Consider the following 286,676-nt stretch of genomic DNA (forward strand, 5'->3'; position numbering starts at 1 on the left):
TCGGGCTTGGAAGATGGCTCAGTGGTAGAGTGCTTGCCTTGCATGCATGAGGCCCTGGGTTTGATTCTTTAGCACCACATAAACAGAAAAAGCCAGAAGTGGTGCTGTGGCTCAAGTGGTAGAGTGCTAGCCTTGAACTGAAGAGCTGAGGGACAGCGCCCAGGCCCAGAGCTCAGGTCCCATGACTGGCAAAAAATAAAAATAAAAAATAGAAATAAAAATTGTCATTATAAAGGTGTTATACAGAAGGGTTACAGTTACATAAGTCAGGAAAAGAGTATTTTTCTTTTTGAACAATGCCAACCCTTTCTCTCCTTGAGAGTATATCTTAACAATGGATGGGTGTGGTGACACATGGGTATCATCCCAGCTACCCAAGGAAGCACAAATAAAGATTGCAGTTCAACCTGGCCCCAAAGGGCTGGTGGAGTGGCTCAAGTAGTGTAGTACCAGCCTAATAAACATGAAGCTCCTTCAAATCCCAGTACTGCAAAAAGAAAAAAAAAAGAAAGAAAGAGAGAAAGAAAGAAAAAAGAAAATAAATTAGAATCCTTGTGCTCCCTTTGTCCAAGGCTGGCATCTGACACCTCAGCACAGAGCCTCTGACTCTGACAGTGGTGACAGGCCCTGTTCAGGACATTGGTGGTGGTAGTGGTGTCAGAGACAGAAGCTGGAGGAGGCAGCTGAGACAAGTCTATTGCTCTTTCTCTCTCTCTCTACTTCTTGGGGGCAGGGTGGGGCCTGGCACCCTGTCAGTGCCCACACGCCCAGAGGGCTGTCATCAGAGAATGCCTACTGTGTCTCTAGTGTGGTCATTGCTGGTACAGGTGGTGAATGGCGCCAAAGCCTGCACTTCCAAATGGAAAGACATCTAAGATGCAGGCACCGCCTTCCCTCTATACTCTTGTCCATGTGAAGCAGGGGAATCCTCACCTCTGTCTGGACCCTGCACAGGGGTCAAGAAGTACAGAGCACTAGCTGGGCGCTGGTGGCTCATGCTTGTAATCCTAGCTACTCAGGAGGCTGAGAGCTGAGGATCATGGTTCAAAGCCAGCCTGAGCAGGAGAGTCCATGAGTCTCTTATCTCCAATGAGCCACCAGAAAATTGGAACTGGTGCTGTGTCTCAAGTGGTAGAGCACTGGCCTTGAGCTGAAGAGCTCAGGGATAGTGCCAAGGCCCAGAGTCCAAGCCCTATGACTGACCTCCTCCCTCCCCCCAAAAAAAATACCCTAAAGTACAGAGCAGTGCCCATGTGTGTGCATCTGTGACAGCAGCTCACAAGCATGTGAGCAGTCTGAGTGTGCACATGTGAGTGTCACATTGGTCATTTGTAAGTGACAGTAAGGAGTGGTTGGGACCTGCGTGTGAGCATGCATCTGTGTGAATGTAGGTGCAGGTGTACTTGTGTGTGCAATGACCTGTGAACAGGCATGGGCCCATATGCACCTGTGCTGTACCTGTGTATTTGCACACTTACACATGTATAATCTATCTGTGCCTCAGTGGAGCAGTAGGCCAAGGCCTGTCTCAGGCAGCCCCAGGAGGGGCATGGGTTCTGGGCTCTAAGGTTCCTGAGGCTTCCAGTTGGGTCCCCGCCCTGTTTTCCCAGGCATACTTGTGGTATCCTTGGGCCTCCCCTGGGTTCTGGGGAGCCAGGGCTATGCAGGGCCAGTGGCCCAATGGGTCTGTGGTGCAATCTGCCGGCTGAGCCCCTTCCGGAGCTGTGGGTTCCTCTGCGTGTAAGGAAGCTGGCCTGTGTGACCCCGCTTGCTTGCTGACTTGGGCGCCTCTTAAAGAGCAGGACACACCTCCCGGCCTGCAGCCTCACCCACAGGAAGCTCCGCGCGAGGAGGGCGGTGCCACGCCTGGCACCCCGCCTGCGCCGTGGCAGAGATCGAGACACCACGGCCCACTCAGCCCACTCACCGACAGTCCTGGGGCCATCGCTGAGAGCCTGGGCCCCACGACTGCAGCCATGTTTGGCAGGAAGCGCAGCGTCTCCTTTGGGGGCTTTGGATGGTGGGTGACAGATGGATGGGCTGTGGGTAGGCTGGGGGAACTCGGAGGTGGAGTCTTGTCTAGGGCTTTGGTGGACTCCTGGGCCTCCAGGGGTGGAGGTTGTGCAGAGGGCACTTGGTGATACCTGAGTCGGGGAGAAATGGGCGGGGGGTGAGACTGTGAGCCCAGGGATCCAGAAAGAGCTGGCTGCCCATGTGCGTGTGGTTGTGAGTAGAGGGGTGAGTACAGTTGGATGTGTGTGTCTCTGTTGGTATGTTCTTGTAGATGTGAATGCTTGTCTGTGGTTACTTGTGAGTGTGTCTATGTGCAGGTGTGTGACTGTGGTGACCGGCCTGTGGCTGTGTGTATGAGGTGCCTGGCTGGGTGGATGGCCTCCCGTGGATGGTCACATATGCATTCATCTCTCCTGCCTCCTTGAATTCCCATGGCAGGGGTCCTCTGGGAAGGGGTGAGTCGTGACAGGGAGGGGCAGGCACCGCTGTGTGGGGCCTGAGCAGCCCAGTTTGCGTCTACCCTCCTGCTTGCCCTCTGTGCCAGCTTTTGCCTCTAAGCTTGTGGGTGGGACAAGGGAGATGCCCTTTCCTCTCTAGGGGGCCAGAAAGTAGTCACTGAGGTCGAAGGCTTGTCTCTGGTTACCAGCTGGTGGCAGCTTCTCCCCCAGCTGGGAAGTAGAGCCTAGTGGTTTGCATTATCGGTTTCCTTTCAGCTTCTGGTTCTGGGGCATGGTCAGGCTGGGAGAGGGTGTGTCTTGGGTGTCAGGGTGGGGAGGGAGGAGGTGGTGTGGAGGGAGGATGGGGGATCCAGGGGGAGGGGCTGGGAAGGAGTGGGCTCTGTTCCTCTGGCCAATTACTCACATGCGTATGTACACAGCTTTGCTGTCACTCACGTTGACACCTCTTGGCCCTCCATCCTCCAGCAGGAAGGGGTTAGGGCCTTTCCATGTTGGGTAGATGGCAGGGGGTGCCTGATGCTGGGCTGGAGGCTGCTGTCCTGGGTGGATGTGTGAGGCTGGGCTAGGGTTGTGCAGGGCAGAGCCTGGGTGAGAGAGAAAGGCCCATCTTTCTGTACCAGATGTGGGGCTTGCAGAGTGATGTGCACCAGACAGCTCCCTCGGCAAAGCTGAGCTAAATCTAGTGGTGCTGAAGCCGAAGGACTCCTCCAGCCCAGGGAACAGTGCTGGGCATTGAGGCTTAATGCTCCAGAGCCCCCTGAGCAAATCTGGGCCTGGGGTTTGAACCTGGCCAGGTGAAGGGAGACTGTGTGTGGCCACCTAGGATGCCTTGATGGTAAAAAAGTGTGGGGAAAGAGACCCAGTATGCCCACGAGACCCCAGTGTGTTCACCAGTGTCAACTAGGCTGGCTTCTGAGAGAGCAGGCCCCACTCCACCATCTTTACCACGGTCTTTGGGCCTTAGCCTGGCATCCATGCTCAGTGAATGTGAGCCAGGTGCTTTACACGCAACAGTGGGTTGGTCTATCTCCCCCCACTTCCCACATCGGAGGGTGTGTGGCTGTCAGCCGAGATGGGGTGTGTCACAACCGGTTGAGGTTAAGTTACAGATTCCTGGAGCTCTGGTCCCTCTAGATAGACAAGAGAATCGTGTGTGTGTGTGTGTGTGTGTGTGTGTGTGTGTGTGTGTGTGTGTCCTTTACTATTTTTATTATCTAGTATTTGTACAAAAGGTTTGCCATTCAATAAATCAGTTTATAAGTATAGTTTAGCTTGACCGATATGACCTCTTTCATCATTCTCCCTCATCCTGGGGTGGTGTTTCAAAAGCCTCACCAACTGCTAGGCTGGACAACAGGGTAGACTGGGTGAGAGAGGACAGGGTAGACCAGGAGAGGGAGGAGCTCCTGGCTTCCTGAAGGGGCTGGGCCCAGTCTCACAGCCACTGACTATCTCCCCTCCAGTCCTGTTCAAACCATAGGCCCTGCCCTCCTGGAGGCCACACCCGAGCCTGAGAGCCCTGGTGGGTCAGAAGGGTGTGTATGTGGGATGTTGGTTCTGAGACAGGGCCCCCTGTGGCCCTGAGCACCAGGGTGGTATGGTGGTCAGGTTGCCCAGACATAGCCCAGAAGGCACACAGGAGGAGGCCTCGGTCTAGCGCTGGCTCCATCTTGACTCTTAAGGAACTCCAATAGGACACTTCCTCTCTCTGGGACTCAGTGTCCCCATGTGGGCATTTCTACCTTCGTCACAGCACAGGGGTGATTGTAAGCACCAGGAGATGAAGAAAATATTAGAGGTGAGGGCTTATTTTTAGGGGTGGCAATTGAGTGGCTCTGGTTACAAATATGACTCCTAGTCAGATCTGGGGATCTGAATGAGAGAGGAGGAAGGGCTGTATTCCAGAGGAGTAGTGAGTCCCTCCAGAGGAGTAGTGAGCCCCTCAGGAAGCAGGCAAAGGACTGAAGCGGGAGTTTGATGGCTTGGATGTGTAGGATACAATTAGTTTTTTCATTGGGAGTTGAGATCAGAGATGCTGGGAACTGAGTGGTGGGAAAAGAGAGAGAGAGAGAGAGAGAGAGAGAGAGGGAGAGAGAGTCTTGTCTCTAGCTCAGTACCAGTGTGGTCCTGAGAAAGTTTAGGCATCTCTGAACTCACCCTGTGACCTGTGACCTCACCCTCTCCCTCCTCTTCTTGAAGTTGTGCTGGGGAAGCTAGCTGGGCTGAGCTTGCTAGATGGGAGCCCTGAAAGAACTTTGAGCATCCTAGAATGGTGGTAATTTTCTTTTTCTCTTGAACTTAGTGCTTAGGCTCTGTCCCTTAGCTTTCTTGCTCAACACTGGTACTCCATACTTGAGCCATGCCTCCACGTCTGGCTTTTTAGTGCTTTATTGGAGAGTCACACAGACATTTCTGCCTAGGCTGGCGCTGAACAAAGATCCTCAGATCTCAACCTCCTGAGTATCTAGGTTTACAGCTGTGAAACACTAGAGCCCAGTTTTTGTTTTTGTTTTTAGTTAAGCGTTTGAACTCAGGGTCTCATTACACTTGCTAGGCAAATGCTCTATGGCTTAAGCTACTTCCCCAATCTTTTTCTGCAATGATTAATTTGAGATAGGGTCTCACTTTTTGCCCAGGCAAAAAGTGATCTACCTGTTTTATATCTCTTTCTGTAGCTGAGATGACAAGCAGGTCCCACTACAGCCAGCTTTTGCTGTTGAGATGGGACCTTGCTAGCCTTGAACAACTATCCTCCTGAGAACTCAGCCTCCAGAGTAGCTAGGATTACAGGTATGCGCCACCTCACCCTGCTTGAATGGCGATAAGTTTAGTAGCACTGATAGTAATGATGATACTGATGGAGAATGACACTGTAGTGTCATGATTAGTAATGACGCTGGTGGCCATGACCCCTACACTGGAGGAGAGCAGTGGGAGCATTGGGCCTTTTTGTCTCTGGAGGGGGAGGGGAATCTGTCTTTCCAGCCATAAGGGCTGGCATATGTGGAGGTAAAAATAGCAGCTCTCACACGCCTCCTCTGCCAGTGTGGGTGGGCGCGGGCTGGGTGGAGGAGTGACTGTGGGAACGGCTGCAGCAAACCTGATCTTCCCTGCTCCCAGTTCCTTGCCTGCTGGAACCCACCTGCCAGTTCTTCCTGGAGCCTGCTGTTGGTTCTGTCCTGGGACTGGCAGTTCCTCCTGGGTGGGAGGTTTCCCACTGAGGATAGGCAGGGGTGGGGGTGGGGTGGGGGATGGGATGGGTGGCTTGCATCTTTCCAGAGTTGAAGGCTAAGAAGTGCTGTGTTGATGATGTCCCTGACTGGTAGCAGAGTGCCCTTTGTAGGAGAACAATAATAAAGAGTCAGCCTGGGTTGGGGGGGTGGCGGGAAAGCTCATGATTTCATCCTTCCCAATCTCAGTGTCCTAGCTACTCAGGAGGATGAGGTCTGACAATTGAGGTTTCAAGCCAGCCCAGGCAAACAAATCCAAGAGACTCTTAATGTCTATTGAACCCCACAAAAAGCTGGTAGAGTAGCAAACCTTGAGTGGAAGAAGCCATCAAACCTTAAGTGGAAGAAGCCAAGGAAGAACGCAAAGCTCTGTGTTCAAACCCCTGTATCATTCAAGAAAATAAATAAGGTGGGGAGAATGATGACTTCTCATCTGGGCTATGCATGCCCCTGCCCTCCCAGACTCAGCCTTCCTTTGCTGGGCTGGAACAAAGGAAGCTGTCCCTGGCAGGGCCTTCCCACTTTGTTGTGCTGGGCTGACCTAGGGACCCCTCTCCTGCAGACTCTTGGATGGGAGTCTTCAGCCTCTTCACTGATTGTAGCCTTTGCTTTTCTTTCGGCAGGATCGACAAGACCATGCTGGCCAGTCTGAAGGTCAAGTAAGTGCCACTTTCTGTTCTGTTGAGATTGCATGTGACAGGACACCGGAGCTGGGGAGGGGGTGTGTTGCATTTCTTCTTCTATGTTGTGAGGAACACAGTGGATGGTGAATGGTCCAGTGTTGGTCCTCTGGATTGGAGGAGGCTGAGCAGTGCTCCTGATTGCTGACTGTCTATGTAATAGAAGAACAAAGAATTGTCTCAGCAAGGCAAAATTTATTTCTATGGGAGGGTGTGCTACTGGGCAAATATCTGTCAAGCATGCACACAGAGTGGGGGGCTGCTCTACTATTTATCCCTAACACAGCAGATCCTGCCCCCTCTGCTCAGATTGGTTGAGCTCAGGTTTACAATCTCCTCAGGATTGGCTAGTTTGAATAGGGCAAGGCGTATTTATATAATGTGACCAATAAAAGACTCTGAAATAAGATTAACCATCACAAGTAATCTCAAAACACACACTCTCTGCTATTCTTCTTCTTCTTCTTCTTCTTCTTTTTTTTGTCGGTCGTGGGGCTTGAACTCTGGGCCTGGGCGCTGTCCCTCAGCTCTTCAGCTCAAGGCTAGTGCTCTACCACTTGAGCCACAGTGCCACTTCCAGCTTTTTTTTTTGCTTATGCGGTGCTGAGGAATCAAACCCAGGGCCTCATGCATTCAAGGCAAGCACTCTACCACTGAGCCACCTTCCCAGCCCAGAGATTCGTATCTTTAACTCTCAAAAAGCCAAATGTGGAGCTGTGACTCATGGTAGAGCACCAGCCTTAAGCAAAAAAGCTAAGGGGCAGCTCCTGGACCCTGAGTTTAAGCCCTAGTACCAGCATAATTTTTTCCTTTTTTTCCCCTTTAGTTGGTCATGGGGCTTGAACTCTGGGCCTGGGTGCTGTTACTGAGCAGTATTGCTCAAGGCTTGAGCTCTATTACTTGGGACCACAGCACCACTTCCAGTTTTCTAGTAGTTAATTGGTGGTAAGAATCTCTTAGACTTTCTGCCTGGGCTAACTTTGAACTGTGGTCTTTAGATCTCAGCCTCCTGTGTAGCTAGGATTACAGGGGTGAGCCACCTGTGCTTGGCACATTTTTTTTTTTTAAACACTACATCCAATCCCATCAGATGATCTTCTGGACATTTCCCATTACACAGCTGTAAACCCTCACAGAGAACACCCTTGGTATGTGGATGGGTGGATGAGATTGGCTGATCTTTGGGTCCTTGTTGCCTGCATGTGTGTCAACCAGTTCAGCCCTGAATCCCAATGAGGTTCCCATGCCAGAAGCCTCAGGGCTGGGAATTGCCTGCCTCCGTTCGCCTTGTGGTTACTGGTGTGGGGGGGAGCCCTAGGCAGAAACACATCTGTCGGGGAACGTGTCCTCCCATCTGTCCCTCACTATTTCTGCCTTCCTTCCATTCTCCTCTCTGATGCTGCACAGCATTTTGTCTACATCCTCATTTTTTTTCTCTTTTGAGACTTAAGCAAAGTTTAGGAAAGTTCCATCTACGTTCTTCTTTGCAGGCAAAGAGGACTTACAGACCACTGCTTCAACTGAGTGAATTGAAAAGGAGGAAAAAAAAAATCCTTAGTCACTAGCTCTGAAATATTCTCATTTTATGTGAATTAACTCCTGCATGAAAATCTACCTCCACTTCTTTCTTTCTTTTCCCTCTCTCCCCTCTTCTTCCCTCCCCTTTCCTCTTTTCCTCCTCTCCTTTCCCTTCTCCACTAATCTCCTTCATATCTAGTGATTTTCCTGGTCTAGGCATTGCATAATTTTATCCATGCTATTGTATGTATGTATGTATGTATGTATCCATCTCTTTTGATAGCCAAATTATATTCCATTTATAATTATACTACATTTTACTCTTCCATTCATTTTTTAATAGTTGTTTGGGTTATTTTCACTTTGGGTGATGGTTAATAATGCTGCCATGGATAATTTATGAAGAAGCTTTTGTATGGGCATACATTTTCATTTTTCTTGGGTGTATAGCTAAGAGTGGTCATATGGTAACTCTGTTTTAACCTTTTGAGGAGCTGTCAGATTGTTTCCCCAGGCAGTTACTCCATTCTGCATCACCACCAGCCATGTCTGAGAATGCAGACTTTCTATATCCTCACAACACTGATAGTTCTCTGCCCTTCTTATTTCACCATCCTCATTGGTAAGAAGTGACACCCATTCCCTGTGGTTTTCATCTGCACTTTCCTAGTGGCTATTAGTAGATGAGTGGTTGTCTAGGGCTGTGTTGGGAGAGGGGACAAGGGAGTGAAATCTAAAAGATATAGGCTTATTTTGGAGGTGATGAAAATGTTTTGGAACTAGATGGTAATGAGAGCAGGAATGGTGGCAGAACCCTGTGTATATCCTAAGAACTATTGAATTGTACACTTGAAGTGCTATATAAATTATGTCTCTCTCTTTTATTTTGTCTGAGACAAGGACTCAAACTTGGTTTTTGATGCTTTCACTCATTGGTTGGTGCTCTGCCACCTGAGCCACACCTCCAACCCCATTGGCTATCTTTTTCTTTCAAAAATTTCAAAAAAATTGTCTCAGTAAAGCTTCTAAAAATGTGAATAAATAAAAGGAGAATCGGAGCCAAGTGCCAGTGGTTTACACCTGTAATCCTAGTTACTCAGGAGGCTGAGATCTGAGGATCTTGGTTCCAAACCAGCTTGTGCAGGAAGTCTGTGAGACGCTTATCTCTAATTAATTACCAAGAAGCTGGAAATGGCATTGTGGCTTAAAGTGGTAGAGCACTAACCTTGAACATAAAAGCTCAAGGACAGTATCCTGGCTCTGAGTTCAAGTCTCAGGACTGGCACACACACAAAAAAAAAACAGGGGGTGGGAGGAGAATCTGATTGGTCCAGCCCCTGTCATCTATGCAGTCATGGTCCAATCCAATTAGCCTGAGGGATAGTCCTATGAATAAAACATGGTACACCCTTCTCTCTATGTGAGAAGGGTTAGTTCTCAGAGTAAGGATTGGTTGTAGGCTGGGCAGATACCATAAGAGGTTGTGTCTAGCTGTCCCCACTACCTTTGGGTCTAAAAGGCAGTTAGTTCTCTCACCTCCCTCTCCTCACCTCCCTCTCTCCACCACTGACATAGGCACATCTGAAACTCTGACTAGAGATAGTGGTAGGATGTGGCTCTCTTACTGGCAGCTTGCCTGGGCAGATCACCTGGGTAGTTCAATGCCCAGCATGGGTCTCCCCCAGGCACTAAGGTACTTCCTTCCTCTAGCCTCTGCTGCCCCAGGTACCTTCCCTCCTGTAGCCCGTTGAGTTCTCTGCTGATAGCAGGTACTCCTGGGCTGTGGCCTCTGTCATCTGGTTGCTTTGGCTATGACCTGGGGAGCACTTGTGTCCTTGACATAAACCTAGTCAGCCGTGTGAAGTCCTGGAAGTGCCCCTGAGGGCCACAGCTCTGAAGCTGGGTTCTAGCCCTGCTTTGTGCTAAGATTCATCCATTGCCTTCCTGCCACCTTGTAGAGAAAGGGACTTCAGCCCTGTGCATTTGAAACATAGAAAAATAGAGGCCAGGAAACGTGGTCAAGGCCATCAGCAAGGAGGTCATGGAGCTGGGATTCGAATTTGGGTTCTGAGTTTTACTCTGTCCAGCATGGAGCTGTGGAGTTCTCAGCGCCTACTTCTCACCCTGCTTTCCTCCCTCTCTGCCTGTCCCTGGCCTCCGAATGCACTTCTGCCTCAGCAGTGGCTGCCTAGGGCCCAGAGGGCCCAGGTTGGAGGACTGCGTGCCTGAATGAGGGGGACCTGAGGCAAGGCCTTAACTTCAGAGGAGGTCCAAGATATGGAGCCACATAGGAACATGGGAGAGGGTGTGCTGACTGCCATGTGGGGGAAGGAGGCTTGAGCCATGGTTTGGCATACCCCAGGTAAACAAATGAGCCAATCGTTAACCTCCCTGGGCCTTGGTTTTCCCATCTGTAAAATGGAAGGAGGGGGCTGGGTTAATGACTTACCTGCTCTTTAGTTTCAACATGCTGCTATATGTCATCTTTCAGGATGGCAGGGGATGGTGGGAGATGGCAGGGGATGGTTGGTTCTCGCTGCTGAGACATGCACGATCCAATGACGGGGAGCAGGAGCTCTGCCTCCTCAGCTCTGGCTCCCTAAGGTCTAACACAGCAGGGCTGGCACACAGCAGGTTCCGTCTGGCATTTGCTGAATGACTCAGTCACAGCCCATCATGTACATGTGGATGGATGGAAAGCAAAGGGCAGAGGCCATTGGAGAGAAGGGGAAGGGGTGGAGAGAGGCAGAGGCAGGCAGAAGAGAGGCAGAGACAGGTGTGTGTGTGTGTGTGTGTGTGTGTGTGTGGCAGGGTCCGAATGTAGAGCTTTCCCTTTTTTCAGGCTGTTCTGGAGATCATCTGGGGACAAGGGCCCTGACAGTAGTAACCGAGTCACTGAGATTCCCACAGAGATGAGCCTGGCCCAGCCAGCCCAGCTTCCCCCCTCCACATTCTGAGGCACAGTGCAGAGGGTGAGGAACTGAGCTGGAGGCCTCAGGCACTTTCCTCTGCTCCCTACCCTCCCTCAGAGACCCCTGCTTCTGTGTGTGTGTGTGTGTGTGTGTGTGTGTTCCTGCCAGGCTGATGCCTTGTTCTAGCCAGGGACTGGCCACGGGAACCAAAAGAGCTTGGAGATGGTTAGATCAGTCTGTTTCCATTGCTTGGGACACAACATGGTACATGTGTGGGACGGGAGTGGGAAGAGGAATTTACTAATCTGGGTTTTTAGACTTTAGGCTCTAAGTCCAGGAGTTCCAGGTCAGGTCCAGCCACTTGCTCCATATGCCAAATAAGAGAGATATGAAGGACAGAGAAAAGAGATGTGTTTCATGGCAGCCATGGGAAGACGCCATCTTCAGGGGGTACAGACATTGGCTTCAGACTAAATGGGGAGATTTGAGGGCAGAGAAAGAGAAAGTTGTGCATAGTTTGAGCATGTCACAGGTCACAGGTGTGTGGCCTGGTTGATCAGTAGCTCCATCTTTGTCTCAGGAGGCCTGGCAGGTGGTCTGGAGCTTTTGTCTGTCTTCTTCAAGATGATAAGAAGCTGGCCTTGTCTATCTGAGGGGCTGGTTGTCTTCTATAACCACATGCTTTTTGGGAATCCTGCTTCTCTTGGTACCCCAAGGTAATTGTTAAGGCACTGCAGGAAGAGGTGGGTCCAAGAGCACAGATGCAAAGGATGGGCCGGGGCCCAGCTTTCAGTTAATTCATAGGCACAGCAAAAGCAGCTTTAAAGTTTTGCCTCTTCCACAACTTTTTAAATTGGTGGGTACCAGTTTTGGTCCCTAGCGTGTGTGATAGGAAGACCATGTCCAGGCCTTAGGCGTATATAAGGGAGGAGTCAGCCTTCAGGTACTAATGACAAGATATTCTAGAACTTTCTTGTGGCCGACTTCTCTCTTATATACCTAAGGCCTCTGCTGAGTTTCCTGGGGTCATCAAGGGCAAGGGAAGCTAGATTTTTTTTGGGGGGGGGGACAGTGGGAAAGTGGGAAGAAGCTTGAGTCTGTTCAACTAACGTTCATGGGGTACTTACATTCCAAGTCCGGGGGTGGAGGGAGGTGAGGACAGAAGTCAAGAAGACAATGTCTGCCTCCACAGGGAGACAGACACACAGACAGTTGTGGGGTATGACAAGTGCCCAGATGCCCAGCCTTCCTGCAGACCTGGGGCTGCCTGCCAGATGAGCCAGGTGAAGAAGGCTGGGCTGTGTTGGGGCCTGGCTGGACTGTGGGAGGGCCGGCGGTGGCGGCGGTGGTGCTGTGGAGGGATTTTGGGCATGGATGTGAATGGGCAGCCTGGGAGAATTGGCGGATACTGTGATTCAGGTGGGATGATGAGGCTGGGGACCGTGGACAGATGGACTGAGTGGACAAGTGGTTCTAGTCATGGGGGGCAGGGTCTATGTGGGGGAGGTGGAAGGCTCCCCTCCTTCCACGCTGCACTCTGTGTCTGTCTTGGATATGACTTGGAAGGGGACAGAGGATCAGAGTGGAGTCCGGAGGACTTGAAAGAGCCAGTGCATGGCAGGGCAGGGACGTGGCTGGCAGTGTCCTGCTCAGTCTGCAGACACAGCGGGGGTGGCCTGGCTCCAGCCCCCATTCTGCAGTGCCTGAGGGGAGCCCCCCCCCTCCAGGGAACCTCCCTTTGTAGCCCTGCTCCAGGCAACATGGGGGGATGGGCGGGAGAGCACAGCAGGGGAGCACGGCTGTTGTTGGACCCTGGGTCACTGGTTCCTTCAAAAGCCTGAGAATAGGTGTGTGTGTGTGTGTGTGTGTGTGTGTGTGTGTGTGTGTAGGCGTGTGTGCGCTCACCCATGCAGGTGGACATGAGCCTCCAGGGCCCATGTGGGGGCCTGTGTGGTGCCTTTTTTGGCTTTAGCAAGTTCCTATGGTAACCACGAACATGTCTGTTTTGGGATCTGGAGTCTGGGGCGTGAGTGACTCTGTTCAGGGAGAAGCAAGGCAGGCGGGTGCAGAGCTGGCAGTCGGGCTGTGGCCTGATTTCATTGCCAGGCATTGGGGACGCAACCTGCAGGGGCCATTTCCTAGGCGACAAGGTCTACAAAATCTTAGGGACCTATTTGTTCCCGATCTTCCAGCCTAGCTGGCGGCCACCATGCCCAGGAAGCTCTGGTGAGTCTGTGTTCTGGTTTCTGGGTGGACAGATGGCTCTCTGGGCCTTGGCCATGGCTGGTGGGTGTCTGATGTGGATGGCTGGCAGCCCTGGCTGGTAGGTCAGGGGATGGAGGGCTGGGGGCTCTTCTGAAATGACTGTGGACTGGCTGCCAGGAGGTGCCCTACTTGTTCCTAGAGTCCTGTGAGGGTATCTTCACCTGGTTGGTGAAGCCAGGGTGCAGGACAGAAGTGCGCATGTACAGCCCATGGCCTCAAAGCCCAGGGGGCTCCCTCACTGTCAATTCCCAAGATCCCTACAGACCCTCACACCAGGCCCCTGGCCATGCACTTGGGCCCCCCCCCCCCCCCACAGGTCTTCCAGACCCAGGCCTGGACAAGAGGCTTCCGGATCTATTGTAGAGGATGAGGCAGTGAGACAATGCCTGGTGCCCAGGTGCTGGGTTTGGCCTGGCCTGGGGAAGTAATTTCCCTCTGGGCTTTCAAGAAAGGCCTGCATTCAGTATAGGGTTGGAGGCTGGGAGCTAGGGTCCCTTCTTCTCCTTCCTCTTGCTGGTGGGAGAACAGGGATGGGGTTGCTTCTGGCTGTTGCTGGGCCAATCCTTCCTCCAGGAGCTGTCTCCTCTGTCTCATAGGGAGCCTGGTGGTGGTGGTGGGGGAAGCTGTGTGGCAGGAGTTGCTGGGTCTAGCTATGTGTCTGTGGTCCTAGTGAAGGCCAAGGGTAGCATACACTTTGTCTGCACTGTCTAGGCCTCACTGGAAGGCAGAGTCCAGAGCTTAATCCCTAAGAGCTTTGGGAGAAGGAAAGGAAAAGGGGACCTTCAGGAGAGACCCCCACCTCAGACCTCTGAAGTCTAGCAGTCTCAGGGCTTGAAACAAACAAGTCATATGTGAATTTCCCAAACTTGGGCTTGGTTACCTCTAGTGATGGGGATCTCATTACCTTTGTAAGGGCGCCTCGTCTATGGAAACACAGCTCCAAGGAGACCATTATTTTCTTCTGAAACCTCTGAAACTGCATCTTATCTCTTAGCCTCCTCCAAAACCCCACTCCTAAACAAGGTAAATCCCAGTTTCCCCTGAGAGCCCTTCAGATATTGAAAGGCAGATCCTGTGGCCCCAAGTCTTCTCCTTTCCTCTGGCTGACCAACTCTGCACCCATCACTTTATGAGGTTCTCAGTGCTTGGGCTGAGCTTTGTTGGAAAGATTCAGATTTTCCAGATAGCCTGTGACAGCCCCACAGATAGAGGATAGACAGCTGAAGGTCATAGGCCTCAACTTCCTTAGTTAGAGGTCAGTGAACTGAGCCCCCATCCAGATATTCTTAACTGACAGCACAGTAGGAAGGTGGAGGATGCGGAGCGGTTCCATTTCCGGTTCCCGAGATGTCTGCTCGCTATGTGCCAGCCAGCCATTGCACCTTCCCTGCTTCTCCATCCACAACTCCATTTTCGCCTCTCTGCCTTAGGACCTCACCTCCTCTTTCTGAAGACAGACTCCCCAAAGGAGTCCAGCTATGAAGAGGGGATCTGGGGACACTGGCAAACATATGTCTTGACTGAGACTCAGCAGCCTGGCTGGGCCAGGGATGTTTCACCAGTGTGAAGCATTGACTGGCCTCTGGCTTTTTCTGGTTAGTTGGAGATAGAGTCTCATGGACTTTTCTGCCTAGAATGGTATGATCCTCAGATCTCCGCCTCCCAAGTAGCTAGGATTATAGGTGTGATTATAAGCTGGGATTATAGCCACTAGCCTGCCTACCTCCCTCCTTCCCTCCCTTTCTCCTTCCTTCCTTCCTTCCTTCCCAGAGCCTTGCACTTGCCAGTCAGGTCTTCAGCTACTTGAGTCACATCCTCAACCCCTTTTAGCTTAATTTTTTTTTGGATAAGATTTCTCAATTTTAGCCGGGCGCTGGTGGCTCACACCTGTACTCCTAGCTACTCAGGAGGCTGAGATCTGAGGATCGCGGTTCAAAGCCAGCCTGGGCAAGAGAGACCACGAGACTCCTATCTCCAATAAAACCACCAGAAAACCAGAAGTGGCGCTGTAGCGCAAGTGGTAGAGTGCTGGCCTTGAGCTGAAGAGCTGAGGGACAGCGCCCAGGCCCAGAGTTCAAGCCCCATGACCGACCAAAAAAAAAAAGATTTCTCATTTTTGCTTCAGTTGGCCTCAGATTACTATCCTTCTTTCTGCCTTTGGACCAGCTGGGATTATAGGTGTGAGCCACTGAACAGCTCCTGATTTCTCATGTTCCAAGAAAAGCTGGAGATCTGGAGTTTTAGGCAAACACTTGACAACAAACTCAGGAAGGAACAAAAACAGCTGTGTGTCACCTGTCCAGCTCATCCCATGGGGTCACGGTGGGCCACCTCTTCCCTGGACAGACATCTCCCTTAGGCCTTGGCTTCTGTTTCTCTGTGGCTGACTCTCCTTCCCCACTCTAGCCCCTTCAACCTCAGCCTGGTCATTTCCGGCTCTGTTCTCAGACAGCTCTTGTTCCCAGGCTGTGGTCCCTCTCAATTAACCTTTTCTCTTTCAGATCCAGTTCTTCCTCTGAGTCATGGGGGGCCTGCTTCTCCTGCCTTCTGCTTCAGCCCATTATCTCCCTCCCAGACAGTGACAAAGGCTCTCTAATTAACCTCCTCTTTCCGTCTCTGCCAGCTCTGACTAATTTCTCATTCCCAAAGCCGGCTCTACTCTGCTCTTCTGTGAGCACCGAGGAGCCAGATCCATGGTGACCTCATTAGTGCTGCTTTGCCAGGTTGCTGGTGTGGGAGACAGCCCCTACCCGCCAGTGGGGAGCCTGGCTGTGACATTGTGTGCACCCCCAGAGACTTCTCTTTAATATGAGCATATGAAGTCTTAGGAGCCACAGCCTGTTGGCTGATTCTTGCTCTTTCCCCCAAGGCAGTGTTCCCCCCAAAGTTTTCTGAACTTTAGTATCTGATGTTCAGCCAGATGTAATGGTATACACTTTAATGTCGTCCTTAGAGGCCCAGACAAGGAGGATAGAGCATTTGAGGCCAGACTGGACTACATACACAGAAAGACTGTCTCCATGATCAACCAACCAGCCCAGCACTAGTAGCTTAAGACTGCAATTCTACATAGTTGGGAGGCTGAGATCCAGTGGCTCATGGTTCCAACCCAGTCCAGCCAGAAAAGTCCTTGAGACACCACTTTGAGAGAGGGAAGCTGGGAGTGGTGGCTCATGCCTATAATTTTAGTTATTCAGAAAGCTGAGATCTGAGGATCTTGGTTCAAAGCTATCCCGAGTGCCAGGAAAGTCTGTGAGACTCTTTTTTTTTTGGGGGGTCAGTCATGGGGCTTGAACTCTGTGCCTGGGTGCTGTCCTTGTGCTCTTCAGCTCAAGGCGAGCTGAAGTGACACTTCTTGAGCTTGAGCCACAGTGCCACTTCTGGTTTTCTAGTGGTTTATTGGAGATAAGAGTCTCTCGGACTTTCCTGCCTGGGCTGGCTTTGAATGGTGATCCTCAGATCTCAGCCTCCTGAGTAGCTGGGATTACAGGTGTGAGCCACTGGTGCCCGGCTTCTGTGAGACTCTTACCTCTAATTAATCAACAAATGCCACAAGTAGTGCTGTGGTTGAAGTAGTAGAGAGCTCAAAAAAAAAAAAAAAAACTCAGGGACAAGGCTCAGGCCCTGAATTCAAGCCCCATGGTGTACTGGCACAATAAAAAGAAAAGAGAGATCACAGGATAGAGCTCAGACATCAAGTGAGACCCTACCTCAAAAACAAGTAGCACAAAGGAGGGCTAGAGAGCTCTGTGGTAGAGCTCCTTCCTAGAAAGCACAAAGCCCTGAGTTCAAGTAGACAACATTTGGTGGCATCCCAAGCTTCCACCCACTTGTTATGATAATGAAAAAAAATGCCTCCAGATTTTCTATTGCTGAGCTTCTGGGGTGACAGAATAGAATCTTTCACAGCATTCCTGTACTTGGGCAGAAAGAAAAGGGCCTCCCCCCCGCCAGTCTCATCCAGGTGGTTAGTTTGTGGACTTTGGGATCAGGCAGCCTCTGCTGAAACCCTGACTCCACCAGCTGAGTGACTTGAGGCAGGTAACTTCACCTCTCTGTACCCCAGCCAGTTTCTGGGTTTGTTTGGTTTTCTTGTAATTAGGGTCTCCTCTTGAATCCAAGTGCCAGCTCAACATGGACCTACAAGAAATACTTTTACTTCTCCTTCTCACGTGAGTGTCTGATTTTAGACACCACCTGACCAACCTTCCAGGGTCAACTTAGACTCTGTACTATCAGCCCTTCCTAGGGTAGAAGTGTAGGAGAGGCTGGAGCAGGGACAAGTTCAGGGATCAAGATTGGCTCTGCTTACACTGTGAGGGTCAGGTGACTCCTGTCTGAGCTGTCTCCCCTGGAGGTCTGAGCCTTTCAGGTGCCCTGGTTCCCTTGGGGGGAGGGGCTGTCTATTTCCCAGGGGAGGTGGCTGTCCCCTCCCTGTCTCTGGCTGGGCTGTGAATCTGCCCGTGACCACAGTGTTACCCCGCCGCCCATGCCCAGCTCATTCTGAGAGGGTGGAGTGGGCGGAAATCGGTTCCTGGCACACCACAAAGCCACATAACTGACTACTGACTTCTGGGGCCCCGCCCTGCAGGGAAGTGGGGGTGATAGCCATCGTGCTTTTCTTGCTTTGTCACTAGCTGACACGAATTGTTGATTGAGGAGCCATGGGCTCAGGAGGGACAGCCCCTGATTCTACCCAGCTGTGACCCTAGCAGCTGGCTGCACCAATTTGCTGCCCATCCCGGTAGCTGAGCAGACCCATTGCCACGAGACTGGGTTCAGGTGCAGCCTCCAGGGCCCTGTGGCAGGGATTCTGCTTTGTCACACCTGGGTGGGGCTCGGGAAACCTAGGCAATCATCAGGGTCCCAGATGCTTGTGAGGCAGCTGCTTGGGAATGGTCCATTTAAAGGCCTCTTAGCCTGGTATGTTGGTGCATGCCTGTAATCCCAGTATTCAGGAGGCAGAGGTGGGAGGATTGAGAGTTTGAGGACAGCTTGTGCTACATAACAAGATCCTATACCAAAGGGTGTGGGAAGGGGAGAAGGAGGGCGATGGTGGCTCATGCCTGTAATCCTAGCTTCTCAGGAGGCTGAGATCTGAGGATTGTGGTTTGAAGCCACTCTGAGCAGGAAAGTCTGTTGTTGGTTGTGGGGCTTGAACTCTGGGCCAGGGCACTGTCCCCCAACTCTTCAGCTCAAGGTTAGTGCTCTACTACTTGAGCCAGAGCACCACTTCTGGTTTTGTGAGTGGTTTATTGGAGATAATCGTCTCACGGACTTTCCTGCCCGGGCTGGCTTTGAACAGCGACCCTCAAATCTCAGCCTCCTGAGTAGCTAGGATTATAGGTGGCCGGCTCTGTGAGGCTCTCATCTCCAATTAACCACCAGAAAACCAAAAGTAGCATTGAGGCTCCAAGTGGTAGAGGGCTATCCTTGAGTGAAAAAGCTCAGGGACAGTGCCCAGGCCCTGAGTTCAAGCCCCATGACTGATAAAAAAAAGTCCCCCCCAAACAAAACCAAAACCAAAAAAAAAACCCCTCTCTCCCTAAGATGCTGATTTAGTGGTTAGGCTCAGGTGCTCAGGGTGACCTTGAGCAGGCCACCCCCTCTGTATGTGGCCCAGTTTCTTTACCTATGGGTAACAGCATCTCTGTCAACTTACTATTGGGATGTTTAAATGAGATAAATCAGATGAAGCCTGGAGCACAGTGCCAGCCAGTACGCAATGCTTGGCCAATGCTGTCTGCTTTAATATTTCTAATGTTATTAATAATGATCATGGGCATTTGATCACATATGCGACCATGTGACATGCCCACATGTGTGCACACATATACACATATATACATCCCAATCCACTGGTGTGATGCTGAGGACAGATACTTGGATATGCAGGGCTCGCAGTCACCGGATGCACGCAGCCACGCAAGTGAAAAACACAGATATGTCGGAACCCACAAAGCCCCATGGATCTTGGCTCTTCTCTTCTTCACTCAGACATTATTCCTGGAGCTAGCAGCACCTGGGCTGAGCGCTGGGAGCCCAAGGTGCCCCTTGTTTCCATGGAAACCACTGTGCAGCAAAAACAGGAGGAGGGAGGAGATACAGAAGCCAGGCAGTTTCCAGGGGCACCCTGCCTGTGGGCCCTTGGTTCCCTTGGCTCCCTCCTTCCCTTCCCCTCCCCTTCTCCCCCTCTCATCCTTCTTATCCTTCCCTTTCCTTCCTCTTCCTTCTTCTTTTTGTACTATCCTGGAGCTTGAACTCAGGACTTGGGTGCTGTCCCAAGTGCTCTACCACTTCTGATATTTTGCTGGTTAATTAGAGACAGTCTTGAGGATTTATCTGCCTGGGCTAGCTTTGAACCCCGATCTTCAGATCTCAGCTTCCTGACTCATAAGGCCATGAGCCATGAGCCACCAGCGCCCAGCTTGAAAATGTTTTAAATTGTGCCTGAACTGAATATGTCAGTCATGGGCCTTGAACTTGGGGCTTGAGCACCATCCATGAGCTCTTTTTGCTCAAGGCTAGCATTCTACCACCTTGAGCCATAGCCCCACTTCCAGTTTTCTGGTGGTGAATTGGAGATCAAAGTCTCATGGACTTTCTTGCCTGAGCTGGTTTTGAACTGGGATCCTCAGATCTCAGACTCCTGAGTTGCTAGGATTACAAGTGCGAAACAACAGTGCTTGGTTTTTTTTTTTTTGGGGGGGGGGGTTAGCTATATTCTTTTCTTTTTTGTTACTGGGGATCGAACCCAGGATGTTGCGCTTGGTAGGCAAGAGCTTTACCATTGAGCTACATCCCAGCCCCAGAAGCTTTTTATTGCCCTAACACTACAGCAAACAAGGACTCCATGGTGTCTCCACAGCTCGCTATTTTAAGTAACGGGGAGATGATGTCCTGCTTTATGAGTGAGACTTGGATTTTGGAATTTCTGGAGGTTCTAGAACCAATATTGTGAGGATTCTGAGGGGCAACTGCATTAAAAACTTACATCTGTGACATTCTTTTGCATTTTTTCTTTGATGTGATTTTCTGTTGTCAGATTACCTGGGTTAGACTCTTGCCTCTGAGAGCTTGGGCAGGTTTCTTAATCTCTGTGCTTGATTTCCTCATTTTAAAATGAGACGAATCATAGTAAAACCTGAAGTGTTCTTTTGGGTATGAAGAAAGACTGTGTATGTCCAGTGCAGGACAGTGCGTAGACATAGTGTTTCAGCTGAATGAGTTGTTACCATTATAGTTGTACATTTATGCCCTTCCACATAAGTTTTGGTACCTGTCAAGTTTCCTCAATAACAGGGCTCAGTAGCGCATGCCTGTAATCCCAGCGATTCCATACTATGTATTTGTTTTCCTTACTGTATCCATTATTGACCCTTCCATTGTTTCTTCTTCTCCCCTTGTCTCCTCTCTTTTTTTCTTTTTTGAGACAGAACCAATGTAGCCTTGACTGTCCTCCAACCCTCAATCCTCCTATCTCTGCCTCCTGAGTACTGGGATTCCAGGTGGGATTTCCATTCCCCAACATTGTTAGCACTCTACTTGACCCTATGTGTGTTTGTGGCAGGGCCTCAGGACCCAGAGATGGAGCTGTGCGGGGCTGCCGCTTTGCGGGTTGTCACTAAATCAGGACAGGGGCAGGGCAAGATCTCTTTCATTCACTTATTCAGAGTTATAAAGTAAATAGAGCCCATGAACTCTTGTCAGTCTGAGGTGTGAGCACTGAAGGGTGGGTAAGGACTGGACACAGGGTGCTCATGGGATTCTCCTTGTGCCTGGAGGGGCTGAAGGGGCATCTGGGAGACTAGCCTTTTCTCTGACACACATCACTGCTTTATTGCTATAGTCTCTTTCCCTCTTTTAAAAATAGCATTTCCCTCACCCCGATTATAAAAATAGTACATGCTCACGATAGACGATTTGGAAAATATGTACCAATGTTGAAATGCAAAAACAAAAATAACCCACGATCCACCTCCCTAAATGTTATCATTCTGAGGTGTCTCTGTGAGTTTCGCAGGCTTCTCACTTCCTTTTAAAACTTGTTATATAATGTCATGTGAAACCTTCTCTGTTCTTCAAAAACCTGACTTCGAATGTGCCGGACCAGGCCCTCATCACCATGTTAGCAACTTAGTAACGATGGCTTTGTCTTTAGATATTATTAAGGCTGTTAAGACACCGGTGGCTCACGCCTATGGTCCAAGTTACTCAGGAGGCTGAGATCTGAGGATCAAGATTCAAAGCCAGCTCAGGCAGGAAAGTCTGTGGGATTCTGATCACCAATGAACAAGCAAAAAGAACTGTGGCTCAAGTGATAGGACACCAACCTTGAGCAAAAAAGCAAAGTGAGCACATGAGACTCTTAGTTCAAGATCTAGTATGAGTGTGCACATGCATGCACGCGCACACACACACACACACACACACACACAATGTTGCTAGAAATCTTTGTTACTTAACAAAGATTCAATTAGTTCTTTTAGCTAACTGCCACTAAAGGTTAACGTTTCCATCCTTTGCCCCCCCTTCCCTTTTGGTGTTGGGAATTGAGCCCAGAGTTTCACTCTAGGTAAGAGTTCTGCTAATGAGCTCTATGCACTTCCCTTCCCTTCCCTTCTCTTTTAAGAAAATATATTGCTTATTTTTCTATTGGGCTGTTCATCATCTTTTCCTTCCCTCCCTCCCTTTCTTCCTTCCTTTTTTTTTTGACCAGTCCTGGAGCTTGAACTCAGGGCCTAGGCACTGCCTCTGAGATTTTGCTCAAGGCTAGCATCCTAGCACTTGAGCCACAGTGCCACTTCTGGTCTTTTTCGTTTATATGGTACTAAGGAATTGAACCCAGGGCTTCATGCATGCTAGGGAAGCATTCTACCACTAAGTCATGTCCCCAGCTCTCTCTCTCTCTCTCTCTGTCCTTCTGTTTTCCTTCCTTCCTTCCTTTTTGTTGTTGGTTCTGAGGCTTTTGAACTCAGGGCCTGGGCTGTGTCCCTGAGCCAATTTGGGCTCAAGGCTAGCACTCTATTCACTTGAACCACAGTACCACTTCTGGTTTTTGAGTGGTTAATTGGAGATAAAAGTCTCATGGGAACTTTTCTGCCCCAGCTGGCTTTGAACTGCAATCCACAGATCTCAGCCTCCTGAGTAGCTAGGATTACAGCTTGAGCCACTGGCATCCAGTTTTGTTGTTGTTGTTTTTTTTTTTTAAATCCAAGTTTCTGACTTTCGGTTGTTTATACCTTTATTTCCAAGTAATCTTTCTCAGTTTGTTCTTTGCCCACACATTTGGCTCTTTTTTCCTGTACTGGGATTTGAACTCAGGACCTTGTATTTGCTAGACAAACACTCTACCACACTTGTTCCATTCTTCTGGACTTTTTTTTTTTTTTTTTGTCAGTTGTGAGGTTTGAATTCTGGGCTCACCTCTTCGGCTCAAGGCTAGTGCTCTACCACTTGAGCTACAGTGCCACTTCCAGTTTTCTGAGTAGTTTATTGGAGATAAGAGTCTCATTGACTTTCCCGCCTGGGCTGGCTTTGAACCAGGATCTTCAGATCCCCTCCTGAGTAGTTAGGTTTACAGGCGTGAGCCACTGGTGCCCAGCTTCTTCTGGACTTTTCTTTCTTTCCTTTTTTTTTTTTGTCCAAGACTGGGACTCAAACTCGATATCTGAGGCTTACTTTTGCTCATTGCCTGACACTTTATGACCTGAAGCATGCGTCCAACCCCTGTTCATTTTTTTAAGCTTTTCAGGTAAGATCTTATGACTTTGCTTTGCTAGCCTTGGACCTTGATCCTTCTACATCTGCCTTCTGTGTAGGTAGGATTATAGAGTATATAACTGCACCCGACCAACAATACAGAGTCAGAGATTTAAATTTTTAGGCAGTAAAATCTTACAAGTCTTTTCATTTGTAACTTTTTTTTTTTTGTCGGTCATGGGGCTTGAACTCTGGGCCTGGGCGCTGTCCCTCAGCTCTTCAGCTCAAGGCGAGCACTCTACCACTTGAGCTACAGCGCCACTTCCGGTTTTCTGGTGGTTTATTGGAGATAGAAGTCTCACAGTCTCTCCTGCCCGGGCTGGCTTTGAACCGTGATCCTCAGATCTCAGCCTCCTGAGTAGCTAGGATTATAGGCGTGAGCCACCAGCGCCCAGCTTCATTTGTAACTTTTTTGATCACTTTATTTATTTATTTTTATTTTTGGCCAGTCCTGGGGCTTGAACTCTAGGCCTGGGCATTGTCCCTGAGCTTCTTTTGCTCAAGGCTAGCATTCTACCACTTGTGCCACAGTGCCACTTCTGGCTTTTTCTGCTTGTGTGGTACTGAGGAATCAAACCCAGGGCTTTGTACATGCTAGGCAAGCGCTCTACCACTAAGCCACATTCCCAGCCCTTGATCATTTTATTCTTACAAAAGTCCTTCTCTACCAAGAAAGTTAATGATTGTCTATGTGTTTATTTTCTTAACAGAATTATGATTATGATTATGATTATTTTACTTTTTTGTGCCATTGCCACAGCTTGAATTTAGGGCCTGGCCAGTGTCTCTGAGACTTTGTGCTCAAGGATAGAATTTACCACTTTGAGCCACCACACCTTCAATTAAAGATAAGAGTCTCTTGGACTTGCCTGTCTGTCTGGCTTTGAACAGTAATCCTCAGAGCTCAGCCTCCCAAGTAGCTAGGATTATAGGTGTGAGCCACCAATACCTGGCATAATTTTATTTTTTTACACTTAATTGCCCTTTTCTGTCTCCTAGCTGATGATTTACCACTTCAACCATGCCTCCATTCCCACATTTGTTTAGTCCATCTGAAATTTAGTTGGTAAGATGACAAGAAATTAAATTTTGTTCCAAAGAATCATCTAGTTGTTCTCGTACTAGTCTTGGACACGTTGCTCCATTTCCACTACAAAATTCCACACACCCTAAGTTGTGTTTCTGGGGTTCAGCTTGATTCCATTTGGTCTGTTTGTTGAACCTATACAGGCTCAGTGGTGAAAAGATCAAGGTGTGCTCAGAGAATGGGGTGAGGCTGGAGTCTGGGAGGAGTGAGGAATGCAGTCCAGAGGGCTGGAGGGTTGGCTGTGGTAGTGGGCCTTAAGTCAACCAGTGTGTGTGAATTTGTTGAGCTATGGAGACAGCGGGAGGCTTTGAGCAGAAGGCTGGAGGAATTCCTTTTGACCTCTTTTTCTAGGAAGTTGCCATGGCTGCAGGGAGGGACTCTGTTAGATTGACATGGACCAGCAGCACTGAGAGAGAGAGAGAGAGAGAGAGAGAGAGAGAGAGAGAGAGAGAGAGAGAGAGAGGAGACAGAGAGATGAGACAGAGAGACAGAGACAGAGAGACAGAAACACAGAGAGACAGAGACACAGAGAGACAGAGACACAGAGAGAGACACAGAGAGACAGAGACAGAGAGAGAGAGACAGAGAGAAACACAATGGTGGATGGCTCCAGTGTGGGGTGGAAAGAGATGGGTTGCTGTGCTGTGGGGTCAGCCATGCAAAGCAGGGAGGAAAGAGCATCAGTGTGCCTGGGATTCTTGTTCCGTTAATCAGGCCTTCTTTAGATTGGGAAAGCCTGGAATAATAATCACGTTAGCCAATATGAAGCAGTCTAGAATGTTTTTATTTATTTATTTATTTTCTTTGTGAGATAAGATCTTGCTATGTCATCCTGGTTGGCCTAAAACAACCCTCCTTCCTCCTGCAGTCCCCATACCACAACAAAAGCATGTGAAATGCTCTTACATGTACCGTCTGATCTTCACCTTATCTCTGCAAGGTATTTGCTCCGATTCTTCTTGTGCAGATGAGAAAAACTAGTCTTATAGATGTTATTACTTCCCAGCAGATTGCCGGTCTCCACACCCAGGCTGGAATCTAGAGGAAGGAGGCACAGAGTGTCTGTGGTAGCCTTTAGTCACGTGGCATCTCTGCTCTTCCAGGATTGGGATGTTCAGCACCTTAGGAAAATTACCTGCTGCCGGAGATCCAGTGGCATTGCTGGAGGCCTGCCTGTCCTAGTCCTCAGCACCAGGTGCTCATACCTTGTGTACCTTCTTCTAGTGTGTTTCATACTCAAATGCCCTAGAAAAGGATGTAATCAATCAGTTGGTCATCATCTGGTTGAGTCTAGGTAAAAAGAAGGCATGTTGGTGCTGTTCCTGGGAGGTCTAGGATGTGGCTGTCTGCCTTGAGCCATAGCTGGAGCTCAGCACTCTAGCTATGCTTCTGACTGGGGCTGTCCAGTACCATAGACTCTGGAGACGAGTGATATGCTGATTAATCAAGTGCAAGTAGAAGTTCAGTTCCTAGTTTATGCCCGTAATCCTAGCTACTCGGGAGGCTGAGATCTGAGGATCATAGTTCAAAGCCAGCCCTGGCGAGAAAGTCTGTGAGACTCTTATTTCCAATAAACTGCTAAAGGAAAAAAAAAAAAAAAAAAAAAGCTGGAAGTGGCATTGTGGCTCAAGTGGTAGAATGGTAGCCTTGAGTACAAAGAAGCTCAGAGACAGTGCCCAGGCCCAGAGTTCAAGCTCCAGAACCTGAAAACAAACAGACCAACAAAGCAAAAAACAAAAGTTCATTTCTTCAGTGGCACCAGCTTCATTACAAGTGCTCAGTACTCTCTCTGACATGGCTGTGGTTACTGATTTAGGCAGAACATCTTCATCATCACAGGCCATTCTGTTGGACAGTGCTGGTTGAGGCTGCAGGCTAGACTTCCAGGGGCTGTATGAGCCCAGAGACCTTGCTCAGACTGGTTTGTCACCTGTTGCAGGAAGGCTCCTCCACCCCCAAGAAGAGGTGTGTGAGTTGTGCAGGCCCAATGCCACTAGGTGGCGCCAAAGAGAAAGCTGCCGCTGGTACCTGGAGGCTCCACACAGCCCTCTGCCTACTGGGGCCTCTGGAAGGTCCTAGGTCTCTGGCCCACATCCAGGACCAGTGTGATAGCGGCAGACCCTGGCATCTCCCATAAACACACTCAGACACACCATGTACACACAAATGCACACAGACACACACTTCATTCAGATACGATCACACGGCTCAATCAGGCCACATACTCAGTCACATCTGCTCCCAGAAACATAGTTCCACAAACACTAGGCAACATCACATTCCATTCCCATGGTGACAAAACAGCTGCAGTTCCCCAGGGCTTGCCAAGCCCCCTCCCTCCCTCCTTCCCTACCTCCCTCTGTTCCTGAAAAGTGGCTTCCATCCTTCCTCCCATTTTGAAATGGAAGCAACCTGTCCTGGTCACATGGCTGGACTTATTGTCTAGTGCTCATGTTCATTAAATCGGGGTCAGAGAGGGTAGCCACCATTCTGTAACCAATAAAGCAGCTGGAAAGACTGGCAGCAGGGCCGTGGTGAGGAGTTTGTGAGCCCACAGAATGGGGAAACAAATGGAACCGGACATAGTGGATTGGGCAGGATTTCTGTTGTTTAAGCAGAAGGAGAAGGAGCGAGAGGAGCTGGTGGGGGTGGGGGGTGGGGGGGAGCAGCTGCAGTTGGGAAAGGAACACCTAGGATGGTTGGTGAACTCCTCTGTACAGAGTTTAATTTCTCCTGAGAATTACTGGACATGGTTGTACATGCGTGTAATCTCAGCTACTCAGGAGGCAAGATCAGGAAGATTGTGATTTGAGGCAAGTCCAAGCCCCCCCCAAAAAGTTATTGAGACCTCATCTCAATGAACAAGCCTATGGTACTGGTGCATACCTGTGAACCTAAATATTCAAAAGAGGCAGAGGCAGGATGATTGTAGTCTAAGGATAGCTTAGGAAAAAAGTCAAGATCTTGGAAGTGGCGCTGTGGCTCAAGTGGTAGAGCATTGGCCTTGAGTTGAAGAGCTGAGGGACAGCGCCCAGGCCCAGAGTTCAAGCCCCACAACAGACCAAGAAAAAAAAAAAGTCAAGATTTTACCCCCCCCCCAAAAAAAAGTACACACACACAAAAACCAACCGTAAGGCAAAAAGGTCTGTGGGCTTGCTCAAGTGGTAGAGTATCTGCTTAGTAAGCATAAGGCCTTGAGTTCCAACCCCAGTTCTGCCCAAAACAATAAGATAAAATAAACACTGTCATTTCTTTCACCTGTTATAGCAGGGTCTTTGTTTGTTTGTTTGTTTTTGGTCTCACAGTGTGGCAGGAGGAGGGAGGGAGGGAAGACACATGGCTGTGTGGTAACTGGGTCAGAATTGGAAGAGAGAAAGCAAGAGGGTCCATGTGGGGGCCTTTGAGCGGTCCACTGCAGGTCAGAGGCCGGAGAAATGAAGCCAGTCCTTTATCTCATGAATATTCATTAGCAACCTCTTTAAGCCAGCCACTGCTGTAGGTACCCTTGGGGTCTGGGATCCCTTTGTTGAATCTTGGCTCCAAGCTCACACTGAGGTCACCTGGGGTAATGCTTTGACCCTCTCTGAGCTCTTCCTTCACTCACCGGGATGTTTGGGGAATAGATGAGCTTATACACCACAGGTACTTAGCACGGTCTTTGGCACAGTAGTGCACAGGACTGTGGCTGTTACTAAAGAGAGTGTTCATGTGTGGACAGAGTCTGGTGTTTGCATCTAATGGACTCTGATGCAAGACATTTCATAGTCATCAGCAAAACACGTGGCAGTCCTGGGGAGACATGGAGGATCAGGGATTCCTCCTGGTGGAGTCAGCTGAAAGAGGCAGCATGTGAAGATTGAAGGGAAATTTCCCAGGAGAGGGAGGCAAGGGGCAGCTGCAGAATGAGGTCCCTCTGCAAGGATAAACATTGCCGGTAGGGGGTGAAAAGTATTTAATTTTACCTGAGAATTTACCATGCCTCACCAGCAGGGGGCAGGATAGCACAGCCGTGCTGTTTAGGAGGGCGGGGCTGGAGGCCATGCCAGGGCTTCATGAAGCCTTAAAGATGTCCAGTCCAGTTCACGAAGAATGTGACAGGAGGAGTCCCATGGAATTGGAAATGGGGTTGTACGCTCCAGAGAATTTGAAAAGTAGTAATGCTCTTGACTTGGAACGTGGGGATGATGATGATGATGATGATTTTGGTATGTGTATGTGCTAGCACTAGGCTTGAACTCAGGGCCTGGTGCTCTTATTTGGCATTTGTTCACAAGGTTGGTGCTCTACCACTCGAACCACAGCTCCACTTCCATATGGAATGAGTTTCAAAGTGAGTCTTTAAATCCAGGAGAGCTCAACTGGAATCCTCATTGCCAAAGCCTGTCCTGAATACTAATCACACCAGGTCAGGCCTGGCTGGGGCTGGCGACACTTTTCTAGTGGATGTGATATAGACAGGAACAGAGTAAAGAGTTTTCAAGCTGGAGCTTATGCCCGGAATCCTAACTACTGAGGAGAGAGAGATATGGGGTTCATGATTTGAAAATAGCCCAGGCAGGAAAGTACATGAGACTCTTATCTACAGTTAACCACCAAAAAGCTAGAAGTGGAGTTGTGACTCAAATGGTAGAGCATCAGCCTTGAGCGGAACAAGCTCAGGGAACAAGCTAGGCCCTGAGTTTAAGCTCTAACTGGCACAAAAAGGTGGGGAGGGGGGAGGAAAATTAAAGATCCTTGGGAAGGAACTGCATGGGGTTATATGGACTGGGATAGGACTATTTAGGTTTGCGATCAGAAGTGACCTTGAGAAAGGACCCAGAGGCCTGGAAGGGGCTAGCAGTGAGACAGGTTTGGCAGGTGTGAAGGTGAGGAAGGTCGCCGCCTAGTGGTGACAGGCTGGGAAGCCCAATGTTCCCCCGTGCCAGCAGGGGGCACTGTTGGCCCAGAATTGGATTGGCCCGGGCCAGGTTTGGCCACAGCTGTTTTGATGGCAGGTTTGTAACTGGGGATCTGGGCTCAATGCCACTCTGTCTTGGGCTGGGACAAGCATGGAGGTCGTACCAGGGCAGAAGAGCCCGTCATGGTTTCCTGACTAGTGTACTGGCCCTCTGGGCTGTGGAGGCTGTCCTCTGCTCTGGAACTGTCTTCCCTTCTTCCTTTGCCTGGTCTTGTTCTCTGCTCCTCCCTCCCAGTGCTCCCTCTAAGATAATGACTGGCATTCCTGTTGTAGCTCAGATGTGTGTGTGTGTGTGTGTAATTTAGTGTCAGGAAGCAGCTGTCTCTTGCTTAATGCCTGTCCCTCCTTTCCATGGCTTCATTCTCTGTGAAAGGTGGGGTCTGGGGACCCTCATAGCAGGATTTCTTGGGCTCACCCTCCCAGTGTCATGTTGGGGTCTGGCTGTCTGTGTGGGTGACCAGCAGGGCTGGTGCCAAGAAGCAAAGCCTGGACAGCAGACCCAATGGTGCAGAGCAGCAGGAGCTCTCTAGTTGGCGAAGACCAAGCTTCTGTCCTGCCCCATGTACCTTTTGTTAAGTGCTGGGGATTGAACCCGAGGCCTTGAGCGTGCTAAGCATGCCCTCTGTCCGCATGAATCTGACTTGTCGGTGGAGATGGCCCTGGCTAGAGAATGGTTTGACCTCCTGCTGTCCCTTGCCAAGTTCAAGGCTGCAAATTACAGATCTCAGCCTCCTTCTCCCGCCCCTCCCCCCCTTGGTCATTGGGCTTGAACTCAGGGCCTGGGTGCTGTCCTTGGGCTCTTTTTGCTCCAAGCTAATGCTCCCACAGTGCCACTTGAGTTTCTGAGTGGCTAACTGGGGATAAGAGATTTTTCTTTTTTCTTTCTCTCTCTCTCTCTCTTTCTTTCTTTCTTTTTCTTTTTCTTTTTTATTTTTTTGGTCCGGTCGTGGGGCCTGAACTCTGAGCCTAGGCGCTGTCCCTCAGCTCTTCAGCTCAAGACTAGTACTCTACCACTTGAGCCAAAGCACCACTTCCGGCTTTTTTTCTTTTTGCTATGTGGTACTGAGGAATCGAACCCAGAGCCTCATGCATGCAAGGCAAGCACTCTACCACTGAGTCACCTTCCCAGCCCGATAAGAGATTTTTCTGCCTTGGCTGGCTTTGTACCACGACCCTCAGATCTGTCTCCTGAGTAACTAGGATTACAGGGGTGAGCCACCAGCACCCAGCACAAATCTCAGCTTTCTAAGTGACTAGGATTATAGGCATGAGCCACCACTGTCTAGCTAAGAGCTTTATTTCTTGGTTCCCTTTGATTTAACTTCACTTCTTATTATAAAAGGAAAGTTTACAGTACATTCAGTCCCAGTTTATTTTCTTTTATCTTTTGTTGGTCATGGGGCTTGAACTCTGGGCCTGGGCACTGTCTTGAGCTCTTCAGCTCAAGGTGAGTGCTCTACCATTTGAGCCACAGTGCCACTTCTGGTTTTCTGTGGTTAATTGGAGATAAGACTCAGTGGGTTATTGCAATACCATTTTATCCTAAGCCAGGGAGTATCTGTATTTTTTGTTGTTGTTGTTGATTGTGGGGCTTGAATTCAGGGCCTAGGTGCTGTCGCTGAACAATTTTCTCAAGGCTGGTGCTCTACCATTGAGCCACAGTGCCACTTCCAGTTTTTTTCCTGGTGGTTAATTGCAGGTAATTGTCTAACAGACTTTTCTGCTTGGACTGGCTTTGAACTGTGATCCTCAGATCTCAGCCTTCTGGGTAGCTAGGATTATAGGCATGATCCAGTAGCACCCTAATGAGTATCTGTATTTTTTTTTTTAATTTCAGCTTCCTGAGTAGCTAGAACTATAGGCTTCACAATCTAAGGATCTGAGATCGTGGTTTGAAGCCAGCTTGGTCAGGAAAGTCCATGAGACTTTTGTCTCCAATTAACCACCAAAAAGCCAGAAGTGGAGTTGTGACTCAAGTGATAGAATACCAGTCTTGAGTGACATTGCTAAGGGATCAGTGTCCAGGCCCTGAGTTCAAACCCCAGTACTATCAAAACCAAAACCAGACCCAGAGCCCTGAGCTGGAAAGAAATAGGCCAGAGGCAAGGTACAGAGTAAACAAAGGCAGTATATATTATGGAGCATTTTTTTAGCCCTAAGCAAGAGTAAATTATGTTATATGGAGGAAAATGGATGACACTGGATATCATCATGTTAAGTGAAATAATCCAGGATCAGAGAAAAGTGCTGTGTGTTTTCACTCATAGGTAAAAGCTAGCTCTAAAGAAAAAAATGGAGGTGAACTTAAATGGGAGGGTATGTGGTGTGTGCGTGCAAGGGTGGTACCAGTGGGAAGTAGAAGTACAGAGAGGAAGAAGGAAGAGAGAAGGAAGAAAGGAGTGAATGGAAGTATGTTACATGCGTGTATGAAGGTCACAGTGAAGCCCCTCTAACTATCCAAGAAAGATACAAAAAGGGAAGTGGGAAGGGGGGAAGAAAGCAATGCAGGGGTGAATATGTGTGAAGGATCATATACATGTATGGAATTGTCACAATGATATAATTAATAAGCACTAATAAAGATGGGAGGAGGAAAAACACAGAATAAGCAAGTGGAGAAGCATTAGATGAGGGGACAGAAGGCTTCACTGGGGAGGGGACATTCTTTTGGGCCAGGTCTACAATGGAGAAAGCAGCTCAGTTAATTTCCCCACCGGAAGATGCACATGACAGTACACATCTGTAGTTTCAGCTGCTTACGAGGCTGAGGCAGGAGGATTGTTTGAGTCCAGGTCTTTGAAGCCTGGAAACACAATAACCCCTATATTTAAAAAAAAAATAAAACCAGCCGAGCACCGGTGGTGCTTGTAGCCCTAGCTACTCAGGAGGCTGAGATCTCTGAGGATCACAGTTCAAAGCCAGTCTGGGCAAGAAAGTCTGTGAGACTCTTATCTCCAATAAACCATCAGAAAACCAGAAGTGGCGCTGTGGCTCAAGTGGTAGGGCACAAGCCGTGAGCTGAAGAGCTGAGAGTCAGCACCCAGGCCCAGAGTTCAAGCCCCACAAAGGGCCAAAACAAAAAAAAAAGAAAGAAAAGAAACAAGCCAACAGCAACAATGAAACTTCATGAACTAGAGGTGTAGCTCAACTGGTAGCAAGCCCGGGGTCCTGAGTTCAAATTCTAGTTCAAATCCTGCCTCTAAAATACAAAGTATAGTGAAACCACCCTCTGTTGAAAACCCAGCTTGCCCCTGTGATGAATAAATGCTGTTGCCTGTGTTCTGTCCAGCCTGGGCCTTCTCCTGGGTACTGTACTGCCTTTGGAGGTGAGTCAGTGGGGCTGGGATTGGCTAGGCTCCAGCCTTGCTTTCCCAGCATCATGAAGCCACGTGGAGGCCAATGCTGGCCTGACTTGGACACTGTACAGAGTGCCTGTCTCCAAGGCACCTCTGCCATGAAATGTCCAGTAGATGCTGTCAGCCAGCAGCAACTAGGACCTTGACACTGACAGGAGATATTCAAAAGGAGGGAATTTTTGGTGGTTTTTTTTTTTTTTTGGTCAGTCATGGGACTTGAACTCTGGGCCTGGGCACTGTCCCTGTGCTCTTCAGCTCAAGGTGAGCGTTCTACAACTTAAGCCACAGCACCACTTCTGGTTTTCTAGTGGTTTATTGGAGATAAGAATCTCACAGACTTTCCTGCCTGGGCTGGCTTTGAACCGTGATCCTCAGATCTCAGCCTCCTGAGTAACTAGGATTATAGGTGTGAGCCACCTGTGCCTGGTGAGATTTTTGATCTTTTAGTTATTTTTGCCTCCTGTCATCTCTGACCCAACTAGCCCTCTGAAAGCTCCTTAATTTTAGTTTATCAAGCTAACAGACTATGGACAGATCACGGGAAATAGCAGAAGTGATCTTGTCCTGAAGCATGGGAAATCATCACCTAGTAAGAGTCCCAGAGTGGGGCTGGGTGGCTCAGTCTTGTACGGAGCTTCGCAAAGGGAGAGGGTTTTGTCTTTCTAGGAGGATGGGGGAAGGAAGATGGTGCCAGCCGGCCAAGTCATCTTGTGAGCCAGATAAGGTCTCCCAGGTATCTGTGTCAGGCATCAGATCCCTATCTCTTCAGGCTGTGGGGGATCCTTCCAAACAGAAGCGGGAAAATCAGCTGGACAGGGTGTCCTGTGTGTGCAGTGGCTGTTCACTAACAGGACACAGCAGGGCCCGGGCCATGGCTCATGGGCAGAGCACCAGTCTGGCCTGCACCAGGCCCTGGTTTCCATCCCTACCACAACAAACCCCCCAAACTCCAAAGAGACAGTTTTGCAAAGCCAGGCCTGTGTCTGCAAAGATTCACACTTCAAGTACAGCCCAAATGGTTGGGGTGGGCTATTTTAATCTTCTGCACAGCCCCTGGTCCTGTGCTGGGGCTCAGTGAGTGAGTGAGAGGAGCTGGGGGAGGAAGGCAAGGAAGGGAAAGGAAAGAGTTTGGTGCCTTGGGGTGAATGGGAAATGCCCAGCCTGACCAGCCAGGGCCCTGCCTGAAGCTGCTTGGGGATTTGGGCAAGGTGGGGATAATAGGAACCACTTTTTTTCTTTTCTTTTCTATTTTCTTTTCTTTTCTTTCTTTCCTTTTCTTTTCCTCTCTCCCTTCCTTCCATCTTTTCTTTTTTGTGCCAGTCCTGGGACTTGGTTGCTGTCCCGGAGTTTTGTTTTGTTTTGTTTTTTACTCAAGACCAGGGCTCTACTGCTTGCCACAGCTCTACTTCTGGAATGTTGTGGTTAATTGGAAATAAGATTCTCATGGACTTTCTTCCCCAGGCTGGCTTTGAACCATGGTCCTCAGATCTCAGCCTCCTGAGTAGCTAGGATAATTCCTCACCCTCCATAGAATTGAGAGGTTGCTACTTACAGAAAGAGCTTAAACTACAGAAGGAGCAAAGCAGCTAGACAGCTGGAAGAACTTTCCTGGTGGATGGGCTTGGGAAAGCAGGCTTAGGAGACAACTTGCAAAGTATAGGTGAGCACATGCTCTGGGAGGCTCATGGCTCAGCCTCTAGCTGGGAGAAGCTTTTTTTTTTTTTTTTGGGCAGGTCCTGGGGCTTGAACTCAGGACCTGGGCTCTGACACTGAGCCTCTCTGTGCTCCAGGCTAGCGCTTTACCACTTGAGCCACTGCACCTCTTCTGCCTTTTTTGTTTGTTTGTTTTAGTAGTTTATTAGAGGTAAGAGCCTCAAGGACTTTCCTGCCTGGGCTGGCTTTTAACCCTGATCCTCAGATCTCAGCCTCCTGAGTAGTCAGGATTACAGGCATGAGCCACTGGTGCTTGGTGGAAGATTAGCTTTATGTTTGTTTTTTAAGCTAAAAGGATTTAGTATCAGGGTGGGAAAGAGCCATGAACACATTAATGAGTTAGAGTCCAGAGTCCATGTGAAGGAAATTGCTGTGGTTACAACCAGACAAGAAAGGCTTGCCGGGTTGGGGAGGCTGGAAGTGGGGAGAGGGGATTCCTCTGGAAGCTAGTTGTCAGACCTGCTTGAGCTGTGCTGCACTCCTCCAGGAATCAGATGAATGAGGCCCAGCCCGTGGACTGCGCTGATTGACCAAGTATAATCTGTGATTGTCACTCTGCCTCAGGGGGCTCAGCTTGCATGTTCTGCAGCCTTGCACCAGAACTGCATGGCCCTCCCCCCATCCTAGCCCTGACCCGGGACATGCGCAGGAAACCACATGGTAGGGCCCACTCTTTCCAAAGGCTATTGATTACTTCACAAGAAACCCCTTAGGGGCTGCCTCTGTGTGTGTGTGTGTAAGAGAGAGAGAAAGAGAGAGAGAGAGGGAGAGAGAGAGTGTGTACTGGGGCTTGATGGGGCTTGAACTCAGGGCCTGGGTACTGTTCCTGAGTTTTCTTAGTCAGGTCTAGCTTGCTTCTTTCTTCCTTCCTTTCTTTTTTCTTTCTTTCTTGCTCTCTCTCTCTCTTTCTTTCCCTCTTTCTAATTTTTTTTTAGTTGTGAAAATACTGTACAGAGGGGTTACAATTACATGGGCTAGATAGTACATTTCTTATCAAGCATTGTAGCCTCCTCCTTTGTTTACCCTTCCCATCCTCCCCCCCCACCCCCGCCCTCCCACCCAATCCTCCCCGCTCCCCACCAAAGTTGTAAAGTTCGTTTTTGACATGACAACTTGTACTTCTCATTGTTGCAATGGGTCCACCTGTATCCTTATTTAAATGACTTGTTTTTCCCCTTCCCCTCCACAAATTATACCGAGATCAAATACAGTGAAAGCAGGGGTTATACTGTGGGGGAGGGACATACAAATCAACAAAGAAATAATCTTATAAATGCGTTAGAAACAAACGCATGAAAGAAAAAAAAACATTTAAATACATATCTTAGGGTTCATTTTCCTAACATCACCTTATCTGACCTTTTCTGCTTGACTCTAATTTTTTAAATTGTTATAAAGGTGATGTTCAGAGAAGATTACGGTTACATAAGTCAGGTAAAGAGCATCTTTTAAAATATAATTTTATTGTTAATATTACAGAGGGGTTACAGTTTCCTAAGTCAGGTAATGAGTACATTTCTTTTTGGACAATGTCGCCCTGTCTTTTGCTTTCTCTAAGGCTAGCTTTTTGGTGGTTCATCGGTGATAAGAGTCTAACAGACTTGCTTGCCTCAGGTGGCTTTCAAATCATGATCTACAGATCTCTGCCTCCTGGATAGCTAGGATTATGGGTGTGAGCCATGAGCTCCTCGCTGGTGCTGGCTTCTTGTTTTTGTCATGTGGTTATTTAAGAGTCCCTTGAGCAGCAAGGGCAGGTACAGCAGTCACCAGAGCACCAGAACCCAGCGTGGACAGCAAGGTCACTAAGAGGTCACGGCAAGGTGATTCCAGTGCATTCTCATCCGTGACAGCTTTGGTAAGCATCTTGCTCTACCACTTGAGTCAAAGCTCCACTTCCTGCTTTTTGGTAGTTAACAGAGATCAGGCTCATGGCCTTTCCTGCCCTGGCTAGCTTTAAATCATGATCTTCAGATCTTAGCCTCCTGAGTTACTAGGATCATAGGCATGAGCCACTGAGGTCCAGCTTTTGTTGTTGTTGTTGTTTGTGTTTTAGTATTATTGTTATTGAGGTGCTGGAGATTGAACCCAAGCTTCTTACAAGCCAAGCAAGTGCTCTACCCAGCCACACTCCAGGCCCTTCTATTTATTGCAAAATTAATACGTAAGATTTGCGAATAGAATAAAACACAGAAAATAATAAGTCAAATTCCATCTCTCCACTATGAGCAATGTGTGTGTGTGTGTGTGTGTGTGTGTGTGTGTGTGTGTTAGTCCTGAGCACTGTCCCTAAGCTTTATGCTCAAGGCCGGTGCACTACCATGTGAGCCACAGATTCATTTCTAGATTTTTGATGGTTAATTGGAGTTAAGAGTGTCAGAGACTTTCCTGTCTGAGCTGGCTTTTAACCTCCATCCTCAGATTTCAACCTCCTGAGTAGCTAAATAAACCATAAGTGCTTGGTCCAGTTTTGTTTTATTTATTGTGAGAATTACCCATTATATTAAGTAAATAAAATAACTTGAACTTTCTGATCCTCCACTCACCTTCATCAATCACCAGCATTTATTATTATTATTAATGTTATTATTATTTTGAAACAGGATCTTACTATAAAGTCCAGGCTGATCTTGAACTTATTATGATCTTCCTGCCTCTGTCTCAAGTGCTGGGATTACAGGAATGCACTAACACACCTGGCTGGTATGCCATTCTAGTTTTATTTGCCTACCCATTCCATTTCCAATCTATCATTATTCCTATGGTTATTAGTTTCAGCTCAGTTTTTTGAAGTATGATTTTTGTACATTGAGGTATATGCACATATAGTTATCTATATACACTAAATGTATACAAAATTATAATTCCACATTTTGGAGAAATGGATCTTCCATTCCATCCTGGCTCAGAATATTTTTCCATTTCTAGTGTTTTATGTTTTGCAACTTAGATTGGCTATTTAAAAATTTCTTAGAAGTGGAATCATAAAGGGAATATCTTTCATATTTGTCTTCTTTCCCCTTAGCATAATGTTTTAGAAATTTCTCTAGATAGTTACCAGGTCACTATTTTTTCCCTTTTTATTGCTGAGTAACAGTACTCTGGCAGATGTATCACACGTAGTTGAAAGATACCTTGGCTATTCTAAGACTGGCTATTTTGAATTAAACTACTGGTTATCCTGTCATACAAGTTTGTGTGAACCATTTCTTCCCCGTCCCCCTGCCCCATTTGTTTTTGTTTTTTGGCATGGGTCCTGGGGCTTGAACTGAGGCTTGGGCACTGTCCCTGAGTTTTTGTGTTCAAGGCTAGTACATTACCATTTTGAGCTACAGTGCAGTTAATTGGAGTGTAGTTAATTGGAGCTGAGTCTTACGGACTTTCCTGCCTAGGTTGGCTTTGAACCACAGTCCTCAGATCTCAGCCTCCTGTGTTGCTAGTAGGTGTATGCCACTGACACCTTGTTTGTGTGGACCATTTCTGTTCATTCAGTTTATGCAGTAGCCCAAGGAGGCATGTGTTATAGTTCTCTTCCAAGGTGCAAATGGGGAGACTGAGTCACAGACAGTTTCCTTTTTAGCCTGAGGCCACACATCTAGTAAAGACTGAGGTGGGATTCAAATTCAGGTTTGTCTGTCTACACCATACTCCCTCCTAGTGGTAGGCTTGATTCATAACTATTTGGGGCCAGTAAGTACGGAAGGACCTGTCGGCCTTCGTTTCCATGGTCTATCAAGTCAGAACTGCTTTTTGGCCCACTGCAGTCGTGATAATTGATGATATGAAATCTGTCTTTGAAAAGGACGACGGTGTGTAAGACACTGGAGAGCAATTTCTAGCGAAGGTCATTACAATAACAGCAAGTGAGCAAGCACACACCAAGTTGCACTACCCAAAGCTCTAGTTGTCTGGAAACCACACACGAATGTCGTTCGTCATCTCCTGAAGATGCCAAGGCTCAGACTGCGTTACTGGGCATATAAAATAGGATATAAATAATACATGTAGAAGAATCTGCTCTGTTCTTTTAGAGCCAAACAGAACAGGGTTTTGGAGTCTGCCCGTGTTTGCTGTTGCTCAGTGCTGCTGCTGACATGAGGAGACAGCGTCCCTCGTGATCTGTTTCTCCAGGTTTGGAGTGAGGGACCTTGGGGGTAGCAGCAGCTGGGAAATTTGGTAACCAGTCAGATGGGGGCCAGAGGTTCTGGGCCTCCAAGCTCCCAAGCCCTTCTCTACGTTCATCAGAAGAATCTTTTCTACTGCTTCCACAATGGGAGAAACTACAGAACAAAAAATTTAAAAGTCCAGCAATGAGCCTGGTGCTGGTGACTCACACCTGTAATCCTAGCTACTCAGGAGGCTGAGATCTGAGGATTCAAAGCTGACTCTTATTTACAATTAACCAGCAAGGTGAAAGTGGAGCCTGTGGCTCAAGTGGTTGAGTGTTAGCCTTGAGCCAAAAAGCTCAGGCATAGCACCCAGGCCCTGAGTTCAACCCCTAATACCTGTGCACACACATAAAAAATATGGCAAAAAAAAAACAAAAGAAAAAAATGGTGCTGTTCCCAGGGCCTGAACTCGGGACCTCAAGCTCTTAGTTAGCTTTTTATTTTTATTTTTTGCTCAAGGCTGGTGTTCTACCACTTGAGCCATACCTCTACATCTGGCTTTTTTTTTTTGCTGGTTAATTGGAGATAAGAATCTCATGGACTTTTCTGCCTGGGCTAGTTTTGAACTGCAGTTCTTAGATCTTAGCTTCCTGAGAAGCTAGGATGACAGGTGTGAGACACTGGGTTTCAGCTGCGAAAAATATTTTAGATACCTTCAGTCACTCAAGCAGTATTCGAAGAACTCTTCTTCCTGTGCCGATCCCCAACAGGAAATCAACACACTTGTGATGGACATCCTGCCTAGCAGGCATCCTCTAGTGACTCTGGGTGTCAAATACTGTGCAGCCCCAGGGCTGAATGCTGCTATGGAGCTGGGACTGAGTTTCCTCAGAGAACCTTCCACGCCCTGGAGTTTGGAAATACCACACAAGTCACTAAGTTCTGCTTCCAAATCCTGAGCCAGTTTATCTTCAGAACTTCTGCTTAATAGATATGTGGCTCTAGAAGAGGCAGGCTGAGCTTTGCCTTCTCAGGCTTGGTTTTGAGGCTTCTGGGTTCTGCCTGAAGGTATGCCAGATGCTTGCTGCTCTCCCTGTGGAACAGGGCCCCTCTGGAGCTGGTCATAAACTCTGGGAGGGGATGTTAGGAGCTGGGAGGAGACTTGGTATGTTGGCAACTACTGTTCCTGTATCTCTCTCTTTTCAAAATAGAAACTGCTCTCCCACCTCAAATGACCTTTTCAGTCTATGTCTCTCCCTTGCCTGCCTCCCCAGTCTCTGCACCCTCTGGCCATCTCTTTTCCTCATATGGTATTCTCCCAGAGACACAACTGAGCTGTGGGTCCAGCAGAGGGCGCTGGTGCATCTGCCAAGAATGAATGTCAGGCTGGTTCCTTACAAGCCTGGGTGAGTGTGCCCAGGACCTGTGTGGAAGGTGAGAGGGGGGGCTTCTGAGTGGGTCCCCACAGCAGGGTTGTGATGTGTTTACTTTCCAAAGGAGGAGAGAGTGGATGGAGGTCTGTTCTGCCCTGCCTTAATTGTGTAACTGTAGCCTTGTGATCTAAGGAAAGGCTGGACCCCCTGGCCCCCACATACCAGGCAAGGCATCTGAAGAGATCTAGGTGGTTTTCATCAATGCCCGGTCACCCTGGTCTTCCCTCGTCCTAGCCAAGAACATTTGCAGTCATTTTGCTGCCCAACAGTGAAGGCACCAGGAATCTAAGGTCAGGAGGGGCAGGGAGAGGGCTCTGTCTGAGTCCCTGGCAGTGGGCACTGTCTAGTTTTTGTGCAGCCTTGTTTCTAGAGGGGGTTCCCAGGCACAGAAGGCTCTTTTCTTCAGGGCCAAGCATGCATGTCCATGTCTCATCCCAGTAGCCCCTGAGGAGCAGGCTGCGCATCTGTCTGCCCTGAGTTCATGATTAACTAACTCCCCCATCCCCACCCCTACCCTCGACTCCCACCCAGGCACTGCAGCCTTCAGGCTTTACCGGCATTGGGGCAGAGACCCAAGCTGGCAGCCCACCTGGCACTTCGGTCTCCGGCACTGTGAGCTTGGGGGCCTGTGAGGTTGATGCTGGGGATAAGTGATAGGGTGGGCCGGGGTCTGGAAGAATATCCACTCCCTGACTGCTGCAGTCTTCCCAGACCTCCTTTACTGTGGTTCCAAATTTTATTATTTTTTGTTTACTCCAAAGTGGCTATGGACACCTTCAAAAGCTGTCCCCTTTTAGTTCTCTTCCAAACTGGTTTCTTCAAGTGTAGTAGGTTTACATGTGACTGTTTTGAATTCAGGGCCTCATACTTGCTCGGGGGATTTTCTTGGCTGGTACTCTACCACTTGAGACATGCTTTGCAGCCTGGCTTTTTGCTAGTTCATTGGACATGAGTGTCTTGGACTTTTCTGCTTGAGCTGGCTTCTAACTATGAGCCTTAGAATTTCAGCCTCCTGAGTAGCTAGAATTACAGGTGTTAGCCACCAATACCTGGCTACTTTTCCTTACCTGGGAACCACACTGAAATAAAGTTTAATAAATCTGTATTGGTTTCATATATATATATGTGTGTGTATATATACATACTTATATACCATGGATTGCCACACGGAGATGCTTTAAGAAGTAAGCTAATTTAATGAAAGCAGAGTACTGATTGGAAAGCTTGCATTGAGAAACACTGGCTGGGCCACTCCACACTTGCTGGCTGGGAACGGTATTGTTTGGCAGTGAAGTGTGTGTTAGTCCTGTTTATGACCAGCAAAGCTATTCCCCATTTCTCCTTGTGTGCCCCAATCTCCTGCATACAGCTGCCCACATGGAAAGTGCTTGATGAATGTTGATGGCGTGAGCTAGCCCTGAGTAGAGGGGCATTGTGTGTTCTGCCCTTGTGTTTCCTTGGGGGTGTGGTGTATGCTGGCAGGGGCTAGAGTAGGCATTCAGCAGGGGGTAAGGGGGTTCCTCTCTGTGCCCCAAAGGCAGAGGGCTTGTGGGATGGGCAGAAGAAAAGATCCACCTCTTAGAGTAATCATATTCTGAGAGGTTTTCAGCCACATTTGGGTTTCGGAGGAGTGGAGAAAGCCTAGAACCAGAATGAATGATGGAACTTGCTTGATGGAAAGATTTCAGTGCCTCCCTACCAGCCGTGCACTTGATGGGAACAAGCTCCCAGACAGTGGAGGCTATTTCATCCACCCTTCTCTCTCGCTGCAGAGGGCTCATGAAATCAACTGGGATTCTTGCGTGCCCTGCGCATGTATAGTGTATATCCATGCTGGGCTAGGCCTCTAGCACCGGGCTCCACCATTCCTTTTGCCATCCAACTGAAGTTTACCTGTAAATACTGTGTGATACCGGGGGCTGGAGTGGCCCTGTCTGGGCCAGGTGCTGGGGTTCGTTCCTCTAAGGGTGCTATTTGCCATTCTTTCCCCAGACACACTCTGAAGTCACTCCTGGTGTATTCCTGGCAGCTGGCCTCAGCTGCCCATCCCAGGGCTGGGTCCTGGGTCACTCAAATCTGGTTATAAATAGATGTTCATGGTTATATCTGTGACCCCCTCCCCCACAGGGGCAGGGCAGCCCAAGGCCATGGCTAATGATGCTTTAGAGCACCAGGTGCGTTCTGGAAGCCCTCAGAGGCTCCCTCCCATCCCAAGTCAGCAAGAAGCTGTGCCCACTGGAGAGGCAGGGCTCATGCCCCAGGGCCTTGGAATTCATTTGCTGCCCCCCCCCCCCCTTCCAGCATGGTGCCTTTCCCTGCCTGTATTTTCTGTTTGCTTGAACACCAGACTGTACAAAAACAGGGCAAATTGCTTCAGGGACCTCTTTGGCCCCAACAGGACTGTTTCCAAAGATGGACTAATTGGCTTGTTTTAATTCCCTCCAGCTCCCCTACCGGATTCCTGCTCCCTAGGGGCAGAGCAGTTAGTCGGGGTTTGGGGGGGGGGGGGCGGGAGGGGTCTGAGCAGCCCTGGAGGAAATGGAAGGAGGAGGTGGGTACTTCTGAGCTGAGGGGCTGTCCTTTTCCAAAGGACTTCGGCTCCTTTGGCTTCCACATGAAGATGGAGCCTGTATGTGGCCAGCTGGTCCGCCCAGACGAGGGTGAAGCTCATCACAGACCTAGACAGCAAAAGTTAACGGGTCCCTGCAGCCCCTCGCGACAGTCGTCTCGCAGGATCGGGGGGGGGGGCAGGGAGGAGCATCTTGTCTCACCACAGCTTGAGACCGGGTCTGAGGAGTCCCCAGAGCTGTGCAAAGTCCGGCCTGGAGGGCCCCCCGCTCCCCATAGCTGCACGATGCCCGGCCCGGGGCAGGGGAGGCCGGCGGCGGAGGCTGCGCGCGCGCGCTGGCAGTTTCGCTGGGACGGAGGACGCGGTTTGCTCTCCGTCCTGGCTTTTTTTTTTCCTCCGGTTTTAAAGCCGGTGACAGCATCGGGGAAGTATCCCGGCGGGGCCGGGCTGTGAAGCGCGCCCGCCGCCTCGGCCTGGAGCGGGACCCGGGGCGCGCAAGCGGGCCGCGTCCGTCCTCCCTTCCCACCGGGCCGGCGGGGCCCGCGGGGCCGGGGCGCTGGGGGCGGGGCCGGGGCGGCACCGGGCTCGCGGCCGCCAGAGCCCCGGGGAGCCTCGGATCTGCTTCGCGCCCGGGGAGCGGACACCGGCGGCGGCCCCGCGCGGGCCCCCGGGGAGGCGCTGAAGGTCGCCAGGAAGTGAGCGCCCGCGCGCCCGCCCGCGTCACCTGACCCCGGGGCGCACCTCGGCGGGGCGGGGCGGGGCGCGGGCGGCGGGGCCGGGGCGCACCTGGGCGGGGCGCGGGCGGCGCGGAGAGGAGCGCGCTGGGCCGGGCAGCGGGGGCGCGCGGCGGGCGGGCGGGCGAGGGCGCGGCCGAGCGCCCGGGCGGCCTCGCCATGTCCCAGCCGGCCGGGAGGATGCACTGCCGGAAGGCGGGGATCCGCGCCGCCGTGGTGCTCATCGGACTCCTGCACAAATCCCGAAGGCAGAATAAGGAGAAAAGGTAAAGCGGCCGCGGCGCCTCCGCCGCTCGGCTTTCCTCGCTGGAAATTCTTTGGGGTGCACTTTGCCAACCGGTCCTAGGCGCCTTTCCAGAAGCCGTCGAGGGGGGACGAGCGAGTTGGGACCTTCCCCCCCCCCCCCCCGCCCCGGGTGTCCTGCGCCTGGCAGGAGGACCTTGGCTGGGTCGTCGGGTGGCCGGGAGGGAGCATCGGGGTTCATCCCCGACGGGCAGAGGGACCCCCAACTTCTTCGTCCCGGGCCTCGCCTTTGCAGATCGCGGCACCCCAAGGGGAGCCTGCAGCGCGGGCAGCGCAGCTCCCGCCCGGACGACCGGCCACGGCTGAGCCCGAGCGGCGCGTGGCTGTTTGCTTCTCGGCAACTTGTCTGAGCCCTGCCCGAGCCCCGCGGGCTCTGCGCTCGGGGTCGGGAGGGGAGGACCGAGTGTGTGTGTGTGTGTGTGTGTGTGTGTGTGTGTGGTGCCCCCCTCCCGCCCCACACCCCGGCTCTCTCTGGTTGCGGGGTGTTTGCCTTTCGTCCTGGGTGTTGCAGAGCGCGTTGCTTAGGCTGTTTTGGGGATGATCAGGACCTCGGTGGGGTGAGAGGTGAGGGGTTGGCGATGGAGAGGGGGGGGCAGCTTCCTGGGGGTCCAGTCCCCAGAGGCAGGTGTGACACCCACCAGACCCCCAGGGAGCAGCTTGTTGGCACCGACCTCCCTCTTCTGCCAGGCACGTGGCAAAGCTGCTCCGCAGGGGCGGGGGTGGGGGGAGTGGGAGGGTGTGTGGGGGGGAGCTGCTGCCTCCATTCCCAGCCGCCCTGCTGGGTACTGATTTCCAGAGGAGTTTGGCGGTGCTTGGAGCCGCACACTGCCCAAGACAAGGGCCTGGCCAAGGGCACACGGGAGCCAGGATCACCTAGGGGGTGACTGGCTTCCCCTTCCCCCCCACTCCCCGGGGGAGGGCAGTGTTGGGCAGCGCAGAGGAGGGCCAGTGGGAGGACAGCAGCCGGTGTGGGTGTCCTTGGGGGTGGGCTTGCTTCCCATCTTCTTGTCCTTGTGCTTCCCAAATGTCCGCCTTAGGACGCTACCCCAGGGGAATGACTTATGGCGGGGAAGCTTGAAATAACGTTGAGTCACTTCGGGCTAAAGCCCTTCCCTATCCAGTTCTCTACCAGTCCTTCTGATTTCTCCAAGGGGAAAGTTTCAGGTTGGTGCTCGTCTGGCTTCAACATCTCCCCCCCCCCCCTTCATTTTTCATTTTAATTTCCCTCTCTCTTTTTCTTTTCTAACACTTGCTAAGCGGCCTTTTGCAACGGAGAGTGTAAGCAGGCTGGATCTCTGTAAGGCAGAAAGGGTAACCTCCCCGGGAGGGAGATCATTTTGGTTTTGGAGACTTGTTGTGGTATGTTTTTGCTATTTGTGGCAGTAAGATAAGGCATCACTTATTTATTTACTTATGGTGTTGGCACTGGGGCTTGAACGCAGGCCTCGTGATCTCTCCTGGCTTTTTTTTTTTTTTTTTTTCACTCAAGGCTGGTGCTCTACCACTAGAGCCATACTTCCATTTCCAGTTTTTTGGTGGTCCTTGGGAGTCTCTTGGACTTTCCTACCTGGGTTGGCTTTGAACTACGAGTCTCAGATCTCAACCTCCAGAGTTAGCTAGGATTATAGACATGAGCCACCAGTGCTCAGCTTTAAAGCATGGCTTTAAATTAAACATAGGCAGCTTCTGGAATGGGTGTATTTTATAGAAATAATAGTAATCAAGTACAGATGGCATTGCGTCAAGCAGACATCCCACAGGTGGAGTAGGAGTGGTTGACGTTGGGGATGTGTGTCTGGGGGAAAAGCTTCTAGAACTCTGGGGCCCACAGTTCCAGGCTTGGGTTCCATTTGTCCCTGGACTTTGACTTCTTTCCATTCCTTGCACTTCATTCCCCATCTTATCTGTGGAGTCAGGATGAATAGGTCAGCCTTCGGGCATCAGGAGGCTGCCTGGGGTGGATGGTCCGAGACAAGCCGGAGCTGTTTTGTGGCATTCAACGGAAATTGCCGGACACAAAGGCAGATGCATCAGCCCAGTTCCTGCTCTGGGGACAGAGGGAGTGGTGTAGTTGGAAAAGCGCCTGTGCAGGAAGCTGGAGCCCCAAGCCCCGAATCTCTGTGACACTGCCCATTCAAATGCTCCAAGCTTTAGTTTCTGCCTGTCCAGGAGGGACTCTGGAGGTCTCAAGGCACTGCATGATGATGGAGGGGCTTGATGAGAACTGATCCCCTCTCCTGCCATTGGCCTGTGATACGAATGATTAAAGAAAGCTATCTGGTGGTGACAACCTCATTCATTAGTGGTCAAGACCAGCCATGCCCAGGACAAGGAGGCAGCCATCAGGTGGGGGAGAGTTTGGAGAGAGAGGGAAGGGATATAATGAGATACAGGGAAAGGCTTGGACAGGGCACACAGTGGTAGCCCAGGCCAGGATGCCCTGGGACAGTCTGTCTTTCTTCCTTCTCTTAATTCTCAACAACTTCATCCCATTCTAATGTTCCAGACATCTTTCCTGCTTTGGCTATGAACTTACCCCTCTCTCTGATAGACTGGTTTCATCTTGTTGCAAACTGACCTTTGCTTCCCTGCCAGTAATCTGGAGTTTTTGTGTCTTTAAACGCTTTAAGCATCTGAAAATCAGTGAGGTGTACACTATTGACCCTTGCTCTGCGGGTGCTGGCTGCCCATGGTAGAGAGGGGCCTGGAGCAAGCTGCAGCTGCCGGCTTTCCTGAGCTTCCCCCAAATGTCGTGCTGGGTGTTAAATTTGCTGCGTTCTTCCTTCCTCTCCCTCCTCATCACAGGGTCAACTCAGACTCAGGCCCCTCCTCCTCCTCTTCCTCCTCCTCTGCCACCTTCTTCTCCTCCTCCCAGTAGGCTCCATCCATCCATCGATCTTCCCAGCACTTCTAATTGACAGGCCTGCCCAGATAACACCCTGGGCTATTTGTCTTCAGGGTTGAAATGGTCACATGTGGCTGGCTGGCAGGAATGTCCCCGTGGTCCTCATCATCCTTCTGCTCACCATTAGCCACATAGAAATAAGCATATTGGGGGAGGCAGGTGGGTGTGCCAGGGTGGAAGGTAATGGGATGGATGTCACATTGAGGCCCAGAACCAGCAGGACTCCTGGATGGCCTGGGCAGATTCTGGAGTTGTGATCAGAGATCCAGCCTCAGTTTACCTGCTAGAGAAATGGGTGTGTGACCCTCATCAGTCTTGACTTGGTAGTTCTCTGCTGGAATTGTGGGGCAGCCTGGAGTTTCTCTCAGGGTCTTTAGGGTTTCTGTGTGTGTGGGGAAGGGAGATTGAGTACTGGAATGACCACAGTTGGGAAAGCACAATAGTGCTTTCATCTCCATGAGGTGGATGACAGTGGCGTCCAGAGTGGCCCTCGGTAGTAGCAGAAGCCGATGGTGGGGAGTTTACCCTGTATGTGGGGGCAGTCAGCACTTGGGTAGGAAGGAAGGCGGCTGTGGCCTGCAAACATGGACGGGTGTTCTCAGAGATGGGGATGAAGTCAGGGAGGCCTTGGGTGTGACTTTCTGAACCAGTGAGCAGTTAGAAGAAAGGAAAAGAAATCCCCTTCCTACAGAGTTCGGGACTACTCCCACTGTGGGGTTTATGAGGTTTTATGAGGTTTTTTCTTGTCTGGTGCTGATGGCTCACATTTGTAATCCTAGCTACTTAGGAGGCTGAGATCTTTAGATTGTGGTTCAAAGCCAGCTTGGGCAGGAAAGCCTGTGAGACCCTTTTTTTTTTTTTTGTCTGTCGTGGGGCTTGAACTCTGGGCTTGGGCACTGTCCCTCAGCTCTTCGGCTCACGCTAAGTACGCTACCGCTTGAACTACAGTGCCACTTCCAGTTTTCTGGTGGTTTATTGGAGATAAGAGCCTCACGGACTTTCCTGCCCAGGCTGGCTTTGAACCGTGATTCTCAGATCTCAGCCTCCTGAGTAGCCAGGATTACAGGTGTGAGCCACTGGCGCCTGGCTTGTGAGACCCTTTCTCCTGTTAACCACCAGAAAACTGGAAGTGGTGCTGTGGCTCAGAGTGCTAGCCTTGAGCAGACAATCTCAGGGACTGTGCCCAGGCTCTGAGTTCAAGTCCCATAACTGACCAAAAAAAATTTTTTTTCTTATTTAGCAATTTCTTGGTGGCAGATACCCAAGTGGACCCTGGTTGTAGAATGTGTAGGGTTGCTACACATAGTCTCAGCTCATGCCTGGCCTGGCCTGGACTTGGATCTTCCTGCTTGTGTTTCCCGGTGTCACTGGGGATGACAGGCACAGAGTATAGCATGGTACAGCCTACTTTCCATCCATGGACAGCTCATGGTGTCAGTCCTTGTGGTCTGTCTTATTGCAATTGCTTACCTACCACCCTACTTCCCCAGGAATTATTTCACATGAAATCCTAGATAGTTGGTACGTTCATTCTTGTTTTTTTTTTTTTTCCCTTGCCAGTACTAGGGCTTGAACTCTGGACCTCCCACTCCAGCTTAGTTTATCCACTAAAGGGTGAGACTGCACCACTCGAACCACAGCTCTACTTCTGGCTTTCTGCTGTTAATTGGAGATAAGAGTCTCATAGACTTTACTACCCAGATTGGTTTGGAACATTGATCCTCAGATCTCAGTCTCCTGAGTAGCTAGGACTACAGCTGTAAGCCACAGACACCTGGCCAATGGATCAGTTCATTCTTACTTCAGTTTGCATCTAAAAGATAAGGATTTATTTAAAAAAAACAACAACAGTATCATACCCTCCCAAATCAGTAATTTCTTAATTTCATATCTAGTCAATTCAACTGTCCTGTATTGTCTCATACAAGTTTTTGAAAAGTTTTCAGAGTCAGGATTCGGGCAGCCAAAGGTGATCAGTCTGCCTTTCCTAATCTGTAACTTTTCTTCCTCAACTCTTTGTGTGTCCCCCTTACAATCCATTTATTGGAGAAGTTAGATTGTCCTTCCTTGTTTTCTTTCATGGCACTGGGGAGAGAAGCAGGGGAGGGGGCATGTGAGGCAAACAAACAAACAAACAACAAAAAAGTGCTCCCCCACAGAGCCCCTCACCCAGCCACAGTCACCAGCCTTGTAACACGTTCAGCTTACACAGAAGTTGGGATATAGGCATCATCCAATTTGCTCTGATTTTGCATCCTCCTTCTCCCTCGTCCCTCTTCCCTCCTTTTCCTCCTTTCCCTCCCTCCCCTCCTTCTCCTCCTTCTCCTCTTCCTCCATTCATCTTCTCCTTTTCCTTCTTGTCTTGGCAAGACCGTGATGCCAGAGATTGATACTCTATTTTTGTGGGGTTGATGACTGTGGATGGAGTTGTTCTGGGGTTCTGTTAAAACCTGGTGTTCAGGAGGAAACTTGCCTTTGGGGCCAGCCCTCTGAACTAGCTGGACCTCAGGGCTGAGCCTGTGGGAGCATCCAGGAGTCCTAGCCCCAGAGTTCCAGAATCAGGAAGCTAGAAGGGGTCCCCAGCAGGAGCTGGTCCACTCCCCAGCTCCACAACAAATGGCTGGTTGTTGTCTTGTAAGGGGGTGGCTGGGCCCTGCCACTTCCGAAGGCCCTGTCTCTGGCTCTCCTGCTCTGATGTGGGAATGCCACCCAGTTGGTTGTCCTTGCTCTAAAGAACTTCTCCCATTGACCAGCCTTGTGTTATTACCTTCCATGAGAGTCTGAGGGAGGCAGAATTTGAGGCATCAGTGAGTTTGTCTGATTCTTCTAGAGCCACTTTTTTTTTTTTTTTTTTTTTTTTGTAGCCTGGGCTACTCATTGATAGAGGCTGAACTCATGATTCTTCTGTCTCAGCATCCTGAGTGCTAGGATGACAGGTGTATGCTGCTATACCTAGTTTTAGTTACGATTTTAATGTCTTATATGGTGTTTTTGCTTCTAATCTCTCTCACCCAGTCTCCTTACAGGGGCCAGAGCAGAGTGTTAAAAATTCAAATATTCAAGCCTGTGTCTTGTAGAGAGTTCTCTGCAGGTTGGCTATTATACATCAGATAAAATCTAATGACTTTATCTCCTACCACTTTCCCTCCCCCCCCCCCCCATGATGTCTGTATTTTTACTTCAGAAGCCTTCCTTCTGCTGCTGGAACCTGCCAAGTGTGTATCCTGCCCCAGGCCCTTTGCACCTGCTGTTAACAGAGACTTAATTGGCTTGTGCTCCCTACCTTTAGATTCTTAACCTCAGGGTCACCTTCTTTAAAAGTATTCCTCTGACCATTTCAATCTAAGCAGGTCATTTCTCTTGTCATCGATTTACCCTGCTTTATTTCCTCCGAGGTGCTTGTTGTTGACTGATGTTATCTGGTTGTTGTAATAAAGCAGCTGACTAGCTTTTCTCCTTGCTAGAATGTGAACGAAGTCACCTTTGGCACCTCAGAGTCTCCACTGCTCCAGTTAAGGGGTGTTCAGTGGACACTTGCTGAATGATTGAAGACAAAATCTAGTGAAATGTGCCATTATCCCTGAGATCCCCCAATACTGCAGCACTTTCGTGATGTAGGTTTTTTTTTTTTTTTGGTCAGTCGTGGGGTTTGAACTCTGAGCTTGGGCGCTGTCCCTCAGCCCTTCAGTTCAAGGTGAGCGCTCTACCACTTGAGCCACAGTATCACTTCCGGTTTATTGGAGATAAGAGTCTCATGGACTTTTCCTGCCTGGGCTGGCTTTGAACCGCGACCCTCAGATCTCAGCCTTCTGAGTAGCTAGGATTACAGGTGAGATCCACTGGCGCCTGGCATGATGTAGGTTTTAAGGTGCCTTTTTCTTATCTGAGATTGGGGAACCTCTCCCTTCATCTTCCTTCCATGAGCTCTTGGACAGAAATGCAAATGATCGCTTGTACATTCTGTCCTAATTCCTTCCACCCCTTCCCTAAGCCTTCTCTGCATGGTCTTGGGACCTTAAGACCAGAGGAACAGGGCTCAGGGATGAGGTTTGGGCTGGGCACCAGGCTGTCTGGGCTTTTAGATGTCAGGTCCTGAGGCTGCAGTCTCACAGCAAAGGCAGGCTCCCTTCATTTATGCCAGAGAGGAGCCAGTGGGCGTCTGAATTAGTGAACAATTGCCATTAACCAATATATATATGTAATTTTTTTCTAAATGCAGTTTTATCTTTGGAGTCTGAGTGGTGCACAGATGGCCGCTTACCAGGATGTTGCCAAATAGAGGGCCTGCCAGGCCTGTTTGGTTCAACCAACGAGAATCACTTCTGTGCACAGGGGGGCTGCCCGAGGGCTCAGGAAGTTCCTCAATCATTTTAAGCAGACGAGGCTCCCCACTTCTGTGTCCTCCATTCCCCCACCGCACCCCAGAAACTCAGTTCCTTGCCTGCCGGATCTGTTATAAAGTAAATGATGAGGAGGCCAGAGATAGCAGGTGGACAGTGCTTTTTGTTTTAATTGCTATTAAAAAAAAAATGAATCCTGGCGAGGAATGCTGGTTTTCTACGCCTGCCGGTTATATAACTCTTTAAAGCAATTTTTTTTTTAAAAAAAATAAAAAACACAAGTCAATTTGAAGAAGTAATTGTCAGGTGGTTCTGGGATGTGGGGAAAATAGGGAGGAAGCTGTAAAAAGGCCTGAGCTTGGCTAAGTGCTGCTGGAAGGAGATGTATAGGATATAGGCTCAGATAACACCAGGGCCCAGGGTTATGGAAGGTGTGTTTGATAATATAACAAGCCAATGCATTTTCTGGTACTGAGGTTTGACCTCACAGCCTTGTGCTTTAGCCCTTGAGCCAGGTATCTAGCCCATGATATATTTGTGTGTTTGTGTGTGTTGGGGGGTGCGGTACTGGGATTTGAACTCAGGTTCTCACACTTGCTAGGCAGATGCTCTGACACTTGGGCCATGCCTCCAGCTTCCCCAATACATTTTGAAGCTCTGAATTTGCTAGGCTCTGCGCTCAGGGCGTACGTGCACATGTGCCTTAATTCTGCCAGTTATTTAGTTAATTGATGTCATTTGCAGTGCTGGAGATGGAACCTGGGGCCTGCAGGACTTTAGATAAGCACTCTACCACTCAGGTATCCCCCAGCCCTTCAGTTTTCTATCAGTTTATTACTATATATATATATTTTGGTGACAGTCCCTGAGTTTTGTTTTGTTTTCTTTCTTTTTTGTCGATTGTGGGGCTTGAGCTCTGGGCCTGGGCACTGTCCCTGAGTCTTCAGCTCAAGGTGAGTGCTTTACCACTTGAGCCACAGTGCCACTTCCAGTTTTCTGTTGGTTAATTGGAGATAAGAGTCTCATGGACTTTCCTGCCCAGGCTGGCTTTGAACCGCAGTCCTCAATCTCAGCCTTCTGAGTAGCTAGGATTACAGGCATGAGCCACCAGTGCCCGGCTTGCCTGAGTTTTCTTTTCTTTCCTTTAAAATTTTTTTTTTGCTTAAGATTGGTACTTTAGAGGGCTGGGAAGGTGTCTCAGTGGTAGAGCGCTTGCCTTGCATGCCTGAGGCCCTGGGTTCGATTCCTTAGCACCACATAAACAAAAAGAAAAAAGCTGGAAGTGGCTCTCTGGCTCAAGTGGTAGTGCGCTAGCCTTGAGCTGAAGAGCTGAGGGACAGCGCCCAGGCCCAGAGTTCAGGCCCCACGACCGGACCCCCCCTTCCCCCCAAAAAAAGACTGGTACTTTATCACTTGAGCTACAGCTCCACTCGCAGCTTTTTTGGTGCTTAACTGGGCATAAGTGTCTGGTGGACTTTCCTGCCCATGCTAGCTTTGAACTACAATCCTTAGACCGCAGCCTCCTACGTAGCTAGACTTACAGATGTGGGCGATCATTGCCCTGCCTGTGTTGTTTTTAATGTGTGCTAGTCCTGGGGCTTGTGCTTGGGGTCTTGGGCTCTCCCTTGTGTCTCCCCCCCCCCCCCCCCAGTCAAGGCTGGTACTCTACCACTTGAGTCACAGCCCTAATTCTCCTTTTTGCTGCTTAATTAGAGATAAGAATCTCCTAGCTTTATCTGCATTTTGATCCTCAGACCTCAGCCTTCTGAGTAGCTAGGATTACAATCAAGAGCCACCTGCTCTGGCTCCTCCTCTGATTGTTCTTCAGCAGAGGAGCTGAGGCCCAGGGGTGAGGGTGGCTCCTGGTGCGATCAGAGGCAGCCCAGCAGGTTTTTAGCCTGGTTCTAGAGACCGCATGCTGTTGATTTTTTTTTTTTTTTCTTTTCACCTGGATCTGTATTGCTCAGGTTGGCTTTGAGCTCTTGATCCTCCTGCTGGGATTACAGGTGCCTGCATCTCTGTGCACAGCGAGACAGTGTTCCTAATTGTTACATGATCATGTTAAGTCAGTTTTCTGTCACGGTGACAAAAGACCTGAGGAAAACAACCTAAGAGAAAGGAGATTTATTTTGGCTCCTGGGTCCAAAGGTTTCAGCTCATGGTCAGTTGTTTCGAGCCTCAGGTGAGGTAGGACATGGTGATAGAGGAGGGCTGCTGACTCCGTGGCTTCTGGGAAGCTGAGAGACAGAGAAGGCCACAGCAACAAGATTTACTCTTTTTTTTTTTTTTTTTTTTAGTGCAGGTCCTGGGGCTTGAACTCTGGGCCTGGGCACTATCCCTGCACTCTTCAGCTCAAGGCGAGCGCTCTACTGCTTGAGCCACAGTGCCACTTCTGGTTTTCTAGTGGTTTATTAGAGCTAAGAGTCTCATGGACTTTCCTGCCTGGGCTGGCTTTGAACCATGATCCTCAGATCTCAGCCTCCTGAGTAGCTATAGATACTAATTTATACTAATCTATAGTAATATAGATTACAAGTGTGAGCCACTGGTGCCCGGCTGTCCCTGAGCTTCTTTTACTAGGTTAGTGCTCTACCACTTGAGCCACGGTGCTACTTCTGGTATTTTTTTTTTTTTTGGTGGCTAATTGGACATTAGAGTCTCATGGACTTTTTCCTGCCTGGGCTGGATTCAAACCATGGTCCTCAGATTTCAATCTCCGGAGTGGTACCTGGCAGGATTTATTCTTGAGGGCATGCCTCAGAGACCTGTGCCCTTCAACCATGGCCCTACTCCCAGTAGTCTGATCAGCTATGAATTCCTTCATTGGTAAAGTCATAGCCCTCATGAATCCAGTCACCCTCCCTGCCCTCCCCCCCACCAAAAAAAAAAAAAAAAAGAAAAGAAAAGAAAAGCCTGTCAGCTGACAGCATGAGCACAGGAGCCATCAGTGGACATTTTTAGATTCAAACTATAACAATGATTCAGAAGCTAAGACAAGGTTGCAGTGCAAGCCTGGCTTGTAGTGAGTGTAGATCTGAATGAATTTTCACACACTTATCCACCTATATAGACAGAACTTTCCAGACCCAGCATGCTCTCCCCCCCTCTGTCTCTCTGTCTCTCTGTCTGTCTGTCTGTCTCTCTCTCTCTCTCTGTCTCTCTCATGCCTCTCCACAATCCTGGTTTTCCTTAAATCAAGTCTGAGCCTCACCCTGGCGGGGGTGCGGGTGGGGGGTCCCACTGGTGTGTCCGGGTAGGACCCAGAACAGACTTCATATTCATCATCATAGCAGGGTGGGCAGAGCGGTGCTGCCCTGAGCTGGGATTTCTGAGTGGGGACACCTTTAAGCTGGAAGAGGACAGTCCTGGAGAACCCATACTTTTCCTAGGGCTGGATGAGCTTGACCTTCTGTTTGACCTTCTGTTCTCCTTCTGGACATACTTCGTGGAAACCTGGAGCCATGATTCTTCACTGCCCTTGGAGCAAGGGTAGATTGAAAAATTGCCATTTGCTTTTAAGCTCATCAGTTGTGAACATTCTGTTTCATAAAGGCTGGGGCTCCAGCCAAGTCCTTTCTGAAGGACCTCCCTGCCCCCCGCCCCTAGGAGCTGGGGACGTCCCTGGAGATGTATGGTCCTGTGTGTGTTCTGAGACAGCTGATCTGGCCAGTTCTTATGGTCAGTCCTCTTTGGAGACAGGAGGGGAAGGCCTGTGGATGAAGGCAGCCCTTCCCTCCCCTGCCCTCCTCTCCCTTTTTTTTTTCTTTTGTTTTTAACATATGTGTTACTGGGGCTTGAATTCAGGGCCTTACACTCTTGCTTAGCTTTTACGCCCAAAGCTGTTGTTCTACCACTGGAACCACAGCTCCACTTCCGGCTTTTTTGATGGTTAAGTTGAGACTAGAGTCTCATTGATTTTCTTGGCTGAATTGGCAAACCTGAATCCTCAGATCTCAGCCTCTTGAGTAGCTAGGGTTACAGGAAAGAGCTCCCAACACCCAGCTGCCCAGTTTTTTTCTATTTCCCTCCCTCCCTTCCTCCCTCCCTCCCTCCCTCCCTCCCTCCCTTCTTCCCTTCCTTCCTTCCTTCCTTTTGCCAGTTATGGTGCTTGAATTTACAGCTTGGACACTGTCCCTGAGCTTCTTTTGCTCAAGGCTAGCAGGCTACCACTTGAGTCACAGCACCACTTCTGGCTTTTTCTTAGAGATAAGAATCTCACATACTTTTCTGCACAGGCTGTCTATGAAACTCGATCCTCAGATCTCAGCCTCTGGAATAGCTAAGGTTCCAAGCTTGAGCCACTAGAACCCAGCCTTTTTTTTTTTTTTTTTCTTTACTGTGAAGATCTTCACAGAATCAGGGCACAAGGGTGGCACCTGTGGACACAGCACTTCCTCTCCAGTGACAGCCCCATGAAGGAGGCACAGCTCTCATCTTGGGTTCACAGACAAGCTTGATTCACAGGATCTAGCTTTCCACTGTCCTCTCCTACAACGGTGCCTATGATCTAGGCTGAGACTTACAGTGTGAGAGGTAGGAATCTAGGGTAAAGAACTCTAGGGGTAGGTTTCTGAACCCTGATGCTGGGTTTCATCCCTAGAGATTTCTCAGGTCCCCTGAGTGTGGGGGCAGGGCCCCTGTGTTGGAAGAGGGGTCCAGGCAGGCCAGCTGGGTCCCTGCAGGTGCTGGGCTGCAACGTGGCCACTGTGGATTGGCCTTTGGATATTCTTCCTCCTGGTTCCCCCCTGATTTTCTCCGTCAAAATAACAGAAATTATGGAAGACTGTGTATTTGTATGGTGTGAATACTCAGGAATTAGGAGAGAAGGAACAGGAATGGAAGCCTGGATGGAGCTCTGTATTGGGGCCTGAGCTGGTCTGGCACTTAAGCCTCAGTTCATTTTCTTTCCTGCGTGGCACTTACCTTTCCAATGTCACACAGCCTGTAGAGTGGGTGCTGGGACTCAAACCTCACGGTGATGCCAAAGTTTGTCTTTTCTCCCACTACCTAGTCTGTCTTGACCCCAGCTGAAGTACTTAGCTCCCTGCACTTTGTTTTTACTACAAGCACCTGGGGTTGTGGTCAGTTGGAGGCACCAAGTATGAGACAGGGCTTTCAAATGATGGTACCCCATGTGGCATCTGACCTTGTTCCCTTACTTTTATTTTTATTGGAGGTGTTGAAACTCAAGATCTTGTTCTTGTTTGGCTTGCTTACTTGACCTGGTGCTCAACAATTTTTTGGAAATAGAGTCTTGAGGACTTTTCTGCCCAGGCTAGTTTCGAACCATGATCCTTTAGATGTCAGGCTTCTGTGTAGCTAGGATGACAGGCATAAGTTACTGACACCCAGCTACACTTCCTTATTATTATTTTTTTAAAAGGAAGGAACAGGAAGGATATGGAGCAGTTGAATGTCTTCTGAGTGCTTGGTCCGACCTGGGGAATACTGGAACCTCACATTGGGAAAGGGTGCACCGTGGCAGGCCCTAGTCAAGCTGAAATGTGTCCCGGCTGCTCAGGCCATTGTCCTCAATAATTAGGACAAAAATTCTATGCAGCCTGTCTTACCTGCACTCTTATTTTAATAGAACATTTATTTTCATGCAGTATTTAATCCAAGATGCCAAGGCAGAAACAAATGCATAAATCAAAAGGTAGTTGAGACACAGCCTTTTGAAAACCAGATCTGCCAGTGTGCTGGGAAAGGATTTTGATTGACATCCACAAAGACCAATTACTGAGAGCTGGCAAGGTCCCCCCAAGGGCATGGCTGAGGCGGGACAAAGGCTGTGAGGTGAGTGATAAGAAGGAGACTGTGGGCTCCCCTTTTTCTGGCTGCCACCGGTTCTCTTGGCAGCCTTTGCCCTCCTGCCCCTCCACAAACTCAAATGCTTTGCAGCAGTCCTGTGTGTAAATGGAGGCATCCCAAATGTTCATTTAAGTCTGTTCCACTTTGCCCTCCCCCTCCCATAGTTGTAGTGGGCCCGTGTGTGCCAGGCTTTGGGCAGCCAGGCCCAGGAGAGAACACGACCTTCTCTCTTTCCCCTAGTCTATCCTTCTTGCTTCAAGCAGGAGAGAGCAACTGTGTCAAATAGACTCAAGGTGGAAGATTGAGTATTGGAGAAAGGGTATGGGATGGCCTGGAGGTCCAAAGAAAGGGAGGCCCACCAAGGAAGGCTATGTGGAATTGGCAGCATTTGAGGTGGACCACAGGGCTAGACAGGACTGCTAAAAATAGCAGAGGTGGGTGGGGAAGAGCATCCTAGGCAGGGGAGATGGCTGAGCCAGAGGATGGGGGGGGGGGGGGGTTTGGAAAAGCAGAGGGCACGTGCAGGTCCCAGTTTGTGCTGTGGATTTCAGATTGGGGAGAAACAGGAGATATAGCTATCAAGGTGCGTGGCCTGAGGCCTTATTGTGTCTTCCCTGTCAACCCATGTAATGTACCAGAACAGAACCAGTCAATATCACAGTGGTGACATTTGTCTTACTGCAATTCTATTAAATGGGTTTGTGGTCAGATGGTCTTTTGTCTTAGAGGGGTGGTAGGTGGTATTCTCCCAATAGGAATAGAGTTGCAACCCCAGTTCAAATGAATATAAAGATAACAATGTTTGTTTAAGCAACTGGAACATTCAAGGGGAATGGATTCAGGCATGGCTACATCCAGGTCTTGAATGGACTCCTTGGGAGCTGTACTTCTCTTTGGGTCAGATTCAGCCTCAGTCAGGTCATCCACAATGATACTCTGTCACTGTTCCAGATTTTCTTTCTGTGTTTAAGCAGGAAATCCAGATCTATTTCCCAATAATTTCAGCGGAAGTCCCAGGGACTGCTCATAGGGATATAGTGGGGCCCTTTCCCATTCCTGAGCTTTGGCTAAAGGGAGGAGATGCACTGATGAACGGTGTCTGAGTCTGAGGACTCCATTCCTGCTCCTGGGGTTAGAGCTGCTTGGCTGAGGGCAAAGGAGGGGCAGGTCAGCTAAGGAAGTTTGGAATATTGCTCTCAGAAGATCAGGAGGTAGAAGCTGAGCAAGAACAGAACCACAGCTGTCCACTGCACGGGTCCTGGTGGCCTAGTTGCTCTTGGTGTTGGCTCCCTATTATCTTGACGGGAGGCTCAGCATCCATGTTCTCCAGACACAGGGACACGACGGACAGGCAGGGATGGTCCATCTACCTCTGCTGGGTGAGGTCTTCTTTCTCCTTCACCGAAGCAGATTGGGTCCCTTGGCCTTCAGTGGTGAGCACACTCCTGAGCTCTCCCCACCCCCCCAACCAGTCTATCCTAAACATGGAGGCCATTGGATGCTAACTGTCCTAGAACTCAGAGGAGAGGACAGTCTGGCCTAGGATGGGAGGGTGTTACCCCATCCTCTTTCATGGGGCCCTGCAACCCAGGGAGGCCCTGGCCAGTTCTGTGTGATCCAGTCCCCTGCTGGAGGGTGGGGTCCAGCAGAAATGTCAAAGGTAAAAAAGACTACTGTGTTCTAACACATGGTATGCCATGGTCTAAGAGGCAAGAGGACTTTGGATCTTTTTTTCCTGGGTATGTGTGCTGGGGCTGGAACTCAGGACTTTGTGTTTTCACTTGGCAAGTTTTTGCTCAAGGCTGGTGATCTGCCACTTGAGCCATACCTTCTGGCTTTCCGCTGGTTAAGCAGAGATAAGAATCTTATGGGCTTTTCTGCCCAGTGGCTTCACACTGTGATCCTTAGATCTCAGCCTCCTGATTAGCTAGGATTCCAAGTGTGAGCCACCAGTGCCTAGTGTGGATCTCTTTCATAAGGGAATTTATCCCACCCATGGATGCTTTGCATTTATGATCTAGTCACCTCCCACCTCCTAAGCACATCCTGTTGGGGGTGAGGATTTCAGCACAGCCCTTTTCGGGGGAGATATGTCCTCTCCGTCCACAGTGACCTTATAGCAGGCACCAGGAATAGGCAAGTGCATGGAGGCAGAGAGTAGAAAGGGGATATGCAGGACCTGGAGGGAAAAACGAGGGGTGATTGTTTCCTGGGTACAGAGTTACTATTTGGGGTTGTATAACCCCATGACTCTGGTTGAATCCCACACTTACAAATGGCTGAAATCACAAAAACAACAATTCCAAACAAGCTTTATTTGGAGCCTTAATCTGTGGAAGCAACATTGCAAATGTGGCGGGCTGGGAGGGGCAGCCAAGCCTGGCTGATGTGTGTAGAGATGCATTGGAGCCAGAGTGCCTGGCAGCCTCTAGGGAGGTCACAGACACCCACAGGACCCCCCATCCTAGACTGTCCAGGTGCTGAGGTTGGGGTCCAAAGGGGTCCTTACTTGGATGGTCACATGTTGCAAAGGTGAATTCAGGCCCAGGGCACAGCTGAGGCTCTGGGCCACCTGGTATGAACTCTCAGGTCTACTTGCATTTTGCTTTGTTGCTTTGCCACACTGTGGGTCCCCTTGCAACCTGTCAGCCTGTTCTGAGTGGACAGCAGCTTCCCCAGGGTGTGCTGACCCCGCACACCTGCCCTCAGGGTGGGCTCAGCATATTCCTCACAGCTCCCCCGGGCTGCTTTCTGACAACCTGATTTATGTGTATGTGCACACGTGTGTGTGTGCATGCATGCGTGCTGGTCCTGAGTCTTGAACTCAGGGCCTGGGTGCTGCCCCCTTAGGATTTTTGCTCGTCTGGTACTCTACCATTTGAGTCACAACTCCACTTCTGGCTTTTTAGTAGTTAATTGATGAGAAGTCTCACAGATTTTCCTGCCTGGACTGACTTTGAATTGTGATCCTCAGATCTCAGCCTCCTGAGTAGCTAGGATTATAGGCATAAACCACCAGTACCTGAGGGTTTTTTTTTTTGGGGGGGGGGGTCGGTCATTGGGCTTGAACTCTGGGCCTGAGTGCTGTCCCTCAGCTCTTCAGCTCAAGGTGAGCACTCTACCACTTGAGCTACAGCGCCACTTCCGGTTTTCTGGTGGTTTATTGGAGATAGGAGTCTCACAGTCTTTCCTGCCAGGGCTGGCTTTGAACCGTGATCCTCAGATCTCAGCCTCCTGAGTAGCTAGGATTACAGGCGTGAGCCACCAGTGCCCGGCCTGAGGGTTTTTTTTTTTTTAAACAGAAATGTGCATAATATTTTTAGAATTCATGTTTCTTTCAGACACCTTGGAAAAACATAGAAAAGTACAGGTACTAAAATAAAAGTCATCTATAATCTCCAGATGGGGAGATTGCTGAGATAACCATTATTAACATTTAATGTTTTCTTATTTCCTTTTCCTCCCTATCAAACACACACACTTCTACATAATGTATTCACATAAACATCTCTTTGTTCCTCTATATTTTAACTAAATTGAGGTTATAGTGTAGAGTTAGGACTCTTGATGGCAAGTGACTGAAAGCCCTAACTTTAATTATCCAAAATAGAGACATTTCTTTATTGGCAGGCTTGGCCAATATGTGGAAGGTATTAAGTCTCAGGCACAGCTGGATCCAGGTCCATCTGTAGTTTCCCACCACCCCTCTCTCCCTCTTTTATGTTGGCTTCATTCTCTTGGGCCATCTGGCCTCACAATATGAATCCAAAGTTGTAGACCCCTGCAGGCTGAACATTTTGACCCCTTTAGGAAAAGAACTACTTTTCTACAGCTCCAGTTAAATTCCAAGGAAGAATTTTGATTAGTTTGGGTCATATGACCATCTTTCAGCCAATCCCTGTGTCCAGTGCTGGGATTGGGGGTACTGTGATTGCTCAGCTTTGGGGGAGAGGCTCATCTCCATGGCCAGAGTATGGTTATGACGATAGATAAGAGTCCTTTCTGTGGGAGAGGGACAAACTCCTTGAAGTGGGGAGTTTGACTAATGGAGGAAGGGGCCAAAATGAATTGGGAAGACCGAAACCCTAAATCATTGACCAAAGTTGCTTTGGCTTTGTTTCCAGTCACGGGGGGCTAGCCCAGTATGTTGGTAAGGACCCCTCTGTCTTATTGATTCCATGGGAGTTCTATTTGTACATCCTCTGTGCAACAGTTGGCAACAGCAGTCACCGTGACATGTATATAGCCAGGCAGGACGTCTTACAATGTACCTGTTTCCACGAATACTGGATCGAGATGAGGTAGTGCCAGGTCATTCAGTGTAGTTTAAGTAGCAGAAGCCTCTGAAAGAGCCAAAAGCTTACCCAGGAGGAATTTGGTTACCGTAACTATTTCATATAAAGGCCACAGACGAAAGCTTGACTCAAGAATGAATGGTGAAACTGTCCATGTGTCTAGAGAAAATCACTCCAGAGATATTGCAAGTAGTGGAAGTGATGTGCCCAGTGGAATGGAGCAGTGTACTACCCTCTGTGTGGAAAAAAAATGGGAAGTAGGCTGGGAGCCATGGCTCAAGCCTCTATTCCCAGCTACTTGGGAGATAGACATCAGGAAGATTGTAGTTCAAGGCTAGCACACAGAAGTTTGAGAGACCTTCTCTTAACAAAAGCTGGGCATGGGGTATGTACCAAAACAAAATCACCTTAAGTAAATAGGGCTGGAGGCATGGTTCAAGTGGTAGAGCACCTGCCTGAGCTCAGATCTCAGTACCACCAAAACAAAAAAAGGAAAAATAGGACTCCATGTTTGTGTTGGCATATATGATACACTTTCATGTGTCCATGGGTTCTGCATTGGTGAATTTAACCAGCCTTGAATTAAAAATATTCTAAAACATTGTGTGTGTACTGAACCCATACCGCCTTTTTTCTTTTTACCCTTCCCTAAACAACACGGTGTAATGGTAACTATTTACACAGCATTGATATACAATCTAGAAATTATTGGAGTGGAGTTGAGTGCAGATTATATGCAATAGTGCATCATTTTATGTAAAGCACTTGAGCATCCTCAGGTTTTGGTATCTGCAGCAGTGGTGGAGGTGGGAATGATGATGGGAGTTCCTAGAATGGTCACCCTCTACCCCTGTCACCCCTCCCCCGCAGGGAGAGATGGCTGTGTTTGTATAAAGAAACTGTACAAGTTTGTATGAAAATCACTTCTTGGGCTAAATGGGAACTGGACAGATTGATATAAAGAATAAGACAAAATAAAGCCGGGTATCTGTGGCTCACACTGGTAATCCTAAGTACTCAGGAGGCTGAGCTCGAAGGATCAAGGTTCAAAGCTAGTACACCAAAAAGCAAGGAGTGGAAATGTAGTCCAAGTGGTAGAGCTCTAGCTCTGAGCAAAAAAGCTAAGGGATAGCGCCTGGCCCTGGGTTCATGCCCCAGTACTGGCACATATACATATACATGCACACAGGAGGATAAGAAAAAATAGTTTAAAAATAGTTTCTGGATTTTGAATTACACAAATTCATTACCTATTTAAAAATCAGCAGACGTGATGTGGAGGTAAGCACCTGTAATCCCAGCTGCTCAGAATGCTGAGGTAGGAGGATGGAGAGTTCTAGGCCAGCCTGGAGAGAGAGAGTGGGGGTTGGGTAGGTGGGGAAGAAATCAGTGTACTCATTTGCAACTTGGTATTGAAAGCATCAGTCTTTGGGGATGACAGGTGTTGGGTAGAGTTGGGTCTCTGGGGGAGTACTTAGCTTCCCCGACTTTGGGAGAAGTAATTGGCTCCACCCTCCCTCCCCCAACTTGGGCCTTAACATTGAAATGGAGACTCTTGAGGACCTCACTCTTTCTTGACACAAAGTGAGGAATGGTTGGAATGTTGGAAAAAATTCATAGCTCCTGTGTGGTGGGGAAACTGGCCTGTCTTTTCTAGGGGTGTTATGTGCCTGCTCTTCTCACCTGTAGCCCTGCAGGGACAAAGTGGAAGCTTATGAAAGACAGGTTTGAGATTCCCTTATTTTCATAGGGCCTTTCTTGTTCTCTTCGTTTGACAAAGTCTTCAGTGTATATGCCAAAGAATGATCTGGAAGGAGGAAGGGAAAAGAACAAGAGGGAGAGCTAGGATCAGAATCAAGGAAGAGGGAGCTGAGCCCTTGCCAAGTCCAAGACTGTCCACTCTGGAGGGGAGGCCATGGGTTCTGGCATCAATGGCCACCTAGCCTGGGAAGCCCAGCCTCCTGCCATGAGGTAGGTTTGCTGTCCCCTCTTCCAGGTGGCCTGAGGGGATCTCTTGAGCATTTGTGCCTTCCTCCACTGCTCCTGTTACTAGTATGGTGATTGCTCTCCATCCTCAGCTTGGTGCAGCTTTCTATTCTCCCCTTCCTCCCCCCTTGCACTTTTGAGAAATGCTTTATTGATAATTCAGACACTTCACAATTCACTGATTTTAATTTTTTTTTTTTTTGTCGGTCGTGGGGCTTGAACTCTGGGCCAGGGCGCTGCCCCTCAGCTCTTCAGCTCAAGGCGAGCACTCTACCACTTGAGCTACAGCGCCACTCAATTCACTGATTTTAAAGTATTAAGCTCAATGGACTTCAGTATATTCATGTATACAATGATCACAATTTTAGAACATTTTCATTTCTCAGAAACAAAACTGAGTTGCCCTTGTAATCCTAGCTATTTTTTTTTGCAAGTGAAGATGAGGGTGAGGGTTTCAGCTTGAGGCCATTCTGGGGAAAATGTTTCTGAGACCCTCCCCACTCCCCCACCCCAACTCAAACATTAAAGAGCTGGGCATGTGGCAAGCACTTACCATTCCAGCTATGATGATCAGTGTCCAGGCTGGCCTAGGTATACATGTGAGAACCTATTGGAAAAAAATTACAAAAGCAAAAATGGATGGAGGCATAGCTGAAGTGGTGGAGGACCTGCCTAGCAAGCAAGTTCAAATACTCTTCCATCAAAAAACACACACACACACACACACAAAATACTCTGTACATATTGGTAGCCACTCTCCATTTCTTTCCAATCCATGGCTCCTAGATTGTCCTAGATAAACCACAAATCTACTTTCTGCCTGTGGAGATTTGCCTATTTTATGTGAATGGAGTATACAATAGATACCTTTTGTGACTGGTTTGGCTTCTACTTTGAATTCGTCTTTGTCTTCATTTTCTTTTTTGTTGTGTTTCTACATCTCCTGGTGGCCCATTCGTGTTGACTTTTATGTGTTCATGTGTTATTCCTGTCCTTTTTTTTTTTTTTTTTTGGGTCCAGTCATGGGGCCTGAACTCTGGGCCTGGGCGCTGTCCCTCAGCTCTTCAGCTCAAGGCTAGCACTCTATCACTTGAGCTACAGCACCACTTCCGGCTTTTTTCTTTTTGCTTATGTGGTGCTGAGGAATCAAACCCAGGGCCTCAGGCATGCAAGGCAAGCGCTCTACCACTGAGCTACCTTCCCAGCCCCTGTTATTCTTGATCTTCCTTGGTGCTCCCCATTCAGATGTCCAGTAAGCATCCCAAAAAGAACATGTCCAAAATGGACCAGTCCAGAGGAGAAGATGAGCATTGAACAGGTCATTGCAATGCAGAGGCTGGGAACCCAGGGCCCTGATACCAGAGTGGAAACTGTGTGTGAAATCTCCAGGAATACATGCAGGCAGAAACCCAGACAGGTGGACAGTGTGGAAGCATGGTGGCTATGTGGAGGATGAGGAGCCTGTGGGAAAGGGGCTCATGAGAGGAATTGTTTGGGAGAGGTGGGGAGAGGAAGTGGAAGGGGAGGAGGGAGGCTGGATGGAGCTATCTAGAGAGGAGGAGGGCAGGGCTCCAGGGGGTGGGACTTGAGGGAGTGGGGCTGTCAAAGAGTAGCATTTGAGCCAACTGTGGGGGAAACTGTTAAAAGAAAGATGATAAAATCCACTTCATTTTCTTTGATCATTTGAACCTGTCTGCCTCTGTAGCCCAGGCTAAATGCAATTTTATTGTTAGTAAGATATCATACAGAGGGGTGACTGTTTCATAAGTCAGGTTATGACTACATTCCTTTGCTTTCTCTGTTTCCTCCTCCTGTCCCTGCCCCACAAGTACACAGTTCGTTTTCCACATAGTTTATACTAAAGACCATAACTACATTTGTTTAGCTTTTCTTCCTCCAATTCTGCACCCCCCTTTGCTCCACCTAAAAAGACAAAGCAAAAACCCAAAACTTTCAAAAGCAAAAACAGTACTACTACCATCACCACCACAGCCACTACCAACAAAACCCATGTTTCTATTTCCTGGAATTTGTTTTGATAAATAGTATTTTAAACGTCCAGAGGAGTTATGCCTTTGGGTTCCTCCCCTAAGAATATCCTCCTTTATTCTGACTATAATGTCAGAATGCTGATGGTCCAATATAAATGATCATGTCCAGTTGTATTTTAGATCTAACTTTCATATGTGAGAGAAAACATGTACCATTTATGTCTCTGAGCTTGGTTTACCTCACAATGTGATTTGTTCTAGGTCTATCCATTTCCCTGCAAATGTTATAATTTTATTCTTTCTAATGGACGAGGAAAATCCATTGCGTATATATACCACATTTTATTGATTTACTTATGTGTTATAGGGCATCCAGGCTGTTTCCATAACTTGGCTGTTGTGAACAACGCAGCAGTAAATATAGAAGTGCAAGTGTCTTAACCGTGTCCTGACTTGTAATGATTTGGGTAGGTGTCCAAGAGTGGTCTGGCTGGGTTACAGGGAAGTTCTATGTTTAGTTTTTTGAGGAACCTCCAAACTGCCTTCCAGAGTGGTTGCACTAGTTTGCATTCCCACCACAGTGCAGTAGAGTCTTTTTTCCCCTCCCCTCCCATCTTGCCAGCATTTGTTTTTGTTTGAATTCTTGATATTGGCCAATCTAAATGGGGTGAGATGGAACCTCAGAGTTGTTTGATTTGCATTTCCTTTATAGCCAGGGATGTTGAACATTTGCTTGTATGTTTGCCATTCTTCTTTTGAGAAGTCTCTCTTGAGCTCCTTTGCCAATTTGCTGATTGGCTTATTAGTTTTGGGGCAGAGGGCTTAATTTCTTGAGTCCCCTGTTGGCCTTGAAATTCGTTAGCCTTCTGCCTCTGCTTCCCAGTGCTGGGATTACAGGTGTGTGCCATCATGCCTGGTAAGAGTTCACCTTTTATTTTTTCCTCTGCTAAAATACACAAAACACATAACTGACCTTTTAACCATCTGAAAACACACAATTGGTAGCATTTGGTACACTCATGACATTGGTAACAAAAAGATCCAGAACTTTTTGCTGCTTCAAACAGAAGCTCTACCCATTAGCAGGCATGCCCAGTACCTCCTTTCTCCTACCCTGGCAGCTGCTTGGCTTCTTTCTGTCTCTGTGGATTTACCTATTCTGAGCATTTCATAGTAAAAGGGATCATACAATATGTGGTCTCTTGTGTCTGGCTTCTCTCCCGGAGGATGGCACTTTCAAGGTTCACACGTGGCGTGGTGTCTCCCAGTGCCTTCTTCATCCCTCTCCGAGGGTGGATGGTGTCCCATTGTGTGGCCACAACATGTTTTGTTTATTTCTTCAGCCAGTCATGGACATTTGGATTGTTTACTCCTTTCGGCTGTTGTGATCTGCATTTGCTATGAACATTCCCATCCATGTGTTTGTTTGAACACTTGCTTGTTTTCCCCCCAATTCTCTTTAGGCATGGAATCATTAAGTTACAGGCTGACCATGTTTAACTTTTGAGGAGTCGCCAAACTGTTCTCCAAAGAGGCTGCACCATTTTATAATTCCACAACCCTGATTGTGTGGTCCAGTTCCTCCATGATCCTGCCAACATTTGCTACTTTCTGGTTTTGTTGTGTTTGCAGTGATGGCCATGTTAGAACAGTCATATTTTCCTTCCTTGAGAAGGGTTTGCGAAAGTACCTGGAATGGATACCCTTCTTCAAGTGAGGGGCAGTGATTTGGGTCATGGGTCAGGGGTCAGAATAGATGAGGGGTGATGATGACTTCATGATGTTCTGGCGGTCTCAGGTGAGGAAGGGAAGGGCTCCAAGCAGGACCTGTTCCTATCCTGGCCCTGCCTATCCTGGCCCTGAGTGGTTAGCCCTGCTCTCCTCTGCCTCAACCAGTATCTGTGGTCTTGGATAGGTAGGGTGAAGCAAGGCTTTGGGCAGGGCATCTTTTGATCAGACTGAAGGATTACCTTGGGCAGGGGTAGGTTAAGGTGGGGGTGGGTATAGAAGAAAGCTGTAAGGACTATTCCCCCACTCTCTGTCTGGGTCAACATAGCCTTTATGAATTCTACATAGGCTGAGCATACCTCAGTTCTCCATCTTGCCTTTATTTCAAGGTCCTCAACACCCAGAGAGACCATGTGGATGGTGCTAGGAGCTGAAGAGCATGGCCTTTGGAGTGGCCTGATGGTCTTATGGGTGGGTGGCTGAACTAATAGCTCTGAGAGGGAGGGAGTCATTTCTTTCTTTCTTTCTTTTTTTTGCCGGTCATGGGGCCTGAACTCTGGGTCTGGGGGCTGTCCCTCAGCTCTTCAGGCTCCTAGCGCTCTACCACTGGAGCCACAGCACCACTTCCGGCTTTTTCTGTTTATGTGGTGCGCAGGAATTGATCCCAGGGCCTCATGCTTGCAAGGCATGCACTCTTACCTCTGAGCTACCTTCCCAGCCCATGGGAGGGAGTCATTTCTAAGCCCCCAAGGATGGTGAAGCACTTCTGGTCTGCAGGTTGACCTGGGATGTGGGGTGCAGCCTTCTGGAGGGATCTCCAATGGAGCACTGAGATTTCCTCTATTCTCTGTCCAGAAGGAGGCACAAGGATCTGGCCCAGCCCTCTGTGTGGTTCTTATTAGGTCCTCTCTGCCCCCTACCATGCCTCCTTCAGCGGGGCAGCATTTTAACAGATGGATTCTGGCTTTGCTGGGGAGTGAGTGTCTTCTATCCAGAAGCTCCCAAAATTCGTTGTCTCCTCTCTTTTTTCAATCTAAATTCTCTCTCCTCTCTCTATTTCTGTCTTCGGTTCCGGTTTTCTTTTTCTTTTTTCCCTTCTCTAACGTAAGTCTGTAAAACAAACACTTAAAAAATCTCGTTTATCTATTCCATCTGCAGCTTGGAGCAGGATAAAGATGTTCTGAGCTGGCTTCTGAGCTGTGGGCATTGTTAGCCCTGCTGTTGACGGCCACAGAGAAATTGGTATAGATTTCAGGGCATAGGGAGCCCCCAAAACTCTGACCCAGATAGGTGGGTGGGAGGTCCTTTCTCTCTGCTCCCTGATCTCCTCTGGCCCCGAGAGAGACCTAGGAACAGGCAGCAGGGAATTGGGAGGTTTCAGGTCAGGCTTTGAGCAGCACTGAGAAATGGAGAGGCTCTGAGGTCACTAGTGCAGGTACTGGACCAGACCAGTGGCATATAGTATGTTGGAGGCCAGCAGAGGTGAGGCTAGGTGCCTGGATATCCTGAAGCTGTGACCTTGCTCCTCTGCCAGGAAGAGGCCGTGGGCCCTCTCATTTCTCCTGTCTCTGCATCCAGGGCCTCCAGCAGTCCCTCTTCTTTATTACCATTGGATCTAGAAAACAGGGTTAGGAAGTGGATTGGGGAGGGGAAGACAGAGGCCCTGGGTTGGGACTCTTTCTCAGTGGCTCCAGCTGCCTGTGGAAGCAGACTTCATGCCCCCCTGGGAAACCCACGCCGTGTCCATGGCAGACCCTTCCAGCGTTATTGATGTTGATGCATCGTCCTGTCACTTGAGTAACCAGGGCAGCTGGAAATGATTCTGCAGGAAAGCCCTTTTCTCAGCCCTGATTCCTGATGGCAGGTGCCGGGTCTGCTCTCTGGGGCCTGGTTGCTCTGGTTTGACATATTGCTTCAGAAAAGCACAAAGCACATGTGGCCGGTCTCTGCTCCACATGCAGACTACTTCATTAGGTGTCTCTGAAAAACCTTGTTTCCTCAGTGAATGGATGACTATATCAGTATTTACAACAAAAATGTAAAGATCTGAAATAGAATGATAAGTCTATTTTGCTGAGACCTTCATGTCTCAGAAGAGCAGGGTGGAAGGAAGCTTCCAGAGCTCAATCTTTAGGTTCCCTTAGAATCCCAGCTCTGCCACTTTCTTGCTCTGAGACTTTCTATAAGTCATTTAGCTTTTTCTGAGCCTCAGTTTCTTCTATAAAATGGGAAAATAATTGTGCACTTTCCCTGTGGCGTTGTGGAAAAGATCCATTGAAATAAGGTATGAACAGGGTTTTGGTAGTGTGAAGTAAAATTCTCTGATTAGATGGTGGTCTGTCCTCTAGAATCTACAGGAGGAAGGGAAGCAGAGGTCTGCCACAGCAGAGATAGTAAATAGACTAATTGTGGTAGAGGGAAGACTCAACAGACCCCTTTAATTCTCAGGACTGTGAAATTTTCCATTTGCTTGTTTATTTTTTCAGTTTATTCAGTGCCAGGCACTGTGCCGAGGGCAGTCAGTAGTCTAGATGCCTATAAGAGACCAGCTGAAGGGTGAGGTAGGCACTTGTGGATGGGTCAAGGAGTGGCTTTCTGCTCATTGCCTGGAGATCTTACTTATCCAACATGCTCTAGCCTGCCCCGTCTCTACTAAAGATGTAGTAGGGAATCAGTCCTTGCTCCCCAGATGCTCTGAGCCTCTCACAGTCTCCTATATTTCTTCTCTTGGTGGCCTGCATAGAGAGGAGGCAGAGGTTTACCATTGCTGGATCTCACCCACCATTCCTAGGTTAGCATGGTGTATGTTGGGCATGAGATGGCAGGCCTGCTCCCTGGGTACCCAGTCAGCTGTGTTTGGTTGTGTGGCCAAAGCTAGAACCCAGTGCCCTTGACATTAATCTTCCAGTGATGTTCAGGTCACAGGCAAAAAAAGACAAGAGTGATGATGGACCACTTCCTAAGTCTCAGTGCTGGGAAACAACTAAAAGTGTCTTATTTTTGTACTGATATGGAGGCATGAACTCAGGGCCTAGGTACTGTCCCTTAGCTTTTTTTCTCTCAAGGCTATCATTCTACCACTTGAGCCATAACTCCACTCCCAGCTTTTTGGTAGTTCATTAGAAATATGAGTTTCATAGTTTCCTGGATGGGCTGGCTTTGAACTGTGATTCTTAGATCTTAGTGTGCTAGAGTAGCTAGGATTACAGGCATGAGCCACAGTAGAAAATAGCTGTCAATTGACTAGACCAGACATGTTTACTTTGGAATGCTTTGGTCTGTCCCCACCTGGATTATTATTTAGCTTGAACCAATGATGAAAATCTCTAGTCTGGTATGTCACTGAGTAATTACTTACTCATAAGAGTGAAGAGTTGACTGACAGAGTCTTAACAGTGGAATGATGGCTTAGTTGGGAGGCCCAGTAGTCCCAAGGCAGGGTGACTCCTAGTACTTAGACTGTTGAGTGTTTTCTTAGCAAGATAGTTTCACATGATCTTGTAAGGGCGCTATGAGGGGGAACCTACTCTTTTTGCATTTACCAGGAATTCATTGATGACATGAGGCCCCTTAATATGCAGTATCTTCTCCCAGTGGCACCATTTTTTGGTTCAATGTAATAGTCAATGTTTAGTTATTATGATTGTGTAAATGTTGTTTGTTATTGAGTCATGGAGTGTGCTATAATAATGTTTCCTTTCTTGTATAGCTTTTTCCCCCCATTCTTCTTGGAGTTAATGGTTAATTCCTGATTCCAGGTTTCCAACATAGCATGATTTTCTAAGTATCTATCTTTTTCTTGTTTATCATTAATTTTTTTTTCCTGTTAGAATTCCCCTAATAGTTTTACCTTCCCCCCCAAAAAACCCTCACTTGCACCTATTGGCCATATATTTTCACCAAGAGACTTCACTTCTAGAATATTCTATACCTTCTATCCTTTAGTGGACAGTTTCTCTCCCCTCACTCCCTGCCTCCGGTGCCAGTCCTGTGGCTCCCATTAAGGGTCTGAGCAAAAAGCTCAGGCTAGTCCTCTATCACTTGGGCCAGAGCTCCACTTTTGGCTTTTTGATGGTTAACTGAAGATAAGAATCTCATGACTTTCCTGTCCAGGCTGACTTCAAACTGTTATTCTCAGATCTCAGCCTTCTGAGTAGCTAAGATTATAGGCATGAGCCACCAGTGACTGATGACAGTTGCTTTTTAACGGTAGCCTCTCAGAAAAGATACAAGAAGGTAAACATTGTTTGGAGTTCCTTTACATTTCAGAATGTTCTCTTTTCACAGTTTGTTGATAGTTTGCCTGGGTATAAAATTTTAGACTACAATAATTTGGAGGGTTATTACATCATTACTCCCTAGACTAGACTTGGTCTTGGGAAGTATGCTGATGTGCAGATTTACATTCCTATGAAAATGGTGTGTGTTTATATTTGTTCTCTGGAATCATTGACGAGTTTTCATTTATGCCCATGTTCTGAAACTTCCTGAGACAGTTTAGGGTGGCTTGGGAAACCTACATTGTGCCGGGTACTTGAGCCACTGAAAGATTTGGGACCTTCAGTCCTGAAAATTCTTCTTGTACTGTTTCTCTGGTAATTTTCTCCTGTTATGGTAAATCAACCACTTTTATTATTTTATCAACTTCTGTGGGTTAATAAATTAGTTGAGATGTGTTGAAGGTAGAAGCTTTTCTCTGCTTTCATCCTGTCTGTCTAGGAGCTTATCTTGGATAGCTTAGGTGGCTGGAATGCTTACCTGGGATCCTATGTTGGGAGTCTTGACTTTGGCTCAGTTCCTAGGTTCATCTAATGGCATCAGCTGGGCCTGAGTATCCAAGACGATTTTTTTTTCTTGTTGAGGGACTGAGGTGGCTGGCACATGTGTCCTACATAGTCTCTTCACATGGAGCCACAGTCTGTCAATCTCTGTCAGACTTTATGTACGCTGGCTTCTTTTCCTAGAGTAAATATTCCTAGAGATTGTGTGGAAGCTGAGAGAGTTCCTATGACTCAGCCATGGAAGTTAAGTCATTTTTTTTCTGCCCTATTTTGTCAGTCAAAACCAAGTCACTGGGCTGAGCGAGATTTAAGGGAAGGGGAATATAGAAAGACTTTATTTAGTATTGAGAGATAAGGAGTATCTCTTATCAGGAGGGTGAGGTTGAATGCTAGCTACTCTCCCACTTCTCCTTTCTTTCCTCTACCACTTTTTGAAGCCTTTAAAAATTAAAAAAAATTTTTTTTTGGTCATGGAGCTTTAAGTCAGGGCCTGGGTGCTGTCCCTTAGATCTTCAGCTCAAGGTGAGTGCTATACCACTTGAACCACAGTGCTACTTCTGGCTTTTTTTGCTTATGTGGTGCTGAGGAATCGAACCCAAGGCCTCCTGCATGCAAGGCAAGCACTCTACCACTGAGCCACCTTCCCAGCCCCTGTCCCTGCACTCTTTTGCTCAATGCAATAACTCTACCACTTTGAGATATAAGAGTTTCTCAGACTTTCCTGCCCAAGCTGGCTTTGAACCATGATTATCGTATCTCAGCCTCCTGAGTAGCTAGGATTACAGATGTGAGCCACCAGCACCTGGCTCTGAAACTTTTTTTTTTTTTTTTTGGGTCCGTTCGTGGGGCCTGAACTCTGGGCCTGGGCGCTGTCCCTCAGCTCTTCAGCTCAAGGATAGCACCCTGCCACTTGAGCCACAGCACCACTTCCAGCTTTTTTTTTTCTTTTTTGCTTATGTGGTGCTGAGGAATTGAACCCAGGGCCTCATGCATACAAGGCAAGCGCTCTACCACTGAGCCACCTTCCCAGCCCAAGGCCCTGAAACTTTTATTGGTCAGATGTTTCCATCTTTTTCCATGTTTATTGATTTTATTTTACTTTTTTGTGCTGGTAGTGATCCTTAGATTTAGGGACTTACATTCTTGTTTGTTTGTTTTTTTTTGTTTAAGGCTAGCCCTCTACCACTTGAGTGGTAGATGAACTTTGCTTTTTTGCTAGTTAATTAGAGATAAAGATCTCTTACATTTGGCTGCTCAGTCTAGCTTTGAACATTGATCCTCAGATCTCAGCCTCCTAAGTACTTAGAATTACAGCCATGGGCCACTGGCACCAAGCTCTAGGTCTTTTAATTCTACTTTTTGGGAGGCTTCCTTAACTTACTCTTCCAATAATTGATTAATTAACTTATCGATTCTGAGGAATGGATCTCAGGGCCTCATGCATACTAGGTAAGTGATTTACCATTGAGCTATATCCTCAGTCCCCAGTGGTCTTTCTAATTCCTAAGATCTCTTTCTTGTATTCTGACCATTCTATTTTTTTAAACATTGTCTTTTGGTGTCATGGGTACAAAATATTGTTTTATCTCTTTGAGAATATTGATTTATAGTGAATTTCATTTTTTGCATGGTTTCTTTTCATTGTCTGTTTCCTTTGGGGTCTTCTTGTTTATTTTGGCATTTGCTATGCCCAAGGCTTCCTCAAGTGTCTGTTGGTTTTCTCTATACCCAAGAATGAGGCATGTGTGAGGGAGTGGATTGGCCAGAGCTCTATGTAGACTGCCTGACTTTCTGCCTGGGACTTTCATGCTAAAAATGGTGGGTCAATCAATGGTTGGTAGTCAATAATTGGCTGTCCTTTCTGTTGGAGGAACCCAGATGTTGTTTTTTTCTGAAGAATTGTTCAATTTCTCATGATGGTGAGAGCTTTGGATATTATTTGATTGGCAGAGGAAAAATGGGGGGGGGATCCAAAGGCCCAGTGTCTCAAGCATTTATCACCTTCCACCACCCACCCCACCAGCCTTTGGTCCTCCATCTCAGGTGTAGGACCTGGAATCTTTCTGAGGAGCTCTGGGGTAAAGCCACCCTCTGTTCCTGCATCCCAATACCATCCTCAGAGCCGGGTGCCAGTGGTTCATGCCTGTAATTCTAGCTACTCAGGAGGCTGAGATCTGAGGATCACAGTTCAAAGCTAGCCCGGGAAGGAAAGTCTGTGAGACTCTTATCTCCAATAAACCACCAGAAAACCGGAAGTGGCGCTGTGGCTCAAGTGGTAGAACACTAGCTTTGAGCTGAAGAGCTGAGGGACAACACCCAGGCCCAGAGTTCAAGCCCCACTACTGTCCAAAAACAAGAACAACAACATCAACAAAAACACCATCCTCCATTCATTGCCCATCTTTCAAGAACTTACAATCTCCCATAGGCTGGATTTTCCTCTTCTTCTTCCAGTACATTCGCTTTGTCAGTTCCAACTTTTTCTCTGACTGTTATTCTCTGGGGCTTCAGAGGAAGTAAAATTAATGCATGGGATCAATGTGACATATTCATCCCGGAGTCTGAACAGGCTTCAAGAAGCAATCTCTATTTCCTAAAGGAAGTGAAAGAGCACACTTAGCACTACTTAAAAAATGATGTTTTATCATGATAAATGTCATATACATAGAAAGAATGAACATGCACACCCTCATCATCCAGGTTAGGAAATGCTGGAAAATGCCAGTATTCTGTGCTTTGGTGACTTTGTGCTTTTGTGTTTATCTCTAAGCCTGTCTGTGACCTTGAGAGCTGGCCGCCTCTGCTCTGACTATGATGGAGCTCTCCCTCAGCAGAGGCCAGGTCGTGCCCAACACCAAGTGGGATTCCTGAGCCTGTGAACAAAGCTGCACAGTTGGCAGTTTGCAATGCAAGATGTCAACTGCAGGGCACAGCAGGGAATGGGGGGGACTGTTCTTCAGCACTGAGTGATGGAGACTCTGGAGTAGCTGGTTACTTGCTGCCCTTTTCTTGGCACTTGTTCTTCCTTCCTGTTCCTCTTCCCTCCCTCCTTCCCCCCTCCTCCTTCTCCTCCTTCTCTTCCTCCTCCTCCTTCTTTTTTTGTGCCAGCATTAGGGCTTGAACTCAGGGCCTCTCACTAAGGCTGGCTTCTATTACTTGAGTCACAGCTCCACTTCCAGCTTTTTTTTTTTTTTTTTTTTTTCTGATTAATTGGGCTTTCCTTCCTGAGCTGGCTTTGAATCACAATCCTCAGATCTCAGCCTCCTGAGTAGCTAGGTTGACAGGTGTGAGCTATCACCCTACAAGTAGTCCCTGGAGCCTCCTTTCCTCTCACAGCTTTCCCCTCTACCTCTTTGTTCCTTACACTGCCTCTCTTGCTAGGGTTCAGTTCCATTTTTCCTCTCCACTTGGGTGTCCTAAGTAAGGACTTACCTGTGTCCAACATGAATGCCTTATTACCTGCCTTTTGCAAACCTGCTTCTCATTGGTCTGTATCAGGGGTGAAATGTCAGTCATTTGGGCTGGGAAGGTGGCTCAGTGGTAGAGCGCTTGCCTTGCATGCATGAGGCCCTGGGTTCCATTCCTCAGCACCCCATAAACAACAACAACAACAAAAAGCCGGAAGTGGTGCTGTGGCTCAAGTGGTAGAGCGCTAGCCTTGAGCTGAAGAGCTGAGGGACAGTGCCCAGGCCCAGAGTTCAAGCCCCGCGACTGGTCCCCCTTCCAAAAAATGTCAGTCATTCATTTTCTGAAACCTGAGCCTTTTGCGGGTGTTTAGCTCACTTCTTCCTTTCCCTTCAGTGCTAAGCTCTCTTAATTTTGTCCCTTATATGTCCTAGGAAGCTGACCCTTTGCTTCCACTTCTGCAGTCATAAACACCAGGGAACCCCTACTGTATGTTCCTTCCTCTGCCTCTAGCCATTTGGACCTTTCCTTCCCCCTTTATGCTGCTGGGGGTCACTCTGTCCCAAAGCCCTGCAGAACCCCTTACCCTCTGGCAGAGCTTGGATTGCTTAGCCCACTTCCCCACTCTGCCATCCTCAGAGCTTTTCATGGTTCCTCTCATGTTTGTCAGTACCCCGTGTCAGTTTCTGAGTGTTTTCCTTTAATCGGATCTGTTTTACTTGTTCTAGAACACAACCTGTCAAAGTTTGAGCAGGGTGGCCCGCTTCAAGTAGGTCGCTGTAAAAAAAAAAAAATCTATCAGTGCTGATTACAATGCAGAACGCACCAAACTACCCCGGGTATCAGCAGAGTTGTATGTGCACCACTTGGGGAAGTCTCTCTCTCAAGCTGTCTCCTCATCTTCCTCCTCAGAGGCAGTGGAGCCAAATGGACGGGGTCATAGCCTCTGGTGTCCGTGCTTTGCTCTTTGACTGTCCAAGCACATGATCTTGGGCAAATTACTTAGCTTCTGTGACCCTCAGTTTCTTCATATGCCAGGCATAGTTGCTGAAACCTGTAACTCTAGCCCCTTGGGAGGTAGAGATAGAAGCTTGTGGTTCAAGGCTAGCCCAGGTAAAGAGAAGTTTGTCAGACTCCATCTCAGTGAGTGCCTGGGTATGTGTGTACCTGTTATTCCAGCCATGGGGGAAACATAGTGACTAGGTGAGAGGACTCTTGCTGCTCACCCCCTAGAGATGTAAGGAAGCGTAAGGAGGAGTACCACAGCTCTGGCTAGCCCAGGCCTACACTGAGAACTTACCTTGAAAATAGCCAGTGAAAAAAGGGGCTAGAAGCTAGGTACTGGTGACTCATCATCATGCCACTCAGGAGGCGAGATCCGGGGATTGCAGTTTGAAGCCAGATTGGGCAGGAACGTCTGTGAGACTTTTATTTCTAATTAACCACTAAAAAGCCAGAAGTGGATCTGTGGGTCAAGTGGTAGAGTACTTGCCTAGCAAGCTGCATGCCAGCAGTTCAAGCCTCAATATCACACACGCACACACAGACACACAGACAGATAGGGTCAATAATATGTTCTGTGGTGAGTCATCAATAAATAGTATCCATTGGTCAAATGGGACCTAGGACCGGGCTGCCTTTGGGACTATTTGATGGGGTTCAGAGGGCCTCCTCCTTGTGCATCAGTGACTGTCCCCTGACCACAGCGCCACTCACTCCCCCTGCAGCCTCTGCTCTGTGCCTCTGTCTTTCTAGCTTCTCTTCCAGTTAATGCTAGCCTTTCCCTCTGGTCCCAGAGCAGCTGTCTCCTTTGGCATCCCCTAGCCGGTCTTCCTAGAGGGACAGCTGTCCCATGTACTTTATCCTGTGTCTCTTTGAACTATACTCCAATTAGTGACCTTTGTGGGTGGGTGGTATCAGAAGAACGGTGTGTGCATTTCACTTTTGTCTGGATCATATTCTCAGATGATTGCGAAGAATACAGGCAACACCACCCATGCTGAGACAGCCTACCCAGGCTTCCAAGAACTCAAGTTTAGAGGGTATGCGAGTGCTCTGGCTGGTGTCATTACTCATTCTCTGCAGGGACACGGGCTGCACGTGGTGATGAGGGAGAACAGTGGAATTTGGGAGTAGGAGAGCTTATATTTTCTAACTGCAATCTCAGGCCCACTCCAAACCCCTGGAATCACCACCTGTTCATGTGTGAAATTGTAAAGCTGTGGTCATCTCTAAAAGTTGCTGTTTGGGGCTTGAACTCAGGACCTGGGCATAATCCTTTAGCGTTTTCACTCAAGGCTAGCATTCTATCATTTGAACCACAGCTCTACTTCTAGCTTTTTGGTGGTTTGCTGGAGATGAGTCTCACAGACTTTCCTGCCTGGGCTGGTTTTGAACGGAGATCTTCAGATCTCAGCTTCCTGAGTAGCTAGGATTAGAGGGTAAGACACTGGCTCCGTGTGTCCTTTGAAGCTGCCGCAAGCAGCCCCTTCACAGTGTTCTCCAGGTTCCCAAGTGCAGCTGTACCTGGATGCTCAGGTTCTACGTCTGGCACAGCTGGCCACCTCTTGTACAGTTCTAGCCTCTTGCTCCCCAGCCCAGACCTCTGTCATCTGCCCACTCACCTACGGGCTCTATCACCCCTTCCCCCTTCCTGCCATTTTGGGGAGTTTTGAATGACCAATGTTCAGCATTGTGCTTTGAGTATCCGGGATCTTCTTAGGTTGTGCACAGGGGTGGGATTAATTCAACGCTGTCAGGAGCCATCAAGTGAGTAACACCTGTGTCTTCCCCAGGGGCTTCTCAAGGAGACATGGGGACTCAAACCCAGAGCCTCTTACTCCTGAGTCCTATGCCCCCTGCCTTTCTTCAGCCCCTACTTCTGCTGGGCATGTACCCTTTTTCCCCTTTCACATTTTGGTGAGTCCCTCACCTGTGCCTTTCCCCAAAAGCACTCGGAGTTAAGTTCAGGTTCACATACTTAAGAGCTCTGACCTTCCTCTGCCCAGCAGCAGGACACTCATGTCCTGCTTCCCTGACTCAGAGTTCAGAGCATGCCAGGCATCCAAGCTACCCAGATTTGTAGCTGTCCCTGACCCACGTCCACCTCTGCCTCCTGTCTGACTTTCTGCCTTAGTGCCTCCTCCATCAGACCTACATTTTCTAGTTGGTTTGACTCTAACCTTGGAGCAAGAAGAGCTACCAACCACCCTGTATTATGTTTCTGTTCGGTACCTAGGCACTGTGTCATGTTCAACAGCCTTACTAGAAATGCCTTATTCAAAATCAATGGGGAAGGGAGTCTTACAGGGGTTTTTTTTGGGGGGGGGGCTGGTTGTGGGGCCTGAATGCTGGGCCTGGGTGCTGTCTCTCAGCTCTTCAGTTCAAGGCTAGCGCTCTACCACTTGAGCCACAGTGCCACTTCCGGCTTTTTTCTTTTTGCTTATGTGGTGCTGAGGAATGGAACCCAGGGCCTCATGCATGCAAGGCAAGCACTCTACCACTGAGCCACCTTCCCAGCCCTCTTATGGTTTTTATAGAGGAGGAAGCAGAGATGCACACAGCTGACCACTAATTAGTGGAGATGTTGGAATTCAAGTCCAGGCCAAGTGGACACTAAAATCAGTGCTCTAGAGCTACAAACACTATCTGTCTGCCTCCCTTGAGGCCTGAGCCTGGGTCTCTACTCTAGCCTGTCCTGGTGATGCCCCAGCACTGTGGGCAGCATGATTGTACTGCTGGACCAGGGCTTTTCTGTGTGTGTGTGTGTGTGTGTGTGTGTGTGTGTGTGTGTGTGTGTGTGTGTGTGTGTGTGTGTGTGTGTGTGTGTGTGTGTGTGTGTGACTACTGGGGCTTGAACTCAGGGCCTGGCACTGTCCCTGAGCTTTTTTGCTCAAGGCTGGTGTATGAACACTTGTCACAGCTCTACTCCCCGCTTTTTGGTGATTAATTGGAGATAAAAGTCTCATAGACTTTTCTGTCACTCCTGGCTTTGAATTCATCCTGAGACCTCAGCCATGTGAAGTGTCAGCCACTGGGGCCTGGCTTGGACCTGGGGTCTCGGTAGATAGGCAGGTATATTTTTCTGAGCACAAACGCTCAGCCTCTATCCAGACTTGTCCTTGATGTTCTCAGAAACCACTAATTCTCTGCCACCATGAGAACTAAGGCATGAGTCCTGTTGAGGAGCTAAGCACCACTTTCTAAGTCCTATAAAGGGGTCCAAGTTGGCGTGTCCATTCTGCAGGGGAGAAAGCAGATGCCAGCTGGCGGGACTCAGTCTTGATTTCTGATTCACCACCTTTGCTTCTTTTGACTGTTTCTCATGATGACTTCTTTTGAAGCCTTTGATTTTGCTTTATTTTTTCAGACCATTTGTTTCTAGCTTGGTTGGTTATGGAGGATGGGAAATGTGGAAAGTTAGAGCTTTGAGTATCTCTCCCAATGCATGTCTGTGCTGGGGGTTCCTAAGAGTGTTGGATATGAGACAGGAAAATGTGGCTGCCAGCATGTGGGGGTAGAAAGAAAGCCTCAGTCAGTGTCGTGAGCTGTTACCAGCACTGCCTCAAGGCTGGAACAAGTTCACTGCTCGGGACCTAGGGGCACCAAGAGGAGTTGGAGAGGAAATAAGGCAGTGAGATTGACAGAAATGGAGTCCATCCAGTCCCCTTTTGGCTTGTTCCTCTTTCAAAAATTGAGAGATAATTTACATACCATAAAAGTCATCCTTTGGAAGTGTATGTAATTCAGTAGACCATAATGTATTCACAAAACGGGGCGCACATTTCATCACAATCTAATTCCATATATAGCTATATATTAAAATCACCTTATAAAGAAAAACTACTATAGCTATATATTAAAATCACCTTATAAAGAAAAACTACTTATTAGATGTTCCTTCTGACCTCCTTCCTCAGGCCCCCAGCATCTACAAATCTACTTCCTATCTATGACTGTGCCTGATCTGTATTTTTCTCATAGAAATGGAAGTGTAGGCAGCCCTTGGTGACTGGTTCTTCCTCTAGCATAATGTTTTCAAGGACTTTATTCCTTTTTTTTTTTTTTTTTAAAGCTGGTACTGGGCTTGAACTCAGGGCCTGGGTTTTTTTTCTCTCTTAACTTTACCCCTTGAGTCACAGCTCTACTTCTGGCTTTTTGGTGGTTAATTGGAGATAAAAGTCTCACGGACTTTGTTGCTTGGGCTGGTTTCAAACCACAATCTTCAGATTTCAGTCTCCTGAGTAGCTAAGATTACAGGCATGAGCCACTGGTGCCCTGTGACGTTCTTTACTTTTTATGGCTGAATAATATTCTATGATTTGGAAAAAAAAAACACATTTTGTTTATACATTCAGCCATTGGCTGATTGGCATTTGAGTCATTGCCACCTTTTGGCTACTGTGAATCATTTCTCTTTTCTTGCCTTTTGCTTTTTCTGAGAAGCTCCTTACAGTGTCTTGCTCTCTGTATTCATTTAGTTTGGCTACTTGGAAAGCAAGAGAAAGTGTAGCTGTGTTGTGGGGGTGGGAGGAACTGGGGACCCTGGTTCATAGGAAATATAAGGAAGGAGAGTTTGAAGGTTTGCTAGAACTCTCTGCCCAAGGGAAGCCTTGCACCTGGCCCCAGAACCATCTGCTAGGTGGGTATTTTTCCTGCTGTTGATTATTAACCAGTGGTTATGACCCTGAGAACAGATCCTCAGGGCTAGGACTGGTACTTAATTGAGATGCCAGAAATGTTTTCAAAAGAATATATATATATATATATTTATATATAATATATATACACACATACATATATGTGTGTGTGCACGTGCATGCGTGTGTGTGTGTGTGTGTGTGTGTGTGTGTGTGTGTGTGTACTGGTATTGGAGCTTGAACCTAGGTGCTGTCCTGTAACTTTCTCCACTCGAGGCTGATACTCTAACATACCTCCACATTCAGGTTTTGGTGGTTTATTGGAAATAAGAATCTCATGGACTTTCCTGCCCAGTTGGCTTCCAATCAGGATCCTCAGATCTCAGCCTTCTGAAGCATGAGCCACCAGTGGTTTTTTTTTTTTTTTTTGGTCGGTCGTGGGGCTTGAACTCTGGGCTTGGGCGTTGTCCCTCAGCTCTTCAGCTCAAGGCTAGCGCTCTACCACTTGAGCTACAGCACCACTTCTGGTTTCTGGTGGTTTATTGGAGATAAGAGTTCCACGGACTGGGCTGGGAAGGTGGCTCAGTGGTAGAGCGCTTGCCTTGCATGCATGCGGCCCTGGGTTCGATTCCTCAGCACCACATAAGCAAAAAGAAAAAAGCCGGAAGTGGCACTGTGGCTCAAGTGGTAGAGTGCTAGCCTTGAGCTGAAGAGCTGAGGGACAGTGCCCAGGCCCAGAGTTCAGGCCCCACAACCGGACCCTCCCCCACCCCCCCCCCCCCAAAAAAAAAAAAAAAAAAGAGTTCCGCGGACTTTCTTGCCTGGGCTGGCTTTGAACCATGATCCTCAGATCTCAGCCTCCTGAGTAGCTAGGATTACAGGCGTGAGCCACTGGTGCCTGGCCCACCAGTGTTTTTCCCAAGGCATTTAAACAGTCCTGGACCTTTGCTTCTTTGTTTCTAGTTAGAGGCTAGGTTATCACCACCACCACCATCTTCATCTACCTTCACGTAGGACTTCATGTTTTGTTCTATAACAGCTACTTGAACTTTCTCAGCATAGTATGACTACCATCTTTGCAGACAAGAAATGGAGACCTGGAGATATGAGACACTTTGCAGAAAACAGTGGAGTCACCCTTGACCCTAGGTTTCTCTTAATTACTAGGATAGGACATTCCCTATAGTAGTGCGTGAGACAAGGTGCTCTGTTGTGGAGGGTTCAGGGGTCCCAGTGAGGGTGGAGGTGAGGTCCACCCTCCCAGCTCTGCCTGAGTGAAGCGGCTCCTACTCTAGGTCTCTTGACCCTTTCCCTGCTGAGATTGCATTTGGCTAACGCCAGCTGCGGTGTTCTCTCACCACCATGAGCCCTCCCCTCTGTTGCTTTTCTTTCATGCTCTTAGGGACAGAATCCCAGAGTGGAAACTTCAGTGCCGTGTGGCTCTGGAGTGGCAGGGAGGTTGAACGGACAGTGTCTCTGGATCCCTCGGATTATCTGCCCATCCAGCTGCCTCCACAGCCTTCTCTTTATGCTGAGTGTGGAATCTTCCTCCTCCCCTTCTGCCTCCATTCCTTGTATCACCCACACCTCCACTTTTGGGTCCCCCCTCCCCAGGCATTAGGGCATGGGTTTGTCTGGGTTCGTGGAAAGTGGGGGAAATTGTCCATCCCAGGAACATGGTACATGGCACGATCGCTGTGCCCCAAGGAAGGTGTCACCTCTGCTAATGATTTACCTTTCGCTTATAGCGGATGATAGCAGATTCAAGGTCATCCCTTGATATAATCGTATCATTTCAGCTAGCCCTGTGTGATGTTTGCCTGAGTGGGGAGAGAAAGGGCTGGAATTGCATTGAACTCGGCAATTCCACTCTTATCTTATCTCTGCACCAGCTGGTGGCTGGGTTTGGCCTGTCTTTCTGGAGGCAGGGGTGGCTGACATGAAAATGTCATTGTTGTGAGGGCTGGGGCAGGACAAGGTTGAACATGATTGGTCACACTAGGGCTGGTGAGGCAGAAGCAGAAAGTTCACCTTGCTTTTGATCCTTCAGCCAAGGCCAAGGCTGGAATTGTGGACTTGGGCTCTATGTTGCTTTCTTAGGGCCACCAATACTAAGTCTAAAATCTGGGCCTGGCACTGGTGACTCATGCCTGAAATCTTGACATCTCAGAGGGCTGAGATCTGAGGATCACTGTTTGAAGGCAGCCTGGGCAGAAAAATCCATGAGACTCTTAACTACAATTGACCAGCAAAAAGCTGGAAGTAGAGCTGTGGCTCAAGTGGTAGAGTGCTATAGCCTTGAGTGAACAAGCTAAGGACAGCATCCAGGCCCTGAGTTCAAGCCCCATTACCGGTATAACAAACAAACAAAACTGAGTGTCTTAAGGCAGTGGGTATTTATTGTCTATATTTTGGAGCCCAGAGGCTCAGCAAGATGCCAGCAGGGCCACCTCTCTCTGCAGGCTTTGGGAAAGAATCTTCTGTGCCTAGTATAGCTTGTGGCAGGGGCCAGCATTCTTTGGCATTGCTCAGATTGCAGCACGTCACTGTAACCTCTGCCTGCATTGCCATCTGGCATTTTCCATGTGTCTGTGTCTTTACACAGGCACCTTGTCTTCTAAGGACACTGGTCATGTAGAGCTAAGGGCCTATCTCATGGCCTCATCTTGACTCTATCTGCAAAAATAAATAAATAAATAAATAAAATAAAAATCCTGCTTTCAAATAAAGCCCCATTTGCAGTCACTGTGATTTAGAAGGACAGCATATCTTGTTTGAAGGATGTGTGTGTAGTTTTCCGGAGGACACAGTTCAATCTATAGCAGGCAGTTAGTTCTTTTTTTGTTGTTGTTGTTGGTTGTGGGGCCTGAACTCTGGGCCTGGGTGCTGCCCCTCAGCTCTTCAGCTCAAAGCTAGCGCTCTACCACTTGAGCCATAGTGCCACTTCCGGCTTTTTCTGCTTATGTGGTACTGAGGAATCGAACCCAGGGACTCATGCATGCAAGGCAAGCACTCTACCACTGAGCCATCTTCCCAGCCCAGGCAGTTAGTTCTTAAAGAAGGAATGGGCTGGAGCCAAGAGTATGATGGTACAATTCCCTCCTTATAGGTGCCACTTGAACTATGTATATCCCCAGATAAGGTGAATTCTAATTTGTTACCAAGTATTTGTGTGTACTCTGATGTGTGTGTATGTGTGTATGTGTGTGTGTGTGTATGTGTGTGTGTGTGTGTGTGTGTGTGAGATAGAGAAAGAGAGACATAGAAAGAGAGAAAATGAGAAAGAGAGAGTGTGAAAGTATTGGGATTTGATCTCAGGGCTTTCCCTTGTCACTTGGCTTTTTAATTCAAGGCTGGTGCTCTACCACGAGAGTTATACTTCTGGCTTTTTGCTGCCTAATGGTAGCTAAGGGTCTCACAGACTTTTCTTCCCTGTGATCCTCAGGTAGATTTCAGCTTTTTGAGTAGCTAAGATTGTAAGTGTGAGCCACCAGCACTTGGCCTATCTTTGAAGGCAGATACTATGCCTACCCTATTTCTGGAGTTCTGGACACAGCACTGGAGTTAGCAGGATGCTGATGGCCAGGGGTGTCCACTCTTGCTCCTGGGAATCACTTGGGAAATTTTCTGACTGGGAGATGCCTTGGGTTGTCACCACTCTCTAGGGATTTGTTCCAGGAGTCTGTTCAGCAATCTAGGGGAAACAGAGTGGGTGCAGGGCAGAGGGGCTCAGCCCAGCAGGGGGTGGGGTGGGGCCCTCTGCTTGGGGACTCAGAGACACTGGACAGTGATCCCATGTGGTATCCCAAAGGATTTGACAGAACCAGACAGCATGACTGCTGATGTGTCCCCTGACCTGTCATGTCAACAACCTTCCAGCAAAGCCTTTGTGAGGCTTTGTGTTTCTGGAGATCCAGGGCTACTGGCAGTCAAGGCATCCACAAACCATTTCCTGGGGAGCATTGTCTAGAGGGTCTCAGTAAGCCCAAAGCAGCTCTGTGACCTCTGGATGAAGGTTTGCCTTCCTTCTCTTTCTAGCTGCCAGGCCCCCAGTCCGCAGAGTAAGCTGTCTTTATCTTCACCTTAGGGAACTGAGGGTGGGGTGGATAGTGTTCCTCTCTTCTGCCCTTCCCTCCCTCCCTCCCTCCCTCCCTCCCTCTTTCCTTCCTTCCTTCCTTCCTTCCTTCCTTCCTTCCTTCCTTCCTTCCTTCCTTCCTTCCTTCCTTCCTTCCTTCCTTTTCTCCTTCCTTCCTTCTCTTCTCTTGGCCTTCAGGGACTAGGTTCACAGGGAAGGGAAGGGGCAGCGGCTGCTTGGGTGAGGGCCAGGTAGCAGAAGGGCAGAGCCTGTGCTGGGCCAGCGCTGGCCCACAGGTTGGTGAGGGCAGAGTAGCAGGCTAGACCCCACAGTAGTCAAATCTAAGGTCACACACAGAGGGGAGGCTGAGACATAGACAGAGTTGGTGCATTCTTCAATCTCTTTTTCTGTCTCTCTCTGTCTCTGTCTTGCTGTCTCTCACTCTCTCTTTCCATCAGTTAGTCTGGAGCAGGAGGGAGGAAGGAGGAGCAGCTCATCTCTCTCAGCTACTGTAGGTCATATCACAAGGTCTAGGAAGGACAAAGGAGGAGGAGTGGAGGGGGTGGATAGCCAGGGCTGAGGTTAAGGGAGTCATGTGGCTCTTGTGCCAAGCCAGATGTTCACCAGTCTCCTGGTTTGGCTTTGGAGGACAGTGAAGGGTTTCTGTAAGGGCAGTCAAGTTGCTGTGCCAAGGTAGCATGGCCCTGTGCCCAGCCTGGTTCCTCAGGAGGTGTTAGATTGGCCTGGTATGCAGGCGTAGAGATGCCAGGTTGGGATGGTGCCTAGGCCCTGAGGCCAGGGCTGGGCCCTCTGGCAAGCTGGAATGAGGGCTTCCTTCTTCATGAAGAAGACCTGGGCTGGTGGAGTCAAATGAGGTACAGAAAGATTCGCTAGCAGGTGGCAGTGGGGGGTGTCCTTTAGTCATTTGACAGGGGACCTCAGTGTCAGTCCGAGTCTCTCGGCGGCTTCACGATGGGGCTCTTGTGAAGTGAGGGGCTTTGATGGCTCAGCTTGGTTCTTGTAGATCAGTACTGTTCTCCTTGCCTTCCCCAGCCAAAGCCAGGATAGCAGAGTTCCTTGCCTGGGGATTCCCTGGGCAATCCAGCTGGCCCTGTTGCGCAACTTGCTCCAAAAGCTTTTCCCACCCTGAACAGCCTGCCTGGTAATAGGACAGCAAACAAGTTCTCCCTGGTCACCAGCAAGGGCCAGATGGGAAGTGGGGAGTGTGTGACTTGTCGCAATCACGTTGCCATGGTGACACAATTCTGTTTAGCAGCTTCTCTCTGGTCTAAGTCTACATGAACTAAAATAAGTTTTACCTGCAGCTTTCACAGCAGGCAGCCCTGTCCTCCCAAGGTCAGTTCTCTGGCCAGGGCCACCTCTGTGTGTGTGTGTGTGTGTGTGTGTGTGTGTGTGTGTGTGTGTGTGTGTGTGTGTGTGTGTGTGTGTGTGTGTGTGTGCGCTTGTGTGGACAAAGATGCCCAAGGGAGAATGAGTCCCGCACATTCCCCTTTTCTCTTGGGGCCCCAGTCTTGTGTCTCTTAGACTGGTGCTTTGAGACTTTGGGTGCTTCAGTACCTTTTGAATAGCTTGATTGAAACAGATTCTCTCGGGTACCAGTGGCTCATGCCTGAAATCCTAGCTACTCAGGAGGCTGGGATCTGAGCATGACAGTTCAAAGTCAGCCCAGGTAGGAAAGTCTGTGAGGCTCTTCTTTCCAATTAACCAGCAAAAAGCTGGAAGTGGAGGTGTGGCTCAAGTGGTAGAGTACCCCCTTGAGTGAAATGCTAAAGGACCATGCCCAGGCCCTGCGTTCAAGCCCCAGTACAAACACAAAAACCCAAATCCTCAAAATAAGAACACCAGCAAAAACACATTTTGGGGGTTTTATCCCTGGATTCTGGTGCATACTTGTGAATTTGTATTTCTGACAAGTTCTCAGGGATGCTGATGGTCCAGGCCCATTCTTACACTACCACCATTTTAGTTGTTAACATCCCAGTAAAGAAATGCAGTATTATATTCTTTAGTTTGTTTTTTTTTAAATTTTGTTTATTTTTTGTTTATGTGCTACTGAGGAATCGAACCCAGGGCCTCATGCATGCTAGGCAAGCGCTCTACCACGAAGCCGCATTCCTACCCCTGTTCCCCCCTTTTTTTTTGCACTGCATGTTAAACCCATCCCTGGCTACCATGAAACTTCTAACAGGCCATGGCTGACTGCTTCTGTGTTCTTTGGTCTTTTCACAGGAAGCAGGAGCTGGCCAACAGCTCAGACGTAACCCTTCCAGACCGGCCGCTGTCCCCTCCTCTCACTGCGCCCCCCACCATGAAGGTAAGAGGCTCAGAAACAGGAGGGAGGGGAAGGGCTCCAGGCCTTGCTGTTATTTGGGCTCCCTGCCCAGCCGCTCCTGTCCTAGTGGAGGCTTTGGAAGGTTGGACGCCTCTGGAGACAGTGTCTAATTAAGGTCACCAGTGAGAGAGGAAAGTGTGACTGAGACTTAGGGATGTTGTGCCAGGGGGCAGGGAGGAGATAGACTGGGGTTGAGATGGGGTTGACAGGATGCTTGTAGTTAGAGAGAGGCCTTATGGAGTGTGTGTGAGGCCTTAAGGAGTATGTGTATGTGTGGGTTAGGAACAAGGGGTTTAGGCTAGAGGAAATGGGGAGGACAATATAACTGGGTGTCATTTTAATTTAATTTAACTTAGTTGTTTTTAATGCTGGTACTAGAGATTGAACTCAGGGCCTAGATGCTATCCCTAAGCTTTTTTTTTATTTTCAAGGCTAGTGCTCTACCATTTGAGCCACAGCTCTCCTTCTGGTTTTTTTGGTGGTTAGAGATAAGAGTTTCACAGACTTTCATGCCTGGATTGTCTTTGAACCATAATCCTCAGAATCTTAGCCTCCTGAGTAGATAAGATTACAGGTGAGAGTCACCTGTGCCTGGCTCAGCTGGGTATCTTAAGGGAGGGTTGCCAAGGACTTTGGGAAGATCTCTTAGGACTTGAGTGGCACTGGCATGCTGGGCCACTCTGACTGGGCTCCTGGATGGCCCTGACCCTCCAGTCCCTATGGGAGAATTGCCCTGGAGACTCTGGGGGTGGACTGGCAGCTCCTTGTCTATTAGCACTTGATTCAGAAGCCTCTTTTCTGGGGAGACTATCTAAGGACTATCCCAGATCTAGGACCCTTCCTATTCTAGAAAGGGGGCAGTCTTTCCTCCTGACCTCCACTTCCTTCTACCTTTCCGTTCCACTGGCTGGATAACCACACAGGCCCAAGATGGCCCCCAGGGAGGACTGTTGGCTCAGCTATGACCTGCCTAGGCTGCTGTGCATCGCTCCTCCTCCTTCTCTCCCTCCTTCACGCTTTGTCAGGTGAAGACTAGCTCTGAGGAAGTCACCTGCCTCTTTAGTCATCTGGGGGACATGTAGGCCAGCTCCTGTCTCTGTCCTGGGGCTCTGTGCTGAAGTGACTCACTGGGAAATAATTAGGCATCTCTTCCCTGCTGCTCCATACTGCTCCCCCTCTTCCCTGACCTACTCCAGTGGAGGTGACACCCCGATAGGAAGCAGATGACTACTGTCTGTCTTCCTCTCACCATCCCATAGTGCCCCTCCTCCCCCCAGCACAGAGCCATGTAGCTTACACTGAGGGGTGTCAGGGTACTGGGGGGAGGCACTGAGAGCCAGACCACCCTAGTTAGCCTAGTCCACAATTGGTATGAGGCCCATCTTTTGGGGTGGTTGGTTGCTATACTGAGTTGCAGCCTTTGGATGTTGGAAGGTTGTCTCTGTGTTCATGGATGGCAGGAGTTTGTAGGGAGAACTCAACCTAGAAGGAGTCATTAAGTTTACTTGGTGGTGTTACTCACAGGCTAGTTTAATTTCAGTCAACACTCAGAACTTACCTGATGTTATTATGTTTGTCAGGACACTTGATTGCAAGTGACAGAAACATAACTCATTTTAACTTGGGCAAAAGGTATTTATTTGTTTGGTATTTGACCATTTGACCTTTGTAATGGCAAGCATAGATGCCAGGCATGGCTCCACCTTTGAATTCTGTTTCTTTCCCTCTTTTTTTTCCCTCCCTCCCTCCCTCCCTCCCTCCCTCCGTCCCTCCCTTCCTTCCTTCCTTCCTTCCTTCTTTCCTTCCTTCCTTCCTTCCTTCCCTTAGACTTTCACTCAAGGCTAGTGCTCTTCCATTTGAGCCACATCTTTACTTTCAGCATTCTGCTGGTTAATTGGAGATGAGTTTCATGAACTTTTAAGCCCAGGCTAGCTTTGAACCTTGATTGTCAGATCTTAGCCTCCTGAGTAGCTGGGATTACAAGGATGAGCTAACCGGTACCTGTCTAAGATGATGGGATATTTGAATAGTTATCCTGGATGTTGTGTGGAGAATATGTGAGAGGGAGCAGAATAGAAATTAGGAGATGAACTAAAGGCCACTTCAGGAACTAGGGGGAGAAGATGAGGCCTGACTCCATCCTGTAGGCTTATTTGGATGTAATTTGACATTAGATTTCTCAGGCGACAGATTGAGGAGATAAGAGGTTTGGAGGAGGGACTCAGGAGATGACAATGGACCCCAGATGTAGAGCAACTGGATGTGATGAAGCCATCCCTTGAGACAGTTGTTAAGTGCTGGGCTGGACATGCCTGCCAGAGGAGGAATGGGCTTGTCAGTGAATAGCTGGGTATTTGGAGTCAGGCTTAGAAGAAAGGTGTTGGTAGGAGGTTGGGCTCCAGGAGTGGTTCTTATGGAGAAGGGAATGGAAGGTTTGGGATGGGTCAGCTCTTCGGAGGAGAGAGGGTGGAGCGAGAAGAAGATGAGTTACTGGGCTTCTCCAGTGGGTTCTCCCAGGTAAAGTTGGTGCTGGGGCCTCTGGAGGAGAGGCTGGACTTCAACAGGGAGGAAGTCCCTTCACAGTGAGGGACAGGCTACAGTATCCTGTGCTGTAGAGAGGTCAAGTATAATGTGGAATGTGCAGAGTAGCTTCTGGCTGCTGGTATATGGCTGAGACCAGTTCTGGGGAAATGTGGGGAGGTGGTGACAGCACATGGCAGAGGGAAGGTGGTAAGGGTTGGAGAGTGTGGATGGTGAACCCTGGTTGGGGAGACCTGAGTGTGGCTGTGTTGAAAGGAGGGAGGAGGAGGCAGGGAGAAGGGGGCGGGGAGATCTGTTCTTTGTGGCAGTCAAAGGCTGGGAGGTGGGGAGAGAGGAGGCCTCAAAAAGGCCCAGGGTGGGTCTGTGTCCTTCAAGGGAGCCTCAACCATGCCCAATCAGAAGGCATTCCCTGACCTAAAGGCTGTGTGCTTGCTATCTTTGAACTCAGCTCCAAGATTCCCATTCTTTGACTTTTCCATCTATACTTGAAGGGTGGGGTTAGCTGGGGAGAGAAGAGGATATGAAACTTGTTTTGAGGATTCAGCCTGGGGTTGGTACTGATGTCAGGATGTCATCTCCTGGGTCTTGAACTCAGAGCTTAGGGGTTGTTCCTGAGGTTTTCTCTTTTGCTCAAGACTGACACTCCATCACCTGAGCTTTACTTCTGGATTTTGATAGTTAATTGGAGATAAGAGTCTTATGGATTTTCCTGCTTGGGCTGACTTCAAATTGTGATCTTCAGATCTCAGGCTCCTCAGTAGCTAGGATTACTGGCATGAACCACCATGAAGTGCCTGGCTCTTCAAGGATTTTAAAATTCAGTCCTACTTTCATACCAGTCTGCTCCCCACAGAGGAGCATCCCTGTCGCATTTTGGCTGTGATTACCCAATAGTGTCATCACCTTGCTGCTGTTTGTCCCCAACTGTGAGTCCTGTAGAATAGCAACCTTATCCTGGTCTTTGGTATTCCAGGCCCTGGTTAGAAGCTTGGGCTTGGGATATGACTATTGATTGATACTTCAATCAATATTGGAGGTTCTTACTCTTGTCTTGATCCTCCCGCTCTCCTGTCCTTCCCCCCAATCCCAGCTTTGCCTATATCTCATATCCCAGTAGACCTGGCTCCCTCATCTTCAAGGTAGGGATTAGGCCTCTGCTTTGTTAACATCTTCTCAGGTTATTTTTACATATTGAGGCCTGAGATGCTCCCCCCACCTTCCCTTGGCCAGGCAAGCTCAGGGTAGGGTGAGGGTGGAATATTCCTTTGGTCAATTAGCTTGGTAGTCAGAATTCAGGGATGAACAGTCCATTTCATTTATAGATGAACTGGCATGGAGTCCCAGAATGGAGAAACTCTGTTCCATGGAAGGTAGTTGTTTGTGCTCCTTCTAGAGTTCCACTGAAAAAGATTAATTCTAAGTCTAAAACACTTTTGGTAGAATGCTTTTCTCATTCCACCATGCACATCAAGATGTAGCCCTTCTTCTAGTAGCTTCTTCAGGAAGAAAGAACTACTATGCCTCCAGCCACTGCCTGTCACTACTGCAACTATTCCATACATCATGCTCCTCTTTGCTGTTTATGGTTTTCAATTGGATCTTCCTCCTCCTCCTCCCCCTCCTCCTCCTCCTCCTCCTCCTCCTCCTCCTCTTATTCCTCCTCTTCCTGTGCTGAGAAAAAGCATACAAGAGAAACAGAGCAGATGGGCTGAATGGGAGCCCAGTTCCCAGCCTGAGCTCCAACTGTGGACTGGCAGGGTGGGCTGGGAGGGTGGTTGGGGCCTGTCTTCCTAGGATAGCTGTTGACTGTTTCCAGGGCCACAGTTTCCATACATCTGGTTTTCATGCCAACAGGGTCATCAGGCATTTAGGAGGGCCAGCTGTGTCCTCAGAATTGGGCCAGGCCAGGTGGAGGCCGGGGTCCTTGACCTCTCAAAGAGCTTGCTGCTGACAGGGCACCTTAGCTAAGCAGAAGCAACCATATGGCCCAGTGTGTGAGAAGCTCACATGGGAGATGCAGTTTCTCAGTGTGGTGGAGACAGGAGATGGGTTGGGTTGGGGAGGAGGAAGGGGCTCCACCGGGAACCCGGGTGGGTGGGATTGGGCCTACTCCTGAGACTGTAGACCACAACCTTTTCAGTTCCTGAGAAGGGAAGGTGTTGCAGATGACCCTCTGAATCCTCTTGAGTCAGAGTCTTTCATTGAGGTTGTCTATGCTGGGATTTGATGTGACCTTGACTTGAGCTGTCAGACTTGCCTGTGGAGCCCCATGAATATCTGGGCTGCTAGGTCAGCTTCTACATCCATTTCTGTGCAAGTCAGAGGCAGCCCTCTGCCAGACCTTCTTTCTAGAAGAGGGCAATGGAGGTAGGGTGGGGTTTCCCCAGCCAGTGTGCTGCTAATTTTATGCGGACATGAGAAGCCCTCTAACCAGGGACCAGGGGCTTATGCCCATGATCCTAGCTGCTCAGGAGGCTGCAATCTGAAACCCAGCCAAAGCAGACAAATCTATGAGACTCTGATCTCCAATTAGCCAGCAAAGAGCTGGAAGTAAAGGTATGGGTCAAGTGGTAGTGCACCGGCCTTGAAAAAAAAAGCCAAGCAAGAGTGTGAGGCCATGAGTCTATGCCTCAATACTGGTGTGCACGCGTGTGAGCACACATGCGTGTGCGCACGTGCGCGCGCGCGCGCACACACACACACACACACACACACACACATGCGCACGCCTCTAGGGAGTATCTTCATGGCAGAAGGCAAATAAGTTCTCCTGTCTGTCTGAGGAGCCAGGGCATGTCCTAGCCATGTGAACAGGTGACATGGATGGAGTCTCTGGGAAAGCCTTTGTGGAGAGATGCTTGGGTCCAGCCTGGATGGGGGTCAAGAACATCAGCAAGGATAGATCTTTATGCCCCACTACTACTGTTGGATGGAAGGATGCTCAGCTGGTATTCCTGTTGGGGCTCTGTGGTTCTGGGAGAGCCCTCTCTGATCTCTACTCTGACCTTTTTGAGGGGTCTTGATAAGGTGCTGTCACCTATGAGTGGGCATGTGCTATGGAGACTCTAGGAACACTTGATACCTGCTCCTACCTAAATGGATCTACCCCTCGTGTGTATACTTACAAATCAAAAGCTTAAATGTATGCTTATTTTTTTAATTAAAAAATTTTGTGTGTATATGCCAGTACTGTGGCTTGAGCTAATGGTTTTACACTGTTGCTCAACTTTCTGGCTCATGACTGGTGCCCTTCCCACGTGCACTATACCTCTCTTATCTCCAACTGACCACAAGAAAGGTTGGAAATGGAGCTGTGGCTCAAGTGGTATAGTTCAAGCCTTGAGAAAAAATGCTCAGAATCAGTGCCCAGGCCCTGATTTCAAGCCCCAGTACTGGCACATACACACAAAAACAACAACAACAATAAAAGCAACCAAAAAACCAAAAAAAAAAAAAAATCAACAAACCCAGAGAACTTTGTTTCTGAAAAATGAAACTTTGTATCTAAGATAGCAATGACTACTCACTAGACACTAGGTTGAACATGAACTATACAACTTATGGATAGGGATAGAGAAAAACTAGGAGAGAGGGAGGGGAGGGGGTGACATTATCCAAAAAGAAATATATTTATGAAACTGTAACTACTCTGTACATCACCATAATGACAATAATAAAAAATAGGAAACAAAAGGTAGCAGTGCCTAGTCTGGAAACCAAAAGGTAGCAGTGCCAGTCTGGAAGCAAGTCTACCACAGTCTTTGCTAAAAGTTTCTCCTCAGCAAAATGGTTTCTGCCCAGCTAGGTGTCCATAGTTGAGGAGCCTTACCCATGGAATGATCCAGAAATTGTGTTCCATGTAAATGGCGGTTTTTTTGTGAACCTGTGTATCAGACACAAACCCCTGGTTGATAAATGTGGATGATCAAGGGAGTGCTAAAGACCCAAACCAAGGATCTGGTCTAGCAAAATGAAGTTAGGTCTAGAAGAAGAGGCTGGGACCACAGCTTTCTGGATGTGACTCCCACCTTCTGCTTCCTGATCTGCACAGATGTCTTAGACCAGGAAGAACTGAAGGCCAGCTTCCTCCCTAAGTTTCTGATATTGGACTCTGAAGAGACTTCGATAGTCCAGGGCTACAAAGACTTCACATTCATGATCTCTTGGTCTCTATCTGTGGTTTCCTTCCTAATTCCTTTTGCCTGCATCTAATATTAAAATGAGCCTGGATTTGTTTGGGCCAGATGCTCCCCTCATGGGAAACCTTGGAAGTCGGTGGGGGCCACATGGGGATACAACCACCCTCTCTGCCTGAGTGGTCTGTTACCTGGGGTGTCTGGATAACTGGTGGAGGTGCTTGATTATCAAGCCCTCCTCCCTCAGGCTTTTTCTTCCACTTGGTCTAGTCTCAGCCTGGGCTGCCTCTGTCTCAGAAATCCTGGACAGAGTGCTTGGTATTCAGGGTGTCGCCCTGACAATGCTTCCTAGGATGCTGCAGCCCCGATCCTGCCACTTGCCTTTGCAGGACTGACTAGCCACCCCACCCTGGTGATACAGCACCTGCCAAGTCCTGCCTCTTCTGATGGAGTGTGCCAGGCCTGGCTCGGAGCCCAGGTCCTGGTCCTGGGCTTTAGTAACCATTGGTGTGACCTTGTGCAGTTTAATAATACTCAGAGACCTCCACTCCTTCATTTGTAGGACTGTGCTCACCCATAGGATTTGCTGGGAAGAGAAAGTGGGCAGGCCAGGGCTTCATAAAGGACTTGGCACCATATGGGCATTGGATAGCGGTACATGGGGGTACAGTGGTTGTCGTAGTCAGTGAGCCAAACCCTTGGAGGATAACTATAGTGACAGGCCCAGATCCTTTCCCCACCCCCATGCACAATATCATTTATGAGATATCGAAGCCTGGTTGTCCAGGGCCTTCGTTCCCAATGGACAGTGGCTTCTATTTGTTTCCAAAGGAATGTCACCCAAGCAGTTCTGAGCTCCAGTAGGTACCCCGTATGTGTTTTCCTCCACTTGACCCCCTCCCTCTGTACTCCTACCCCCACCCCAGGCCCCTTGGAAGCTCCCTGATCTTGGCTGAGTTGTGGAGATGGGAGTTCCAGGCCTTGGCATGTGTGTTGGTTTCTATAGCAGCAGTAACGAGTGACTGCAAACTTGGTGGGCAGCTTAAAACAACAGAAATGTATTCTCCCACGGTTCCAGAGCCCAGTGAAGGTGTCCATGGGGCCTTGCTCCCTACAGAGGCTCTGGAGTGGGGTGTGTATGTGTGTGTGTGTGGGGAATCCTTGTTTGCCTCTTTCAGTCACTGGCTGGTGTCTCCAGGGAATCCCGTGCTATCTTCATACAGCCTCACCTTCTGGGTGTCATTACTTTATGCATCTCTCTCTTCTATAAGGATACTTGTTGGATGTAGAGCCCACTTGGGTGGTCCAGGAGAGTGAGATCATCTTCAGATATGTATCTTAATTACCTTTGCTATTCCATTCCCTATATGTTCCTATAACAAATCCTTACACCGGGTAATTTTTAACCATTAGGCATTTATTTCTCACAGTTGTCCAGGTACTGGGGTCTGGTGGTGGCTTGCTCTGTTTCTCCTCCTCCTTATTTGGTGCCTTAGCTCAGAGCCTTAGCTTTTTTGCTCGTCTAGTGTTCTACCACTTGAGCCCCAGCACTACTTTAGGGTTGTTTTTTCTGGTTTAATTGAGATAAGTTTCATGGACTTTCCCATTTGGGCCGGCTTTTGAACTGCCATCCTCACATCTCAGCCTTCTGAGTACCTGGGATAACAGATGTGAACTACTGGCTCTTGGCTTCTCTTTTCTTTTTTGAAGATAGTGAAGAGGGATTTATTAGGTAAGTAGTGGGGCGAGGTTGGCAGTTTGAGTAAGGACAGACCACCTAACTAGTGGCAGTGTGCCTCAAGAGATACGGTGGTCTGTTGGATAAAGACTAACTGCATGGAATCTTTAGTGATTTGGAGTTTTATGCAGTAGGTGGCTTGTGGGTGAAGTTCTCCCTTTATGGCCCCAAACCCAGTGGTTTGAGACTATGCAGTGGCTGCCCAGGCTTGGGAAGGCATTTGCTATGCATTGGACTCTTTATTGCCCTCCTTCGGTCAGTGCTGCCTGCCTGAGCCAGGTCCTATCTGTCAATCATTCCATCCTCAGGGGGCTTGCCTACCTAGACTCTGAGCAGCTTTACCAGGAGAAGGTAGGACCATTATCTTAATTGGTAGACCAGCGAGTGGGCCACCTGGGGCTTCAGAATGGAATCTTAGAGCCCAGGGTAGTCTCCATTCCTGCTCATTCATGCCTACCCAGATGCCCACACTAACATCTTCCTTCAAAAGCTCAAGACCCTGAATTCTTTCAGAGTGTGGACTCCATGATTAATCCAAAAGCCTAGTGTTTTCTTTGAGAAGATAAATAAATAAATATATGTGTGTATATAATGACTTTTCTTTTATTCCAGTAAACAAAAAATCTTCAAACTTTATTAATAAAATGATATATGCTTGCTATGAAAAAGTTTAAGTGATTTTAAAGTACAAAGAAGTATATTATTAAAAATTAATGATGCCCTAATGACCCTGTGAGCCAGAAATATCCATTATTACTGTTTGCTAAGCATGCACATAGCTTGGCTCCTTCACACAGATAGAGTCACTCTGTTTATGATCCTTTGAAATATGAAGAGTCCAATTTGATTTCCTTTGCATTTAGCTGATGATTAAAAAAAAACACCTACTGGCTCAGAGGAATTGCTGGATTAGAGAGATATTTCTTCTCTATGAAAGATGTTAATTTGTATCAATTGTATAAAGATGAGGAAGATTATTATTAAAAAATTCCCAACCTTTGAGAGAAAAATATGTATATATGTATATATGTATGTGTATGTGTGTATCTGTCTGTCTGTCTGTCTGTCTATCTATCTATCTATCTATTTATCTTTGTACCAAAACTAGAGCTTGAATTTAGAGCCTCACACTCTCACTTGGCTTTTTCTGCTCAAGGCTAGTACTCCACCACTTGAACCACAGTTCTAACTGGATTTTACTGGCTAACTGCAGATAAGAGTCCCATGGACTTTCCTGCCTGGCCTGGCTTCAAACCTTAATCTTCAGATCTCAGACTCTTGCATAGTTAGGATTACAGGTGTGAGCCATCAGCACCCAGCAAGGGTAGAAATAATTTCAGAAATGAGTTATTTCAACTCTTTTACCCTGTGGTTAGCTTCTTGCTTTGAAATATGATTTTGGAGGGAAGATGGGATGGTGAATATGGGTCCTCAGGAGAGTATGCTCCCTTTGAGATGCACTGCGGCTTTTAGAACAGGAGGTTGGGTAACAGGTTTGTCTCTCCAGCTACATAATGGGAGCCTTCCAGAGCCTAGGCTCCATTACACATCCAAATCAAGCTGAGCCCATCCTGGGGGTGAATTGAGATTGTAAGGAAATTACACTGGCTGAGCTGATTTGATTTGGCAGTGGGACCGAGAAGTTTCTGAAATGTCAGATGTTAATATGATGGCTGGCTGGCTTGACATGGAAAGCCAGGAATTGGGGAGGGGGGCGGTGGATGGCTGGCTGGGTGGCATCATCTGTTGTATTGAGGGAATGTGGGTAAAAAGAAATGGGAGGGGAAGGGGAAGAGGCAAAGAGGGCAAGGAGGGAAGGAAGATAGAGGGAGGAGGAGGGAGGCTAGTAGTGATGGATCAAAAGGAGAGGTTGGGGATGAGAGGGAAGTAGAGGAGTTATCAGCTGTAGGTCTGAGCTGACTTTATGTGCAGACAGGTTTGGTTTTACCAATCCAATTCATTTCAAGCTGGGTTCAATGGCTCAGGACTGTAATCCTAGCTACTCAGGAGGCTGAGGTCTGAGGACTATGCGTTTGAAGCCAGTCCAGGCAGGAAAGTCCATGAGACTTTTATCTCTAATTAACCAGCATATAGCTGGAAGTGGAGCTGTGGCTCAAATGTAGTATTGGCATGTGCGCACGTACACATGCATATACATATAATAATAATAATAATAGTAATAATAATGTATCTTTCTTTTGTCAGTCTTGGGGCCTGAACTCTGTCTGGGCACTGTCCCTCAGCTCTTCAGCTCAAGGCTAGTGCTCTACCACTTGAGCCACAGCACCAGTCCCAGCTTTTTCTGCTTATGTGGTGCTGAGGAATCGAACCCAGGGCCTCATGCATGCAAGGCAAGCACTCTACCACTGAGCCACCTTCCCAGCCTAATGATGTATCTTGATACTGTAGGGGATATGCTCTCTCTAGTCATTTGCAAGATAAGGGTGTTGCATGTTTCTTCCTGGAGTTTTTCTTCTCCAGGTGGCCGGTCCTCTGAGGTGACCAGAATAATATCTCATTTCTGAGATGACATAAGGATTAGGATGATTCTGAGTCAGATCTCATCCCACTGTGGGCGTCGTGATGGGGCTCAAGCTACTCAGGTGCCCTGAGGGCTATTCTCTTGTGTGGGCAGCATAGGGGGCGAATGGCGCCTGGGAGACAGGAGGCAGCTTGCTGCGGCTGACTTAGGCCGGACCTCATGCTTCATGGCTCTGGTTGAGCTGGGACTATGAGAGCTCTGTGATTGGATCATATAATGACTGCAAGGGGTAAGGACTACCCTCTGGAAAGGACGCAAGCCAGTGCATGGTCTGCTCTCTCTGTGTAGTAGTTGCGCTAAGAGAAACTTATCCAGATAAGCTTAAGAAAAAAAAAAGGAAAGAGTCAGGAAATCCTTAGCCAATGTGCTCTCAGGCATTTTCTCAAAGAAACTGATGTTAGGATCCATGAGGAGGAACTTCTAGGCCCCAGCACTTCCGAGTAAACACCGCCCCCCCCCCCCTGCCCCCCCCCACCTCAAACCTTACAACAGCAAAGCAGAAAGTCAATCAGGAGTCATGATCAGATTGGAGAAGCTGGAAAGTGATTTGCAAAGCCTGGGGGAGGATCCAGCAAGCATCTGAACCTTGTCATGAGAGAACAAGGCTGAGCTGGGCATCCAGAGCCCAGAGTTACCTGAGGTTGGTGCTGGTGCCAACGGTAGTAGCCAGGAAGCCAGGCTTACTAGCCACTAACTATCCCAGCCTGATCTAGGGTGGAAAACTCCACCTCCTACTGGCAAATCCTACATCTTGTTGGGATCATGGGTTTGGGTTTCCTGCTTGGGCTTAGTGGAAGTTAAGAGTCTGTTTCTGGTCTTGAGGAGGAGCTCTGAGCTTCAAGGCAGTTGTCAGAGTTCACTCCCGAATGGGAATGCATGTTGTAGTGTGAATTCAGTTTTGTGCACTGAGGGAAGGTTACCAGTTCAGAGGCCAAAGTGTTAGGTCTTCCTTTTTCACAAAGGCAGATGGGATTTGAACCTATCAAGAGGTTGCTGATAGTTTCTTACAGATGCTGTTAACAAATGCCTACAATCTTCAGAACTTAAGACAACATGAATTTAGTATTATATGTTTCTGGAGCTCACAATTCTGAAGTGGGTCTTACTGGGCTAACATCACAATATTGGCACACTGCATTCCTCTCCAGTGTTCTGGGGAAGAAATGATTTCTTCATCTTTCTCAGCTTCTAAAAGGCTCACCTGCATGTCTGGGCTCCTGGCCCCATTCTCCTGCCTTTGAAACTAGCAATGTTGTATCAGGTCCTTCTCATGCTGCCATCTCTGGTTCTTGGTCTTCTTCCTCTTACTCCTAATTAAGTCTCCTGGGGCTGGGTGCTAGTGGCTCACATATATAATTCTAGCTACTCAGGAGGCTGAGAACTGGAGGATCGCACCTCGAAGCCAGCCAAGCAGCAAAGTTGGCATGACTCTATATCCAATTAACCAGCAAAGAGCTGGGCTTAGTGGTATGGATCAAATGGTAGAGCACTGGCTGTAAGCAAGAAAGCAGAACAAGAGTGAAGCCTTGAGTTCAAACCTTAGTCCAGTGGAGGAGGATTCTTAGTTATGTTGGGTCTACTTTTTTTTTTTTTTTTGGCCACTTTTCCCATCTCAGGGTCAGCTGATTGTTGGCCTTGATTCTGACTGCAACCTTAGTCCCTGGTGCTGTGTAATCTTACACATTCACAGGTTGTGGGGATTAGGACAAGCTTATCTTAAAAAAATATTTTATTGTCAAGGTGATACACAGAGGGGTTACAGTTACACACATAAGGTTGTGAGTACATTTCTTGTTGAACATTGTTACTCCCTCCCTTGTTTTTCTCCTACTCTCCCTCCCTCCCTCCCTCCCACCCAGGACAAGATTATCTAGTATGTATGTGTTTGTGGGGGACATATGGATTGTTATTCAGCCCACTCCAAGGCCAGGTCACTTTCAGTGTTTAGTGGGAGGGACTGGGCCTTGTTCAGACCGCGGTTCCTCATCTATAATGATTTTTTTTTTGTCTGTCATGGGGCCTGTTGCTGTCCCTCAGGGAAAGGAAAGCACTATACCACTAAGCTACCTTTCCAGCCCCTAAAGTGGTGGTCTTTATCTGCTCCTTAGAAGAAGTCCTGTGGGCATCTTTCTGTGGGATTCCATGAATTCTGTGGGTCTCCATCCTCTGTGAGTCTGGGATGGATTATATGGTTCCTTGTGTCCCTCATCCCCCCCTCCCCCCCCCCCCACCCCACACCCTTCTTGCACAACTGTGAAGGGTGAGCCATGGCAAATGTCCCTGACTTCTCCTGCTGAGAAAAGGAGGTCACATCACCCTCCTGTCACTTTAGACATCACCTTCATTTCATAACCTTCTGTGGGGAGACTGTCAGTCTCTCATCCAGGTGGGAAGGTAATGAAGAAAAGGTAATAAAAGGTAATGAAAAAAAAAAGTAATAAAAAAGGACATATGGGGGCTGGGAAGGTGGCTCAGTGGTAGAGTGCTTGCCTTGCATGCATGAGGCCCTGGGTTCAATTCCTCAGCGCCACATAAGCAGAAAAAGCCAAAAGTGGTGCTATGGCTCCAGTGTTAGAGCACTAGCCTTGAGCTGAAGAGCTGAAGGACAGTGCCCAGGCCCAGAGTTCAGGCACCACAAGTTAAAAAAAAAAAAAAAAAAAAAAGACATATGTCAGCTTTATTCACCTAGCTTTGAGAGGGACTTGTCCAATCTTAAAAGAAGAGGCTATCCCTTACCTCCAAGTACACATTGTCATCTTCCTCTGATCTCACCTGAACCTTTCTTGCTTCAGTTTCAGCCTGCTAGCTCCCAGGTTGGCAGGTGGGGGAAACAGCAAATAACCTGTCATCTGTTTCTATATATTCATCTGTTCTAATAATGCTACTACCTACCAGTTTGGTTCCAAGGACTGGGGCCACCCTCTTCTGCTTCCCATTGGGGTGGGCATCTGTGGAGCAGAATACGGATCCAGAGACATCAGGGCTGAGTGGGGGAGTGGTAAGGGGGGCACTTCATCCTACTCAAACTAGCTGTGCTTAGATAACCCTCCTCGGATGACCTGCCTGGCATGGAAAGTCCCCCTCCTGGTCCCCCACACCAGATAGTGTTGCCTGGCTACTGGGAGGCTCTGGCAGGGAGAGTAAACAGGCACACATGTTTGCAATTCAATATTACTGCCTGGCAAACGCTACATCAGGGCCTTCCAGCCCACCGATAATCTGTAATTCTCCCCGCTCCATGTATGTGGGGGGCTCTGCACTAAGACCCAGATGGTCTCTTCTGGGAATTGGCCATCAGCTGTTGTGTGGTGGGGGAGGGTGGAGGGAGTGAGCTGGTTACAGCCTTAAGCCCAGGAGGACAGTCACCCTGATCTCACTGGGCTGAGACTCCTGGAGACTTCTAGAGATCCTGGGGCTGGCTGGGCGCTCAGCTGGCTAGATTGTCCAGTTCCCGGGACTCCAGGGACAGCTTGTTGAAATTTCTGAATGGCTCGGTCTGGGAAGAGGTTGCTATGGTGGGGGCCTGCCCTGTGGAAGGTGGGCATGGGATACCCATCATGAGTGAAAGGTGAAATTCAGACCAGCCATGTCCTCTGATAAGACAGCATCAGTTGAGATGAAGGCACACTTTTCGTAGTCCATTCTGAGATCCATCTGCACTATGAAGTGCAGAAGCACTTCATAGGCTAGCTGTGGGACTGCTGAGTGGGAATTCATGTAGGAACATTGAATGTCATGTGGAATACCCTTGCTTCTCCCTGAGGCAAGGCAGGGGTCCTAACAGCTGGTGAAGTGGGGGGGGGGCGGGCAGAACACCCACCCCACCTACAGAGATTGTGAAAGAAGTCCAGTCTCCCCTTGCTGGAAGTATCCATGAGTCTGCTGCTCAGGGCATCTCTCAAGATACTTGATGGAGTGGTGGTCAAGTAAGGTCATTCTTGGCGGGAGCATTGGGCATCAGCATGAGCAGGCCAGAACGATTGTTCTCCACGCATGCCTTGTGTTATGTAACCCAGGCTGGTCTGGAACTCTGGCTCCTCATGTCTCAGCCTCCCAAGTGCTGAGAATACAGGTGTGCACCACCGCAGTTGTAATCTTGCCCTCTTCTATAGGGCAGGATTCTCCACCCCTAGTCTAGAGCCTCCATCCTTCCTTCCAAATCTCACTCAAAGAACAGATAGGGGCCTCCTCCCCAGGCAGCCTTTTGTAAACTCTTCCTGAGAGTTGGGTTGCCCTTGCTTAGGCAGGTGGTCTGACATTTCAGCTACACACTAGCCATTTTTACTTCAGTTACTTTTCAGAGAGGGTCTCACATTTTTGCTCCTGATTGGCCTTTGACTGCAATTCCTCTACCTATGGCCTATGCCAGCCTATGCATAGCTGGATGATAGATGCTTCTCACATCCAGCTTATTGACTGAGATGGGGGTCTTCCTAAAGTTTTTTTTTTTTTTTTTTTGCCTGAACAGGCCTCAAGCTACAAGTCTGATCTCTGCCCCCAGAGTATTTAGGATTATAGGTGTGAACCACCATACTTGGCCATGATGCAGCATCTGATTGGTGCTCTGAAGGAGAGACAAGAAAGGTGTTTTGATACTATGTCTTGAAGGGAGATATGTGAGAACATCCAATATGTGGGAGATGTGGCTTATCCCGGGTGGAGGGGGCAAGCAAGGAAGACTCCTGGAGAAGGTGACAGGTGAGCTGTACCCAGAAGATATGGCTGTATGAATGGCCAAGAATGTGCCTGAACTCTGGAAATGACAAGTGCAAAGGTACTGGGGTAGAGAAAAGAGAGTATTTGCACCTTTAGGACAGAAGGGAAGTAGGAGATTGGCTGAGGGGACTACGAGGAGGTAGAACACACTGGCCACAGGTAGCCTGGGAAGGGGTTTGGATTTCAATCACAAGCGTCACGTGATTTACATCTGGCAACCATGAGGAAAATAGGTTATCCTTAGCAGGGACAGGAGGAGGGAGACTCAGCAGGAGGCCATCGCTAGAAACTGGCAGGCCGTGTTGAGGGCTTGGTCCTGACGTTGAGAATGGGGATGTTGAGAACTGTGTGGGTGAAGGTTGTGTTGGGGAGATGAGGACAGTGTGGACTGATGGATTGGAAAGAACTGGTGAAAGAGAAGGATCTCCGTGCTTCACCTTCCTTGTAGGTCTTGTGCAAGGGGTGGGGTTTCCTCCCAGTTTTCTGAGATACAGATGGGAGGGGAGCTCAGGTGCTCTAGCTGTGGCCTGGTCCTTCCTGGCCCCCTTGTGGCCAACATCATCAGTACCACAGTTTGCCTGTGGCTGAGTCAAGCTGGAGAGTTGCAAGGCCCCTGAATGCCTGCTGTGCCAGCTGGTAGAACCAAGAACCCAACCCCACCATGGTGCCCACCACTGGTAGCCGAATGACTCAGGCATCCCTGGAGACCAGGCCCAGATGCCTCTTCACTCAGAACGAGGACTTCTGCTGGGGGCCTCTGGGTCCTAATTTAGCTTCTACTTTAATCTTGCTCAGTTCTCAGCTTCAGTCCTAGGTCTGGGCAGGTGCCACCTGCCCTGGGGATCAGGCACCAGTACCACTTAGACCAGCTGCATTGTATGCATTGATCTCTTTTGCTAACAGAGGAATTGGATGGGAAGAAAAAGGCCAAGGTCTTTAACCTGGAAACCTTCACTCTCCCTCCCTCTTGTGCGTTTTTTTTTCTTTTTGTTCCTGTAATACTGGGTCTTGAACTGTGAGCCTGGGTGCTGTCCTTTATCTTTTTTGCTCAAGGTCAGCACTTTACCACTTGGGTCACAGCTTCACTTCTGACTTTTGGTGGTTAATTGGAGATGAGTCTCATGGACTTTTCTGTCTGAGCTGGCTTCTAACTTTAATCCTCAGCTCTCAGCCTCCTGAGTAGCTAAGGTTACAGGTGTGAGCCACCAGTATTTGGCTTGTGCTTGTTTTGAATTGGGACTCTGAGAAGACAAATTGGGAACAATTGCACCTAATAACTGCTTATGGAAGGAGGGCATGTGTGCAGCTGGTGATGGTCTTTGCCTTTGGGGCTCATAAACCTCCCTAGGCCTGGGCATGTGTGTTTGCATAAGCAAGTGTTGAGAGAGAGAGAGAGAGAGAGAGAGAGAGAGAGAGAGAGAGAGAGAGAGAGAGAAAGAGAGAGTGAGAGAGTGTGTGTGTGTGTCCCTGCATGTGTGCTCTGGGTAGCTCCATGTTAGCTGTGTTCTGCATGTCTGTTTGGGGGTAGATAGTACAAGACTTCGCAGAATGATTGTCTTTGTACCTGAGTGATATCCTCAGCCTGGAAGTGAGACAGGCAGCCCAGGATCCTTCCAGAATCCTTGTTAGGGTTTCCATTTGCCCCAGCACCCTGCATGTTGGCCCCAGCTGGCAAAGTAGGGGTGGGGGTGGGGCAGTTGTGTTATTTGACATATGATCTAAGGGAGCTACTTAGCATGGAAGTCCCCCCTGAGCTTGTACTTGTATGCGTATAATTAGGCTGTTGGAGCTTGGGGAATGAAGTATTTATTTAGGTAATCACTAACTAGAAAATGGGGAAGGAAAAGAACATACAATTTGTAGACATTGTCTCTCTCTCTTCTTCCTGCAGGTTAATTTGAAATGAAACTTGCAGCAACTGGGGAAGCTAGCTATCCCCTCCCGTCCCCCCATGTCACTGTGGTGAGGGGAAGGCTGGGATTCTTGTAGGTAGGGGCCACCATGACCAAATTAGGGTGACTCAGATGGCATCTCAGCGTTACCAGTTCCCCACACCTCTTTTCCAATACCAGTGGCACCAAAATATATATTGATGTCTCCAGTTCGCATGTTGAATGAACACCTACTATGTGTTTGGTAAGGAGCAGGCTCCAGGGGAACCCCAGTAACCTGTGGTCTCAGGTACAAGAAGTGCCCAGACCTGTGAAATTCTGGATGGGCTCATGTCTACCTGTGCTGGTATGAGCCTGGGGTGTGGGGCACTTTGGTTTTCTTCTTTGCCTGAAAGCAGATCGTGGGCAGCTGGGCAGTATCTCTGAAGCAGGAGGCTGAAGCAACAAAGCTCCTCTCTGATGGGGCAGCAAATGGCCCCTCTGGGGGACACTCATGGCCCAATGGAGAGGATGGGAGAGCGGTCAACTGCATATCCCGTGATAAGTGTGGAAACGGAGGTGCAGAGAAAGGGGAGGTTCATCAGGAAGGCTGTGGGTATGTGCTGTATCTTGGGAAATGGTGTTTGGTGTTTTAGAAAATGGGGAGTTTCATTCTTTGACTCATTTTTCTCCAGGCAGCCCAGGAAATGGGTTGCGTAGTAGAAAGGACACTTCATGTTCAAGACTAGTGAATGGAGCTGTGGTTAATAGTCAAGTTGCTGGCAGGACTTGGACCCCCTCTCTGGTGATCACTGTGTTCACAGTTCCCTGAGAGGAGGCTGACTGTGTCTGGAGGCTGTGGGAGATGGAGAGGAGCCCCAGAAGGGCAGGGTGGACTGCGGGCAGGTCCGGCCACCACTTCCTGTTCTGTGATGAGCTCTCTCTGGACAGGTAGACTGAGAAGCTTTTTTACTTCCTTTGTTCTCCAGGAAGGAGTCCAGGCTGGGACTGGGGAGGAGGCTGACGGGTATTGGGTCCACAGTACTTTGGTCTCCAGACTTGCCAGAGGAGGGGAAGGAGAGAGATGGCAGCAAGGCTCAGAGGTTTCCCACTGCCCTGTTCAAAACCAGAGTCCAAAATCAGGCACTGGTGGCTCATGCCTGTAATCCTAGCTACTCAGGAGGCTGCGATCTGAGGATCAGGATTTGAAGCCAGCTTGGGCAGAAAAGTCCATGAGACTTATCTGCAATTAACCACCAAAAAAGCCTGCAGTGGAGGCGTGGCTCAGGTGGTAGATTGCCAGCTTTGAGTGAAGAAGCCAAGCCGAGACCCTGAGTTCAAGTCCCAGTACAGGTGGGCACACATGCACACATACCACTTGCACACAAATCCAAGGTCGAAGCTAGAGTCCAAGTGCACAATGTAGTGTGGTTGAACTTTCCATTCTCAAAGAGCAGCAGGAAAGGGGGCAGTAGGGCAGGGAAGAAAGGGCAGTGATTCTGGGTTCTTCAGAGACCACCATGGAGCAGGGACCACCTTGGAGTGTGGAAAGAGGCAGCCAGACCTCCCTGTACCCAGCCAGATGCCCACCCACCAGGACAGCTCAGGGGACAGCCAGGGACAAGGAAGCCTGGGGGGAGGCAGAGATTTTCTTGGCTACACCCAGAGGGACCCAGCAGAGAAGACTGGGAGACCCCAGAGGTTCTGGTGAGACCAAAGCCAAACCAGCCCCTTCTCATCTCCTTGACCCTGGGTCTTTCTTTAGGAGTCTCCCTGAGAAGGTCAAACTCACTCTATTACACACTCATCCAGGGTTGTCTCAAGTAACCCAGTGAGATTTCCACAACTGTTTTTCCAATTCCTCCACTTGGCTGAGAACAAGCCGAGTCTCACTTTGTGGGGAAGACTGGAAGTTTCAGGCCACAGGCTGGAGCTCTGCCATCAGACACCACAAAGCCTGGCTGGGAGAGTCTCCAGGGCACCTTAACCAGTGCTGCAAAGCCCCAGCTGTTTCCCTTGAAAGTGGGACTGGTTGCCCGAAGGCAGCCTTGTACTGACCTTACCCTTTGCAAACATCTCACTGCTTTCCCTCCTCTCAGAGAGTGTTGTTGCTGCTTGTCTGTGTTGCTTTGATACTATAGTGAAATACCTGAGGCTAGATAGCTTTCTAAAGAGAAGAGGTTCTGGAGGTCCATCTGAATGGCGAAGGGTTTCTTGCTGGCAGAGTCTCAAGATGGCACAGGGCATCATTCTAGTTCAAGAGGCAGGGGACTTGTGTCTGATCTCTCTTCTGATTCCTCTCTTATTACAAAACAAACCATCAGGACTTAGTTGTGGATACTCTACTCTGGTGTCTTTATCTAATCCTAATCAGCTCCCCAAAGTCCTGCCTCTAAGCATCACAGTTATTTAAGTTTACCTCTTAATACTTTACAATGGGGGTGAAATTTTTATTTTTGTTAGTCATGGGGCTTGAACTCAGGGCTTTTGTGCCCTGAATTTGAGCTTTTTTGATCCAGGCTAGTGCTCTATCATGTTGAGCCACAGCACCACTTCTGGTTTTCTGGAGATAAGAGTCCCATAGACTTTTCTACTTGGGCTGGCTTTGAACCACAATCCTTAGATCTCAGCCTCCTAAGTAGCTCAGTACAGGTGTGAGCCACCTGTGCCAGGCTAGTGGGGGTGAAATTTAGTCCACAAACCCTCTGGGTACACAATAGACCATATCTAGACCATAGCAGTGTCTGCGTTCCATCTTCCTCCTGTTAGTGCAGTCCTTTTCAGTTTACAAGTCATTCCCTTGAGCGCTTCTGGTTCTCACAGCCATCCTGCAAGAGAAGAAAAATGATGTCTCCTCTTTCCGATAAGGAAACGGAGGTGTAGAGAACTGAAGCGCTTACTCCCTGTAGCTAGCTGGTAAGACCCAGACCCCAGGCTTGTGATTTGAAGTTCAGTGTTCCCTCCAGTACTCCAAGAAATAATTACTGAGAACAAATAATTACTGAGTGTCTTTGCTGTATTTCATTGTTTCTGCGATATGTTTACATTTCCATTTCCCCTCTCTCATGTAACCATGTTGTTAAATGAGCATCTCACAAGCCAACGTTTATAACTGTCAGTAGGTTTCTTTCTTTTATTAGTGGCCCATAAAATAATGTGTATCTTACAGTGGTTGTTGTTTGAAACTGGATGAAATCTGGTGTGTGTACATCTCGGGTGTGTGGAGATACGGCTTTCAGGTTTTGAGGAAAGACCAGGAAGTCCCAGCTATTAGCATAAGGCAGAATGGAACACCTGGCCCAACCAAGCCAAGGGTTATGGGATTATGGTTGTGAACTTCAGAAGGGGATTAGGGGATGGAGGTGTGGCTTAGTGATATGAGGCATGCCTAGCATGCTTGAGGTCTTGGGTTCAAACCCCAGCACTGCTAAAAACAAAACCCAAGAAGCAAAACCAAACCTGAGCACTTGTTCTTTCTGTGCAAACCACCTTCCCTGCTACATTGCTAAGCATAGAAGCATGGTCGTTCAAAATTAGACCCCAAGGGCCAGCCATGGGTTCACATCTCTGCCATGGGTTCACATCGCTGCCTGTTGACCTTGTGATTTATCTCTGAGCCTGCTTCTCCAGCTGCACCATTGTGGGGCTGGTGAGAATCTCCGCTGTAAGGTACAGGTTGTTGCAGCATTAGACAAGAGAACACATGGGAGGTATTCAGTCACTGGTCTGCATATAATGAGAGCTCAATAGATGTCAGCCTCATCATTACAGAATCATGCAATTGATTCTGAAAAGTCATCAGATTTAGAGCCAGCAGACATTAATTGATTGCTGCCATTCTATTTGTCATCTTGGGTCATCTTTGGAAGCACACCAGGGTGTGGGGTGGGAGTTGTTAGTTCAGCTTTCCAAGTGAAGAAAATGAAGAAGGCTAGCGGAGGTCACAGGGCTGTGATCTGGATGCTGGTATATCCGATTGTCAGAGTGGCATTCTTTTCCCGGGACTCCAGCTCCTGGAGAAAAATCCCAGGGACTGAGTGAGATTGCCCTTTGTAGTCACCAGCCCCCACCAGTGCCTGGCCCAGAGACCGGTGACTTAGTTCTGTACATCACACCTTCCTTCCTTCCTGCTTCAGTGCATTTCTGGACCAGGAGCAGGGCCTTGGACACAGGGGTACAGAATCCAAGGGGATGGTGGAAGGGTTCCAGGGCTCAGGAGGACCAGAAAAGAGCTTCACTCTTTTCTTCCCCAAAGATGGTCTTTTATGCCATAATTTTAGGGCAGGGCTCCCTCTTGTATGTGGCACCTCCAAATAAGCGAGGTGGCCCAGTTCACATCTGGAACTCTGCCCTCTCCTCTCCATCCCATCTGATGGACCCTTACTAAGGCATTCTCTATTGAGCTTTGTCCTCCTTCAACCCCTGGGGACATCTCCTGGCCCTTCTGTCCTTCTGTGGGATGCTGGCAGCTGGCACAGATTGGATGGATTGGAGAGAGGAAGTGGGCTCTGTGTCTGAGTGGAGAAAGTAGAGTCAGGAAGAGCCTTCTGTCTTGGGGCCTGGGGCAGGGAGGGAAGATGGCTGACCATCACCTTGTAGTGGACTTACATCATTCACATCCCATCCTGTCCTGCAACTGACTTGCAAAGTGGATGGATCCCTCCATTTTACAGATAGGGAAACAGAGTCTCAGCCTGAGTAGCCAGTCACATAGTTCATCAGCCACAGAATCATGAGTTAAAAGCTTGTCTGTTTCAGGATGCTGGTGGCTCATGCCTATAATCCTAGCTACTCAAGAGGCTGAGTTCTGAAGATCACGGATCAAAGTCAGCCCAGGCAGGAAAGTCCGAGACTCTAAGCCACCAAAAAGCTGAAAGCAGAGCTGTGGCTCAAGTGGTAGAGTGCCAGCTTTGAGTGGAAAAAGCAAGCAAGAGCTCAAGGACCTGAGTCCAAGCCCCAACGGCTTGTCTGTTACTCACTAGACCAGGGCTATTTCCACTATATCATATTCCTTTTTTGAGGGATTTAAAAATTCATGCCTTTCCTTTGGAGCTAGGGAAGCTGGGACAGTACTGAGGGCCCTGACGAGTATAGAGTGTGATGTGCTTAGCGTTGGGAAGACATTGAGAGACGCAGGGCAGGTCTGGCTCCCTTCTGCACTGTGCCCAGAGCCATAAATGCAGTGTGAGTCTCCCCAAGACATTCACCTTATTTATTTTTAATTTTTCTCGTGGGATAGCTGCGGGGCAAGACAGGACTGCCTTCTCTCTCTTTAAAAGTATATTTTAAAAATAAAACACAGTGTAATATACATAATAGATGTTAAAAGAATCTAGGCTATTCCTGGCAGGAAATAGTTTCCCATGTCTCTGTACCCATTCCCACAACCCCCTCCCCCTTCTTTACCCTCCTCTCCCTGGAAGGCACGACTTACTCTCTTTTTTTTTTTTTTTGTCAGTCGTGGGGCTTGAACTCTGGGCCTGGGCGCTGTCCCTCAGCTCTTCAGCTCAAGGCGAGTACTCTACCACTTGAGCTACAGCACCACTTCCGGTTTTCTGGTGGTTTATTGGAGATAGGAGTCTCACGGTCTCTCCTGCCCAGGCTGGCTTTGAACCGCGATCCTCAGATCTCAGCCTCCTGAGTAGCTAGGATTACAGGCGTGAGCCACCAGTGCCCGGCAGACTTACTCTTTTAGCTGTAGCTTCAGACTGGGATAGGGGTACTTGCACATAAGCTATGTTAGCTCCATGGGTCCACAGGAATGCTTTTAAGATGCAGGCATATGATGGTATCTTTTACTTCATTTTACTTTTCTTTGCACAGAATATTTCCCCAATTCACACATGGGAATGTTGAGGCCTCAATCAAGTGGCTCCTGCTTTGAGTCCCACAATCGATAGGTTGCTGGTCTTCAATCCTGCCCCAGCCTGGCCTTTAGAGGGTCAATGGAAGGCTGTGGAAAGGGCGACACTCTAACTTTCCTGAGCCTCAGGAACCATAACCTGCTGGGGTGTTGCCTCTCTCCAGGGAGGGACACATAATGTGTGGTGACTCTGCCAGCCTTGGGATCCCCAGAAAAACAGCCCTGGCAGAGGATGGGCCAAAGGTCATGGCTAGTCAATGCAGACTAACAGCTCTAAGCGCTCTAGGTGGGCGGACACCCAAATCCTTCAGTTCCTTGTTTGATCTTAAGGAAGTTGTCCAACGTCAGCAGCCGCTGCTGTCGCCCGGGTGGCAGCAGCCTTTGTGGCTTGTGGGCTGACCCGGCCCCTGATTCCTAGGGGGGGACAGGCCCAGGGAAATATGATGGACTTCCTAAAGAACTTGGTGGTGAGTGTCCCACTGGGGTAGGGGGAGGTGCCTGTCAGGTCCTGCTGTCTGGAGGGGCTGGGGTGGGGGGGAAACCCTTCCTACTGTCACCTGGCAGGGAGCCCCAAGTGGCTGTTTGCCTACTGTGGGGCATGGAAGCCTCCTGTCACTCAGGGAAGGAGGAGCAGAGGTCAGGGACAGAGGGGACTCTGTGTGTGTGTTAGGGGGAGGTGTGTGGGAGAACAGGTGGCTGAGTGAGGGACCAGGCCTTTCCTCACCAACTTGGAGATTTGAGGTGGGGTGCTAGTCTGAGGTAGACAGGATCCCCTGTGTGTTCCTCTGAGAAGGCTTTTGGCCCCCAGCCAGGCCCCAGGGGACTCACTGCAGGCTAAAGGCTATGCAGATGCTGGGGGCTTCCAGAGTGAGAGGGATAGAGAGACTCATCTGTTCATCTCCCACCTTTGTCTGGCCAGCCCAGCCCTGTAAGTCTAGCCCTTTTATTCTGGTAGGGGACTATGGGGTCCCCTAGTAGGGGACAGCAGAATGTGGCCAGTATGTGACCTGCGAGGAGGCTTTTCCTGGGCTGCCCAGCTAGACTGTCCTGGTGGCTCTGTGGATCCCCCATCTCAGCTCTGAGAAGTTCTTTGTGACCCTCTTGCTGTCCAGTTGAGGATGTGGGCAGGGCTCCTGCATGCATGCACCTGCTGGCTGGGGATTAGTTACTTTCTTGTCTTTCTTTCCCGTCGTTGGTTGTGTCACGCCTAGTCGTCAGCGAGCTGAGGGGAGAGGGATGTGGGTGAAGAATGACAGGATACATATTTGTGGGTTGGGTCCAGACTACCCTGTTCTAAGCCTGTATCATCACTGGCTCTGGAATGAGCGTCGCAGGGACAAATGATCCTCTGATCAGACAGGAATGGCCTGCTCTTTCAGGCTTAGGAAGGCTGAGTGACCGCTGTTTGGGGAACTGATAAGAAGAGTATGGTAGCCGGGAGGGGGGGCAGGAAGTGTGGTGAGAAGGTTGTTGAATGGTCCAGACTCGGGGTATAGGTTTATGAGGGGTTGATGTGGGCCAGGGGATGGAGAAAAGAAGGCTAGCTCTTGAGGATTTTTGTCTTGAGTTTTGGATGAGTGGAGGGAGCCGCTGGCCTGGGCAGGGGAGACTGGCTGGGGCAGAGAAAGCCTTTTGAGGAATATTTTAATTAGAGTTCTGGATTGGCCTTGGGAAATGTTGAGATGCCTATGGGATCTGCACAGGAGATACTGACTTGGCAAACCCAGGTAGATCTGGTCTTGAGTCTGGTGCTCACGTTGGGCAGGTTTCTTGACCTCTGTAACCTGCCACCTCCGCGGCCCTTCCTCCCAGAGTGCTTGGGAGACTTCTGGGGTGACATTTGTAAGGTGTCTGATTCATGGCCCAAATGCTAGCACATCACTTGGTCCCCAACAGAGGATGCCTTGGGACTTTCAAAAATGTCTCCTATCTTCTCATTTTCCATCTCCCTGAGTCCCTGTTGTTCAGAGCGGAGCTTGACATGTCTTACAGGCTGATTTGGTCAGTTATTGGGTTCGATTCATTCATAACACTGAGTTGATTAGTAATCAATTGATTATCAATGTATAAAAATCAAGAGAGCTCACATACAGATTTAGAGTTCTGGCCTATCTTTAAAATAGCAGTTATGCCAGGCACTTGTGGCTCACACCTGTAATCCTAGCTACTCAAGAGGCTGAGAATTCAGGAACGAGATTCAAAGCCAGCCCAGGCAGGAGACTCTTTTTTTTTTTTTTTTTTTGGTGTGTGGGGGGGTCCGGTTGTGGGGCCTGAACTCTGGCCTGGGCCCTGTCCCTCAGCTCTTCAGCTCAAGGCTAGCACTCTACCACGGCTAGCACTCTACCACTTGAGCCACAGCGCCACTTCCGGCTTTTTTTTCCCTGCCTATGTGGTGTTGAGGAATCGAACCCAGGGCCTCAAGCATGCAAGGCAAGCGCGCTACCACTGAGCCACCTTCCCAGCCCAGGCAGGAGACTCTTATCTCTAATTAACCACCAAAAAACAAAACAAAACAAAACAAAACAAAAAACTGGAAATGGAGCTGTGGCTCCAGTGCTAGGGCACTAACCTTGAATGAGAAAGCTAAGGGACAGTGCTCAGGCTCTGAGTTCAAGCCCCAGTACAAACATAAAACAAAACGAACTATAGCTACATTGAGCTTTTATTTCCACTTGAAGTTTATTTAGATATAATTAGTAGCTATATCTTTGGGACATTTAACAATATCTTACTCTCTCACTCTTTTTTCTTAATTGATGTGAAATTTATATAACATAAAATTAGTCATTTTGAAGTAAACAGTTTAGTGACATTTTGTACATTCACAATGTTGTGCAACCACCCCCTCTAGTTCCAAAATATTTTATTTTCATCATCTCCACCTAAACCTCCATTAACAGCTCCTTCCTGACCTCTCCTCCCCCCACCCCCAGCCCTGGCAGTCACTAGTCTGTTTTCAGTCTTTCTAGATATTTTATAGACATGGAATCATTATGCTTTGCTACAGCAAAAGAAATAGTCAACGAGGTAAAAAGGCATCCTGCAGAGTGGGAGAAAATATTTGCAAGCCATTTATTATATAGGGAAATAATTCCAAAAGATGTAAGGAATGCTTATCTCTTGATAGCAAAAAAAAAAAAAAGCCCATTAACTGATCTAAAAAAATAAAGGCTTGAAGGCTAAAGGCTTGAATAGTCATTTCTTCAAGGAAAACAAATGAGAGTTATATGAGAAGATACTCAGCACTATTAACCATCAGGGAAATAAAGCAAAAGCCACAATGAGATAGCAACTCACACCTGATAGAATGACTAGTTTAAAATAAATAAAACAACACTAAAAGATAAATGTTGGTGAGGATGTGGAGAGATTGGATTTTTTCTTTTTCTTCTTTTTTTATTTTTGGTGGTGATACTGTGGCTTGAACTGAGTGTCCTGTGATTTTGCCTGACTTTTTCACTCAAGGCTGGAGCTCACTGGGCATTGGTGGCTCATGCCTGTAATCCTAGCTATTCAGGAGGCTGAGATCTGAGGATTGAGGTTCAAAGCCGGGCAGGAAAGTCCATGAGACTCCTATCTCCAGTAAACCACTCAGAAGACTGGAAGTGGTGCAGTGGCTCAAGTGGTAGAGCACTTGCCTTGAGCAGCATTCAGGCCCAGAGTTCAAACTCTATGACCCCCCACCCCCCAAAAGAAAAGGCTGAAGTTCTACCACTGGAGCTACAACTCCACTTCTGGCTTTTTGCTGGTTAATTAGAGATAAAGAGTCTTACAGACGTTGCTGCCCATTCTGACTTCAAGCCCAGCTTCTAGCCTCCTGAATACTAGGATTATAGGTGTGAGCAACTAAGTGTCTGGCTGTTAGTGGGAATGCAAAGGCAACATAGAGGTTATTTTAAAACTTAGAAAAATGAGGCTTCGTTCTTTTGCATGTGGATATTCAGTGTTTTTAGTAACGTTTGCTGAAAAGGCCATCCAGATGCTTCAAGTTCTAGGAAGTCTGAAAACGACTTGGCACTCTTGTCAAAAATCAGCTAGAATAAGTGTATAGAGTTATCTCTGAACTCTTGATTCTATTCTGTGGATAGATTTGTCTATTATTGAGCCACTACCATGCTGTTTTGATCACTGGAGCTGTTTAGTAAGTTTTGAAATTGGGAACTGTGAGTCCTCCAACTTGGGTTTTTCCTTTTCAAGAATGTTTTTGCTTTTCTGGATTCCTTAAATTTCCAAATCAAATTTAGGGTCAGTTTTTCAGCTAGAGTTAGATAGGGACTGTATTACACATGTGGATCATAATGTTATTGTCTTCCAATCCTTGAATATGGATATCATTCCATTCATTTAGGTTGTCTTTAGGTTCTCTAACTAATGTTTTGGAGTTTTCAGTGTGTAAGTCTTTTGGTTAAATTTGTCCCTAGACATTTTGTCCTTTTTTTTTTTGTTGTTGGTTATGGGGCTTGAACTCTGGGTCTGGGTGCTGTCCCTGAGCTTTTCAGCTCAAGGCTTGTGCTCTACCATTTGAGCCACAGCGCCACTTCCAGTTTTCTGGTGGTTTATTGGAGATAAGAATCTCATGGACTTTCCTGCCCAGGCTGGCTTTGAACCATAATCCTCAGATCTCAGCCTCCTGAATAGCTAGGATGACAGGTGTGAGCCACCAGTGCCTGGCTTACTTTTTTTTTTTTTTTGGGTCCGGTCGTGGGGCCTGAACTCTGGGCCTGGGCGCTGTCCCTCAGCTCTTCAGCTCAAGGCTAGCGCTCTACCACTTGAGCCAGAGCGCCACTTCCGGCTTTTTTTTTTCTTTTTGCTTATGTGGTGCTGAGGAATTGAACCCAGGGTCTCATGCATACAAGGCAAGTGCTCTACCACTGAGCCACCTTCCCAGCCCCTGGCTTACTTTTTTTTAATGTTCCTATGAGTGGAATTGTTTGCTTGCTCTCCTTTTCAGATTGTTCATTGTCAGTGTCTGGAAACATGTCTGACTTTTGTACTCTGCAGTTTTGCTGGCTTTCTTTATTTACCCTAGTAGCTCTCTCTCTCTCTCTCTCTCCCCCCTCCCCTCTCTCTCGGATCATGTCCTTTGAAAACAGTTTTACTTTTACTTCTCCCTTCCATGGTGGTTGCTTTTTATTTCTTTATACTGGCTGGAACTTTCAGCATCCTGAATAGTACAGGTGAAAGCAGTCATCTTTATCTTGTCAGTCTTAGAAGGAGAGAAGGCTATTGACTTTCTCAGCTGATACCCATTTGTAAAAATAAAGCCCTTTGTCTTGTTGAAGAAGTTCTTCTAGTCTTAGTTTTCTGATTTTTTTTTTAAATTCTGGAAGGCAGCTTATCATTGGGGGTACCCATTGGTAACAGGGTCAGGTGTTCAAGGTAATGGGGGGGGGTGTGGGTGTTGAAGCAGGGAACAGGAGGTGAGTTGATGGTCAGAGAAGACACAGCTTTTACTAGGAGGAGCAGGGGCTTGTTAACCCCTGACTCTATCCCAAGGGGCCAACCCATCCATGACCAGACCTAAGACTTAGTGGTATCATCTTCATCTTGCTCATCAGAGTATTTATTTATTTATTTACTCATCCATCCATTCATTCATTTCTTGAGCACATGTTATGTGGAAGGCACTTCCAGCTCTAAGGGAACACCATAACCAAGACTTGCCCCAGATGGCCCTCTGTGGTCTTTCCTTTGTGGTCTTGCTGAGAAGAGATCTGACATTGTTTGTAGGCCTCAGCCTTGGTCCTAATCCTACTCACTCTTTAGATGGGGGTCTTTGAGGCAGCCACAGAACTGGGCAGCACAGTGTACTGGAGCCTCCGGCAACAGTGTACACGTCTGCTCAAGCTCCTCCCAGGAAGTGATCCCTGGGAGTCCAGCTTCCCCAGCTTTCCAGAAACCTATGTATAAAACAACAGAAACCTTTTCTTTTGGGATATCCTTCCTCTCCATGAGGACAAGAAACTTGCTGTAATCTTAGTTTTCTTCCTCCCTCAGCATTGCACATCACCTATCCACCCCTCTGCGGACCTGTGGGAGTAGATGACACCTTCTCCTTCATCCTGGGCTTGTTGTGAATTTTCTTTTTGTCATTGACTGCATGTCCTGGATTGAGAGGTCCAGGGCAAACAAGATGGTTGCTCTGGGTATCTCTGTGTGTGTGTGTGTGTTGTGTTATGCCAGGTGGTGCACACTGGTTTATGGGGTTCTGTACTACCCTGAGGGTTGGTGCTGTTAGCAGTCCCTTCCAAGGTACAGAGTACTCAGACAGCATCGTCCAGCTGTTGGAGGCAGGGTGTGACAAGGCTGCTCACATGCAGACACATTTCTCTAGAAATGGAGGAGTGGCACCTGGAGCTGGGACAGGTGGCCCCGCAGGGACATAGTGAGCGGCAGGTGGGTGGTAGGAGATGTCACTTTTCCAAGTAGAGTGAGAGCAAAGGAGGAATGAAGCGGGGTGTGTGCTGACAGGGGTCCCAAAGCTGTGTGCAATAAGGATAGAAGATCAGATAGATGGCTCCAGGGAGAAGCCAAGTCCACAAGTGAAGTGCTGTGAACCAGAACGAGGCAGGTGGGCTACTTCAGCAAAAGTACAAGGGAAAGAGAGGCTGCCACTGACCCTCTCCTAGTGTCAGCCTCATGTGTGTTTGGTTCAACTAACCTTCAGATGAAACTGCTTACATAGCAGGACTGGTGGCTCATGCCTGTAATCCTAACTACTCATGAGGCTAAGATCTGAGTGAGTATCTTGGTTTGAGCCAGCCCTGTCAAAAAAGTCCATGAGACCCTTAACTCCAATTAACTATCAAAAAGCCAGAAGTGGTGTTATGGCTCAAGTGGTAGAGTGTCAGCTTTGAGTGAAAAAGCCAAGAATGTGAGGCCTTGAGTTCAAGCCCCAGTACCACCACAAACCAACAAAACCAACAAAACAAAAACCAAAGAAGCAATCTTCACAAAAACCTGTTCTGTATTAAATACGTATGGGCTTCTTTTCTTTCTCCCCTTTCCCTCAACACCAGAGCATACCATCTAAACAGCTTTCATGTTGTATTCAATAATATCTTTTATCTCAGAGGAGATTTAAGGTGCATGAGAGTATGTGTGTGGATTATACACAGCACTGTAATATTTCAGGTAAGAGATATTTTCTTACCCATTGATTTCTGCAGAAGGTCCTGGCTCCAATCCCCCTTGGATGACACTGTCTCACACAAATGTTATAATCCTTCCATTCCTTCTACTTCATTGCCTGGGCACTGCACTGGCAGAATGGACAAGTAGGAGTGTCAGAAAAGATTTCCCAAACCTAAGTTTGCTGTGCTTCCTCGGATTGCCTCCAGCATTCTCTTCCCCAAGGACCTGCGTTGCCCTTCGGGAGGGGAGACCAGGCAGTTTCTATATTAGGAGGCGGGGAGGACAGAGGTTGAACTGGATGGAACCTCAGGGCCCAGCCTGTGACTTCCTTAGCTGAACTGGCTGTGAGATTATTTCACGGTCTACTTGACCGGCTGTTAAAGTAGAGCCCAGGGGTGGGGTGTGTGTGGGGGGAGAGGGGGAAGTGGGGGGAAATGCTGGCTGCTGCTTTGATTTGGGTGGCAACAGCTGTTGCTAATAATAAATTAGACAGCTGAGCCGACCCGGTTATTGATGAAGAGGCTGAATTCCATTCCTGTGAAAATTCAGTCCTGGTTCTTGGTAGAGGGCGATTCCTTTCCTAAGGATGCCCTGGGCAGGGCTTCAGACTTGTTGGAGACTGCCAGTGAGTCAGCGAGCATTTATTGAGTGCTTTCTGTGTGCTCTTGGTGGTGGGAAGTAGTCTCAGGGTGTGTAGATGAGGGTAGGTCTGAATGGTTTACAGCTGCTTTTCCAGGCTGGTCTGAGTCACCCTGCTTCTGGGTGGAAAAGGAATCTTGCTTGTTGCCAAGCTTGGAATGGTCCTATTGGAAAGATGAACGCATCGCTAAGTGGAGCCAGCTCAGCTGAGGCCAGCTTACCACTGACTGATTTCCGCGCCTGGGCACCGGCCCTGGAGGGTCCAGGCGCAGAAATCATCTAGCCAGCATCACCCAGTGTATTATTCATGGCTAGGGGTGAATCATGGCCTTGTTTTCTTACCTCCTGTACCAGCCTCAAGGCCATTGGCTTCTTCATCCAGGAAACACACACTCATCTTCCACAGTCATCCCAAAACACCATCCCTGGGAGGATGGCCAAAGACAAGAAGAGCGAAAGTACCCTAAAGCCCAGCAGGGCGAAAGCCTGCTTCCCCAACAAGCTTTCCGATCGTTCTTGCTAACAGATGCTGTTGACTGGAGTGTTTGCTGTGGCCCAGGCCCTGGCTGGACACTTCCTGTACATTTTATCATTTCATCCACATGAAAGCTCTGGAAGTCGGGGATTATTTGATTCAGTTCTCAAGGGAGGAAATTAAGAGAACAGTTAAGCAAGAGTAATATATACCAGGCCCCACACAGAGAAGGTCAGCCATTCCCCGGACCTAGGCTTCACCATTGGGCTCTTCTCTCCTGTCTTTCTTCTTCACCCAGTCTGCTCTGCAGATGAAGCCTGAGTACTGGCTGTCAGAATCCTCCCAGGCCTAGACCCCAACTCTCCTTTTCCACCCGGGTGATCTTTGGGAAGTATGACGCATACGGTTCCCATTGACTGAGTACCACTCCTGCTTCATCCTTCTCTATCAAGCAATCTCTTTTTGTTCTCTCTCTGTTTTGGTGTTGGTACTGGAGCTTGAACTCAGGGCCTCACTTTGTTGCTTGCCTCTTATGCTCAAGGCAAGTGCTCTACTACTTGAGCTATACCTCCACTCCCCTAAATGATTTCTCTTTACCCTACAACTTCTCCTTAGGTTCCTGGGTCTTTGATGGTGTGTTGGTTGAAGATGTGTCTGCACATTCTTTGATAGTTCTTTAAGAGGCGAGACATAATTCTTCTTCCCTTGAGGTAGGCTGGATTTGGACCCTTGCTGTTAATAAATAGATAAATTGGAAGCGATGGAGTATGATGATGTTTCATTGAGAAGACTTTCATGGTTGGGCGCCAGTAGCTCACACCTGTAATTCTAGCTACTCTGGAGGCTGAGATCTGAGGATCACAGTTCAAAGTCACCCCAGACAAGAAGGTGCGTGAAAGACTTATTACCAGTGAACTACTAGCAGAAAGCCAGAAGTGGAGCTGTGGTTCAAGTAGTAGAGCACCAGCCCTGAGTGAAAAAGTCAAGAGAAGATGCCCTGAGTTCAAGTCCCAGTACTGACACAAAAGACAAAAAAAATTTTAAAGAAGCAATTCTTTTGGGTCCTTCTACTCAGCCTGTATGTGCCTCCAAAAATGCCCTTTTATACTTAATTGAAAAAATAGGGATCATCTTATTCACAACCCTGTGTTTCCTATTTACTGATGCGTTGTGAATCTTCGCGCTAGCCTAATTCATACAGATCTCTTCCAGATTTCATCATGCAGACATGGGGTGTGCTCTCCTGAGTTATTTGTCCCCCTCCCACATTGTGTGTGTGTGTGTGTGTGTGTGTGTGTGTGTGTGTGTGTATCTACCTCCCATAAGCAATGCCGTGACAAACATTCTTGCATATGTGTCTTTGTGTAGTTGCTCAACTATCACCTCAGGGTAAATTCCCTAGAATACCCAGGTTTCTTAGATGAAAGGATGCAAACATTTTTAAGACTTTGGGCACACAGTGACGCAGATTGCTCTTTAGAAAGATCATACACATTTACCTGCTATTCCTGTGCCCTTGGCTCATGTCCTTGCCAACACTGGCCAGTCTGATAGATGGAAGATGTGATCTTATTATCTGTCACCTCAGTTCTTTTAATAACTAGCGTGGCTGGGCATGTTGCCATGTGCTTGTTTCTGCTGGAGTAGTTGGTTCATGTCCTTTGCACATTTTTTGTTACCCTTATGTATTTAAAGTCTAATTACACATGTAGCATGGGTCTGCATGTTGGTGAAGTAGGCCAAATATAAAGCTCAACTTCCCTGCTGCTCTCATCCTCCATTTTTTTTTTTTTTTTTTTTTGGGTCGGTTGTGGGGCTTGCACCCTGAGCCTGGGCTTTGTCCCTTAGCTCTTCAGCTCAAGGTTAGTGCTTGACCACTTGAGCCACAACGCCACTTCTGGTTTTCTGAGTGGTTTATTGGAGATAAGAGTCTCACGGACTTTCCTGCCTAGGCTGGTTTTGAACCATGATCCTCAGCTCTCAGCTTCCTAAGTAGCTAGCATTTCAGGCATGAGCTACCGGTACCCGGCTTCTTATCCTCCTTTTTGGGTATGATATACTCTTTTTTGCTTATTTGACTTTACCGCTTGGGCCATACCCCCAGCCCCAATTTTTTTCCTATTTATTTTGGACTGTGAATAGAAGTTATTCACAAACTTTTCTGCCTGGGTTGACCGTGAACCACTATCCTTTAGATGTCAGCCTCCTGAGTAGCTAGGGTTGCAGGCTTAGTGTCCAGCTTTAATAGTTAAATATTTATTCTTCCAAATCATTTTATGCATGTATACACATGTAAGTAGGTTTTGATTTTACTTTTAAGGTTGTTGTTACAAGAGTGGGGCAGTAGTCCATGTGGTATCGTTTAATTTGCTTCCTCTCCCAAGTTAATGTGCCTTGGAACATATTTTCTGTAACCAATACAAATCTATTGCTTTTTTGTTTTTTTGTCAGTAATGGGGCTTGAACTCAAGGCCTAGGTGCTGACCCTGAGCTCTTTTGCTCAAGGCTAGTGCTCAAGGCTACCGCTTTGAGTCACATCACCACTTTCGGTTTTCTGATGGTTAATTGGAGATGAGAGTCTCACAGACTTTCTTGCCTGGGCTGGGTTTGAACCACAACCCTCAGATCTTAGCCTCTTAAATAGCTGGTATTACAGGTGTGAGCCACCAGCACCTAGATTTCTATTTCGCTTTTGAATGTTTGCATAGTTTTATTCTTTTTGGACAGTGATGTTGATTTTACATACCATAACATCACCCATTAAAAGTGTATAATTGTGTGGGTTTTGATACAGCTGCAGAGTTGGGTCACCATCACCACAATCAGTGTAGAACATTCTAGCACTTTGAAAAGAAATATGGTATCTTTTACCTCTCACCCTTCTAGGTTCCCAACCCTGTCAGTCTCAAGCAACCACTAATCTACTTACTGTCTCTATGGATTTGGCTGTTCTGGACATTTCATATGAATGGAATAATTTAATATGCAGTTTTTATGTTTGTTATTTCAAAGTGCATCCATGTTGTAGCATGTGACAGTACTTAGTTCCTTTTTACAGCTGAATACTATTCCAGTGTATGGATGTGCTACATTTGGTTATCCATTAATGGACTTTTGGCTATTGTGAATAATGCAGCTGTGAACATCCGAACACAAGTATTCATTTGGTTGCTGTTTATTGTTTTTTCAGATATACACAGAAAAAGAATTTCTGGGTCATGACAACTCTAAGTTTTCAAGAAACCATGGAGGCTGGGTCATGTTACATTTCTTTGAGCAATCTGAAGGTTCCAATGTCCCTACATCTTTGCCCACACTAATTTTATGTATTTAAAAAAATTATAGTGGTCTGTGTGGAAACTCATTGTGGTTTCGTTGGTAATTCCTGGTGATTAATGACATTGAGGCTTTTTATGAACCTACTGTCCGTTTGTGCTCTGTGTGTGTGTGTGTGTGTGTGTGTGAAAGAGAAAGGGGGGGAAGATCTATTCAAGTCTGAATAGATTCCTATCTCCCCCTTTTTTGGTCATACTGGGATTTGAACTCAGGGTCTTGTACTTGCTAGACAGACACTTTTCCATTTGAGCCATACCCTTGTTCTTTGCTTTAGTTACATTTGCATAAGGTCTTGCATCTCGCCCAGCTTAGCCTGAACTTTGATCTTATTCTCCCCACGTAGCTGGGATAACAGGCATGGTGCCCAGATTTTTATTGGTGTGATGGGATTTCACAAACTTTTGTTTTTCCTGGGCTGGCCTTGAACCACGGTCCTCCTGATCTTGGCCTCTCATGTAGCTGGGATGACAGGCACCTGTCACCACACTCAGCTGTGATTTAGATGGTAGTCTGGCCCAGGCTGGCCACCAACTACAATCCTCCTGATTTCTACCCAGTTAGTTAGGATTACATGCCTGAGCCCCCATACTCAGATTCTTTGCTCATTTTAAAATGTAGTTATCTTTTTAAATTATTGAATTGTTGGAGTTCTTTATATAGTGTATATACAAGTCCCTTACCAGATATATGGTTTGCAAATATTTCCTACTATTCTGTAGACTATATTTTTTATAGTGGTCATGAGGATTAGTATTAATTCTTCTTTAAATGTTTTCTATTAATTAATTAATTAATTATGCTGGTCCTGGAGCTTGAACTCAGGGCCTGGGCCTTGAGCCTCTCTGTGCTCAATGCTAGCACTCTACCACTTGAGCCACAGCACTACTTCTGCCTTTTTCTGTTTATGTGGAATTGAACCCAGGGTTTCATGCATGTGAGGCAAGCACTGTACCACTAAGCCACACTCTCAGCCCTTGTTTTCTATTTTTAAATATTTAAAAAAGTTAAATATTTGCTAGAATTCACAAATAAGGGCATCTGGGTCTAAGATTCTCTTTTTTTTCCTTTTTCTTTTTTTGCCGGTCATGGGGCCTAAACTCTGGGTCTGGGTGCTGTCCCTCAGCTCTTCAGCTCAAGGTTAGCGTTCTACCACTTGAGCCAGAGTGCCACTTCTGTCTTTTTCTGCTTATGTGGTGCTGAGGAATCGAAACCAGGGCCTCATACATGCAAAGCAAGCACTCTACCACTGATCCACCTTCCCAGCCCCAGGTCTAGGATTTTCTTTATGGATAGTTTTTTTGTTCACTAATTCAATCTCTTTGTTATATTTCTTTTTCTTTTTTTAGTCAGTCATAGTGTTTGAACTCAGGGCCTTGGCACTGTCCCTGAGCTCTTTTTGCTCAAGGCTAGCACTCTACCACTTTGAGCCAAAGCGCCACTTCTGGTTTTCTGGTGGTTAGTTGGGAATAAGTGTTTCATGGCCTTTCCTGCTAGGGCTGGCTTTGAACCATTATCCTCAGATCTCAGCCTGCTGAGTATCTAGGATTACAGGTGTGAGCCACCAGCGTCTGGTTATACTTCTTTTGTGTGTGTGTGTGTGTGTGTGTGTGTGTGTGTGTGTGTGTGTGTGTGTGTGTGTGTGTGTGTGTGTGTGTGTGTACCAAAGCTGGAATTTGAACTTGGAGCCTGGGTGCTGTGTTTTAGCTTTGTTTGTTTAAGGCTGGTGACCTACTACTTGAGCCACAAGTTCACTTCCAGCTTTTTGGTGGTGGATTGGAGGTAAGAATCTTACAGATTTTCCTGCCTGGACTGACTTTGAACCATGGTCCTCAGATCTCAGTCTCCTGAGTAGCTAGGATTCTCTGCAATAGTCCAGCTATTTGTAGTATTTCTTTTTGAGTCAGTTTGATAGTATTTTCCTAGTAATTTGTTCATTTTACCTATCTAATTTATTTACTGAGGGTTGTGTGTACTATTTGCATTTTCTCCTGTGAATGTAGTTTAACCAATTTTTAAAAATACAGATTGGCATTTCCATTTGTGAAGTTGTCTCCAAACAATGCAGCAGTGAATATGCTACATGTCTTTATATGCATGCAGAAGTGTGCTAAGCTATAGATCACTAGCACTGTAGTTACTGGACTGGACGTGTGTACATTTCAGATGTCTTGTCTTTTCCATCCACCTTTCTATCTTTGTGTATTCGTGTGAGCTCTCTCTATTGACAATCCCGGTCTCCTGGAGACTAGAATTGGTGAGAACGCCCTGTGCAGCTGGTGCATTTGTATTTAGAGCAAGTGGAAAAACTATACTTGGGATCTGCTTATTTGGTTGCTTCTCTGGTCAAAAGTATTGGGTATGGGTACCCCAAGCCCTGTGCTGGACATCTTGACTTTATTGTTGGCCTGAAAACATCCCACAGCCATGTTCTGCTGGGGTCTGAGTGCACCTGGGCACTTCGGGAACCTTGGCTTTTTCCAGAGGCCCCACTGCCCCTTGCCAAGACAGAGATGGAGTAGCTGCTCTCCTGGGGGCCAGGGCCAGCCCAGGCCTGTTTTTATTTCCTCTTTTGTTGATGGTGTGTTCTGGGCCTCAAGCTCTGCAGAGGCAACAATCAAATTATCTTTCCTCTTGACCTGAATGAACCTGGTCCCTGGGGAAGCCGGGCCTGGGTTTCCAGATAGTTGAGCCAGAGACTTTACCAGCCCTGCACCCACCTGACTTTCTCACCCACCTGATTTATATCTTTCAGTCAGCGGAGTTCTTCGAGATGCTGGAGAAAATGCAGGTAAGCATCACCCATGTGGGAGGCTGTGCAGACCTGGGGGTGGGGCGTGGCAAGACACCAGGAGGAGCTTTGGGGAAAGGGGCCGCTCAGCCCCTACAACTGAGACCATTCATGGCTGAGCAGTATAGAGCCCTTGGGAAGACTGCAGCCTGGGGACCAAAGAGGGTACCATGTGCCCCATGGGATGGGGGGGGGGGGGAGAAATGCTTGGAAGGGAATTTCTTCTTTGAGTGGGCTGGAAAGGAAGCTTGCAAAGGCCAGCCCTGTCTCAGTGGTATCAGTCATCTTTGGGAGGCAGAGCCACAGCTGGGAGGCAGTCCTGAGTTCAAATCCAGATTGGACACACACTCACAAAGGTTCCTTACCATTTTCAAGTCACCTTTATAATTTTTGTTGTTGGTTGTGGGGCCTGGGCGCTGTCCCTCAGCTCTTCAGCTCCAAGCTAGCATTCTACCACTTGAGCCACAGCGCCACTTCCGGCTTTTTTTCTTTTTGCTTATGTGGTGCTGAGGAATCGAACCCAGGGCCTCAGGCATGCAAGACAAGCGCTCTACCACTGAGCCACCTTCCCAGCCCCTCAAGTCACTTTAAATAAATAAGAATACACATGTCCACTGACAGTGAAATGAGGTTTAGCCTCCAGCCTCAAACTCCAGGGTCCCACATGTCAGGTTCCAACACACCAATATAGAGAGCAAGAAAAAGGGGAGGAAGAGAAAAGCGGTTTAGTATGAAGCATAGTACTATGAAAAGAACTTAGTACTTGAACTTCAGCCTGGAAAGAAGCTAAGTAATAGTACTTCAGCCCATTTGTAGTGTACAGACATGAGCTTAAGGCTTAAACAGAGAAAGAATGGGTGCAGAGTTGTGCATAGACAGTCCTAGTCCAAGGATTGCCTGGTTGATCCGTTATCCTAGTTCTAATTTTGGAAGGGATTTCTCTCAAAGAAGAAGTTATTGCCATTATCAGCTGTGATTGATACTAGCTGGACAGGACAGTCTGGGTGGACAAGCAAGTCATTGCTGCCTAGTTTGTGATCTGTCCTGAGGAGGTTGGCTGTTGCATTCCTTGTGGGGGTAGATGTTAGAGAGTAGACCTGCCCTTCTTGGACTCCAAGGTGAAGGGCTTCAAGGTGGGTGGTTCAGAGCAGAGTCAGATACAAAACTAGGGACTGAGATACCATATCCTCAGTGAAATCATAGGCCAAAGTAAGGTGTCAGCACTTTTTTTGTGTGCAGGTACTAGGGCTTGAACTCAGGGCCTGATACTTTTGTATAGTTCTTTTCATTCAAGACTGGTACTCCACCATTTGAGCTATGTATGCCTCCACTTCCAGCCTTTTGGTGGCCAATCAGAGATAAGAGTTCTCATGGTCTTTTACTGCCCAGGTTAGCTTTGAACCACCATCCTCAGATCTCAGCCTTTTAAGTAGCTAGGATTACAGCTGTGAACCACCGGTACCTGGCCCCCCTCACCTATTTTTCAATTTTTTATTTTTAGTAGCTTTCAGTGGGCCATCTCATACCATCTTTGTGGAGGGTTCTTTGTTATCACAATCCATGTCTGCAGGCCCAAAAGCTGTAGGTTAAATCCAACACACATTGGGTGTGGGGGAATTGTGGCTGTACCACTTAAGTAGAGGTGTTTGCCTCCTGTTCTTCCCTGAACAATACAGTCTAATAACCGTTGACACAAGTCTGCATCCATTAGGTCATAGATGTAATCTAGAGATGGTTTAAAATAACAGGAGGACGATGTAGGTCTGAGGAAAACACCAGGCCACTTTGTATCAGGGAACTGAGTATTTGAGATTAAAAAAAAATTATCCATGGGGTTTTTTTTTTTTTGGAGCCAACAAATTCTATTGCTCTAGGGGGTGTGAGCAGAGGTACGTTTCATTGATATTTCATGCACTTCTTCAAGATCAGAGATGGATAGGCATTCATTGATCCTGAAAAGGTCTCCACATGTGGGCATGCTAATGTTCTTCCCATACCCTTGGTGAGAAAACTGAGGTCCAGCTATTATTCCATAAAGCATGGAAGGGTGCATGGCTACTTAGTGCTTCAGCCAGAGGGCTTGGCTGTAGTGTGACAGTACTTCCCATCCTGAGTCAATGAGGAATATTCTATACTGAGGGTCTGGAAGCTTCAGGATGGAGTAGCATCTAGGGGTGATCCTGAGTTGCTGAAGGAGCTATCCCTGAGGGTGAGGAGGGGGTGGAGGGATTGTTGGAGGGAGAGAGATTATTGGTGCTTGGGGTGTTACTAGGAGTACGTTATTAAGACTCTCTTCTGCACCCAGCAGTGTGTGGACCCCAATTCATTCTATTTGCACCAGGAAGTTATAAACCAGTCTCCAAAACAGGGCCCACACGTGTGTTGCTGAGTGGTGGAAGACAGAATATAATTAATGGCTCAACTGCTTGAAGCAAAGCTGGGATTTTCCCCTCAAGCCAATGAGATCCTGACAGGCTAGTGGGGGGGTGGGCTCAGCAGCTCCTCTACCTCCTTGAGGGTTCCTCCTGCAACTTTCCTGTTCTCAGCCCCACCTGGAGGCCTCTCCTCCCCCAGAAAGGGAGCGAGGAAACCCAAGTTCAGTGTGTAAGAGTTTCTCATGTGTCCCCCGAGAAGGCTCACAGTTTCCAGAAGATGTCTTAGGGGAAGGGCCAGTGGTGAAGCACTGCGTGGAGTGGCAGGATTTCTATCTTGGGTGTGGGCTCCATCTTTCCTCATTAAGTCATTGTGGAAGCCGAGCCCCAGAGCAGTTTAAGAGCCTGCGTCCCACTTGCTAATTGTGAAGAACTAAAACTAGGATTCTTGATCCCTGACTCCCAGCTCCAGAATCTAGGAATTGAAGGAGGTCACCCTCATTAAGTGGGGCTGGAGCCCCTGTGAAACAGGAGGGGATAGGGGTACAAGCTTTAGATCTTTCTGTCTTGGGTTTAAGTCTCAGACTGACAGTCTGTTAATTGAGTAAGTTTGGTCAACCGGCTCTCCCTCTCTGAGCCTCCAAGTCTTCAAGGGAGGGAGAGGGGAGAAGAGGAAGCCATGACAGGTTAATAAGAAGAATACATGGAGGAGAGAGAGCCCGGCTTGAGGCAGGGGTCCCATGGTGGGGGAGGGGAGGGAAGGAGGAAGGGAGGCAGTGGCCCAGAGTTCTGAGGGAGGTCTGTGCTCAGCCCTAGGACTGTTCCCAAACAGCCATGACTCATGAAAGACCAAACAAACTCCTGACATCACTCTCCTCTGCCCCCTTCCCCATTTGCCAATCTGGACAAAGTGTACGGGGCCACCCAGGTGGTTTTCTGCCTGTGTGTGAGAAACACCTGTCTGGTGGGTGGGGCCCTCCCACACCTTCCTGAACAGTGTGTCTCCAGGTTGACTCAGCCAAGAAGTCCAGAGATGCAGCATAAACCCACCCAGCAGTGGGCCCTGCTGCTGTATGGGAAGCATGGAGTGTGGGCATACACCTGGTGGGCAGGGAGCCTGCTTTCAAGTCCTAGCCCTGACACTCACTAGCTTAGGCATACAGCCTCTTCTAGAGCCTCCGTTTCCCCGCTAGTGGAAAGGTGATGTGAGGGCCAGGGAAGGGCTGCTTCCTACTCTTCCCCCTCCAGAGGGGACTGTTATTTCCCCCCCTAGTTTGTTCTCCCAGTCCATACCCTCCCCTGATTTCTCAAACACCCCATGTTCCCCACTTGAGTGACCTAGGTGGGTCAGAACCTGGCTGTAGGGCTACTGGACAGGGAGTTGCTCCCAGAAGTGAATTTCCCAGGCACCTACAAGTGGACTTCTTTAATCTAGTCCCAGGCTTTGAATCTGACCTTGCAGTAGCAGTGTTTCTTGCTTCTGTCGGATCAGGGGTTTGAGATATAGATGGAGAGGCTGTGATAGGAAGCACTATAGGTCAATGACAGGAAGCTCTCAGTGGGATGAGGACCAGGACCAGGCTTCCTGTCTGCCACCTGCAGGCCGACCCACCTGCGGGACACAAAAGCTCAGGGTTGGCTCTTACGCTGGCAGACTCATTTCCTTCTTTCCCCTTTGCCTGATACCTATGGGGACCTAGAGAAGATACTTAAGCTTCAGCATGCTGCTGCTGCCAAGCCATGGCACTATTAACGCATAGCATCTACTGTCTGTCAGTCAGTGTTCAAGGGCTTCACCTGTTCTCAGCCTTCAGCCCTCACTGCAGTGTGAGAAGCTGTTGGCATTCCCATTTTGCAGACAGGACCATGAGCTACACCGAGGTTTTTGTGACTTGCCCGTCAGACTAATATCAGTGTTTGTATTTGTCATATAAACCCAGGTGATCTGGCTCAAGTTCAAGTTCATGGTTTTGTGTGTGTGTGTGTGTGTGTGTGTGTGTGTGTGTGTGTGTGTGCCATTACTGTGGTTTGAACTCAGGGCCTTGCACTCTTTTTTTTTGCTCAAAACTAGTACTCTTCCACTTGAGCCACAGCTCCACTTCTTTGTAGCTTTTTTTGCTGATTAATAGGAGATAAGAGTCTCATTCACTTTCCTGCTCCAGCTGGTTTTGAACCAAGATCCTTCGATCTTGAGTAGCTTCTTGAGTAGCTAGGTGTGAGTGGCTGATACCCAGCACAAAGTTCGTGTTCTTAGCCAGCTGCTCTGATGCCTCATCTGGGGTTACTTTAAGGGCTGACAGCAAGCAGGGATGGGAGGTGTAAGGGCTTCCATACCTGCCAGCTCTTGCACTCTGGTCATCACTATCCCCAAGCAAGGTGCCTCAGAACCCTTGCAATGGGCCCTTTTTGTGATCTTTGCTTCCACGAATCTTCTCTTCCTTGGTTCCACAGGGGATCAAGCTTGAAGAACAGAGGCCAGGACCCCAGAAGAACAAGGTGGGCTGGGGGTGGCAGGTGGGCTGGGTGGGGGAGAGGGACAGAGGGCAAGGAGAGCAGCGAGAGTGATGGGCTCTTCTCTCTTGCACCTGTCTAACTCTGCTTTTCACCAGGAGCACATAAGTGGCTGTCCTTGTTAGACTCATACCAGAAGGGCAGCATAGGGCACCGGTGCCATGCTTCTGCTGAGCAGGCTGTGGGTGGAGGCCTTGGATGAGACCTAATGATGGTCTTGGCCTGACTCCTTCCCCTGTGTTCTGTGCATGCATCTAAACAGTGTTTCGGGCTGTTGGACTTTGGATTTCTCATAAGATTACATTTACAAGGCCCAAGGGTGTAGCTCTTGGAGGTGAGCACTTTACCTGGAGAGGGGGAGTCTAGGGGTCCTCTTTCTGTTCCAGCATTCTATGGTAAGAAGCCAATGTCACGGGGTAACAAAGGCTGAATCTTCTGTTCACTGCATTTGCATTTTGGTGGTGTCAATTTAGAGAGAGAGAGAGGGGCTCAGTGGGTACCAAAATCATATTCAGAGCTGCCTCTAGGCTGCCCTTCCATCTTGCATGCTTTCCCCAAAGCCATGGTACAGCCCACTAGGCTCTGCGGTATACTCCCCAGACCCCGGAGAGAGACGTGGAAACAGTGATTGGACAGTATGGGTAGTACTGGACTAATGGTGGTGTCATATGGCTTGCCTTGCAGGATGACTATATCCCGTACCCCAGCATTGATGAGGTAGGACCCTCCCCACTCCAGCTGCACTGAAACCTCATCTGGGTCTCATCCCTGGGGAGATGATCACCTTTCCCAACCCCATTGGGAGGGAACCTTGGCCTCTCCTCATCTTTGCTTTGTGACCCCAACTTCTCCATGTTTAAAAGGGGGTGCCCATATGGACTTTGCCACTGTGGGGCTACAGAGTCAGTGGTAAAGCTGGAGATGCTGTTGGGCGCAGAGGAGAGCCTCATGGTACTGTCCTTGACCTTAAATCCCAGGCTTCCCATCCCGGAGCCGCTCAGAGACAGGTGGGGACACCACTAGGCCCCTCTTCCTCCTGCAGTCCCTTGCAGCCCTAGAACAGGCTGCAGAGCAAGATCTTCTCTCTGCCTCTAGGTTGTGGAGAAGGGAGGTCCCTACCCGCTAATCATCCTGCCCCAGTTTGGGGGCTACTGGATCGAGGACCCGGAGAACGTTGGCACTCCGACATCACTGGGCAGCAGTATCTGTGAGGAGGAGGAGGAGGAGAGCCTCAGCCCAAACACGTTTGGCTATAAGCTCGAATGCAAGGGCGAAGCCAGGGCCTACCGCAGGCACTTCCTAGGGAAGGTGAGACCCAGGGGGCACTGCCTGGTGGGGTGGACTTGGGGAAGGGGCTCCGTCTTCAGTGGAGAGGGATGACTGGCAGTGTCCTTGGAGCACTGCAGAGTCCCTGTGAGGGGTCCTTGGAACCACCACAGTTAGCGTTGTTGGAAGCCATGATGGGTAGTGGGGGATGAAGGAGGGTGTGATGGGTCTGAACTGTTCCTATCTTGGATGTCTCCATTTTTATCTACATAGCACACACCTCTCATGTCCTCACTCAGGTGAGTACCTGAGGCCCCAGACTGCATGATGTGCTATAAGCATCTGATTGTTTCACAGTGACACAATTCTATTTCTGTCCTTTAGACTTGTTAGATTCCCCAAATCCCAAGGACAGAGGCCAGAACTCTCTAGTTAGAGCGGCTTTGCAGAGTCCCCCCTAGATGAGGCTGCTTCTGAAGCCCAGGAATACCAGGAGGTCTTGTTAAAATGAAGACCTCAGCATCCTACTGTGGTTTGGCTGACTTGGGGAGGGGTGGGCTTCAGGAAGCCAGTGAAGGTCCCCTTACTACAGAGAACCTCTTGCTCTCATTGTGGGGAGGTGCTGGGATTGTTTTGACTTTCTCCCATCATCTGGATTGGTGAAAACTCCACCTGGGAATAAGAAAGTAAGGCCAGGATATGGTGGAGAAGAACCTGAGCTTCAGTGTGCAAACAGAGGTGGGGCTGAGCCCTGAATGTGTTGCTTACTTGTGTGGCCTGGGGCCATGCACAGATTTCCTATCTGGGGAGTGGGAATGACAATGTCATCTTTCTCATAAAGTCGTGGTTACAGTTAAAGAAGATAAAGGGTATTAAATTCATAGCATCGTATCCAACATATTCTGTGTGCTTGGTGGTTGCTCTACCATTACCACTACCACTACCATTATAACCACAACTATAATCACCACCACCACCATCATCATTACAACCACAATTACCACCACACCACCAGCACCGCCATGATCACCATCACAACCACCACCAGTACCACCACCACCAGCACCAACCAACACCATCACAACCACAACTATAATCACTACCACCACTATCATCATCACAACCACAATGCTACTACACCTTCACCACAAGCACCATCACCACTATAATCACCACCAGTACCACCATCCTCACCACCAGCACCATCATAAATACAATCACCATCATCACCTCCACAGCTATAATCACCACTACTACCATCACCCTTACTATCAATACCACCACCATCATCACAACTACAGTTACCATCACACCACCACCACCACCATCACTACCAGCAACAACATCAACACCACCAGTACTATATCATCATCATCAGCAGCAGCAGCAGTGAGCACAGTAGCACCTCTCTCTTCTTTGTTTTTGTGGGGCTTCTCCCTCCTAATGAAGGAGGTGATGGGGGCGGTAGGACCATGTCTGAAGGCTTGCTTCTCCGCTTACACCTCATTTCTGTTTCTAGGATCATCTAAACTTTTACTGTACTGGCAGCAGTTTGGGGAACTTGATCCTGTCCGTCAAGTGTGAGGAAGCTGAGGGGATGGAGTACCTTCGGATCATTCTCAGGTGGGGCTGTTGCGCTGATGGAGGCCAGGCCTCTTCCAGGAGAGGCTGCCATCTGAGGGGGCAGGAAGGACAGAAATACTAGTCCCACCAGTCTAGTCTGGGTGTGCTGGAGCGATTGACCTTCTGGAATACTGTGGCTATACAATAGGTTGCCAGACAGCATGACCCAGGTGCTCCTGCCCAGCTGTCTGATTCTCAAGGTCACCTGGATCAGACCTCTTGCTGTTTCTCTTTCTAGTGTGGGACCCAGAGGCTCATCAAGCTGAGCCACAGTTCCATGTTTCAAGAGGGGGTTAGCCATAACATTGCCTTTGGTGATCACATGGTCGGGAAGATGGATTCAAAGTTTTTGTTAATGGGTGGTGGGGCTTGGGCTCCAGTGTTACAGCAATGTGGGCAACAGGAGCCCTGGTGTATGGCTCGAGCCAGGATACCTCTCTCTGGATTGTGAGCTCCTCAAGGGCAGTAACTGGAACACATTTTTTTTGTTGTTGTTGTTGGTCGTGGGCCTGAACTCTGGGCCTGGGCGCTGTCCCTCAGCTCTTCAGCTCAAGGCTAGCGCTCTACCACTTGAGCCATTGCTCCACTTCTGGCTTTTTCTGCTTATGTGGTGCTGAGGAATCCAACCCAGGGCCTCATGCATGCAAGGCAAACTCTACTATCAAGCCACATTCCCAGCCCTGGAATGCATTTCTGTTGGAGACATCTAACATGTTCTAGAACATGTTCCTGGACCTTTGGACCTGATCCTGGGGTAGGTGCTGGGGACAGCGATGACTGAGACTTACTCCCTAAAGGCTTAGTCTAGCAAGAGAGAAAAACGTAATTTTAATACATGTCCCAAGTATTCCAGTAGTCATTTTCACAGGATTTCTTGGAAGCCCAAGGGAGTCTATATCTTGTTTGCTTCTCCCTAATTGGGGGTATGGGGGAGAAGCCAGAAGATCAAGGTGCTTAGTAGACAGCTGTGATAACCTACCAAGTTCCTGGCCTGTACTCATGCACTCTAGTTGGAAGTTCTTGAAGGTATTTGGAAAAGAGCAATTGCATTTTTTTTCCTGCCCAAATTTTGAAATAAATGTGCAAAAGATCAAGTGCCTATAATCTGGCTTTGGGAGTGTTAGGGAGGGGTATAGTTTGAGGAAGTTATTAGCATCAGGCTAACCTTGGTTTGCTTCTTTATTTAGAAAGGAAACAGGTGCCCTTGTGGAAGTTCCCCTGGGTAGACCTAGTATTTTCAAGGCCTTGAAGAATCGATTAAATAGCCAGAGACCACTTTCTGAAGCAGCAGTACTTGCATCTCCACCTTCAAACAGGATGTGTGCCTACCTCAGCCTCTATGTTTTCATGATAAGAAAATTGCTAGAGCTGGGTATGATGGCACATGCCTGTAATCTGGACCTGAGGCAGGAGGATCACAAGCTCAAGGTCAGCCTGGGCGATATAGGCAATCCTATCTTGGAAGAAAGGAAGAAAGGAAAGAAAATTGCCTCCTTTCTTATTAAGTCTCAGGCAAAGACTGCATGGGATTTCTCAGTGAGATGGCAATGGCACACCAGGATTGAAACTCTTTCTTCTGATATTGTATCCTATCTGATAGGCTTATCAGAACCGAAAGGTAGTAAGGTGCCAGGCACAACAAATACTTTTACTTGTTAATGTATGAGACAGTTAGGATCAACATGTGGGTGATACTGAGTGGAACCCATTCCTTTTCCTTAGGAAGCAATGTAGTATGGGACTGTAAAAACAAAAACCAAACAACCAAAACTGGAGGCTGAAAGTGGAGTTGTGGCTCAAATACTAACAGAATAGCCTGGAATGAAAAAGTTCAGAGATTGCACACAGTCTCTGAGTTCAAGCCCCAGTATCAGCACAGAAAGAAGGAAGGAAGGAAGGAAGGAAGGAAGGAAGGAAGGAAGGAAGGAAGGAAGGAAGGAAGGAAGGAAAGAGGAAACAGGAGGAATTCTGGAATAATTTTTACCTTTTTGAACAGAAGAGGCAGCCCTGAACATCAGAAGTCTTTCTCCAAGAACCCCTTTGTTGTTTGGGACCAACTATTTGAAATGAATGTCCTGGGAATCTGTAGGACAAGGCCAAAATGTGGCTCTCCTCATTTGGAAGCCAGCACACAGTGGGGTAGAGAGAAGCCATATATACCAGTCAGGACACTAGACAATCCATCAGGTACCTGGAGTGTCTGCCAGGCCAAATTGAAGACTAGGCAAGAAAAACTGGTTGTGTGGCCTAGCAGATTTATCAGAGACAAAGGAGAAGTAATGCAGAGGTAGCATTTCCTGGCTGGCAGTGGTGGCTGTCCCAGCCTCACTCCCCATAGACTTCTGAATTATTTACTTGATGCCTCCCAATTGACAGCAGCCAGCTTTGCAGCCTCAGATCTTAGAAGAGCATGCCCACTAACCTCTGTGTGTGCCTCGAGCTCAGCCATGTAAAATCTATTCATTATTTGGGACCATCTCTTCACGTATATACTTGTGTTTATTTGCTGTGAAATTTCTATTCAGAGGCTTGGTTATTTTGTTTAATTGGACTGCTATTTGAAATTTCTACTTAAAAAATCTTGTGGGTAGTAGATAGGTAGATTCAGGAACTTTTGAATCATAAGGTAAAGCTAAATTAATTTAAAAGCAAACACTATTGAGTATGTTCACCTCTACTTTGATAATAAAAGTAGAAATTAACAACAAAAGGTTTTTTTTTAAAAAAACAAACCCACGGTTATAGAATATAGAATATAGAATATAGAACCATGGTTATAGAATATTTATAAAGTCATTACTTTATATATATATATACTTTATATTTATATATTTTATATACTTTATATTATTCTACATAAAAATTAATGGGTTCTATTCAGAACTGTACTTAGAAGAAAATTTATCAACTTAAACAGTTTATTATTAAATAAGAAAGAGTGATATTGACACAGAAGTAACCTCTCTGTGCCTCAGTTTCCTCATCTGTGACATGGTAATGATGTCTCTGTCTTAAAATTGTTGAGCACTGTGTATCTCCTTCCCCCTCCTCCATCTTTGGTGCTCAGAACTCAGAGCCTCTTGCTCTTGCTTGGCTTTTTTGCTCAAGGCTGGCATTCTACTATTTGAACCACACTTCTTCCTCTGTCTTTTTGCTAGTTACTTTGCTAGTTAATAAGAGTCTCTCAGATTTGTCTGCTTGGGCTGGCTTTGAGCCTCATCCTCAGATCTCAGCCTCCTGAGTAGCAGGACCACATAGACATGAGCCACCAGCACTTGGCCTGCACTGTGCCCTTTTGAGCAGCTACAGATAATCAGAAATGGTAGCTGCCACTCTTATGATCGACATAAACCTCAACATATAACCTCAAAAAAGTAAGAGGAAGGAATAAAGATTAAAGAAGTGAATAGATTAGACATAAAAGAACACAGACTTGATAAATCTTGGGTTCCATTAGGGAGAACCTAATTGGTATAGATAACTGGGCAGTGAATATGGTTAAAAGAGAAAACACAAATGTGCAAAATTATATGTAAAAGGATAGATAACTACATATTAAGATTTAATAATTATTAATGGATCTGATGTTCAGTTCAGGCTATGAAATTGGAAATGTTATTTGAGACAGATGCCCTTTTTGGGAAATATCCATTATTAAATGTAACTCGAGATGAGGTTAAAACAACACAAACCAACCCTCAAATGCACCAATAACTATGGAATACATTAGAAAAGTTCCCAAAGAATTATTTCTCCAAGTGTTTCTAGGTTAGATGGTAGGCAGGCAGGTATTTTAAACTTTAAAGGAACAGATTTTGTGTTACTTAAACTGTTCAAGAGAAGAGTATGGAAAGCTTCCCAGTTGATTTGATAATGCTTAGAAGATCTACATTGAAAAAAAAACCAGGCAAATGAAATTTCAAGTTGAAAAGATAGAAAAAGAAAAAAAGTAGGGCTCAGTATTCCTTATGAATATGGACAAATGCTTTAAACAAAATATCATTCTCAGAAACTCAAATCCAAGCAGGCTATTAACCAAAATGTACTGTAGCTAAGAAAGAGTTACTTTAGCATTGCAAAGATGATTCATATGAGGGAGTGAATTATTCTTTTAAAGTCTACTTAAAGTTGTAGTGGTAGGGATACTGTGAGGAATAAACTCTTACCTTGTTTCCTGAACATAAAAAGTAATCAGTATATTCTCCTTCTTTACTAACCTCTTTGTCCTCCTCCTTTTCCTCTTTCTTTTTCTTCTTCCTCAGGGCCTTGTGCATGCGAGGCAAGTACTCTACCAATGTACTATACCTCCAGGCTCCACTTGAGATGTTTGTAGTCCTCTTCTTAATCTTGCTCACCCTCTTATGGACCTGGATTGTCATAAGCTAGTGGGGTGATACAAGAGATAGGTGGAAAGGAAAACAGAAATTCAAAATGGCTTGTATGTGGAATAGGGTTTGAATGTGTATGGAGTTGAGAGGTCGGGCTAGACAGATGGGAAAAAGCTTGGCCATGTACAGATGAGGTTTAAGAGCTTGAGGTTGTTTTTTATTTATTTATTTTTTTGCTGGTTCTGTGGCTTTATCTCTGGGCCTGTGCTCTGTCCCTGATCTTCTTTTGTTCAAGGCTAGCCACCTACCACTTGAACCACAGACCATTTCTGGCTTTTCTGAGTAATTTATTGGAGATAAAGAGTCTCATGGATTTTCCTGCCTGGGCCAGCTTTAAACTTTGATCTTTAGAGCTCAGCCTCCTTAGTATCTAGGATTATAGGTGTGAGCCACTGTTAATTGACTTAGGAGCTTGAGTTTTGTCCTAAGAGCAATAGGAAAGCTATAGAAGAGAGAATGTCACAATGGTCACTCTGGCTAGAGTAAGGATAGTGATTTGAAAGAAAAGGAGGCCCAGGGAAGAAAGGTAGGTCAGGAGGCTTCTGGGATGAGCCAGGTCTCCAGACTGTAGAATGTGAATGGCACTTAGTTACTGGGTGGCCATGATGGGGACTGAATGATGTTGTCTTATACCGAGACTACAGAAAAGAATAGAATAGAAAAAAATAAAATAGAAATGGAAAAAATAAATATGTTAGTAGTTTAAATATGTTAGTAGTTAGTAGTTTAAATATGTTAGTAGTTATAAAAATATAAATGGATTAAGTCATCCCACTAAAATATCAGATTATCAAATGGGGTTAAAAAACCCAGCTAAGAGAGACACACTGATGGAAAAATGATATGGAAAGTTATAACATAAAGCTGGCATGGCAAGATGAAAATCAGATGAAGTAGAACTTCAGGAAGAAGACATTTAGGATAAAGGAAGCACGCCTGAATAATTTGGGGATGCTTTCTTTCGACTCCTGATGTTTCCTGTGGTGTGCAGCAAGCACTTTCGGGTAGCATCCTTGGTTGTCTCCGCTCTCACAGATAGCTGTGTTTGGGAGTACGCGCGGGGTGTGCAACCTGGTTCTTGCTTCATGCTTCTCTTGGGCATTTCTCCTGAGCAACTTCCCACCTCCTCTAGGAAGAGTCTTGGCACTCCCAGCAGGGTGGAAAATTCTGGGAGGAGAGGTTCATTTCACCATCACACTCAGTTGTTGTGTGTTCTCCCATGGTCCATGTATTAGGTCAATAAATTTAAAATAATATAGATTATGTTCCTTGAATATGAGGCAGTTTATAAATCAGCAGTTAAAATATCAAGGGAAAATTGTCTCATGTTTGGAGAGTTTTTTTTCCCTTTTTACCTTTTAAATAGCTCATAGGCTAATGAGAATATCATAAACTGACAAAATATTTAGAATTAAATGGCAATGAAAGTACTACCAATCAGAATGTTTTGTGGTGCACTGAAAGTGGCACTTACATGGAGATGTATAGTTTTAAATGCACTGGTTAAAAAAAGAGAAAGGTTAAATAAGTAAGTCTGCAGTCTAGAAAGGTAGAAAAAGAATAGGAAAAAAAACCTGAAGAAAATAGAGGAAGGAAATTTAAAAAATTACAAGAACAGGTGAGTGAAGTACAAAGCAAAAGTAAAAAGGAATAGAGGCAATCACTAAATCCAAAAGATGCGCCGCCAAAATTAATAAAATAGGTAAAGCTGTAGTTAAGACTTGTTAAGGAAAACAGAGAAAAGTTACAAACAAGGACTGGGGATGCAGTTGAGAGATAAAGTGCTTGCCGGCATTTGTGAGGCACTGGGTTTGATCCCTAGCAACACACACACACAGACTCACTCATACACACACAGACACACACAGACACACAGACACACACACACACACACACACACAAAACCCTAGTATTTTTAGCAGTGAGGGACACAACTAGATGAAGAAAACCAACTTTATATCAACTCTTACAGAAAAACTTAAATTACCCAAATTGACTTAACATGGAGTAAGAAAACCTAAACATCTAAAGAACTGCAATGTATCTTTCTATAAAGATACTTCTGTGAAGTATCCTTTCTATAGAATAACTAGCACTACTCAGGAGGCTGAGATCTGAGGATTATGGCTCAAAGCCAGTCCCAGCAGGAAAGTACATGAGACTCTTATCTTCAATAAACCACCAGACAACTGGAAGTGGCGCTGTGACTCAAGTGGTAGAGTACTTGCCTTGAGCTGAATTGCTGAGGGACAGCTCCCAGGCCCAGAGTTCAAGCCCCACAACTGACAAAAAAAAAAAAAAAAAAAAAAAGTAACTAGCCTAGTGATGTCACAGATGAATTATAACAAATGTCTAAAGAACAGAAAAAAAATCCCTGTATCACAGAAACCATTCCAGAGGTCTGGAAGTGATCCTAAAATGTTTCTTGGCTAGAATAACACTTTGCTCTCAGTACCTGCCAAGAGAAGTACAAGGGGGAAAAAAAAAGAAAATAGGCGGGATGTGAAAATATAAATAAACAATTAACCAATTAAATTCTGAGCACCCACGGCACACAAAGATGGCTGAACAGAAATGTAATCCAGCAGGTTAGCAGATTAATAAAAACCATATGATTATCTAAGCAGATGCAGAGAAGCATTCAGTAAAATTCAACACTTTCATAATGTGCTAAATGAATCAAGGGAACAGGCTAAATTTAGAGTCTTATATGGTGAATCCCTTTATATTTTAAGTCAATCCAGATTTTCAAATATTAGATTATCTTTTCATACAGATTCATTTGCATGTCAAAATCTAAATAGATCCAAAAGCTGGGACTCAGTTCTTTGGAAGAAGACTAAACTTAGAAATAAGCAAAAAAAAAAAAAAAAGTCATGGTGACCTGGAAGGGGGCTAATTGCAGGCAGCTTGAGCAGGCATAGTCTTTGTGTCATTTCCACTGTGATGCCCAGGAAGGGTCTTCCTTTTCCCACGGTGGGGGTGGGGTGAAGGTGGGGGTGGGTGGGAGGGTGGGTGCCTCCTTCCTTTCCTAGGTTGGGTGGAAGGTGGCAGATCTGTGTCCTGGGGAGATCTGCAGTGAGTACCCCAGCCCAGAGTGGTCTTGGCCGCCTTCCTTACTGATTCTGTTTTGGGTGGAAGCCTTTGTCACACCTTGTCTGTGTATGCAGGTCCAAGCTGAAGACAGTGCATGAGCGGATCCCTCTGGCTGGACTGAGCAAGTTACCCAGTGTCCCTCAGATTGCAAAGGTAAAACTCAGTGTCTCAAGAGAGAAGATGGCTTTCCCTGTCATCCCAGGGCTGTTCTGGAGTGAATGGGGTAGAGGCTCTGCCCATGGGGAGGGAGAGGCTACTTTTCCCTGGCATTTGACTCTATGGATGGAGGTAGGGGCTGCCTTCATCTTCCCTTTCCCTCCTTAACTGATCCTTGCTGCTGAGGCTGCTCCAGGAATTATAGAATCATTGGTCTCTGCCCCAAGCAGTCATGGTTAGTTCCAGAGACAGGAGAAATGGAAGACAGGCTGGCCAATGGAGCCTAAACAGTGGGGTGTCAGAAGAAGGTAGATAGGAAAGCAGGAGAGGAAGGACCTAAGCTGGGCTGAAGGAGGATCCAGAGCCATTACTACTCTTGAATAAGAAGCTGGCAGTGGGCGGGGGGGGGGGGGTATGTCACTGCTAGGGTTACAGGGAACCAGTGTTGGCAGTAAAGTGGGGTCAGAAGTGGCTGCCTTACTCAGAGCAGAAATGCTGGGAGAATTGTGCTTGGATACTTTGATTGGAGTTGGGAGTTAGAAAGCTTTCTGGTATTATCTTCTGGGATAAGTCTCAGGCTTCCTCCTCTCACTTTAGCAGGAACCCTTTGAAAGGTTAGTTTCTGGCCTGGGCACCTGTTAGCAAACAGCCAAGCCTGATTGGAAGCCCCATCCTGCGCTATGCCCTCCATCATGGTGCTATCTCTTGGTGGGCAGAGGAGCCCGGAGGACTCTATGTTTCTGAACTCTGTGTTTCTCTCCCTGCTCAGGCTTTCTGTGACGATGCAGTGGGGCTGAAATTCAACCCTGTCCTGTACCCCAAGGTGAGGACCTTCATACTCCCTCTTGCCAGTCACCCAGGGTTTTGCAAAGTGGTGTGGATTTGCATGGCAGTGGCTGTATGGGGGAGCTTGTTGCATGTGTGTGTGTGTGTGTGTGTGTGTGGTGTGTCTGTGATAAACCTCTATTCCCCCCTCCCTTTTCTTCCTGCCCACCCCTTCACACACTGCTCATCCTCAGGCATGTCTAGTTCTCTAGACCTGCCTAACAGGTGTGAAGATGGCAGAGGTAACAGTTTGGTGGTTTCTGCATCTCACCCTAGTAGCAGCCCCTTGAGGAAAGCTCTGGGGCAAGACATGAGTCTGGGAGGATATATGTGTATCTACTCTGCCATCATGTAGGGCTTCCCAGCAATCTTGTTACTGTAACACTCAGGCCTTATAATCCCCTGCTGGCCTTTGTTAATAAACCAGTTGATTCTCGGATAGCAATTTCCTTAAGATTGGCCGGACGTTAACCCCAGTTCTGATATAGGAGTGTGAGTGAGGAGAAGAGTAATAATAACAAACCAACAAAGAAACCCACTCAAGAACAATTATGGCATGACAGGACCTGAATCATCCCCGATGGAAAATTGCTTGAAATTAGCCACAGGAAAAGACCCTGTGCACTGACTGCTTCTTCATGAGGCCGGAGGGAGAAAGTAAGAGCAGAGCTGTGCCCTGAGCGCCTGTTGGCCAGCGCTGTGGCTGCTGAGGTTTGCTGGAGCTAGCTTTCTCTATTCCCTGAGTCCTAAGTATGACAACCAGGAGTCATGAAATAAGATGCCTGGTGGGGAAGGGAGGTCCCTCATCCTGCTAGGATATCTGGAAGTCATGGCCTTCCTTGCCCATGACTGGGCCTGTCATTCTTCAAAGCATCTATTTATCCATCTGCAGTGGGATGGGGAGGGGAAGAGCTTGTGTCTGCACAGAGCTATTCTTTTTCCAGATGCGTTTTTTGCAGCCGTTTTCCATCTGTCGGCACTCACCGGTCCTATGCCACACTCCGCTGAATGTTTCCTGTCATTCAGACTGTCTGCCCTTTATAACCAAAGCTGAATTGGTGAGGTGTAACCACACATTAAAACCCTATCATAAAGGTCTGACTGAACTATAGGTTTGGTGAGTTTTGTTGTCAAATCACATCCGCCACGAGAATCCAGTGATAGGCTTTTATATAATTCTCTTTTTAACTTGGAAAGCTCTGGCCTTGGTAATAATGGAAGAGCAGCTGTATTTTCATGTTTTCTATATTTGAAGGATTGCTTGAGTTTGGCTGGGATGTGAATCTGGCTGAAGTGTGTGTGTGTGTGTGTGTGTGTGTGTGTGTGTGTGTGTGTGTGTGTGTGTGTGTGTGTGTGTGTGTGTGTGTGTGTTTCAGGTTTATAGAATTAAGACTTTTCTTTGGAAGGTTTCTGTGGCTTGGTGCCTCTCTCTGGCAGGGCAACTGTTCATCTCCTTTGACTCATCTCAGCTAGGAGTGGAGGGCTGGGCAGCAGGGCTCTTAGGAGGGTGGTGGGAGGGGAGGAGAGGGAGCTGTCACTGTGAAGTGTCATTTGCTCTGCTTCTGAGAACTTTGCAGAAAGCCCACTGAGTGGCAATCAAACATGGGCTGCATAGTCCAGCTAACAAGTTACTCCTGGTTTGTTCATTCCCTATCATAATTCATAAGCAGATCTCTCCTTCATATTGTGAAATGTATTCCAATTACACCCAAATATTCTTTCTCAATAAACTGGTTTAGCTCTGATCTTTCTGGAAGGTTGGTGATAATGGTAATAGGGATGAAGATGTTGATGATGACACTGGTTTTGATGATACTGTTGTAAGATGGTGATGAGGATGATGATGATATTGATGATAGTTGCTCTGTCCCTAGCACTTTATGTTTCTCACTCCTCATAAATACACCTCTTCATTTAAAAGAGGAGGAAGATGAAGGGAGTTAACTGGCTTACTGAAAGCTGTGTACATCAAAGCAGCAGATTCAGAACTTGAGTTTAGGCTGTCTGAACCCGGATAGCAGCTCTACAAGGCAAAATGGACAATTAGGTGGAACCAGTGGTCAGAGCTTTGTTTTTGTTTGTGTATTTTACTATGGTGTGTGTTTCTCCTCAGAGAATCTTCATTTTATGGATACAGAGATTGAAGTCTGGGCAGGAATAATGCCTTGCGTTAAGTTATATTGCTGAAGAAGTAGAATGAGAGTTAGGGCCATCTTTCCTGACCAGTTTGGGCATTCTGGCTTTACTTTGTATATTACAGATAAAAACTGGGCTGACGTCCGTTTTTGAGTCTCACTGGACTCCTGCTATGCTCAAGCTGTGGCTGGCACATCTGGATAGGGACAGAGTGGCTGATGCAGAGGTTTAAGTTACCACTGGAGAAGTCTAGATGTGAGGAGCCAACCAAGACCTTTGGAGTGGCATCCTGACCATCTGCCCACGGGTTCTTGCTCTCTCTGTACACATGGATGTCTCTCATTGGGGCCATGTTTTGGACTGACACGGGGGCTTCTCCTTCTGTTTGCTTCTTCACTTGCCTCCAAATTAATAACAATCTTGAATTTTTTTCCCTTCTCCCGTTTTCCAGGCCTCTCAAATGATTGTGTCCTACGACGAGCATGATGTGAACAACACATTTAAGTTTGGGGTCATTTATCAAAAAGCAAGGCAGGTAAGCTTGACAAATCCTCCATGACGACTCTTGCCTTCTTACTCGGGACTCTCCTCCTCACACCCCGCCCCCCTCTACCCCGCTACCATCAGCAAAAGCAAAGGCGTTTAAGGCGGGGAAGTGGGGGTTCTTCAACATTCTCCGTGGTCACATTACAAGTATGAGTCGGACTGGAAGCAGCAGAGTCTTCAAGGAATGTTACTCCTGACCAAAAGGCCTGCGATGCTAGTGTAGGTTTTCATACCAGAAGGACCAACTTTCCCTGGCGGTTTCAGCTTCTGTTTGTCCAGGAGCAAGGCAGAAGGAAGGCGTTACATTAGTAGTTTGAAATCAGCCATGGTGGGAGTATTTACACCATGGAAATTGGGAAACATTCCCTCTTTTGAAAATGGGTTATTCCTTGAACACATCACTACCCTCGTACACCTCACATGATTCTTTGGGGTTAATTGGCCCAAATAATCTTTCTCAAACTGTGATTCTGTGAGACCCCCCCCAGGCTGGTGAAGCAGTCTACTGGATGTGTGTCTATTGTATAGAAATGTTTTAAAGGCCCTAAGAATGCCCTAGCTAAAGACCTCTAAAACGTCTTTGAAAGCAGTGTTTTTCCTACACTTATTTGACCACAAACTTCTCATCTTCTCTGCCTGTTTGCTACAATGAATGTTTATTAACATCCCATGCAGGATGGTCAGGTAAATGTACTGATGTCTTCTTGAATAGGTTATGTGACAATCATTCAAGAGCCAGGCATGGCATATATGTTCAGTTATCATGTAAATGAGCAAATGAATGAAAATCTGATATGGTCTGTGGGCTTGTGTGTGTGTATGTGTGTGTGTGTGTGTGTGTGTGTGTGTGTGTGTGACTGGCCAGCCCTCTCTTTCTTGACTAGATGATAGATGATTTCCTTGTCTGAAAATTTTATACCCAGAGACACACGTTTGTTTAAAAACACTAATTACACAATGAGTTTAGGCTCTACAAGACCAGTACTGATGAATCTTATCATTTAAGGGATATTATTCAGGTAGCCACTCTAATTACTTTCACATATTACATTAAAAAATTCATACAGCTTGGCTAATATAACCCCCATAATTAAAATTCTTTGCTTGTGAAATGTACCAAAACAGATCTTCTTAGAAGGTGATTATAATCCAATGTTCCAGCAAAGTTCTAATTACTGAACATTAACCGTCCACCTCTGAGAGGGAGCCTGTGTGTTGTTTGTGTGCCTGATGTTGTGGGAGTGGGTGGGTGGAGTGGCAGGATAGGGGGAGATCTAAGGAGATAAATTTCTTTTTTTGAAAAACCTAGGCAGATTGTTGTCTTGGAAGCCTACAGCTGGGGGACATTTCATAGGAACATTTGTTGCATAAAAGCCCTGTGCTGGTCTTTGGATATAAATAAGCCTCACCTAACTCTGCGGCTTGTCATGTACTGTAATAAGCACTGTGCAGGGCATGGTGATGACTAGGGACTCCCTCCCTAAGGACATGGTCAAGTGCAAAGCCAATGTGAAAAATGACAGCCATGCCAGTAATACCAGGCTGGTCATGAGTCCTGGAAGAGAGGGCATGCCCAGAACTCACACTGGATGGCTTTCTCAGTTATCTGAAGGCATGGAGCACTTCTCCCACACTTGGCCTTATGACCTGGAGTAGGCAGGATCCTGGGGTAGACTTGCAGTGTCTCTGTGGCATGCAGAAGACTAGGGGTTAGTAAACTTTTGCTAGGAAGAGCCCGATAGTCGGTTTTTATTTTTTAGAATTCCTAGGATTTGGGGGTCTCTGTCACAATTGTTTTTGTTTTGTCTTTGTAGTACAAAGACAGCCATAAATAATATGTAAACAAATGGCTGTGACTATGTTTTTTTTTTTTTGTCGGTCGTGGGGCTTGAACTCTGGGCCTGGGCGCTGTCCTTCAGCTCTTCAGCTCAAGGCGAGCACTCTACCACTTGAGCTACAGCGCCACTTCCGGTTTTCTGGTGGTTTATTGGAGATAAGAGTCTCACGGTCTCTCCTGCCCGGGCTGGCTTTGAACTGCGATCCTCAGATCTCAGCCTCCTGAGTAGCTAGGATTACAGGCGTGAGCCACCAGCGCCTGGCTTGTGACTATGTTTTAATAAAACTTTATTTGTAAAAACAGGAAATTGGCCAGACATAGCCCATAGACCATAGTTTGCTGACTGTACCCAATAGGCTTACTGAACCTCTGACCTTCAGAGGTCATATCAGTCATCCAGAGAGCATTGTATCATAGGCCACTGGTATAATTTTTCCTTTAAATTTTTTTTTCTTTGGGCTTGCTAGGCAGGTGTTCTATTGCTTAATCATACTTCCAGCCACATTGCTACAATTTTCAACACATCCATACTATTAACTACTAAATATTTTCTCTGTTAAAATAGATGCACACCTGTAATCTTAGCTACTCAAGAGGATGAAATCTGAGGATTGCAGTTCAAAGCCAACCCTGGCAGAACAATCTGCAAAACTCTTATCTCTAATTAGCTACTGAAAAGCTAGAAGTAAAACTGCCAGCCTTGAGCAGAAAAAGCGAAGGGAGAGCATTCAGGCTGTGAGTTTAAGCCCCAGTATTGGCACCAAAAAAAAAAAAAAAAAAAGGAAGAATTTTAAACTTAAGTTTAAAACTAGCCTAGCTATCCACCAAACCCCTAGTATATTTAGTTAGTTTTTGTTTCCTTGAGACAATCTATGATAGTCCAGAGTAGTCTAAAATTTTCTAAATACCCAGGCTGGTTTTGAGCTTGTGATTCTTCTGCCTCAGCCTCCCACATGCTAGGATTACCGTATACCACCTCAACAAGCTAGTGCATTTGTTTTTGTTTGTTTGTTTGTTGATTTATTTATTTATTGTGGATTCTAGGACTTGAACTCGGGGCATGGGAAAGCAATTTTTGCTCAAGGCTAGCATTCTACCACTTTGAGCCACAGCTCCACTTCCAGTTTTCTGGTAGTTAATTGGAGATAAGAGTCTCACAGGTTTTCTATCTGGGCTAGCTTCAAACTTTGATCCTCAGATCTTAGCCCCTTGAGTAGTTGGGATTACAGGCTTGAGCCACTGTCACTCAGCTAATTTATTTATTTATTTACTTACTTACTTAGTTGTGCATTTGTTTTGAAAGGAAATTCTAGATCAGTATTCTAACTGGCAAATCAGTGTCACTTGCTACAAAGTGAAGTAATTCTAAAAAGAAATACTAAAAACAAAGCGATTGCCATCCACCAGGTTGGGCTGTGTGTTGTAAGTTTGGAATCTGAGGTCCACTTTTATTCATTATAAAGCAGGAGCAAGTCAGGTAGAGCACCTGTTTAGAGTGAATGAGGCCCTAGATTCCATTCCTGGTGTGACCCAGAAGAGTAGCAGGAGTTAAGGGCGTGTGAAGGAGCCTCCTGGTGGAGACTTCATCTGTGAAGCAATGGGGCAAACTGCAGCATTTTGGTGTGCAGCCATTCCTTTGCAGTCTATGGATGTTTGCAGATCCTCCTGCAGTTTGCAGATCTTCCACTATGGAGAAAGCTTGTCTCTCAGATGGACCTAGTTTGGTGTTTTAAGTCTGTTAGTGTTTGCTGCTGTGCTCAGCCTTGCCACTTAACTGTTAAACTCTTTAGTTTCAGGTATTGGTAGACTCACATATAGTTGTAAAATTATACAGGGAGATGTCATGGATGTTTCACCAGGAAGTTATGTCTTCTAAGAGCACAAGATCATAGGCAGGAGATGGAAATGTCAACCCGTAGAGCTTACCCAGGTTTTGTTAGTAAACATGGGTGCATTTATGGGTGTGTTCTATGTGTATATCCTTCTGTGTCACTTTATCCCTGTGTGGGTTTCATAATCAGAAACAGAAGACGTCTAAGACTACAGATAGGGGTCCCTTGAGTTTTCCTCTCATAATCAAGCCCATAATCCTCCTCAGTCTGCTGTCCTTTCCCCTGGCAGCCATGAACAATAAGACTTTATTTCTACATATTATAGAAATGTAAGCATGAAGCATACACCTTTCAGGATTGTTTTTTCCTTGCTGAGCAGATTCATCTATATTCTCAAGTGGGTCACTCATTTGTTGTTGTTTGTTATTGTTGAATAGTATCCCATGGTATACCCATGACACAGTTTACTCATTCATTCATGGACATCTGGGTTGTTTCCAGCTCTGGGCTATCATGAACAGAACTACAATGAACATTGACACACAGGCTTTGGTTTTACTTGAGCCTGTGTTTTCACTGCTCTGGGATTCAGGCCTAGAGTCCAACAGCTAGTTGTTTGGCAATTCTATGTCTAGTTTTGTAAGAAACTGCCAAACTCTTCTTAAGTGGTTTTTCCCCCACCTCTTGTCCATGTAAGTGTTTCTCTACATTCTGTCAGATGTGGTTTGTCACTCTCTGTGTGTGTGTGTGTGTGTGTGTGTGTGTGTGTGTGTATGTGTATGCTAGGACTGGGGCTCAAATTCAGGGCATGTGTACTGTCCCTGAGCTTTTTTGCTCAAGGCTAGCGTTCTACCACATCACCCACAGCTCCATGTTTGACTTTTTCCAAGTTTATTGGAGATAAGAGTCTCATGCACTTTCTTGCCTAAGCTGACTTCAAACTGCAAACCTCAGATCTCAGCTTCTTGAGCAGCTAGGATTACAGGCAGGAGCCACAAGTGCCCAACTATCATTATTCTTTGTTATTCTTTGTCTTTAGTCATTCTTATGCACGTGTGGTGATGTCTTATTATGGGTTTAATTTGCATTTCTCTAATGATTAGTGATGTTGAACATCTTTGCGGGTGTATATCCTCTATTGGCTATTTTCTAATTAAAATAGTCGATTGACTATTTTCTAATTAAAATTACTTCTTACTGTTCAGTTAATTTTTAAGTAACTTTATTGACATAATTCTCATGTCATACAATTCACAGTAGTCTGTGAGCTATATCTTTATAAGGTGGGTTTTTATTGTCATCACACAATGATTCATTAACTATCTAGTCCCAGAACATTTCATCCTTCTCCAAAGGAGCCTCATACTGTGCAGCAGAAGTGGAGCCTGCGTGCATTCCCTCAGCTTCTGACATCCATGCACCCACTTCCTGTCTCAGTGGAAGCAAAGGCTATGCCACACTCCTTTGGTGTCAGCTTTTCACTTATCAGGTAGTTTTCATCAATGTCATAGCATGTGTCAGCACCATTTTATGCTCAAATAATACTACATTGTATGTCTGTACCACCCATTCATCAGTACTACCATTCATCAGTTGCTGGAGATTTGAGTTGTTTCTACTTGTAGGTGGTTTTGCTTAGTGTTTTTACCCATAGCCATATACAATTTTTTTTTGTATAGCTGCATGTTTTCCTTTCTCGTGGGTGTGTGTATATCTGGGAGTGGAATTACTGGGTCATATGGCAACTCTACATTTGGTGTTTTGAGGATCTGCTAGCCTGTTTTCCAAAGGAACTGTACCACTTTCCATCCCTATGAGCAATGTGTGAAGGTTGTGATTTCTGATCATCACCCACACTTTCAATTACATTTCTTTTTTATTTTACTCCTTATAGTGGGTATTGAGTGGAATCTCATTGTGTTTTTGCTTACTGTAGAGCTTTGAGATTGCTTCATGTATTCTTGATCCTAATTCTTTGTTGGAAGCCCAATTCAATCAATTTTCATTTATGCGTCATGTTTTTGGTATTAAGTCAAATACTTACGTGTGTATCTTTGCTCAAGTAGAAAGGTCTCATTACCAGGCTCCATAGCTCATACCTGTAACCCCAGCACCTGGGAAGTCAGAGACTGTGAGGATCTTCAGTTGAATCCAACTGTGGCAAAAGTTAGTGAGACTCTATCTGAACCAATAGCTAGGTTGGGTGATGTGGTCCTGTAATCCCAGCTGTGCCAGAAGCATTAATAGGATAATCATGGTTCCAGCTGGTCTAGGCAAAAACTCAAGAAGCTATTTAGAAAAATAACTACAGGGCTGGGACATGGCGTAAATGGTAGAGCACCTGCATAGGAAGTACAATGCCCTGAGTTCAAACCCTACCACTACACACTTGTTTTCTTTTTCCTTTTCTATTAAATAAGAAAAAGGAAAAAAAGGTCTTATCAGCTAGGTCCAAGGCTCCAGCATGGATGAGTGATCCTTTATTAATCTTTCTTCTGATTGAGGACAGATATGGGGAAATGTATTGGGAGATAGGGAAGAAGAAAACAAGTGGCCAGAGATTTAGAAAATTCTATTTCTTCACTTGCACCAAGAAGGTTTATTATCTAGTAGTACTAGGATTTGAACTCAGGGCCTTGTACTTGCTTGACAGGTGTTCTCCTGCTTAGCCAATCCCCAAAAGGCCTTTTCTAACTTTCTCCTATTTCTCTTTTAGACCCTGGAGGAGGAGCTGTTTGGAAACAATGAGGAGAGCCCAGCTTTCAAGGAGTTCTTGGACCTGCTGGGGGACACCATCACACTGCAGGACTTTAAAGGGTGAGTCTCAGCCAAAGAGGATGCAGCCCTTTAGTCCTGGAGGAGGTGTGGGGGTGGGGGTGGGGACAGGAAGGGAGGACATCTCTGTCCTCAAGGGAGCAGGTGAGGGTTAAACACACACCAGGATTGCAGGGCTGCTATTCAGCTTCGGATCCACACTGTCTGGCATTCCTGAAGAGCCAGCAGAGGTGGGGAGGATCCAGCATGGCAGGATGTCTGATTGCATTGATGCTTGGCCCTTAGATGTGGGATGGGATTGCTGCTGCAAAGTTACTGCTTGCCTTCCCTCCCTCCCTCCCTTCCTTCCTTCCTTTTGTGCCAGTGCTGGGGCTTGAACTTAGGGCCTGGGCACTGTCTCTTAGTTTTTCACCCAAGGTTGATGCTCTACCACAGCTCCACTTTTTATTTCATTTTCTCTGAGGAACCTGCAGCAGCTTTCCCTTCCCCCTTGCCACAGCCTGTGGTCCCAGGCTGGCAGCCATGTTTCTATGAAGGCAGAAGCTCAGCTCCTGGAAGGCCACAGCTTCTTCCTGCTTATCTTTCCTGCCTGTAAGGTGTTAGCTGGAGAGGGCAGCTTCCTGGGTGCCCTTGTGACTTCCTATCAGGAACTAGCTGGGGAGAAGTTGAACATCTGGATATCAGCTCACCATCATCTGTGTTTGTCCCTGGCTCTGGTCTAGTGATGATTTGGATTTTGGATATGGTGTTTCAAGAAGCAAAGGCTTGTGCCCAGCCTTGGGGGCTGCCTGACAGCTCTGCTGGGCATTTGGCTGGCACTGTGATAAGCCAAGGCTTGAAGCCTTTATCTTGATATTACAGGCCTCTGGTTAGGGTCAGTACTTTGTGCATCAGAAGAACACTTCTCCCTGCCGTCCTGCCCCCTGTGATCCTCTGCCCTCCACGCTCGGCTGTCATTGCACTCATTGCCTGCCATACGTGCTCAGGGCAGGTGGCACTGTGTTGCCACTCGATCTCACTTTCTCCTTCCCTGTCTGGTTTTATTGGCAGTTTCCGAGGAGGCCTGGATGTGACCCATGGACAGACAGGGATGGAGTCAGTGTACACGACCTTCCGGGAACGGGAGATCATGTTTCATGTGTCCACAAAGCTGCCATTCACTGAGGGAGATGCCCAACAGGTACCTGGTTGAGGGAGGTATTGGGATCTGACCAATGGGAAATGGCAGCCAGCCTGGGGTGAGCTGTTGAAAGTCTCTCTGGAGGCCGGGTATAGATCTCAGTGGCAGAGTGCTTGCTCTATATGCAGGAGGCTCTGGGTTCCAGCTCCAGCATCGGGAGAAAGGAAGACCTCTTTGAAGTTTCCCAGGCAATGTGGAGTCTGGGAGCAGAGCATACAGTACAAGTGGTGGTGAGGGGTGTGTAGTGGAGATGTCTCAGGACTGTTGTGAGTTCACATGTTCTTGCCCGACATGTGGCTGCTTCCTATGTACCAGCTGTTCCCAGGCCAGGACACTAGGCTTCTGGCCTCTTTCTTGTCCCGGCAACATGAGGCTGTGATTGAATGAGGACCCCTTCCCCGACATCCCTGCTCATCTGCAATCCCAGCCTCATAGCTGCCAGAGCATGGGGACTCTGGATGAAACCTGCATCCCTGGCATTCACCTGCTCCCCTCCCATAAGTGCTGTTCTAGGCACTTAGTGGCTCATCCCTGTAATCCTAGCTACTCAGGAGGCTAAGATCTGAGGACTGAGGTTTGAAGCCAGCTGGGGCAGACAAATCCAAGAGACTCTTCAATTAACTGGCAAAAAGCTGTGGAGCTGTGACTCAGGTGGTAGAGTGCACCAGCCTTGAGTGAGAAAGTTAAGGGAGAGCTTGAGGCCATGAGTTCAAGCTCCCGTACAGGGCTTATAAAACAAAACAACAATAACAACTCTCTTCCCCACCCCCATATACTATTGCGACAGCCACACATCCTCAGGGAATTCTCTGACTCTTCTGAAAGGAGCCGCCAGCCCTGGAAGCCTACCCAGCCACTGGTCACCCTATCCCACTCTTTGCCCCTTGGCTATCTCTGGGAAAACAAGAGGGGCAGATGGGCCTTTGTCCAAACTCAGACCAGTTTGTTTCTGAGCAGGGAGCCGGGGAGGGAGCAGAGATGTAAAATGGTAAGCATCATGCCTGGCTCCTTAGGAAAAAGGAAATTGGCAAATGAAATTAGCATTTGGCGTTCAAGTAACGACAGAATGTTCCAGAAAACAAATGGATGCAGGATTCCTTTTGTAGCCAGATTGAGTTTTCTCTTCGGTCTCACCTTTGGTCTCCGTTCTCTCACTGAGGCTCAGTGTGGGTTACTTGGGGCTGTGTACCTTGGCCTGGCACTCTTGGCAGGGGCTGAATAGAGACTCATTTTCTCTTCCTAAGACACAGCAAGACAACTGAAGGAAAGCGCCCAGCCTGGTGCTCGGTATACAGCAAGTGATCAGTAAATGCAAAAGGATTGAGCATAGGGCCTGTGGGCAGTAGATGCTTCATAAAAGCCCCTCCCCTCCCCTGGCTCATCCAGATTTTCATTAAGACCCCACCCTACCTCCTCCTCTTCTGGGAAACCCTCTCAGGTTGCTATCAAGCCCTCTCACTTCACGCTCTTCCATCCTGGGTGCTGCCAGGCACCTTGTGGGCAGCTGCTGACTTAGCACAGGCAGGCGGCCTCGGTAGTGTTCTCAGATGGCTTCTCCTGTATTTGAGTTTCTCCCAGATCAGTTACAGGCTCTCCCAGGGCAAGACCCGGCCTCACCTTTGCAAGATTCTCCCTAGGGTTTTGATTCGGGGCTCTGCATGCTCTTGAGCTCAGTAACATGCTCTCTGGTAATTAACAACCGGAGTCTCTTCCTCGGCTTCTTTTTCTTCCTCTTGATGTCTTCTGAGGACCGGAAGAAGCCCTTCCCTGGAGAGCTACTGAGCTCAGGGCTTATGTAATCATACAATGAGGACTTTCCCATCCAGCTCTTGTCTGCTCTCAGGATGTATCTAAGTGGCTTTGTAACAAGGAGACACTTCTTGTTTAGCTCCAGAGGAAGAGGCATATTGGGAATGACATTGTGGCCATCATCTTCCAAGAAGAAAACACGCCATTTGTCCCTGATATGATTGCCTCCAACTTCCTACATGCCTACATTGTTGTGCAGGCTGAGAGCCTAGGCACAGAGAGCCCATCCTACAAGGTAAGGACATAGCCTATTGGAGGAAGTTGTGGGTCCACTTGCCAGAACACTAGTGCTTGTCCATGTGGGAGTTGCTATGGTTACGAGGTTTCTGGAACCTGGAGCAGGGCTCTAGGTGGAAGGCACCTTCTAAGGTCTCTTCATATACCTTGCTGCCTTCAGGCTAAAGTGCATCTAACCCAAGGATCCAGATGCTCCGAGGTCTGTGTTTGAAGGCTGGTGATACACATGTGCTAGATGATGGTGGAGTAGGAGGGGGAGAAGTGGAAAGGATGAGCAGGAGAGGAAAAGGGAGGTGGAAGAGAGGGAAGAAGGGAGAACTACCAACCTGCAGGAAGTGGGAGACACTGAAACCTGGAAATGCATGCCCCATTCTGACTTGGGCTGTGCTGGTTCCAGGGTCCTTACCACACTACAGCAATTCATGGCCATCTTCATAATGGGTGGAGTTATTTTACTCTGGCATCAGCACAAACCCATATGTATTAAATGCAAAATTCATATCACTTTGTGTGTGTGTGTGTGTGTGTGTATGTGTGTGTGTGTGTGTGTGTGTGTGTGTACTAGTACTGGGGCTTGAACTCAGGGCCTGGGCACTGTCTTTCAGCTTTTTCCGCTCAAAGCTAATACTCTACCACTTGAGCCACATCTCCACACCTGTTTTTTCTTTCAGGTTAACGAGAGATAAGAGTCTCACAGGCTTTCCTGTCTGGGCTCAGATCTTAGCCTTCTGAGTAGCTAGGATTATAGGACATGAACCATGGGCGCCCATCTTCATACCAGCTTTTAAAATGAAATTCCAGATTAAAAAGTATAAAGCAAAAACCCCCCACAAAACAACAACCACAAACCACACCCACAACACAAATGGAATCTCTCCTGTGAGGTCAGCTGATGCCATTCCACACACACATTTGTGTTCTTCTGGCCTTGAGCACTTTCAGGGATCACCAGCTTTGGATGAATTAACCAGCTGATGGGTGAATGTGTTGGTGGAAGCAAGTTCCCTGACTCAGTACCAGGCTACCTGCTGGGGAGGGGACCGAGGAAGGGAGACCGGGGAGCTGCCTGCTGGGCCTTGCTCACCTAGGAAAGATGAGGCACTGGGGAGCCATGCACATAGTTCAGTCACCGGGTGGCTCAAAAAGCCAACTGGTTCTGTTTTCTTTTTCTTTCTCCTTAATGCAATCTCTCTGTAACCCCCGGAAGGCCTTGAACTCAAGAGCCTTCTGCCTCATCCTCCTAGGTGCTGGGACTGTAGGTGTGCATTACCGTGCCCAGCCAACTGGTTCTTTTAATTACCCATAGAGGTAGAAGAGCAAAAGAGAAACTTCCCCGAAGTAAAACTAGGTGAAAGCATGGTTCTCAGATCCATACCCTGCTTGGCAGCCTGGGGCTCATGTCCTGGCCCTGCTTCTGGATGCTGTGTGATCTTATGCCAGCGCATTCCCTCTCTAGGCCTCTGTGTCTGTCTGTGTGAAATGAGGAAGTTGTATTGCATGACCTATGGGCTCTGTCCAGCCCTGGCACCCTGTGCGAGAGCATGGAGTCAGGGGGTGTGTGTGGTGGCTGCCGAAGTGTTTTGAGGGAGCTCTGTATTTCAGGTTCTTTTTTTCTAGACGCAGGTCAACCAAGAAAGCTAAAAAATAAAAATAAATAAAAACTGTAGCCACACAACTACAGCAGATAATGACTTCTATCCCTTTCCAGGGTAAGGTGCCAGGCCTTGTGTTTAGAAAGGTGTTATTTTCTTCTTTTCTTTTTCCTTTGTTATCAATAATGGGGCTTGAACTTGAGGGCCTGGGCGCTGTTCCTTAGCTTTTTTGCTCAAGGCTGGTGCTCTACCACTTGAGCTACCGTTCTACTTCTGACTTTTTGGTGGTTAGTTGGAGATAAGAGTCTCACAGACTTTCCTGTCAGGGTTAGCTTCAAACCACAATCTTCAGAACTCAGCCTCCTGAGTAGCTAGGATAATAGGCCTGAGCTGCTGATGTCTGGCTATAAGTCCTCTTCTAAAATTCTTCTAGAATGAGCCTGATGGTATAGGGAAAAGGCTGAGTTTGATGACTTGGGTCAGGGGTTAGAGCTGAGGCCACAGAACCAGAGAGCTGGAATTCCTGCCCAGGAGTCATTGGAACAGGAAGGAAACTGACACTATAAACACTGATATATTTTTTTCAGGTAGGAATTTAGTTTCTTCTCCTCAGATCAGTATGACGTTGGAGCTCAGCCACTATTAGCACACCTCTTGTCCCCACTCCTGAGGTCCCCCTGAGATGTCAGCCATCTCTGATGGAGCAGATCTCTGGGGGAAGGCCTCCCTCTCCTCAACATAGCTGTCCATGGTCCTCACAGGCTCAGGCCTACGTGGGCTTGAGGACTAGGACAGGCTTCTGGCCCTCACACTGTCCCTTCCCGCAGCATCCCGTGTCCCCCATGCTTCTCAGGGTCTCTACTGGCACCATCGCCCCCAATGAGCTCGCTGGATTTAGAAGCAGGAAGGTGGATTGGTGCCCAGGGAACTTCTGCTTTCAGAAGTTAACCCAAACCGATGTCTGGAGAGGAGGAAGCAATGAGGCTGCCTCATGGGGATGGGGTCAGAGGAAGGACCCTGTCCCTGTCCCGTGTTCCTGTGGGGAGACTTGGTGTATCTGAAACCATTCACCCTGTCAGCCAAGACCACAGGAGGAGAAAAGGGATAGGGAGGGGGGGCACAGCTGGGCCTGCCCCCTGTCTTTTGTCCCAGGCCCCAGATGCCAGCATTGGGTACCCTCTCAGTAGCCTTCTTCCTTCCTCTCCCCACCCCAAGTTTTGGCTATGTGTGTGTGTGCATGCGTGCACACATGCGTGTATGCGTGACATTACTTGACTTGGGCTACTAGCGTGTGGTGGGGGGATGGGAGGGGGCATGGGGAATGGTGCTGAGCAGCCACAGCTCAGCCAGCGATCGCAGCAATGAGCGCACCATCTCCTGACCCTGGCCATGGCAATTTGGGCTGTGTAGACAGTTCTGAGCATGGGGAAAGAAAGCCTGCATTGACCAGCTCCCCTGCTTCCTTCTCTCTGCCCTTGGCAGGGCCTTGCCTTGGCTGGGCCCCAGGCTGCCTGCTCTCCCGGTCTGGCAGGCTCTCGCGTCTGCTCTACTTCACAGGCCAGGGAGACTGGCAGCATGCCAGGCACCCACGTCAGCGGCTGCCCAGGGAAGGGACAGGACAGCCTCCTGGGAGCTCTGCAGCCTAGTGGACTATGCAGTTGAAATGAGGGCACCTCTGTATAGACAGGAGGTGAGGACCAGGGCCTGCCCCAAGCCTAAGTAACCCCCAGATTGAGTACTTGGATGCCCTCAGTTATAGGTCAGACCTCTCAACCTGGCCAAGATGCCTTCCACCCTCAATTCCATGCCAGGGCCCTGAAGCTGTGTTAGCTCAAGTCTAACCTAGACTGGCCAAGCCTATGTATAGGACCAGAGCTGGTTCACTGGTAGTGCCAAAGCTCTCAGGAAATACAGCCAGCCTTTCCTTTCAGAAGGGAGGCTGATGTATGGTCAGCTTGTAAGAAACCCAGAGATGGACTGGAAAGGTCTGTTTTCTGTCTTCCTCTCTGTGTGACTCTGTGTCCCCAGGCATGTCTACTCATCTGTAAAATGGGTATTTCTCCTTGGGCCATCTCTGTAGGATTAACATCAAAATGGTAACACAGCAGTGCCGGCACTGTGTCATAATCAGGGTCCCACTGCTCTTCCACCCCTTCCGGTCATCTTGCCAAACTTGCTTCTCTTCCCCCTAGGAAGGCGAAGGAGAGGATGTGACGGCTCCACACCATGCAGCCCCGCTAGTGGGACAGTAGCTGGGCGCCTAGGTTGGCAGTGGCCATGGGGACATTGATCTGTGCTCCGAGGCTTGGAGGGAGGAGAAGGTGAATTGAAGGGTTGTAAGAAGCGTGGCTTTGGAGAAGCTCCCATCACGTACACGTGACTTCTGCTTCCAGGTCTCCGTCACTGCTCGGGAAGACGTACCTGCTTTCGGCCCTCCGCTGCCCAGCCCCCCTGTTTTCCAGAAGGTCAGCAACTCCTTTCTTCTCATAGGCATACCGAAGTGGGATGGAATGTGGGAGAATTTGGGTCAGGGACATCAGGGAGATCCCTCTGCAGGTCTAGGGAGGAGAAGGGGGTAATTTCTTTACTGGCCGTCTGTCTGGCCTCACAGAGGGCCATTTGTTGGGGTGTTTGATGCTGGAGCTACCAGTCTTTTAGAGGAAGGGTTTTGTTTTACCATATTCAGATCCCAGCAGCCATGGGCAAGGATTGCCTCTAGTTAAAGGCAATGCCACGTGGTGCGTGGGCTCCTTAGTACTGGAGAAGCTGTTTTCCATATAGATGGGGCTTTCCTTGGCTAGAAATGATCTGATGTTAAAAGTGGCCTATCAGGTTCTGTCCTCAGACCGCTGGTCCTGCCTGCCTGTTACTGTCTGTGGCTGAAACTTTCTCAGCAGTGGCTGGGGATGGGCCAATTCTGAGCCATCTTGTCTGTCCCAGGGCCCGGAGTTCCGGGAGTTTCTACTTACCAAACTCACCAATGCAGAGAATGCCTGCTGCAAGTCGGACAAGTTTGCTAAGCTGGAGGTAAGAGCGTAGGTCTGAAGTCTTCGTCTCAGCCTGCTGTTGATCAGCTTTCCTGAGTGTGTGTGTGTGTGTGTGTGTGTGTGTGTGTGTGTGTAGGGCTGTGGGTTGCATTGTGGGGACCTATTAAGTTGGGGAGCAACTCCCCCTCAAAAAAAACCTTCCTACCTTTCTGCTCTGTGTCATTTGTGGGAAATCTAGATTCCAAGTCTAGTGAACCTATTGTGGATGGATTGAGCACCTACTATATTACCTGGAAACACAGGGGTAAATGAGACATTGTTTCTGTCCTTCTAGGCTCCCTGGATGGTGGGAGGAGCCATTGTGATCTGGTGTGCCAGCTCTGGGTTATGATGGAGTCAGGGTTGCTCAGAGGATAGAGACTGCTTTTTGGGGGGGTGGGGGGAGGGGGTAGACACTAGAGGTATGTTCAGGGAAGGCTTCTTGGAAGCGGTGGCTCTTGACCTTCTGAATCCTGATGTCTGATGGAGATTTGGGCAGGGGGAAACAGTGGGCAGGTTATTGCAGGCACACCATAGCATGAGTAGTGGCCAGCCAGAACCACAGAGGGTGACTCCGATGAGAGATCTCCGGCGGTCTGGGGTGCTGACGGCAGCTTCTCAGAGCTAGAATGGTGAGGCTCTATTGCAGATGAGAAGGGCTGTGGGGCTGGCCACCAGTGGCTCATGCCGGTAACCTAACTACTCAGGAGGATCTGAGGATCATGGTTCGAAACCAACCTGGGGCAGGAATACTGGTCGGACTCTTATATCTAACCTGGAAAAACTGAAACCAGAGGTGTGGCTTGAGTGGAGGAGTGCCAGTCTTGAGCGGAAAAAAACTAATGGACAGCATTCAGACCCTGAGTACAAAGCCCCAGGACCAACACAAACAAACAAGTAACAGCAACCACAAAAGATAAAAAGTGGTGAGGGGCCTTGTGAAGTTGCTAGGCAGGAGAGCGACATGTTTGACTTTCTTGATAAAAGGGATCACTGGCCAGTGGTCAGGACAGGTTGTGGGGTTGGGGGGGGGAGGACAGGAAGGATGGCCAGTTCAACACGATTCATCGGAGACCAGGAGAGATCTTGAAGGCGGACACCTCACTGGAGGGAATAACTTAGGGCCTGGGCTGAGACCTGACGGACTCCTGCAAGTAGGAGTAGAGGGAAGTAGAATTTGGGGAGAGGGGGCTGCTCCTAGGCCTGGGCTTGAGCTCTGGGGCCAGCTAGTAGGACTTGCTGTTCTGGGTGCCTGCCAAGGCCGGTCGCTCATCCTGTCTGTGGGAATGGTGCCCCCTGGAGGCTGTGTGCATACATGCCTGATGATTGGAGAGGAGCCTCTGCCAAAGTGTAGCCAGATGTGGAAGTCGGTGATGGTCTGGGGGAGGATGTCACCAGGGCAGAGCCTTAGGGAGGAGGGAGGGGCTGAGGAAGAAGGGGCAGAAGAGCATCTGTGTTAATGGAAGCACTGGTATGTGTGAAGCCCAGACTGGCTGTAAGTACACACTGTAGCAGACCAGTAGCCTCTGGCTCAGGTGTCGAGAACTGTAAGGAGGGGGCTCGTTGTCAGCACCTGTGCCCTCGTCTCTTCTAGGACCGGACCAGAGCTGCGCTCCTGGACAACCTCCACGATGAGCTCCATGCACACACACAGGCCATGCTGGGACTGGGCCCAGAGGAGGACAAGTTTGAGAATGGGGGCCACGGGGGATTCCTGGAGTCTTTTAAGGTATGATACCGGGGTAACTGAGGATTGCTGTGGCAGGAAGTCTTCTACTCCCTGAGGCTCCAGGCCCAGAGCCCAAGGCTAGCTCAATGCGGTGATAGGACAGTTGGAGGGGGGAGGGGAGGTCTCAGGTGTTTGCAAGCTGGCAGAGATGTCAGCAATGTGAAAGATCAGAGTAGCCAACACTGTGTCCAGCCTTCCCCCACATCCTTCCGTGACCCGCAGCCTCGTTTCCTGGCCCAGAAGTCTGATAAACAGGGACAGGTAGAATTAGTAGTGGGGAAGAGCCAGTGTGAATCAAGCATGGTATTGTTCTCCTGTGACAGAGTGTTTGTTTAGCAAGCAGGAGGCCCTGAGTTCAAACCTGCGTATTGCCAAGCGAAACAAAACAAAACAAAACAAAAAACAATTGTATAGCTTTTACTGTCTGTGTTTGGGGGGCGGGGAGCTCAGTGCAGGATGACAGAAGCAAGGGCACAGGCTGAAGGGGCTTTAGCAGCTGTTGTGGGGGTGCTGTGATGATTGCTTCTGGCAGTGGGGTGGTGGCAAGGACAAATCCATCTGGGCATTGCAAAGGAAAGACTTCTTTAATCAGAACGAGCTGCTAAAGGAAGTAATGAGATCCCTGACCCTGGAAGTATTCAAGTGGACCTGGACAGCCATGGAACTGATGTGGGGCACACAAGGACAGGGCACACAAGGCTTAGTGCTTGTTGGTCCACATAGGACTTCTGTCCAGCATGTGTTTCAGCTTGGCTGTAATTAACCCTTTGTGGTGGGCTGCATGGTTTTTTTCTTGTGTTTCCACTAACACACATAAAGACAGGCTGGCTGAGAGAGGCCACAGGACCATTGAAGTCCTTAGACCTTGGAGGTAGTGTCTATTTTAAACCCACGCTCTCTGGTTGTTCACTCAAAGTTCTGCTGGATTGAAGATCCCCTTTGGAGACAGTATGTGTAGGATTAGGGTTGGATATGCCTGCTTTTAAATCCCAGCTCTATATGGTGCTGGGGAAGGTCTTGAGAGTCTTCAAGCTTCAGAGCTCTTGTTATATAGAGTTGTTAATAAGTCATGGATGAGGAAGTGGACCTCTACCACTAAGAGAGGGTGTGTGTGTGTGTGTGTGTGTGTGTGTGTGTGTGTGTGTGTGTGTACTGGATTTTGAACTCAAGGCCTCATACTCTCATTTTTTTTTTTATTCAAGGCTGGTGTTATACCCCTTGAGCCACATATTCACTTCTGTTTTTTTTTGGCTGACTAACTAGAGATAAGAGTCTCAGATTTGTCAACTAGAGATAAGAGTCCCTTACATTTGTCTGCCTAGACTGGCTAGGACTACAGGCATGAAATACCAAAGCATCAAGTTGCTTTTGAAATAATGCCTGGAAGTGCCCATTGCATTCAACACAGTAACAGGGTTTCATAGGCTGTGTTATACTCCCTCTTAAACCTCCGACTGCCCTTAGTGCCCTAATAGAGAACACTATTCTTATGGGTATAATAATTTTGATATAATAATAATTCAGGCTCAATTTTAATAGATAGGTTTACATGTGAGGAAATGAAGACTCACAAAGACTAGATAATTTGCTCCAAATTGTCCTGAAGGTGGAGTTGAATTCCAGTCTCCTGGACTCTAAAACTCGTGCTTTTCACAGCTGCCTAATACTCCTTTCTAGCATCTGACTTGGTGACAACCCCATGCATGCTGGGATCCTGGGCCTGGGTAGGCTGGGGGCCATCCTTCACTGTCTGGCTGTATCACCAAGAGCAAGGCATGGCTCTGCTGGCCCTGGCCGAAGCCAGCTGCCAAGATTCCTCATAAGGAGGGGCAGAGCCGGGCTGCGTGTCTAGGCTGGTGGGAGATTCCTGGCATATTAATTTTAATCCTGATGGATGGTGACAGCTAAGGCGAAGAAGGATAAATTGGGGAATCAAGCTGCAAGAGAGATGAGGGAGAAAATAAGCTGAGGAGGAAGGGGGAGCCAGGTCGCATAGCCCAGTTGAGAGAGGGGTAAATGTGAGGCTGGATAGTAGGAAAATAGACTGGGGACTGGCAGATCAGCAGGGCCACTTACAGGCCTGTAGTAAATGTGCTTTATGCAGAATGATCAGAGTTGACTAGTTAATGCTGTAGTGTACATACATGTGTGTATGTATGAGTATGTGTGCATGTGTGCTCATGCGCCACACTGAGGCTTGATCTTGGGGCATGGGTGCTGTCCCTTAGCTTTTTTTTTGCTCAAAGCTGGCACTCTAATCACTTCTGACTTTTTGGTGGTCAATTGGAGATAAGAGTGTCATAGACTTTCCTGCCAAGGCTGGCTTCAAGCCTCAATCCTCAGATCTCAGCATCCTGAGTAGCTAGAATTACAGGTGTGAGTTACCAGAGCCTGGGTAATGCTCTACTTTTCAGATATTTAATGAAGCATTAGTCACTTTGAGTTTCCCAGGGTTTTTTTTTTTAAAAATTGTATTTTAGCATTAACAGTGGCGATTTCAAGTTTCAGATTTTTGTTGTTGTTGTTGTGGGGCTTGGGCGCTGTCCCTGAGCTCTTTGGCTCAAAGTGAGCACTCTACCACTTGAGGCACAGAGCCACTTCCTGTTTTCTGGTGGTTAATTGGAGATAAAAGTCTCACGGACTTTCCTGCCCTGACTGGCTTTGAACCATAATCCTCAGATCTCAGCCTCCTAAGTAGCTAGGACTACAGGCGTGAGCCCTCAGTGCCCAGCTTCAAGTTTCAGATATTTTTTATAACCTAGACCATCTTAGGCCCATGCTGTCCAATAAATGAGATGGTGTACCCACTTGATGCAAGTCTCCTGCGGCTCAATGTTCTGCCTCTGTTAGGAGTGGCCTTGATTCCAGGGCACCTGACACATTCCCAGAGGGGTTTCTAAGAGAGTGATGCTTCAAGATTTTACTATGACTTGTGTTTGAGCCCAGCTGCCAGAGGGTTCTTCTCACCTTTAAATCTTTGAAAGTTTGGCCTAAGACAGACAGACCTGCTCCTCCATTCAGCCCTCATGCTTGTCTCCATGGTCATACTGTGGGGAGGAATTGTCACAGTTGGGCATACCAATGGAGCCTTCAGAGTCTTGGTGGCTATGACCAGCTCATTTCTCTCCTCCCAGCTGGGGGCTCATGGATGCTCTTCCTTTTGCCCTTGTCTTGTTGCTCTCACAGGTGGGGTAAGGGGTAGGAGGGTCAGGTGAGTGGAGGGGGGATGGTATAGGCCTGACTGGCTCAGCTCATGACTTTGTTCCTAGGGTTTTTTGTTTTTGTTTTGGTGTGTCTGTCGTGGGCTTGAACTTGGCCTGGGCACTGTCCCTGAGCTTTTTTACTCATGACTAGTGCTCTAACCACTTTGAGACACAGCACCACTTCCGATTTTTTGGGTGGTTAATCAGAGATAAGAGTCTCAGAGACTTTCCTACCTGGGTTGGCTTTGAACCATGATCCTCAGGATCTCAGCCTCCTGAGAAGCTAGGATTGCAGGTATGAGCCACGGTCACCTGGCCATAGTTTTGGTTTTTCTTAGGCAGGACTATAGTATTAGAATGATGGGTGTTGTTCATGGAATATACCCAGGAACAAAATTTGGATGTTGAATCCCCTCCCTAGAAAAGTTCCTGTCTCACATGGAGGCAGAAACCCCAATAGAATGCTCAGGGCTGAAGGGACAGTACCATCTGTCCCCTAACCTCCCCAGGGACTGGTCCTTCTCCCCCCTGGTGGGCCAGGATGCTTTGTACTCTGGGGAATAGCCTTGCCGTAGCTCTTGGCTCTGCTGCCCTGGGCTTTGTATCCTGTGGAGCAGTCTGTCACATCTTGAGGCAGTTCCCCGGGCTGTGATTGAAGCTCTATGCCATACAGACCAGTTCCTGTCCTGTGGGACAGCTCGACCTGTTTTTCAAATCAAGCTGTTTGAAGAGATTCTTGGGACTCTGTTTCTCCTACCAATGCTTTTAAAGTTTGCATTTTCACTTAGATAAAAATCTCTTTTCTTTCCAATGATTAAAAACGGCTCTTACAGTGATGTTGCACAATTCAAAGCTGTTTGTGAGGCATAAGAGGTGGGTTGTGATGTCAGCAGTGTAGATGCAGCTATGGGGGCCTGTGGACATATTCCTGGGACTCATAGAGGAATGTTTTCATCATGAAGGAGATCAGTGTTAGACACTCACCTTTGAGAAACATTGATCCCTGGATTTGTGGCCATCAGTGAAGTGAACACGTGGTGAGATCCACGTGATATGCACATAAAGCATGTGTGTGCCACATTTTGAGAAATACTGAACCATCCGCTGAGCTCATCATACGGAATGGAGGAGGAGGAAGGACAGAACAAGGACCTCCACAAGGATGTCAGGCTGAATTTCTCTCAGCCTTTGAGGGCCTGGGCAGGTTAATGTTAGTCTGCGCTGACCCCTAGTGGCAGAAAAGGCGGCAGATACCCTCAATTAAGTATACAGAGTCCTTGCCATACCTGCAAGACTCCTTAGGCACTGTGGCCTGAACAGTACCACTGATGGTAGATGAAACTTGCTAGGGCCAAGTGGGACCCTCCCTCCCACAAACCCAGCCTTTGGCATCTCCAGACCCCCTTTTCTCCTGAGGTAGGAAATTGTGATACCAGGATGGCCCCCACTTCCTTTTGTGGCCTAGTGAGAGAGCACAGGTTTTATACTTGGCCCCACTCCATTCATTCCATGGGACCACAGCTGTGTGACTTCGAATGATCACCTTCTATCCTGGTTTTTCCATGCTGGAAGGGGGAAAGGCCTAGTGTCAGACCTTAGAGAGCTCCCATATTGGAGCCATCTCAGTATCTTTGTCTCCAAGGGTCCCTTAGCTACTTCTCATCTCAGAAGCTCGGCATTGTGGGAGTTCAGTATGATTTGTATTTGCAAAGCTCAGTAGATTGACCAGACAGGATCCCACAGCACATGGGGCTTCCGGGGCTTCCTAACCCACCCTGGATCCTTCATAAGGAAGACGCCACTGATCGCAGAGCAGAGCATAAATGGTGAGCTTGGGAAGCCATTGCTGATGACAATAGTGGTGGTGACCACACCTGAGGGCCAGAGGCCCATAAAGAAGCTGAGATTTATGGAGCTTATACCTCATTGAGGAATGCTTTGTCGTTATCCAGGGATGTGTCAGCATCCTGCCATTAGTGTCTCCAAGCTCTGACGCTTGGGTGGTGATGTGAATCACATGTGCTGGCTGTCGCAACCTTGTCACAGGAACGCTGTTGCTAGGCAACCATCCTGTGGTCCAGAGTGTGGAGAGGTGATGACTTTACCCCCAGGGACATCTTTGATTCAGAAGAAAGAGGCTGGATGACCCCAGGGACTATGAGACTGGTGGACTTGTGCCTCATTCTTGGCATCTCATCTCCAGGACTGTCATAGTTGTAAATGGCCTTGGTGAATCTTCTCTGGTTGTCCAGATAGAAAGGCAGGCAGGATAGGGCTCTTTGCCATTCCTGAGCTTGGAGACATCCTCCTGGAGAGGTCCCAGGGAAAGCTGGGAGTGTTATGTATGCTGTTTTTCTGGGACCACTGTGTTGTAGATGCATTTCTTCCTGGGTGTCTCAGAGGCAGGAAGTGTTGATTCTTCCTGCAGAGACACCTGTCAGTTGGCACATAGGGTGTGTGTGTGTGTGTGTGTGTGTGTTCAGAAAGGAAGGGATCAGGCCACAGCCTAGTCCTTCTGTCTGTTTTCTGACACTGGGGTTCTGGGAGCACCTCACCTGGACAGGCTTACCCCATGGTGAGGAAAATCTGTTTGTTCATGTGATCACAGCTCGGTGACTGGTGGTTCGGTGGACCATGGGTGTTCAGGGTCTTTTCTGTCTTTTCTCTCTGCCAGCTTTGTGCCTCAGGCTTGACTCCAAGATGGCTGCCCCGGGGTGGGGTGTATGTAGGCTGCATGTGTGTGGGGAACCACCGAGGAGACCTTTCCCTGAAGCCCGCACAGGCCTTTGCTTGCGTTCCACGGGCATGGGATGAGTGAAGTGACCACCTTAGACCGATGGTGACTTGGTCCCATGTGAGCTTTCCCCGGGAGTGTGGAGAGGGCAGGCTCCCCGTGGTTCTCATCACGAGGTTCTCATCTCTTCCCTCCGAGGTGAGGGAAGCCCCTGTTATATACAAGGCTCACTTTGGGGGTGGCAGCAGAAGGGTCATCCACTGTATGCATATGAGAAGAAACTTGATTTGTTTTTTTGAAAGGAGAATCAGCGTGCAGTTCAGCAGCAGCCTGGGCCTACTCCTGCCTTGATATTGTGAGGCATCTATAATCCCCCTTTACTGACCAGGAAGTTGTAGCTCCGAGAAGTTGCTCACTGGACCGTTGTCACACAGGCCTGTTGAGCTCTGAGCTTCACTTCCTAACCTGTCAGATGAAGATGACAACCTTAGCATGTAGGGTGCCGAGGTGCTGAGTCCTCAGACCTCTCTGCCTGGTGTGCTACCTTGTCAGAACATGGGAATTCTCTACATGTGCTAGAGACTGTGCACATGTCAGTGTACATGTCTGTGCATGTGTGCGCTCATGTGCTCACACACACACACTTATGTATGAGTGCATGCATGCGTGTGACAGATGTGTGTATATGTGTGCATGGTGAACATGTGCACACACATGTGCATATGTGCTCATGCATGCGTGTGACTGAATATGTACTCATGCAGGTGTGCATAAGTGTGCATATCCACACACGGGTGTGCTTATGCGTGTGTATGCGAGAATGTGTGTGTGTCTACTTACATGCCAAGGACAAGATCATTACCCAGAGGGAGCTTTGTCACCCTCCTCCCCTGCTGTCCCCACAGAGGGCCATCCGTGTGCGCAGCCACTCCATGGAAACAATGGTGGGCAGCCAGAGGAAGGGGCATGGTGGGAGCATCCCTGGCAGCCTCAGCGGAGGCATCGTCCACAACAACATGGAGCTCACCAAGGCTACCTTCTCGGTGAGTGAAGTGGGCCCTGGACCCCACTGGGTCCTGGCAGAGGGTACCCCCAAAACCTCTGGAGGAAGCACACCTCCATCCAGTGTTTGGTTTGAGGAGGGCAAGCTGGATGAGGGAAACTGAGGCTGCTTGGGGGTGTGACCTGCTACTGCCCTCTCATGGATTAGTAGTCCTCTCCTCCTCTTCTCTGAATTTCCTTGACACCTGGGCTTTCTCTTTTGGACCTTGCAGAATGGTCCTGGAGTATGTTTCCCTGAGGGCTTGGGACCTGAACCAGTGCGGAGTGACTCGTTGGTTATTGTTCATGCATGCAGTGGCCACTCTAGCTTGCTGGGCAACCAGGCCCTGAGTTCACTAGATCTCGCCTGATTCCTGACAGCTGCTTTGGGCAGGTGCTGCACTGAGCTCCCTTCTACATTTGAGGAAAAAGGAGGTTCTCAGTGAGGTTAAGAAACTTGCTAAAAGCCTCCCAGTTAAACTGAAGATCTAGGATTACACACAGGTCTGCCTGAGTCCGTTTATTCTCTGTGTCCCTGTGGGCACAGCTCCCCAGGAGAGAGAGCCCTGGGTTCTGCGGGTGTGGGCCTGACTGACTTGCACCCGGGGCTGGGCAGGCAGGGAAACACAAAGCGTGTCATCCACGTTCTGTTTTCTGGGTTCCCACGCCCTGACCAGGAGCCAGGTGTAGGCCAGAGAGGGGAGGGAAGAGGACCTGGGCCGGGGGTGTGGACTGACTCTGGTGGTTTTATTGGCAGCCTCCTGTGGCAGCGGCCACTGTGAAGAACCAGTCTCGGAGCCCCATCAAGCGGCGATCGGGGCTCTTCCCTCGCCTACACACGGGCTCTGAAGGCCCCGGGGACAGCCGGACGCGATGGTAACTGTCAGGACCCCAATGCCTTCCAGCTGTGGGGTCTGTCAGCTCTCTCCTTCTTGACAGCTGTCAGGTGCCCAGCCATGGGGAGAGCTTTTCTCAGCATTGGGAGATGGCTTTCCTCAACCCCTGTCTCCACGTGCACACTTTCGGCCACTCCAACATCCATCACCCATGCAGCTGTCATCCTCGGAGTACAGCTGACCCTTCCCAGCATGCATCTGCAAAGTTGTGTTTGTACCATGGTGACCCAGGCTGGGTCTGTCTTCCTTTGCCTTCTGTTTTTCAATGCTCCCTCGCACATGCATGTGTATCCCGTCCTCTCCTTCCCATCCCCTGTGCTAGAGATGAAATCTAGGGACTTATGCATGCTAGGCAAGGGCTCAAGCACCGAGCTACACCCCCCACCCTGGCTCCAAGTGTCCCCTCCGTTCATGGAAGTCTTCCCTAATTCTGACAGGTAGAGTTAATTGAGTTAATTGGGCTTCCAGGATGATCTTTTAATTGATGAACCCATTTGTATTTTTTTGGTTTTGGTTTTTGGTCCTGGGACTTGAACTCAGGGCCTGGGCACTGTCCCTGAGCTCTTTTTGCTCAAGGCTAGCACTCTACTATTTTGAACCACAGTGCTACTTCCAGTTTTCTGGTGGTTAATTGGAGATAAGAATCTCATGGACTTTCTTGCTTGGACTGGCTTTGATCTCAGCCCCTTGAGTAGCTAGGATTACAGGCATGAGCCACCAACACCCAGCTTCCATTTTTCTTTTTAAAACAAATATGTTTGGTTTTGGCAGTGGGTTTTGAACTTAGAGGCTCAGGTTTGCTAGTTGGGTGCTCTACCACTATAGACATGTCTCCAGAACTTTTTTTTTTGTGCTAGTTAATTTTGAGAGAGTGTCTTGATTCCTGCCCACGTGTGTGCCTGGGCTTTGATCCACCTATTTTCAGCTTCTTATTGTAGCTAATAGGTGCATGCAGCTGTATTAACTCTTGGGTGAGAAAAGTTCTCATAAACTTTTATGTCCAGGATGTCCTTGAAGGATGATCCTCCCAGTCTCATTCCAGGAGTGCACTATAATCCTATAATGGGCCCAGATGAACCCACTTGTCCATTAATTCATCAAACAGCTTTATTGAGTGCCTGCCCTATGCCAGGCATGGTGCTAAGTGCTTAGAGGGTTGCTATGAAAGACATGGTCTGCCCTCTAGGAGCTCACTGTTCTGTGTGGGAGAGGAAGACATTTAGCCTGGCTTCCAGGTTTCCAAGCTCTCTGGCTGTAAGCCATAGGTGGCATATTAGCCACCTATGCATGCAATACAGGTGTGGCTGCACTCATGCCTTCTTCCTCCGTGAGGAGGATCACATTCTGTGTTCGGAGCCTGTGTATGGGTATGCTGGGTCAGCTAGCCAGGATACCCAGCTCTTCAGCTCCCGGGAGAGGCCTTGACTGGAGAAGGCAGGCAGAAGGCAAGTTGCGGGGGCAGGAGCAGGACAGAAATACAGGTTAGAAACAGCTGAGGGACTGAACGTGACCGTCCAGAGGGCGACTGTGTGGAACCCCAGTGTCCAAGGTCAAGTGGAGGATAGAGCTGGTGAAGGCAACTGGGAACGGGGGGGGGAGAGGCTGCAGAGGGTGGGGTCCCCAAAGCCAGGAGGGAAGAAATTGCATTTGTTCCAGATGTGTAGACAAGCCCTGCATAGTGGTTTATGGGGGTTGACAGCTCATCAGTTACTTCGTCAAAAGTGCAGCAAGGCCATGAGCATCTCCAGAGCAGCTATGATTTAAAAAAAAAAAAAAAAAAAGACACATCACAAACATTGTTAGAGAGGCTGTGAGGTGGGAGCCCTTGCTCACTGCTGGTGGGAGTCTAAAATAGTGCAAATGCTTTGGAAAGCATTCTGGCTAAACAAGTATCATACATTCTACCCCCAGTTTTAGATCCAAGAGAATAAAACAAACCCAGCAGGGTGCTGTGGCTCTTGCACTTCATCCTAGCTGCTCAGGAGACTGAGAGCTGAGGATCATGTTTCAAAGCTGGCCTAGGCAGTAAAGTCTAGAGGTTCTTATTTCCACTAAACTATTCCCCTCCAAAAAAGCTGGAAGCGGAGCTGTGGCTCAAATGGTAGAGCAAAAAAGAAAAAAAAAAGCTCAGGGACAGTTCCCAGACCCTGAATTTAAGCCCCAGGACTGGCATCCAAAAAATAAAAATAAAATAGACTTGTAGGCCAGGGTGCTTGGAGACTCATGCCTATAGTTCCAGCTACTTAGGAGACAGATCTATGGATTACAGTTTAAAAACAGCCTAGGCAGGAACATCCATGAGAATTCTCACTCTCCAATTAATGATCAAAAAGCCAAAAGTAGAGATGTGGCCCAAGTGGCAGAGCTCCAGCCTAGGACAGAGCCAAGGGCCTGACTTCAAGCCACACTACTGGTGTGCATGTGTGTGCACACACACAGACACACACACACAGACACACACACACACACACACACACACACACACACACACACCAAAGAAAAACCCATAATCAAATGAGCAAAAACAAACAAAAAGCTAGCCTGAGTAGTTCACATTTACTGCAACATTATGCATAGTAGCTCCAAACAGAAGCTATTTGGATGTTCATTACTTGATAGCTAGATAGATAAAATATATTCTATTCATAAAATGCAATATTGTTGCAACACAGACAGCTGAGGGACTGATGCATGCTGCAATGTAGGTGAACTTTGAAAATATGCTAGTGAAAGAACCCAGGTGCAAAGACTGTAACACAGTATGTGGTTCCATTTCCATGAAAAGTCTAGGGCAGGCAAGTCCATGGGGTGGGGCAGGGGGAAGGGGGGGTTGTACATGGGGCCAGGGTATTCTTTTAGTAACTCTAAAAGTGTTCTAAAATTAGATTGTGGTGAAGACTGCACTATTGTGAACCCACTAAAAACCATGTACTTGTCCACTCTCACTAGATGGGTTGTGAGCCACGTGTACTATGTCTCAAGAATACAGTTATATAAAGTAGTAGCTAGAGGGCAAAGCCGTGGTGTTCCTGACAGCTGGTACAGGGTCAATGCTGGGCTCCCACATATGGTCTCTGCCATCAAGCCAGAGTTTTGGTGATTCCTGACTCTCACCTCTGAACCTAGTGTGGCCTTTACTACAGGAAGCCACGCAGCCCCCCTGTGTCTGTGGCCATCTTGGGGGCCTGGATGAGGAAGGAAGTCCCAGCACCCACACTCTGTGGAGGGCCTGGGACCCTGCAGTCAGGGCTGTGTCTGGGGATTTCCTCCGTGACCTTGCTCTTCTTCCTGTCCCTTCCCGCAGTGACAGTGCCTCCAGTACCCCCAAGACCCCAGATGGCGGACATTCTTCTCAGGAGATAAAGTCTGAGACCTCATCGAATCCCAGCTCTCCAGAAATCTGCCCCAACAAAGAGAAGTAAGAGTGTGTGAGGGGGGAGGAGGGGAGAGGAAGATAAGAAAGTTGGCTTTTGCTATTCGGAGTCCTGAATGTACCTAATGCCTCCAGGCAAACAGAGCGTGACACCTCTTGCCTCTGGAACTTTCTGGAACCTAAAGGGAGCCAGTGTGGGCAAACTCCACTCTCTGCTGGGTTTGTTGGCCACTAAGTCTGGGGAGGGCCTGAGGCCTGAGGAGACCTTGGTGCCCCCTGTAACCAGGGCTTGCTTGCCTTGTGTCCCGTTCCGTGCAGGCCCTTCATGAAGTTGAAAGAGAATGGCCGTGCCAACATCTCCCGCTCCTCCTCCAGCACCAGCAGCTTCAGCAGCACCGCCGGGGAGGGGGAGGCCATGGAAGAGTGTGACAGTGGGGTAGGTGTACCTTGTCCAGCTGGTGACAGTGCTCTGGGGCCTAACTGGCTCCATGTGCCAGCAAAGGATAAAAAGAATAAAAAGAATAGTGCCACAGGCAACAGGTGGCCTGGGCAGCGGTCACCACCTGCAGGGGGCAGTGTTTGAGTATGGGGGTGTCTCAGTGGAGGACTAGAGCCAGGCTGGGTGCTGTCCCTGCCATGGGACCTGGCTTGAGAGGGGACAAGGTCCTTCCTGGAGGCCCTAACTGGAGCATGGGGTAGGGGGGTTCCTGGAGCCAGGGCTGGAGCAGTAGAAAGGAGAGAGTAGTCTTGGACAGGTGAAGAGCAGCAGCTACCTGGGGCTGGTGGGGTCTAACTGGGGCCCCCCTGGGCAGCCAATGTACTGGCCTTGCTCACCTAGCCTTGCTCACCCAGCCTCTCTCCCCAGAGCAGCCAGCCGTCCACAACCTCACCCTTCAAGCAGGAGGTATTTGTCTACAGCCCGTCCCCGAGCAGCGAGAGCCCCAGCGTGGGGGCCGCCGCCACCCCTATCATCATGAGCCGGAGTCCCACAGGTCAGTGGGGCCTGACTGCTGCTCTTGGGGTACCGCGTCCCAGGCGGGAGCTACTGGCCCATTCCCACTCCTGCTCTGACTTCTGCTAGCTCCATCTAACTTTCAGAGGCCATGCTCTTAGCTTGGGGAAACTGAGGCTCAGAGAACTGAGCCCTTTGAAGGAAGACCCCATAGTGGAGGATCTGGGGTTGTATGGTTAGAACTATGAGCTTTCTCAGTTGCCCCTCACCCTACTCCATACTCACCCAGGGCCCACTAGCCCAGCGATGGGCTGGATAACACCAGGGACCGCGGACAGCATGGGGGAAGGCTGCAGGGGTGAGCGGCAGAGTGTTCTGGAACCATGTAAAGTCAGAGAAGCGGGAGTCTGGGGTCGGCCAGAGAGAGAAGAGAGCTCTAAGCCACTATCGGTGGGCTTCCTGGAGATCCTGGTGATGTTTGTGGCCAGCAGTGGGAACTTCTGGAGCCTCTGCAGTGGCAGAGAAGGTGGCATGGAAAAAGACCATTTTGCTAGCTGTGATGGAAGGGATGGGTAGGAGTTGGGGCGGAAGGAGCCCTGCACAGGCAGAGTGTAGCGAAAGGGCAGGGGGATGGACGTCAAGGAAATAAGATGTACCGGATGGAGAATGGAGTGTCAGGGAAGCAGCAGTCCTTGCTTGTTTGCCTGTAGCACTTGATCCAAACTGCCAGCTTGGATTTTTTTGCTCGTTATTTTGGAGATGGCATCTTTAGGACTTTTCTGCCCAGGCTGGCTACATCCTCTAGATCTCAGCCTCCCGAGGAGCTAGGATTACAGGCATGAGCTCCAGTGGTTTCTGGAGTCAACAAAGCAGTAAATGAAGCCCTGATTGTAGTGCTTGTCAGCTTGTAAGTTCTGTAGCTGATCTCCATCTGTGACATCCCTGAACACAAGGCTTGGGGTGGGTGGGTGGGGGGGGGGGGGAGATGCCACAGCCTAACCCCCCACAGTGTATTCTGCCTCTTTGATGCAACAAATGTGAGAGGAGATGACGTTTGGTAAGTTTTCTTGAATATAATCTATTTGCTTGTAGGCGTATATAATTTTTAAAATGAGTTTGAGCCAGATGATAGTGGCTCACACCTGTAATCCTAACTATTTGGGAGGCTGAGAATGTGGGAGGACTGTTGTTTGAGGCCAGCTTGAGCAGATAACACTCATGAGACTGCTTTTTCAACCTGTCAGCTGGGTACAGCAACATGCAACTGTCATCCTAAATTATGTAGGAACGTTGTAGTTCTAAGCCAGCCCGGGCAGAAAAGCCCATGAGACTACATCTCAATGGGAAAGACCCTAGGTGTGGTGGTGCACACTTGTCCTTGTGCAAGCCTCAAAGAGGCAGGTTGGAGTCCACACACCCAGGCAGCACAAGAAGAAGCTAGAAGCATGACCGAGCAATGGAGTTGTCAGCCATGGCAAGCATGAAGTCCTGAGTTCAAATTCAGGACTTTCTTTGTTGGGACTGCCCAAAATGAAAACTATGACTGGGTTTAATCACTGGCACATGACATTTGTATGAGTTTAGGCCTTGTGTGGTGAGTGAGTCCTAGCCAGCCAACGTGCCCTTTGGAAGGGCCCAGAGTTCCCTTTGTCCAGACCTCCCCCTTCAACAAGTGACCACCTTTCCTTGGGTTTTGTTTTCTTAGATGCCAAAAGCAGAAACTCCCCGAGGTCAAACCTGAAATTTCGCTTTGATAAGCTCAGTCACGCTGGCTCCAGTGCGGTAAGGAACCAGTGCAGGGATTTGTGGGGTGGGTACAGGGGAAATGCTCTACGTCACACACCCCAGGGTGCTCTAAAAGCTGGCTTTCTTTCCTATGGACTGAGGGAGGGAGGTTGGAGTGGCTGCCTCTCTCCTGTGAGGGAAGGGGTCCCTTGAAGAGACAGGGGAAGGAGAGCTCTGGTCAGATCTGGGGGCGGGGGGCAGATGCTGTCTGTACAACCCCACACAATTCAGGCAGGGTCCTACCACTGCCTTTGCTGCTTTTGCCCTCCCTCCATCCCTGGGTCCCTTCCAGAACTCCCCTGATCATTTGCAAACCTCTACCCAAAGCACAGGGGGAGCAGACTGTTAATCGGGTTCTTAAAATCTCTTCTATGGATGTTTCTCCAAACAGGGTCACTAATGTGAAAGAGGATTCCTTCTCCTGTGCGAGGTGAGGGTGTGTTTGTCCCTTGGGGCTCTCAAGTGGGGAATGTGTCCCTTAAAAGTTGGTGACCTTATGACCTGAGGATGGCCAGCTGGGGAGGCCATAGACTGACCTCGTTCCAGAAGCCTACTCGGATGGGCTTCCCTACGTCTGGGGTTAGGGGTGGGGGGAGGACAGACACCTTGGTGCAGCTGGGAAGGGCTGTCCCGTGGAACTGGGGCAATCTCAATAAATGGCCCCCAGCCCCAACATGGAGTCTGGTTCCAGCAGGCAGAAGGGGTAGTGCCTCAGAGCCCCTTCCCCTCCCTGGAGGGAGGATTTCCTCAGTTTACCTTGCTTCCTTGGTTCTTAGGCAAGCCTCTCCCTCCCTGTTCACGAAGGGCTCCAGGCTGGAAGGCGTTTTCCCTGTATGCTTGCTGACATGGAGGCCTGGGGTTCCAGCAGAGCCCATTCAGCATCATTGAGTCCTGAGCTCTTGCTGGTGGAGTCCTGAGCTCTTGCTAGCTCTGCAGCTCCTCCCCTGGGGCTCTAGAGGTCTGAGTCACAGATGGGACCAAAGGGGAAGGGTGTAGCTGATCCTTCTTGATGTTAAACTGGTTTGAAAAGAAGGAAGGGAATGGGAATGCAGCCATTCACTGTTGCCAGGACCTTGACGGTTCTGCTTGCCAAAGTAATGTTTATGCCCAACTTCCAGTACCCTGAGTTCGGTTCCCTTCTCATCCTTTGGGTAGTCAGTGGCCTGTACTCCACTCCTCCCTCCGGACAGCCACACCCACATTTGTTCTGGATCCTTCCTTTACCAAGTACTTGCTTTCCATCTCCTTCTTCCTCATGTCTCCTCCAGGAAAGCCTCGATTCTGTCCTACAGAAGGCTCCCTATTCCAGCCATTTGGGGGCGCTGTCCACTACTCTGTCTCCAGGCCCGCGGGCCCATCAGCTACCTGCCCAGCAGACCAACTATCTGCCCCACATCCCACCCTACCGGCTCCTCCAACCCCCACGTGTGGCTCCCCATCCCTGGCTCTGGACAAGACCTCTTTCCTGGAGGGCCCCCTGCTCCTGACTTCTGATGCGATGTCTGTGTGGGTCATTTGTCATCTCATTGTGTCTGCAGGAAATGGAGAGTTGAAGGGGAGGAGTGTGGGGGTGGTGTATGGGTCCTGGGGGCTTAGGGACAGCGGTAGAGGAGAGGGTAGAGGTGACTGCAGATTGTAAGGGGGACCCCTGGCCACAGAGAAGTGCCTTCCCAGAGTTCTGTCACCACCCATGCATTTAATGGCAGAGGAGCGGCTGCTTTCCCTGGAGCTGAGATTTTCCCAGCATCCTTGCAGCTCTGGAGCAGGTGGAAGCTCAGAGCCAGATCTGAGCGTTGCTGGGACCAGATGGCACTGGGCCTAACTCCTCAAAGGCTCCTGATTGTCCTTGCTCAGGGAGAGGCCCTGGTCCACCTCTCTCCTTGAAGCAGATGATTTTCCTGTGAAGGGTGGGAGTCTGGGAGGACCCAGGAACGAGGGAAAGCAAATGAGCCTGTGCTGGAAGCACATCGTGGGTCAGGGCTCACCAACATCCTGGGAGTTCAAGGAAGACATCGTTGTTCAACCCACTGCACAGAGAGAGCGAGAGGCGTGGTGGGGGAGGACTCGGCAGGTTCCGGTCAGCCCAGTGTATGAGAGTCAGACTTAGGTGAGGAGAAGGACACAATGTCCCCAGCAGTCTTTTTTCTTTTGTTTTGATAGTACTACAGTTTGAACTCAGGGCCTCATGCTTGCTAGGCTGGTGCTCTTCCACTTGAGCCATGCCTCTAGCCCTGGTTTTTGCTGGCTATTTTTGAGATAGACTCTAGCTTCCTAAAGCAAGCATTGTCCTCTCCCCGCCCCCCCAAGCTGTCATCTTGCCCACTTTAGTCTTCTTGTCGTTGCTGGTCACAGATTACAGCCAGTTGCCCTCTGTGGAGATGGAGTTTCATGGACTTTGGCTTGGATCTGTGGTCCTCTCAATCCCAGCCTCCCATGTAGCCTGGGATGACAGGCATGTGTCACTGTGCCTGGCTATGGGTTCATGAACTTTTCTGCCCAGGCTAGCCTGGTACAACCATCTTTTGTTTCTCAGACTCCCATGTGGCTCAGATGACAGGTGTGAGCCACCAGCCCCCTCTCCCTCCGCAGTTTTGTGTGTCTGGCCTCCATAGGGGGTCCAATGCAGCCTTGGGGGAGGGAGCCACTCCTGGCTACTATAACCTTTGGCCATGTCTGGGGGTTTGAACCCTAAACCTCCTCCTAAGTCCATTTCCAGCTGTAGGCTGCCCTCACGCAGTTGTCACTTCCATAGGACTCCTGCAAGCCAGGTCCTGTGGGGGCACCATGCCAGAGCCACCTTCTAGACCAGCTTGTGTAAGGAGAACCCTTTGGCTTCTCCCTGCTGGATCTGCAGGGGGTGAGGGTGGGGGCTGTGCTGCTAGGCGTAGGGGTGGGGGTCATCCAAGTTAAATGCAGTCTGAAGAGCACATCCCTGGAAGTCCTGCAGTTTCAAGTGCACACGGGCTGGCTATGTTCTTGCTCCAGTGAGCAGGTGACTAGGTCTCCAGCATGGCACTTTATTGGTGAAGGGAATGGAATTCATTCCCAGGCCAGGCATAGAAACGGGACTGTTCTAACCATCGTCCCATTGCTTTGGCTGTCAGAGCAGAAAACCACAGTAGATCCTATATGCCGGCCGTGGGGACCGCTCTGTTACCCTGAGTGGGAAATGGGCTTATGTGACACGCTAGTCTGGCCAGCTTTGCTTTCTTGAGAAGGTCAACAAAATATCTGTGTTGCTTTCACTGGAAGTCAGCAGTTAATGTGGAACGTGCTCAACGATAACTCTTCATTCCTTCACAATTATTTCTTTTCTCTTCCTCCTTCTCCTTTGTCTTCTGTTCACAGTGCTGAGGATGAATCTGGGGCCTAATTCATGCTGAACTCGGGCCTTAAAAATGGAGATGGTTAGGAACTGGGCACTTGTAATCCTACCTACCCAGGAAGCTGAAATCTAAGGATAGTGGTTTGAAGCCAGCTTGGGCAGGAAAGTCTGTGTAACTTTTATCTTCCAATAAACTACTCAAAAACATTTTTTTTTTTTAAAGCTGGAAGTGGTGCTGTGGCTTAAGTGGTAGAGCACTAGACTTGAGTGAAAAAGCTCAGGGACAGCACTTAGGCCCTGAGTTCAAGCCCCCAGGACTGAAAAAAATGAAGATGGTTAGTAAAGCCCTAGGCTCAAGAAACGAGGAAGGGGACACAGCTGGTTTCATAGTTCTCACCCTGACCCTTTACGTTGCCAGTTCAAACACTACCTTTGCATTTGGTTTTCAATGCATAAGACATCTCTTGGGAGAGCGGATGGGTTCTAGTAGATCTTAGGACTTCAAGGGCAACGACCTGGCCTAGAACCTGTGGCCCTTTTTCCACCCCCAGACTCCAGCTACCCCTTTCCAAGGGCAAGGACCAAGTACAACTTGTTAAGGCTGTACCTACAGCCTGGTGTGTGTGGTGGTGGTAGGGGGAGGCTGCTGGGTGTTGCACTGAGTTTCACCCCAGTCCCTTGCCCCACCCCAGCCCTGTGCCCTTTCCTCTCTGCTGAGCCATGTGCCCTGTTGGGAGGTTCCAATGTTTCTAGGGCCAAGAGCAGTCAAGCCCCACGCTGCCGGGACAGTGGCTCTGCCCTGTGCCTTACCAGCCCTGGGGAGAAGGGGATTTGGCTAGAAGACTGGAATCCCATTGCCATTGTCTTTGTGATCTGCCCCTTCTCTGCTCCTTAGTTCGTGTGCTAACGTTCCCTGTCATGGTGGCCTCTCACCCCCGCCCCCCTCAAGCTCGGGGAGTGATGATGTGTCGTGTCAGAGATTTCTACGAGTAGAAGCTAGGACGTGTAGCTTGGAAGTGGCCCTTTCTTTCTTTCCTCTTAGTGAGGAGGTGATTTGTAGGTCTCTGCCTATGTAATGTAAATAGTGTACATTTAATTTATTGCTATGGTAGCACATTGTATTTGTTAATGTATAAAACAAATTCTCAAAGGTTGACAAAATGTATATTTTGTTGCTTAAATGTGTCTTTGCAGAAATTGACAATAAATAACATATTTTGTGTCCATCAGTGTTCAGACTTCTTTGTGTGATCTAGGTCAGGTCTGGGCGTCATCTTTGTCATTCCCTGGAGATTGTAAATTAGCTGGCCAATAGATGTGTTACTTGAGTTTGAACGGTGTTTAAAACTTTTCTATGAATCCTTCACTGATGCTTAAGATAAAAAATCATGCATAATTGAAAAAGAAGCACCTAGAATTTTACATAAAATCTCATTTTTCTACTTGAACAAGCCAAATGCTGTTTATCTTTTACGTCGCAGGCATGAATTGGTCAGAACTCAGTGGAGTTTGTCCTTTTGGGTGTGATTTAAGTACACCACAGCTACCACAACTCCCTGCTGTCCACCCCTGCCATATTTTATTCATTCCTGCTTGCTTAGCTTCTGTATGTGTTTGAGATCCCTGATAGTCACTGGCTTCTGGTTTCCTTCCTGCATTTTCACCACTTCTGCCCATTTTCTTTTTTGGAATTCCTGGTTCACTTCCTCAAAGATTCTCTCATGATTACCTCTTCCCTCTTCCCATCTTCCTTTGCCTCTTGAATGGCCATGGCTTGTCCATGCTCCCTGCTTTGCACTGTGTGATTGTATACCTAGAAGTAGAAGTAAGATATTGTCACATATTTTTTTCTTAAAAGAGATTTGAAGGCAAGGGACAGCATCATTCATGGACCTGGTTTTGTGATCCCGGGCAAATAAGTTCCTACAATTTGCATTTTCTTTTATGCATTATTAGAAATACAATCTATAGCTGGGCACATAGTGGCTCACAGCTGTAATCCTAGCTACATAGGAGACTGAAGCCTAGAGGATCAAGGCTTGAAAGCTAGCCAGGTCAGAGAAGTCTGAGAAACTTCATCTCTAGCTAACTAGCAAACATCGGGACTGGAGGCATGGTTGAAATGATAGAGCACCAGCCTAGCAAGCAAGCCACGTGAGTGCAAGGCTGAGTTCAAGCTCTGGTACCTTATACCACAACAGATGCAATGCATAAGGATAAAAATGAATTTAAATATGGGAAAAAACTTTGAAAAACAAAACCTGGCAAGTGTTACTCAGCAGCAGAGGCTCAGTAATAATGATGGGAAGAGCTGATACTTATTGTAAGATGGTCACATGTTTTGCATACATAGTTCTGTTCTGTGTGACCTCCTAGTACTTAAAAATGCAATTGTGTGAACAGATGGCTTATGGGAAAAACAGAGTTAGGTGCTTTGCACCCCAAAAGTTCATCCATGCTACATAAAACAACTTAATGGAAACACGGCTTTATGGATTTTAAATGATCTCAAAATACACACACACTACAATCAATAAGGCTTTTTACCCTGAAGAAGGCCTGAAATTTGCTTCTGGGGGGTGGGTGTTGGGAGGCTTGTCACTTTTGAGTTAGTGTAGAGAGGGGAACAGTGCCTGAGGCTGGATGAAGGTGGTGGCAGCAGATGTGGAGAGACAGGCCAATAGTGCACTTGTATTGGGGTAGCTGGCAGTTAGAGGTGTGTGTGTGTGTGTGTGTGTGTGTGCGCGCGCGCGCGTGTGCAGCTGTTTGCATGGACTTACTATTTCTCTTGGTGCAGTGGTTGAACCCAGAGAACAATTCATTTTACATGTAAGTTGTTCCCTAGCCTCTCAACTGAAATGGGCCCAGTCTCCACTTGAAAAACAACTCAGCAGTGTTCAGCACTGGGGGTGCATACCTGTAATTCTAGCTACTAAGGAGGCTAAAATCCAAGGATTAAAGCTAGACCAGGCAAGAAAGCTCATTAGACTAATGAACCAGCAAAAAAAAGACGTGAAGCTGTGGCTCAAGTGGTAGAGTGCCAACCTTGAGTGAAAAAAGCAAGCAAGATTGTGGGGTCCTGAGTTCAAACCTCAGTACCAACCAACCAGTCAACTATCATTCAACCAATAAAAAAGTCAGCAGCCCTGACTACAGTCTAGTTTAATTATCCCAACAACTCATTATTACCATCTCACTTAAAGGCTAAAGTCATATGTCAGTTTGTGACCCAGATCTGCTAGGCAAACTTCACCACGAAGGTAAGTTCCTGGCTCCCATGAGCCCCGGATTCCCGGAAAAACGACAAGTCAGCTGCATCTCCTGGCTCTGTATTTTCTTTGCCCGGTTTGAACCCCTGTCCTAAAGTCCCCTTCTGCAGCCTCCTGGGCTGGGGGTGGCAGCCGTGATGAGCAGAGCCTCTTCCAAGCCCTTGCTTTCCAGCTCTGTTTTAGATTCCATCTGCTCAGTCCCCGGCTGCAGGTGAAGCTGCATCTTTCACACAAACACCCTGTGCCTCACGGTGGCTTCTTCCTTGCTTCAACCTTCCTTCCTAGAAGCTGGGAGGTCCTGGCTGGAGCTGGACACCTCGGTATGTGTGGGACAGGGCTGAAGGAGGGGAAGATCCTGCTAGTACCCTGAGAGCAACCCTGTTAGTCTAGGTATCCAGGCTGGCACCTTACCATTTGAGCCACAGCTCCACTTCAGCTTTTTGGTGGTTAATTGAAGAGCAGAGTCTCATGGACTTGCCTGCTTAGGGTTGGTTTTGAACCACAATCCTCAAATCTCAGCCTCCTGAGTAGCTAGGATTACAGGCGTGGGCCACCAGTACCCAACTTCTATTCTTGTTACCTAACCACATTTCTTTTCTTTTCTTTCTTTCTTTCTTTTCTTGTGCCAGTCATGGAGCTTGAACTCAGGACCTGGGCAGTGTCCCTCAGCTCTTCAGCTCAAGGCTAACACTCTACCACTTGAACCACAGCACCGCTTCTGGCCTTTTCCGTTTATGTGGTGCTGAGGAATTGAACCCAGGGCCTCAGTGCATGCGAGGCAAGCACTCTACCACTGACCCACCTTCCCAGCCTTACCTAACCACATTTCTGTCAGTAATTTTTCATCTAAGGAAAATTGTTTGACCCTGAAAACTGGCTATAACTCTCCCCTTGTCTGGGTAGTGGTGAGCGGGGTTCAAGCCCTCTCTTCTGTTGCAAGAGTTTGGAATAATGTCTCCTTTGCCTGTTGAACCCTGACTGGTGCAATGTTTCCTTGCCAAGGGTTTGTCTGCCCTCCCACCATGACCCTCTAAGGTCTTCCTATAATTCCACAACAGTGGTGGGGGTGGGGGTGGGAATGGAAGAGACCTATCATTTTGAGACTGTCCCTACAAGAGCACTGTTTCAGGCACTCTGAGGACCAGGCACTGAGTCAAGAACAATGCATGAGGAGACAAGCCCGCGATGCTGAGTGAGAAGCTGGAGAAAGCTGGACAGCTGTCATCCATGATACAAGTCTGACTCTGAATGGAGAGAAACAGGAAGGGAGGTTGGGCAGAGATGGCAGGGTAGTGCTCAGATGTCAGCAAGGCCATCGGGAAGTTTTCTACACAAAGTTGTCCTCCAGAACAATCCTGAATTGCCCAAGGATGAGCTTGCAATGATCACATCTAGTCATGGGGCGGGAGGCTGTGGGAAGCCTGGGTTGGGTGTAGTTCCAGTCCAGCTCCAAGGGTGAGAACTGGCGGGCTGGTGTCTTAAATCCTGGTGGGAAGGCCCGAGAACCAGGAGAGCAGAGACAATGGCTGTCACCCAGATACAGTGAGAGACTGATGGTGCCTTTCCCGTCTGCTTGCTCCTTCCAGGTCCTCAGTGGATGAGATGATTCTTACTGATACAGGCGAAATGGCTCTTTACTCAGGCTAGGGATTCAAACATTAATCTCTTCTAGGAACACCACACAAGATACAGGCAGAAAGAATAGTTTACCAACAATCTGGGTACCACGTAACCCAGTCAAGTTGACAGCTAATACCATCACTTAAGTCAAATGCCATCCCTCCTACATCCAGCTAGTCCTCTTACATTGCTGAGGGCATGAGGTGGGGGTGTGGAGTTTATTTTATTTTACTTCTTTTCTTTATTTTCACTTTACTAGGGGTTGAACTCAGGGCTTCCCCTTTGCTAGCCAGGCGTTCTATCCCAGCAGGAGTTGTGGGTTTTACTGCTGGTTCAGATGCCCTGAACCTTCTCTGCACATCTGCAGGGACTCGGGCTGTTTGCATGACTCCGGTGGCTGTTCAAATTTGAAAGGTGACTTTGGCGAGTCATTTGTTAGGGTCCATCAGAACATCACCCCTCAATCGCTTAATGGCACACCCGTGTTCCTATGGCAGGCATCCTTTAGGGGACCCAGATACTGAAAGAACAGAGCATTCAATTGAAAATAAAAATATTGCTGGAGCCTCTTGCTCTAAACCCAAACAAGACGAGCAGAGGAAAGGCGTAGTAGGAGGTGCAAGCTAGACACAGAACAGCCTCTGGAAGGAGCCGCTGTGCAGCTCACCCCCGTGGGGGACGTGTTCTCCATCGTTTAATGATGTTCAAGGCAGAATAAACTAGTAGCACAGTAAATAGACTAAAGAATGAGCTGACAATGGGCTCCCCCAAGTGGAATAATAACCAGAAACAACCTATTGAGAGGAACGAATGAGAACAAACGCTCCCATAACCATGGGAAATAATGCAAATGACTAGAAAGATGTAGATGAGCCTGTCCTAGGAGTCACACTTACACTTAATAAGAAAGAGAGTAGAAAGTTTGCCCATATTATTGGGTTGGTGAATTTTACTGATCCTTCTGCAAGACACTGCATTAAAAAAAAAAAAAAGGATGAGCAAGGGAGCTGTTCTAAAATACTAATTGCTAGGTTTTATAAGAATGTATCACTAACGAAGAAATCTGAGGAAAGATCTGGGGGAAATGGGAGTTGGGATGGAGGCAAAATCCAGCTGTCTCATTTAAAGCACAATAGTGAATATAATGGAAAAGATTTTTAACTTCTTTTTTTTGTTGTTGTGGTTGGTTGTGGGGCTTGAACTCAGGGCTTGGGTGCTCAAGGTTATCACTCTGCCACTTTAAGCCACAGGACCCTTTCCAGTTTTCTGGTGGTTAATTGGAGATAAGAGGCTCACGAACTTTCTTGCCCAGGATGGCTTTGAATGATGATCCTTAGATCTCAGCCTCCAGAATAGCTAGGATTATGGCTGAGAGCCACCAGTGCCCAGCAACTTTTGTTTTCTTTTAACGTTATAGAATTTTCCACTAAGGGGCTGGGAAGGTGGCTCAGTGGTAGAGTGCTTGCCTCGCATGCATGAGGCCCTGGGTTCAATTCCTTAGCACCACATAAGCAGAAAAAGCTGGAAGTGGCGCTGTGGCTCCAGTGGTAGAGCGCTAGCCTTGAGCTGAAGAGCTGAGGGACAGCGCCCAGGCCCAGAGTTCAGGCCCTACGACTGGCAAAAAAAAAGAAAAAAAAAAAAGAATTTTCCACTAAGGAAGAGACTCTCCAAAAATAGGAAAAGATAAAATGCTAGCAGATACAAACACCTATAATCTATTTTATGGGCTTATCAAGCCTAAATTTTTTTGGGGGGATCTGGTGGTGGGGCCTGAACTTTGGGCCTGGGCGCTGTCCCTCAGCTCTTCAGCTCAAGGCTAGCGCTCTACCACTTGAGCCACAGCGCCACTTCCGGCTTTTTTCCTTTTTGCTTATGTGGTGCTGCGGAATGGAACTCAGGGCCTCAGGCATGCAAGGCAAGCGTTCTACCACTGAGCCATTCAAGGTTAAAATTTTAATCTAAGATTTGAAGGCAATGTCTGGGTTGGTGTTGAGGAGGATGGCTTTTTCGCAGGGCTGGATACTAACTCACACTAGCTTAAGCAAAAAAGAGGATTAAAAAATAGGGGTATCATGTGTTTTCTAGATTCAAAGGATAAAGATGCTGCTGTGCTCCCAAGAGGGCAGCAAAAGTGGGTATCTACCCTCAGTTTTCATTTTTTCTTCCTTGGTTCTTTGTGTTTCTTTTCTTACTATTGTGTTATTGGCATTTTCTTTATAAATGTGCTATGACTTTTTGTTTTGTCTTTATTCTCTTCCCTAACATTATCTGATGGGGACTCAGCACTAAATTACCCTTCACTGACTGGATTGGGAAAATGAATCTGAGCCCTTTAAGTATGTTCTTTACTAGCTGGTGTAATGCTAAACATTGTCAGTAGAGGGGGTAAGAGAGACCCAGCAGGAGGGGAAGAGGTTTGCTTCCAGGGTCTTTTGTATTTGTCAGGCAAGCTCTTATGTCAACTTTGGCAGGTTCTCACATGCTGCATCTTAAGGCTTGGCTCCTGCTGTGTAAGCTCCTCTTTCAGGACCAGCTTCTGGTAGAGCCCCCAACTTCTTCAGGGAGCAGCTCCTGAAGGGCCTGGCAGCCAGCAGCATCTTATGGTCAGAGGCTTCTCCTGCCAATAACCCCTTCTTGCCTGCACTCCCTCAATTGCCAGGTGACCCCACTCACTGGAGAGCCTCCAATGAGATACCTCCCAGTGAACAGGAGTGAATTTTCAGAAAGTTCCATTAGTTGGATATCATGGTGACTCACCCATCTAATGTAACTAAAGGCCAGGCAGGTCAGATCTTAGTTTTGGGGTAGGAGCAGCTCTTCCTTGGGCATTTTGTCTGATCCCCGAGGGCACTGGCTGTGCCTTGTTTCTGCCCTGTTTGTGTGTGTGTGTGTGTGTGTGTGTGTGTGTGTGTGTGTGGTGTTGGTCCTGGGGCTTGAATTCAGGGCCTTTCACTTAAGGCTTGTGCTCTACCAGTTGAACCACATTTCTAATTCTAGATTTTTGCTGGTTAATTGGAGATAAGAGACAAATGGACTTTACTGCTAGCGCTAACTTGCAATTGGAATCTTCAGCTCTCAGCCTCCTGAGCAGCTAGGATTACCGATGTGAGCCACAGGCACTTGGCCAACTTCACTATTCTTCGTGTACATCATCATCATCATCACCCTTTTGGTCACTGCATGGTACTAATGACTGTTGTCATTTTGTCCTTTTGTCAGCCTTCCAGATGGGGAAGGGCCAGGAGATGGGGCCTGGGGCTGTATCAGGGAAGATTAGCTTTCCTAGCATCGGTTTCTGTGCACAGTTCACATAGCTATCCCTGAGTATAAAGGGATCAGAAGGAATGGTATGATTTTCGGGTACACAGTTTTGAGTGTGGAAGAGGCCCCACTTAAAGTGACATGGTGGACAGAGAAACACTAAGATCCAGGGGGAATGAGGAGGCATGTTAGGCCAGGATACGGGCCAGATGGGGTACAGATATGACAACCCGTTCTCAAGTCATTCCCTCAAAAGCAAAATTAAAAAAATGATGCGAGAGATAGCCAATATCTCACAAAACAGAAAACAGCCAATCAAAAGTAGCCCAATGAAAGACACGAACCCTCCCTTCTTGGCCCTGTCTACATATTGCTGGTTAGGCGCCCTGGTGGCACTCATACCTGTAATTCTAGCTACTCAGGAGGCTGAGATCTATGGATTGCAATTCAAAGACAGCCTAGGAAGAAAAGTCTGTGAGACTCATATCTCCAGTTAACCAGCAAAAAACCAGAAATGGATGTGTGGCTCAAGTGGTAGTCTTGAGTAAAAAAGCTAAGAGTTTGATGCCTTGAATTAAAGCCCCAGTAACTGGCACACCACACACAAAAAAACAAAATGCACAAATGAACAATAGCCGCAACGACAAAAATCAGTGACAGTTGTGGTATTTGCATTCATCTTTTTAATAACAGTGCCTAAATTAATTTTCTGTGGATGTATTTTTATTTATTTATATATTTTTTGCCATTCTTGGGTCTTGAACTCAGGGCCTGGGCCCTGTCCCTGAGCTTCTCTGTGCTCAAGGCTAGAGCTCTACCATTTGAGCCACAGCACCACTTCTGGCCTTTTCTGTTTATGTAGTACTGAGGAATTGAACCGAGGTCTTCATGCATGCTAGGCAAGCACTCTACCACTAAGCCACATTCCCAGCCTGAATTGATTTTATTATGAGTTTTTAATTCCTAGTTTACTGGGAATTTTATTTTTGTTTTAAAAATCAGCTATCAACGTGGAGTTTTATCAAATAGTGGTGATCCTGAAATGACTCGTTTCATGTTGTTCTTTTAATTTATTCCTGGAATTAGCCTGAAATTAACCTCTTAGGTATAAATGTGGGGGGGGGGGGGGCCGGGTGCTGAAGGTTACAACAGCTGTTTACAAGGAATCGTTGGAGAGTTCTGCAGGCTGCCACTGGATGGCGCTCGCAGCCTGCTAAACGTGAGGACAGGGCCTGCCGCGGTGGGGGACCGAGAAATTCGAGGGCCGATCCCTCCCGGCGTTTCATTAGCTGGTTCTGCGGAAGGCCCGCCTTCTTCCTATCCTCATTGGCTAATCTGCCCAGAGTGAGTGTTCTTCCTTACCGCGGACTAAAAGCCAGTGGACTCTTCCTGCCAGAGTCTTGTTGAAGTCCTGGCTCTCCTCATTCATTTCTAAAGCTCTCCTTCAAACCACCATAGCACAGCGACCAACCAACCATTCCACCAGTTACCATTCAGTGCCTATGCCTTGGATGGATGGTAGATAACTTTCAAGACACACCTGGAGGCCATAATTGAGTGTATCTGCCCAAGGCTGAGAATGGGGTTCTGTGGTCAGGCACACTGACCAATTCAATCTTGTAAAGTTTTAGGATTCGTGAGACTTTATTAAGTACCGGACTGGCAAGATCTGGGGAGGGTGGAGAGGTAGGCAGAAAGCAGGTGAGACTTCCATATCTATTTTTTTTTTTAAATCACTATAATACATAAGCTCATTCTGAACTGGAGAGATGTTCTGATTACTTCTGTATAACCTGCAAGACAATGCCTCTGCATAGCTTCAATGTCCCTTTCCCCAAATTACCCCCTTGTGAGCCTCTGACAGGGCTTCCGCACAAGCCTTCCCAGCGCCCAGTGCATATCCTTGTTCCTCAGGCTGTAGATGAAAGGGTTCATCATGGGAGTCACCACAGCATACATCACCGTGGCTACCGAGTCCTTCAGGGAGTAGGTGTGGAGGGGCTGCAGATATACCATACACAGTGTCCCATAGAAGAGAGACACCACAGCCAAATGGGAGGCACAGGTGGAGAAGGCTTTGTACTTGTTAGAGGCTGATGGAATTCTGAGGATGGCTCTGATGATCCAGACATAGGACAGGATCATGAACCCAAAGGGAACGAGGAAGACCAAGCAGCCTGTGACAATCAGCACCAGGTGGTTGACCTGGGTGTTGGAACATGCAAGCCTCAACAGGACGTTCATCTCGCAGAAGATGTAGTGGATTTTCCGCGATCCACAGAAGATCACCCTGGTCATGAGGAGGGTGTGGATGAGGCCATAGAGGACAGACAGGACCCAGCACAGGGCGAGGAGAGAGACACAGAGCTTAGGGCTCATGGCCGTGGTGTAGTGGAGGGGGCGGCAGATGGCCACGTAGCGGTCATAGGCCATCACTGCCAGGATGAGGTTGTCCAGGGCCACCAGGGAGACCAGAAAGTAGAGCTGCGTCAGACACCCAGTGTAGGAGATGGCTTTGTTCTGCGACTGAAGGTTCACCAGCATCTTGGGGATGGTGTTGGTGACAAAGAAGAGGTCCGTGAGGGAGAGGTTGACCAGGAAAAAGTACATGGGAGTATACAGGCGTGAGTCGGAGGTGATGGCCAGGATGATGAGCACATTCCCCACCACTGTGACCAGGTACATGGACAGGAATGCCCAAAAGAGGATGGACTGCTGCTCAGGAATCTCTGAAATCCCCAGCAGGAGGAACCCAGATTCCCCACTCTGGTTGCCTCCATCCATTCCCTGATGCTTCTGCAACATGAACATAAGCAAGTGCTCACCAAATGATTGCAATTGGTTAAGAACATGATCAGTAGGGTCAACACTTTCCTTAATAATAATAAAAAATACCTTAAGACCTGGGCATGGTAGCTGGGCCTGGTTCCCCAGCTACTCAGGAGGCTGAGGCAGTAGGATTGCTGAGACAGGAGTTCAAGACTAGAGACAGGAGTTCAAGACTAGACTAGACAACACAGAGATATCCTTGTCCCCTGCCCTTCAAATTTTTGTGGTACATGAAATCTCCAAGATAAATACCAGGAGGCAAGAACCATCTGTTTGACTCTTCCCCAACTCTATTGTACAAGAGATAGTTCCCTTTTTCTCTTCTTCCCTCCCTTTTCCCACCCTCCCTCCCTCCCTCCCTCCCTCCCTTCCTTCCTTCCTTCCCTCTTTTGTATTTTCTTCTTTCTTTCCTTCTTTGCTTTAAAAAATTATCCTTATGTAGTTGTACAAAAGGGCTTAAATTTAACAAATCATTTTGGAAGTATAATGCATCTGAGACAGTCTCAGCCCCTCCACCTTTCTTTCCCATACCTCCCAACCCCACCCATCCCCTCAAGTGGTGTGGTTCCATCCATTATCACAAATATACATTGAATATAGTACCTGTATTCACCTGCCCTTCCTTTTACCATTCTCTGTCCCCACTCCCCTTCACCCCCTTTCTTAGTTCGCCCTACTTTACCCTGTTTTATTAGATAAAGTTCTTGCTAAACTTCTCAAATAATTTTTTGTGGCTCAAAGGATGGAATCCAAGACATTACGCATGCTATGCAAGTGTTCTACCACTGAGTTACCTCCCAAACCTGAACTCAAACAAGCGTCCAACTATTGACTAGAGAAATAAACATGGCAAGTCTTTATTTGGTGTGATCATTACAGAAACTTCTAGTTATGAACCTTAATTGTTGTATTATGTCTTTTTTTTTTGTCAGTCGTGGGCTTGAACTCAGGGCCTTGGCACTGTCCTTGAGCTTTTTCACTCAAGGCTAGCACTCTACCGCTTTGGACCACAGTGCCACTTCCAGTTTTCTGGTGGTTGATTGGAAATACGTTTCACAGAGTTTTCTGCCTAGGCTGGAATCAGATCTCAGCCTTCTGAGTAGCTAGGATTATAGGCATGAGCCACCAGCACCAGGCTTCCTGGAGCCTCTTATCTCCAATTAACCACCAAAAAAGCTGGAAATAGAGCTGGGCTCAAGTGGTAGAGTGCTCTCCCCCACTCTCTCTCTCTCACACACACACTGTTGCTTCTGAGTGAACAATTAGATCATTAAATTTGAAAATGATTTCCAATCAACTTACAGTTGACTTCCAGTGTGAGTCTGTAAGAGTTCATGGACTCACTCATCAGTAAAGCTGGTGAAAATTGTAAAACAACAACAACAACAACAACAAAACCCAAATTATTTAAAGCTTCTGAAAAAGATTTACAGGGAAACCGGCACAGGAACATGAATTTAAGTAGGTAGATGAGAGATGGAAGGTCTAGGCTGGCTGGATTGGCAGTGTGGGGAGATCATCCTTGGTCAGGTTCATAAACACAGGGCTCCATGCAGGGACCTCACACTGTGGCTCTCCTCCAGGAGTTCAGCCCTGGAGAAAGGCTCGCTGGGAGAGAAGATCCCTTACTTCACACCCAACTCGGGACCTTTATCACTAAGAATTTGCTTGGGAGTAGAATCTGCCCTAACATAGTTCTTATTCTTGCCCCAAAAGAACTGATGCTATTTACAACAGAGCGCGGAGACAGACATGCAAGTGTAAAGATGCTCTCAAGATTGGGGTGCAGGCTGTGGTAGAGACAGCTGGGGGAGGGTTGTGATGGTAGTGTCTAGACTGGAGAATGAGGAGGGGAAACCTCAGCCACTAACTGCAAACAAACAAACAAACAAAATCAAATACTGCAAAAGAGTCGATTTTGATTGGATTAGTTCCTTCCTTTCCTTTTCCCTTTCTCCTTCCTTCTCTTGTTACTTCTCCCTCCCTCTCCTTCTCCTTCACCTCCTTTCCTTTCTTTTTTTTGGGATTTTCGTCCCAGAGGATCGCTGAACTGATACACTATTGGGCTGCAGTGGGTGGTGTTTAATGCGGGAAGGGGCGTGGTCAGGGAAAGGTAGGCCGGAGAGCTCTTCCAATACCGACAGTGACTTTAGACTGAGCCATAAATGAGTCAAGAAAAATGAGCCCCAGAAGAGGAGACTGCCACCTCTGAACTGCTACAGTACATTATCTAAAATGCCCAGATCCCCGCAAAATTATTAGGCTTGGAAGGAACCAGGAGGAACATTTCCAACATAGTGGGAGATGTTTTTTTTAGCATATTCAAATTCCTGTTTGATCCCTAGCATGGCAAAACCCAACACACTCCCCACCAAGCCCCCAAACCCCAACAAAAGGCCCTGAATGGCAACTCATGGGAAAAGAAAAAAGTACAGGAATGAATTATCCTAGGCTTTTTATACAAAAGGATAAGGGCTAGGAATTAGAGAATAAAATAGCCAGAAAGCTGGTGCTGGTGCTGGGTCATGCCTGTAATCTTAGCTACTCAGGAGGCTGAGATCTGAAGGTTGTGGTTCAAAGGCAGCCAGGGCAGGAAAGATTGTATGACTAATCTCCAATTAAACACCGTTGAAAATAGCCAGAAGTGGAGTTGTGGCTCAAGTGGTAGAATGCTAGCCTTAAGCAAAAATCAAAGCAAAGCTAAGGGACAGTGCCTAGGCTTTGAGTTCAAGCTCCAGGATGGCTCACACACACACACAACACACACACACACACACACACACACACACACACACACACACACACACACACACACACATACTCTAAAGCAGTCAGGAGCAAAGTCAGCTGCCAATGGTTCATGCCTGTACATCTAGCTACTCAGGAGGCTGAAGTCAGAGGATCAATGTTTAAAGCCAGCCCAAGAAGACACATTTGAGATATTCCTATCCCTAACTAACTAGCAAAAAGATAAAAGATGCGGTATGGCTCAAGGGGTAGAATATCAGTCAAGCAAGAAAGCCGAGTGAGAGTGAAAGGTCTGGAATTCAATTGCCAGTATTGATGCATGTACACACACACACACACACACACACACACACACACACACACGACTTAGGTATGTTGCCAGCAAAGGTGGCTGTGAGGAAGGGAAGGCATTCATGTAAGTTTCAGACGCCCACAGATGGAGTGATTGCTTCGGAGCGAGTGGCAGGAGGTGGTGGTTAGACCATCAAAGTGTGCATGAGAGTGAGGGTAACTCTGGATATGCTCTGGAGGACGTGTGCACAGCTTTCTGTACTTGTTATTTATTTATTTATTTTTTCAGTCTTGGGGCTTGAACTCTGGGCCTGGGCGCTGTCCCTCAGCTCTTCAGCTCAAGGCAAGCGTGCTATCACTTGAGCCACAGTGCCACTTCCAGTTTTGTGGTGGTTTATTGGAGATAAGAGTCTCATGGACTTTTCTGCCCAGGCTGGCTTTGAACCACGACCCTCAGATCTCAGCCTCCTGAGTAGCGAGGATTACAGGCGTGAGCCACCAGCGCCCATCTTGTGCCTGTTATTTGCTACTCATACTGGCTGTGGTTAAACAGAAGTTAGCTAAACCTTACATAAAGCTCATTTATTGCTTGCAATACTTCAGCCTGGGGCTGAGGAGTGGAATAGAGTCACAGTGGGATGTGATGGTGGAGACAAGTCATGAGCAGGCGTGCAGTGTTTCCCAGGGAGAGGGAGAAAACCTGGAATCTTGGGGCCAGCCACAGGGAGGCTGCTTTGCCATCTGGAAAAATGAAGAATGAGAAAGCGAAGGTAGTGGGTGGTCTCATCCTGCTCTGAGAATGTCTCAGTGGCTTGAGAATGGAAAAGAACACCACAGTGACTGCCCGAGCTTCCTCAGCCACCTGGATGGTAGGCCTAGAGGCCCTGGTTGTCATGTGGAACAGAGCCTGTGGCGAGCACTCAGAGAAGTATCAAACTCTTCAGTGATTTGAAGGAATCTTGTGTTATCTTGAAATACTAAGATTAGATTGTACAGTATGTGTGTGTGTATGTGTTCATGTGTGTATGTGTGTGTGTGTGTGTGTGTGTGCATGAGAAAATGGAGATAGGAGAAGGGAAGGGGAAAAAGGGGGGGGGAGAGAGAGAGAGAGAGAGAGAAGGTCAGATCTTACCCACTGCTTGGAGTGGCTCTCAGAGTGCTGTGGTTCTTCTGCCTCAACTTTGATCTTACATAGGATGAAACTTAAGACACAAAAGATTATAATCCATTATTTCCTGATTAGGTCATGGTGACTTGTCTTATTGCCTAAGGATGGGGAAGGTAGGGAGATTGTTCCCTGGGTCTACAAAAAAAAAGTCCCCCCAAAAGAAGAGCCCTGAGTTTTGTCTCCAGGCTCTTTATGTCCTAATCAGCCAGAGGAATCTGCAAACTGATGCTTGGATTCATGCAGAAAGGGGCCAAAGAGGGACCGCATCAGTCTATTTATCAGTTTTTTTGGAGAGGCCTTGGGGAAACAATCCCAAGACAGCTACTTGAGATGAATAAGGATAATTGCTCCAATGTGAATGTTGAGAGGCAAAAGTCTTGGGAAATGAGTTTTGTTTACAGGAAGGAAACCAATGATTACTGCACAGTGATGTTGCAAGCTTTCCTAGGAGCAAGAGTAAGCCAGCTCGTAAGTCTTGAAGCCTGGCTTTTGAGTCATTAAAGATCTGGAAAATCTCAAACACTAGTGGCTTCAAATACGAAGTAAAATAAATGGAAAAAAAGAAACAACCACCCTCAGGAGCTGGGGATGTGAAGCCATGGGAAAGCACTTGCCTAATGTGGGTGAGACCGTGAGTTTGGTCCTCAATACAGGAAACGGACCCCCACATTGCTAATTCTTGGGCAGGCCTAGTGACACACATCTATAATTCTTGAATGCAGGAAGCTGAGGTAGCAGAAAGATTGCAAGTTTGAGCCAGCTTGGGATATACAATGACTCTGTCCAAAGGAGAAGGAAAAAGAAGGAGGAGGAGAGAAGGAACAGGAGGGAGAGGAGAAGAAGAAAAGGAGGAGTCACAAAATATCATGTCTGGAAGCAAATAATGTCACCTAGCTCTCAATTTCTCTCTCAATAATTTAAAACTACAATGCCCAACACCCATTCACAGATAAGGAGATAGACAATGGAAGAAGATTCAAAAAACCAGAACTAACCAGTGAGGTACTGGTGGCTCATGTTCGTAAATTCTAGCTGCTCAGGAGGCTGAGATCTAAGGATTGTGGCTCAAAGCCAGCCCAGACAAAAAGTCCTCATGAGACTCTTATCTTCTATTAACCACTCAAAAACCGGAAATGGAGCTTTGGTTCAAGTGGCAGAGCACTAACCGTGTGCACAATATCTCAGGGACAGCACCTAGACCTTGAGTTCAAGTCTCAGAACTGCCACAAAACAGAAAAAAAATAAAACAAAATAAAAACAAGGACTAACATGTGGAGGGCATATAGCAACTCCAAATAATATGATTATCACATACAGACTGGAAAAATAATGATGTTCATGCTTCAGAATAAATAAAGCAGCTGAGGGGGCTGGGAAGGTGGCTCAGTGGTAGAGTGCTTGCCTTGCATGTATGAGGCCCTGGGTTTGATTCCTCAGTACCACATAAACTGAAAAAGCCAGAAGTGGCTCTGTCACTAGCCTTTAGCTGAAGAGCTGAGGAACAGTGGCTAGGCTCAGAGTTCAGGCCCCACGACTGACCAAGAAAAAAAAAAGCAGCTGATTTTTATTTTTATTTGCTTTTACAAACTGAATACTCACGAGTACTTAGACTACTTCAAAGAACAAACAAAACATTTCTGGAACTCTAGAAGTTATTTTGCAGTTCCTTTACCTCTACCACCACCTTTTGTGTTTCCTACTTTGGGCCTCATTTGTCAGGCAGGTACTCTACCACTAGAGCCATGCCCCAGTCCCTTTTGTTCCAATTTATCAGAGTGTCATATTAACTTTGCCTGGGCAAGCCTTGAACTAGGATATTCCTATCTCTACTTCCCAAGTAGTTGGGTCACAGGTGTGTGCCCATATACCCAGCTTGTTTTTGAGATGGGCACAGACTATATTCTTCCTGCTTCCACTTCTGAGTAGCTGGGTCTTGCAGTCCTTTCTAGACACCGTACTGGCAAAGATCATCATTACTGCTTCTCTATATCATAGTTAACTTGAGTATTTTGTGTTGTTGGTAGTGATTATTCTAACAGGCATGGGTGACGTTCCATTGTTGTGCAATATCCATTCTTATCAATGTAGTGTCTGATACAACTACTCTTTAAAATTATTATATGCATACATTTGTGTTCCATTTTGATATATATGTAAATATTGACTTGTATAATGAATACTTTGTACTTTATTTTAGTGTTTAAATATCTACTAAAAGATATACTAAGTCCTACTAACTCTGGCATGTTTAATCCATGATTTTGAGGGTGTTATTCTTTAGATACAAAACATCTGAGCTAATATTAGGTATATTTAAAAACATGTCACTTCTTCCAATAATCACACTTGCTAGGATTGTGCTCTATCACTTTAATGATACCTCTAGCCCTGCTTTTTGCTGGTAACTATAGTCTAGTGAACCGCTGAATCACTAACCTCCAGATTTCAGCCCCTGAATGGTTTGGATTACAGATGTGAGTCCCAGTTCCTGTAGTGTTAATTTTCTATCATTAACATACTTTCCTCACTGACCCAGTTTTGATGAACTAATATAAAGTCTCCATAGACTTTTAGAATTATATACATTGGAAAAAAAAACGTATGTCCTCATAACAAGTTACTCTCAATGCAGTCACATGTCTTAATGACAAGGAAACATTCTGAGAAATATGCTGTTAGGTAATTTTTCTCATTGTCCAAACATAATAGAGTTTACTTAAACAAACGTAGATGGCATATGTCTATCACTCAATGAGGGCTTTCGATACAACTTACTGTTTTACAATAATACTCCTATAACTGGAAAGAACATACTGTAATTTGTGGAGGGGAAGGGAAAAAACAAATCATTTAAATAGGGATACAGGTGGACCCATTGCAACAATGAGATGTACAAGTCGTTATGTCGAAAACGAACTTTACAACTTTAGTGGGGGGGGGGGAGGAGGTTTGGGTGGAAGGGTGGGGGGAGGATGGGAAGGGATGGGAAGGGGAAACAAAGGAGGAGGCTACAATGCTTGATAAGAAATGTACTCATTATTTTGCCCATGTACTTGTTACCCCTCTGTACAGTATTTTCAAAATAAAAAAAGAACATACTGTAAAATAATGACAAGCAGTACAGTACATAAACAGCAACATAGTCTTTTATTATTACAAACAGGTACGACCTACTGGACATATTTTTTTGTGCTCTAATACAACTGGCAGGGCAGCAGGCTTCACCCCAGGATCCCAGTGTGTGAGCAAAACATTGTGCTATGATGTTAAGACTCAAGATCAGCAGGCCATGGGAATTTTTCAGCTCCCAAATAATCTTACGAAACCTCCTTCAAATATGTAGTCTGCTGCCAACTGAAACATTGCTCTGTTTGGCAGGATCATAAAACAAATGAACAAGCAAGCAATGACTATCACGTGAACTTTAAAACACGATATAAAAGCTTTCCACATCAAACTCAGGAAGCAGTGCAGTGTCAGGCTTCATAAGAACTGAGACCTCTGAGGCAGAAAGCTCTGGAAGCCCCTTGCCAGATGGATGCTTGAGGAGGATGTCTTGGGATTGTCTGAAGAAATTACGGGCCACAGGAGAAGGAGATTTTGCCCCTGAGAAGTCTGAGCAGGGCCCCTTTCATGTCCTTGTTCCGCAGGCTGTAAATGAAGGGGTTCAATAGGGGCGTCACCACCGTGTACATGACAGCAGCAGCCGTGTCCTCCACCACGGAGTTGGAGGAAGAGGGTGAGGGACACAGATAGGCCCTGATCACTGTCCCAAAGAACAGGGTAACCACAGCTAGGTGGGAGCCACAGGTGGAGAAGGCCTTGAGCCTTCCCCGTGCAGAAGGGACTCGAAGGATCGCCAGAGTAATGCAGATGTAAGAAACCAAGATGAGCAAGAAGGGGACTAGAATGACCGCCCCTCCCAAGAAGAGAAGCACAAGCTCATTGACTCGGGTGTCAGAGCAAGAGACCTTCATCAAGGGCCCCAGGTCACAGAAGAAGTCCGGAATGATCTTCTTGGAGCAGAAGGAGAGCCGGAAGATGAGGAACGTGTGGGTCATGGCAACGAGATTTGTAAGCACCCAACAGGAACCCACCATGAACACGCAGCGCCCACGGCTCATGATGGTCATGTAATGGAGGGGGTGACAAATAGCCACATAGCGGTCATAGGCCATGGTGGCCAGGAGAAAGATGTCCATGTCCCCAAAGGTCAAGAAGAAGTAGAGCTGCACCAGACATCCCGCATAGGAGATGGACCTGCTCTGGGTCTGGATGTTCACCAGGGCCTTGGGCACCGTGGTAGAGGTGAAAAAGATGTCTGCACAGGACAGGCTGGCAAGGAAGAAGTACATGGGAGTATGGAGACGGGTGTCAGCACCAATGGCCAGGACAATGAGCAGGTTCCCAGCCACCGTGATGGCGTACATCCACAGGAATAGCAGGAAGAGAAGGCGCTGCTGCTCTGGGCGCTCTGATAGTCCCCAGAGGAGGAACTCAAAGCTACTGCTCTGATTCTCTCCTGCCATTGGCCCAAGAGGCCAGAGAGAGAGAGAGATAGAGATCTTCAATGATTCCCTTTTAAAATGCTGAGCTGATCAGTGAGCCTGCCATTCCTTCGCTGACCTCCGGAGAAGAGAGAATGACAACTCATTTGTATAGATGCTCTTTGATGTGCACGCAGGGTTTTGTTTTTAAATTAAAGCCTACTAAATGCACAGTTCTAGGAAAGTCCAGGAGACAGTTTCATGAAGTAGAAATTGACTTCTTGCTTGATTTAGAACCCTACCTGCCTAAGTTGTTTGGCTCCTACTTTCTTTTCCTTTAACTGTGCTCTCTCATGAAGTTTTTCACTCATGCGCTCACACTCATGCCCACACACACACTCATTTTGTGGACATGAAGTACAACTCTGGGCATGAGATGTCACAAGTAAATAAAGCAGGAGTCATCCTGAACCTTAAAGAAATATTAACCTAGAAGGATGGGTATAACTGACTCCATTAAAGTCTTACAGGTTTTGGTTTCAGAGTCTCCTATACATTCTGACCTATACATTCTTGAAGTTGGACCTTTTCTAATCTATTATAACCTCAAATTCAATATTCTGAGGACAAAATTTCTTATTATTCATTCTACCAGAAATCAGTATCCCACAAACAATGTTTTGTAAACACCAATTAAGCCCAAATTATTTTTCAAGGCATCAATGAAATAGAGAGGAAGTGGTGGTTTCCACTCTCCAGAACCTCAAAACTACTTGGATGAACACACACATAGACACACACACACACACACACACACACACACACTCACACTCACATACACACACAGATGTGTTCACTTAGTGAGCCAACTAGTGTTCCCCTGAAATTAAATATAGTTTCTCTTTTAGGTGAATAGCTAAAATAATTTTTAATGATTGAAAAAGAGATGGCGATGAACACATAGAAAACTAAAGAGAATAAAAACCATGACCTTTATGTTGAACAAAGACAGAACTCAGAACAAAAAAGCATTAGACAGTGCATAGCTACCTTCTAAAAACAAGACCTATATTCATAATGAAATTATTAAAAGTATAGTATTTATATGAAATATGGGTACCAAATAAAGTAAAAAAAAATTTCTTGAGGTAGAAGTTGAAGATAACACAAGAAACAGATAGATATGTAATAATAAAAAATATTTTAAACTGGGCGTTGGTAGTTTATGCCTACAATAGAAGCTACTCCTGAAGCTGAGATCTAAGTGCTGTGGTTCAAAGTCAGTCCTGATTAAGAAAGTAATCTCCAAAAATACCAGCAAAAAGCTGGGCTGCTGATATAGTTCAAGTGGTAGAGTACCAGTCAACCAAGCACAAGATCCTACATTCAAACCCTAATACTGGTAAAAAGAATAAAAAAGACTTCAGTTTATGTCATTTCAAATTCTACTAACTGATTAACAAGTAAGGATAGAGAGTACTAAAAATAACAAAACATGCATAAATATATGTGCAGGAATATCACTGTGTTCTAATAGTAGTAATAAATACGTTTCACTTCCAAGTTCCCATTGAACATACAAAGAAAAGACAGCTTGTGACAGATAGATCTTCAAATAAGGACCTCGAAGTAGCAATAATTCAACTTACCACCTCAAAGAAATTTAATAAAAATTGTTTAAGAAAATATAGAAATTAATAACACAATTGCAAAATAAATTTTTTAACTTAGGAAAAAAATTAAATATCTTTATTAAATAACTCTCAGATAGAGGGCTGGTGGTGTAGCGTAGCGGGTACAGTATCTGCAAAGCACACATGTGGTTTTGGGTTCACATAACATCACTACCATCACCACCACCAACTTTTGGGGTTTGAACTTAGGACCTTGTGCTTGTTTGACTGGTGCTTATTTGAACTATGTATAAATTATGCAAAAACATCTAACTTATTTTTTTTAATATTAATTAGTTGTACCAGGGGGTTTCATTTTGACATGTCCATATATGCCTACAGTGTTAATTATTCCAAGGATTTTCATACAGCATTTCACACATGCATATTTAGTATTCATTAGTCAGATTGACCTCATTGCCCACTCTGACTTTCCCCAAATGCTACATGCTAATTTCTTAAAAGCTTTCAATGGGTCTTGTTTAGTTCTCTTCATTCACTGATGCAATGGATTCCAGTGTTGTCACATTCTCAATTTCTAGTCCCCTCAAACATTCCCACAATTGCAAAAAATGTGTGTGTGTGTGTATACCCACATAAATGTCTGTTTATGATCCCGTGTATATTTGTGTATGTTTATCTTTTAGATATCACTTATGAGAAGAAACACATCCATTGTCCCTGTTAATCACAGGGAAAGAGAGAAAGAGAAAGCAGGAACACAAATAGACAAAAGAAGAAATTACAGGTAGATTAAACCTTTTTAAAAACCATCAGACTACTTGGCATAAGTCCATGCAAATAAATGTATAACATGACATGAATATATTATCTCTGGAGAATGTAATATGCAAAAGAAAAAAAAACCCGAGAGAGAAGTTCAACTCAATTACATTGTACAATAGGAAAATATGATCCCATTTATCATTTTTTCTGTGACAGAAATAACCCTCACATCTCAAAGACACCTCCAACTCTTAAAGACAAAGTCTTGTTTACCCACTCATATTACTTGTGATCTGGTTGTACCTTTGATTAATGCGGTTTCATGTGTCGTCTTTGTTCAGGGATTCAAGCCAAAGAAGCCACTTCTCTTTGGGATGGGACATGTCTTTCTTAGGAAAAAGAATAAAAAAAGCAAGAGAACATAACAGAAACACAATGGTTCTTAAGACTTTGGCTTGGAATGAGCCCACATCACACACAAGCACACAACAGGAGTGTCCAAGCCTCTTCCAAGAAAGGTAGCAAACAGCTGACAAAAATACAGTACAGCTGCTAGGCACAATAGTGCATACCTGTAGTTCCTTGGGAGTCTGAGGCTGATCCGCTGAGCCCTAGAGATTGAGGCCAGCCTGGACAACAGAGCAAGTTGCATTTAAAAAGAAGAAGATGGAAGGGAAGAAGGAAAAGAAAGGAAAGAAAGTTTCTCTGTCAGAGTTAAAGAAGTACCAGGATCCTGCACTGCCACAGGAGATTATGTCAAACATGTAAAAGGTAGTGGGAAGGGAGGTGAAGGGTAAACAAAGGAGGAGGCTGCAATGCTTGGTAAGAAATGTATGCATTATCCTGCCCATGTAATTGTAACCCCTCTGTACAGTATGTTCTCAAATAAAATAAAATAAAATTAAAAAAAAACATGTAAAAGGTAGACAATCTCCTTTTTTTGTCTGCTCAAACTATAGAAAGAAGAACCCCCTAATAGTTAATAGAGCAGGAATAAATTGATGAGAGGTGTACAAAAGCTAAAACTACAGAAGAATATCCCTTGTGAGAACTGATGTAAAACAATTCTTAGAAAATATAAGCCAGGATTCAACAGAATACTTAAAGAACATGACAACTTTGATACATAGGAGCACTGCCAGGCTCGAGATGCTTATTCTACAGGAAAAACAACATTCTCATCCTTAGGAATGCTAAAAAGGCATCTGACATCATTCCTGATTAAAATAATTAATCAATAGAAGCTATCTTACAAAGATAACCTATCTTTGTTTAAAAGCCAACCTTGTAAAGATAACAGAGGAGACATTTATACTTAAGACTAGAAAGAAGATTAAAATTATTATTAACATTGTATGGAGGATTTTCCTGGGCTGGCTTCAAACCATAATCTTCAGATTTGACTCCTGAACAGCTAGGATTATAGGCATGAGCCATTGATACCCAGCACCATACAGTCTTGGAAGGATAGGAAGTCCCACACATTTACATATGTCAGGATTTATCAAGCTTCATGGAACAAAAATCCATACAACACTGAGAGCTTCCTGTCCAGGAAGCTCTTTCAAACTTCTTTACCTTTTCACCTTGTTTAACCTTTGTGATCCACCATGAGGAAGCCATTTCAAATCTCTATTTATACTTGAGGAAACTGATGTCCAGAGAACTTGTCTAATTCACACAGCTTTTAAAAGTGGTAAAATCAAGATGCAAACATTATTTCTTCAAACTTTAAAACTTAGGCTTTTATCTTCAGGAAGCAATACCTGAATTGAAGCAATTCCTCCTTCTCATGATCTGGGAGAAATCAAAGCTCTCTGTCCTGCCCACAAGAAGCTCTGCCACGAGGAAGATTACAGATATTTCTAGAACAGTATGATACTGAATTGATACTGAATGATGAATGAGTTTTCATTCTGTCAATATTTACCGAGTGTGAACTATGCATATTGTGGGGGTAGAGATTATTTGCCCAAAGAAGGCTGGATACAAGAGATTTACATAAACAGATTTTTCTCAATTTTAGCAACCACACTCTAGAAATAGGAATTAAAAAAAAGTCACAGCAGAATAGCAAAAACAGAAATCTTTGCCCATGTAATCGTAACCCCTCTATACAGTATTTTCACAATAAAAAAATACATGTTACTTAAAAAAAACACAGAAATCTGCAAAATGCTTAAGAATAAGTACAAGCCTAAAGCCTAAGGAAGAAAACTAAAGTTGAATAAAGAAAAAGTCTATGATATAAAAAGAAGGAAAAAAATTCCATGTTCTTAGCTGGAAAATTTTATTATACAAAATTAGAACCCTCTACAAGTTGACGTCTAAATACATCCCATTTCTATTTAATTACTAATGATCCTAACCCTGAAGTGTCACACAAACAAGAGGCCACTTTGGTTCCCTAGCTACTGTCCATTTCATTGTGTGTTAGCTTCACAACACTCCCTTCATACTAAGATGGTCTTGTTTGGTTATTTGCTTTGTTGCTTTTATCCCTCCTTGCAACTGCATTTTCATTGCCCAAAACACTAACCAAGGCAGACAAGAGCTCTATCTATACCTGCAACCTATTGCAATAAAGCCACAGGAGCCGGAATAGGAGCACAGGGTGCTAAGGAGTCTCAAATATTGAAGGGATTTTGGAACCACCTTGTGTGTGTGTGTGTGTGTGTGTGTGTGTGTGTGTGTGTGTGTGTGTGTGAGAGAGAGAGAGAGAGAGAAAGAGAGAGAGAGAGAGAGAGAGAGAATCCTGGGGCTGGAACTCAAGGCCTAGGTGCTGCTCCTGAGCTTTTTTGCTCAAGGGTAGTACTCTGCCACTTGAGCTACAGCTTCAGTTTGGGCTTTTTGGTGACTTTCCTGCCCAGAATAGCTTTGTGTCATGATCCTCAGATCTTCGCCTCCTGAGTAGCTAGGATTACAGGTGTAAGCCACGTGTGCCCGGCTGCTGGATCTTTTCTATCTACTTTATTCAGGCTCTTTGGAGATGGAGCGGGTCTTATTCACATCTTCCCCCACTAAGATTGAGGATGTGAACAGGAGCCCTCCAAGGTTGTGTCCCACCTCCACAGTGAGGCTTACCGTGCTGCCTGTGGCCATCTTAGCCACCATCACAAAGAACTGTGCTGCTTGCTCACTGGAACTTAGCATGGACAGACTGCCTGTGTATTCCAAGCCTGTCCCTCTTGGGTACCGTCTGGTAACAAGCTCATGGCCTGGTTTCCTCTTCTGGTGTTTGCACACTCTCTCGGCAGCACGACCAACAGCATGACCAGGTTCTGTTCATTAACATCAGGTACTCTGTAACAGGCCCAGGATCCTAGCACTGGGCTAAAAAGGAGTCACCCTTAGATTTTATTTCCCAGATAGTATCAAGTGTGAGCTTCCACATGTCCTGTGGGAAACTGAAGCTCAATAATTGTCCTAAACCCTACACATTCCCTCAGGAGCAATTTCTTGGGAGGAAGAAGGATGTGGTCCAGTGGTATTGGCCTTCCTCCAGGAAAAATAACTAATTGACTTTCTTAGACTGAGCTAGAGAAAAAAAACTACCAAAAGAGCTACCAAAAACCCCACCACTCCTTTTGTTCTAGACATTTGCCATGCCATCCTTCATAGTTAATCATAATAAGCCTCTACTAAAATTATTTCATTGAGTGGACTTCTTATGTAAAGAGAATAACTCCTTACGACAGTAAGAAATGTATGAAGTCATTGCCATTTTCATTGCAGCATATTTTTTTCCTTATAGTCTTCAATCATGGTTGGTGGAAAATCAAAGAATAATGGAAATGTGCCAAATTGGCCACATGTGAGACATTAGAGAAACAAAATTATGATAGTAAAGAATTATTACTCCAAGGCTGGTGCTAGTAGCTCATGCCTGTAATCCTAGCTACTCAGGATGCTGAAATCTGAGGATTACAGTTTGAAGCCATGCCAGGTAGGAAAATCCATGAGTCTTTTATCTCCAATTAATCACTAAAAGCCAGAAGTGGAACTGTGCCTCAAGTGATAGAGGGCTAGCCTTCAGTAAAAGTGCCAAGTGAGAGAGGTGGGAGGTCTTGAGTTTAAGCCCCAGTACTGGTGTACACACACACACACACACACACACACAGACATATACACACACACATACACACACACAATATCATTCCAGGAAGAAAATAAAAATAAATAAATATATCATGCTGATATAAATGGAAGGCAGAATAGAATTAAAAAATACTGCATTTGTTCAGACTCGAAGGTGACAGACTGAAAATACTCACCATATTCCTGAATCTCCATGAACTAGAAGCAAAACCTCAGATATGTGGCTACAAGGAAAGTCAGGTAACTTAGTAAGCCAGGTGAGGGTACCAGTGAAAGAATAGACTAGTGGTAGAGAAAATTTTTTTTAAATATTGGACTTTAGATCTATAAAAATACAGAAATTTTGCTCCAGTGGAGCCCAGAATGGCTCTGTAGAAGCAAGACCTGATCTGCTCCATGCCTAGACTGTCTGTATCTTTGTTGTAAGAGCTACCCATGTGCCACCTTGCAAACTAAACACCAGCCTGGGGCACAAAGCACAGGCCAGCAAGCCTTATCTTGGCCAGATGGATGGCAGCTAGTGATGGTATCTCCCCACTAAGGGCACAAAGTAGAATTCCCTCATCTCTAAACCCACCCCAATATACACAGTGTCCACACAATGGTCCTTTAGTCTTTCTGCAAGGTGGGCTGATCATAGACTGCCAGGTTTTGCTCCCATTGGGCTGAAGGCAGTTGGCATGTGGGTGCTCCATCAAGGGCAAAAGGCAGCCATGGAAGCAAACTAACCAGATACATCCCCAAATTCAGCTCGAGGTATGTATGTGTGACAAGAGCTTTCTGTCCACCATTCTGTGAATGGAACAGCAAAGCCATAAAGAAAATGAAAATCAAAAGAATACAAAGATTCCATTTTACTCCAGACAGAATGGCAATTATCACCAAACAAATGACAACAGAGGCTGGTGGAGATGAGGGGAGGAAGTATTGATGTTGGGTATTCAACTTATTCTCTTTCACTTGAAGAAAGTCCCCAAAGGTTTGTCTTTTTAAAGAAAAAAAAAGGAGACAGTCAAGAGTCCTTTGCATAAACTAACAAAATGGTGGTCTTTATCCAGAGAAAATATTGGTAAATATTGGCCGACCAGAGGATTATTTTTTCTCACATTAAAAAAATTAGTGTCTGGGGCTGGGAAGGTGGCTCAGTGGTAGAGCGCTTGCCTTGCATGCCAGAGGCCCTGGGTTCGATTCCTCAGCACCACATAAGCAAAAAGGAAAAAGCAGAAGTGGTGCTGTGGTTCAAGTGGTAGAGCGCTAGCCTTGAGCTGAAGAGCTGAGGGACAGCGCCCAGGCCTAGAGTTCAGGCCCCATGACCGGACCCCCCCAAAAAAATTACTGTCCATTAGCTGAACATGAAAGTTGTGTCCCTATGTCTACAATGTACCTTGATCAGATTCACACCCTCTAGCTCCCACCCCAACATCACTTCCCCTTCTCACTCCCCACTTCCCAAACCAGTCTTCCATCAGTCCCCACTTCAGAACCTGTCTTCCTTCCTTCCTTCCTTCCTTCCTTCCTTCCTTCCTTCCTTCCTTCCTTCCTTCCTTCCTTTCTTCCTTCCTTCCTTCCTTTCTTTCTTTCTTCCTTTCTTTCTTTCTTTCTTTCTTTCTTTCTTTCTTTCTTTCTTTCTTTCTTTCTTTCTTTCTTTCTTTCTTTCTTTCTTTCTTTCTTTCTTTCTTTCTTTCTTTTTCTTTCTTTCTTTCTTTTTTCTTTCTGTCTTGGGTCTTGGACTCTGGGCCTGGGTGCTGTCCCTCAGCTCTTCAACTCAAGGCTAGTGCTCTACCACTTGAGTCACAGAGCCATTTCTGGTTTTCTGGTGGTTTATTGGAGATAATAGTCTCACAGACTTTCCTGTCCAAGCTGGCTTTGAATTGTGATCCTCAGATCTCAGCCTCCTGAATAGTTAGGATTACAGGTGTGAGCCACTGGCTCCCAGCCCTATCTTTCATTGTTAAGTGTATGCTAATTGTTCAAAGGGTTGTCTTTTTTTAAAATCATGGTATTTCAGCCATACATATAAAATATTTCAATCAGATTGTCTCCTTTACCACTGGACAATTCCTTCCATCTCATGGGGAACTCAATAAATAAAACATAAAATTCAATAGATTTTGAGGTGGACACATAGATTCTTACATGCATACTTACAGGACTTTATTACATCCATGTCCTGAACAGACACATTATCTGGACATAGACAATAACAGAACCATTGGGATGATGTGATCTGAGACCTATATAGGGGAGAATATAATTCAGCAAACATTGAACCATTTACTGTGGACCGAGTATGGTGGATATGGAGAGGTGCTACGTGACTCATAGTGAGACAGGAAGTGGACAGGCAGTAGGAAAATGGTACATACAGACACAGTCCACAAGGGGAAAAATAACAATCAACATTTACTAAGTGTTAAGTCTGTGCAGGCATCGTTGAATAATTTCTCAGCTGGAATTCACTCAACCCTTCCAACTTTGTGAGGCTGCTGTTGCTGTCATAGCCACTATCATTCCTATTTGAGTGAGTTTAATAATGGCCCAAGGTCAATTACAGTCAGAGAGTGAGGAGCCTGCCAGGGCTCACCCTACAGGGGACACATGCTTAAAGAAGGCTAGAGAACATCTAGGTGCTTTCTATCTCTAAATCACTAGAAAATTCGAGAGCCTACTATCAGCCTGTAGGATTAAAGAAAGAGTGCTCACACATGAATTGTCCTAAAGTCAAATGCTAGGAAAAAGGTGGCAGGTAATGTTTTATTTTGCCCCACTAAACAGAAGAAAACCTCAGGCACAGGTTGGTAAAATTACCAACAGCTCAATCGCACTGTTAATCTGTGCAGGTCCCTGGAGGTGGATCCAGGTAATGCTGAAGAGCAGAGGAGAAGAGCAACACCTGAGCAAAGAGATGGACGAGGGCCGCCCAGAGCTTTGACCCTGGAGACACAAGAGCCAGAAAACCCCGAGTCACTCTTGGGACACACCGTGTCCCCTCAGGAAACAGCCACGTGAGTTTCTAGGACTCTCAGCAATTACTCCGACTTTGACCTGAGTGAAGATCTGGGAGCCACGAGCTCCAGAAGACCTTATAACCTTAGGTTGCTCCGTGCTATGTGCCTGGGCTGCATCCATCTTTGATGGGTGGAGAGTGAGTCTGCTCACACTTGCCCCACTTCCTTAAGGAGACACTAGCTTCCACAGCTCAGCCCCCATCCAGACAACTCCTTCTGTCCCTTCTTCTCATGGGCAAGAAACTAGGCTCTCCTCTCTCCAGTCCATTCCTCCTGTGTCTTCTCCTCTGTCTCATGGTGGGGAAATGCCACCATTCAAAATACCCAAAGTCCTAGAGGAAGGCGAGCAGTTCCAGCCCAGCTGCCTGCTCTTCCCGCAGGTAGTAGATGTGAAGGCCACGGGGCCAGACCTTTTATGACAAGGTCTGTGCTGACTCCTGGGGTGGCTGTGGATGCTGGAGAGATTATGACCTCAGCATCAAGCGACTGAGCACCGGGACCCACACCCAGCCAGCCTCTCCCTTGACCTCGCAAGAACCTACAAGGTAAGTAGAATTGTACTTTTTCAGTCAGATATGGTTTATCAGGTGAAATGAACTGACGAAGGTCGCAAAGAGAGGTGGCAGTAAAACTAGGTGCTGCCTGACTCCAGCACCTAAGACCTCAAGATGCAATGTATAGATGGCAAAGTGAGAGAATTTACTCTGAATGTAGACCTGAATAGAGAGATTCCCTCAGTCCAAAGCTGAGGACTGAAGCATATGGTCCACCCACCTTATCCCTTCACCTCTTCCTCCTCCTCCTCCCCCTCCTTCTCCCCTTCCTCTTCCTCCTTATCTCCTGTTCCTCCTCCTCCCCTTCCTCTCTTCTTCCTCATTCTTTTCCTCTTTTTTTTCTGATCTTCCTTCTTTTTTGTAGTACTGGAGCTTGAACTCAGGGCCTTATTTGCCAGATATATATCTGGCAGCTAACATTGAGCCTCACCACTAGTCTGGCATTCTTTCCAGTTAATTGGAGATGGAGTCTTGCTGACTTGTTTTTGCCTAAACTGAGACATTGATCCTCCAGATCTCAGCCTCCTAAGTACCTAGGAATACAGGTGAGCCACTAGTGCTGGTTTCCTTTCATTATTGAGCTCCATTTGTACATGATGAGCTCTATTTTACATTGTAGTTATTCTTATAAGCCAACCTCAGGAAAAAGGCTGCAATATTCATTAGTCACTCAACAAATGTGCTCACATATCTGTATTCACACTAAATAAAAAGATAAATACCTTCATTGCTACAAACGATCAGTGAAGCCCACAACCTCTCTTCTAATTGTTACTGCCTAATGAATCAGTATAAAGTCCGTGCTGTAGATAAAACTCCTCTACAATAAAACCCAGACTACTTTTGCAGCTTAATTGACGGCTTTTTCTTGTCCTGACCTATATTCTCTGCTCGGATAAAGATGCATAACATGTTTGCCTAAATTTTCTCTCTACCGTTGGAACCGTTTGTCCTTGAGATTTTTCCATGGTATATGACTTGACTTCATTTTTAACTGATGGGTAGAAAGTGATTTTCAAGAAACAGATGCATTCACAATTAAAAATAAATTTTCAGCCAGGAGCTGGTGGCTCACGCCTTTAATCCTAGCATACTCAGGAGGCTAAGATCTGAGGATCACAGTTCAAAGCCAGCTGGGGCAGGAAAGTCTGTAAGACTCGTCTCCAATTAACCACCAGAAAACTGGAAGTGGCACTGTAGCTCAAGTGGTAGAGTGCTAGCTTTGAGCTGAAGAGATCAGGGACAGTGCCAAAGCCTAGAGTTCAAGCCCCACAACTGACTCCTCCCCCAAAAGTATATCTATATATCTGTATATCTATCTATCTATATTCAGTGTGGTAAACAGACATCTCTACAAAGAAGCCTGCTTCAGGGAGGGAACACAGAGATACAAGAATACTGGCTAGAAATACTTCAAGGATTGGATGATTTATTGAATGATTAAAAGCCTACAATATGTTTTCCTGGGATTAGAAAAGAACTTGAGTTGAGACAAATATTAAAAATAAAATACCTATGTGGAAAATGAACTATGCAACTTGTGGGCAGCAACAGAAGGGAAAAACTGGGGGAAAGTGAAGAAAGGGGTGACCTTGTCCAAAAGAAATGCACTCATTACCTGACTTATGAAATGGTTACCTCTCTTTACAATACCTTAAGAAGAAGAAGAAAAGTATCTTTTTAAAAACAGCGAAAAAAGAAAATACAGCAATTGAAGAGATTGAGAGGGCAAGATGTCTGATAAAAAGGATGAGGGTGGACTTGATGGATTAACATGCTTGTGCTGGGCCTTGAAGAGAATGGGATTCAGATGGAGGTGAATGTATGGATGTGCTATGCCCTGGAAAGCAGTGGGGAAACACTCCCTCATGGGCATGAGGGAGTAGATTTTATGAATGGCTTAAGAAGTCAATTCCTACCCTGCTATCGTGCACATAGCTTTCTCTAATTTTATTTTGAAATTTTGTTTTACAACCCTTGGAGGTTATTTTTTATGCATTATTTCCCATATCTACATAACCCATTTTTACTACAACTCTTTGGTAGTCATTTCCTCTGCCTATTTCTAAACCAGTCCACATTATAAACTACATCCAACAAAGACTTCATCTCTGCCTTGTTCTTCAAGTCTGTTACATTGGTTAATCTCACGGTATGTCTTGGCCTGTATTCTGCCAAAGTTTGAATTATTACAATATGTCATGCCATTTTTTTTGTTGCCAGTCCTGGGGCTTGAACTCAGGACCTGGGCACTGTTTCTGAGCTTTTTTTCTCTCTCTCTCGAGGCTAATGCTCTATTACTTGGGCCACAGCTTTGCTTCCAGCATTTTTTTTTTTTTGTAGTTTTATTGGAGGAAGGAGTCTAATGGACTTTCCTATCCAGGCTGGCTTCAAATTGTGATCCTTAGCTCAGCCTTCTGAGAAGCTAGAATTACAGGAGCAATTACAGGGTGCCATTGGCACCCAACTTCCTTTTAACCTTCATTAAAATTTATCACCTAATTTTTTAATCTGTATGTTAGAATTATATCTAATAGTTTAATTTTTTTCTATTGCACTTTTTGAATGAGAAGATTTTAGAAGTGACATTTTTCTAATTCAATGTTTCCCATGTCTAAGAACAGTATTAGTTTTTTATATATTTGTTTTAGAACACAGACTTGTTGAAATCTCTGCCTAGAGGTTTCTGGATCTTCTTTGTAACTAATCATATTTTCTGTGCATTCTCTATTTTCTTTTCCTTCCAATTCTTACAGGGCAAAACTCTTTCTCCTATTCTTTTCAACATATTGGGAAACCCTTCAGATTTTTTTGGGGGGGGGGTCCGGTTGTGGGCCTGAACTCTGGGCCTGGGTGCCATCCCTCAGTTCTTCAGCTCAAGTCTAGTGCTCTACCACTTGAGCCACAGCGCCACTTCCGGCTTTTTTCTTTTTGCTTATGTGGTGCTGAGGAATGGAACCCAGGGCCTCATGCATGCAAGGCAAGCGCTCTACCACTGAGCCACCTTCCCAGCCCCTTCAGATGTTTCTTACAGAGACTATTTTTTAATAAACTATGTTAATCAAACTATTTTTTTTGTCGGTCATGGGGCTTGAACTCTGGACCTGAGTGCTATCCTTCCACTCTTCAGCTCAAAGTGAGCACTCTACCACTTGAGCCATAGTGCCACTTCTGGTTTTCTGGTGGTTGATTGGAGATAAGAGTTTCATAGGGGCTGGGAAGGTGGTTCAGTGGTAGAGCACATGCCTTGCATGCCAGAGGCCCTGGGTTCGATTCCTCAGCACCACATAAGCAAAAAGACAAAAACCAGAAGTGGCGCTGTGACTCAAGTGGTAGAGCGCTAGCCTTGAGCTGAAGAGCTGAGGGATAGCGTCCAGGCCCAGAGTTCAGGCCCCATGACCGGACCCCCCCCCCCCAAAAAAAAAAGAGTTTCATGGCCTTTCCTTCTTGGGCTGGCTTTGAACCATGATCCTCAGATCTCAGCCTCCTGAGTAGCTAGGATTATAGGCTTGAGCTACCGGCGCCAAGCTCACTTCTGTTTTTTTGTTTTTGCTTTTGTTTTTTAATATCTTTAAGTAGTTGTACAAAGAGGTTTTAATTCCACAAATCAGTTTATAAACCCAATACATCTTGGTTAATATCACCTTACAGAGACTATTAATCCCTATTATTTGTGTGATCTAAGGCTGTAGCTCTTCTACTAAAGAAATTCACCCTATACCCATCCTCAGTGCCCACTGAATCCATATTTGCAGGCCCCACGGGGCCACCACAGTGTTCTTTACAAAGCTCTTACTTTTCTTTTGGTATCCCATCTCTCTCTCTCTCTCTCTCTCTCTCTCTCTCTCTCTCTCTCTCCTCTTTGTCTCTTTCTCTCTTCTATCTCTTTCTCTCTAAAGATTAGATTTATGTTTTGATAGTTTTTTAGTAAGTTTTTTTATTGTAAAAATACTGTACATAGGGGTTATGTTTTGATAGTTTTAAGCTTCCTATATATCTAATTTCTGTGGGTTTTAATAGAAATGAGACTAGTCCATATCAGCTTACTATGATGTGTTGCCAGGAGCCCAGCTCTGAAATCTTCCTCCTCCTTATTGTAGGAGATGATCATAGTCTCTGAGCCCTCCAGGTTTGCTGATCCTTTCAATCTGGGATACTGTGATTTCTTGTGAAGAAGGGGAAGGAGTCCTAAGAAACAAAACCAAACTATCTTAGGTGCACAGATAAGGAAACACATCATTATTAGCTGTGACAAAAATAATTGGACCTATTCTCCAAATGACTCATGTATAATTTACATCTGTACTAGAAGAAACACATATTTATTCTTGATTGAATTTGGTATGAATTTAATCAATTTTTAGCAGATAGAAAAAATACTGCATTACCTACGGTATCCACTAGAATTGCAAACTCATCACAAAATATAAAGATGCTTAAAAAAGAGTAAGATAATGAATTTTTTGTATGTTTTTTTGTTGTAAAAATGCTGTACAGAGGGGTTACAGTTACATAAGCAAGGTAATGAGTACATTTCCTATTGAGCATTGTTGCCTCCTCCTTTATTTTTTCCCTACCATCCCTTCCTTCCCACCTCCACAACTACGCCCCTCCCCTGCCCCAAGTTGTAAAATTTGTTTTCAACATAGTACTTTGTACATCTCATTGTTACAATGGGTCAACCTGTATCCTTATTTAAGCATTTTGTTTTTTCCTTTTTTTGTTGTCAGTTGTGGGGCTTGAACTCTGGGCCTAGGTGCTATCCCTCAGCTCTTTAGTGCAAGACTAGTGCTCTACCACTTGAGCCACAAAAGCCACTAACAGTTTTTTTTAGTGGTTTATTGGAGATAAGAGTCTCATAGACTTTCCTGCCCAGGCTGGTTTTGAACCATGATGATCCTCAGATCTCAGCCGACTGAGTAGCTGGGATTACAGGCAAGAGCCACTGGTGCCTGGCTAAGACAATATATTCTTTCTATGAAACAGTTCAAGCTGGAAGTTTTGGTGGTGGATAGTTTTCCTGGATGTGGAGAACCAGGATACACACTCATCCCACCTAAACCATGGGCATAGGAGAGAGTGTGAAGAAAGATCACAGCTGAAGTGCCTGTGTGGGCATACCTTACTACAAGGGAGGCTGAGAAATGTAGTTAACTCAGTGTCCAAACTAGAAAAGGACAGCATAAATTTGGTGAAGCAAGTTATAGTGGATTCTTCTGTAATTCTTATGCCTGAGAGTGCAAAATAGATCAAAGAAGAAGGAACCTGTAGTGGAGCAGTTAACCAGAGCATTCCAATATTCAGGAAGAAAAGCATGCTGGTCTATGGCAAAGCAAGTAGGAACACAGAGGTATGTAATCATTAATGTAAATGAAAGACTCAATAAAATCAGATAGATGTTCCAGAAAGAGACAAATTGGGTAATTGTGCTTGCAAGCATATGCGAGATGGGGAATGCAAAGAATAAGCAAGTGTTTGACTCAAATAATATTGAGTACAAATTGACCTCAGGAGGAAGTGACCATTACTCCATAATAGTCATTCTGGAGGAGATAAACAATATATGCTCTTCCCTCTGCCAAATCTTGTAGGTTTAGGCTGTGTGTTGCAGAGTGTGTGGTTGGGTCAGTCATGTTGGCAGGATGCCCAAACATGGAAATGTGGTGAAGAGAGAGACCTCAAGCCTCCAGAAATACAACTAGGAGTGTGTGAGCCATGCAAAAAACTAAATGAAACAGGAAAAGAAGACTGAGAGAAAAACATTGTGATTGTGGTTTTATGTGTATTTGAGTGTTTTCCAAACAGAAAATGTCTATTAAAGGAGATGTAAAAATCAGCTTTGTAAATGAAGCAACTGGGGAGAAACTTCATCAGGGTAATTTTGGTAGCACCAAAATCTAATCATCTAATAATAAACCCTGTCTTGTTACCTACTAAAGCAGAGTAGGCCCCTAGCACCTCCTGGAGTCTGATTGATTGAAGAAGCAATTGGTTGAAGGAGTTACTCTAAGATTGGTTGAAGGAGCAAATTCCAAGTGAGTCCCTTTCCTAACAGACCCCTTGCACTAGAAAACTTTGTCAAAGACTCCAAACTGCTATCTTATCATGGATAAAGTAAAGTCAAGTGTGTGATTCCAGTTTCGCCCAAATACTGTAAGATTCTTGGGAGCAGAGAATGTGTCTTAGATATTGAATGGATAGATAATGTACTTTATTTCTCCGATGCTCATGAACTGTAACAAGACTCTAGGACCTAGAAGATGAATGAAAATTAGAGATGGCTAGATGCTTGTGGGAATGGTTATCTACCTCTGATTCATAGATTGCTCTTTCTGGATAGGAATGTAAAAGCATTTACTCCTGTTGATAAACAGGAAGTTTGCTCTGAATGGTGGGGATTTGATAAACTTAGGGGTAAAGACAGCTGACTTTTTGAGTAAAATATGTTGGCAGCGAAAGATTATAATACTCAGTAACCAAATTAATAATTCTGGATTCCTTTCCCCTTCCTGGTTGAAGGAGCCATGAGAGAAGAAAACCAGTCTGCTACCACAGAGTTCATCCTTCTGGGAGTGACTGGACAGCAGGAACAGGAAGACATCTTCTTCATCCTCTTCTTGTTCATTTACCCCATCACACTGATTGGAAACATGCTCATCATTCTGGCCATTCTCTCTGATGTTCGCCTCCATAATCCCATGTACTTCTTCTTGTCAATCTTCTTGTCAATCTCTCTTTTGTAGACATCTTCTTCTCATCTGTCACCATCCCCAAGACGCTGGCCAACCATCTCTTGGGTAGCAGAGTCATTTCCTTTGCTGGATGTCTCACACAGATGGATTTCATGATAGGTTTGGCTAACACAGACAGCTATATCCTGGCTGCAATGGCAATTGATCGAGCTGTGGCTATCAGCCGCCCTCTTCATTATACAATGATTATGAGACCCCGTTCTTGTGTCCTGATGCTTGTTGCATCTTGGGCAGTTGCAATCATCAATTCCTTTCCCCACACTGTATTTACAGCTAGTCTTTCTTTCTGTGGCAACAAGGAAGTGGCCAACTTCTACTGTGACATTGCACCTTTGCTCAAGCTGTCCTGCTCTGACATCCACTTGAATGTGAAGATGATGTACCTTGGGGTTGGCCTTTTCTCATTGCCCTTTCTGTGTATCATTATCTCCTATGTTTGGGTCTTTGCCACTGTCTTACGGGTTCCATCCACTAAGGGCATACTCAAAGCCTTCTCCACCTGTGGCTCTCATCTTACTGTGGTTTCATTGTACTATGGGACAGTCATGGGCATGTATTTCCGACCTCTGACCAGATATAGTCTTAAAGATGCAGTGGTTACTGTGATGTACACAGCAGTGACCCCAATGTTAAATCCGTTCATTTACAGTCTGAGAAACCGGGACATAAAGGCTGCTCTGGGGAAACTCTTCAGCAGAAGTTCTTCATCCCTGCTGTGAAATCACCCACGTAATGGGGTCCTGGTTGGGAAGGACTTGGAGATCCAGGTCCAATACTACCTTTCACAGGATGCTGACTCTCATCTTAAAAGCCTCAAAATGATTGATTGATTTTTTAATTTATTTTTTTATCTTTAAGTGTAGTTGTACAAAGGAGTTGCCATTTAACACAGCAGTTTATGACACTTCAACATTCTCACCCATCCCTCTCTTCTTTCATTCTTCTTAATTTTGTATGATATATATTGGATTCTTGAAAGCCTTCTCCCCTTCTCCTCTCTACATTCATCTACCTATTTACCTTTGATTCCAGTCTACTCAAACTTGACTTACTTAATGTAATTTTCCCAGGTATTTCCATTTCTTCATAAGTGGTACAATACCATTCTTTCTAATGGATGAGTAGAATTCCATGGTGCATATGTACCACAATTTCTTGATCCATTCATTCATGAGGGACATCTGGGCTGATTCCATACCTAAGCTATGGTAAATAGTACTGCAATGAACATGATTTGTGCTGATAGCTTTATTGTATTCTGGTTTGTAATCTCTTGGGAAATGCCCAGGAGTCAAATTGCTGTATTGTGGAGTAGTTTTATGTTTAATTTTTTGAGGAACCTTCACACTGCTTTCCAGAGTGATTGAACAAATTTGTATTTCCACCAAGTGAATTAGTGTTCCCTTTTAGCCATATCCTTGCCAGCATCTCTTATTGAAGGACCTCTATAATGAAAACTTTAAAAATTTAAAGAAGAAAATTAAAGAAGATTTAAGGAAATGTAAAGAACTTCTGTGTTCCTAGATTGGAAGAATTAACATTGTGAAAATGGAAATTTTTCCCAAAACAATTGCAATACCCATCAAAATCCCAACAACATTCTTCAATGAGATAGAGAAAGCAATCCAAAAATTTATGTGGAACAAAAAAGACCCTGAATAGCAACAGCAATCCTTAGCAGGCAGAATAGTATTGGAGGAATAACAATACCAAAATTCAAACTCTATTACAGAGCCTTAGTAATGAAAACAGCACAAAACAGTCCTGAAGACCAATGGAACGGAATAGAAGACCCAGATATAAACCTACAGCTCCACAGCTATTTAACATTCAATAAGGGAGCCAAAAACATCGGCTGGAAGAAAGACAGCCTCTTCAACAAACTGTACTGGCAAAACTGGCTATCCACATGCAGAAAACTGAAACTACCTCCTTATATACCACCTTGCTCCAGAATCAACTCAAAATGGATCAAAGACCTCAATGTGAGACCTGAAATCTTGAAACTGTTATAGGAAGGAGTAGGAGAAACATTAGGGTTCCGGGGCATAGGCTGAAACTATCTGAGTAAAGATCCAGAAGCACAGCAAATCAAAGAAAGATTTGATAAATGGGACTGCATCAAACTAAAGATTTTCTGCACAGCAAAGGTCATAGCTAATAAGCTAAAAAGGAAGCCTACAAAATGGAAGCAGTTTTTTGCCAGTTACACATTAGACAATGGACTAAAATCCAGAATATTCAGAAAACTCATAAAAGTAAACTCTCAAAAACCAACGATCCAAATAATAAATAAGCTAATGAGCTAAAAAGTCTTCTCAGAAGAAGTAAAAATTGCCAATAAACACATGAAGAAATGGTCAATATTTCTGGCCATAAAGGAAACGCAAATCAAAACAACAATGAAATTCTGCCTCATTCCAGTTAGAATGGCCATTATCATGATTTTTTTTGTTGTTATTTGAGTCCTGAGGTTGGAATTCAGTATCTGAGCACTGTTCCTGATCTTCTTTTGTTCAAGGATAGCACTCTATCACTTGATCTACAGCTCCACTTCTGGCTTTTTGGATGATTAATTGGAGATAAATGTTTCTTGGACTGTTCTGCCCAAGCTTGCTTTGAATGATGATCCTAAGATCTCAGCCTCTTGAGTATATAGGATTACAGGCATGAGCCATCAGCACCTGGCCATGAGATATTTTTTGAAATCTAGTAATGGTTTGAGGATATATCTTATTTTTATAATATATCTTGTTATTATAAAGGTGATGGACAGAGGGGTTTTAGTTACATAAGTCAGGTAATGAGTACATTTCTTTTTGAACAGTGTCACCGCTTCCCTCATTCATAGATTTTTCCCTCACATCCCACCCACAAGTTGTATTTTTAATTTTCAACACAGGGTCTAGTGAGTACCACTGCTGCATTTGTTCACCCTTTAATCCTCCATTTCTGTGTCCCCCTTACCCTCCCAAAGATAGCTAAATGAACAAACAAGACAAAAAGAAAAGAAAAGAAAAGAAAAGAAAACAACAAAGAAAAACCTCTTTTTCATTTCCTGGAGTTTAGTTCAATAACTTACTTTGCTAATATCTTGTTCAGGTGGCCTTGAACCAGGATTGTCTTATCTCCATCTCCCGCATAGCTGGGATTTAAGAGAAGTGTGCAACCATACCAGACGACATGTAACATTTTATTTGAATACTATGTTTAATTATTCCCAGTAGACTAACAAACTTGAGGGGAAGACCTGTTAATACATGATTACATTTACAATACTCATCAATGAAAAATGTACAGTATATGTTATTCAAGGTATAATAAATGATTGAAAATATTAGTCTGTAAAATGTGGTAGGAAATAATTACAAATAATCAGAGTGACCATTATTTTTCTTCTTTCTTTTGCAATTTTTTTTATTGGGATTAAGCGATTACATAAATTTCACAGTATTGTGAGATAGTGATAAAGTCACAAACACATTCTAGCCTTCATGGGGCAAATTGTCTTTATCATGATCTATAAAGTTTGTGAGTTCTATGAGCTTTGACAATACAATTATTTCTTCTACATCGGGTGATAGGTACATTTCTTTCCTTTTGCTTAGTGTCAGCTGTTCCCTCTTTCCCACTCATTCCCTCCCTCCCATTGCTGCCATTGAGTTGCTTAGTTCGTTTTGATCAATATCTAGTGCAGCCGATGGGTCCCGCTGTTGTATGTTTTCTTCCCTCTGTTTCTGTGTCCTCCTCCTAGTTTCCCTCAGATGTGCACATATATGCCATATATGTGGTCAGCAGCACAGAGTCATTTAGTAATGATTCGACAAGATGAGTGGAGGTCCTTTGTTTCTTGTGTCTTGTTTACTTTGTCATATCACCTTACGTTTTGGATTTAACATCCACTTATCAGGGAGACTGTGTGTTGTTTGTCTTTTTGCTCTTGGCTTACCTCACTCAAAATTATTTTTTCTAGCTCCATCCTGTGAGTGCCATTATTTTGTCTTTTCTAATGGCTACATAATATTCCATTGTATATAGGTACCACATTTTTTTTTGGATCCATTCATCTGTAGTGGGGCATCTGGGTTGTTTCCATATCCTGACTATTGTGAACAGTGATGCAATGAATGGAGAGGCATGTGTCTTTGTATCCTGGTACCTGTTGCTCAGGATAGATGCCTAGGAGTGGTATGGTTGGGTCATAGGAGAGGTCTATATTTAACTTTCTGAGGTACCTCCAGACTACTTTCCACATGGTTGTATTAGTGTACATTCCCACCAGCAGTGTAAAAGGGTTCCTCTTTCTCCACATCCCCTCCAGCATTTCTCGCTGGCTGAATTTAGGATGCAGGCCATTCTAACTGGGGTAAGGTGGTATCTCAGAGTTGTTTTTATTTGCATTTCCTTTGCAACCAGGGATGATAAACATTTCCTCACGTGTTTCTTTGCCATTTTTATCTCTTCTTCTAAGTCTCTCTTTAGCTCCCTTGCCCATTTAGTAATTGGTTTGTTAGGTTTGGGAGGGCTTAGTTTCATGAGTTCCCTGTATATACTGGATATTAGCCCCTGGTCTGATATATTGCTGGTAAATATATTTTTCCCAATTAGTTGGCTGTCTTTCTAGTTTGGTTGCTATGTCTTTAGCTGTGCAGAAACTTTTTATTTTAAGGTAGTCCCATTTGTCGAGTCTCTCTCCAATTTGTTGTGACGCTGGGACTCTGTTCAGGAAGTTCCTGCCTATGCCTGTAAGTTCAAGTGTCTCTCCTACTCTGTCCTCCAGTAGTTTCAGAGATTCAGGTTTGATGTTAAGCTCTTTAATCCATTTTGAGTTGCTGTTGGAGCATGGTGATATGCTGGGGTCCACTTTTAGTCTTCTGCATGTGGCTGCCCAGTTTTCCCAGCACCAGTAGTTGAAGAGGCTGTGTTTCTTTCACTGTATGTCTTTGGTTCCTTTGCCAAATATCAGCTGACTGAAGGTGTGTGGTTTTATTTCTGGATCTTTTATTCTATTCCATTGGTCTTCAGTTCTGTTTTTGTGCTAGTAACAAGCTGTCTTTCTTATTATGGCTCTATAGTAGAGTTTGAAGTCTGGCATCAAGATCCCTTCCATGTTGTCTTTTGAGCCTAGAATTGTTTTGGCTATTCTAGGTCTTTTGTTGTTCCATATGAATTTTTGGACTGTTTTCTGTATTTCAGTAATGAACATCATTAGGATTTTAATAGGAAATGTGTTGAATTTGTACAGCAATTTTGGCAGCATAGCCATTTTCACTATATTAAGTCTGCCTATCATTATTTTTCTTCTTTAAAAACATAAACAAAATTTGCTAGGCACTGGTGGCTCATGCCTGTAAAAATCCTAGCTATTCAGGAGGCTGAGGATCACAGTTTGAGGCCAGCTCATAAAGGAAAGTCTATGAGATTCTTATCCTAATAAGTTACTTATTAGTTACCCGCTCCCCCTTAACCCCTCCTACTTTCAAGTGCCAGTTTTTTGGTATTCATTGTGTTGGACTGTGGGTTAGCTTTTCTAAGGAATTAATCCCATTTAAAAATTTGCCTGCAAATATGTATGTTAATATGTTTGTGTACATTTGCATGCAACCCATATGTGTTTACTTGTACATTTATATGTATAACTTCTACATATGAGAGAAAACATGAGTCATTTTGTCTCTCTGGGCCTGACTTCACTTAATATATTTTTTGAGGTACATCTATTTCTTTACAAATGATACAATATCATACTAATGGATTGTGTATATATGCACCTAATTTTTCTTTCTTTCTTTCTTCTTTCCTTCCTTCCCTTCCTTCCTTCCTTCCTTCTTTCTTTCTTCTTTCTTTTCTTCCCTCCTTCTTTCCTTCCTTCCTCCCTTTCTCCTTCCTTCCTCCCTCCCTCCCTTTCTCTCTCCTTCCTTTCTCCCTTCCTCCCTTCCTCCCTCCTTTCCTTCTGGCCTTCCTGCCTTCACCTTCCTTCTTTCTTTCTTTCCACCACCTCCTCCTCTTCCTCCTCCCCCTTCTTCTTCTTTTTTGCTGGTCCTGAGGCTTGAACTCAGGACCCAGGTGCGGACCTTGAGCATTTTTGCTCAAGGAGAGTGCTCTGGCTAGTTGAGCCATAGCCGCATTTGTAGAGTTTTGGTAGTTAATGGAAGATGAGTCTCACAGATTTTCCTGCCCAAGCTGGCTTTGAACTGTGATCCTCAGATCTCAAGTTCCTGAGTAGCTAGGATTACAAGCATGAACCTCTGGTGCCTGGCTCTTTATACCTTATTTTCTTGATCCATTTGTCCATTTAAGGGCATCTAGGCAGTTTACATGCCTTGGTTATGGTGAATGGTACAACCAATTATCTTATTGTATCCTGGTTTGTAATCTTTTGGATAATTTCCCGAGTGGTATTTTGAATCATAGGGCAGTTCCATGTTCAGTTCTTAGAGGAATTTCCAAACTAGTTTCCACAGTGGTAGAAAAAGTTTACCTTCCCACTAATAGTGTATTAGGGTTCCTATTCTTCCACACCAATGCCGGCACATCTGTTGTTTGTATTTCTGACGGCCATTTCTGATGGAATCCCAGTGGGTTTTTTGGTTGTTGTTTTAATTTTTTATTTTAATTGTCAAGGTGATGTACAGAGGGGTTGCAGTTACATAAGTAAGGTAATAAGTACATTTCTTGTCAAACTTGTTACCCCTTCCCCCATTTTTCTCCTACTTTCCCACCCCCAATCTACCCCAAGTGGCACAGATAATTTCCAACATATTGTCTTGTATATATTGCTGTTGCATTGGTCACCCCATCCTTGTTCTTTGTCTTGCCATTCTGTTGTTCCCCTTCCCTTCCCTAATTCACACAAACACACACACACACACACACACACACACACACACACACACACACACACACACATGTAATACAAGAGTACCAAAATCAACTACAGTGACAATAGGGGATATACCATAGGGGGAAGAACATACAAAAGAAACAAGAAATCACATAGTACATTAACAACAACAACAAAGAAAATCCTCTTGTGTCCATGTCTTGAAGTTCATTTCACTTAGCATCATCTTATATGGTCATATGTATGCAGCTATTGAGCTGTTCTGCTCATCTGCTAACACTTTCCTGGACATATACTAATTATTGCAAATAAGGGAAACCATGGGACCTATGTTTCTTTGGGTCTGGCCTACTTCATTTAATATTATTTCCTTAATGGTGAAATGTTAAGCATTTCTTCATGTGTCTATTGGCCATTTTTACTTCTTATTTAAATTTCTCTTGAAAAAAAACTTTTTTTTATGATATTGGTGATTGAATGTTTGAACTCAGACCCTCATGTTTTCTCATAGGTACCCAGACAAAACATGGAAGAGTTAAGAAATTTGGAGAAGACCACAAAAGTCTTCAATGTGATTATTAGAAAGGAAGATCTTATCATGGCACTATATCCATGTTTGACATTCTCTGTGCTCATGTCTTGGGCACAGAGGCATTATCTGGGCACAGGGGCAATATCTGGGCACAGAGGAATTATCTGGACATGGGACAGTTCAGTTCATAACAGTCAACAGGACAGTGTGACCTGAGGCATGTAGGGGAAACATAAGTCAGCAAACATTTCAACACCTATCATGGGCAGAGTGTGGTAGATGCAGAGGGGCTGTGCGGCTAGTGGTAAGACAGGAGGTAAACATGCACTAGGGAAGTGGTACACAGACAATCTGCCAGGAAGTAACATGATAATCAGCACATAGTGCTAACCCCTAGGCAGGCATTATTATAAGAATTTTTGAAATGTAATTGATTCAGCCCTTATACCTGTGTAAAGATGCTGTTGTTGTCATTGTCATTATTCTTCCAGTTTCAGTGATGGATAAATAAGTTAAATATTGGCCCAAGGTCAATTACAGTCAGTAAGTGAGGTGAAAGGGTCATAGTCTTCACCAGGATTTTCTTTCTGCAGATGGCAATGTGCTACCTGCCATAGGAAATGCTAAATGGTAGGACAAAGACCATTATTCAGGGCTGCCATAAAAGTGACAGCACATAAAATGGACAGGATGACATACACACAGGCTTTTTCCTGTGTGTGTGTGTGTGTGTGTGTGTGTGTTGGTTCTGAGACTTAAACAGGGCCAAAGCTCTGTTTCTGGGATTTTTGTGTCAAGGTTAACATTCTACTGCTTCAGCCACAGACTCCACTGACAGCTTAGTGGTGATAAATTGGAATTAAGCGTCTCACAGACTTATCTGGCTGGCTGGCTTCAAACCACGATTCTTGGAATTCAGCCTGGTGAGTAGCAAGGATTACAGGCATGAGCCACCAGTGCCTGGCTGACGTTCGATTTCTATAATTTTGCAAAAATCAGGAGCTTTATTCTCTCCATGTTGAATTAAATGAAGTATATACTTGAGCCCTCCTAAAGTCAAATCCTCGCTTATACACTAATTGAGATGAAGACTCAGGCACGGGCAGGAAGAAATACCACAAAGCAAGTAACTATACCATGATCCTTGCAACTTCCCAGGCATGACTCAGAAAGTGCTGAGCAACAGGGAAGAAGAGATTGCATCCCAACCAAGTGGATGGACTAGGTCAACCCAGAGCCTGTACCCCGGGACACCTGCCAGGTAACTCAGAGTTCTCTTGAGATCCACTGTGTCTGCGCAGAGACCAGCAAGTTACATTTCCATGAGTTGCAACAATTAGTTTGAATTTGACTGAATGAAATCCTGGGAGACTCAGGGTTCCAAAACTTTATAACCTGCTACCTAATTCCCGATCTTGTCTATACCAAGACAAGTCAGCTTCCCAGAGATGGACACTACACTCTTTGTCTTTAGGCTTCCTCCAGGAAAACTCTTTCTGTCCCCCTTGTTTTGGGTCAGAATCTGGTGACTTTCCTGCCTTCTCCACCTTACCCACAGAACACCAGGATGTGGCCTCCCAGCCGGTCTGTCCCCCAGAATTAATGTTACGCAGTGGTAGACCTAGCTGTCCGCAGTCATTCCACATGTGGGAGAGGAGTGAAGATCGCAGCAGCAGGAAAGCTGAACAACCGAGCCGACTCCCCAGGTAGGGCTGTCCATGTTGGAAACAGTTTTCATGACAGCAACAGCAATCAGTAAGAACATCCGCCAACTCCTTCCCTTGACCATCACTAGGCCCTAGGAGGTGAGTAGAATGATTGTGTCTTTGATCAGATGTGGTTTATCTGGAGAAATGAAATGACTGCAGTCACACAGAGAGGTGGTAGTAAAAGCAGGATACAGATGTCTGCCTGACTCCAGCACCAGAGTCCTGAAGGTGCAGTGGACAGAAGGCAGAGTGAGAGGATCCCACCCTGACCATGTTCCTCCTGGGGCTCTTGTCCATGAACACAGAGTGGAAGAGGACAGTGGTGACTCGGTTGTTCCTTCTGTCTTTGGCTCATCTTCATTCGGAAGCAATACTGTGTGTGGGGGCACGTGCCGTGAATGCACAGGCGTGTGTATGTATGTGTGTGCATGCACACACACACATACACATACACACATTGACAAGTGGGCAAAGACATGGTCTTAGGCAGAGCTACAAAGGCATTGCCCACTCTCATATTCCATGGAACCTGGCAGTGGGCCCTTCTTTGTCAGGGACTAGCTGTGGATCCAGCAGATGAATTTGAGAGCACTCAAAAGATGGGGTTTTTACTGGGTCTGTTGAGCTAGGATAACAAGGAAAGCACGTGGCCTTATTGATCTCTGAAAAGCTTCCCACAACATCATCACCCTCATGTCCTTGATACCTCAGGCTACAAATTATTCCAAGGAAACTGGGTGTTAATGGTTGGCCCTATGTGAGATGCTGACCTCCTTCCAGTGAGTTCAGGACACTGACTAGGTCTCCTATATTCACATTGATGCGCCTCTTGGCTCCTCTCCCTGGGCTATGAGGGTCTCTTTGAGTCTTCCCAGCAGCGCCTGACATATCATCCACTCCATGGTCTCACTCTAATATCTGGCACTGTGTGTCTCCATCCTGAAGTCCCTCTGCTCGGAATCCTCTCCTCGGTTTTCCTGGTTCTTTTGGTCCTGCATTGGCCATATCAACAGTTCCTCTTTTTCTGGCGCAACTTCTCCTTTTATTCTTGAATCCTAGTTTTGATAACTGATCTATGGTAATGCTTGTGAGATGCTGGCAGACAAAATATAGCCTCATTCATCAGTCACATAATCACTGTGCTCAAATACCTGAATGCACACTAAAGGGCCAAGTGCCTCTTCTATCTCCTTGATTTTGCCTCTTAATAATCCAGTCTGAAATCCTTGGCTTGGGTCAAAACCATCCACAAAACAAAATCCAATTTTCTTTTCCAGATGTTTTCCTATTTTCTGTCCTGGCTTCTGTCCTCAGCCCCTGATAAGTATGAGTAATATAACTTTGCCTGAAGTCACACTTTACTGTCTGAATTTTAGGTCCTGGGAGTTTTCTTCATAATATGTAAATTTGACTTTGTCTATAATTGATCGATACAAGAGTGAATGATTTTCAAGTAACAGAAACATTCACATCTGCCTATTGAAAATAGTTTTTCCTCCTAGCTACTCAGGAGGCTGAGATCTATGGATTGTAGGTCCATAGGAAAGCCCAACAGACTCTTATTTCTAATTAAGCACCAAAAAAATTCAGTGGTGGAGCTGTTTGTCAAATGGTATAGCACAAGTAGCCTTAATCAAGCAAATCTCAGGGATAATGCCTAGGCCATGACTTCAAGCCCCAGTATTGGTACTACAACAACTGTATTTACATACACACACACACACACACTCACACACACACACACACACACACACACACAGAGTTGTATATCTATCTATCTACACATATTTCAACAATCCCAACAAACAAGGGTTCAAGAAGAAAGAAAAGTTTGAATTACTAGACAGAAGATATCTTGAATGACTAGAAAGAATAGTTGCATGTCCACTCCATGAGAAAGAGGTGGTGTAGAGGTAGATATTAAAGGGAAAGTATGAAAACAGAGTTGATGGGGAAAATGACTGAGAAAAGAAGGAATGAAAACAGGAGTAGAATTTGCATAGATATACCTTTTTTTCTTGTGTCCTAGCAGAAGGGATGTAAGGTGAAATATGTGTGTGCAAATTAAGTGTATTGGAAAATGTGGAGGAAACATTTATGAGGGTTGTTTCCCACAGAGAGGGAAGTGAAATTCACACATCAAGATTAGTGCTTTGGTAGGTTTCATGGTGAGTGGCAGAGAGAGGCAAAGGCTTGGATGGACTTCTGTGTATTCTGGGGTAAGGCCCGAGGAATGTGAAGAGTCCAGTTGGAACTGGGCATTTTTAAATGCAGCCCCACATTGTCACCAAATACATTGCACCTGTATTTTAAATCACCTTTATTATGATGTTATGTAAAGACCAGGAGAGTGCAGAGAATAACACAACACAAACCATCCCTGTGGATTTAATAAATATAGTACCGTTTCTTCTTAGCTCTAGTTAAAAATAAACATTGTATTTACACTTGAAAGTCTTTTAATTTCTACCCCAAATCTTATTTTTCTCCCTTTTACTCCCAAGATAGCCAGTGTTCAGTGATTGGGAGGATAGTCCCATACCAATAAATTCCTGTGTGTGTGTGTGTGTGGTGTGTGTGTGTGTGTGTGTGTGTGTGTGTGTGTGTGTGTGTGTGTGTGTGTGTGTGTGTGTGTGTGTGCGTGCGCGCATGCGCACATGTATGTAGGGGGAGATGTCCTGCTGCTTGAACTGAAAGCCTGGATGCTGTCCCTGAGATTTTTTGCTCAAGGTTAGCATTCTATCAACTCAAGCCACTCAGAATTTCACTTGTTTTTCTGCCTAGGATGGCCTCAAACCTTGATCTTCAGCTCTCAGCCTTCTTAGTATCTAGGATTACAGTCATGAACTATCAGTGTCTATGGTGTTTTAAAAGACTGATTAGATTTTCATGTTACTGTTTTTTAAACTTTTATGTTTATCTTTTGTCCCTATGTGTTTTCATAGCAATGAGGCTTGTCAATATTTAGCTCTGCCTTCAGAGTTCCAGCTCTGAAATCTTTCTCTTCAGTGTCATATGGGCTAAACGTAGTCTCTAGGCCATCTACATTTATTGAATACTTTAACACTTGGGGTATTATAGTTATGTACAAAGGAGGAGGACACATTGGCCATACCGATTTAGCTCCAGCGATAGGAAAGTATATCATAATGGGTTAAGGTAATTAGATGTATATCCTCTCATGCTTATAGTGTTAATTCACATGTGTTGCAGAAACATTGAGAACGAGAGATTGAATCATAGAATGAATTATTTTGAGTAGTAATAATCTTAGAAAAATTACTGAATTAACTAATGGTATCTTAAATCACGTGCAGTAAATTGATGATAAACTGTCAAGTGTTTCAGAATGAAAAATTACTTTTATGCAACAGTCAAGAAGTGAGTGTATGGGAGTAAGTGCATGAGTGTGTGTGTGTGTGTGTGTGTGTGTGTGTGTGTGTGTGTATTTGCTGGTCCTGGGGCTTGAACTCAGGGACTAGCACTGTCCCTGAGCTTGTTTGACCTCAAGGCCAGAGCTCTACACTTGAGACACAGCACCACTCCAAGCCTTTTCTGAGTAGTTTATTAGAGATTAGAGTCTCATGGACGATCCTGCTGGGCTGGATTTGAACCGAGAGCCTCAGCTGTCAGCCTCTTAAGTAAGTAGCTAGGATTGCAGGGCTGAATGTTTCTTGATGGTGACAAGTCCTCCTGGAGGCAGAGACAGCACAGGGAAACAGGCTCATCCCTCCATGTTACTCCATCCTCCCATCAAAACTCCTGAATATTTGCAAGCAGTGGAGGAATTGCAGAATTACAATACATTAGTGGATGAACTTGCACACAAAACACATGATCACATTCACTGAAAAAGGACCTGGAAATGTAGAAACTTGATTGTCCACGGAAAAGAAGAGCATGGCTCTAGACGGGCCAGTTTCTGATGCATGTAGCATGCCTTTGTGTACAGCATGGGTCAAGAAGTAGGACAATTGGGGTCAAGCAGGTATGGAAGCCTTGCAAATATATGACCTGAAATGGAGCACTGAGACAGTGAGAATAGAGACCATGAGTTATGTAAATGTGATAATAATAAGAATTAATTGTTTTTCAAAAGCAAAAAGAGCAGATGTGTAGGCAGGGGACAAAAGGGTGACTGTGCTTTTATGCATCTCCCATGTGGGGACTGCAGGTGATAAACCATGATCCAATTCAAGGAACAATAAGTGAGAACAAATTGGTTCACAAAATGAACAATGCTCCATAATAATCAAAGGAAGAAATTAAAAATAAACAATATATAACTTCCTTCTCCTCTAAAATCTTGCAGTCTTGACTGAATCGAACAGGCTGGGTTGCTAGGATGACTAAACACACAGGGAAAAGAGAGCTGGCATTCATCTCATAGTAGTTATAGTCAAGTGCAATTCAATAAGTCATCTAAAAAATAACAGGGAAGGAAGACTGAAGAGGAAGCCGTTCTGATTATATATATCTAAGAATTTTCCAAAGAAGAAAACCTAGTAAAAGCTAGTATAGCCGGTAATGGTGAAAATCTACTTGACAAAAGAAACAGCTGTGAAGAAAATTCCCTGGGCCTATTTATTTTTGACATTAAAAAAATTTATTGTAAAGGTGAAGCTTAGAGAAGTTACAGTTATGCAAGGAAGGTAATGAGCACATTTCTTTTAGAACAGTGTAATCCCCTTCCTCTATTTCTCCCATGTTTACTGACCCCTTTCCCTTGACTGTGGCTTGGTGGTAGTATGCTTGCCTAGCATGCGTGAGGCCCTGGTTTCAAATCCTTAGTACAACATAAACAAAAAAAATCTTGTAATTTAAAAAAAAAGAAAGGAAAAAAGTGTACATTTATGCCCTATGTCCTCATGGGCAGTCATCTGGGTGACTGGGAATCTTCCAGTGCCAGTGGAGATGCCTGTTCTATCCTGAGTTCTGGAAATCCTGTGTCAGGCCATTGGGACTATTCCCAATTCCCAACGTAATCTTCCTACTGAAGGAGCCTCAGCATTAGAATAGATTGTGAAGACCCCCAAATGCTGTCTCTTCATGTACGTGACCAGTAGTGTGGGACACTGGCTGCTCCAGGAGGTTGTAAGGTCTGAGAGAGGGGCAGTATCTTACATTACAATGAATGGATGCGAAAGACATTTACATTCTTATGAATTTTCTGCAAAGAATATGATGTTAAGAATATAAACAAAATGATCAAATCTGGAAGTTGGTAATATCCATAGAGATGATAAACATCCAATTTACAGATTGCTTATTTTTGAAATGAATATCCAAGTGTGAATGATGGTTAATCCCATTAACCAAGGAGGTTCTCCCAAACAGTGGGTTCCACTGAGATTTCATGAACTCAGTTATTCAGATAGTCGATCACTTGAGCCAACAGTGGTGGATATGAAAGGTCAGAAATTGCACTACTAATTCTGGATTCCTTTCCTTTGTCATGCTGAAGGAGTCATGAGAGAAGAAAACCAGTCTGCTACCACAGAGTTCATCCTCCTGGGAGTGACTGGACAGCAGGAACAAGAAGACATCTTCTTCATCCTCTTCCTGCTCATTTACCCCATCACACTGATAGGAAACATGCTCATCATCCTGGCCATTCTCTCTGATGTTCGCCTCCACAATCCCATGTACTTCTTCCTTGCCAACCTCTCTCTGGTTGACATCTTCTTCTCATCTGTCACCATCCCCAAGATGCTGGTCAACCATCTCTTGGGTAACAGAGCCATTTCCTTTGCTGGATGTTTCACACAGATGGATTTCATGATATTCTTGGCTAACACAGACAGCTATATCCTGGCTGTGATGGCAGTAGATCGAGCTGTGGCTATCAGCCGCCCTCTTCATTATACAATGATTATGAGACCCCGTTCTTGTGTCCTGATGCTTGTTGCATCTTGGGCAGTTGCAATAATCAATTCCATTCCTCATGCTGTATTTACAGCTAGTCTTTCTTTCTGTGAAAACAGGGAAGTGGACAACTTCTACTGTGACATTGCTGCTTTGATCAAGCTGGCCTGCTCTGACAACCACTTGAATGTGAAGATGTTGCACCTTGGAGCTAGTATTTTCTCATTGCCCTTTCTGTGTATCATTATCTCCTATGTTCGGGTCTTTGCCACTGTCTTGCGGGTTCCATCCACTAAGGGCATACTCAAAGCCTTCTCCACCTGTGGCTCTCACCTCACTGTGGTTTCTTTGTATTATGGGACGGTCATGGGCATGTATTTACGGCCTCTGACCAGTTACAGCCGGAAGGATGCAGTGATTACTGTGATGTACACAGCAGTGACCCCAATGTTAAATCCTTTCACCTACAGTCTGAGAAACCGGGACATGAAGGCAGCTGTGGGGAAACTCTTTAGTAGAAGTTCTTCATCCCCACAGTGAGATCACACACACTCTGGTGGGGTCCAGGTTGGGAAGGACTTGGAGATCCAGGTCCAATACTACCTTCTACAGGATGCTGACTCACATATTAACAGCTTCAATGGATTGATTTACTTGTTTTCTCTTTATGATTATTTTTAAGTAGTTGTAGAAAAGAGTTTACATTTTAACAAGCAATAATAAATACAGATATTTTCATCAATGTCACACCTTCAACATTCTCACTCAATCCTGTCTTCTGCCCTCACTCTTCTTAATTTTGTACAATATATACTGAATTCTTTTTTTCTTGAATAACACTTTTTATTGTCAACATGATATACAGAGAGGTTACAGTTACCTAAGTAAGGTAATAAGTACATTTCTTGTCAAACTTGTTACCTAGTCCCTCATTTTTCTCCTACTTTCCCAACCCCAATCCCCCAAGTTATACAGGTAATTTCCAACATATTGTCTTGTGTATTGTGGTGTTGCATTAATTACTTTGTTCTTTGTCTCACGATTCTGTTGTTCCCCTACCCTTCCCTAATTCAAATAAATGTATATAAAATACCAGGGAACCAAAATCAAATACAGTGACAATGTAAGATACACCATAGAGAGAGAACATACAAAAGAAACAAGAAATCACATAGTATATTAACAACACCAACAACAATAACAAAGAAAAACTTCTTGTGTCCATGTCTTGAAGTTCATTTTGCTTAGCATTATCTTATATGGTCATATCTATGTAGCTATTGAGCTATTCTGCTCATCTGCTAAGATTATCCTAGATGTATACTAATTATTACAAATAAGGGAAACAATGGGGCCTATGTTTCTTTGGGTCTAATTTACTTTACTTAATATGATTTTTTTCCCAAGTCTTTCCATTTCCTTACAAATGGGGCAGTGTCATTCTTTCTGATGGAACTATAGAATTCCATTGTATGCACACATCACATTTTCTTTCTTTCTTTCTTTCTTATTTATTTATTTTTATTGTGAGAATACAGTACAGAGGAGTTACAATCACATGGGCAAGATAACGAGTACATTTCTTTTTTCTTCCTCTTTTTTTAATTTTTTATTGTGAAAATACTGTACAGAGGGGTTACAATTACAAGGGCAATATAAAGAGTACATTTCTTTTCTTTTTTTTTTGAGGTTAAAGACTCCTTTATTATTGAATTATACTGTAATGTCTACATTTACAATTAGTCAGGAAGAAATACTTTGCATTTACATCAAGAACACATTTACTCTACTGAAATAAAATAAACACCGACAAAGGACTGAGAACATGTTTTAAAAAGTGACTACATGTTTTACCTGGTCCTATTTTGCTATTTTGGACCATACTCTTTCTATTAGAGAACTGACTTTAAATACATATTAAGTCTGATTTATCTCCATATTTTTAAACATTAAATGGAGGTTATTTTTTTTACAATTCCTAATTATAAACAAAAGACCGAAAACAATATGGAAGAAAAAGTTTGAACAAAGGAAGTAAGAGCAGATGGCTATGATCTAATAGCAGAGTATAACATGGCCCCTCTATGGCTCATCTCAAAGAGACACTGTTACTCAGAGAGGTAGCACTTCAGACCTGTGTCTGAAGGACCAGACCCTATATGTATTTCTTGTCTCAACTGCAAAAAATAAGTGAAAATACCTACAAAATATCTAAAAGCTAAATATCAGATGGTGCTAATTCAAATTAAATTTATATGCTGGTCTAAATATACATATTTAAGCTTTGTTTTAAAAATTATCCTCTTATTTTGGACAATATTTAAAAATAGCTTACATTTTTAGTGTGCTGTATGGTCAGTAACTGTAAAGTTGTAACTTTAATGATTAAGTTTAAAATTTGTATGTTTTCCTTGATTTTACTGAAACTATAATTAAGACTTTACCTAATCAACATACATGAGGTAAGTTTAAGCTAAAAAAATCACAAAGATAAAGAGTTAACCACCAGAAGACTACACAAAATCATAATGCCCACACCTCATATTCAAAGTTTACAGCTTTTAAGTATCAACCACTGCTTATATGTAATTTAAAAGCAAATATTTTCTGCACCTTAAAATCAAATTATATTAAGAAATATGGGGGAAAATATCTTGGCAGAATTTAGTTTTGGTAACAGAAGACAATGCAACAATGAATCCAAATGGGACAAGACAGCAGTGTTTAAAGTTTCTAACTTCTAAACAAACACACCAACACACTTATTTGTCTAAAAAAATATTTTGGTAATAAATTTACAGAATAAATGTTTTGCTGTAAATAAAAAGTAAAAAATTCCAATTAGTTTATAGCTAGCCTTTTAAATCATGTACACCAAGCTAATAGTTCTCTGAGACACCTATTGTTGCCCTAAAAGATTCCTGCTAAAATCAAACTGTTAATACGTCTTACTGAAGTAGGACTTCCATGATGCTAGAAATCATTTAGAAAGGAAGATAGGGCTATATCACCACCATATTCATAAAAGTCACAGAGGAGATTATTGCTGTGCTTTTCTTTGTCAATACCATCAAATTTTGTTGCAGTTATAAAAAGTACAACCAGGTTACCTTTTCTCTTACTGAATTTCATGTTTCACAGGTCTGTAACATTTTTTATCCAGTAGAGAATTTTAGAATAGTTTCTGTAAGCATTCCAAGAATTTAAATGTGAGAGTAGTTTCACATTGTACTATCATGTTTTGCGCCCTTGTTTTTCAAGTACACCAAAGAAAATGTATGTTTCCCAAAAATGAAATATGATGTCCACATTAAAAAAATAAAGCCTACAAAAAGTTCCAGAGCTAAAAAAGATTATTCATATGGCACAATGTGATCTCCTACTAGTCCAAAGGTTTAAGTCTATTTATATACCTTGTTTACTTTTCAATGGAAAACTAAACTTCTTGAGGTGAAATCACATTATTTTTAGTTCTTCAGTCAACAAGCATACACAAATGTTTTTCTATATAGTTATTAAAAATAGGAGACCAAGTTGAACGTACCAAAGAGTACATTTCTTCTCAAGCATTGTAGCCTCCGTAGCCTCCTCCTTTGTTTCCCCTTCCTATCCTCCCCCCCCCCCCCCCCCCCGCCCCCAGCACCAAAGTTGTAAAGTTTGTTTTCGACATAAGGACTTGTACATCTCATTGTTGCAATGGGTCCACCTGTATCCCTATTTAAACGATTTGTTTTTCCCCTTTCCCTCAACAAATTATACAGTGAAAGCAGGGGTTATACCGTGGGGGAGGGACATACAAAGCAACAAAGAAATAATCTTATAAATATGTTAGAAACAATTGCATGAAAGAAAAAAAATTTGAATACATATCTTAGGGTTCATTTCCCTAACATCAACTTATCTGACCTTTTCTGCTTGACTCAGACATATACTAGATATTGCAAATAAGGAAAACCATGGCACCTATGTTTCTTTGGGCCTGGCTTACTTCACTTAATATAATTTTTTCCAAGCTTTTCCATTTAATGAGTACATTTCTTATCAAGCCTGTTGCCTCCTCTTTGTTTCCCCTTCCCATCCCTTCCCATATTCCCCCCCACCCAATTCTCCTCCCCACCCACCAAAGTTGTAAAGTTCATTTTTCGACATAACAACTTGTATATCTCATTGTTGCAATAGGTCCACCTCTATCCCTAGTTAAATGATTTTTTCCCCTTCCTCTCCACAAATTATACCAACATCAAATACAGTGAAAGCATGGGTTATATTGTGGGGGAGGGACGATCCATTCATCTACTGAGGGGCACGGGTTGGTGCATTTTAGCTATGGTGAATAATGCTGCAGTAAACATAGTTGTACTGGTAGCTTTAGTATGCCCTTGTTTGTGATCATTTGGGTAAATGCCCAGAAGTGGAATTTCTGGGTCATAGGGGAACTCTATATGTAGTCTTTTGAGGAATCTCCATACTGTTTTCCAGAGTGGTTGAACAAGTTTACACTCCCACCAATGGTGCAGTAATGTTTCCTTTTGGCCACATTCTCTCCAGCATCTGTTGTTATTAGCGTCTGTTCTTGATTGTAGCCATTCTAACTGGGGTGAGGTGGAATCTCAATGCTGTTTTTATTTGCATTTCTTTTATGACCAGAGGAGTTGAGCATTTCTTCATGTGTCTATTGTCCATTCTTATTTCCTCTTCAGAGAAGTCTCTAAGTCTTTAGCTCCCTTATTAAAGAGGTGGTTGTTTCTTTGAGGGTTGTTTTGGGGGACTTTAATATTTGGAGTTCTAAGCATATTTTAGATATGAGGCTCTCTGTTGTATGGCTTGTGAAGATCTTCTCCCAACCCATGAGCTTTCTATTAATCTTGCTAGCTATGTCATTTGCCATGCAAAAAGCTCTGCAGTTTCATGCAATCCCATTTTCCAAACTTTCTTTGAGTTGTGTTTCTGGGTCTTTATTAAGAAAGTTTCAGCCTGTGCCAAGGAGCCCTAGAGTTTCTTTTATTCCTTCCTGTAATGTTTTCAGAGTGTCTGCTTTTACCACAAGGTCTTTGATACATTTGGAGTTGATTCTGATGCAGGGTGAGATATATAAGGATGTAACTTTAGTTTTCTATAGGTGTTTAGCCAATTTTGCCAGCACCATTTACTGAAGTGGCTATGTTTCTACTACCCTATTTTTTTTTTTTTTTTGCTCCCTTACTGAAGTTTAGGTGGCTATAGGTCTGTGGTTTCATTTCTGGGTCTTCAGTTCTATTCCATTGGTCCTCAGGTCTGTTCTTGTGCCAATATCAAGCTGTTTTGATTACTTTGACTTTGTAATAGAATTTGAAGCTTGGTATTGGTATTCCTCCAGCACTGTTCTTTCTTCTAAGGATTGTTTTTGCCATTAGGGCATATTGTTCCATATGAAGTTTTGGATTGCTTCTTCTATTTCATTAAAGAATGAAGTTGGGATATTGATGGATATTGCACTGAATTTGTAGATAGCCTTTCCTTTTCATAATGTTAGTCCTCCCAATCCAGGAGACCAACTAGACTTAACAGACATCTTCAGAATAGTTCACCCAGCACCAGCAGAATACACATTCTTCTCAGTAGCACATGGAGCATTCTCCAAAATAGACCACATTTTAGGTCACAAAACAAATCTGTCCAAATTCAGAAACAATGAATTTATTCCCTGCATTCTCTCATACCATAAGGGGATAAAATTAGAACTCTACACCAAAAGCCACCAAAGAAAATCCTGTAACACATGGAGACTGAACAATACACTGTTGAACCACCAGCGGGTCATAGAAAAGATCAGAAAGGAAATTCAAATATTCATGATATTTAACAAAAATGAGCATACATAGTACCAGCTCCTATGGGACACAGCAAAGGCTCAGAGATCTGAAACCCACAATTTAAGGCACCTGAAGCTCCTTGAAAAGGAGTAACATGCCAAACCTCAATCCAGTAGATGGAAACAAATAAAATTAAATCAGAATTAAATGAGTTAGAGTCCAAACAACCATAGAAAGAATCAACAAAACAAAGAGTGGGTTCTTCAAAAAATTAACAAAATTGACAGACCCTTAGCAAATCTTATTAGAAAAAGAAGAGAACACACCAGATAAACAAACTCAGAGATGAGAATGAAAACATGACCACAGAAACAACCAAGATTCAGAACAGTATAAGGGAATACTCAAACCTTTATGCTAACAAATTTGAGAATCTGGAAGAAATGGAAGAATTTCCAGCAAATATTGACATGCCCAAACTAAACCAAGATTTAAACCAACTAAGCAGACCCATATCAAGCACTGAAATAGAAACAGCAATAAGAGGCCTCCCAGAAGACCAGATGGATTCACAGATGAATTCTGCAAGGCCTTCCAAGCAGAATTCACACCAATACTCTTCTAATTCTTCAATTAAATTGAAAATGAAAGTTCGCCAACAAACTCTTTCTATGAATCCAGCATAACCCTTACCCCCAAACCAGACAAGGACTCATCAAATAAAGAGAACTACAGACCCATTTCTTAGATGAACATTGATGCAAAACTTCTCAGCAAAATTCTGGACAATCCACTCCAACAATTTATCAAAAAAAATCATACACTATGATCAAGCAGGATTCAATTCAGAGATGCAAAGCTGGTTCAATATACACAAGTCAATTAATGTAATTCATCACATCAACAAGAGCAAGGATAAGAACCACATGATTACCTCAATAGACTAGAAAAAGCATTTGACAAGATCCAACAGCCTTTTATGATGAAAGCTCTGGAGAAACTAGGAATCCATGGGACATTCCTCAATATAATAAAGACTGTGTATGACAAACCTATGGCTAACATTATACTTAATGACAAAAAGCTAAAGCAATTTTCTCTAAATTCAGGAATGAGAAAAAGATGTCTGCCCTTTCCACTCCTCTTCAACTTAGTATTAGAATGCCTAGTGCAATAAGGCACAATGCAAACATAAAAAGGATACAAATAAGGAAAGATAAAGTAAAACGCTACTTCTTTGCAGATGACATGATCATTTAAAGAATCCTATTAACTCTACTCCCAAGTTGCTCAAGCTGATCTGAAACTTTGGCAAAGTCGCAGGGTATAAAATTAGCTCTCAAAAATCAATGGGTTTTTTGTATGCCAGTAAGAATAGCATGCTGAAAGCAGAAAAGCAACTCCATTTGTAATGGACTTCCCCCCCCCCCCCCACCAAATAAAATGCCTAGGAATTAACCAGAGAAGTGAAGGACCTCTATGATGAAAACTTTAAAAACCTGGAAAAGGAAATTAAAGCAGAACTAAAGAAGTGGGAAAACCTCCTATACTGAATTCTTGAATGCAATCTCCTACTCTTCTCCTCTTTATGAATCTACCAGTTTCTCTTTGACACCAGCCCACCCTACCCTGACTTACTTAACACAGTCTTTTCTAGTGTTTTCCATTTCTTTACAAATGGTACAATAAAACTCTAATGGGTGAGTAAAATTCCAAAGATTACAGTTATGTACCACCAGTGCTTGGCTGACATTTTAGTCTTAGAATTTGCAAAATATGGAAGGTTGCTCTCAGAATGTTGAAGTAAATAAAGTGTACACTCAAGCCCTCCTAAAGTCAATCCTAGCTTTAACATACTCTAAGTGAGATGAAGACTCAGGCACAGTCAGGAAGAAATACCACAAAGCAAAGTAACTATACCATAATCCTTGCAACTCCCCAGGCAGGGTGCTCAGTTGGTGCTGAGCAACAGGGAAGAGGAGATTGCATCCCAACCAAGTGGCTGGAATAGGTCAGCCCAGAGCCTGTACTCGGGGAACACATGCCAGGTAACTCAGGCTCCTCTTGAGACCCACTATGTCCGCATAGAGCATAGCAGGATTAATTTCCATGAGTTTCAACAATTAGTGTGTCTTTGACCTGAATGAAAATCCTGGGAGACTCAGGGTTCCACAGACTTTATAACCCATTAACTAATTCCCCATCTTGTTCATACTATGACATGACAGCTTCTCAGAGATGGATGCTACACTCTTTGTCTTTAGGCTTCCTCCAGGAGAACTCTTTCTGCCCCTCCTGTTTTGGGTCAGAATCTGGTGACCTTCCTGCTTTCTCCACCTTAGCCACAGAGCACCAGGATGTGGCCTCCCAGCTGATCTGTCCCCCAGAATTAATGCTAGGCAGTGCTAGACTCAGCTGAACAACCGAGCCGACTCCCCAGGTAGGGCTGTCAATGTTGGAAACAGTTTTCATGACAGCAACAGCAATCAGTAAGAACATCTGCCAACTCCTTCCCTTGACCATCACTAGGCCCTAGGAGGTGAGTAGAATGATTGTGTCTTTGAACAGATGTGGTTTATCTGGAGAAATGAACTGACTGCAATCACACAGAGAGGTGGTAGTAAAAGCAGGATACAGATGTCTGCCTGACTCCAGCACCAGAGTCCTGAAGATACAGTGGACAGAAGGCAGAGTGAGAGGATCCCACCCTGACCATGTTCCTCCTGGGGCTTTGTCCATGAACACAGAGTGGAAGAGGACAGTGGTGACTCAGTTGTTCCTTCTGTCTTTGGCTCATCTTCATTCGGAAGCAATACTGTGTGTGGGGACCATGTGCTGCGAATGCATGTGTGTGTGTGTGTGTGTGTGTGTGTGTGTGTGTGTGTGTGTGTGTGTACATTCACACATACACACATTGACAAGTGGGCAAAGACATGGTCTTAGGCAGAACTACAAAGGCATTGCCCACTCTCGTATTGCATGGAACCTGGCAGTGGGCCCTTCTTTGTCAGGGACTAGCTGTGGATCCAGCAGATGAATCTGAGAACACTCAAAAGATGGGGTTTTTACCAGGTCTGTTGAGCTAGGATAACAAGGGAAAGCACGTGGCCTTATTGATCTCTGAAAAGCTTCCCACAACATCATCACCCTCATGTCCTTGATACCTCAGGCTACAAATTATTCCAAGGAAACTAGGTGTTAATGGCTGGCCCTATGTGAGATGCTGACCTCCTTCCAGTGAGTTCAGGACACTGACTATGTCTCCTATATTCACATTGATGCGCCTCTTGGCTCCTTTTCCTGGGCTCTAATGATCACTTTGTGTCTTCCCAGGGGTTCTGGACACATTATCCACCCTATGGCCATGTTCTAATATCTAGCACTGTGTGTCTCCATCCTGAAGTCCCTCTGCTCAGAATTCCTTCTCCTTGGGTTCCCTGGTTCTTTTGGTCCTGCATTGGCCATATCAACTTTTCCTCTTTTTCTGGTGCAACTTTTCCTTTCATACTTACACTCTAGTTTTTATGACTGATTTCTGGCAATGCTTGTGAGATACTAGCTCAAAATGTTGCTTCATTTATCAATCACATAATGACTTTGCTCAAATACCTTCATTCACATTAAAGGGCCCAAAGCCTCTACTATCAGGTAGCACATTCCACCTCTACATTACTTTTTGTTGCCTCTTAATAATCCAGTCCGAAATCCTTGGCGTAGGTCAAAACCTTCCACAAAACAGAATCCAATTTTCTTGTCCAGATGATTTTCCTGTTCTCTGTCCTGGCTTCTATCCTCAGTCCCTGATAAGTATGAGTAATACAATGTTGCCTGAAGTCACACTTCAATGTCTGAACTTTAGAACCTGGAAGTTTTTTTTCTAATATGTAAATTGGACTTTGACTTTAATTGTTAGGTAGGAATACAAGTGATTTTCAGGTATTAGAAACATTCACGTCTGCCTTAAAAATATATTTCTTGTTTGGTGCCGGTGGCTCATAACTTTATTCTTATCTACTCAGGAGGCTAAGATAAGTCCAAGAGACCCTTATTTCCAATTAAGCACCAAAAAAGTTGGAAGTATAACTGTGACTCAAGTGGTAGAGCCCTATTAGCCTTAAGCAAAGAAAGCTCAGGGACAGTGCCCAGGTCCTGAGTTCAAGCCCCAGGATTGGTAGAACAGCAACAACTTTATATATTTCAGCCATCCCAACAAGCCAGGTCCATGAAGAAAGAAAAGTTACAAGTGTGACAAGACAGAAGATGACATATTGAATAAAGAGGGTAGAAGCATTGCACACTCCATGGGAAAGAGCTGATGTTATGTGGATCTTGAAAAGGGAAAATAGTATAACTAAAGGATTTGATGGAGAAAATGACTGAGAAAAGAAGGAATGAAAAGAGGAGACACCTGCACATAGACATATCTTTCTCCTCTCTGAATCTTTCTTGTCATGAGAATTAGAAATGACCCTTGGATCATACCCAGGATAAGCAAACCCATTTGATTTGCATTCTCCTCACAGAGAAATCCCTCTCTGTCTCTGTCTGTCTTACCTTTATAGTGAAATATGGGCTGAGCCAGTTTTATGGCCACACTAGGAGCCACATTTTCACCAAATAGGTGACATCTTTATTTTAAATCACCTTTATTATGATACTATTTAAATATTAGGAGAATGTAGAGAATAACACAATACAAACCAACTCTCTGGATATAATAGAGTAGTTGTTCTTAGTTCTATTAAAAAAAAAACTTTGCAGTTACACTTGAAATTCTTATTTGTTTCTACCCCAAATCTTATTTTTCTTCCTTTTACTCCCAAGATAGCCTATGTTCAGTGATTGTGAGGATATTCCCATCCAGTGTTTGCACTTTCTTGTATACAAATAAATTCCTTTGTGTATGTGCCTCTGGGTGTGTGTGTGTGTGTGTATGTGTGTGTGTGTGTGTGTGTGTGTGTGTGTGTGTGTGTGTGTGTGTGTGTGTGTGTGTCCTGGTTCTTGAACTCAAAGCCTGGATGCTGTCCCTGAGCTTCTTTGATCAAGGTTAGTGCTCTACCACCTGAAGGATAGCATCACTCACAGATTTTTTTGTGTGGGTTATTGGAGATGAGAGTTTCATATCCTTTTCTGCCCCGGATGGCTTCAGACCATGATCTTCAGCTGTCAGTAGCTCTCAGGGGTAGCTAGGATTACAGTTACAAGCATTGATCTTTCATCATTGGTTTTTGAGAAGACTGATTTCCATGTGTTTTAAAACTTTTATGTTCATCTGCTGTTCCTATGTGTTTTCATAGCTCCAGCTCTGAAATCTTTCTCTTCTGTGTCACATGAGCTAAACATAGTCTCTAGGCCATCTAGATTTATTGACTGCTTTAACTCCTGGAGTATTATGATTCTGTATGAAGGAGAATGACACATGAAGGTTTTAGACATACTGATTTAGATTCAGCAATGGGAGAGTACAACATAATGGGATATGATAGATTTATATCCTCTCATGTTTATTGTGTTAATTTACATGTGCTGCAGAAATATTGAGAGCTCTGATTGAATTAATAATAGAATGAATTATATTTGAGTAGTAATAATTAATCCTGAAAAAATTATTGAATTACCTAACCATATTTCAGATCACTGTATTAAATTTATGATAGACTGTGAAAATGACTTAGACTGAAAAATTACTCAGAATGACTTGGAATGAAAGCACTCTAAGTGAGTGTTTCCTGATGGTGAGCAGTCCTCCTGTAGGCGGGGACAACACATGAACCTTCATGTCTCCATGTTGTTCCATCCTCCCAACAAGGTTCCTGAATATTTGCACACAGTGGAAGACTTGCAGAACTAGAATATATAAGTGGATGGATTGGAACACAGTCACAGAAGCCTATTCACTGAAAGAGGGCCTGGGAAATGTAGTCTTTTTCAGTATCCAAAAAAAAAGAGAAGAGCTGGGGTTTGGGCAAGCTACTAGCTTCTGCCACAAGTAGCGTGCCTGAGTGTACAACATGGGTCGAGAAGGGGCAACTGGGGTGTAGCAGTTATGGAAGCTTTACCACTACATGGCCTGAAATAGAGCACTGAGATAGTGAAAGGAGAGACCATGAGTTATGTGATGATGATAATAATAATAATATAATTGTTGTTGTTGTTGGTCATGAGGCTTGAATACTGGGTCTGTGTGCTGTCCTTCAGCTCAAGGCTAAGGCTCACCACTTGAGCCACAGCACCACTCTGGCTTTTTCTGTTTGTGTGGTGCTGAAGAATCGAACCCAGGGCTTCATGCATGCTAGGCAAGCACTCTGCCACTGAGCCCGCTTCCCAGACCAATTATTATTATTATCATTATCTTAATGCAAGGAGAAGCCAGTTGCCGGTGCCTCATGCTTGCATCCTAGCTACTCAGGTGGCTGAGATCTGAGGATCATGATTTGAAATCAGCCCAGGCAGAAAAGTCTGTGTCATTCTTATCTCCAATAAACCAATAGATAGAGCAGTGTGGCTCAAGAGGTAGAGCAGTAGCATTGAACATAGAGTCTTGGGGACAGTGCCCAGTCCCTGAGTTCAAGATTCAGGACCAGCAAAAACAATAAATAAATACACAACAAAAAAAAATCAAGAAGAGAAAATGTACAGACAGGGGACAAATATGGTGAATGTGCTGTGTGCATTCCCTATGTGGGGACTGCAAGAAATAAACCAGGATTTAACTCAAGGAACAATGAGTGAGGATGAATTGGTTCATGAAATGAACATTGCTCCATAATAATCACAAAAAGTAATTAAAATACACAATATATACCTTTCGTGTCCTCTAAAATCTTGCAATCATAACTGAATGTGAACAGGCTGCGTTGCCAGGATGACTAAACACACAGGGAAAAAAACATTCTATTTAAATAGAGCCAGTGGTTTTCTCACAGTAGTTGTAGCCAAGTGCAATTCAATTACTCATCTAAAGAATGAGAGCAAGAAGAGAAAAGTCTAAAGATTTTCCAGTGGCTAAAGCCTACAAAATCTAAATCTACTAAAACCTACTAAATCAACTTGGCAAATGGGACAGCTGTGGGCCTATTTTGGTAGAACTTAAATGCAGTCATCTGGGTGACTGGGAATCTTCCAGTGCCAGTGGAGATGCCTGTTCTATCCTGAGTTCTGGAAATCCTGTGTCAGGCCATTGGGACTATTCTTAATTCCCAAATTAATCTTCCTACTGAAGGAGCCTCAGCACTAGAATAGATTGTGAAAACTCCAAAATGCTGTCTCTTCATGTACATGACCAGTAGTGTGGGACACTGGCTGCTTCAGGAGGTTGTAAGGTCTGAGAGAGCAGCAATAATGTACATCACAATGAATGGATGCGAAAAGCATTTGCATACTTATCAATTTTCTGCAAAGAATATGATATTAAGAATATGAGCAAAAGGATCAAATCTGAGACATTTACCTGGTAGTATCCACGGGGAGGATAAATAGGAGCACATTCAATCTGCAGATTGCTCATGTTAGAAATGAGTGTCCACGTGGGAATGATGGTTAATCCCATTAACCAAGGAGGTTCCCCCAAACAGTGGGTTCCACTGAGATTTCATGAACTCAGTTATTCAGACAGTTGATCACTTGAGCCAACAGTGGTGGATATGAAAGGTCAGAAATTGCACTACTAATTCTGGATTCCTTTCCCCTGTCAGGCTGAAGGAGTCATGAGAGAAGAAAACCAGTCTGCTACCACAGAGTTCATCCTTCTGGGAGTGACTGGACAGCAGGAACAGGAAGACATCTTCTTCATCCTCTTCCTGCTCATTTACCCCATCACACTGGTTGGAAACATGCTCATCATCCTGGCCATTCTCTCTGATGTTCGTCTCCACAACCCCATGTACTTCTTCCTTGCCAACCTCTCTCTGGTTGACATCTTCTTCTCATCTGTCACCATCCCCAAGATGCTGGCCAACTATTTTCTGGAGAGTAAAACCATTTCCTATGCTGGATGCTTCATACAGATGGACTTCATGTTAGCTTTTGGTAACACTGACAGCTATGTCTTGGCTGCAATGGCAATTGATCGAGCTGTGGCCATCAGCCGTCCTCTTCATTATACCACAATTATGAGCCCAAGATTGTGTGTTGTGATGGTTGTTGGGTCTTGGGTGGTTGGAAATGCCAATTCACTTCCCCATGCCCTGCTTACAGCTAGTCTTTCTTTTTGTGGCAACAAGGAAGTGGCCAACTTCTACTGTGACATTATCCCTTTGCTCAAGCTGTCCTGTTCAGACATCCACTTCAATGTGAAGATAATGTACCTTGGGGTTGGCATTTTCTCTGTGCCACTGTTTTGCATCATTATCTCCTATGTTCGGGTCTTTGCCACTGTCTTACGGGTTCCATCCACTAAGGGCATACTCAAAGCCTTCTCCACCTGTGGCTCTCACCTCACTGTGGTTTCTTTGTATTATGGGACAATCATGGGCATGTACTCCTGACCTTTGACCAGTTACAGCCTGAAGGATGCAGTGATTACTGTGATGTACACAGCAGTGACTCCAATGTTAAATCCTTTCATTTACAGTCTGAGAAACCGGGACATGAAGGCAGCTCTGGGGAAACTCTTTGGCAGAACTTCTTTATCTCAGTTGTGAGTTCACACACTGGGTGCTGAGGTCAGTTTTGGGAAGGGCTTGAAGATCTAAGTCCAATGCTACCTTCCGTAGGATCTTAGCCCCAAATGATTGACTTATTTTTTTTAATTTATTTTCATTTTGTTATTATTCTTAACTAGTTGTACAAAGGTGTTGCTATTTAACTCAGCACTAATAAATACAATATATTTTCATCAATGTCACCCCTTTCAACATTTTCATTCATTCTTTTCTTATCTCTACTTTCATTCTTCTTACTTTTGTACAATATATACTGAATTCTTAAATGCAATCTCCCTTTCTCTTCCTCTTCATTCATCTACCCATTTCCCTTAGTTTCCAGCTCACCCCACCATGACTAACTTAACATAATACTTTCCAGTTTTTTACCATTTCTTTATAAATGGTACAATATCATTCTAATGGCTGAGTAAAATTCCATTTTAAGTGGCAAAGATTACAGGTATGAACCACCAGTTCATTCTATTTGTAGAATTTGCAAAATTTGGAAGCTTGCTCTCAGAATGTTGAAGTAAATAAAGTGTACACTCCAATCGTCTTAAAGTCAAATCCCAGTTTATAACATATACTAAACAAGATAAAGACTCAGGCACAGGCAGGAAGAAATACCACGAAGTAAATAACTATACCATTATCTTAGCAACTCCCTAGGCATGGTGCTCAGTTGGTGCTGAGCAACAGGGAAGAAGAGATTGCATCCCAACCAAGTGGATGGAATAGGTCAGCCCAGAGCCTGTACTTGGGGAACACATGCCAGGTAACTCAGGCTCCTCTTGAGACCCACTATGTCTGCATAGAGCATAGCAGGATTAATTTCCATGAGTTTCAACAATTAGTGTGTCTTTGACCTGAATGAAAATCTTGGGAGACTCAGGGTTCCACAGACTTTATAACCCATTAACTAATTCCCCATCTTGTTCATACTAAGACACGACAGCTTCTCGGAGATGGATGCTACACTCTTTGTCTTTAGGCTTCCTCCAGGAGAACTCTTTCTGCCCCTCCTGTTTTGGGTCAGAATCTGGTGACCTTGCTGCTTTCTCCACCTTAGCCACAGAGCACCAGGATGTAGCCTCCCAGCCGGTCTGTCCCCCAGAATGAATATTAGACAGAGCTAGACCCAGCTGTGACTATTCCACATGTGGGAGAGGAGTGAAGATCACAGCAGCAGGAAAGCTGAACAACCAAGCCGACTCCCCAGGTAGGGCTGTCAATGTTGGAAACAGTTTTCATGACAGCAACAGCAATCAGTAAGAACATCTGCCAACTCCTTCCCTTGACCATCACTAGGCCCTAGGAGGTGAGTAGAATGATTGTGTCTTTGATCAGATGTGGTTTATCTGGAGAAATGAACTGACTGCAGTCACACAGAGAGGTGGTAGTAAAAGTAGGATACAGATGTCTGCCTGACTCCAGCACCAGAGTCCTGAAGGTGCAGTGGACAGAAGGCAGAGTGAGAGGATCCCACCCTGACCATGTTCCTCCTGGGGCTTTGTCCATGAACACAGAGTGGAAGAGGACAGTGGTGACTCGGTTGTTCCTTCTGTCTTTGGCTCATCTTCATTCAGAAGCAATACTGTGTGTGGGGACCATGTGCTGTGAGTATGAACACACATACACACAGACACACAAACACATGCGCACATATAAATGAGTGGGCAAAGGCATGATCTTAGGCAGAGCTACAAAGGCATTGCCCACTGTCATATTCCATGGAACCTGGCAGTGGGCCCTTCATTGACAGGGACTAGCTGTGGATCCAGCAGATGAATTTGAGAGCACTCAAAAGATGGGGTTTTTACTAGGTCTGTTGAGCTAGGATAACAAGGGAAAGCACGTGGTCTTATTGATCTCTGAAAAATTGTTTATAGCATCATCATCCTCAGGTCCTTGATACCTCAGGCCACAAATTTCTTCCCAGGGAACTGGGTGTTAGTGGTCAGCCCTATGTGAGAGCCGACCACCTTCCAGTGAGTTCAGGACACTGTCGATGCCTCCTGTACTCACATTGATGTACCTCTTGGCTCTTCTCCCTGGGCTATGAGGGTCTCTTTGTGTCTTCCCAGAGGTGCTGGACACATCATTCACCCCAGTGACCAGTGTGTCTCCACCCTTCGATCAGAAGTCCTTCAGCTCAGAATTCCCTCTCCTCGGGTTCCCTGGTTCTTTTGGTCCTGCATTGGCCATATCAACTGTTCTTTTTCTGTTGTAACTTTTCATTTCATTCTTGTATTTTAGTTATGATAACTGATATGATAATGCTTGTGAGATACTGGTAGTCAAAATATTGTCTCATTTATTAGTCACATAATGAATGTGCTCAAATACAAGTTACTGGATATGTCTGTTGTCAGGGATTTAATGGATCCCCACATCTACTCTAATTATTGTTGCCACTTTGTAATCAAGTCTGAAATTCTTGGCTTGGGTCAAAACCTTCCACAAAACAAAATCCCAATTCTTTTTTCCAGCTGTTTTTCTATTCTCTGTCCTGGCTTCTATCCTACGCCCCTGAAAAAATGAGTGACATAATTTTGCCTGAAATCATACTCCACTGTCTGAACTTTTGGTCCTATAACTTTTCTTCCTAGTGTGTAAATTGGACTTTGTCTATAATTGATCAGTAGCAGAGTCAGTGATTTTCAAGTCCTAGACTATTCATATCTGCATATTAAAATATATTTTTTGTTGGGCACCAGTGGCTCACACCTTTATTCCTAGATATTCAAGTGGCTGAGTCAACCTGGGTAGGAAAATCAACATGGGTAAGAAAGTCCAAGAGATTCTTATTTCTAATTAAGCACCCAAAAGTTGGAAGTGGAGTATGGCTCAAGTGGTAAAACAGTATCCTTAAGCAAAAAAATACACACATATATAGATATGTATACACACGTTTCAGTCATTCCTACAAACCTAGTTCAGAAAGAAAGAAAAGTGAGAAGGATTAAAAGGCATAGGATGAGCCAGGCTCTGGTGGCTCACGCCTGTAATCTTAGCTACTTTGGAGGCTGAGATCTGAGGATCACAGTTCAAAAGCCAGCCCAGGAAGGAAAAGCCATGAAACTCTTATCTCCAATAATCCACCAGAAAACTGGAAGTGGTGCTGTGGCTCAAGTGGTAGAGTATTTGCCTTGAGCTGAAGAGCTGAGGGACTGTACCCAGGCCCAGAGTTCAAGCCCCATGACCGACAAAAAGAGGATGATATATTGAATGAATAAAGAGTTTAGGCACCGTTCCCACTCTATGGGAAAGTGCTGGTGTTGATTTGGATATTGAAAAGCAAAAGTACTACCACTGCAAGAGTTGATGGGGAAAATGACTGAGAAAAGAAAGAAGACAGGAGTAGACTGCACATAGAACCATCTTTTTCTTTGAGACTGAGTAGAAAGGTCTTAAGATGTAACATTTGTGTGCAAATTATGTGTATTGGAAAATCTGGAGGAAACAAGCCTGTATGGGTGAAGTTTCTCACAGGAGAGGGAATTGACATTCAGGCATCGGAAACAGTGCTTTTGTAGGTGTCTGGCGAGTGGCAGAGAGTGGCAAAGGTTTGGATGGACTTCCATGGATAATGGGGTAAGGCCTGAGGAATGCGAACAGTTCAGTTGGAACTGTGGTTTCTCCACTTACCTTAGTTACCCTATAAGAGAAAATGAACAGATTTTCTGAGGATTGTGTAATGTGGAGAAGAGTACATGGACAACCCATGTGAGTTATCCAAGATGTAACAAAAAGCTTAGCCAGCTAGAGAGTCCATGAGTGGAAAAAGTTTATACAAAATGAATAACTTGGAGCAGAAACAGTGGGCCATTAAATAATATTTGAAAATCAGTCAAAGCTCCTCTAGCTCATGCACTGACCATATTGTTTCTCCTACCTGAATCCTTCCTGTAATGAACCCATCACTGAGCATGAGAAATGACTCTTAGATCTTGACCAGGGTAAACAAACCCATTTGATTTGCAATCTCTGCACAGGGAATCCTTCTGTGTCCCTATATCTCTTACTCTCTTAGTGAAATGTGGGCTGAGCTCCCATCTTTATGTCCACTCAATGTCACCAAATATGTGACATCTTTATTTTAAATCACTTTTTTAAAGTTTTATTTTTAGTGTTTTTAGTATTTTGTTTTATTTAGTATTTAGTATTTTATTTTTAGTGTTCTTAGTATTTTGTGAAAATAACGTACAGAGGGGTTACAGTTACATGAGCAAAATAATGAGTACATTTCTTATCAAGCATTGTTGCCTCCATTGTTTTTCTCCTACCATCCCTTCCCTCCCACCTCCACAACTACACTTCCCCCAGCCCCCATCCTCAGCCTAAATTGTAAAGTTCGTTTTTCAACATAGTGTCAACCTGTATCCCCATTTAAACATTTTGTTTTTTTCCTTTCCCTCCCCAAATTATAAAGATGTCAAATACAATGAAAACAGGGGTTATACCATGGGGGAGGAACATACAAAGCAACAAAAAAATCATATGGTACCTTATAAATATGTTAGAAACAATAACAAGAAAGAAAAAACCACTTGTGTCTCTATCTTGGAGTTAATTTCCCTTTTCTTCATCTTATCTGGTCATATGTACATAGCTATTGACCTTTTCTACTTGTTCCAGACATATGCTAGTTATTGAAAATAATGGAAACCATGGGACCTATGTTTCTTTGGGTCTGTCTTACTTCACTTAATAAAATTTTTTCCAAGTCTTTCCATTTCCTAATAAATGGGGCGATGTCATTCTTTCTGATGGAGGCATAGAGTTCATATATATATATGTATATGTATATGTATATATATATATATATATATATATCTCACATTTTCTTGATCCATTCATCTACTGAGGGGCATCTGGGTTGGTTCCATAATGGTAAATAAAGCTGCAATAAACATAGTTGTGCTGGTAGCTTTAGTATGGTCTTGTTTGTGATCATTTGGATAAATGCCCAAAAGTGGGATTGCTGGGTCTTAAGGGAGCTCTAAATGGAGTCTTTTGAGGAACCTTCATACTAATTTCCAAAGAGGTTGAATAAGTTTACACTCCCACCAACAATGCAGTAGGGTTCCCTTCTGGATACATCCCTTCCAGCATCTGTTGTTATTAAAGTTCTTGATTATAGCCATTCTAACTAGTGTGAGGTGGAATCTCAATGTTGTTTAGATTTACATTTCTTTATGGCTAGAGAAGTTGAGCATTTCTTCATGTGTCTATTGGGCATCCTTCTTTCCTCTTCAGAGAAGTTTCTCTTTAAGTCTTTAGCCCACTTATTTATTGGGTCATTGTTTCTTTGAGGATTTGTTGTTGGGGGATTTAATTTTTTGAGTTCCAAGTATATTTTAGATATGAGACCCTTGTCCGTTGTATGGCTAGTGAAAATCTTCTCCCAATCCGTGGGCTTTCTATTGATCTTCCTAGCTATGTCCTTTGCCATGCAGAAGCTCTGCAATTTCATGCAGTTCCATTTGTCCAACCTTTCTTTGATTTGTTGTGTTTCTGGGTCTCTATTAAGAAATTTTCAACCCGTGCCAAGGAGACCTAGGGTTTCTCCTATTCCTTCCTGTAATGTTTTCAGGGTGTCTGCTTTGATTCCGAGGTCTTTGATCCATTTGGAGTTGATTCTGGTGTAGGGTGATATATAAGGATCTAGCTTTAGTTTTCTACAAGTGATTAACCAGTTTTGCCAGCACCATTTACTGAAGAGGCTATCTTTCTTCCATTCTACTTTTTTAGCTCCCTTATCGAAGATTAGGTGGCTATAGGTCTGTGGGTTCATTTTTGGGTTTTCAATTCTATTCCAGTGGTCTTGAGGTCTGTTCTTGTGCCAGTACCAAGCTGTATCACTTTTATTATGATGCTGTTTAAATATTAGAAGACTGCAGGGAATAACACAACACAAACCAACCCTCTGGATTTAATAAATACAGTAGCATTTCTTCTTAGTTCTAATTTAAAAAAAACATTGCTGTTACACTTGAAATTCTTATTTTTCTCCCTCTGACTCATAAGATAGCCAATATTCAGTGATCAGAAGGATATTCCCATCCAGTGCTTGCACTTCCTTGTATACTAATAAATTCCTCTGTGTATGTATGTATGTATGTCTGTATGTATGTGTCCTGGTTCTTGAATTGAAAACCTAGACACTGTCCCTGAGCTTCTTTGGTCAAGGTTAGTGCTCTATCACCTGAGGCAAAGCTTCACTCAGAGATTTTTGAGTAGCTTCTAGAGTTACAGTAATGAACTATCAGTGTTCGTGGTTTTCAAAAGATGTTTTCATGTCTTTTAAAACTTTTATGTTCATCTGTTGTTACTATGCATTTTCATAGCAATGAGACTTGTCAACATTATTTCTGACTTCAGAGCTGCAGCTCTCAAATCTTTCTCTTATGTGTCATATGAGCTAACTATAGCCTTTGGGTCATCTAGGTTTATAGAACTCTCTAATACCTGGAGATTATGATTCTGTATGAAGGAGAAGATACATGAAGCGTTCAACCATACTGATTTAGATTCAGCGATAGGAGAGTACATCATAATGGGATATGATAAAGTTAATTTGATTTATATCCTCTCGTGCTCATTGTGTTAATTCACATGTGTTACAGAAACATTGGGAATTGCTTCCAGTGACTGAATTAATTATAGAATGAATTATTCTTGAGTAGTAATAATTAATCTTGGAACACTTACTGAATTATCTAACCACATTTCGGATCACTGTAGTAAGTGATAATACTGTAAAAACGACTTAGACTGAAAAATTACTTTTCTGTTATATTGCAGTCCAAATGAGTCAGGCAAGAATTTCTCCTGTAGGCGGGGACAACACAGGGAAGCAGGTTCATCTTGTCATGTCTAGGCTCTTGAATATTTGCATGCAGTAGAGGAATCGTAGAACCAGTCTACGTAAGTGGACGGACTACAACACAGTCATATAATCACATTCCCAAGAGGGCCTGGGAAATGTGTACTTGAGTGTCCAAGAAAAAGAGAAGAACATTGGTCTGGGCAAGCCAGCTACTAGTTTCTGCCACATGTAGCGTGCCTTAGAGTACAACATGGGTTAAGAAGGGGCAACTGGGGTTTAGCAGTTATGGAAGCATGCCACTCTATAGCCTGAGATAGAGGATTGAGACAATGAAATGAGAAAGCATGAGTTATGGAATAATTATTAATAAAAAAGGGAGAAGTTCAGATGTACAGCCAGGGGAACAAATAGGGTGATTGTGCTTACGTGCCTTCCTCATGTAGGTCTGCAGGAGATAAACCAGAGTTTAATTCAAGGAACAATGAGTGAGAACAAATTGGTTCACAAAATGAGCAATGCTCCATAATAATCATACGAAGAAATGAAAAATAAACAATATATAAATTTCTTCTCCTATAAAATCTTGCAGCTTTGACTGGATGTGAGCAGTCTAGGTTGCCAGATATGACTAGACACACGGGGAAATGAGACTTGTCGTCTATCTCATGGTAGTTGTCGTCAAGTGCAATTCAATAACGCATCTAAAGAATAGAAGGGAAGGGAAGACTGATGGGGAAACCATTGTGATTGTGTCTCTCTAAGGATTTTCCAAAGGAGAAAGCCTAGTAAAGGCAGTGATGAAAATCTACTTGGCAAAAGGGACAGCTGTGAAGAAAATTCCCTGGGCCTATTTTGGTAGGACTTAAATGCAGTCATCTGGGTGACTGACATCTTCCAGTGCCAGTGTAGATGCCTGTTCTATCCTGGGTTCTGGAAATCTTGTGTCAGGCCACTGGGAATATTTCTAATTCCCAAATTAATCTTCCTACTAAAGGAGCCTCAGCACTAGAATAGATTGTGAAGGACTGCAAAATGCTGTCTCTTTTATTTTCATGTACGTGATCAGTAGTGTGGGACACTGGCTGCTCCAGGAGGTTGTAAGGTCTGAGAGAGGGATGTGAAAGGCAAAGAATATGATCTTAAGAATATGAATGAAATGATCAAATCTGAGAGTTGGTAATATCCATAGAGATGATAAACACAAGTACATCCAATTTACAGATTTCTCATTTTTGAAATGAATATCTAGGTGTGAATGACAGTTAATCCCATTAACCAAGGAGGTTCCCCCAAGCAGTGGGTTCCATTGGGATTTCATGAACTCAGTTTTTCAGATAGCTGATCACTTAAGACAAGAGCAGTGGATATGAAAGGTCAGGAACTACACTACTAAATCTGGGTTCCTTTCCTCTTGCCTGCTGAAGGAGCCATGAGAGAAGAAAACCAGTCTGCTACCACAGAGTTCATCCTCCTGGGAGTGACTGGACAGCAGGAACAGGAAGACATCTTCTTCATCCTCTTCCTGCTCATTTACCCCATCACACTGATTGGAAACATGCTCATCATCCTGGCCATTCTCTCTGATGTTTGCCTCCACAATCCCATGTACTTCTTCCTTGCCAACCTCTCTCTGGTTGACATCTTCTTCTCATCTGTCACCATCCCCAAGATGCTGGCCAACTATCTCTTGGAGAGTAAAGCTATTTCCCATGCGGCTACTTCATGCAGATGGATTTTATGTTAGCTTTTGGTAACACTGACAGCTATGTCTTGGCTGCAATGGCAATTGATGGAGCTGTGGCCATCAGCCGTCCTCTTCATTATTCAATGATTGTGAGACCCTGTTCTTGTGTCCTGATGGTTGTTGGATTTTGGGCAGTTGCAATCATCATTTCCTCACACTCTACTCACAGTTGGCTTACTGTGACATTGCTCCTTTGCTCAAGTTGTCCTGCTCTGACATCCACTGATGTACCCTGGCGCTGGTGTTTTTCTGTGCCTCTGTTTTGCATCATTATCTCCTATGTTCGGGTCTTTGCCACTGTCTTACGGGTTCCATCCACTAAGGGCATACTCAAAGCCTTCTCCACCTGTGGCTCTCACCTCACTGTGGTTTCTTTGTATTATGGGATAGTCATGGGCATGTACTCCCCACCTCTGACCCGTTACAGCCTGAAGGATGCAGTGGTTACTATGATGTACACAGCTGTGACCCCATCTACAGTCTGAGAAACTGGGACATGAAGGTGGCTCTGGGGAAACTCTTCAGCAGAAGTTATTCATCCTCACTGTGAGATCACACACAGGGCTGGAAGTTCTTACAGAGTAAGAACTTCTATCAGATCCAAGTCCAAAGCTGCCTCCTATCAGATGCTGCCTTTATCTTTCCAGTCTGAAATTTGTTTTGTTCAGAAATTTTATAATAGTCAGATCACCAATTTGTTGAAATCATCCCTTCCAACTCAGTTTGGCTCTTCTGTGATAGTGACAGCATTGGATTCATGTTTATGCTTCTGTCCAGCAGAATAAATATGGAAAAGTCGGGGTCATATCTTCCTCACCCCCATATTAAAAATGATTATATTTGTCCTGCCAATGTCTTTAAGTGTGGCTGCAGTAGCTCATGCTTTCACGTCAATACAATTTTCATATAAAGTTTTATTTGACTCTTCAATAATCTTCAGTGAACAGGAGCTGTCTTTATACATGGCTGTACATTCACAATCTTAGACCTGTAAAATGAATCTTAAACAATGTTAATGGAGAATAAATAAATGAAAGAAAATATTAGTCTCTGAGATGTAATCTGATAATGATTAGGGATAACAGTATAATTTACCCATGCTTTAAAGAAACGGAACTGGGAAGATATTTTTGTGCTTATTTTAGTTGTTAATCTCTCCCTTCCTCCCTCCCTTCCCCTCTCCCCCTCTCTCTCCTTCTGTCTCTCAGCATTACTTGTGTTTAAACTCATGTCCTTGGGCGGGTGGATAGATTGCTCTTGCACTTGAGCTACACCACCAGCCCTTTGTGATATGTAGACAAATATTTGACTAGTATCTTGTACTTATGCCTGACTATGGCCTGGACCATGATCCTATTTATTCTTCCTCCATATATGGGATGACATGCATATGTCTCATGCCAGGACTCTTTATTATTGGTTGAAACGAAGTCCTGAGAAGGTTTTGTGGCCTCAAACTAAAATGCTACCACTCCTCAGCAACTAAGAGTCCAGGTGTGAGCTATGCCATACATGGGTTGGTGTATTTACTTTTCAGATGTCTCAGGCTTTTATCTGGGATGACCACAGACAGTAATCTTCCTGCTTATGTCTCTTATGTAGCTAGAATTCCAAGTGAGTGCTACCATGCCTGTCTTATCTGTTCAGTGCCCTCTTTTTGTATGGATGGGGTTTCAGTTTCAATCCTCCGGATCTACATCTCCCAGTTGGCTGTGATTACCAACAAGAGCCACCCATGCCTGGTGAAAATATGTCGTTTCACATCTAAAGATGGGAAAACTTCCCAAATTCTTACTAAAATGACACTAATCAAGGTTTGTTACATCGTAAGATAATAAAGATTTTATTCAATTAAGGTGATTATTTAATTATGAAATAAAGCAACAGTGATCAAACAGTTGGGACCACGAAGGAAATAAAAGGCAGCACTGGAAATACCAGGGTCCTGTGTCTCCATTGTGATTCTGTAAGAAGGAGGCTTTGATTAGGTGGCTCCTGACTTTGGAGGCAATATTCCCAGAATAGGTAGTGACTGCAGCAGGTCATTAAATTCCCACCGAGAAGCCTGACTGTCTATAGCTGCATTCTACCTAGAAGATTATTTTTAAAAGTTTCAAAGTATTTGTAATATTGCCAATTGCTCAGCAACCTTATATTTCCAATGAAGTTAATAATTAAAGAGATTGAGTATATATTATGACAGTGTACACATTGTTCTAATTTTTTCTTAGCTACTAGGAAAAAAATTCACGTATTATTAAATCTTCTGAAGACAATTCACGTTATTGGGAATTTGTCCATGGATGTTGGAGGGGCTCACGTTTTAAAAAATTTAGTTTCATCATTATTAAAGTGTTGTACAGAGGGATGATCATTTTGTAAGTCAGGTAATGAGTACATTTCTTTTTTTTTTTTTGATGATTCAAATGTAATGTTTATTACATGCTTATTACTGTGCCCATTATTAAAATAACCAAAGAAAAATCAATTTAAAAAATGCCCAACTGTCAGTCCTGGCAGTACTGACATTTCAGCTTGACTGGTTCATGGTAGAGCATAAATATGTGAAGCAATTCCTTACAGACCCAGCTTGTTTCTCCTTCAGTGTCTTCTCTTGGAGTTGTACCTGATTTTGTCTGATTTTGTTACTAGTTATCATCTGAATCCGCTGGGGAATGGGGTGATTTTGCTTTTGTTTCATGGCCATAAACCGCTTGATTCTGAAAGTCTTGTGAGAAGACATGATGGGAAGCCCAGGAAGGCACAGTAACCACGATGGTGAACAAAAGCTGAAGAGAGTACATTTCTTCTTTTGGACAATGTCACCCCCCCTTCCTTCATTTGTCCCAGTTTCCCCCTCCCATTCCTGCCCACAAGTTATATAGTTCATTTTCCACACAGTGTTTACTGAATAGTATGATTGCATTTGTTCACCCTTCCACCCTCTCTCCCTTTCTGTATGTGCCCCTCCTTTGCCCTCTTAAGAAGTGGGCTTGGGGCTGGGAAGGTGGCTCAGTGGTAGAGTGCTTGCCTTGCATGAACGAGGCCCTGGGTTCGATTCCTCAGCACCACAGAAGCAGAAAAAGCCGGAAGTGACACTGTGGCTCAAGTGGTAGAGCACTAGCCTTGAGCTGAAGAGCTGAGGGACAGTGCCCAGGCCCAGAGCTCAGGCCCCACGATGGACCCCCCCACCAAAAAAAAGAAGAAGTGGGCTTACATTCTACTAACTTCAGGGACCATAAATCGCCCAGAGCAGGAACCACCATAATGATCTTCATTTAACTAAAGAGGGTTTGATTACAAACTGAGTGAGGGACTGATCAAATGATGGGGAAAATCAAGACATTTTATTTAGGTGGTTGTTCAAGGTGGGGTCCATGAAAAGTCTACATAATTTTATTTGTTATCTGTCTCTCCTATCAGAGAGAGAAAAAAGGTCTGAGGGTACTTTAAATGAATAATGGCCAATTTTCATTTTTGAACTCAAAAATTTTAATGTATATATTTTTATTGTAAAGATACTGTACAGAGGGGCTACAGTTACATGAGCAAGGTAATGAGTCCATTTCCTATTGAGCATTGGCACATCCTCCTTTATATTTCCCCTACCATTCCTTTCCTCCCCACCTCCCCACCTCTACCTTCCCCTCTCCTCACCCTCCCCCCCCACAAAGCTGTAAAGTTCATTTTCAACCTACTGTCTTGTACATCCTATTGTTACAATGGGTCAACCTGTATCCTTATTTCAGCATTTTGTTATTTCTCTTCTCTCTCTGAATTAGAAAAATGTATATACAAGATTCAGGGCACCAGAATCAAATACAGTGACAACAAGGGTTGTACCCTGAGGGAAGAACATACAAAAGAAACAAAAAAATCACATTGTACATTTTAAGTATATTAAGAAGAACAGCAACAAGGATAAAACCTCTTACGTCCTTATCTTGGGGTTCATTTTGCTTAGCATCACCTTATATGGTCATATGTATATAGCGTTTGACCTCTTCTGCTTGTCCTAGACATATACTAGTTATTACAAATAAGGAAAACCATGGGACCTATGTTTCTTTGAGTCTGGCTTTCTTCACTTAACATAATTTTTCCAAGTCTTTCCATTTCCTAACAAATGGGACAGTGTCATTCTTTCTGATGGAGGCATAGAATTCCATTTGTGTGTGTATACATTTATATATATATATATATATATATATATATATATAAATGGATCAAGAAAATGTGATATATTTTCTTGATCCATTCATCTACGGAGGGGCACCTGGGTTGGTTCCATATCTTAGCTATGGTGAATAATGCTGTGATAAACATAGTTGTGGTGATAGCTTTAGTGACCATTTGGGTAAATGCTTAAAAGTGGGATTGCTGGGTCATAGGACAGCTCTATGTGGAGTCTTTTGAGGAACCTCAATACTGCTTTCCAAAGTGATTGAACAAGTTTACATTACCACCAACAATGCAGTAGGGTTCCCTTTTGGCCACATCCCCTTCAGCATCTGTTGTTATTAGATTACTTGATTATAGCCATGCTAAGTGGGGTGAGGTAGAATCTCAGTGTTGTTTTGATTTGTATTTCTTTTATGGCCAGAGAAGTTGAGCATTCCTTCATATGTCTATTGGCCATTCTTATTTCCTCTTCAGAGAAGTTGCTCTTTAAGTCTTTAGCCCACTTATTTTAAGGGGTGGCTGTTTCTTTGAGGATTTGTTGTTGGGGGATTTAATTTTTTGACTTCTAAGTATATGAGACCGTTGTCCAGTATGGCTAGTGAAGATCTTCTCCCAATCTGTGGGCTTTCTATTGATCTTGCTAGCAATATCCTTTGCCATGCAGAAGCTCTGCAGTTTCTCGCAGTCCCATTTTTTTTCTATCTTTCTTTGATTTGTTGTGTTTCTGGGTCTTTATTAAGAAAATTTCAACCTGTGCCAAGGAGACCTAGGGTTTCTCCTATTCCTTTCTGTAATGTTTTCAGGGTGTCTGCTTTTACCTCAAGGTCTTTGATCCATTTGGAGTTGATTCTGGTGCAGGATGATGTATGGAGATATAGCTTGTGTTTTCTACAGGTGTTTAGCCAATTTTGCCAGAACCATTTACTGAAGAGGCTGTCTTTCTTCCACTCTATTTTTTTTAGCTCCTTATCGAAGATTAGGTGGCTATAGGTCTGTGGGTTCATGTCTTCAGTTCTATTGCATTGATCCCCATGTCTGTACTTATGCCAGTATCAAGCTGTTTTGATTACTATGGCTTTGTAGTAGAGTTTGAAGTTTGGTATTGATATTCCTCCAGGACTGTTCTTTCTGCTAAAGATTGTTTTCGCTATTCGGGGTCTTTTATTGTTTATATGAACTTTTGGATTACTTCCTCTATTTCCTTGGGATAGTGATAGGTATTGCATTGAATTTGTAGATAGCCTTTGGCAGTATTGCCATTTTCATGAGGTTAATCCTCCCAATCCAGGAGCATGGACGGTTTTTCTACTTCCTTAGTTCCGCCTTAATTTCCTTTTTCGGGTTTTTAAAGTTTTCATCATAGAGGTCCTTCACTTCTCTAGTTAACTCCTAGGTATTTCATTTTTTGTGGAGCTATTACAAAGGGAGTTGCTTTCCTGATTTCAGCACTGCGCTTCTCATTATTGGCATACAGGAAAGCCATTGATTTTTAAGGGTTAATTTTGTATCTTGCTACTTTGCCAAAGTTCTGAAGCAGCTTGAGTAACTTGGGAGTAGAGTCCATGAGGTTCTTTAAATATAAGATCAGGTAGCTCAAGTGGTAGAGCACTAGCCTTGAGCTAAAGACCTGAGGGACAGCACTTAAGCCCAGAGTTCAAGACCCATGACCGACAAAAACAACAACAACAACATTTACTGAATAAACCTGATGAGCTCTGATCCCACTAATGATCGTGGGCAACTCACTCTCCAGAGAGAAATCCCACTGATGCTAGGAATCTATACCCATGTTTTAGAAATGAAATAAGAATAGACAACCATCTTCTCCTTGGTTCTTTCAAAAGTGCATGATTAGAATCGCGATCGCAACGACCCGGCGGGGGGCCGCCCAACCCAGCCCGCAACCACCCCAACTGAACTCGGACTGCAACAACAACTGACGGACTGCAACAACAACTGACGACCTACAGGGTGAGTACCCATCAGGGGACAGGGAATCCATCAAGGGAGACCAGAGCTGGAGGGAATCCCCAGACCCTGACCTAGACTCCCTACCCCAACACCCGGACCACAGGACCCACTAAAACTGGGAACTGTTCGAGAGCTCCACCAGCCGGTGGAGCACACTCTGCTGGCCAGGCCAGAGCAAGAGCGCCCCGGGAAGGGAGCTTAAATGCTCAAGCCAGGAACAGTGCCCCTGGGTCAAGACTACCAACAGTAGAAGAAATTTGAACTGTGTCCTCCAGGCTGCATAACCAAGGTGGTATACACATTAGCACAGGCCTAACGAGCGCGCTCCAGGCTGGGGCCGGAACCAGGCCAGGGGACCGGCGCCTGAACAAAGCAAAAAGGGTCAGAAGTGGGGCTGTGGCTCAAATGGTAGGGTGCCAGCCCTGAGCTGAAGAGCTGAGGGACAGCACCCAAACCTAGAGTTCAAGCCCACAACCAGCCCAAAACAAACAAACAAAAACACATCAGGAGCCCATAGCAGACTCCAGTATTTGGGAGAGTGCATCCAGAGCATCTGATCTTCCCAAGAGCACCCGCAGGAGCAAACACAAGCAGTCTAGGCTGCTCAACCCTTCCAAAGACGGGAATTGCTACAGCAGAGAGCTGAGAATCCTAAGTGAATAGCAGCTGGAAATAGGCTCCCAACAGAATCCAGATCAGACACAGACTCTCTCTACCAATAGAGAATCAGCAACCAAGCAAAGACAGACACACCAAAACAAGATTGAAGAGCAGTCTCCTGAACCCCCATGCGAAAATCACAGAGAAAAATCACAAGGTTTACCACTACCCAGGACAGCAAGCTCACCTCAAAAGCCAGCAGCCACGCAGAGGAGAGCCCCAGTGGGAGCAAAGCAGGAATGGAAGACAAAAACTACATCCAAGGGTTGCTGGAGGCAATGACTCAAGAAATAAAGCGAGAAATGGATCAGAAATTGAAAGAGCACAAGGATGAACTATCAAAAGATATACAGGATATCAAACAAAAATTGGATGCAAAAATAGAAGCTGCACAAACCTCAGTAAGAAGTGAGATAAACGCCAAATTAGAGGTAATGCATACTGATATCACCTCATTGAGAGGTGAGATCAGTACTCTGAGAACCAACATTGAATCCATAAAGGGATCCATTTCCACCATGCAAACCACAATAGAAGCCACGGTCAACAGAGTGAATGAAATGGAAGGTAGAGTGTCAGATACAGAAGACAGAATACACCAACTGGACCAAAAAGTGACAGATATGGAAAAATCACTCAAATTAAACCAAAGGGAAATTCAAGAGCAAGCAGATAATGCTAAAAAATTTAACCTTCGCATAATCGGAGTGGACGAAGGTGAGGAATTCCAGAGCAAGGGAATGCAACACCTATTTAACAAGATAGTCAATGAAAATTTTCCCCACCTCAAAAACGACCATCTTAACTACATCACAAAAGCTTATCGAACACCCAACAAGCAAGATCCCAGGAGAAACACTTCTAGGCACATAATAGTAACAATGATGGATCTGAATAATAAGGAAACAATCCTGCATGCAGCAAAAATGAAGAAGGAGCTATACTACAACGGGAAAAAAATTAGAATCACTGCAGATCTCTCCACACAAACAATGAATGCAAGAAAAGCCTGGGAAAGCACCATACGAGCCCTGAGAGCCAATAACTGCCAACCCAGACTGATATACCCGGCAAAGCTAGCATTCACATTCGATGGAGAACTGAAAACTTTTAATAGCAAAGAAAAACTAAATGAATACATAAACATTAAGCCAGCATTACAAAGAATTCTAAGAGGGGGGACACAACCTGAAGAAAGCAACCAGGAACTGGGACCTGCCCCAAACAGGCATTACTCAAAGTCTAACTGAGCAAGCACAGGAGGAAAGGAAAGAAGAAAAACTTAGGAAAACGGAATGGCAGGGACAACAATGCATCTCTCTATACTTTCTCTTAATATAAATGGGCTGAATTCGCCAATTAAAAGAAAACGAACTGAGGACTGGATCAGAAAACAAGACCCATCCATCTGTTGCCTTCAGGAGACCCACCTCTCAGCCAAACATACAAACAAACTCAGAGTGAAGGGGTGGAAAAGGATCTACCAATCAAATTCCCCCAATAAGAAAGCAGGTGTAGCTATCCTGATATCTGACAAAATAAACTTTTCATTAAAATCAGTACAGAAAGACAAGGACGGACATTACATATTAATAAAGGGAACAATCCAAGAGGAGGATATAACCATCATCAACTTATATGCCCCAAATATCGGTGCACCCAGATATGTTAAACAAATGCTCTCAAACTTACAGAATAAAATAGATCCCAATACGATAATACTAGGAGACTTTAACACGCCACTCTCACCAAAGGACAGGTCTACCAACCAGAGGATTGGCAAAGAAGCTACCGAATTAAGTGAGGCCATACTTCAAGCGGAATTAACTGACATCTACCGAGTATTTCACCCTAAAACAACACAGTACACATTCTTCTCAGCAGCTCATGGAACTTTCTCCAAAATAGACCATATCATAGTTCATTCAAGGAACTTAAGCAAATACAAAGGGATCGACATAATCCCCTGTATCCTATCTGACCACAGTGGAATCAAGCTAGCTCTCAATAACAAAGCATACCGCAGAAATTTCTCTAATACATGGAAATTGAACAGCACACTCCTTAACAAGGCCTGGGTAACAGAAGAGATCAGAGAAGAAATAAAGCATTTCCTAGAACTCAATGAAAATGAAAACACCTCACAAAGAAACTTGTGGGACACAGCAAAAGCAGTCCTGAGGGGCAAATTTATTGCCCTCAGTGCCCACATCAAGAGAATGGAGACAGACCAAGTAAATAATCTCATGTTGCAACTAAAACAGCTAGAAAAACAAGAAAAAATGGGACCTAAAGCTACTAGACGAAGCCAGATAACCAAATTGAGAGCAGAGATTAACCAATTAGAAAATCAGAAAACCATAACCAAAATAAACCAAACAAAAAGCTGGTTCTTTGAAAAAATAAACAAAATTGATGGCCCGTTGGCAAGATTAATTAAAAAAAGAAGAGAGGAAACCCATATTAATAGGATTAGGGATGCCACGGGAAACATCACAACACGTACCCAAGATATCCAAACAATTCTAACAGACTACTTTCAAAAGCTATACTCTCTAAAGGAAGAAAATCTGGCGGAAATGGATGCATTTTTAGAGAAATACAAGTTACCCAAACTGAGCAAAGAAGAAGTTAACCAATTAAATAAGCCAATATCCTATAATGAGATACAGGAAGCTATCAAAAGTCTTCCAACAAAAAAAAGCCCAGGACCAGATGGATTCACAGCAGAATTCTATAAGACCTTTAAAGAAGAACTAATACCCATACTCCTCAAGCTCTTCAGAGAAACAGAGAAGGAGGGAGCTATCCCAAACTCATTCTACGAAGCCAATATCACACTCATCCCCAAACCAGGCAAAGACCCAACCAAAAAGGAGAATTACAGGCCAATCTCCTTGATGAACACAGATGCAAAGATCCTTAACAAGATTCTAGCTAACAGAATCCAGAAACACATAAAAAAAATAATACACTATGATCAGGTAGGCTTCATCCCAGAGACACAGGGATGGTTTAACATACGTAAGTCAATAAATGTAATCCAGCATATCAACAGAGCCAAGGTCAAGAATCACATGATTATCGCCACAGATGCAGAAAAGGCCTTTGATAAAATTCAACATTCATTCATGCTAAAAGCTCTGGAGAAAATAGGAATAGAAGGAACATTTCTAAAAACAATAAAAGCCATTTATGACAGACCAATAGCCAATATTATACTTAATGGGGAAAAGCTACAACCAATCCTCCTAAAAACAGGAACAAGGCAAGGATGTCCACTGTCTCCACTCCTCTTCAACATAGTCCTAGAACCCTTAGCCAGGGCAATAAGGCAAGAAAAAGACATTAAAGGGATCCGCATAGGGAAAGAAGAAGTGAAACTATCCCTTTTTGCAGACGACATGATACTATACCTCCACGATCCCAAAAACTCCATCCCCAAACTTTTAGAAATCATAAGTCACTTCGGCAAAATAGCAGGATACAAAATAAACCCACAAAAATCAGTTGCCTTCCTATACACTGATAACGCACAGGAAGAGAGGGAAATAAAGGGAGCAACCCCATTCACAATAACCTCCCAAAAAATAAAATATTTAGGAATTAACCTAACCAAAGATGTAAAAGAACTATTTAATGAGAACTATAAAAAGTTAAAGAAAGAAATTGCAGAAGACACTAGGAAATGGAAAGACCTCCCATGCTCCTGGATAGGCCGACTTAATATAGTAAAGATGGTGATACTTCCAAAATTAATATACAAATTCAATGCAATTCCTATTAAAATCCCAATGACGTACATCACTGAAATACAGAAAACAGTCCAAAAATTTATATGGAACAACAAAAGACCTAGAATAGCCAAAACAATTCTAGGGGATAAAGACAATATGGGAGGGCTATCCATGCCGAACTTCAAACTCTACTACAGAGCTATAATCACAAAGACAGCATGGTACTGGCACAAAAACAGACCCGAAGACCAATGGAACAGAATAGAAGATCCAGATATAAATCCACAGGCCTACAGCCAGCTGATATTCGACAAAGGAGCCAAAGACATACAATGGAAGAAACACAGCCTCTTCAACCGCTGGTGCTGGGAAAACTGGGCAGCCACATGCAGAAAACTAAAAGTGGACCCCAGCCTATCACCATGCACCAACATCAACTCAAAATGGATTAAAGACCTTAACATTAAACCTGAATCTCTGAAACTACTGCAGGACAGAGTAGGAGAGACACTTGAACTAATAGGCACAGGAAGGAACTTCCTGAACAGAGTCCCAGGGTCACAACAAGTTGGAGAGAGACTCGACAAATGGGACTACCTTAAAATAAAAAGCTTCTGCACAGCTAAATCTATCGCAACTAAGCTAGAAAGACAACCAACTAATTGGGAAAAAATATTTACCAGCAATATATCAGACAAGGGGTTAACATCCTGTATATACAGGGAACTCAAGAAACTAATCCCTCCCAAACCTAACAAACCAATTACTAAATGGGCAAGGGAACTAAAGAGGGACTTCTCAAATGAAGAAATAAAAATGGCAAAGAAACACATGAGGAAATGTTCATCATCCCTGGTGGTGAAGGAAATGCAAATAAAGACAACCCTGAGATACCACCTTACCCCAGTCAGAATGTCCCACATCCACAAATCAGCCAACGACAAATGCTGGAGGGGATGTGGAGAAAGAGGAACCCTATTACACTGCTGGTGGGAATGTACACTTATACAACCACTTTGGAAAGCAGTCTGGAGGGTCCTTAGAAAGCTAAAGATTGACCTCCCTTACGACCCAGTCATACCACTTCTAGGCATCTACCCTGAACAACAGGAACCAATATACAAGGACACGTGCACCTCCATGTTTATTGCAGCACTGTTCGCAATAGCTAGGATATGGAAACAACCTAGGTGCCCCACCACAGATGAATGGATCCAAAAATTGTGGTATCTATACACAATGGAATATTATGCAGCCATTAGAAATGACAAAATAATGGCATTTGCAGGGAAATGGATGGAGCTAGAAGGAATCATGTTGAGCGAGGTAAGCCAAGAACGAAGAGACAAACAGTACATGGTCTCCCTCATAAGTGGATGCTAAATCCAAAAGGTTAGTGATACGACAAAACTAACAGGACTTAAGAAACAAAGAACTCCCGCTCATCTGGTTGAACCACTACTAAATATCCTCATGCTGCTGATCACAAATATGGTATATAACATGTGAACACTGTTATATATTACAGACTGTGGTAGACAATTTGCTCCAGGGAAGTTAGAATGAACTTGTGACTTTGAAATTATGTAATCATTTAATCACAATCAAAAAAAAAAAAAAAAAAAGAACCTCGGGGAAGGGAGGGAGGGAGGGGATGGTAGGGGGAAAACAATGGAGGGGGTAACAATGTTCAAGAGGAAGTGTACTCATAACCTCACTCATGTAACTGTGACCCTCTGTATAGTAGCTTTACAATAAAAAAAAAAAAAAAAAAAAAAAAAAAAGTGCATGATTAGTCTCAAAAAAAAAAAAAAAATATAAGATCATGTCATCTGCAAAGAGGGAGAGTTTTACTTCATCTTTCCCTATTTGCATCCCCTTTATGTTTGCATCTTGTCTTCTTGCTGTAGCTAGGCATTCTAATACTAAATTGAAGAGAAGTGGAGAGAGTGGACATCCTTGTCTCATTCCTGAATTTAGATGAAATGGCTTTAGCTTTTCGCCATTAAGCATAATGCTGGCTTTAGGTTTGTCATACACACCCTTTATTATATTGAGGAATGTTCCATGAATTCCTAGTTTTTCCAGAGCTTTCATCATTAAGGGGTGTTGGATCTTGTCAAATGCTTTTCCTGCAACTATTGAAATAATCATGTGGTTCTTATTCTTGCTCTTGTTGATGTGATGAATTATATTAATTGATTTGCATGTATTAAACCAGCTTTGCATGCCTGAAATGAATCCTGTTTGATCATTGTGTATGATTTTTTTTGATGAGTCGTTGAAGTTGATTGGCCAAAATTTTGTTGAGAAGTTTTTCATCGATGTTGATCAAAGAAATGTGTCTATAGTTCTCTTTGGTGAGTCCATGCCTGGTTTTGGGATGAGGGTTATGATGGCTTCATAGAAGGAGTTTTGTAGTAAACTTTCACTTTCAATTTAATTGAAGAGTTGGAGGAGTATTGGTGTGAGCTCTGTTTTGAAGGCCTTGTAGAATTCAGCTGTAAATCCATCCAGTCCTGGGCTTTTCTTGGGCAGGAGGTCTCTTATTGCTGTTTCTATTTGGATGCTTGATATGGGTCTGTTAAGTTGATTTAACTCATCTTGATTTAATTTGGGCATGTTAATATTTGCTAGCAAATTGTCCATTTATTCAAGATTCTCCAGATTATTAGCATAAAGGTTTGAGAAGTATTCACTTACAATTTTCTGAATCTTGGTTGTTTCTATGGTGATGTTACCATTTTCATCTCTGAGTTTTTTGTTTTTTTTTGGTCTGGTCGTGGGGCCTGAACTCTGGGCCTGGGCGCTGTCCCTCAGCTCTTTAGCTCAAGGTTAGCACGCTACCACTTGAGCCATAGCACCACTTCCCGCTTTTTTCTTTTTGCTTATGTGGTGCTGAGGAATCGAAAGCGCTCTACCACTGAGCCACCTTTTCAGCCCCTCTGAGTTTGTTTATATGGGTGTGTTCTCTTCTTTTTCTAATAAGATTTGCTAAAGGTCTGTCAATTTTGTTAATTTTTTCGAAGAACCAACTCTTCGTTTTGTTGATTCTTTCTATGTTTTTTTTTGGACTCTAATTCATTTAATTCTGATTTGATTTTAATTATTTCTTTCCCTCTACTGGCTTGGGGTTTTTTTGTTGCTCACTTTCGAGGACCTTCAGGTGCCTTGTTAAATTGTGGGTTTCAGATCTCTCTAATTTGTTGATGTAGGAACTCAAAGCTATAAATTTTCCTCTGAGTACTGCCTTTGTTGTGTCCCAGAGGAGCTGGTAACATGTATGTTCATTTTTGTTAAATATCATGAACATTTTAATTTCCTTTCTAATCTTTTCTGTGATCCATTGGTGGTTCAACAGTGTGTTGTTCAGCCTCCATGTGTTACAGGATTTTCTTTGGTGGCTTTTGGTGTTGAATTCTAATTTTACTCTCTTGTGGTCTGAGAGAATGCAGGACATAATTTCAATGTTTCTAAATTTGGATAAATTTTTTTGTGACCTAAAATGTGGTCTATTTTGGGGAATGTTCCATGTGCTGCTGAGAAGAATGTGTATTCTGATGCTGTTGGATGAAATATTTGGTAGATATCTGTTAAGTGTAGTTGATCTATGCAGTTGTTTAGGTCTGAGGTTTCCCTGTTGAGTTTTTGCCGGGTTGATCTATCCAGCGGGGTTAGTGGTGTGTTAAAGTCCCCAACAATTAATGTCTTTGGATATATGTGTGATTTTAGGGAAAGTAGTGTTTCTTGGATAAATTTGGGTGCTCCATTATTTGGTGAATAGATATTTAGAAATGTAATATCCACCTGAAGGAAAGATCCTTTAATTAGTATACAATGACCTTCTTTATCTTGTCTCGCTAATTTTAATTTGAAGTCTATTTTATCTGATATTAAGATTGTAGCTCCCGCCTGTTTATGGGGGTTGTTTGCTTGGTAGATTTTATTCCAGCCTTTCACTTTTTTTGTGTGTGTGGGCAAGATGTGCCTCTTGCAGGCAGCAGATAGAAGGATCTTGCTTTTTAAAAAAATTTTTTTTATTGTGAAAATACCGTACAGAGGGGTTACAATTACATGGGCAAGGTAATGAGTACATTTCTTATCAAGCATTGTTGCCTCCTCCTTTGTTTCCCCTTCCCATCCCTTCCGATCCCTTCCCCACCCCGGCCCCTCCCAGCCAAAGTTGTAAAGTTTGTTTTTCAATATAACGACTTGTACATCTCATTGTTGCAATGGGTCCACCTGTATCCCTATTTAAATGGTTTGTTTTTGCCCTTCCCCTCCACAAATTATACCAACAGCAAATACAATGAAAGCAGGGGTTATACCATGGGGGAGAGACATACAAAGCAACAAAGAAATCATCTTATAAATATGTTAGAAACAATCGCAAGAAAGAAAAAAAACATTTGAATCCTTATCTTGGGGTTCATTTCACCTAACATCAACTTTTCTGACCTTTTCTGCTTGACTCAGACATATACTAGTTATTGCAAATAAGGGAAACCATGGGATCTATGTTTCTTTGGGCCTGGCTTACTTCACTTAATATAATTTTTCCAAGTCTTTTCATTCTTTTCAACGTCATTCTTTCTGTAGGAGGCATAGAATTCCATTGTGTATATATACCACATTTTCTTGATCCAGTCATCTACTGAGGGGCATCTGGGTTGGTTCCATATCTTAGCTATGGTAAATAATGCTGCAATAAACATAGTTGTGCTGGTAGCTTTAGTATGGTCTTGTTTGTGATCATTTGGGTTAATGCTGGAGGAATATCAATACTAAATTTCAAACTCTACTACAAAGCCATAGTAATCAAAACAGCTTGGTACTGGCACAAGAACAGACCTTAGGACCTATGGAATAGAATTTAAAACCCAGAAATGAACCTAAAGACATATAGCCATCTAATCTTTGATAAGGAAGCTAAAAAATAGAATGGAAGAAAGATAGCCTCTTCAGTAAATGGTGCTGGCAAAACTGGTTAATCACTTGTAGAAAACTAAAGCTAGATCCTTATATATCACCCTGCACCAGAATCAACTCCAAATGGATCAAAGACTTCAAAGTCAAAGCAGACACCCTGAAAACATTACAAGAAGGAATAGGAGAACCCCTAGGTTTCCTTGGCACAGGTTGAAAATTTCTTAATAGAGACCCAGAAATACAACAAATCAAAGAAAGGTTGGACAAATGGAATTACATGAAACTGCAGAGCTTCTGCATGGCCAAGGACATAGCTAGCAAGATCAATAGAAAGCCCACGGATTTGGAGAGATCTTCATTAGCCATACAAATGGACAAGGGTCTCATATCTAAAATATACCTGGAACTCAAAAAATTAAATCCCCCAACAACAAATCCTCAAAGAAACAATTGCCCAATAAATAAGTGGGCTAAAGACTTAAAGAGAAACTTCTCTGAAGAGGAAAGAAGGATGGCCTATAGACACATGAAGAAATGCTCAACTTCTCTAGCCATAAAAGAAATGCAAATCAAAACAACATTGAGATTCCACCTCACACCAGTTAGAATGGCTATAATCAAGAACTTTTGTAGGGATGGTTTGGTGGAGATATATTGCTTCAATTTTTCTTTGCTATGGAAGGTTTTTATTTGACCTTGTATTATAAAGGAGAGTTTTGCGGGGTATAGTATTCTTGGTAGATAGTTGTTTGTCTTTAGGGCGTGGCATACATCATTCCAGGCTCTTCTTGCTTTAATTGTCTCTGCTGAGGGATCTGAAGTTATTCTGATTGGTTTCCCTTTATAGGTGATTGATCTTTTCTCCTTGACAGCTTTAAGGATCCTTTCTTTGATCTGAATTGATCCTGTGCGGATTACAATGTGACAGTGGGATGTCCTGTTCTGGTCTGGCCTATCTGGGGTTGTAAAGGCTTCTGGTATTTGAATAGGCCTATCTTTTTGCATGTTTGGGAAGTTCTCTGCTATAGTCCTAGACCAAATAAATTTCCTAGACCATTAACTTCTGTCTCTAGGTGCTCCTCTACATTCATTATCCTCAAATTAGGCCTTCTGATGGTATTGAATAGATTCTATTCTACATGTTGAATAGATCTATCATATTTCTTTGATTTGTCTCGAATAATTGTCTGTTCTTTCTCTATAATATCTAGGCTGTCTTCAATCCCAGAGATTCGATCTTCTGCATGGTCTAACCTACTGTCAAGACTTTCTACTTTGTTTTTTATTTCTTTTCCTTCTAATTGGTCAGATTTGATGGCTTCAAGTTCTTTGTTGGAGCTTTGTTTTAGATCTTGTATGGACTTCTTTACTTCCTTAATTTGGTTTTCAGTGTTCATTCTCAAATCCCTTAGTAGATTGGTTATGGTTTCATTGGACTCCCTTTCCTTCTGTTGGGCTTCATTCATCATTTCCTTTGTGGCCTCCCTGGATTCCTCCAGCTGTCTGTTTGTGGATTCCTTGAATGCCTTAATTAGTCTTTGTCTAGTCTCATTCTGCTCATGCAATTCCTCTATTAATCTTAAATTAGCCTCATCATGCTCACAATATTCCTATATTAAACTTTGGTTAGGCTCATCATGCTCATGCATTTCCCTGTCATGCTCACAGTGAGTTCTTTGCAGGTTTTCATGCTTTTCATTCAGCATGTTTTCCATTAGTGCTTGTTGAGCATTTTGGGAACACTCCTCTGGATTATTCATTGACTGCTCTGTTGCCTGATTGTCATGAGGGGAGTTGAAATACCTGGACCTGCCATTTTTCTTGTGTTTCTGCTTGTTCTGCCCATTTGGGTACGATAGCCAAACCCATTCTGAGCTAGAACACTATTTTAAGGCAAGCATCAACCAGAGTCCTGTAGTTGCGCATTGTTTGATCCAGTCAAAATGGGTACAGATACAATCTAGTTCAACAATCTAGGGGGAATTGTGAGGAGAAAATAAGATTGGAGGTACATAGGGAGGGAAAGTGAGAGAGCAATTCAAAGAAAGGGCAGGGATTAGCAGGAAAGGAGAAGAGAGATAAAGAAAAAGGAAAAATAAAAAATTCAACATTTAAAATGAAACACTTAAAATTATATAAGTATAAAGAAATAATTCTACAATTAATAAAGTCTGGGAGTTTGTGAATTGAGTAATCAATTTCTGAATTAAGTATGCACACAATGAAGGATAAGGTCTAATAATTGAAGATAGATATATATCTGGAGATGAACAGAATAGCAATTAAAGAAGGCAAAATAAAACAACAATCCTAAAAGGACAAAAAGGGAAAAGAGTATAAAGAGAATATTAAAAAAAAGAAACAAGAACAAAAAAGAAAACATAAACAAACCTAAAATAAAAGTGAGAAAAATAGACAACAGTTTAAAAAAATAGGTAGAAAAAATTCTTCGAAATTTTTTTTGTTGGAGAGCAGAGTGGATCTTGTGTCTCACCTGTGTCCATAACCAGTCTCTTGGTGGTGGAGTCTCTGGTTTGCTTGTGGTGTTTGGTTGTCCTGTGGCTTGGCTGGTTTCTTACATCAGTTTGTTTGAGCAGGATGAAGGAAGCTCTGCCTTACCCAGGAGTTTATGTCCCTTCTCCCAGGCTAGTTCAGTGGTGGGGGGAGGGGTGATCTACTTTGAGTATCACAAAAGAGTGAGGTGGCTTTTTCTTCTAGCTTGGAGTTGCTGTGAGGGGTGCTAGGTTGTACATAGGGCTGTGGCCTGTCAGCAATCAGTAGCTTTACCCTGATGGGGTAGCTCCTAAGAGACTCAATCAGCTTAGCCTGGATCCAATCTCAGGATTTATGAGTAACAAGTTTCCAATTGCTCCAGGGTGGGAGTTGCTTCTTGTGCAGCAGCTGGGTAGGGTAACCTCTGGTTCTGTTTACCCACTTAGGAGAGTCTACCCTGTCCATGAGGAGCTGCCTCTGCTTGGGAGGAGCAAATTTGCCCAGGGATGGAGCTGAGCCTTGATGCAGGTCAAATCTTTTTGACCTATTGAATGGCTCCTATTGTCTTCTTCCCAGGCCTGAGTTAAGTGCTAGCTGCTCTGGCTGGGTCTGTGTCAGTATCAAAGATGCAGTTTTTCTCCAGTGGTGAGGGAGGGGCTACCTTCCTACTGCTGCTCAGTGAGAAGGAGTGAGGATGTCTTGGGGGGTACTCATGCCTATCCCTTGGTTTCCAGGTTGTCTACATCAATGGTCTGCAATTGTCTGTGGTCTGGCAAATGAAGATTTCTGCTCCTTGCTGGTTCTTGCTGGTGGTGAGTAGAATCCATTCATGCACCCGCTCTGGTTCATTTGTCCCAGGCTCTCTCTGTCAATATGTCAGCCAGCTGCAGCAGCCACTGCCTCTTCTACTGCTGCAAACCAGGGGTGCTCAAATCTGTGTCCTTAACTAAGCTCCCTGAGTTTTTCCTCTTTGGCCAAACTCTGTACTATGATAACACACTTGGTGTGTCTCTCTAGCTTTAGATTTTCCACTGGAATACTAATACTGGTTTCTACAGGAGAGCTTGCTTAGCCCCCAGTCTCTCCTCTGCCATCTTCCTGTGTCTTCATCTGAACTCATTTTTTACACACATTTTACATGTCTAAAACTTAACTGCATGTATGTGTAAGTGGCCTGTCAGGTTTTTTTTAACTGGGGCTTGAACTCAGGGCCTAGGCACTGTCCCCAAGCCTCTTTGTGCTCAAGGCTTTTGGCGGGGGTAGTTTATTGGAGATAAGAATCTCACAGGAACTTTTCTGCTTGGGCTGGCTTCAAACCATAATCCTCAGATCTCAACCTCCTGAGTAGCTAGGATTACAGGTGTGAGCCACTGGTGCCTGGCTTGTCAGTTTTAATGTACAAGTTTTTATCACTTTGAAAAAAAATGACTCTATTACCTTAATCAGGTCCAACCATGTACAGATAGTTAGGAATAAACTCTGGCTCAAAGCAGAGGAAAAAAGGTCAGTTGAAAACTCAAAACTGCAACGAGGTCTTCAAATTTGATTATTTATGGAGAAAGTACAGATTGCATGTGATTATTTCCTACTACATATTATAGCCTGATACTTTTTTCATGTATTCTTCTCCCTTAACATTTTGGGGCACATTTTACATGATGAATATCATGAGCATAGTCATGTGTTTAGCTAGTTCTTTCCCTCAGAAGTTTGTAAGACCAGCAGGGAACATTATCCATAGTTTCAAATAAAAATTGACATATAGACAAATGTGGTTGTGTTCTTCTATAATACCAGCTATGTGGGAGATGGAGATAAAATATGCATGGTTAAAGGCCAATTGAGCAAGGTATTAGGAAGATCCTATCACAGAAAAGAAACAGGACACAGTGGTTCATATTTCTAATACCAGCTATATGGGAGAAGGCAAGAGAATTGTGGTCCAAGACATATTCTGAGGAAAAAGAGCAAGACCCTATTGAAAACTCAATTAAATAACATGAACTGGGGTCTTTGTTCAAGTGACAGAGTACTTCCCTTTCAAGTGTGATGTACTGAGTTAAAAAAAAATTGACACACTGATTTTTCATGCTTGAAGCATGGCCACAACCTGAACAGGCAGGGCAGACACTGTCCTTATGGAACGGGAGCCTCTGACTTTTCTATCTTCACAGGTCATGAACATAGATAGGACATGAACCCAATACTTTGCAACCTTGCTGACGGAGAAGAGTGTTAGAGGGATAAGTTCAATAAATTGTTGCATCAGAACAATAGTAAATTTCCTAGAAAAGAAATTTTAGGCTGCAGAGATAAGAGGTGGTTTCTTGTAGTAGATGGCCCTGGACCCGGTGTGTGATCTCATGGTGGGGATAAAGAACTTCTGCTGAAGAGCTTCCCCAGAGCTGCCTTCATGTCCCGGTTTCTCAGACTGTAGATGAAAGGATTTAACATTGGGGTCACAGCCATGTACATCACAGTAATCACTGCATCCTTCAGGCTGTAACTGGTCAGAGGTCGGAAATACATGCCCATGACCGTCCCATAGTACAAAGAAACCACAGTGAGGTGAGAGCCACAGGTGGAGAAGGCTTTGAGTATGCCCTTAGTGGATGGAACCCGTAAGACAGTGGCAAAGACCCGAACATAGGAGATAATGATGCATAATAATGGTACAGAGAAAACGCCAACCCCAAGGTACATCATCTTCACATTAAATTGGATGTCAGAGCAGGAGAGCTTGAGCAGAGGGGTAATGTCACAGTAGAAGTTGGCCACTTCCTTGTTGCCACAGAAAGATAAACCAGCTGTGAGTACAGTATGAGGAAGAGCATTTGCATTTCCAACTACCCAAGACCCCAAAACCATCAGGACACAAGAACGGGGTCTCATAATCATTGTATAATGAAGAGGGCGGCTGATGGCCACAGCTCGATCAATTGCCATTGCTGCTAAGATATAGCTGTCAGTGTTACCCAAGGCTATCATAAAGTACATCTGTGCCAAACATCCTCCAAAAGAAATTTCTTTCCTCTCCAGAAAATGGTTGGCCAAGGTCTTGGGGATGGTGACAGATGAGAAGAAGATGTCAACCAGAGAGAGGTTGGCAAGGAAGAAGTACATGGGGTTGTGGAGGCGAACATCAGAGAGAATGGCCAGGATGATGAGCATGTTTCCAACCAGTGTGATGGGGTAAATGAGCAGGAAGAGGATGAAGAAGATATCTTCCTGTTCCTGCTGTCCAGTCACTCCCAAGAGGATGAAATCTGTGGTAGCAGAATGGTTTTCTTCTCCCATGGCTCCTTCAGCATGACAGGGGAAAGGAATCCACAGTGCAGTTCCTAATTGTTAAAACCTTTCTTGTCCATCATGGTTGGCTCAGGTCACAGCATCTGCATTTTTAACCAAGTTCATGAAATTCAGGGGTAAGCCATCATTTGGAGGGAAATTCTCCGCCCCTGGGAATCATTGTCATTCACACATGAATAGTCATATCTAAGATTAGAAGGTCACGCCAGTGAATGATGATGTTTACCCTCCCCATTACCAATACTATTAAACAATTCAGATCAATTCCTTTGTAAGAAAGCTCACAGTTCATTGCCAATATCCTTTCTGATCCTTGTGGAGAAATCACAACCATGTGATTAATATAGTTTTTTACCCATTCAGTCTACATAGAAGTCAGTCTCTCTTTCAAGAACCTTACAATTGCCCAGGGAATCCACTATCACACACTAACATCATTTTGGGGTCATTGACAAAGTCTCTGTGTAGAAGAGTGTCTTGGTTGAAAGATCAGTTTGGAAATTTGAATTGTTTCATTGACCCAGCACAGAGTGATCCCAGAAACTAGCGAATGACAGTGAAGCTAGGTGTTTTCAGTAGCATTGGGATATTGTAATTTACAAGACCATTGGATTTAGGAACTACTATAATCATCCTGGTGAATTTTCTCCTTAGTGTACCTCTTGTGAAATATATTTTCACTATCATTTATTAATAGACTTTATCCTTTTGACAGAACCTCAGACATATAGAGCCATATGGCTTTCTCTGTCTTGTCTTCCTGTTCTTAGTGAATTCTTTAGGTGACTTGTATAACTGCATGTTGGCTTCAATTGCTCATGAAAGGTCTATTTCTGGAGGTGATCTCTTTTCCCCACATCTCCATGTGTAGGCAATCCTACCAACATGGCTGGGAAAACTCCACACATTGCACATCCAGTTGGAGGTTGTAAGATTTGGGGAGAGAAAAAGCAATAGATGGTTTATTTTCAACTCCCAAATCATTGATTACTGTAGTGCATTGCTCATTTCATGAACTAATCAGTTTGCACTCAATATTTCTTGAGTGGCTTTCTCAATGATTTGCCATCTGTGGTATGCTTGCAAGTATAATCACTCAGTTTGTATCTTGCCTGTACATTTGCTCTTGTTGCTTCTTCATTGAAAATAATAGTTTATATTTACAATGTTACTGCTCTAGCTTAATCCACATACTTTCAATGAAGAACAGTTGTACTGTTTGCATAAGTACAACACCAGGATTCTCAGTTCTTGGATCCAAGCTGCACTTTAAAGTGTACTAAATATGATAGTCATGACCAGTTGTTTGCTGAAATCCATGGTCTTCTTTTTCGTGGGCACTCAATTAGAGCATATTTCCTAGATGTCCTTTCAGGGAGCTGTGGTCATACGACTGAGGTCTAGCCCATTCCAGGTCTGGGTTTCTTCCACTATGCTCAAATATTCAGGAAGCTGAATTGGTTGGTGGTGGGATGGGCCTGAATTCCTAGTTCTTCACTTCTAGGAGAGCTTCCCTGTTATATAGAAGAGAAAAACTTACGTTATGTTTAAGTCATTGTATGATCTTTGGTCAATTTATTACAGTGGTCTGAGTTGGAATTTGTAATTCACTAATTTCTCCAAAGTAATTTCTACTTCTTTCTAGCAGCCTTTTAGTGTTTCTATTACACATATGTGAATTATATGCTAGGCACCAGGGACATAGATATAATTGTTGTTGTTGTTGTTGTTTTTAACACATCTAGTAATGGGCATCCCTATCTCTAACCTAGAGCAGTTTGGTCTATTCTCTTAAAGTGTCCTTCTTCTCCATTCAGAATCATAATAACTCAGGGGTGGTTAGTAACATGGTTTGGGGGTGGGGCTAGTTCCAATGATGGAGAAGAGAAAGATTTCAGAGATCAACTTGGCTATATGCCAGACTAATCTAATGTTGATGAACCTAATTCCTATTAAGAACACAAAAGTTATAGGTGTATATGTTAGTTAAAAATCACATATAATTACCCTTAAAAAGATAAAGAATAATTTTGTATAAGGCAGAAAGAAAAGCTCAGAGCAAGAAGTGTAAACTATAGTGGATGCTCTACAACCCCATGGGATTTGCAGTCAGATTTATAGTCAGGGTGCTGAGGGTTGGGGTCTGGGGGTACTTACATCTGGCCAATAATCTACGCAAAGCTCAGAGATTAATAGTATGTGTGCAACACTAGAATAATCCTTATATGTGAAGAGAGTATTAGGAATAATTTTGCTAGATAGTAATTAGAAAGTAATTAAAAGTTACAGGGTCACACCTGTAATCCTAGCTACCCAGGAGGCTGAAATCAAAGCCAGTCCAGACAGGAAAGTCCATGAGACTCTTATCTCCAATTAAACACCTAAAAACCAGGAAATAGAGCTGTGGCTTAAAGTGTTAGAGTGCTAGCCTTGAGCAAAAATGCTCAGGAAGAATGCCCAGTCCCTGAGTTCACCCCATGACTGACAAAAAAAAAGTCAATACCATTCTTGTACTTAAGTAAATTTAAATTAGAAAAAATTACAAAAAGGATTCCTATTCAAAATAACTGAAAAATTGGAGAACTCTAGAATTAATTCTATCAAGACAATCTAAAATTGGTTTGAAATTATATAAACTTTGATGGACAAAAAGAAAATGAGTGGACCAATAATATGAATGGAAAACTTTAATATAAGAATACCTCTTCTCTTCCAATCAGTCTCTGCATTTAATGAAACCCCAATCTGAACACCACAGGCTTTTCCTTTTGAAATAGAATTTAGTAAACTGATTAAAAAATGTAGGTCACTTGTAGGTCACTTGTAGAAAAACAAAGATATCTGTTGCTTCAACAGATATAAAAATGATATATTGTAGTTGCAGAAATGTTGACTGAATTTTGGCAGGGAGAAGCACAAGTTGATCAGTATAACATTTATTAGAAGATACTATACAATGGAGGCTGGTTTAGAAAAGGGATGGGTTGACTACAGCAAATAGTCATGGGAGAAGTTGGTAACCTTGATATAAAAATAATACAGAAAATCAGATTAGGGGCTGGGAAGTTGGCTCAGTGGTAGAGCGCTTGCCTTGCATGCCTGAGGCCCTGGGTTCGATTCCTCAGCACTACATAAGCAAAAAGAAAAAAAAAGCCGGAAGTGGCGCTGTGGCTCAAGTGGTAGAGCGCTAGCTTTGAGCTGAAGAGCTGAGGGACAGCGCTCAGGCCCAGAGTTCAGGCCCCACAACCGGATCCCCCCCCCCCCAAAAAAAGACAGAAAATCAGATTAAAATATAATACATATAATATATGAAATATTATGGTAAGACCCTTTTGCACAATGAATATTCACTAAAAGTGAATAATAGGAATGTAAAATAGATTCTGTTGGGGGTGGGGATCAACAGGAGAAGGGAGGCTGAACAGGGTGGGTGGAGGAGGGTAAACATAGTCAATGTATTTTATGTATGTGTATGAAAATAGAACAATGAAACCTGTTGAAATTGTTTCAAGAAGAAGGGGAAGGAAGGATAAAAGATAGTTATAGAGGGGGCGAATTTGGCCAGGGTACATTATATGCATATTTGGAAATCTCACAGTGAAATTCGAGTCATAGGCCAATGAAATTGCTAAAAGGAGTATTTACAAATCAATATGAAGAAAAGGCATTTCTAGCAAAGAAAGAAAAAATTACAAATGAAAAGGAGTAATTAAGGACATAAAAATGTACATATGAAAATATATTGAAAGTCATTAGTGGCAAGCAGAACATCAATAAAAAATACAGAAAATAATTACTGAAGAATTAATTGTGGTATGGAAATCTTCAAAAAAAACTAAGAGGAATATATGTGTCTGTTATCAGGGAAGAAATTGACTTAAATGAGGCACAAACACATGACCTAAGGAAAATACTCTAAAATTTAACTACTGTAAAACATTTATGTGAAAAGGATATAAAAAGAAATCACAATCAGCATTTGTAAGAATTATTAGAATACAGGGACAAAACAAGGAGCCAAAAGCACAGCAGGAAAAAAGGGCAAAAAATGTTATTTTTACCTGGGTGCCATTGGCTCATGCCTGTAGTCCTAGCTACTCAGGAGGCTGAGATCTGAGGATCAGGATTCAAAGCCAGCCCAGGCAGGAAAGTCTGTGAGACTCTTATCTCCAATAAAGTACTCCCTAAAAAAGCCAGAAGTGGAGCTGTGGCTCAAGTGGAATAGCACTAATCTTGAGCAAAAAAGCTCAGGGAAAGTGCCCAGGCCTTGAGTGCAAGCCCAGGAACACACACACACACACACTTGTTATTTGTAAATAGGTAGGCCATCACTACCCTGTCCACTCATAAGGCCATGCATGTCAGTAAATGTGCATGCCCACAAAACACTCAGATTTTACCTCAGGGAACAGATAGAGCTGAGGACTGAAGTGAACTAGACCCAGCTGCCTTTTTCCCTGCCTGTGTTGTGGACAAGAACTCCAGGAGAAGTGTGCACAAGGTGGTGTTCTCTCACTGTGTCTCATGTTCATTGCTTCGTGAAGACCTAGGATCTGGAATCAAGTAGATAATATATCCTAGCTTTACTGCCACCTGTCTGTATGACTATCAGTTCATTTCACCAGATAAACAATATCTTCTAACATGACACAGAAATTCTACTCACCTCCTGAAGCTTCCAGAGGTCAGGGGAGGGAATGGCTCGGGGTCATTACTGCTTCTGGCAGGATCATAAAACTGTTTCCAACATCTATAGCCCCACCTGGGAAGTTAGTTCACATGGTGTCAAAAACCTCCCTGGTTCCTGTGGTTTTTACTCTTTGTCCACATGTGAGATGGCAGGCAGTGGTCTAGCACCTTCTTGCATTCTTCTTGGGGGCCAGTTAGGCCCCCATCCTGGAGTTCTGTGACTGTGGTGGAGAAGGCAGGAATGGCATGACTTGCAAACAGGAGGCCTCAAGCTCTGAAGCATTAGCAGAAAGGGAAGAAAGTTTTCTTGGAAGGAACCTGAGGGGGAGGAGTCAAGTCGCTCCTTGAGGAAGCTGGATGAGTCTTAGTATAGATGGCTGGAATTAGTCAACAGGTTATGAGGTCTCCTGAAATTCGAGTCTCCCTGGTCCTGATTCAAGGCCAAAGTCAGAGTAATTATTGAGATTCATGGAAACTCCTCTGGATTTGCCCTGAGGGACACTGTGGCTCTTGTTAGGTTTTTAAAAAGAGGTGGCCGAGTAAGAACTGCACCACGCACGTGGTATTCAGGTAAGGGGTAGGTTTATTCAGTAGACCTGCTGGGACCAGGCAAGGTTGGCACTCCACGCGGCTGGCAAAAGGAAAAAAAGGGCGGTCTGGCCGCGGTTTAGGCCTTATATAGGGTAGGGGGTGGGGAAGGGTGTGTCCAGGTAAAGGGAAGTGGGATCGGGTGGGAGAAAGGTGTGGCCACATCAGGTTAAGATGTGACCTCAGCGGATGCGGATGTGACCTCTTCCAGGTATCCCAGTTGCCTAGGTAACGCAGGTACTGGGTGAGGTCTGTTCGCCGTCCAGGAATGGACCTTACATTCCAGCCTTTTGATAATTATGAAAAAGGGCGAAGACTCTCTCTGGCTACTTCCTGCTGGCAAAGGGCGTCGTAGGGGTAAAAGGCTGGGATGTGGTCCATGCTGGGAGAAGGCAGCAGGCTGCAGCTGTCACTTGGGTGTTGAGTCCTTCGATGAAGTCTGGAGGAGGCAAGTCTCTTGGACGAAGTCTGGAGAAGTTTTATGAGGCATTGACGGAAACCTGAACAAATAGGAACTCTGACAATTTTTTTTTTTTTTTTTTTTTTTTAAACCTAGAATGGCTAGCCTTTGAGAGGGAACCTAGAGGGGGGTCCCCGGGACCCAGCCTGCGTCGCACTCTTCAGGGCACAAGCCAAAAAGTTGTAGAGTCAGTCTGGTGAGTGAAGGAGAGCTTACCAGGCAGAAACGGCGTCCCGACTTCCCCCAGAGCCCTCTAGAGAGAAATGGCCAAGCCCCCAAAGCCAAGCGTCCTCGGCTTCAGAGGTGACCAGCCTTTCAGCTAAAGGCCGTAGGAGCTCTCTGGCGTGGCGCCACGTCTGGACATAGACTGAGCAACAGAGAGCCGTAGAGTAGTTTCACTCACCAGAGTAGAGAAGTGGTGTGGACGTGGATGTGAAGGCCAGAAATGGTATCGGTGAAAAATCTCGCATAGTGTCAAGGCAGTTCAGTTCACAAAAAAGGGGTGGTTAGGAAATTAGCTGATGAAAAGAACACCATGCACTATTCAGGCAGGAAAAGAAGTTAATTTGACTGAACTGTTGCCCCCACCCAGCATGGTGGAGAAGCATGGCTGAAAAAGGAAAGGGGGGGGGAGGAAGAGGGGTGACCTAGTAGAAGGTGACTGCTTCCAGGTCTGCCAGTTCCATGATGTCTGCAAGAAGCGAGTCTCTTAGATGAAGTCTGGAGGAAGTCTTCTCAGGCAGGGGGCTGAACAAAGATGAAAAGCAAATATATTACTGGAAAGAAAAGATTGGATGTCCATGGCTTGGAGGTGTCCTAAGGGATGAGATAGTGAGGTCTTTGGGGAGGAGAGCAGTTAGCTCAGTTTTACTCACCCGGATCTTCAGGGATGCGAGACAGCCTTACCTTGGTAGGCCCGAGGGGGGAACAGGTGTACCTGGAGGTCAGGGTTGGTATAGAAGGGGCAGGAACAGGAGCCCTTTTTATTCTTGACAGGTGAATCCACTGGGGCTGTCCATTGAGCTTGACTGCGGTGGGGGTTGTCAGCAGAACCTGGTGAGGGCCTGTCCACTTAGGGTGTAAACCAGATGGATTAAGGGTCTTGAGAAACACTTGATCACCAGGCAAAATTGGGGGAGTGGGAAAGGGGCCTTGATGAGGCTGAGGGAGACACTGGTCAGCATGTTGGCGCAGCATGTGCCTAAGAAAGGTTAGGACAGGAAGGTAGTCTATTAGTGGAGTCTTGGCATTGTCAGTAGGGAAATTACCTAGGAGAAAAGGTCTTCCATACATTAACTCAAAGGGGCTGAGGAAAGTAGGGCTGCGGGGAGAAACACGTAAGCGGGTGAGCGCCAGGGGTAACAGTTCTGGCCAGGATTGCTGGAGCTCTAGAGAAAGTTTAGTAAGTTGTGTTTTGAGGAGCGCATTAGCTCTTTCAACCTTTCCAGAAGACTGAGGTCTATAAGGAATGTGAAGATTCCACTGGATGTTTAGAGAGGATGCCACCTGTTGGGTCACTTTGGAGATGAAAGCAGGTCCATTGTCAGACTGAAGTGACCTGGGTAAGCCAAACCTAGGAATAATTTCTTTAATAAGGACAGAGGCAACAGTGTCAGCAGTCTCCAACGTTGTGGGATAGGCTTCAATCCATCCTGAAAAGGTATCAACCATAGTTAGAAGGTATTTCAGCCGCTTACATCTGGGCATGTGAGTGAAGTCTATCTGCCAGTCTTCCCCTGGGGTATGTCCCCGTGCTTGGTGTGTGGGGAATGCAGCTGGTCGGAGACCACCCTGTGAGGAGGTAAGAGAACATGTGGGGCAGGCTTGGGTAATAGCCTTTAGTCGAGTAGTTAGGCTAGGGCAATGGATTAAAGGTTTAAGAAGGTGGGAGAGAGGCTTGTATCCAATGTGCAGCGCCTGGTGAACCTGGGAAAGAAAGCTGTCTGCTTGTGCCTCGGGAAGAACAACTCGTCCTTCCAGGGACCACCATCCCTGTGCTTCCTGGGAGGCTCCCTGGTGCGTAAGTTCCTCGAGCTCCTGTGGGGTATAAGAGGGTTGAATTGAAGGCAATACCAGTAGCAAGGGAGCTGGAAGTTGTCCCTGGAGTTGTCTCTGGGCTGCTAGCTTTGCCTCCCGGTCTGCTTTTGAATTGCCGACTGTAATGGCATCCAATCCTGTCTGGTGTCCTCTGCAGTGGATGACCGCTACCTGCTGGGGAAGGGAAGCAGCTTCTAATAGTTTAAGAATAAGTGAGGCATTAGTAATGGGAGTCCCTTTGGTGGTCAGGAAGCCACGCTCCTTCCAGATTGCTGCATGAGAATGGAGAATATGATAGGCATATTTTGAGTCTGTATAAATATTAATCTTCCGACCCTTTGCTAGAATTAAGGCCCTAGTTAAAGCTATAAGTTCTGCCTTTTGTGAGGTAGTGCTAGGGGGCAGAGGGCTGCTTTCAAGAATGGTAGAGTTATTAACGATGGCATAGCCTGCAACTCGGCTTCCTGAAGAGGTAGATATGGAACTGCCATCGATGTACCAGGTGTCTTCTGGGTCAGGAAGAGGAGTTTCCGAGATACCTGTAAAATGGGGTGTGAATTCCTCCAAGGTCTCTGTACAGGAATGGGAAAGAGGGTCAGAATTGGATGGAAGCAAGATAGCTGGATTGAGCGGGGAGCAGCTTTCCAGTGAAAAGTCAGGGTTTTGAATAAAAGTAACATGAAACAGCTGTAGGCGGGAAGGGGAAAGGGAAGTCAGGGATTTATGAGACAAAAGGTCCTTTAGTCTGTGGGGAGAGCGAATGGTAGTGGGTTGGCCAAAAGTGAGTTTTGTGCTCTCCTGTGCTAAGGTGGCTGCTGCTGCCAAAGCTCGAAGACATGCTGGCCAGCCTTTTACCGTTGGGTCTAGCTGTTTTGAGAGGTAGGCCACAGGTCTAAAGGAGGGGCCTGACATTTGTCCAAGAACCCCAAGGCCAATTCCCCACTTCTCAGTGACATAGAGTATAAAGGGTTCCTTGAGGTTGGGTAGAGCCAGTGCTGGAGCCCGAAGAAGCGCTTGCTTCAGAACTTTAAATGGGGTGTCAATGGGCTTTGTGGGGTCTGGTGGCTCCAATAGGGAACCTTTGGATGCCTCATAAAGAGGTTTGGCCAATGTGGCAAAACCGGGTATCCAAATACGAAGGAAGCCTGCAAGTCCCAGGAAAGACAGAATGTCCTCCTTGGTCTGTGGGACAGAGAGAGACTCAATGTAGGCTTTTTTATCAAGAGTAATTCTTCTCTCTGTAGGAGTTATGGACAAACCCAAGTATGTTACCTCTGACTTCGCTATCTGGGCCTTTGAAGGAGAGACTCTATATCCTTTTGTCAACAGGAAGTTGAGGAGGTCAGCTGTATGTTGGCGAGCCAACTCAAAGGAAGGGCTGCAAAGCAAAAGATCATCCACATACTGGAGAACAATGCTAGGAGACACCTGAAGAGAGAGGAGATCCTTTGCTAAAGCCTGTCCAAAGAAATGGGGACTGTCTCGGAACCCTTGAGGGAGGACCGTCCAGGTCAGCTGTTGTGCCCTTGAAGTGTCTGGGTCCACCCAAGTAAAAGCAAAGAAATCTTGGCAGTCGGGATGCAGGGGGATTGTGAAGAATGCATCCTTGAGGTCCAGCACTGAGAAGTGGGTGGTACCAGGAGGTATCTGTGAAAGGAGGGTATATGGGTTAGGCACAACAGGATGAATGGGAAGGACTGCAGCATCAATAGTGCGCAGGTCCTGGACTAGGCGGTAGGTCCCATCAGGTTTAACTACTGGCAGGATAGGGGTGTTAAAGGGGGAGTTAGTGGGTCTGAGAAGTCCTTGTTTAATAAGGCGAAGGATGATGGGTTTTAAACCTTGCCTGTGCCTAAGGGAAATGGGGTATTGGGAAGTACCAGGAAAATGGGTAGGGTTTTTAAGTTTAATCAGGACAGGAGTATGGTGTCTAGCCATAGTAGGAGTGGAAGTATCCCAGATAAGAGGGTTGACAAGATCTGGAGGTAAAGGGAAAGGATCTAGTTGGGAAGTTACAGGTGGAGGTTCATCTAAAGATAAAAGTAGAACAGGTGTAGGCTGTTTGGGGATATGGAATGAAAGGGAGACTTGAAATTTAGAGAGCAAGTCCCTTCCTAGGAGTGGGGTAGGACAGTGAGGTAGGATTAGGAAGGAGTGTGAAAAGGGAAAGTCTTCTATTTTACATGATACTGGTCCTGTAGTTGGGGGACAGGTAGGTAGGCCATCTACACCCACCACCGAGATCTGGGAGGGAAAAGTCTTGCCTGTATATTGACATAGCACCGAGTAAGTCGCTCCCGTATCCAAGAGAAAAGATATTAACTTACCGGCTACATAGAAACACACCCTGGGCTCCGTCATTGTGATGGTCTGGTTGTTGGGAGCAGGTGGCCCTGGGCACCTTCATTCTGTAGCCAAGCAGAAAATCTCCGACCTGTCTGGCTCCGCCTGCCTGGGTGGGCGGGGTGGGGGAGGGGCTGGCCTACCTTGTGGAGGTGAGGAGGGGCAATCGACTCCCCAATGTCCTTGCTGCCCACACCTTGGGCAGGGTCCAGGTGGAGGTCGTGGTGAGGGACAGAATTTCGCCCAGTGGCCCTCTTGCCCACACTTGAAGCATGCTCCAGGTGGTGTATGTTGGGTGCCTCTCCTCAGAGGAGGCCGGACGGCAGCAGCCAGGATTTGATAGTTCTCCCTCTCACGGGCAGTCTTATCGGCAATCTCCTGTTCCTCTCGATTATTGAAAACTTTAAATGCCATACTCACCAGATCTCGTTGAGGGGTCTGAGGACCGTTCTCAGCCTTTTTTAACTTTTTCCTAATATCAGGGGCTGATTGGGCAATAAAATGCGTATTGAGAACCACCTTAGCCTCTGGTGACTCTGGGTCCAGCCTTGTATAGCGCTGGAGCGCTACTGTAAGGCGCTCAAGAAATTCTGCCGGGTTTTCATTGGGCCTTTGAGTAATGTGGTTTAATTTGTCATAATTAACAGGGAGATAGGCTGCCTTTTGAAGGCCAGCCACTAAGCAAGTTATCATCCTATTTCTGCTTTCCCGCCCAGGAGCATTATGTTGATAATTCCAATTGGGCTCTTCCCTAGGCACAGCTGTTGCTCCCACTGGAAAGTTAATATCTAGGCGGTGAGCTTCATCGGCATGTGCCTGGGCTGCAGTCCACACCCTTTCTTTTTCCTCAGCAGTAAGGGTAGAGGATAGTATTAGATATATGTCCTGCCAAGTAAGGTCATAGGTCTGAGCCAGGTTCTTAAACTGCTTAACATAATTATTAGAATCTTGGGCATAAGATCCCAGCCTCTTCTCAATCTGAGCAATATCAAACATTGAGAATGGCGCATGCACCCTAATTACACCTTCAGCCCCTGCCACCTCTCGCAAAGGGCACATGGGGTCTGGTGGAGGTTGTGTGCCACCAGTGCGAGACCGGGTGTGAGCTGCAGGGGGGGAAGAGAGAGAGGGTGAAGGAGAGGAGAGTGAAGAAGGTGGGGAAGGCACCAGATGCTCAGCAGGAAGAGGGGCAGAGTCAAAAAGAGGGTCAGCCACATCAGGCTCCGGATGGGGCCCTGCGCTATCAGAGCTGGGTTCTCCACGTGCCAGGAGGAGTGGAAAGGCCGGGCATGATTGGCATAGGGCAGGGTTGTCCCGGAGAGCAAAGAATGGCTGAATATGAATGACCTCAGACCATTTACCATTACGACGGCAAAAATCGTCTAAATCTCTGAGAATGACGTAGTCAAAAGTCCCGTCTTTGGGCCATCGAGAACGATTATCCAGTTGGTACTGTGGCCAAACTTGAGTGCAATAATAAATCAGTTGTTTCTTGTTGATGCAGTCAATAGACAAGACATCCAGGGAACGCAGGAGGCATTTCAATGGAGTTTCCTCCTTTGGGCGTGACTTACAACAACCCATTGGAAATGTAAAAGAGAAAAACGTAAGAGGAAAATTTAGTGAGTGAAGGAGGGCTTACTGAATGGAAGCGGTGTCCCAACTTACCACCGAGCCCTCTAGAGAGAAGTGACGAGCAACCAGAGTCAAGTAAAGGCCTAGTAGGTTCTCCGGCGTGGTATCTGGAAAGAGACTGAACGACAGAGAACCCTTAGAGAGTAGGTCACTCACCAAAATGTAGAAGTGTGGAGGAAGATGCAGAGGCCAGCAATAGAATTGATGCACTGTGTCCGCAGCAGATAGACGGGTTCATAAAAGGCCGTCAGAACTGTGGGTATTCCTCAGAGCAAAAAAGGGAAAACAAACAAAAAACGAAAAAAAGAAAAGAAAAGGAAAAAAACAGAGGGGAATCCAGCTATCCTGACTTTAAGCCCTTTATCCGAGTCACGGCACCATTTATGTTAGGTTTTTAAAAAGAGGTGGCCGAGTAAGAACTGCACCACGCACGTGGTATTCAGGTAAGGGGTAGGTTTATTCAGTAGACCTGCTGGGACCAGGCAAGGTTGGCACTCCACGCGGCTGGCAAAAGGAAAAAAAGGGCGGTCTGGCCGCGGTTTAGGCCTTATATAGGGTAGGGGGTGGGGAAGGGTGTGTCCAGGTAAAGGGAAGTGGGATCGGGTGGGAGAAAGGTGTGGCCACATCAGGTTAAGATGTGACCTCAGCGGATGCGGATGTGACCTCTTCCAGGTATCCCAGTTGCCTAGGTAACGCAGGTACTGGGTGAGGTCTGTTCGCCGTCCAGGAATGGACCTTACAGCTCTCAAGTGTAATCTGCAGTTTCCTGGAGAGTAGTATGTCCCCAGGGTCCAAGCATGGGGCTGACCTGTTCCAGCCTCTTTATTTGGGCGTGATCTCCTCTCTCTTGCTTTTCAGCACCAATTTGTAGCACCATTGGAGTTGTAAAGATGATGTTATAATTGAACTGCTGCCTTTCTTAAGCCCATGCTAATACCTTCCTGCTGCTTAGTATGGCAATGAAAAAGAATTGCATGTCATCTTTCCTCTAAGAATTGTCTGTAGGAGTGTGCTTTCTTTAATCCATCATGCTGATAGTATATCTATAAACTTTATAAATTCTTACACATAGAAAGAGTCTAAATGCCATTTACTCTATTTTATACAGGAAACCATTATAGTACCTTGGAATAATGGTCACATCTTATAATAACTTAGCACTTCTTGTAGCAAAAAGATTGCTTGCTTTTTGTGGAAGGCAATGGTGAGGATTGAGCCGTGACTTTGTTCAGCACTTATGTCTGCCAATCATTGGCCCAGGATCATGATTTCATTTATTTATACACCATTAAAATAGAAAAGTAATGATAATGATGACTTCACTCTCAAAATGTTATAAAGGTTAGATGAATTCGTATTTAAAATTTTCTTAAAATAATGCTGGACACACAGCTGGTATTTACTAACTCTGTATTACTATCCTTACTACTATATCCCTTCTTACTATATACCACCGGTCATGTCATGATTTTTCACACCTAACAGACTACACACAGTAGTATGGTTGTTGAGTGGCATTTTACTGTGGGTACATCTTATGTCACATAATTATGCTGCCTGTTATTAATTGTCCTATTTCTATGTGTTTACTACATAGAACCCAATGACAGCCTATGATAAATACTTTCCATAATCAACTAAAACTTTGTTTTAAAAACTGATATATAAAAAGAAAATCTTTTAAATATTCACACATTTTAGTAAATTGACTAACAAAAAACAAAATCCCAACTGTTTGCCTCTTGCAAGAAATTCATTTCATCTCTAAGGACACATGTAGATGGAAAGCAAAGAGACAAAATAAGCTATTGTACATGAATGGAAGCCAAAAGAAAGCAGAAGTAGGCACATTGATATTAGGCAAAATGTATTTTAAATAAGAAATCATCAACAGAGGCAAGACAGGTCATCACATAATGATAAAGGGATCAATTCTGCCAGAGGAAATGTCATTTTAAAATATGCGTGCAACGAATACCAGAACACTCAAGTAAACAAATCAGTATTAACAGGCCTAAAGAGAGAGGCAGAGTCTCAACAAAAACTGGAGATTTTAACACCCCATTTCCAGCAATAGATCATTCAGAGAATAAAAAAAATCAACTATTGGAGTGAAATTGTACCCTAGGTAAAATGGACCTCAAAGATTTCTAATCCTAGAAATGTGGCCCCTAAATCAATGTCAGTTAACAAATAATGAGAACAAAATTTTGGAGAAAAGGAAGTAAAGTTTTAGTGATTTTTTTTTTTCCAGGTGAAGTAAGAATAGGATGAGCTGCTCTTCTAAAAGCTACATTCCTACTGAATGTAGGGGGAAAGGATGAGCTTTAAAGGAAAGTCCCACAGCATGGGCTCTGGACACACATACTGGAGCATGGCTGTGGGTTGAATGGTGGCCTTGGGGCTGCTTATTTCCTGATATGCTCAATGTGGATATGACATCCACATGGTAAAATAAGGAGAGAAGCCATGATGGCCTTGCCTGGAGCTGTAAAGACGAGCTTGATTTTCTTCATATGGGGTAATGGGAGCAAGAGACAGGACAATAAGGAACTTGCACAGCTTGCAGGATTGTTAGTAGTGAGTCAGTTATTGGCCGGAAACTACATTTGTGAGCATATTTAGGTGTCTGTTCTTAGCCCCCACCTCGCTGTCCCTCAACCCACACCCCAAATAGACCTCCATAGAGGTTTATATCTTTTTGTTCATTTGGATTTACAGATCTAGATTATGAACGTGAGACACAATCTGTGATATTTGTTTTTTC

At 45.7% G+C, this 286,676-nt stretch overlaps 6 protein-coding genes, 1 long non-coding RNA gene and 3 pseudogenes across 10 annotated transcripts; 6 read left to right on the top strand and 4 right to left on the bottom strand.

The window, feature by feature from the left end:
• The first annotated feature begins 1,917 nt into the window (after positions 1 to 1,917).
• Positions 1,918 to 175,941, top strand: Rap1gap2 (RAP1 GTPase activating protein 2). 4 transcript variants are annotated; one of them, XM_042673926.1, is made up of 25 exons: positions 1,918 to 2,020; positions 6,325 to 6,360; positions 86,303 to 86,387; positions 124,149 to 124,184; positions 129,008 to 129,052; positions 129,752 to 129,784; positions 130,163 to 130,375; positions 131,853 to 131,956; positions 139,515 to 139,593; positions 140,366 to 140,419; positions 143,009 to 143,092; positions 149,489 to 149,589; positions 150,598 to 150,727; positions 152,616 to 152,771; positions 156,759 to 156,830; positions 157,306 to 157,392; positions 158,986 to 159,120; positions 165,963 to 166,100; positions 166,856 to 166,974; positions 170,299 to 170,412; positions 170,686 to 170,803; positions 171,233 to 171,359; positions 173,025 to 173,101; positions 173,496 to 173,534; positions 174,373 to 175,941. In XM_042673926.1, exons 1-24 carry the CDS (start codon positions 1,977 to 1,979, stop codon positions 173,502 to 173,504), a joined length of 2,196 nt encoding a protein of 731 aa, XP_042529860.1. In that variant the 5' UTR covers positions 1,918 to 1,976; the 3' UTR covers positions 173,505 to 173,534; positions 174,373 to 175,941. The 4 variants fall into 4 exon arrangements, 3 of the variants coding, with proteins under 3 accessions (XP_042529860.1, XP_042529857.1, XP_042529861.1); XM_042673923.1 differs by lacking the exons at positions 1,918 to 2,020; positions 6,325 to 6,360 and adding an exon at positions 42,642 to 43,059; XR_006146740.1 differs by lacking the exons at positions 1,918 to 2,020; positions 6,325 to 6,360 and adding an exon at positions 42,926 to 43,059 and having other exon boundaries at positions 171,238 to 171,359.
• Positions 175,942 to 186,418: 10,477 nt separating this feature from the next.
• On the bottom strand, positions 186,419 to 187,363 carry LOC122103538 (olfactory receptor 1D2). The gene has a single exon (XM_042674149.1). The coding sequence runs from the start codon at positions 187,361 to 187,363 to the stop codon at positions 186,419 to 186,421; it is 945 nt and encodes a 314-aa protein (XP_042530083.1).
• Positions 187,364 to 195,190: 7,827 nt separating this feature from the next.
• On the bottom strand, positions 195,191 to 196,144 carry LOC122103539 (olfactory receptor 1P1-like). Its single transcript, XM_042674150.1, has one exon. It carries the CDS (start codon positions 196,142 to 196,144, stop codon positions 195,191 to 195,193), a length of 954 nt encoding a protein of 317 aa, XP_042530084.1.
• A 16,541-nt stretch (positions 196,145 to 212,685) lies between these two features.
• Positions 212,686 to 213,632, top strand: LOC122103483 (annotated as a pseudogene).
• A 13,835-nt stretch (positions 213,633 to 227,467) lies between these two features.
• On the top strand, positions 227,468 to 228,403 carry LOC122103540 (olfactory receptor 1A1-like). Its single transcript, XM_042674151.1, has one exon. The coding sequence runs from the start codon at positions 227,468 to 227,470 to the stop codon at positions 228,401 to 228,403; it is 936 nt and encodes a 311-aa protein (XP_042530085.1).
• Positions 228,404 to 230,885: 2,482 nt separating this feature from the next.
• LOC122103255 lies at positions 230,886 to 247,094 on the top strand. The gene is made up of 3 exons (XR_006146730.1): positions 230,886 to 231,262; positions 236,195 to 236,198; positions 247,082 to 247,094. It is a non-coding gene; the product is annotated as an uncharacterized LOC122103255 (long non-coding RNA).
• Positions 241,362 to 242,297, top strand: LOC122103254 (annotated as a pseudogene).
• Positions 247,095 to 250,561: 3,467 nt separating the features above from the next.
• Positions 250,562 to 251,426, top strand: LOC122103480 (annotated as a pseudogene).
• A 19,783-nt stretch (positions 251,427 to 271,209) lies between these two features.
• Positions 271,210 to 272,145, bottom strand: LOC122103542 (olfactory receptor 1A1). Its single transcript, XM_042674153.1, has one exon. It carries the CDS (start codon positions 272,143 to 272,145, stop codon positions 271,210 to 271,212), a length of 936 nt encoding a protein of 311 aa, XP_042530087.1.
• Positions 272,146 to 277,873: 5,728 nt separating this feature from the next.
• Positions 277,874 to 280,843, bottom strand: LOC122103544. Its single transcript, XM_042674154.1, has 3 exons — positions 280,787 to 280,843; positions 278,298 to 280,618; positions 277,874 to 277,934 (listed from the first exon to the last, which is right to left on the bottom strand). Exons 1-2 carry the CDS (start codon positions 280,841 to 280,843, stop codon positions 278,762 to 278,764), a joined length of 1,914 nt encoding a protein of 637 aa, XP_042530088.1. The 3' UTR covers positions 277,874 to 277,934; positions 278,298 to 278,761.
• Positions 280,844 to 286,676: the final 5,833 nt, after the last annotated feature.

This window comes from Dipodomys spectabilis, unplaced genomic scaffold (assembly GCF_019054845.1).
Source record: "Dipodomys spectabilis isolate Male_0828 unplaced genomic scaffold, ASM1905484v1 ptg000018l, whole genome shotgun sequence".
NCBI lineage: Eukaryota > Metazoa > Chordata > Mammalia > Rodentia > Heteromyidae > Dipodomys > Dipodomys spectabilis.

Excerpts from the sequence above, each read along its gene's own strand:
- Rap1gap2 (XM_042673923.1), top strand. The coding sequence starts at position 42,953 with ATGTCCCAGCCGGCCGGGAGGATGCACTGCCGGAAGGCGGGGATCCGC. Across the intron at positions 129,053-129,751 it reads CAGGACCCCAGAAGAACAAG|GATGACTATATCCCGTACCC; the intron begins GTGGGCTGGGGG and ends CTTGCCTTGCAG. Across the intron at positions 129,785-130,162 it reads CGTACCCCAGCATTGATGAG|GTTGTGGAGAAGGGAGGTCC; the intron begins GTAGGACCCTCC and ends CTCTGCCTCTAG.
- LOC122103538 (XM_042674149.1), bottom strand. The coding sequence starts at position 187,363 with ATGGATGGAGGCAACCAGAGTGGGGAATCTGGGTTCCTCCTGCTGGGG.
- LOC122103539 (XM_042674150.1), bottom strand. The coding sequence starts at position 196,144 with ATGGCAGGAGAGAATCAGAGCAGTAGCTTTGAGTTCCTCCTCTGGGGA.
- LOC122103540 (XM_042674151.1), top strand. The coding sequence starts at position 227,468 with ATGAGAGAAGAAAACCAGTCTGCTACCACAGAGTTCATCCTCCTGGGA.
- LOC122103542 (XM_042674153.1), bottom strand. The coding sequence starts at position 272,145 with ATGGGAGAAGAAAACCATTCTGCTACCACAGATTTCATCCTCTTGGGA.
- LOC122103544 (XM_042674154.1), bottom strand. The coding sequence starts at position 280,843 with ATGTCAGGCCCCTCCTTTAGACCTGTGGCCTACCTCTCAAAACAGCTA. Across the intron at positions 280,619-280,786 it reads CAAAACAGCTAGACCCAACG|CTGTTTCATGTTACTTTTAT; the intron begins GTAAAAGGCTGG and ends TCCCGCCTACAG.